This window comes from Strongylocentrotus purpuratus, unplaced genomic scaffold (genome assembly GCF_000002235.5).
Source record: "Strongylocentrotus purpuratus isolate Spur 01 unplaced genomic scaffold, Spur_5.0 spur5_scaffold_14, whole genome shotgun sequence".
NCBI lineage: Eukaryota > Metazoa > Echinodermata > Echinoidea > Camarodonta > Strongylocentrotidae > Strongylocentrotus > Strongylocentrotus purpuratus.
This window is the reverse complement of record NW_022145599.1, coordinates 8,768,303-9,043,829: the sequence shown is the minus strand read 5'-3', so window position 1 is coordinate 9,043,829 and position 275,527 is coordinate 8,768,303. Positions and strand designations below refer to the sequence as shown.

At 36.9% G+C, this 275,527-nt stretch overlaps 9 protein-coding genes across 9 annotated transcripts in view; 2 read left to right on the top strand and 7 right to left on the bottom strand.

Annotated features, from left to right (window-relative positions):
* Nucleotides 1-2,303: 2,303 nt before the first annotated feature.
* On the bottom strand, nt 2,304-6,803 carry LOC105443261 (E3 ubiquitin-protein ligase TRIM33-like). The gene is made up of 2 exons (XM_030985023.1): nt 6,780-6,803; nt 2,304-4,693 (listed from the first exon to the last, which is right to left on the bottom strand). Exon 2 carries the CDS (start codon nt 4,681-4,683, stop codon nt 3,127-3,129), a length of 1,557 nt encoding a protein of 518 aa, XP_030840883.1. The 5' UTR covers nt 4,684-4,693; nt 6,780-6,803; the 3' UTR covers nt 2,304-3,126.
* Nucleotides 6,804-13,830: 7,027 nt separating this feature from the next.
* LOC100889994 (germ cell-specific gene 1 protein) lies at nt 13,831-18,473 on the bottom strand. Its single transcript, XM_030984134.1, has 3 exons — nt 18,417-18,473; nt 16,637-16,774; nt 13,831-15,010 (listed from the first exon to the last, which is right to left on the bottom strand). The coding sequence occupies exons 1-3, from the start codon at nt 18,448-18,450 to the stop codon at nt 14,721-14,723; spliced, it is 462 nt and encodes a 153-aa protein (XP_030839994.1). The 5' UTR covers nt 18,451-18,473; the 3' UTR covers nt 13,831-14,720.
* A 73,080-nt stretch (nt 18,474-91,553) lies between these two features.
* On the bottom strand, nt 91,554-160,679 carry LOC579128 (protein piccolo). Its single transcript, XM_030984980.1, has 22 exons — nt 160,628-160,679; nt 159,905-160,029; nt 154,948-155,026; nt 138,922-139,043; nt 134,349-134,396; nt 132,777-132,830; nt 130,525-130,560; nt 128,681-128,777; nt 127,912-128,018; nt 126,525-126,736; nt 124,837-124,948; nt 124,308-124,322; nt 122,301-122,392; nt 121,290-121,386; nt 120,621-120,782; nt 119,376-119,501; nt 107,445-110,615; nt 102,353-102,481; nt 100,089-100,797; nt 97,410-97,540; nt 93,862-94,048; nt 91,554-91,890 (listed from the first exon to the last, which is right to left on the bottom strand). The coding sequence occupies exons 1-22, from the start codon at nt 160,677-160,679 to the stop codon at nt 91,745-91,747; spliced, it is 6,009 nt and encodes a 2,002-aa protein (XP_030840840.1). The 3' UTR covers nt 91,554-91,744.
* A 1,546-nt stretch (nt 160,680-162,225) lies between these two features.
* Nucleotides 162,226-211,743, bottom strand: LOC105446069 (WASH complex subunit 2-like). The gene is made up of 12 exons (XM_030984979.1): nt 211,627-211,743; nt 190,247-190,408; nt 185,832-185,996; nt 181,339-181,404; nt 179,853-180,032; nt 169,363-169,456; nt 168,186-168,253; nt 166,920-167,003; nt 165,388-165,459; nt 163,757-163,844; nt 163,065-163,208; nt 162,226-162,299 (listed from the first exon to the last, which is right to left on the bottom strand). Exons 1-12 carry the CDS (start codon nt 211,729-211,731, stop codon nt 162,226-162,228), a joined length of 1,302 nt encoding a protein of 433 aa, XP_030840839.1. The 5' UTR covers nt 211,732-211,743.
* A 4,407-nt stretch (nt 211,744-216,150) lies between these two features.
* On the top strand, nt 216,151-220,176 carry LOC590107 (ribosome biogenesis protein TSR3 homolog). The gene is made up of 5 exons (XM_030984133.1): nt 216,151-216,638; nt 217,022-217,253; nt 218,074-218,267; nt 218,981-219,160; nt 219,629-220,176. The coding sequence occupies exons 1-5, from the start codon at nt 216,524-216,526 to the stop codon at nt 220,123-220,125; spliced, it is 1,218 nt and encodes a 405-aa protein (XP_030839993.1). The 5' UTR covers nt 216,151-216,523; the 3' UTR covers nt 220,126-220,176.
* Nucleotides 220,177-222,473: 2,297 nt separating this feature from the next.
* Nucleotides 222,474-230,491, bottom strand: LOC586875 (DNA excision repair protein ERCC-1). Its single transcript, XM_030984132.1, has 10 exons — nt 230,223-230,491; nt 228,445-229,067; nt 227,880-227,967; nt 226,941-227,044; nt 226,000-226,099; nt 225,689-225,765; nt 224,746-224,845; nt 223,989-224,060; nt 223,233-223,301; nt 222,474-222,820 (listed from the first exon to the last, which is right to left on the bottom strand). Exons 1-10 carry the CDS (start codon nt 230,313-230,315, stop codon nt 222,725-222,727), a joined length of 1,422 nt encoding a protein of 473 aa, XP_030839992.1. The 5' UTR covers nt 230,316-230,491; the 3' UTR covers nt 222,474-222,724.
* A 94-nt stretch (nt 230,492-230,585) lies between these two features.
* LOC100889821 lies at nt 230,586-264,472 on the top strand. The gene is made up of 4 exons (XM_003726923.3): nt 230,586-230,997; nt 238,541-238,624; nt 240,684-240,821; nt 259,794-264,472. Exons 1-4 carry the CDS (start codon nt 230,706-230,708, stop codon nt 260,084-260,086), a joined length of 807 nt encoding a protein of 268 aa, XP_003726971.1. The 5' UTR covers nt 230,586-230,705; the 3' UTR covers nt 260,087-264,472.
* Nucleotides 242,571-244,283, bottom strand: LOC105446068 (thiosulfate sulfurtransferase-like). The gene is made up of 2 exons (XM_011682393.2): nt 243,517-244,283; nt 242,571-243,185 (listed from the first exon to the last, which is right to left on the bottom strand). The coding sequence occupies exons 1-2, from the start codon at nt 244,097-244,099 to the stop codon at nt 242,887-242,889; spliced, it is 882 nt and encodes a 293-aa protein (XP_011680695.2). The 5' UTR covers nt 244,100-244,283; the 3' UTR covers nt 242,571-242,886.
* Nucleotides 264,473-271,911: 7,439 nt separating the features above from the next.
* The window catches only part of LOC105446070, a 4,445-nt gene continuing 829 nt past the window's right edge, over nt 271,912-275,527 (bottom strand). The window contains exons 2-3 of the mRNA XM_030984978.1: nt 274,630-274,763; nt 271,912-272,428 (exon numbers count right to left, since the gene is read on the bottom strand). Coding sequence (XP_030840838.1) covers nt 272,166-272,428; nt 274,630-274,763 — 397 coding nt within the window. The 3' untranslated portion in view covers nt 271,912-272,165. The remainder of the gene's footprint in view (nt 272,429-274,629; nt 274,764-275,527) is intronic.

The window sequence follows — 275,527 nt, the reverse complement described above, 5'->3', positions numbered from 1 at the left end:
AGCGAAACGGGGGTCATACTCCATCTCATGGCATATTTTGGACATTGATAGTTAGGAAATTATAGGCTATTAGAAATGTTTCACTTTTCTCACAAAAAGTCTAAACTAACCCCTCGCCATTTTACCGTAAGCCCATTTGGGAGTCAGGATCAATGTTATAACATGTAGGGTAGCCCAAAAAAATGAAAATATTTGAATAGGCTAGTTTCCGTACAATGAAAGTCCCTACATGCCATTACATGGATCCTGACCCCCAATTGCCTTTGAAAAGGGCTTAGGGGCAAATCTTTTAAAAATTCGAAAAAGGCCACTTTTGAGACAAAGTGGCCTTTCGAAACATTGACTACGTACACATACACCAATTCAGCTACTCAAGGCCCTCATATTTTACGATTCTTCTCTCTTTTGGTGATTCTTTCATGTGGCTCCTAGGGGTATGTAGGAAATATTAACGCACATTTAGACCACCAATCGATGTAGTTTGGGTTTTTTTCTCCTTAAAGCATTTTTTGATAGGGCCGATTTTTATGATTTGTCATCAATCCTGGAGTTAACATGACCCATGCAGTCTGTTGGTCGAGTTTCCTCCCTTCTTCTTCGTTTTATTTAACTCTCTCTCTCTCTCTCTCTCTTCCCTTCTCTCTCTCTCCCCACCTTTCTCTTTCTCTCCCGTTTCTATTTCTCCATTTCTTTTTGTCATAACTGCTCAGAAAAAACAGAGATACAGTTAAAGAATATGTCTTTTATTCATAAACTAAGGTTTCGAACTAACCGGCAGGTTGGTGATACTTTCTCGTCTATGATTTACAAAGAGTTTTCTTCCAGTGTGGACAAAAAAATCAATCGTCATTTCATTCCCAAGATTTTAGAATCGTCTGATTACCGTAAGCAAATCCTAATATACTTGGATGTTAAGATCTTATTCGCGCTCCCTACCTAATACACAACAAAATATTAGATACCAACCTAAAGAGTTTAGATCGCCTGACCCTAATAGACCAGGGGCTCCTATTCGTTTTGTCAGGTGGGCCAGAAATGTTTCTAAAATTTCGACGAGGCTGAGTTTTGTACATGCATAGACAGGTATACCGGCGGGGCAGATTTCTCTTGCCCGGATATAAACTGTTCGATTGTGAAAAAATGCAATTCTGCCAATTAGATTTTCATGTTTGGTCATCAACCCTGGCTAAACACAACCCATGTTGGTAAAAAAAAAAATGAGTTTAGGGAAAAGTTCATGGAATTTCGAACCCAAGTGGTCAAAAAAAGGCGGGATCAATGTCATAAAAAATTGAAAAACACAATTTTGAGATCCCCCCCCCCCCTCCCTCCCAAAAAACAAAACAAAAACACTTTTGACCGAAAATCGAGAATTTCCATCTGGCCGATTTTCATGTTTTTTAATCGATCCGGAATCAAATATTTTGAAGAAAAAAAAATTATCGACAAACACTGAAAGGGGTTATAATTCAGCATTTGAGGCCGAACACATTATTTCATTACTCTTTGGTAAACTTAATCCCAGCTGGTCGAGGACAAATTTCATGGAAATTTGCAAAGAAAGATCACCTTTCGACAAAAACTTTAACAGAAAGTTCATTATATTTGGTCGAAAATCACACATTTCCTGTCGGGCCAATTTTCATTATTATTTTTATCATCCATCTGGGGTGAACAGCATATTTTTCATTATTTTCTCTCAAATCAAATACATATTGTACAAATCAAAGCTGGAAACATTGTACATTGATTTTTTGGATTAAACATAAATTGCGATGATAAAAAGAAACATAAGAACATTTTTATAAACTGTTTAGAAAACATTTTCATATATATAATTATGATCAAGAATATTAAAGTAACTCGGTAACATTGTTGAAGGTTGATTAAAAAATTGCGTAATAATTTTGATATGAAATGTTACTTATTATGATCTTCCTTCTTCTGTACTTACCCTCTAACATGCAACAAATCCTGAACAAATTCTCAAACCATAAAGATATTAATGGTTTTCTAGGAAGGCGTCACTGTGCAACACCCTCTAACAGTGATTAACAGTAAATTCTCCGAACATTTTTTAATTTTCCCAACCGTTTTTCCCTGAAAATAAGACAAAAGACAGGCTTTTCATTGCTTTGTGACGATTCACATAAAATGTAATTAAATTGAAATAATATAGCTGGAAGATCAGATCAGTTTTCGCCAATTTTTATCATTTATAATGGTCTGTTTTCACTCAAACTTTCAGATTATCTACAATTGTACATCTAGCATTAAAGTTACTACCTTAGCACCATTTTCTCTCATCTTTACAATGTTACCAAGTCCCTTTAAAGTATACTTGAGAGAAAATATTATACGGTAATACGATCACATAGTTTCCAAGATAATTAGGATGATTATCTCCTACTGTAAAATAATTGTTTACTCCACAATTAAATTGAGTCTACATCATATATATATTTACAACAGCTACCAAAAAAGTGAGATTCACAATCATGTAGAGTTATCATCGACAACAAAATCTTGAAAGATAAACACATCAGAAGTATATTAAAAGAAACGTTACTTTTTTATAATCTATAAAGGTTCAATCATTCAAATTGATTAACATGATCTAGAAATGCCATTTCTGAAACGGTCACCAGAACTCCATTTTACCTAGTTTCAGATATAAGAGATTCCACGGGATGTTATATACAATTTATGAAGTCACAGAAAAACCAGACCTGTTAGAGGCTCTTGAAATAGGGGGCGGGGATGGGTCCATTTTGCAACGAAGTATGAATTTATTCTAATTTGTTTAGCAGGCCTGAAGACAGTGGTATCATACAGTGTAATTAAGAATTCTTCAGTGGAATATATAGAGTCTATCAGCAGTACAGAAAGCGATCTCTCCTGATCGGTACTGCTTGAGGTTGTACCAATTTCTCTCAGGCTTCTCAATCTTGTAATCAATGACGAGGTTCTGGACATGCTTCAGCTCGTTAGTGTACTCATCAATGCTGACCAAACCTACATCGTGATTGAACGTGGCTATCAGGATTGTATTCCCTTGAGAAACAGCAGCGTGTAGGTTATGACCTAATTTCGTTAATTCATATTTTACAACACCTTGTTTGTCAATCATCGTATTGCATCACCAGATTCAATGATCAGGTAATCATTATAACTACTAATCTGCTGAGGCTCATTCCCATTACATGGTATCTCCCTGATCGCCTTCCCACCTGCTGGTGAGAATACCTGGATCTTCTTGGCTTTCCTGTAGCTAACATAAATCTGATCATCACTGTCTACAGTTAGGCTAGCAAATCCACCTTCATCGTGTCTCAGAGTGTCAAAAAACACATTCAACTTTGTGTACTCTAGTGAGTACAGTGCGATATTGTTAAGCGATGAGTGAGCAAGTATAACATACCGATCATCAGAGAGGAACCCTACTCCAAGAATCTTAACTTTCTTGAAAACTTTCTGCTGGTGCTGACCATCAGCAGAGAAGATTTCCATGTTACCTTTGTTACACCCCACTGCCATCCTACCGTCTGGTGTACTAACCAAGGCATTCATGCTACCCTTAGAAGGCAAAGCGATGTTCTTTGCAACTGCATTTACGATCTTACCAAGACCTAGCTCGTCCATTTCAACGTATCTCTTAAAACTGACACTTTTTCCTTTCTTGCTCGATTCCCTCGGCTGCTTGTAGTCAGGATCTTTTTGTTTCAAAGCCTCTTTGAGGTCTTGACATAGAGTGTCGTGTGCAGCCAAAGCATCCATATCTAACGGTACCTTTGTCCTATTGGTTACCAGGTCAGCTATGGTGGTCAAGTGTGTGATGTGCTCCTCAGCCGATTTCTTCATTTCGTCCAGTTCTTTCTCTACTCCTTCGGACCTACCCTTGACTTCGCCAATGAGGATTTCTTTCTTCTCTGTCACCTGCCGGACTAAATCATCACATGCTTTTTTGATATCGTCTGTACACCGCTTCTGAACATTGCTCACACGCTCCTTCTGTTCATCAATGAAATCAACGTATTTCTGAAAGCAGGAGCGTTTCTTGTCCGCCTTGGATTTGAGGTCCTCGATCCTCTTTATATGGCTGCTTTCATAGACAGCTGCCTCGATGACCCCATGTCCTTCCTTTGTATGCTCCATGACAACACACCTGAAGCAGGCAAATCTCCTGCAGTCGGAACAGAAGCACTCCTCATCCTCTTTTGGGTGTTTCCTGCATTTACGGTACCTACGTACTGACACCTTCCCTGATAGGATTTCACTCATGGCTAAGACCTCATGACTGATGAAGTTTTGCCACTGAGAGTGTTTGTTGTGGCAAGTGATACAGAGATACATGCCACAGTCTTGACAGTAGACAACAGCTTGGGGTTGGTCCTCGGATTTACAGTTCGTGCAAAACTGATATTGCTTCTTTACGTCCTCTATGAGAGACTTCAAAGCTAAATTGGTCGGCAATTTGCTGACATCTTGGTTTTTGACCTGGGTTTCAGCTCTGCAGACAGGACATCGGAGCATCTGGTCGTTAGCATAGAGTTCCAAAAGGTTATCCAGACAGGTCTTGCAGTAGGTGTGAGAACAAGATAGGATCTTGGGATCGGTGAAGGTATTCAGACATACAGGACACTCCAGACTCTGAACAATGACATTCTTAAATGCATCAGCCATGATTCGAATTCTACAGGAATACGAGATAAGACAAAGGAAAATATTTATGGTGAGTGTAGCTTTGGTTCATCTGATTTTAAAAAGATTGGTTTTTTTTTTCATTTTCCGCACACCATTCCCATACAGAATATAGCGCGCACAACAGTTTATATAATATAACATTTCGTTTTATATTCCTTCCAGGCGCGTACACAGGGGGTGGGGGGGGGGGGGTTTGGGGGTTAAACCCCCCCTTTGGTATTTTTTGTGTGTAAACCCCCCCCCCCCCTAAATTTCCCTAACCCCCCCCCCCCCTCCTTTTGGATTTTTTTTTTTTATTTATTATTATTTTTATTAAAAAAATAAAAAAAAATAAAAAAATATTCCCATTCTCAAAAGATGACTTACCCCCCCCCCCCAACGGAGCAAAATGTCAAATTTTCAAATTTCGATACCAAAAAAAAAAAAAAGCGTCCTCCCCCCCCCCCCCCCCCCCCCCCCCCCCCCCCCCGCTTATTCAGCGGCTGCCTGAGTCGTTGCGAAATTTTCGGCCAGATTTATAAATGTTAAACCCCCCCCCCCCCCCCCCCCTTGACAAAATCCTGCGTACGCGCCTGATTCCTTCTATAAATATTTATGAGTATTCTAAATACATGATTGGTCAATTGGTGCTCACTTGATAAAATATCATTTCAATAGGAAAATAAATATCTGCCAGAGCTCCGAATATTTTTCATTATTTTTTTTCCTGTGCAGAACTGCTCACTGTTCATTGACAAAATTTGTGTCAAATCCGAACGCACAGACGACCCGCTGAGCGAGTCGTTATATGCAGACTGCTCATAACCTTGCCACATGCATGCAGTATCGACGCAAGTCACCGATACTTTAGCCCACGCTATATAGCGTTCGATCCAGATCAGCTCGTATACCTAATCGGTTCGGATCGGGTATTTGTTTTTAATTAGTTGTAAAGAAGATATATAAAATACACCAAGCATTTAGTTCGAAAGTATAGTGGAAGTTATATATCTTCGGAGGAACTGGCAATATTTGGGCCTACTATGCCAGTCCCTCCTCAGATCAATAATTTCCACGATACCTTCTCACAGCTTGGTATTTTGTATAATATGTTGTATCTTGATAAAAGTAATGCATGTTATTCATCAATGGAATGTAATAATGATTAATGAAATTATTTCAAAAATGTTTCCGTTGTCGTTCTTCGGTCACTGTACATTATAATGGGGAAATAATAATAATAATAATAATAATAATAATAATAATAATAATAATAATAATAATAATAATAATAATGATATCAATAATTATGATAATAATGATAATAATAGTAATAACGAATGTTATGATAATAATGATAATAATAGTAATAATGAATGTTATGATAATAATGATATTGATATTAATAATAACGATAACAATGAAAAAGAAAAAGAATAATAATGACAAAATTAATAATGATTAATGACAATGATAATTATTATATCAACAAAAATAACAATAATCATTATAATAATAATGATGCTTTCTTTACCCAGAAAGACTCATTAGTATGTATACTGATCTCCCTGAGGACCATGCAGTCATACTCTGGCTTTAGCCAACCTTCCATGATAATGTGCTCATACAAGCATTATTTTATTTCACGCCTTTCTTCCAACCGGGTACCTATTTACTATACACCAGCGTTGGGTGGATAGTGACAAAATAATGCTGAGTACTGTCTTGGCAAAGGACATAAGTGCAGTGGTGGAACTCGAACTGCGAACCATGTGATTCACAATCAAGTAACCTATACACTAGAATAGTCCAAAACATCTCTACATGATTATATTGCAACTAGTTATACTAGTAGACATTTTGTGAAAATCTGAATTATACAAGTCATAATACATCGTATCAGTTGCAGCCCAAGTATGGTTTGAGGCAAGCCGTTGAAAATGAAACAAAAATCATAAGTCTCAGAAATGGTTTACCATTCGCATTTTAGCACTTTGTCAAATAATCATTACATTATTTCCTCATTAATCTGAAACCAAGTGTCATATATTGATGATGATGCCAGGGGGTGTTAACCGACATTTTAATTCACTCACCTCTTTTCCCTCAACTGCTGTACGTATCGGCCTATAGGCGTTATATGAAATCAGCAAAATATGTAAACGCTTTTTGCTTTTACGCTAGTGTTGCATTAAGTAATTGTATGTATCTAGTTTGGCAGTCTATTTTTAGGTACTGGAAATTCCCACCGACCTTTGACAGACAATCGGATTGAGGTTTATATCGTCCTAAAAGTGATCGCCCAATAAAAATTCGATATCATTTTTTCAAGCGACCGTAGAGCAAATATTATGCCCATTTCAAACTTGAATGCTATTTCTGTTACTTCCCCCCCCCCCCCCCCCCACATGACAAAAAAAATTGTCAAGTTAGAGTCAAATTAATTTTGCCAAAGTCTTGTACAGTTGGATGGTCGGAGATGGCGCTAAACATTCTAAACATTTATTATAGTTTCACAGTGATGATTGGAAACCCATTTTTATGGGAATATCCGGCAATACTGCTGGAATATTAGTAATAAATTGTATCATATTTCTAGTTAAATATATCACTTTTATTTCTAGAAAACAAGGAACTTTACAGGAAGATTACAGAGACGAGAATACAAAAACATCCTTTAAAAAGGGAGAACTGTGGATGCACTTACAGAAATGGGAACTAATCGATGCATTTTTAATTTAATGGATGTGGGTATTTTTTAAATATTTTTTAATTCTCTCTCTAGTACAGGTGGACAAACCGGAACAGGTTGCATGCAGTGTGTGTGTTGGTGTGGGTGTGCTCGAGAGCGGGAAGGGGGTGGGGTGTCATTAATTTGTTCGGTGCGAGTTGAAGGTGTGCGAGTGTGTGATTGGATGGGACTATGTAACTTCATACCTCCCTCTGTTGTTATTCTGATTATAAACTGTTATATGAAAGAAGAAAAATGTGCAATCATATATAATTTTATTGATGTAATTCATGAAGTGTCTTGTATCGAATATCTTGTTCTATATGACTTATTGTGATAATATCTTGTAATGTGAATTCATGAGGAAGGAAATAAAATATTTAAAACAAAACAAAATTTCGGATGCCAGCAAATGCGAGAAGTAAAAACACGAAGGAATCGTCAAGCATGTCGGCAAAGCTTCCAAATTTGGCAGTTTGTAGATTCATAAAACCAGTTCCGTAAAAGCGATCGTAAAAGCCTAATTTGTTCAAAAAATTACCTACTTTTATTGCCAGAATCTGGCTAAAAACACTCCATACAGTTGTACAGGTGCGCATAAGACAAACTGTCAGTCAACATTTTGATTTTCTTTTTTCGTTTTTAATCTGCGCTTAGATGCAAATTATACCGAACAAAATTAGTCTCATGCACATAGTTTATATGGAAAAATAGGATTGATGTGTAAATCATTGTAATTATAATCAGTGTACGATGCGAATATGAATGGGAAAGATCCTTCTCCAGCTTCCGGAAACCAACCTGGGAATTTTGTGCGTGAGATTTGGTTTTTTGGTGAGTCTAGGACGCAAAAATGCAACTTAGCGCGACCCTAATTGCCTATATATATACCGTGTGAGTCAAAAAAAGTTTACACCCGAAAAATTTCCAATTATTAAAAAAATTATCTATGAACAGTAAATTATTATACATCTTATCAAAGAGTGTTTTATCCCAAATCATTTTTTGTGGTTTGATGCCTACAGTATGTGATATGCTGGGATTAAAGGGCCCATGACATCGAAATACGAGTGTATTCCTGTTGGTGTGCAGTCCTGCATACATCTCATATTATGATATGTAAACTTCTGAATTTGTGTCATAGATTTTTAAATATTTCTTTAAATATTTGTTTTTCAAACTTGCTAAGCTCCACCCCAAAAACATCCAGATCTCATTCCCCTTGTGCCATCATCTGTCAGTCATCAATGAGCTAACTTGAGAAAGTGGTATGTATCTTTGCCGAAGTCGACCACCTGTTACAATACGTAATACAATAGCAACATACAAGTTGCTATGATGTCAGACATGCTGTAGCATCACCTGGAAGACAAAGGCAATGGTGATGTATTGTACATAATTATGTATGGACGCATGCAATTCTATTATGAACGTGTGCTAAGCTGGGGGAAATTACATACCATTGTCTATTCTAGAATATTAGTTTAGTCTGACATGTCTGACATAGCAGCTTATTATGTTGCTATTGTTTGTGGTATTGTAACAGGTGGTCAACTTTGGCAAAGTTACATGCCACTTTCTCAAGTCATTGATGACTGACAGAAGACATTTGACTCACACTGTATATACTTATGGCTAGTTTTCTCACAATGAGTGTCACTACATGCCATAACATAGACCCTGACTCCCAATTAGCATCGAAAGGGGCATACGGGAAAATGCTGTGAACATTTGAAAAACACCACTTTTGGGACAAAATGGCAAGGGGTTAGTTAAGACTTTTTGTGAGAAAAGTGAAAATATTCTAATTGGTTAATTTCCTCACAATAAACGTCCCTTTGAGTATGACCCTCGTTTCGCTTCTGCAGGCGCATAGGGACAATTTTCGTAACATTTGAAAAAACGCCACTTTTAGTAGCCAAAATGCTTAACCATTTTGGCAAAAAGTGGCATTTTTCCAAATTCTACGAAATTTGTCCCTATGCCCCTTCAGTAGCGAAACGCGGGTCATACTCCATCTCATTGCATGTTTGGACATTGATAGTTAGGAAATTAGGTTATTAGAATAATCTCACTTTTCTCACAAAAAGTCTAAACTAACCCCTTGCCATTTTTGCCGTAGGCCCATTTCAAAGCCAATTGGGAGTCAGAATCAATGTTATAGCATGTAGGGTAGCCCCAAAAATAAAAATATTCGAATAGGCTAGTTTCCGTACAATGAAAGTCCCTACATGCCATGATCATGACCCCCCCCCCCCCCCAATTGCCTTTGAAAAGGGGCTTAGGGTCAAATCTTGTAAAGCAAGGTGGCCTTTCGAAACAATGGCTACGTACACATACGCCACTTCAGTTACTCAAGGCCCTCATATTTTACAATTTTGTTCTCTTTTGTTGAATCTTTCGGCTCCTAGGGGTATGTAGGAAGTTATTAACGCCCATTTAGACTACCAATCGATGTAGTTTGGGTATTTTGGGCCGAAGGTCAACATTTTTCGATAGGGCCGATTTTCATGATTTGTCATCAATCCCGGGGTTAACATTAGTTGACCCATGCAGTTGGTCGAGTTTCCTCCCTTCTACTTGGTTTCATTCTCTCTCTCTCTCTCTCTCTCTCTCTCTCTCTCTCTCTCTCTCTCTCTTCTCTCTCCTTTCTCTCTCTTTCTCTTATCGTCTCTTCCTCTCTCCCATTTATCTATCTTTCTCTACCCCTTTCCTTATCTCTCTATATATTTGCATTTATTTCTTGTTCTTTTTACCAAGGTTTATAATCATAAATCGCATTGATTTGCTGTTTGTCAAACAATACATCATCTGATTTTTATTAAAAAAACATAAATGTTTACACCGAATGAACATTTTTTCATGATTAATGTGATTTTAATGAAATATTTCTCATCTTTCAAACACATATCAGGTTATCATAACACGATGACAACAATAGTTGTTTTGCCATATTTAAGAACTCAATTATGAAAGATTACTTGCAAAATAAGACCATTGTAGACAAGGAGGAAAATTACCCCTCTACGATTTCCTTTATTCCAAAATTCTATGAAATGAAGCATCTTTGGTCTTAGAAATTTAAGATTTTGTGCTGCTTTTTGTTAAGTTTGTTTATTCAAACACAAATTCACTGGCAGTTACCAACTGATTTTAAATTGGTCGCTAACAATTAGGACATGACACGGTGTTGCGTTAAATCAATTATTTACAAAACAGAATATATCTTTGGTCTTGAAAAATCGGCTACAACGTCTTCGTGTTAAACAAATCCATCACATTGTTCACTGAAGGGTATGTCATTAGAATTGTTTTTTATGCAATTAAATTGAAAGACCAATACTACAGGGTATTTTACCGATATCGCTACCACTGCTGTAATATATTTACAATTCCACCATCTTTCGGTAAAGGCGTACATAGGGCAAATTCTGTGTTCCTCTACCAAACATCATTACGTGTGCGTCATCAATTGGTGATGCATTGTGGGTTATGACTGTCCAATACTTTAACCAATAATTACCGTGACAAAATGATATTGATGATAATAAATAATTTTCCAGCTGTAAAAGGATACTTTGGGTAATTAAAATATATTCGAAAGCCATTCTACATAATAATAATAATAAATAATAATATGGATATTTATATAGCGCCGGTATCCGCTAGGCTCTGACGCTCATGGCGCTTTACATACAATGTACTGGAAATTATTAAATGTCATAAAAACATCATCAGCAGAATTAGATATAACTAACGGCCTAAAACAAATTTTACATCAGGTTCAAAGTCATCTACTCCAAATATTCTTTTTTCGGACAAACTATCAATAGATATACAGAACATTCAATGTTGCAGAAAGAAAGGAAACAAGACGCCCTCAACGGGCGGATCAACTACAACTCCATCGTTCGAAGAAGACAATACAGGTTATAAATGTTCGACATATACTTATGCACTGGTATCAAAAATATAAATCATAGCTTTCTGTGCGCTATACATGATGCTCATAGATTGTGTAATATACTTACAGCGGTGCAACAATATACGAATATCCCAAATTAGACACTGATTAAACTTTAAGATATATACAAGAATGCAGTACTTTGAAGGACCAGAAAAGGCAAAAATATTACATTCGTTGCCTATGAAGAGAGTCATGTAAAAAAAGGCCGCAAATATATTTACTATACAACGGGAAAACACTGAAATACAAAACAACACGACCTTATTAAAGTATCGTTCATTGTACAAAGATAATAAACATCGTCGTCTGCGCATAACGCATGAATAAAAATACCCACGTGACGGTGACCTAAGGGGCGTGTCTGCCGCCAGTTGGGGGAATGTTCCTTTTTTTATTTACATTATTAATGCCTGAACAAGTCCATATTATGACATATATTATGGCGCAAGTATATGTTGATTTTAATAATAATATGGATGACGGGGGTGGGGGCGTACCCCTAATCAGTGGGTCTTGTTGGGTAGGCCAGTAATGGAATGTGTGGGTGGGGGAGTCTTGAAAGAAGGGCTTTGGGGGAAATGATAGTGATTTTAAAGGACACAGGGCGCCGTGGATTTGAACCCATGACCTGCCGATTTCAAGACGACTAATGTACCACTGAGCCATCAGACCTCTTTACGATACAAGATGAAACACAATTCTGCATCTTAGGATAAGAGAGATTTTTTTTTTTTTTTTTTTACATATTGTTGTCAAACTGCATAATTATGGCATAACCAATTATAATTTTCCAATGATTTTATTATTCTTTTATATTACCACAAAATAATACAGGTCTCTTTTGCTTTTAGACAGTCAATTATTGTTGTTTTTGTTGACATTTTGATTCGAAAAGAAACAATGTTCATATATATCATGGAAAACTTGTAACTAGCCATATGTATGTTCATTTTCTCTCTTTTACAACATATCCGAATGCATTTTTTTTACGGTTTTTGGTACATGTACCAGTTTTATTATTTTATTTTATGCAGTAATTGATGGGTCTTAATTATCAATCTTTAATTTTCATAGGTATTACATTTTATTGACAATATTTCATGAAACTTTCCAGATTTCTAACAATATATTTTATCTGTAAATATAATCAATAATTTTAGTTGGACACAAACAAAATTACCAATATGTATATAAAGCTATCAATTCGATTTTTAATGCTAAATTTAATTTGTTGTATATACAAGCGCAATTCAGCTTATTACTGTAAACCAAGTTGAAGTGAATTGAATTGCATTGAATTGAACTTCACAAATACGAGATTAAGACACAATCTAATATTGTCTCTTTCAATGCCCATGGATCTTAATTTAGACATTTTGAAATCACTGGCCAATTACAATTTGAATGCCAGACCCGTGTTTGATTATGAGCTGTATTATATCCTTCATACAGCAATACGAAACTTGGGGACTAGAATTTTGTAAACAATTCCCACATTTCCATTTCGAACAAATTACTGTGATCATATCTATTCGAATTATCAGACCTACTGCATACGTTATATTAAAAACCTCATTTTCGGCCTGCGGGGAGTGGAAATACAGTCTCGAGATCTTAATCGGGAGTGTAGCTAACAAATTGACATTCCCGCCACTTATCTATCTATTTTTTTCTATTTTCGCGCCTTATCATGATTATCTTGCCAGTAATTCCTCGTACCCCGTTATTTTGACCCCTTACTCTATTCCAAGCTCCCTCTCCGTCGCGGAGTGCAGGTAGACTTGATGAAAACCATGTCCCTTGCTAATTTCTAATGAGACGCGAGAAGAGGGGTTTCCATGGTAACCCTTATGCTCCCCTACCCCCTCAGGAAGTAACTGTCGCCTGGTGTGACATTGGTATTGATCGTCAACAAAGGAATGATTTGGACATGTTGTATTAAAGTCTATTGAGAAATGTATCAATGGCTGGTGTTTTTTGCAGAACATGTTTCTCTCCTTCTCTACTCTGCTCTCCTTGTCTCTTCATCTCCCTCTTAATTTAAAAATAATTTTGTATAGACAAAGCCTAATATTATGGCCACTGGCGGGTTCAAGCGCAGTGGGGCAAAAACATCGTGCTATCTTAAAACCCACTTGCATTCCTTAAAGGTAAAGACCAGTTTTGGAAATGCCCCCCTCTCAAAAATGAAATAAAATCTCTTATTACAAATCATGTGAAAGAATACGTTTTGACTATTAACACGTGATGATACAAATTTTTCTGAGAAACCGCCAACTAATTGATATATTTGGTAAATTATTATATCTATTTGGACCTGATAGATATAACGCACGTGTCGCGTAGTCCCATATACATATTTCTGTGTACAGTGCTTGTAACTTTACCAAGACTGGGTCAAATTTCTTATCATTTTGATGATTCCAGAACCTTGCAGTACACTCCAATACTTATATGCTAGATGGTCAACCTTTTCTGATCGATTCCACAACGTTTCTTTCACAATGCTATCGCATGACCATAACTGGTCTTTATCTTTAAGTACACAGCTTTTTGGAGATATTCGTGGCTCCCCCCCCCCCCTTTTTTTTTTTAAATATTTTTGTTTATATAATCCTGGACCCACCTGGTTATGACAACGATGGCTATCAGTGCAGTGCTAATCAAATAAGTTTATGAAGATGCCTACTTTACTGTCACAGTGGATCTTTTATTGAAGCAGGATAACGAGTCTTGTAGAATACGGTCGTCCAATGAAATATGACTCTATCTTATCCATCAACCGTATTCGTTTCTTCACTTTAATTTGCCCTTTGCGGTCTGATAAGGCACTTAATTTTTTTTTAGCTAACCCTTCTCTCGAGTAGACCGTACGCAGACAGTCTGTCCTGTTTAGTAAGTGTCCTCATTATAGTCAATGGTCAAAAATATAATTAAACCCTAGGTCCGATGGATTTTACATTGTAGTTTCTCAAATATATAGAGCTCCCTGTTCATAATCCACCGAGAGTGAGAGCTTAAATCAACTATTGGACATGTTGGACGTCTTCGATTCAATTTGATGAAGTCCGCTAGGCTGCTCCTCTTTACGAAAAATGGTGTCGACATTTCACAAAATTACTCTTTACAGCGCTGTTTCTCATTATGCTCCGCATAGAAAAAGTTTCACATGTTCATAACAGAGATGCTCATAAGCTAGAAAATTCACGACGTTTTCTGATTGCCATGGTAATCAATCTAGGTCAGTCTATTTATCAAAAATACAAAGGTCGACCAAATCTGATAAAAAATACCGGCCATGTATGGCTATGAATTCCTATACAACGAATAGTCCAGTTCTCATATCGTGGGACCAATGCTGACGGGTGTTTGTCTTTGCATGTACTTGACGCGAGAGGGCGTGTTGTGTAGCTCGTCGGTGATCTTTCGGAAGTTGCGGTAGACGAGGAAATCGGTGATGCCCGCGGTGACGCACAGGACGAAGGATATCCAGGCGACCACGAAGGACCAGCCGTAGTTCGACGACGTCGCGTCCTTGAAGAGAGTGCCGACCAGCGAGACGTTGTCCATGTCGCCGGTCTCTTGGTGAGCCGTCAGCATCATGAGATGCCCTACCAGCATAAAGAGACCTGAAGGGATGAGAGAAGGGGGAAAAGAAGACGGCGATTGGTGAAGAGGAGGATAAGATGGAAAAGAAAATGAAAGAATAACCATTTGGATGAGGAAATGCAAAGTCAATATTTTCATTTCTCGATATCACAATAATTTGACTATCATCACAATAATTGACAGGCTTTTAAACTCCAAATGTAATTAACTCATTGGTTTTTCATCTCTCTTTCCTCGACACCCAACCACCCCTTTTATTTTTGTACTGTTATGTTAAGATGATTTCAATTTAATTGAGGAGGTGCGACGGCTCAGTGGTAGAGCAGTGGTCTCGTAACCGTGAGGTCCCGGGTTCGAAACCAAGTCAATTCGCTCGTGACCTTTTTGGTAAGGCATTCATTTTCATTACCCAGTCCATCGGGAAGGACATAAGGCTGTCTTTATGCATGCTTTCTTAACAGTTAGGTAATACAATCATCGATTAATTTGGTCAATACGATGTTATATTAAAAATAGATATATTTTGATCAGCAAATACGACCGTACAAGCTCAGGTCCAACATGGAATAATGATTTCATGAAATATATTATCCTAATCGATTATAAACACGGCGTGCTCTTCAACATAGATTCATTGCTCGAATTAGATGTGGTTAGCAGATGAGTCATAACTCTCTTTCTAGATAACTAGATATGCCATTGTTTGATTACCATCAAGACAATAATCTAATATTACTCGCCTAATCTTAAGCAATATCTTACTGAATAATTACTATACCATAACACAGGCAAAAACTGGAAGCAACTTTGCACTAATACAAGTCACAAGGACTCATGGTTCACAAACATTTCGCACCTGTCCCCGTTTGCCAGGTCGTGGATCAATCCCTCACGGGGATGATTGAACTCCTAATTATGTCCTCGTGTCTACACCCTCAATAAAGACGGTGATGAATTTAAGGGGTACAAGGGGCAGTGTGCCCCTTTAACCAAACAATCTGGCATCCCTCAATATGTAACTAAACAAATTGTAAATGTGCCACCTAAAAAAAGTATGCCCCCGCCAGAAAGTTTGGAGGAAAAGCCACCTTTAAACCTTTAGTGACTTCTTTTTCCATTTAACATGTCAGATGTTAATCCCCCAATACCCCCCCCCCCTTTTCAGGCAAGAGAATTCTGAATACACCAACTACAGAGTGCAGTAATAGGGACTTTTAGATTCTGCACGACGAGAAAGTGGACTGCCCTTTTAAGGCAATGTGACGTCACTGCCCAGGCGCGGATCCAGGATTTCTGAGGGGAGGGGGCCCAACTTTTTTTTTTTTTTTGCTCCCGAAAATTTGAAAATCGCGCCGGCCGAAAAGTCGCTCAGGGGGGGGGGGGGGGGGGGGGGGGGTAGTGAGCACAATTTTTTTTTTTTTTGTCCTCGAAAATTTTAAAATTTGCACCCCCCCCCAAAAAAAAGGTAAAAATCGCGTGATTTTGCATGATTTTTTTCTCAAGGGGGGGGGGCCGGGCCCCCCCCCCCTGGATCCGCCACTGTCACTGCCAGTGCCTTTTAAAAGGACGTCACATTGCCTTAAAAGGGCAGTCCACGTTCTCGTTGTGCAGAATCTAAAAGTCCCTATTGTAGACGGTATACGAACCTGAGAATAACATGGTAAAGCCAGCGACGAGCATAGCCAGGGGTTGTTGGTGTAACATGGCGATCATGGCTACTGTACAACCGGTAAACGTAGCCGCTGTACTGATCACTTCAAATGCTCCTAGTGACTGGAAGAAGGCTAAAGCAAACAAGAAGAAAAGATCGAATATCAAAAGGGATACTGTCACAGAAATTCAAAACAATAATAATCATGCACTTTATGTCGTATTCAAGAATTTAAAACAATAGCAAAGACTGTCAACGATCAATCCCTCCGCTTTTGATAACATATTTAGTTATCAAGACAATACATTTGTTACCTACTTGTTTCTTACACTGAAATACAATATTTACATTTGTAAATTGCTGAGTAAATCCCCCAATTTTCACGACTTTAAAGCTTATATAAATGCTAAGAAGAAAATTAAAACCGAGTGGCAAAAATGAATGGTAATTTCAGTAAATGGAGTTTTTGCACTTTTTGTTTCTTTTTTTTTCCTTATTCTATCTTGATTCTGCTGTTATTCGATTGTTCCTTTGTCAATCAATAAAACGGAAAGAAAAAAAAGGACCGTCGATAATCATCTCAAGGAAATTCTTTTGTACTACCATTTGTACAAAATGTTCGTGCATTTTGATAGCTGACGGACAAGGCTTTTTAAATTACCTTGGGCTGATATTTTTATATTCTCGAAACTTGTTGCGATCGTGTAAAAAATAATGGCATCTAAAATGAATATATCATAACCATAATCAGACGTGACGTGTAGAATATTATCTAAGTAGATCATCTGTTATATGAGATGATAATGGGAGAGAGGGAGAGAGAGAGAGAGAGAGAGAGAGAGAGAGAGAGAGAGGGTGTAACTATCAAGATTATAAAACTGGGCTATTAAGCGATGTAATATACATAGATTAAATTTTCACAGTGTGACGATCAAAAAGGTTGTTTTACCTGTTAGACCTGCCTGCAGCAATAAGTAGGCAAAAGTCTGACAGGTAAAACAACCTTTTTTTTTACTGTAAAACTATGACAATTCAATCGATGTAATTACTACCAATCAAATGAACCTCTTCAAGCCTAAGGATGTAATATATATGTTTGTACGAATGATGGCCACATTCTCGTGCATTTCAGGTATAACGTGACGGTTTCCGTTCGGTTCGGTAAAGCGTGATGGAGATGATAACATAATTATTGCCCTCCACAACATTTCATAGATTGAGGGGATTAGGTTCAGGGGGCGGACTAGAGCTGAGATTCGGTTGGGGAATTTCGATGTGCCCGCCCCACTATCCTCAACCTCCTTCAACATGTTCTCGGACCATGCATGAATCAAAACATAAATCGACACACAACTGTTGTCGTGACAAAAGTCAACATTACACATAAGAAAATCGAACATTGAACCATTTGATAATACAGGTTAAAACAAGGAAATAGGTAAAATACATTTAAAAGACATAAGAAGAATGAAGTAAAAAAAAAAAAAAAAAAATTAAAAAAAGGAGTATGGGGGGAAAAGTATAAAAATGAGGGAAAGAGAAAGAGAGAGAGAGAGAGAGAGAGGGGGGGATATGGGAGAGGGAGGGGTATTGAAAGGGCAGATACACGTGAAAGGAAGAAGAAAGGGATGGGGGTAAGTCAAATAGTTGGTTATAATAAATGTCGTCGACCATTTTGACTCTGTTAAATATATACTTGCAAAATGTAAAGAGATAAAGGGAGGGTTCATTGTGAGGGGTGGAGGTGGATAATTTATGACTGATTTAATACTTACTTATATGATCGTCATCTCGTAAAGACATTAACATCTTATTTATTGAATGGCACCCCTCGTCTACTGTAAAAGAGAGAAAATGATTAAAAGAGAAGAAAAAAAATGTCAGTATTATATAAAATAAGTATTTTTCATTCATTGCATGTAAACAGCCATTTCATTAAAACACACCGAAATTGGTAACCATTAAATAATTCCTCTCTTGTCTGGTATAGACTTCTTGAACGATTACAATATATGATTAGATGTTTAAATCAATAATACAAGTAATCATTTCATTTCTAATTACCTTCAACCACACTCATGTAGATGTATATCATTACGGCTCCCGTCTTATAAAGTATTGCGATTTTATCAAATGTATCGCAAGTCCTCAAAACAATCACAAGCTTCATACAAAATCCTTTCTTATTATTATGGGTAAAGTGTTTCAAATGATTTCATGTTGCTGTCGATTTGAATAAATGGCAGCTCTGTATCAGACGGGGTCCTGGTCTCGATATAAAGTGATTTAAATGATGATAATATTAATTCTGGAGAAGAGAAGGAGAAAGCTCAAGAAGAAGAAGGAAAAAAAGTACAGTAAATATTTTTTTAATCGAAAGAGGAGGAAACCCGAAAAAGCGAAGTAGGTACGTGTTTGGAATGCCAAGTCCAAAATAAAGACAAGTTACTGAAGAATAAAATTATATGAATACTTTTTCTTGACACTCTCTCTGTCTCCTTGTATATCTCTCTCTCTCTCTCTCTCTCTCTCTCTCTCCCTCTTTCTCCTCTCTCCCCTCTCTCTCTCTCTTCTCTTTCTCTCACCCACACCCTCTCTATCTTTCTTTAAAAAAAATATTCGAAATCTCTATTTCTCTACCCCTTTTCAAATGTCTTTCTCTCTTTCCACGCAGACAAAGCAATCATTACTTCACGAATCACATCAACATCATCGTCTTCTAGACTCGGTCGATTGCGAAAAGTCTTTTCCAGTCTCTCCTACAACTTTAAACTATATATTGGAAGTACTCAGCATTTAGTTATTTTCCTTCAAACAAGATCGATATTGCCTAACCATGATGAAGGCGGCCTTCCTCTCATCGAATATCCTTTATGTTTTATTCGATTTCCTGGCCAATATATTTTCTGCAAAATTCTCATAAAATACAAAGGGTCATACATTGCTTAACATTCGTCATGGCTATTTTCCATGATGCCGGGGTAGTAGAACTATAGTATAGAGCGCTTATCATTAGAAAAAATTAGTATTTAGCGCTGTATAAATGTTCTTCTTCTTCTTCTTCGTCTTCTTCTTCTTCTTCTTATTATTATTATCATTATTATCTTAATTATTATTAACATTATTATTCAACGAACATGAAATACAATGACAAATTACACACTGTTTTATGCGATTTAAATGTTCATCACTTGAACCCTAGAACGCACCACCATTAATAAATTTGACTACAGAACAATATATAATTTCATACATTTTTATTATATATTTCCTGTACTTTCTTGTCCAAATATCAATCGATGGATACGACAGGCACCAAGACATAAGGTCTTGATCTACCATTTTCTCATAATGTTAAATGGTTGTGTGGGAAAACACGACTATTTACCCAGCTGTGCACTTAAGCACTCATAGTAAACGCCATACATGCAAACTACACGTTTTGGCGTTTTTTCATTACCGTTATAACGACTGGTCATAAAACTGCAACAGAGGGACATGAAAAATGGATATAATCGTATTGAAATAAAGGACTGACGATACTCATTTTGTTATCGTAGACAATAAGTATTATAGTCAGGCCTTATAAAACATGGTAATTACGAAAAGTGAATTAGTTATTGACACATTATAGTCGATTTCGGAGCAGCAAACCATACATTGAGACACTGAATTTTCGTGTTCAATTTGATAACGCGGAATTTCCCGATGAGGACAAAGATGAAGAAAAAGAATGATAGGCGGAAAGATAAAAGACAAAAAAAAAAAAAAAAAAGAAGAGAAGAAAAGGAAGAGGCTGAAAAAGAAGATAATGCTTAAGAAGACGAGCAAGAGGTGCAGGAAGATGAAGATGAAGAAGAAGAAGAAGAAGAAGAAGAAGAAGAAGAAGAAGAAGAAGAAGAAGAAGAAGAAGAAGAAGAAGAAGAAGAAGAAGAAGAAGAAGAAGAAGAAGAAGAAGAAGAAGAAGAAGAAGAAGAAGAAGAAGAAGAAGAAGAAGAAGAAGAAGAAGAAGAAGAAGAAGATGAAGAAGAAGAAGAAGAAGGAGAAGAAGTAGACGAAGAAGAAGAAGAAGAAGAAGAAGAAGATGATGAAGAAGAAGAAGAAGAAAGGGAAAGAGAAGGAGAAATAGAAAGAAAAAAGCAAGAAGTAGAAAAAGAAAAAGATTACGAAGAAAAGGAGGAGGAACAGGGAGAAAAGCAAGAAGAAACACTAGAAGTAAGAGGAGGAGAAAGAGTAGCAAAAGAAGAAGACAAAGAAGAAGAAGTAGAAGAAGTGGAAAGAGGAGGAGGAGAAGAAGAAAATTAAAAGAAGGGGGAAATGATTATGATCTTTAAGAGTTCAAACAACGTTTATGAAATATTTCGGCAGTGTTTAAACTTTAGAATGAGAAAACAAAGAAGTAAACAGAATACTGAATAGCAGGATGATCAAGAATTTTCAATAAAATACTTGTAATATTTAGGACTCATAATGTTTAACCGTCCGTTCTTGTAACCTTTCAAACGGATAAAACTTTGTCATATTTCTACTTATGCAATGACATAAGGCAATACATACAGCCTTATTGGACATTGTAAATTCATGGCGTCGCAGTGAATTGGTTTTCGATTGAAGACTGAAATGTTCACATCCAAATTGAATATAGTTACTCTAAATGACGTCACGATGGACACCACGATCGAAGCACCTCTTCAACATTCTAATTTCCGTCGTCAAGGCTTGGCCGCCATAATCGAGACTGGTCTAGACTAGTCAATGTTGGTAGAGGCCCAGCATACGCATTACATTCAAGCAGGGGGTGGTGTTATGGGGATAAGGGGGCACAATTATTATATCCCCCGAAACTTTTTTGTTACCTCCTTCTTCTTCTTTTTTTTTTGGGGGGGTGGGGTGCATTCAGAGATTTGGATACATTATTGTTCTTTGTTTGTTTTTTAACTTAAACAAAAGAAGTATATTTTGGTTTTTGCTCAGCACTTTGTAAAACTTAAGAAAGTGTGCCCCCCTCTCGTTAGGTACTCTGGAGCTGCCCCTTGTATAAGGATTGTATAATATTGGCACCCTTGAATATCTCATCTCATATGCATTGAGTCGTTGAAACATTTCAGCTCGTTACAATCACTGTGTTTCATATTGAATTTGTTACTTCTTTACATTTTTTTTCATAATACAAAGGTGCAATTCATGGTCAATGTTACAATTTACGAATGAAAGATTTCGCGATTGTTTCCCCTGTTTGTAAGTCACGTTTCCTCATGGAAGAAACACGCAACATGCAACCCTTCTCGTACCACTGAAAGAAACAAAGACGTGATTTAATGGACGTTTCATTCATTATAAAAACTTACGCGTTTTTTAGGCGCGTAATCAATTCTACCGACAGTCAGAAAATGCCCGTTTGCAGACATTTTGTAAGAATGAAAGTCTATGACGCAAGTAATTATATAATTTACAACAACAAAAAGCAGCATCAACTACGTTCTGTATATAATATATACTCAAAACATGCATACTATGAAGATGATGTGAGGACTGCTAAGTGCATAGAGGATCGTTAAATCCAAAGATAGCGACACAACAAGTAAAGTGTTTCCTTCATTTCTTGGTTTAGGTTACAGAATAAAATCGATTTGGGTGGAACAACAGCTGAAAAGATGAGACAATTTTGTGTGCGGCTGTGCGTTTCTGCATTCCAGTACCAATAATGAATTGGCGATGCGAGGAAATTTACTGAATGATATACCCTAATTTTTGATATAATACGAAAACAAAGTCAACGTCTATACATGTATATCGAGGAAACGTTGAACTTTGAAACTTTGAACTTGATATTAGAAGACAGTAGAAAACAAAGTCTAAGGGAGAAAAAACAGCTAGATTGTGGGTGGAAGAGAACGAGATTATGGAGACAAAGAGAAAGATAGTTTGAAGAAAAAAATCAAGGCCATATTGTGAAACAAACTCTAATTGGAAGACTAACTTATTTCTTATGCGATGGGACTACATATCAAATACCCATCGACCTATCATATTTCGTACTCGTGGCCGCTGGTAAGATCTTTTGGCGAGCCATCTCTGTTTTGAAATTCCAGCGGGAAAACCTTTCCAATTATTTTTCGTGGCAAGAGTCTTTTTATCTTCAAGAAGAAAAGAGAGCACCATTTTAATGAAAGGATTTAAAACGAGAAAGGAATTGATAAACGATCTATGGATAACAGCATTATACATTCTGTACCACAGAAATCGGAAAAGGCCATTGTGTTGTGTTTAGTGAGTGGTCACTGGTCGCAAAGAGAAGAATTACACATTTAAAAAAAACGATGATTTTCTCAAGTTTTCTCCGAGACCGTTCTTGTTTGTCACATCAATTATAATGACCTTGAGAAATTGAAACATCTCAATCGAATATAGGTGTCTATTAATTTAATTTGTTTTCAATTCGTTATAAATTAATGAAACTTTAATATTTTACAGAATATATCAAAAACGGAGATAGAAAATCATTCAGATAAAGCAAGATGTAAAATGAATTAGAGTTCTTGTTTTATATAATGTGTTGTAAAACAGCCTCTCACCAAATTACTGCTGAAATAAGCACATCAACTTCTTAACAAATACAGCATACTCAAATTGAAAGGCCGTTTTCCAATTTTGGAAATTGTCTTACACAGCATTAAGTGGTGTTTAACTCATTCCAAATTATTCTAATTATCTTTTCCACCAAAATTTACATTGTAACGTATTGTACGTAACACTCTCTAGAACCGCAAACTCTTGCGGTAAAATGGAAATTAGTACGGATGAAAGATACATTATTAAAGCGGTAGGATATAATAGAATCCATTTAATATATTAACTGTATATAGTTAGTTATAGTATATTCAAGCCCCAATGCGCTTTACAATTTCTAATCCTAAAATTATTGTAGGGTAAACTGTTTAGTAGAAGAGACACAACTGCCTGCATAACAGACGAAAAAGAAAGAGAAAAAACAAGAAAGAAAATAAATTATAAGAAAAGACTTAAAATTATCGAAAATAATAAGCGTAAAGACCTAAAGGAAAACGCAATTTCCGCAAATATTTATTTATTTACCTTTTTTCTTTAAAGCGACCGAAAACTAATTGCACTTTGCGTCACACATTTTTGACCTTTTAATGTGTTTACAAATTAATGTTCAACCCCACACCATAAATAGTGCCTTGCTTTTCCTTTAGAAACATTTACATTGTATAACATTCAAAAATAAAATGGCAACAACTTTAATTAACGAAAAAAATCCTTTGTATCAAAACAAGACACTTATCTCATTTTCCCTCGAACTCAAAAGGTTTGAATTATTAAAGGCAGGCTTTACTACTTCAGCTAGAAGGGATTAGACCACCCAGCAAGCCAGCGAGGTCATTGTAACAGGTGGCTATCTCATTAACTCAGCTTTCATTTAACATAAGAAAAAGAGGATCATGAGGGACCAACAGGCACCGATTGGGGAAGTTTTCTATATGGAGGGAACAAGTAGCTACAAGTAGGACAGTGTGCCTTTAATAGATATTCATAGATATTCAACCGCGTCCTGAATTATTAAATGTTCTTATTGAAATTGTGAATAACTAGGTCATTTTGCAATATTGACACGGCCCATTTAACATCGAACCACAGAAGATATAGCCCACGGTCATCCGCGTAATTGAGTGGCTTTAATCGACAAGCCCCATTATCAAGAAGTCTTCCGCAAAAAAAAACTATTTTATGGTCAAGTTCATCAGCTTTAGTTGAAAGAGGAAACCGAAAATAAAAATTAATTTGACTGATCAGGGTGTTCCATAAGTGAAATTAAAATGAATGAATTAAAATATCAAATTCATTGAATTTTAACAATTTATTCATTGAGGAAAATAGGTGGCCGCAGCACAGTTTGAATCTGAATTCGGATTACAAGAGAGCACCAAAAATAAATAAACTAAATTTTGAAAATGTATAGAATGGATAAAATGAATAATCCTATTCCTCTCAACGAAAGAAGCGTGAATGAAAATACGTATTGTGAGCACTGATAATTCTAACAATATGAAACACCAACATGAAGCATTATAAAGCACATCTTTACCAAATATTTAAATTGTAGTTTTGTAACTTCATTTACGCATCATTTTCCAACTACAGAGCTATTGATCCTTTAAGCTTTTCACAATTATGTGTGTTAGTTTTGGGGCAACCCCCACCTCCCCCTTCCCCAGCAATAATGTGTAGTATGATAATATCGTTAAAAAACTCTGATTAATGCGTTTGCCCACGACCCACCAAGCTTATAAACCAAGAGAAATGAGGAAAGGTTGAAGCTGATGACCGAGGGGGGGGGGGGCACTATGAAGAAATAAATAAGTTGGTAAGAAATATGGAAAAGAATGCTACTATTGAAATTGAGAGGAATTCGGATGGAGAAAAAGGGATAGCGAAGGAGACGCAGTGATTCCTCAGAATCAAAATCAACAATGATAGAATCTGTTTAAAAAGTTGACAGTACGAATCGAATAACTTGTCAGACTTTTTTTTAAGTTTCACGTTGAAAGAAAAAAAAGATCTTTGGCACAGTTTTGAAGATGGGAAGTGACATGAAAAATTGTTGAGCTTTGTTTCTTGTTTGCATAACCTAAAATCAATATTTACAACCGGCCTAGATTCTGAGTGTTTTATTTCCTCTCTCTTTTTCTTAAATCGAGAGGACACGTTCATTTAAACTTCACATCCAAACTGTTTATTACGTATCCATGATAACACCAAATCACTCATCATACAAAGAAAATGTTTCGCCTTCATCACTTTATTTGTTCCGCCCCTTCCTTTCCCCGCCAGTTGGGCACACTAATTTCCTAACAAAAGTGCCCCACCTGCTTTGATCAAACTTTGAAGACGAAAACATAGAGAAGTCAGATGGAACTTAAGCTCTAGAGACGAGGAACCTGCTACGTGCAGATGTTGAAGTGACAAATCTCACATCTCACCAAATAAATGAAAATTATAATCGACGCATTTTAGGTTTGGAGATCTGAACAAATAAAATATCAATATTGTCACGCATATTTGTCCCACTTTCATTTCAAGTGCTCTCTGCTATTACTGGCACCATCGGACCTTCTCCTTACTGCTCTCTCACCCCAACCAAGGCCGGATGTGATTGATTTTACACACCAATTTCTTTCCCCAAAAGTTCTTGGTTTTATAACTCTTTATTGTTATGAAAGAAGTTTGAAAGAAAATAACATCAAAGGTCTTCAAAGTGTTCTTATAGGTGTTTTGAAAAGAGACTTCACACACGTCTCTTCTGTAAAGACAGCTTACTTTCCAATATTTTCTTTCCATCAAAAGTCTCTTGAGAAATCTAATGAAATCTCATTGGTTTTCTTCCTCCTACCGTTTCATCCCTTGAAAATTTTTCTTACGAAACCTCTCTGTAACTGTAAAGCCTTTATGAAGTCTCACATAATTATATTTCTTCATAATTCCGTTGCTGGTAAGTTTTAAGAGGTTTTATAACCTTGACCGAGTTTAGTTCAAATGGAAGGAAAGACGAATGTAAGGTTTTCAAAAGCTGTTCCAACTTTTTCGATGAGTGTACCTTATTGAACCTTATTGAAAAGAATAGATACTTTCATATTCATGATATCACAACAAGAAAATTCAAGGCTAAGGTCGTTCGTTTAATTGAGTAGTTTGACAATCGCTGCTTGCCGACGGTATCTATACCCAGTAAATAACATCTGCCTTTGATAAGAATCTCAACAAAAAGTTAACATCGATATAAAAATCAATTTGAATCTCTGAATTTTTTGTATTGTCAGACAATAATATATTTAAGGATCTGGTGACTATTTCGTCAGTTTGCAGCAAAATGGGAATTGGCTCAAAATCAACACCTTTTTGACTCCAAACAGATGTTTTTATCCCGTGTGCGCTTGCGATAATGATTTGAAGGAAATTTGTTCCGAAACCAGACCCCCCCCCCTCCCCCCTCCTCCCCAATGCAAATGGTCTAGCGACGACCCTACTTGCAAATGATTATTGAGCATTTAAGTTTAAGTGAGCCGATTGTGACATTTTAATACGAAGGGCCCTGGTGCACCAAGTATACCATTCATAATATAGTTCCTCGTGGATGAATTATTGAACTTGAAATAGTGCGTATTCAGTTTGATGCGGATTCAGAAAACATAATATATACCTTTAAACTTTAAACGACGGTAATTTTTGTTGTCGATTCTCTTTTCACTGGATTCCAGGAAATGAATATGATACGATGAATGCAATATAAAGATACCGTTCACAAAACAAAAGAGGGAGAAAACAGAGGAGAAGAAAGAGGTGAGCTCGTGGAGATGGCCTCCTCACGTAACAGTATAATACTTCTGTTCCTATGGAAACATAACTAGTCTATTATTGATGATGAATTACGCATTGCTTCTCTAGTTATCGAGACATTTTCGTAATGATCTCCGGCGAACACCCTTCTCATAACTGCCATGATAACGCAGACTCCCGGTTGGTAAATTGTGAGAGCCATAATTATGGCTTTGTTACAAAATGGATTACAAACTTTAATATCCCCAAAATGTTCTTTCTTTATCCCACTTATTCGAAGCCTAAATATTTCAAACGATCAATAATGTTCAGGGAACGACATTCTACTCAGGAAATGGCTTCTACATCTCGTTGCTTAGCTGCGAATAATTTTATTGCAGTATTTAGTTGCCATGGCGAATATATTTCAATATTTCATCGATTTGAGAGAGAGTGCCATGAAAGGTTATTTGTCATTGTGCGTGCCCGAGAGAGCTATAATATGTATGTATCATTGTGCATTCGAATATGAGAGGAGGGATAGTGAGACAAAGATAAAGAGACAATGCGTCAGGGAGATGTCAGAGAGAAAATGGAAATTGAGAGAGAGAAGGATAGATATATATATAGAGAGAGAGAGAGAGAGAGAGAGAGAGAGAAAGGGAGAGAGAGAGAGAGAGAGAGAGAGGGAGATAAGAGTTTGTGCGTCCTGAACTCCGACCTTCTGTGAGGTAATATCATACTATATCGACATACTAGTTCTAATTATCAGTATAGAAGTATACATCAGTTACTAATTTCACTTAAACATAATTTTATACAAATATATCGTACGGCTCCAGAGCCAAAACACAACATAATGTACAAGGTATCATTCAACATACAAAGCAATAAGAAATTATCCAATACATTCTCTAGCAGTGTATAGGTATATATCTCAGGAGAACTTGCAAAAATAGAAGAATACAAATCAAGAAAGGAACTGTAGGATTACGAGTAGAACTGGATTGATGTATCTGATTTCAGATTTCACCCGCTGAGTCGTCTGAGAATGGATGAATTATTGAATTAAATGCTACTTTGGGAAATACTCGCCTCAGTTCGCCTTTCATAACACGTCACCGACGGCGATGTATCACCATGTGCGCGCTAGGCTGTGATTTCGACATTATACGACATTACAACAATATTAATTTGCATTTGCTATTGAAAACAAAAGTATCAGCAAGACATAGAAAATGGTGTCAGTCATTTTCACATTTTCAGACGTCCTTGGGAAACGATATTTTGGCCGAGCTAGCATGGTCCAGTTTTTTTCGAATCGTGAAAGGAACAAGCGTTTGACATTCACACTTCTGAATAAAATATCATTGTGGATCTCGCGTACCTTCTGTGTAATCCACTGGGCATAATCCATACAACTGCAAATGAATCTTGCCCTCATGATATCCCGAAAAAAGTGGGGGCGCTTGATAGTTTGATCTGGATGGAATTCGATCAATTTATAAAAACATGGATTAGGAATTCTGCTTGTCCTGCTTGCGATGCATCTTTTACAAGATATTTGGCATAATAATGTACAAGAATAGCACGAGAAGAAAAAATGTCTTACATAATTTGAAGTTCTAACCCCAAATCCTCGATACTTAAATCTTTCATCTACCATTGCCAATTGCCGTTTTCCAATCGGCACAAACAATAGGCATGAATTATTCAGAAGGATTTTAAACTGTGTATGTACAACGGCCTTGCATAATGACCCGTTTCCATTCGCAATTGGCTACAAGACAACCTTTTTATGGTCTGTATGTGTGCGTCACTTGATAGTTTAGAATAATCTGCAACCGTAGCAAAAGTTTCACCTTCTGAAATACAGTTTGCCACAGTGATATTTGGGTGGCAAACAAAGTGATCAACCTACACATTGCAACCAAAATAGAAATATAATTGAACACCAGCCTGCCTCTAGTGTTATATCACAAGTTGGTAGGTTGAGAACCCCTAACAAAAAAGGGGGGGGGGGTAGAGGGCGGAATGGCCACGGGTTACAAAATCGTCATATTTGCCACAGACCCATGTGTTTTTTCAGGGCTTTAAAAGAGAAGGATACGCCAGGAACACTTCATGCTAGGTTAAATGCAGTCAGTGGTAATGTATACCAGTAAAATCATGATAATGTTCAATTTCAAAGCATTGAAGTTCATGCGATTGAAACTTAAAATACATACCGATGAAGACTGTTGATTAATTTTGTGCACAACGGACCTGGAGGGAGTTATTTCCATAAAAACAAAAGATATTGGCATAATTATTAAACATTCTTATACGATAGTAGAAAAAAGTCGTGATTGCCAACAGTCTACAATTGCAAAGGAAAAGAAGAATAACCGAAACGTGCATTAATTAGAATTCACCTGCTCGGAACTTTGTATATATATTTCATGAATCCCTTTTGTAAAGACGGGAACTAGGAATCGAAGTTTCGTCTAGTCTCTCTCTCTCTCTCTCTCTCTCTCTCTCTCTCTCTCTCTCTCTCTCTCTCTCTCTCTCTCTCTTTCCATCTCCATCTCCCTCTTTCTCTCTCCCATCTTCACACCATCAGAATGTCCCGGAGGAGATCCCTCTCCGATCAGGCAGATTTCATTACCCTGTTGGCATTTCTCAGATAACGTTAGACGTAAGATAATACCCAAATGTCGTGCTTACATTAGCCGACAAGCATATACCGCCCATGCAGGTTTGGCGGAAAAAAAAAGAACAAACACTCTTTGACAGACGTATGATTGCCCGTGCACTAATGCAACTGGTTTGACTTGATTCTATCATTTTTGTCATAATTGTGAAATGCCAAAAATTGTGCCTTCTTATGCTCTATGACTTGTTTATTCAACACAATACTTCAATACAAAGCTGACATGCACATACTTAGACAGGTTTGGTGGAAATCAAACAATCACACAATAAAGTAAAAGTACTATTGTTCACTAATGTAACCCGTTTTTTGGTTTACTCTATCATTTTGTTATGATAAATTGCCCATAAATTGAGTATTCTTTTTCTCTTTTTTCTTTTTGGCGAAAATCATCCACATGGAAAATGCCATTGAAACCAACAACAACAACAATATCATCTAAGATAGATTTATTTATGTTTATTTTTTTCCTTTGGAGTACAGATAGACACACAAATACATATGTGAACAAACATCTATGTCAACTTGGCGGAATGGCATATTCGCCGCTGAAGATTACAACATTTGCAAATATAGTCTTTGATTGTAACTGCATGCTTAAAAGGCCTACCAAATGATCTTATTTCTTCTTCAAAGGAGACACCATGCAACTCACGTTCAAGCCTAGTTGTCAACTGACTGTGCTCTGTTATGTATCATAATGATGTAATATGTTGACAACTAGATCAGTAAGGTTATGAATATGGGCCCTGGAGAATAATGTGGCTGAATATCATTGACATAGTATGGTTTATATCCTATTAAAGGGATCGTTTAACAATGTTAAATCTGAGATACACGGCCCTACGTGTTATCAGTGTCTTTAATATGGTGTAATATTGAAGCCCTAAAAAAATTGCGCTTCAAAATGGTCAAGAAGTGCCTCAAAAAAGTAAAAATCTTTGAGTGACCGGTTTTACCATACTCGTTTTCCCCAATAGACTGTAGTGTAATGAAAACCGTCAGGCGAACGGTTTTCAAAATTTGTAATTCCAATCATAAATATCTTGATAATCAGACAGGCGATCGGCTTGTAAAAGTCATGGGGTTCCTGACTGACCTAAAGGTTTATAATTATCATTGCATCATGAGCTAAATCCAGAATTTTGTTTCAGAATCTGAGACAAAGTTACCGGATCCCTTTAAGCACTCTATTTATTCTATTTCGGTATATACACGGGTGGTAACAGGGGAAATATAATACACGTAACCAGATTACATCTTATGAAGATGTGAACGTATTATCACGTGACACTATCACTGTTCTTCCCTCCTACCCTTCTGTCTCTTCTCTCGTTCTCTCCCTCTTTCTTTTTCTCTCTCTCTCTCTCTTTCTTTCTCACTCTCTCTTCCTCTCTCCCTCTCTCCTCTCATTTTCTCTCTCCCTCTCTTCTCTCATTTCTCTTTCTCTCACGGTTTGTGTTTCTGTGTGCGTGCGCGCGTGTCTGTGTAGGTGCGTGTTGCCTGTTCTCTTCTTCACTCTTAATTAAAATCCGACTATTTTACACCACTAAGCATAGATAATAGAGGTCAAATGAGTACCGAAAGAAAGAAGAAGAGAGTATGGGAGAAATACACTTACTGAGGGGAGACCAAGAGAGATTCAAGATTCAAGATTTGTTTATTTCTTTCCACTTGCATAAAAAAACATTTCATTCAGTAACAGTAGTAGCAAGTTCATCGTAAACTAGCATAAAAATATTAACAATGAAACAGTTATAAAGAATTTAACAAATGTGGAAAAAGAGGTGGTCTGTTAAAAAAGCACAGCTTGTTAAAACACAGATCACCTTTACAGAAACAACATTTTTTTTAAAGAAGTAGGTTATATTACAGGGGGAGGGGGACTAATACTAATCTAGTTACCTATACAGACTATAAATAAATATCAGATCTACCACTAATTTACAAAATATGGTAGACTAAAAAAGAAAACAGAATAAAGATAATGGAAAAGTAAAGAAATAGGGAAAGGAGGATAATGTACAACACGGGGGGGGGGGACAATGCTATTCCAGTTACCTATATTGAATACTAATAAAAATCAGATCTATTCACTGTAGGTGTACAGTAGATGAAATTTCAGCTTACGTTTGAAGACAGAAGAGCTTACAGACTGCCTAATAGAACAGTCTAAAGAGTTCCAATACTTTGGTCCAGTATGTGCAAGTGTATTAATCCTAAGCTGAGTTCTAGCTGATGATACATGGTATAAGGCAGCCTGCCTAGTAGAGTATTTGTGTATTTGGTTATTCTTTACAAAAATAAATGCTATTGACATGGGAGCTTCACCCTTCTCCAACTGATACATAAGATATCCCAGATATAGAAAATATATATCTTTTACCTTCAGCATTTTATTTTCGTAAAATAGCTTGTCAGTGTGAGCACGCCAATCCGCTGCCGAAATAATTCTCACTGCTCTCTTTTGAATGAGCAGAATTTTATTTAAGTAGGATTTGGCTGAGGCACCCCAGGCTAGCACACCATAATTTAAGTATGGCAAAATTAAGGAACAGTACAACATGCTAAGTACTTTTCTTGGGAATACAAACTTCAATTTGTTGATCATACCAACATTTCTAGAGAGCACTTTACTTAAATGAGTAGTATGCATCTTCCAAGTCAATTTATCATCAATGTGGAGACCTAAAAATTTAATAAATGAGACCTTTTCAATATTTACCTGATCAAAGACTACATTACCAGGCATTACTGTTTCACTATTACTGAATAACATATGTTTAGTTTTTAATAAGTTTAGTGACAGTTTATTTGCATGAATCCATTTAGTCAATACACAAAGCTCTCTATTTACAGTTTCTAAAAGAGTATTTAAGTTTCTATGAGAACAGAATACACTTGTATCGTCTGCAAATAGCAAAAAAGAAAACGTCTCTGAGGATTTTGGAAAATCATTTACATATAAAATAAAAAGCAGGGGACCCAAAAGGGAACCTTGAGGTACTCCACACGTGACGGGTAACATATCTGAACAAATTTCGCCGAGCTGCACAAATTGCTGTCTGTTACTAAGATAACTTCTAAACCATTCGAGTGCAGGTCCTCTTACCCCATAATAAGAGAGCTTGTGCAACAAAATATTATGGTTCACCGTATCAAAAGCTTTGGAATAATCCAAAAATATACCAACCGTATGGAGGTGTTTATCAAGTGCCGAAGATATTTTGTCTAAAAGACATAAAACAGCATGAGAAGTTGTGTGTTTCTCGCGAAAACCAAACTGAGAATTTGAGAAAACTTGACACGACTTCAAAAACTTTATCAATCTAATATATACAAGCTTTTCCAAAATCTTGGAGAAGACAGTAAGTAGAGAAATTGGTCTATAATTACCAGTTTCTACAGGGTTCCCTTTTTTATATAGAGAGAGAGAGAGAGAGAGAGAGAAGTGGGCAATTTGATTTGATTCCTTTTTTCTTTTTTTAAATGTCGATACAGAAACAGAGGGAAACGCATGGAAAGGAGGCCAGAGGTTTATCTATTCAGTTGAAAATATGGCTCTCTTCATGAATATTTGAAGACAATCTTTGCCCGACCAGCCCCCATGGCTGTACATAAAGCATCTGGTCCGGTGAGTATAGAATGTCTGAACGAACTCTCCACAGGCTGGTCAAGACTTTTACTAGCGCCCCGACCCCCCCCCCCTCTCACCCCCCCCCCCCCCCCCCCCCCCCCCCTCACTGGACCCCTCCCTCCCCATCCACGCATCCAAACCACCCTGCTCCCAGTTTCGAAGGCGCTCAGAAGAGAAAACAATCATGACCATGGCATTCAGTTTGTTGTTCAGCTTCAACTCAGCGCGGGCAAATTCGAACACAGGAAGATGTGATATTGGTACTACATTCTCTAGACATTTGCCTCTCGAAACAGGGTAAGATTGGAAAAATATAGAGAAAGATAGATAGAAAGAGAGAGAGAGGGGGGGGAGCATGAGGGACAGAGTGAGAGTAAGACGGCGATAAATTAGGGAGGAGAAGAGGAAGAGAGAGAGAGTAAAGAAAGAAAGAGAGGGAGAGAGAGAGAGAGAGAGAGAGAATGGTGAGTGAGAGAGAGAGAGAGAAGGGTGAAAGGAAGGAGGAACAGAATCTTGTAAAGGAGGGAAAGTAACCCCGGGAATGTAACAAAACACGTCCTGTATAATGACTCGTCCGTCGCTTTCGTTCCTTCTGAAATCTAACATTAATGTGGATATGCATGTGGGACTGTTGACACCAATCGAGGCATGTTTCACGTTCTAGTAACCTGAAAACTGACGCAGTGAAACGGGCTAAAAGGCAGGCAATTGTTGCAGATAAGGTCGACTGAAGGAAGCCGACCTCCAATTTGGTTTAAAGGATCGAATTCGCGCTATCAAAATGCGCAACCGTATTCCTCGTCAAGGTAAGGTGGCCTAAAGGATGACAAGTTAATTTTGTGGTAAATTGCCCTGCTTGCGCTAACCTAGTATTCAGTGTCAATCGTCATGAATTGATGGCCATTATCTTGTTTGATCTTTTCAGCAACCTCCTCTTCCATGGCCATTCTACTATAATTCTCATTATAAATCACTGGTACTTCGACGACGCTTAAGATTTATCTTTGGATTATATTTTCTCACAAGATATCTCGTGATAACAAATAGCCCTGGGGATGGACTTAAAGGTACTATGTCCCATTTGCAGGCCAAAAAAATGAAAAAGTTAAATTCCAACTGCATTTGAAAGATAATACTTATTTAGAACTTCCCTAAAAAAGGTGGGGCTTGAAAACGTCTTCAAGAGGGAAAATAATGACTATTAGTTGTCAAATCGACTTTAGGGCTATAGAGCCCAAAAGTAATAGTCTTGATTTTCAGACAATTGTACCGAATGGTCATACGTTTTATGCTGCGGAAAGATTAAATCAGTTTAATCTTGGCCATCACAAGAAGTGGGTTATTGATGTAGACAAATGCTCATGTACCCTTTACAACTCTTTTCATATATGTTATTACCAAAGAAGAAAAAAAGCCAGTCAGTCACTGACAGTGTCTGACAGTGAAGTCTAGCAAGTAAACGGGTTTCCTTGCATAATTTGAATATGAGGACACTGCTAACGTTTAAATTTCACAGATAGGACATACATGACATATTCATAATTCCTGCAAAGTTCTACAGAATTTGAGGTTGGCTGCAAAAGGGACATAGTACCTTTAACAACTATGGAAAGCCGTAAGCATCTTTGAAAATATTTTGTAAAAGTTATTTTAAAAGGCATAAAATGGTGATTCAAATCATCCATAGTTTGTATTATCAAGGAGATTTCATGTTCTTGATGTGGAATTCATGAAAAATATAAAGAATACTTTTTTGCTTTCGAATATATTTTATCTTAAGGCTACAAATGGCTCTCCATAACATTTAAGTCCAACTTAAAGTTCAGTTCGACTTAAGATCTTTGTGAAACACCCCCTGGACTACCATTAACCAGTCAAACACCCTACGGACACAAGAACACCTTGGATTAGCGAATGACAAATTACCACCAAGGGAAAATGAACCATATAGCTAGTGACGTAGCATGATTCAATTTAGGGCACTATAGTTTCATGGGAGGGGGAGGGAGGAGCACCGAAAAGTTAGGAAGATGACGAAGCGGTCGTAGAATGAAATGAAGGGTGTGGAAGGGGTCATATTTTTGTGCGTTTACGCTGCCTTTCCCCTCTCCTTTTCATTTCTCTCTTTATCCTTTCCCTTTTTTCGATATAACGGCAGATGCCACTAGCCCACCCCCCCCCCGCCCCTCGTAGCAACGCCACTGCATAAAGAAATGGCCTACTTAGAATCAATTTTTTCTCGTCCATACGATAGCTGTCTCCCATATTCAGATCACTCGTACAAGAATTATTACCTCAGGTCGACCCCAATCCGAACAGCATATATCAAAATTGAATTGATAATGATAATAATGAGCATATTGGATATTTCATAGCTCTCTTATCCACCATACGAGGTGCTCAAGGCGCCCCAATAACACCCCGCTCTAGCTAGGGTAGGCGATGCTCACCGGAATCAAGGGTTTCCATTTCTACCGGTATCTATACTTGACAACTGGATGGAGAATTGCAAATTAGAATGGTTTATAAAGTATCTTTACATATTTCGACTTCATTTAAAAAGAAATCTAGGTACGAAGGCAATTACTTTATCAAAACCCCTCGACATTTTGAACAACAATACAAAAGGTTCGTTGCACTTTTATATGCCCTAACAAACTCTTTATCCAATGATCTTCGACCTATTCTCACCCAACAAGTATTAAAGGACGAAACGAGATCTTCAAAAATAGTCTCTCACCTTGGGTTTGATATCAAGTGGTGATTAGAAGGAAATTAGACTCCACCATAGACAGGATCAAATGGAAATTATATCTCCCGTTTTCAAAGTTACACCAACTCTTTTTCAGAGACCCGAAGATGCCCAGATTGCCCTGAGAAGTGGTTCTTAAGACCTATATACCGTCGATCGCTAGATCATTTTGTCCTCCGATGGAGAATTGAAAATTGGATACTCGAAACCACTCCAACCAACCTGGACATGAAGCTTACATCAGGGATTTGGGGCGTATACAGAATTTTCAGCGATGGGGGGGGGGGGTGAATTTTTGTTTTTTTACAAAGGTAGATGAATTTCGGCAATCCCGCCGGCCCTCCCTGACTCACTCAAGGGGCGGGTATAGGTATTGATAAAAGCACAGATTCTCAAAAAAGGGGAACAAGTATCAACATGAAGGAAGGAAGGTGGGAATTATACGACTACGTCTTAAATTAGAGCCCGTGAAGACAGGTAACAGGTAACTACGACATGAACTTTGATTTCTTCTTAGATTTTCCCTATACTGTCTTTAAAGATCAAAATGCAGATTGCAAAATCCCATTTGTTTTCTTTGATAAAGAAACACTAAAGCTTGTATGATCAAACAACAGCCCTACATATAATAATAAATTACACTAGAATACACTACTTGGTAAAACAAAAAGTGAAAAGTTGAATAAAAAAGTTCGTCACAGAAGGCACTTTACCAAAGGTATATTCCACTTGACTGCGTTACTGAAATAATCAAAAAAAAATTTAGTCTATTGGAGTAAAATTTGATGTACTCTCGGTAAGAAATTGTAAACAAAGATCAAAATGCAGATTGCAAAAAACAATTTATTTTCTATAATAAACAAATACTAAAGCTTGTATATCCTGCTCTATATGTAATACTGAACTAAAAATAGAATACAATAATTGGTAAAAAGGTGACAAGTTGAATGAAAAAGTTCGACACTGAAGGCACTTTACAAAGGCATATTCCACTCGGATGCGTTACTGAATGATCAATTGGTTCATACCCATCGGAGTAAAAGTTGATGCACTCTCAGTAAGAAATTTCAAATCAAATAGTCAAAAAGTGACGCTTTCATCACAATGTCAACTACGTCAATTTTTGTTTACACCTTCTCACCACGAGCTCCTAAGTCATGTCAGGGCATTGGAGTCATACAACCGTCAATGATTCGATTAATACCAGAAAAACTATATATGTCTGTGTGAGTTGTGTAACTCAATTAATGTCCATATTTCCTTCGACGTGTCTCGTTCCCTCATGTATGTAATCTGTACTTGACTCTTACGCTTCAACCATGCCTTAATCATCATCATCATCAGAAATATTATGTCAGGTTCAACTGTGTGAAAAGTGGAACAGTGGTGAAGCAGTTTCATAAACACCCACAATCCTTCCGGTGAAGAAGGTTTGAAAAATGCATTGTGATTTTACGAATCAAAATAACTAACACATAAATATTATACAAATGCGCTCATCCACTCTGAAACGTTGTGCAATAAGGGGGGGGGGGCGGTGTTCAAAGTTTGATTTTTTTTCCCTACATCGTTGAAAAGCTGAATGGGTATCATGCCATGGCTTGTTTATATAATATTAGCCAGTACTCATCCGCAGCGATGAATTTTGAAGTCAAATTTTGCTCTCCCAGTTCTCTCTCGCTCTCCCCCTTCCTATCCTTCTTCCATTACGCAAATATCCTTAGATACGGCCCGCGAAACTGACTGCTTGCGAGACCGACGAACCTCCCGACCGGCATTTTCGATTTCATTTTGAAGGAAATACCTAATTGATTTCATATTGCTTCGACTATCATACACTACTTTGAAATCGACAGAGTCATATCAATATCACATTAACTGAAAAGATTCGTCAACATGATGATGACGACTACTTTTCTTCATTTTGCCGTTATTGTTCTTCTTTTTCTTGCTCTCTCTCCCTCTCTCTCTCTCTCTCTCTCTCTCTCTCTCTTTCTCTCTCTATGTACTATGCCTGTCTCTCATTTTCTCTCTATATTTCTCTCTCTCTCTCTCTCTGTGTGTGTCTTTCTCTCTTTCTTTCTTCCTCTGTCTATGTCTGTCTCTCTTTTTCTCCCATCCTTCTAACGCGTCAACGCAAGTGTGTCTACAACAAAATGATACTCTCCTCCCGGCAATCGTGACGTCACTGATCGCGCACCCAAACCCCCCCACTTTTCTTGGACAACAAAGGAAAGTGGGATTCACATCAAATTATCTCGCCTAATCCTACACCAGGAGATGTAAATGACACGACAGGAGATCAAAGCCGTCTTCGATTCGTGATTCGAAACTTATCCCCCGATTGGCGCATGTTTCAAAATGGCGCTGCACGGCATTATACCATCTTGATCACGCGTATACGTACATGTACGAGTTGAAAAGGTGAGCCTGTCTGTCCATTTTGTTTCGGCTCAACGATCACCAGATATGGGTTAGATACATCGGTTTGCTATCTAGATTAAGGTGTTTCATCTTTCATGGTCTTTCCAAATGAACTAATGACCCACCGTACGAGATATCCAAAACAAAGGTAGAATGAAAAGGAAACGTGAAGAATCGCTACGAAAATTGCGCCCCTGGTTTTATGAACACGTGACTTAGTTATCAAACAACAAACAAAAACAGGCTCTTGGAGTTCTGCAACAATTTTTTTTGAATTCATGAATACCCTGTTTTATGCGTGCTTTTATATTCCTTTTACGTTCTTCAAATTGATATCAATTGTCAAATAATCCTACACACATGATTTTTGTAATTTAATTTAAATGTTAAAAATTACCGATTTTTTAATAAATGTAGATATTGGGTGGAGATGTAATAATGTATATTTAGTATTACAATTATATCACAGTGCTCATTTGTATAATGAGAACAAGAAAGAAAATAAAACAATTGATGAAAACTATGCCCAAAGACAAGGATAAAAAACCTCCATAAATGTATTTCGAGGAATAAACGCAGTTATTCACGCAGTCCCAACTATAGTGAAATAACTGTTTATGTAAGCATGACATGAGAGAGATACGAGAGTGGAAGAGGAAATTCAACACCCAATAAAAAAAAAACATTAATATTATCTTAAGTTATAGATTGGTTGCTTTACAATCGCCTTTCCCCGGGCGAATTTATCACTCATCCACTAATGTTCCAGTAATCTTTTGTTTTTTCGAGGAACGAAAATGTTAAAGGTAAAAATATATCCAATAAGATTGATGGTTCTATATTAGTAAAAGGAAAGCAAATATGAAATATTTCTTTATGTTCTTTTCAAAAATGCATTATCGACGAATGTTTGTCTTTTGGAGTCTTTAGATTTTCAAACTGAATTTGAAACCATCCGTCCCCTGGGGTTAGGGATTCGAACAGAAAAATACCATGAATTATACACGGAAGTGAGTGTTAAAAATATATTTGACTTGATTTCGTTTGATAAGGTTTATTGATTGAAGTAAAAAAATCCTGAAGAGAAAGAGTGGGTGAGAGAGAGAGAGAGAGAGAGAGAGAGAGGGGGGATAGAGAAAGGGGAAGATAGAGAAGGAAAAAAGAGACAGAGAGAGATGGAAGGAGATAGAGAGAGAGAAAGAGGGAGAGAGAGAGAGAGAGAGAGAGAGAGAGCGAGGGTAGAAAGAGGTGGAGAGAATTGCTAGGATCTTCATCCCATGCTTATTCATAAATGAAAGATAAGATTATGAGGTCCATTTTAGAAAGTTTCCATAGTATAAGAATTAGTAAAAGCAGTAGTAGTAGTGGTAATAGTAGTATTAGTAGTAGTAGTAGTAGTAGTAGTAGAGTAGTAGTAGTTAGTAGTAGAAACAGCACTACTAGAGGTGGTAGTATTAATAGTACTAGTAGTGGCAGCAGCACTAGTAGTAGTACTGGTAGCAGTATATCTTGCTATATTAGAGTGTGCGTGATTTTGCTTTCGCGCTGTTACGTCACGGAACGCGTCGCTAAGAAACTGTCTGATTATTTTGAGAAACCTCTCACATCACACGTATCTGTAAGGCAAGGATAAATTATTGATGAAGTGAAAGATCAAACGAGATTACATTGTAAGAGAAACTATCTGGAAGGAATGGGAAAGGTTGGATTAGAGTATCATCAATTTTAATGATGTATACTGTGAGGTGTTGCGATGACCGAAGCAGAAAGTGAATCGATCAGTCTTGCTAAAGATCACATTTACATGTACACGCAAACGGGTACATGGGACTACACACACAATCGTGTAGAATGAAAGTTTGGTCATTTAGAGAAAATGAGACAGTTCACAAATTATTTGTCGTCTTTAACACAACTCAAAATTCTATATAACTGGATAGGGTTAAAACAAGGCTTAGTCGACAAACTAAATTTTAAGTGGATAATGACTAGCTGTTAAAGATCTCAATGATTCTACAAATTGCTATTCTAAGATATTGTCACAACTAATATTAGTCTATATATATGGCGTCAATCAAATTGTTTTTTTTTTGTATCGCAATCGTATACTAAATCTTCGCGAATAATTTGAGAAAGATGAATGTTCTCTCTGTCTATCATTGAGGAAATTAGAAACGCCATAATAGCACGTATTATCGATGGTTCCTGATACCTTGTGATATTGTCTTGGTTTTTCATGATGTACATACCAAAGGCATTGTATTCAGTTGCTTTGCTTTCTGGTAAATTACAGCTTCTTCATCCCCATTGACCTGCCCTCATTCTCTCTCTTCTCTCATCGACTCTCTGTCTCTGTCTCTCTCTTTACTCAATATCCCTTTCTAAATCTCTTAATCCCTTCCTCCGACTCTCTTTTGGGCACTTTTTTAAATCCTCTCTCTCTCTCTCTCCTCTTCTCTTCTCGCCCTATAATGTATTTCGTGTTCTGTTGATCTAGCTTCTCCTCTCTGCATCTCTCTCGCTCTCTCTCTCTCTCTTTCTCTCTCTCTCTCTCTCTTTAACCCCACCCCTCTCTCTCTCTCTCTCTCTCTCTCTCTCTCTATCTCTGTAACAATGGCTTCTATTGGTAAATCGATAATGATAAATCAAAATCGATTTTAGCAACTGTCCACCAAAAAAAGTATATTCTAATCTCAATTGCATTAACTCCATCACATAGATCACTTGAAGTGAGTTTAAGAATACCCTCCCATTCTCTGTCTCCATTCCCCAGTCACTTTCACTCATTATTTCATGCACTCAAGTTTCCCATCTATCTGTTTCATGTCTATTAAATCCCGCTGTCGTTCAATCCTTTCTCTCCCCCCCCCCCCACCTTCTTATCAAATTAAAAACACGTCAGGACTATCAATGCGCTTTGAACCCCATTCTTTAGAGTCTTGACGCTGGGTTGACGGCAAGTTTTTTATGATGGCACGTAAACACAATACGGCAACTAATACATATCTACCTTCAAGTGAAATTAAATCGCCATAGTCGTTGCACACAACGTGTGCGTTATTTACTGGCGTAGGAATGCGTCAGCAAGTAATGCGGTATTTGACGCGCCATAATAATGAGGGTGAGATCGTACAAAATGTGCATGCCAAGTGAACAGAGCAAACACTTGAGTTGAATTACTGACGCAAGCGCCAATTGTTCTCCATATGCATTGATATGGGCTGTAAAAGCACTGTGGTGTTGCTATTCATTATTAGCGTATAGTTAAATAACGCAATAAAAAAATGAATAAGGGGTATTAATCTAAACATACGTACTGGCAATACCAGTGTCGCCGCTATGGCTGCCATTTCGAATCTTTATTATTCAAGTATTTATATCACCCGTCTACAAAGAAGAAGAAGGAGGAGGAGGAGGAGAAGGAGAAGGAGAAGAAGAAGAAGAAGAAGAAGAAGAAGAAGAAGAAGAAGAAGAAGAGAGAGAAGACCAAGAACAAGTAGACAAACAACAACAACAATTGTAAGGGCATGAAAGAAGGGCATGTAACAAGCATAACCTAATTTGTCAGTATCTTTTAATCATAAGTTAATAAAATAATGTTAATAAACCGTCTTTCTAATATTGGCGTTTAATAATCGTAGCATAGTGGGAGCAAGATTCCCCCACCGCAACACATCTTAATTGGCGCTTTAGCAAAATTTGTCTTTTCTCCGGCAAAATTATTGGTGAAAAATTGCCTGAATGCCACCTTAATTCAAACTATTAAGTAACGCCCCAATTGTCTAGGAAATATTTCTTTTACGGAGAGGAGGGGGGGGGGGTGAGTTTCTAGAGCGGATTTATTTCTGAACTAGGTCTAAGTAGCAATTAAAACCTTTCTCTTGAGAAGCTAACGCAGGTGATACAGGCTTTGCAAAGGGGCTGAGAAGAGGGAAGTGGACTCGTGACATTCTCGATCTGCACTGTTTTATGATTCAGATACCGACCCGCGATGTCCGACAAGAAAACTATTTTTCGTTATGGAAAGTATCAGAAGGGCTTCAAAACGTGTCTCTATAAAGAGCGCGATATATTACGATCTAATTGGCTTTAAAATATTATTGTACAACAGAGACAAAGACAAAATAAGCACTTCTGACCAGGATGTCGGTCAACATGGATAGACTTGACCAAACCGCTACATCGTGTATATAGACCATTCCTTTCAATTCGGAGAGGAAACCCAGACATGTAGTCGGTGTACTGATTGTAAGGCTACAATGGCGAAGTCGAGGAACCAGGTTTGAGAGGGGCACACACATCAATTATGGGGGCATCGATCATAATAAGGAGGGTGTAATACGAATTGATACCGCCATTGATAGGGGAGGGCGTCAAAGGACGTCCTGTTGTCTTCTTTCCACATGCTTTCCCCTTCTTCCCTCTATTTTTCTCTCTCTCTTTCCCTCTTTTTTTTCATGGGGGTGCCCCCTCCCCGCATAGCTACGCCACTGAACATCTCGCTTTACAGGCTATCCCGACGTTTTAATACTCGGGAGGTTAAACAGCGAATAGGCTCAACCGATGCATATCACCGGTTGTCTACGTCTTCAAAAAATATCTCGTCAAGAGCCATCACCCCAGGGAGGAACAAGTGCGATTCAAGAGGTACATCATTCTAAGCCTATACGATACTTCATCCATAACAAGTCCCAGTGTTTTCCCTTCTTTACCACTCTCTATAAAGCAACGGTTAGAGTCACAAAGGAATTACGCCGAGATCATGTTCCAATTTGCGATGAAGACAAATTCCAGTAAGCCGTTGCTTTTGTAATATACTGAGTAAGAATTTGATAGGGGATACAAAAACAAAGGATACACACGGTACTTTTACACCACGAGAATGACTTAGAAAATACAGTTTCTTATTTGCTTATACTCAACGTCAGTGGTAAAAAGAATTTGTAGTCGCGTAGAAATAAGAGTAGGATGCTATTTATATTGATTACGACCTTAAAATTACGACTTTACATGTCAATAGCCAGGTCAAGTATCAACAGATAATAATTGTTGACGGCTGGTCACACCAAGGGTCCATCATAATAGGGAGAGTCCCCAAAATAGGCCAAACAAATTGGTTCGTTGCTACTCAGTTGCAGGGAGATTTGAACACGCCGTTATTTTATGTGACACATACTTCAAGGCATGAAAGGACACCAGATAGTTTCATGTTTCTACATTTTTGTATACATTTCATGAAGGGGTTCATACCATTCATCGCTTCAGATTCAAACGGAAAACATAACCGGATGAAAAGCCGGGGTTAAATAATGACAATGTTCTTTGGTTGCGAGTTCTCCATCTTAATCATTGTCGTCTAAGTTTTGCACATATATATATTCAAGTTCCGTGCCATATGCTTGATTAATTAAAAATACATCACTAATATTCAGCGAATTGTATTGAAAGTCAGATTGTCCCCAAAAGTTCATTAATTAAAGCTGAATCGATAGATTCGAAGACTGCACTTGCCATTGAGTGCACTCGTCCCACCGGTCTCTCGTTTCCTCGTTTAAAAATTCAAACCCTTCCGGGGATTTTACCAAACAAGGTAAACTAATAATCGAGGCTGCGATGCAGCTGCTAAATGCCGGTTGCCCTTGATACTGGATAATAAATATCGATTTATACAGATTTGTAGACAGATTTAGGGTAAAATATAAAGCATGATGAATGATACAACTTACAAGTCGCATAGACCACTTTGTGCCTGTTTAACTAATCGTTCTTGTGAAAGAGTGGTAGTGAATATAGTGCGACATTACGAGAGGTTAGAAAGTCTGTTATTTTTTGACTTTTGACTTCTGATTGAACAAAGAATATGCAGCAAAGGACACTAACCATTAGAAATATATATCTGTTATTATATATTGTCCAACAAAATACCTTATAAATTTATGACAAATTACTATATGAAATAAATTGTCCGAAGAATAGTCATCATCAGTGATGACAAATATTTAGAAGCAGTGTCTAAGCAAACGACCCTACATGGTCTAAGTATGCCGATGATAAAAGCTCTCCCATCCACGTTCGTTTCAGATATTTTGCGTAAGAATTTGTTGGCCGCTCCTTCTAAATCATGATCAAGTTGCATCATTCGATACACAACTTTCATTGATCGGTGTTCAACCAGGCCAAGACTCATTATCGGTCCGCTTCACCTGAAACCAATGTAAGAACATAGTAAGAGGCGTATTCAGAAGGAATTGGAAGCAGGGGGTACGCCCCCCCCCCCCCCACGTATAAAGGTTTAACAAAATACACGTAAAACTTGTGGTGTATGGGCACTTGACTGTCGAGATATAGTCACCCGACATTTACTCTTGCGACATTTACCCCGAGGACATTTGCCCTTGTGCTTATTACGGTAGGGATTTGGTTGAGGTTGAAGTTGCAGATGGATTTGGGGTTAGGTTTAGGGTTAGAGTTAGGATCGAGTATAGTGTTTGGTCTAGGGTTGAGTTTAGTTATTCGATGAGTGTAGGAAATTAATTAATCACGGAGTAGTTGTCAACAGAGCATGTTCGTCGGAGAATCTAAGATGCACTCTCAGCCCCCCCCCCCCCTTCGAGGAGGGATCAGTTCCATCGTTTATCGATAAATTATGTTTGGATACGCCATTAAGCACGTGCTATATGGTTACTGGTTAGACTGGGTAGACCTAATGCGGAATACTTGTAATTCGGTTGAATCTTGTAGAAATTGTTTTGAGTTGTATTCTGATTTCTATGTATTTCAGGTTATTTCGATCCGTTAGAATAGACAAGTCTAGCATAATAACAGCTAAATAGTGTGCTGAGATTCACACATAATAACAAAGCACACTCATGGGATAAGAAAGAATACATTAGTCAAACAAAATGAGGGCAACATTTCTAAAGTTACATCGCAACATATTGACGTTTCGCAAGTAGCAAAAATATGTCTGATGTTTTATGATCCAAGTAGGATTCATTTTGGTCAGTACACCCGCATTGACAAGAATTCGGTCAGTAAACAAGCGGTACAAAGTGACGAAAAGCGGAAAATAGCAGTCCAGAATAATCAGTAGTCATACATTAACATTGTTTAACTATACAGCCCACATAATTTCTTACTCGCCGCATTGCTCAAATGACTAATCTGTAATGTTTGGTGATGTGGCGCCTGCATATCTTGATTTTTTTTCTGTTTTTTTTACGTCTATTTTTCATCTACTTCAAATGTTTTCACTTTTTTCTTCCAATTGGGTGCAATAGACAACTATAACAAAACATCGATGATAGCAATATTATTAACAAATATTTACTTTGATCAGGTAGCTACATAATATGGAGTAGGATCGATAAAGTGATCTACATTAAAAATTTGTTGAACCGCCTCTATGCTTCTGTTTAACGCATTCTTGAATAATAATTATCGCGAAAATATGATTTCTAAACGGAAAGTAGTATCCCATGGTTATAACCCGAAAACAGTGACTACAAGGAGACGAGATGAGAAGTATACCTTGAATACGGTCTTGAATGTATATTGGTATTGTGCTTAGTCACATGGACATTAATCTATTCCCGCTTCCACTCCCGTAACCCCTATGTCACGCACAACAATGGCGTAGCATTAGTCAGGCCAAAGAGCGGTTACTGACATCGTGGGGCGGGGGGGGGGGGGGGGGGGGGGAGGTCTTACTCTGTAAGTGAAATGCGAAGTAATAATGCCATCGATATTTAAGGGTGCGGGAATGCTCTAATCACGTTTGTTTCTCATCCATTTGCCCCCTTATTTTTCTATCTTTTAGAAAAACACGATTGCCAAGAATTTCGAGAAATCGACTTCAGGACAATTTCTATTATTACGTCATTGCTTTGTCTATATATAAAAATAATATTCAGATGACGATGTGCGTCAATGTCATGTTCGTAAGGTTCAACAGGTGACACACATGGTCTTGAGTTTTTGAAAGTCTTTGTGATATTATTTTACTCTTTTTTCTTTTCTTTCAGCTTCCCTCTTTTCTGACATTGATTGGGGCACGAGCCCCCTCACCCCCTGTGACCCCGAATATCTACACCACTGACTGGCAGCCTTGACAACACGGCTTACGTGTTCTTGATTCGGTGAGCTTAGACTGTCAAAGAATGGGTGTTCTCGAAGGCACTTTCCCAAGATCAACCTGGATGTTTTTCAGGAATGAATAAGAGTGAAATGGAGGGTAATCCCCTAGAAATCTACCCCTTACCCCCTCAACATGATTGTCGTTCTTCTGATAATGTTCTTACAATGATCAGCGTATTCCCATAGTCATCCACGTCGAACATCACTGAACATGACTTTACAAAAATCAACCTGAGGCCAATGAATTTCAATAGTTTGGTGGTGCATCATATAATGTTTGAAACGTGCGGACATGGCACTGACATCTTGTGATGTAATCTGAACGTGATTGTTATAGGCTATACAATTGGATATAGACATTGACCTTGAATTGATTTCTTGAAACTGTTTAAGACCGTGTTGTTGTATCATTCCATCGTGGGTACGTAATTGGTAATATTGATATAGTTCGGTTATCAATTAGTTCATACATCATAGGCCAATATCATTACGGTCATTAACCCTACATCAGTTTACATCATCTACCTGCCATTATCGATCACGGTCATTGCCCTATAACGTTTACATAGCATTATAGTTATCCCCCCCCCCCCCCACTGCCCGTACTATTTGACATTGTTTGCAAATCATCTCCTGTATCTTTGATTTATGCATTTTTGTTATTATGTCGTTCACGTGGATGAAGTCTGGAGCAGATATAATGTTAATTGCCATATTTTATCTCCTAAGGCAGCCGATAAGATTGACGTTGATTATCCACATAAATCTTTCACTCGCTATTTCCTTTTGGAATCCTTTTGATTTTATTTCCTAACGAAAAACTAAACAGTATGAATAGCAGGCTCGTAAAATCTAATGGTTTTAGGAAGAATAGAGCGACCCCCTACCACAAAAGACCTTTTTAATGAAGTTTTGCCCCTTTTTGCTTTAAAAGGGCATTTCCAGAACTTGAGAACCCCTCTTCCCCTTTAAAAAAAAAAGCTTAATGAGCCTCTACCTTTCAACATCTCCATACTGCCGTCAAAGCCTATGATCATAATTACGTCCATCTACGTAATGCATTGATTATCATGGAGGGCCGATCGTTTATATTAGCCTGGTCGCTCGTGCACATGAATGCACCAATTCAAGCATACTAATGAGATTGCATTAATGAGAAAACGAAGCAAAACAAAAACAAATCATCTACGTCATTCTTGAATCAAACCGACACGAGATTGCAATGATACCCATAATTGACAGGAATGACAGACTATAATGAGTGAAAAGGGATAACGGTGGTAGCAGTGGTAACATATAGAATACAAATTGTATTCTTATTACTACTGCGGTTGCATCGAGCTTTGGGACTGTTCAGTGCTTCATAATTATACTCGACAAGCATACGCCTCATTTTTTCGATACTATTGTGGAAATATATTTTCGTATTTATCATGATTTTTTCTTATCAATATCTCAAAGAATCCACAATTTCAGAAATGTTCGGAGCTGTCATGCGATAAAGTCAGGTTGTGTAAAATACCTTGTTCACGGCAGTCGAGTCGGCTGTTATAGATAATCATAATCATTCGAGATTTACAAAACGATGTTCTCTGTCAGTCTTAAAGAAGTTGCAGAATTATTATTCATTCTCCATTCAGAGCAGCCCAAGAAAGGCAGGTGAAAATATTTAAAAATGAGATGGGGTAAGATTTGAAATTAAAATTTAAAATAAATTATTGTAAACAATATCAATTTGGGTTTACTATGTTTAAAGAATCAAGAATCGAGACACTGTTTACTGTACAAGGACTCTAAAACGATATTTCATAAACTATAATACAATCTATACATGCTTCAGCAGAGAAGCTGCTTCAATCTTATCATCAGTGGCGTAGGTATAAAGTGCACCCAAATTTTTATTTTTTAAAAGAAGAGGAGGAAACGAAAGCATGAGAGAGGGTCCCAGAAAAGGGGAAAAGTGAGAGAGTGAGAGAAAGAGATAGAGAGAGAGAGGGGGTAGAGGTAACATGAAAATAAACCATGCCCCTCGCTTAATTCGATGTCTAATTGTATCAATCTAGTGAGACCGGTGCCACCCCCCCCCCCTCATTAAACAGCGGTGCCCCCATAAAGGCTAGACACTACTGCTTACCTTTAACTCAACGCTGAATAGAAAACGCGGCAATTTATTCATACGTGGGAGTCTATCATGAATCTTTATCACGTCTTAAGCGACTCATAAATGAATTCAATCCATTAATTCCACATTTTCTCCACCTCCTTGCAAAATTTACGACGAGACGGGGGCTCATTTCCATTTTATAGAAAGCGAGCCCTCGAGGGGTCGACCCTCATTTCACTCTTCGGCTTTCCGATCTTTCTTTAGAAGGGCTCTTGGTTAGTCTGCATGCACAGACTCTAATTTGACACTTAAAGTCCCTCTAAACTGTTGGGAGCCCCAACAATATTATGATGCAAAATTTAAATTCGAATATCGATGAAAGAATACAAAATCTAGATTTTTTGCGTACAACAGAAAACCAAAATTATGTTTTCTTTTATTAATATTTGTCTTTAAACACATTTTTTCGAAGGAAATCTTTGCAGAAGTGTTTCTTAAATGACAGTCATCCTCTTTTGCATTATGATTCAATTTAAGTAAAATTTTTCCATCAAATTTTTGGCGAATTTAGGGCTCTCATCACTTTTTAGAGTGGCTTTAAACACAATTCCACAATGCTTTGAGTCTCTGGCTCTGGCCGAATAAGGATAAGCTATAGTCCAGGGCATATGGACTGCGTTCTCTGTAGAGTCTCCTGACTCAGACCATCTTAAGACTGACCAGGGTTTGTGTCTGCAAACTACTTCTTGCTCACTCGACTTCATAAAGGTTCAACGCCATGACGGGCACGACGAGGAAACATCCGATCAAATTATCATGGTGCTGTTGTTTTTGCATAGACAGTGGAATCAAATGATGACTTCACTCCCTCACTTTTTTTTAAGTACACTTGTTTCACAATGTGTATATAATCATGATCGTTGCATGCATGCCTAGCCCCCACCCCTCCCTGAGGCTCCCTGACACACACGCACCATTTCAAATGCTCATGCATCCCTGTTTAGTTCTTGATTACAAAATGTCAACTAGAATTAAGTGATTTTAAAGACGTTTTTTCTCCTCTGCCGTTTTTGCACTCTTAATTAGTCTGGATGTACAACTTTGATTGATTAGTTGCGCATGTGCAAGTGGGCACGGCCAAAAGTATATAATCATACACTTAAACATGATACAAGTGTGACTGAGATGTACGTTTATCCTTTCATACCTTAGTCAGTCACACCGACAAGACCGACAACGAACTTTCAACAGACCGGACGAAAATATCACCATCAGACCGACAATAGATTGCCGAACCGACCATTCTGGGTAACGTAATTTTCCTTTCGTCCTGTTGTCAGTCTCGTTGGTGTGACAGACTGACGTTTGGAAGGACAAACATAATCCTCAGTCAAACCACCAAACCGACTCCACATCGTCTCTATACCGACCCCCAACCGACCGATTCTTTGCCATTATGGGTAATCTTTTTTTTTCTTTCGGTCCATTGTCGGTCTGACATGGTCGGTCTCGTTGGTGTCACTGACTGAGGTTTGCAAGGACAAGCGGACTCCTCAGTCACACCATTATACCGACCCCGAACCGACCGTCTTGGGGGGCATTCTGGGTAATTCTTTTTTTTCTTTCGGTTTAATGTCGGTCTGATGTCGGTCTGGTGTCGGTCTGGTGTCGGTCTGGTGTCGGTCTCGTTGGTGTGACTGGCGTAGGGTCTGTATATAAATATGTACGACTTTGATGGATCTTGGCGCATGTGCAAATAAAAAGGTATTCTGAAATAGGTATTGCTTCTTAAGTGTGATTATCAGTTTTGGCTGTATACATTAGCATTGAAAGCACCTGTGCGGTGTACATTATACAAGTCTGTGGTATTCCAAGCTATTCACGTAATATAGTTTGCCCTTTCCGAAGATTGCCGGACGTATAAGGCACGTATACAGCCACTTTCTAGCTGTTTGACGTTTAACAAGTCAAGTGCAATGAGCTAAAATTGAATATGTTTTCGCTTGTCAGCACACCATTTTGAAATGTTTTTAATGCATCTGAGAGTAGTAGCCCTTGAACAGCTAACCCGGTGCATTAATATACCAGTCGCCTTTTCTTTATTTCATTATTATTTAAAGGAAACCATTTATTTCAATTTCTTTAGTAGACAATAAAGAGTACTCAATTACTCACACAAGAAATCTATATGAAATAGAGACCAGATGAAATTTAAAAAGGGGGTGGGATAAAAGAGAGAGAGAGGCTGAGAGGATAAAGAAATATTAATACAAATTGTTCCGAGAGAGACAACAAGAAAGAGAAGGAGGGGGGCAATCAGAAGCATGACCATGGTGACAGATGCTCAGAGAGGGAGAGAGAGAGAGAACAAAAATGTGAAGAAGAGAGACGAGTTAGACACAACGGAAGAAGGGCAAGAATTTGAGAGACCAAAAGCCAAAGAGGGAGAGGGGAGGATACAGGTGACATAAAAAATAATCAGGCAGACAGAGAAAGGAAGGATTAAGAGAGTGAGAAGGAGAAAGAAAAAGAGAGAGAGAGAGAGAGAGAGAGAGCAGACATAACTTTAGGTGAAAGGGAGTCAACAATAGGCGCGAGACATATCAAATCCCGAACCGGCGATGGCGTCCGTTGCCTAGGAAACCGGAAAGAAATTGATAGCCTTTCGTGCATTACGCGTTAAATGAAGCTCAACGCGTTCAGCACGACGAGATATTATATATGCTAGAGATACCCGGCATGATTAATGAATGTGTATTAATAATAAATAAATGGGAAAGTAGAAAGGTAACCAAGTCTTGTGTTCAGTCTCCTTTAAACGTGTCAGAATTGGAAAATCACCAAAGTAACGAAGTGCTCGAAAAAATAGCGCTTCGGCGTCACGTTTTACCCGTTAAACACAAAGATTAGGTTTATCCTTTAAACGATTAATAAGTTTGCTTCAGTGGGGGTGGTGGTGTTTATTGCAAATTATCCACGTTCAGCTATGAATTCATCTCGGAGTGACCAATCGAATCGACAACACGTTCTGCACACACGCCAACGGTCTTCGGTCGTCACGGTGTTTCATCTCTCAGTCTTTAGAGTTTGTATCTTACAAAATACAGAATGACTCCTCTAACCGAGAAAATGCATTACAAGAACCCCCCCCCCCCCACACTCTGGGAAAATATAGGGTGATAGCCTGTATCCGCCACCCCTCTCCCCCTCCCCCCCCCCCACTTCTCTCTCTCTCTCTCTCTCTCTCTCTCTCTCTCTCTCTCTCTCTCTCTCTCTCTCTCTCCCCTCTCTATCTCTATGTGGGTTTTTGTTTTCTTCCTACAATCAATGTAAGGGTGAATATTGTTGTCAGTGATGTCTAATCAATCAGTTAAGATGAAGTTATTCCAGTTGAATTATATCGGCCTTTCAACCTTTATTTACATACTGATTCCATATACATGATCAAATAAAGTCCGACTTCGATTATACGAGAGACTCCAATTTTACAATCATATATCTTGCTTTATTGTAGCCTTGATAGAAAAAGCAGTACAGGAGTACTAACACGGCATTGTGACTCCACCTTCAGAATCTTGCGTCAAAATTGAATGACAAATGAAAATTCAGATGAATTATTTTGTACTCGTAAGACTTACACAATAGAATGCTTAGATTATGACGTATGAGATGGAAGAAAATGTGTCAAGGGTGAGCGAAGGAGAATGAAATGAAAATTAGACTTCACCTTCTATTCAGAATCTATCGTCGAAATTGATTGAGAAATGAAAACTCAGATAAATTTGTACGAGTAAGACTTACACAATAGCATGCTTAGATTTTTTTATGACGTATAGGATTGAGGGAAAAATATGGTAAAGGTGAGCGAAGGAGAATAAAATGGAGAAACAAAAACCCACCTCAAGTTCTATTCAGAATCTAACGTCAAAATTGAATGACAAATGAAAATTCAGGTGAATTATTTTGTACTAGTAAGACTTACACAATAGCATGCTTAGATTCTAATGACGTGGGCCTTTGGGGTTGAAGAAAAAAAATTGGCAAGGGTGAGCGAAGGAGGATACAATGGAAATAGTTCGTGGAGAAAGAGGGGAATCATTAACATGGCGGTGGTAGGAATAACTATTTAGTGATAAAGACGTTATTTTGCATGTTATTTCAAATCGTAGATTGTCCCAATATCAAGATGCAACAGACGGGTCCCCATGGAGGGGGGGGGGTCGGGTTGTCTGCGTCCCTTGAAACAAATTGCTTAAGAATTACTTAAATAACAATTTTGATAGTATTCATTTGAAGTGTCATGATATGAATTATGAAATTGTTCGGCCATTTGACCATAGAGATATTAGAGATATGCGAAATTCACAAAATGGCGCCTAGATGACGTCACATTATGCAAATGACGTTTCAAAGTTACGTGTGTCCAGATTCCAGTCCTTTATAGGGTACACCCTTTTGCCAATTTTGAAGGAAATGTGAGTGCCATTCTTGAGATATCTGTTCCACAAGAAATGTACAGAAAAAGAAAATAATCCTGATGAATATAAGTGGTGAAAATGAGTAATAGTTCACAATGATTTATCACCTAATTAACACCTTTTGATGGGAAGGAAAGAGAAGATTCTGATATTTCCAGTTTCTTCTCCATCAGGTATTGGCACAAATTGAGCTTTTATCGCCTTCTTGTTCGGCATGCCTTCATAAGGAATGACATTCAAATTGTCTGCGACTGGAATTTGACGTCAAATGAATAGCGTACACTTTGACGTAATTTTGCATAAAGCTTTGTACTAGAAAGTGACACTATCCAATTGACATATTATTGTGTTTTCATCATTTAATATATTTCTGATAATCACATACAGCTGATATAAGTCTGCCTTGAACATCTGCACATATTCACAATCATTTAAAAAGTATCAAAGCAAAATGATGATAACTAAAATAATCTCTCAATATCTTCAAATAATATATCTAAAAACTGACCTCTTCTGTTAATAACATTATCGTAAAGCGAATCTTAGAAGCTATTAACAGATAGACACTCATTAAGACTTCTCTGTTATGAATATTAGTGCCGATAGTAGGTCTTAATTGACCAGGTTGACATATAAATTGTATCGATTTAAATCGAATGAAAATTCGATTTCTCCGTTTTCGGCCATGAACCCCTACAAATATGGGAAATGACTGCCTAATTAAATAGTACTTGAAATATTCATAAGATATTCCGTAATTATAAGCAAAACGAGGGAATATAAGAATAGTAAAAAAACAACTTCAATAGCAGGTACTTGTCATATTTTGTATCGTCGAAATTCTTTTAGTCATTGTCATTTCTCAGGTCATATTATGGCTGTTTCAAGTCACAAGAGAGGATATTTGTGACATAAATAATATCGCATTTCTTAATAAGATCAATAGTTTATAATGAGGGTCAAACAACGAGAAAGAGAGAAAGAGACAAAAAGTAATTATTATTTGAAGTAAAATAATGTACAATGAAACGACTAGCGGTCATATAAAAAAGATTTGTTTCGAAATATTACTATCCTTGAAAAATAAGAGAGTAATTATTAAGAGGCTGTCGTTTTAAGGCAAAAATGGCAAAACAGGTATATTGCTTTTAAAATTAACAGGCATATGAGACAGCTCTTGTTTGCGGCTATTTCTTAGAGTCCAAAAACGAACGCGATATAACTCATGCGTGATTAATAACAAAAAATAGAAATTTAAAAAAGAGGAAAGGTTTTGTTGAGATGTAATTACTACAGTCGATGCTAAGTACACATAAAATCAACTGCTGACTTTTTCCGAAGGCTACTATTTAATTTTCTGGTCAGTTCATTTTCAAAATAGGTTACATTAAGATGTAGTTGATTTGCTTATTGACTTGGAGTATCAACCATACGTCAGAATTACATGCATCAGGCATTCAATTTACTCTATTTTCGTAGCCACGGTAATTACTAGTCTGTTTGTAATCAATAACTTTAGTACCATTCCTTCATATTTACGTGTGTTATATCGAAATGGACATGTCAGGTTTGGCAATCTATATATCAATACTAATATTTGAAACGATTATGACAAAAGGCCCTGATTTTTATAGAAATGTAGCAATGTTTAGCATGGGAAAACACTTTTTCTTTTCTTTTTTCAACAATTTTAAATTTTCACTTTGGGTATAAATAACTTGAAATCATAAATATCATGACGGTAATTTAGAGGAGCCATTTCAAAATAAAAATAACACCATCCGTGTAATCTTGTTTCCTAATAGTCGTTAGACAGTTAAGTGGAAAACACTCCATCCCTCGGATAGGACGTTAAATGAAGACCCCGTTTAGAGGAGAGTCACCACCTTTGTACGTTAATAACCCACTGCACTATTCATAGGGGTAAGGAGACCAGTGGGTTACAGTGATTCAGTTCGCTTTTCGCCTCCAAGGCACAGGTGACGCCAAACACTTAATAATTATTATAATAATAATAATAATAATAATCGTAATAACAATAACTCATTTTTCAACATAGATTTTAAACATTTGAATGGTATCTGTCATAAATTGGGCAAACACCATTACGTATTATAAAGATGCCGAGATGTTTGTTGATTGTTGATATGTTGCACATGTTGATATGTTGCACACACGTTGTTAAAGTATGTAAACCAATCATTCTCATTCATCTGGCACCAAATTTAATGAAGCTGTTAGCATTTCTAAAAAAGTGCGTGCCACAAAAAATTAATGTTAATTGTTTTTGTATCAAAATGCCTAGAGTTGCTTTGACACCTACAATGCTTTCATAATGGGCTCCTTTTTCTCCGTATAAGTGCTTGGTGTATCCAAGGTTAGCATAGATATATCACGCAGAACACCATGAACATAATTCATACACAGCCCGAGGCTTGTTTGAGGGGCTCGCTATATGCAATAAATAAATGTAAAACGTCATCCATGTTTCCTAATCATGCTGTACCGAGACAAATTGCCACGAAATTGATTGGTCGATTAATTTCATGACCAACTTTGCATGTATCATCAGTTCTGGAAGCAATAATTTGAACATAATGTTGGCTCCTGTGGGTGACTTTTCGATCTCAATACAAAATTATGATGCATTAGTTAAAGAATGATTCAAACGTAGTGAGATTTTTTTGTGACTTTGACAGAGTATAAGTTTTAAGTTTTGAGCACGATAAGGTAATAAAGAATATACATGTACATATTAGCCAAATCATTTACTCCCTAGGCTCCCGTAAAAAAAGAGGAAATGTGTACCAACAAAAATAACCATTTCTCAAGTTGTGTTATTAATTAAACAAAACGTTAATCATTTTGTCCTAAACATAATTATACTACATACGATCTGACGCTACAAACTTCATTGCCCGAATGATTGTCGGATGCCTGAATGATGGTAAATTAAAAATTCTGCGGGGGAGGGGGGGGGGGGCTATGTTCCTCCAGCCTCCCGTATGTACGTGTCTTTCCATCAAACCTACCCGATGGTTCATCCACGATATTGACTTCGTCCAGGGGCGGGTCCAGGATTTGTCCAAAAAAATATTAAAACTAAAAAGGAGGGAAGGGGGGATTTATCACCATGCCACATAAGGGGGAGGGCACATTTATTACCTTTTGAACAAAAGTATGACACCTATGTTTCAAAGGGGGCATGGGCCAGCAGTTGTAACACCCCCCCCCCCCCACAACTTAATTCGCCAATGACCCCTCTTGTCAGACCGACCGATATTCTCTGTCCTAATCATCTCGCAATCATGGGCGTTTTGCGGGGCGATGTTAATGAAGCAGATGCAATAAATCGATCACGTTTATCATCAGATACTCGTAATATAAACATTGTATAAGGCTGTCATGACGTGGTCTACTCGTAAGACTCTATACAACCCTATACTATTCCCGTGTAAGGATATTCTTTGCATTTAACATTTGGTCAAATAAGAACGCTAGATTGCTTTTTTATGCATTTTTTTCTCTCAATAATCATCTTGGATATATCCAATTATTCCCTTACTGTCGGGTGAACGTCCCATTTTACAAAAGAGTTTTCAGAATTTGTCATTCCCGGAAGGAAAAGAAATGAACAGTTTTCATGTGAGCTAATGACATGAGAACGATGGGATCATTTTCAATATATTTCACAGATAAATATGGTGAGATTGATTGAATATTGTATATTTTCCAAATGATATATGCGCAATTAAAGGAGATATAGATATTTCCAATATGATTTACTACTGTGGAAAACCTCAAATAATTAGCGATATACAGTCAATATGTGCTGCAATGAATTTGGTGTCAGACAGACATTTCAAAAAGTTGATAACTCTCTATGTATTCATTTTAGACATTAATTTTATAGATGCGATTGGAAATTTGAAGAAAATTAGGAGTATAAGACAAATTATGTGACTGATGCTATTTTTTCATAATGCAAAACTGCTGATGAGGAAGAATTATTACAAAAGCTATTGATCTTTCACACTAACCCCTATTGGTAAGTGGTTATGTGTTGTATTGCATTCGAAGGTCATTGGTTCGAATCTTAATAATATGACCCCAAATTTGGTGTTACTATGGTACATTTACGGATATCACCTATGGACTAACACTAATCTCCTTCCATCGGATTGATGACTTATTTGTTTTAACTCTCTCATTTAAAATTGAAAAAGAAATGATTGTCCTCTTGCCCTCCGAATGAGAGAAATGCAGGTAACATATTATTTCTTCATAACCGACACACCACAAGGCAATAACACAAGTATTCGGCTTGACTTCACCATTATCTCATCATTATTGCAACAATGCTCGTCTAATTTGCGTCATGACAACGATTCATTTTCTACTCCCTCTCTTTTTTGTCGACGCAATGAGACATATCAAGCATTAACAATTGGCCTTTTCTTTTCATTCCTCACAAATTGCAAATTGCATGTGGCATCCGTTTTGCCTGGATATGTACAATGGATCTACTGGCTAATATTAGGAGTAATTATCGATGGCGTATTTTGAAGGATGGGCAAGGGGGCAGTTTGCCCCTACTGACGTTTTTCCTATACCAAGAAAATGAAATGCCGCTTTTTTTCTGACATGATACTTAGCGGGCAACGGATAAGGAAATCATTCGAAGTAAAAACAGACGAAATATACCCGTATCACTCTGTACTTGTCTGAGTGATACCCCCTCCCCCCCCCCCCCCCCACAGTAACCAGGGACCTTAAAACGTGATGTCGTTACTGCAAGTATAGAGTATATGGACCACGGTGAGTGGATAAGATCTGCCCCTCCTAAATCAAAGGCCCGAATACGCCACTGTTAGATATGCTATCAAATCATTATGTCATAAATATCTATATACGACCACAAATATATACTATGTACATAATATCTAGTGATACCGTTCGTTAGGGGGGTTCGGCTTGCGGTATTTAATGGAATTAAAGGCGCTGTCATGATTTAGAAAATGGTTTGATATCACAGACTAAGAAGGATGCTCGCGTTGTCTGTGTTTACTTATTGGTTATGAGCAATATTGCTGCCATAATTATACAGCGGAATATGCAGCGGAGAGAGAGAAGGGATGAGAGGGAGGGAGAGGGAGGGAGAGAGAGAGAGAGAGAGAGAAGGAGAGAGGAAGAAAGAGAGAGAAGGAGAGAGTGAGAAGGAGAGAGTGGATGGAAGTAACAGATTGTCATTCCAGTGTAAACAATAGCAACATGGGAACATAATATTAATCATCAATTATCGCTCCTATTTTTTAATCAGCAAGCTAATTATGAACAAAATTAATGACACGGCATGTTGCTATAGTATGGTACATGAACATTATCGTAGTATATAGCAAATCGTAGCAAATTAACATAATGCTCTATAAGGCGATTGATGTTAGCCTCATAGTTTTTCAGAATAGATGGCAGAATGTATATATTCTAGTATCAAAATAGACACAAAAGGTGTTGTCTTTTGAATAATTGACATGCCTGTGGATAGGAAGGGACTTTTTCAGTCGCAAAACATGTTGATGTGACGTGTAACTGTGGCATGACCATGCATTAAGGGTTTTGTTAGTAACCGACATTGGTCGAGACGCGGCTTGTGGTTACAGGCTGAAGATGGATGAAACATTCACCTGCCCTTTAGAGGGGTCCAGGGGCGTCCAGGGGCGTCAAGGGACCATTTTATAATGGGGTCGGGATTGGAAAAAACTTTTAATCAAGTCAGCCGGTAATATACCAACAAGCCAATAAGAAAATGGTCCTCAGGCTTTTTAAATTGCCTATACCAGGGTAAAATTTTGAATTTGAGGACCTAGGTTCACAGATTTTATTTGCAATCATCAAAAAGGTGGAATTTCCACACGAAAAAGTTTAAATTTAAAAAAAAAATGTTAAAGGGATTATCACGTATAACCCCCACCACTAGCGATAGTCATAATTAAGACCGTAACATACATGTAAGTACTAGTCTTTTGCCTTCAACCTTTACGCTAAATTTACATGTATTTTTTTTATAATCACTATCATAATGAATGTTGTTATTCATTCATCTTCCTCCTATTGCTATAGGAGAAGCGGGTAAAATAGTAGTTCTTGCGATCAGTGGTACTGAAATACTTTTGTTTCCGTAAACCAGGTAGCTCCTAATTTACAAATATATGAGAGTGCACCGTGTTGACGTTATGTCTGAAAGCTTAAAAGTCTTACTATTATTGCAAATGTCATCTGATTCTTTTTAAAACATTAAAAAAGGCAGAAATACAATGTTTACCTTTTTCAAATACGTCCTACCGTTGGCTAACCATGAGAACGAAATTACATGTCATACATTACCGAATGTATATACGTATGGCGGTCTGCCTCTGTATATACTACGTGTTTTTAAATGCTTAAAAGCTCTAAATTACCCACACGTATTATCTAAAATGCCATTAGCAGTCCATTATGAATGGCCAAGCTTCAGAGTATTATTCCCAGTCAAGTAACATTATCCTTACATGGGTCATTGTCTGAATTATTAGATTTTTCCCGCTCGTGTGAAATTTACAATTCAAGCACCACGTTTTGATGAATAGACTTCGATTTAACAAATGTTTTTACATGAAATCTTGTGAGCTGACATTGACATTTAAAGTGTGAAGAAGGACAAATTGTGAAAGCTACGTTGATCAGCATGAATGTTCAGTTTTATATTGTGCACGTCACCCAATGAAGCAGAAAACACATGGTCTTTCCGAGCTCGTGTGCTGCTATAATACTATTTGCTCAATCGCCTTGGCAACGGTTTCACACAAAGAGAAATGCCAAGTCACGGTGTCGGGAAAGGAAGAACTTTGGCAAATATAAAAGATGTTTTCTCGCTTTGTTTGCCCTTTTCATTCGCTCTCTTGAAACACTCAGTTTCATCTTGAACAATCACAAATAAGCGCTGAGGTAATGGAGAATCCGTAAAATTGAGTTAAAATGTTCTAGAGACCTTATAGTTTTGTGCAGAAGTATGAAAGTGGGGGAAGTGGGATTTTCCCCCAGATATTTACATGATTTTATAACAAGAAGATTGCATTCTGGCAAGGATGCAAAAAATCATGTGAACTTTGTCATTCATTTCATCATGTCAAAGTAGATGAATATCGAAGAAGAAAAAATTCCTGAAACTATTGCTTTTTATTGTCCGAAATGTTCCAGTTGGGCATATTTGTGTCTTTGTTTTGTTTTGTTTGTTGTTGTTGTTGTTGTTGTGTGTGTGTGTGTGTGTTTTTTTTTTTTTTTTTTTTTTTTTTGGGGGGGGGGGGCTATACGATGTTGCATGTGTTTAACTTAAAAGTTGTTTATCTCCACTTTTACTTCTTTTATATGGGGTTGGGGGTTGGGGTGGGCTGTACGATGTGCTAATTGGAGGGGGATAGGAGAACCCACCCATAGTTGATTTCCAAGCACCGTGTTATCTTATGTAAGCCTAGTTGTTTGATACCTGTATATAGTTGAATGTGCATAACTTAAAAGTTTATTTTAATTTAACACTGGTTAAGTATACGCTGTAAACTTTATTACCGCGTACATAGCATGAAATGTTATAGACGACTTTACCTACAGAAAAAAGACCGTATAACTTTTGCAGTGATTCGAAATGCATGAAAATAAGGATTCCCAATTTGTTCTTCTTGTCATAATCATTTATTTTAATGTATATATGTGTAACTGATATAGTGTTTATCTTGTTGGGCACGAATTAGTTAGTTTCCTTTCCCCCATTTCATTCTCTATATATTTATTGTCATTACAACAAAAAGGTTCATTTGAGTGTTTCCTTACCGTTAGATCGGACCTGCATCAGAATATAATCCTTTGTAACTGCATGATTTATGACTTAGAGAGGCAAAAAAATAAATCGGATTAACTAAAATCCCTTCTTTCGACCGGAAACCCATTATTACTAGAACAAAATATTAAGCTTCTTACAATCGCATTAGCTTACAAATAGACGCCCTAGGCCCATATAATTATTCCATTGGATTCATCTTCAGTTCCATGCTTTTCCCAGTATATAGTAATGGCCATAATGGCCCATCCAGTATTAAAGTGAGGCAGGGGTCCGCCCCCCCCCTTCCTCGGGCTGGGGCATTAAAAAAAAACCCTCATAACTCACAACGACTAGAAAGAACGACTTCCTAAATAAATCTCGAGCCCGTCTGGTGAGGGCCAACCCCTCCCGTTTGTCGATTTACGGATACGCCACTGGTTAGTTTACGAGTCAGGGTAAAAATGACTATATTTCTAGGACAGTTTTATTTTACTTCCATTAGCATGATAAGTACCCTTCTAAAAATACATTTCATCGACAGACGGCCTGAAATAAATCAAGTATTATGACTATGATCACTATTATCAAACATGCAGTAGCAATGGTTACTATACACGCCTTTCAAATAACACACAAGGAGGTTATGGACGATTATTTTTCTGTTTAAAAAAAAATAGTTTGTGACAACTAGTCCACCTTCTCAAAATACATTTGATAGAAAGATGGTCGAAAATAAATAATGTATATGACTGTGAATACCATTACATAACATATTATTATCAATAGATCGGAGTGGAGGACGGTTATTTTTCTGGGGCACATTTTTTTCCCTTCTAATCTTCCGCTCCTCAGATTACGTTGTATCAATAAACGGTTGAATACAATTCAGGTAAATGATAGTGATTATTATTTGCTTAAATACACTATAAATATAATTGTAGAAATTCTATTATCACTGCACTGTTTTCCTTAAAGACCATGGACTTACTTGAATGTTGCTTAAATGCAAAATAAATGATCGGAAATACACGTGAAATGCCATAGATTATTAAATAGTTGTCAATCATCATCAGCAAAACAAACAAACACTAGCTCATACTTTGCACATGGATTTGCAAAATTTCAGAATTCCACAATTTGCAAGTCCCTTCTTTACAGATCTGTCGCCTAATTCCACTTTGTATTCATACATATACTTTCTGGGCGCGCTCTGGGGCCCCATTTCACAAAACTTGTCATCAGTGACAAATGACAGTTTTTGTTTTAAGTTAGAAAAATCCTTGCTTCTGATTGATGATCAGCAGATTTGTCACTGATTTTTGTCATTGAAAAAAGGGCTTTGTGAAACGGGTCCATAGTTTTACTATAAGACAACAAGTGAAGAAAGAAAATGCATTTTCGAAAGTACTGCAATAAACATTTTAAACTTGAATCCTTAACCCTTTCATTTTCTTCTCCTCTTAATTCTTTTTCTTTTGCAAAAACTCTCTATTTGACCATGTTTTTATTTTTGGAAAACCAGTCGGTGTGTTTGTGCCCCATGTGTGAGCTACCTTATTGGTTTAATAGAGGGGGTACTTACATCCCTAACTCATCTTCTCTTCTTTTTTCTTCAGAAACTCACTATTTGGCAATGTTTTTTCTGGAAAACCTGTCGGTGTGTTTGTGCCCTATGTTTGAGCTACCTAGCTGAGATCACACTCGGGGTACCTGCATCCTTCACCCATCCTTTTTTCTTCTTCAACAGAAATTCTCATTTGACGAAGTTTCGTTCTTTTTCTCTGGAAAACCGGTGGGTTTGATTGTGCCGTGTGTTTGGGCAACCTACTGGGGGAATAGCACTTAGGGTAGACATGGAGAGGTGCTCCCCGGCCAGCGCGGCTCAGAGGACCCGACAGACGCCCCTAGGGAGGGCGTCTACATGCCAAAGAAGCGGGTTGTTTCGTGAGTACACGGAAGAGACGCCGGTGGACAGTGGTGGATGTGGGGGGGGGGGGGGGGGGGAGAAGGGGATGAAAAGGAATACATACGATTATTGTAATTTTGTTCTCATTCTTCTTGTCCTTCATAATCATCGACATCATCATCATTATCTTCTTCTTTTCTGCTTTCTTCTCTATATTAAAACTTTTTTGAATATCCTCCTTCACTTCTGAAAGACGATTCAAAGTTTTTTTTTTTAAGAAATACAAAATAGAGAAGAAGAAGAAGAAAATTAAAACTATTAAAAAAAGAGAAAGATGATGAAGTATAACACTAGAATAAATGAAACATCACGGACAATAGAGATGGAGAGAGAGAGAGAGAGAGAGAGAGAGAGAGAGAGAAGAAAGAGAAGGAGAATATGAAGAAGATTAAGAAGAAGAAGAAAGAACAATGATTAAAATGTTAAACGTTTTTGGTTTTCTAAATTTCAAAGTCTAATTTGACAATCAAAATTATCACCAATACACAATGTTTAACTGCTTAAAATCTCAATTAAACTGATCAAGGGAGTTTAAAGATCTGGAGAAAGTAATACGATGAGTGAAAGCGCTTCTCAGGGCATGTAACTTATCTATGATTGAGATAAATAGAGTGTGGTTAAACATCTCCGTGAAAAGCGGGAATTGCTAATTAAGTGATGAGCGCCTGCCCTGTGCTTCAAAAATATACCTTTTAAGAAATTTGGAATATGATTATGTAGCTTCGACACAATGGAAATTGCCTACTATAAAAAAAAAAATGGATCGACTTTCGACATGACTGATTAATAACTCTTACAGCATTTCACCCCATTACCCCTTATTACTTATATTTAGACTGGGCCCTTGGCATTGAAACGATTAAGTAGAATAAAAAGTGGCACGTGAACTTCACGAAACTTTTTCTCATTACGAATTTAGAGCCCGTTTAAGAGTCGAATTCCCAGCTCCCTGCGATGGCATTTGCACAGCGCGTATCGCACAAGGCCGCTAACCGTCCGGCATCTATGCTAATTAGCTGATGCCACGCTCAACTTCCCCGAATGGTCCCTCTAAGGAGTTCGGACGGGACGCGCGATATGTCACGTGATGACATCCAATGACGTCAAATCAGAGTCACTAAAGAGTCAAAATATTTGAAAGTTTGATAGGGCGCTCTCTACCGAGGGGTGCAACAAGGGACAGTTTTCCCCAGGGGAGCCTCGCGAGCGTCCAATACATTGCAATATTCTACCCCTACATTATTAGCAGATCTTCGGATGATAACAGAAGGTGGTGAGGTATATCTCTTGCGGCGTTGTGTTTGCTATCGGCTCATTCTACAATTACCACGTACCTCGGTGACGAATCAAGTTGTTAATGGTGGATGAAGAAAAAAATGTGGTGTCACATTATGACAATTCGACAAGACACGAACATGTTGCAGGCATCATGGAAATGAAGCCTCAAGCTTTGAATGATTGCAATCATTATGATAACAATGTTAATTTTTAAGGGAGGCCTCCTCAGGTTCACTCATGTTCTTCCTTAGGGCCATTCACTTATTATTACCCCCATCAATTGACAGGAACCCATTTACATCTGGGTGGAGAGTGGCAAATATGGATTAATGTTTTGCTAAATTACTGTCTGGTTGGGATTCGAACGCCCAACCCCTGGATTGAGAGTTAAGTGAATGAACCACTATACCACGTCATCTCCACACAATAACGCTTGGCGCTCCTTTATTCGCGTAGTTTCATTCTTATTTCACTGCTTTTTTTGTTGCTTTTTTGTTGCTTTAAAAAAAAACTGTTGGATATAATTATCTTTCTGTCGATTTATTCGTTGCTCGATCACTCCTATCATACTTTTTGAATTCGCACTGCATGTTCAGAGCATGTTAGTCTCCTAATTGACAGATTTAATTATTTATGTAGTATGGTATAGGACAGTAGTGTAGCTACGTATAGGTCACGTTTTATTGTTAAACTTTAATTAAATGACGAAAAAGGGAGAAGAAAAAGATTTTAAAAAGGGAGAAAGAAAAAGGACCCGCAAGGAAGGAGGGTGATAGTCATTGTACTAAATGCTCTGTATTGACTAGAATGCTCCCAAGGGAGTGGCAAGCCTGAATCCGATGACCGGTATAATCATAATTATTCTGTTTAAAAAAATAAACCAAAAATAAAACTAGATTTTTTTGTTGTTTTAAATGTAGAATATTATCATTATCATCATTAATAGGGCGCCCTCTCCTCCCTCCGCCTAACCAGTGCCCTGTTTGAATTCGCACTCCATTCACTCGGCAAGAGGGTTCCCGCCTCCATAATGCAAGTGCCCCCTCCCCCATGTGGCTGGACTCACGCTGCGAAACTTAGGGAGTTTCAAGAAGTGACAGAGCCCAAGGGGACCTATGACAAGTAACCGCTAGGCGATTAATAGCCCCTACTAATGGGTATCATTATAAGCAATGTGGATGAATATTGCAGTGACAATGTACTCTAAGTGATATCTTCACGTCAAGTGCTTGTGTAGCATGTCATGTTTAGCGATCTTATCAGATGATTTTAATGGAAGAGTGAGGGGAAGAGAAAACAGTGGGAGACATTAATGATCATTAATAAAATAAAAAAAAGCCAAGCCATTACGTCGCCTTTTTTTCGCCAGTTAATGTCCTCTCTGTCCTTTTAACGCCTTCCTCTAAACGCACAAGCAACACCACAAGCTCCTGGAAGAGGTTCATCTGATTGGTGAGGTAACTTGAAAATAGTTTTTTCTTTACAACAAGTAAATTTCCGTACTGATTGTGAAGAAAGTAATAATTTCCAAGACACCATAAGAAAACTGTCTACAGCACTTTACTCTCGTAGTTGGAAGCTAGAAACATCGAGCCCAGAGCCAGCGAGGGGTCAAACAGGATTACTTTCTCCGAGCACGGACTCAGAGTAACGAATCTTGGAGAGCTGTAAACACTATTCATCATCCTGTACTTTGTACCTAAGTCACGTCATCGAGACCAACCACAGACCGTCAATCGACCGAACGGGAAAATGCTTCTTTTCTTTAATATAAAATTTATTTTGAATGTTGTTTTCCTGTATTCTGTTTGGTCTGACTCTGGGGTGTGACTCCGGGTTTTAATTGGTTGGTTTGTAGTCGGTTTGTCGGTGCGGCGTTTAAAGCATGGTCAAAGTTTTGTCTACTCCAAGCAGATTGGTCGGTTTGACGTCGGTTTGGATTCGGTTTGGCGTCGGTTTGGAATCGGTTTGGCGTCGGTTTGGAATCGGTTTGGCGTGGCTTTGGAATCGTTTTGGCGTCGGTTTGGAATCGTTTTGGCGTCGGTTTGGAATCGTTTTGGCGTCTGTTTGGAATCGTTTTGACGTCGGTTTGGAATCGTTTTGGCGTCGGTTTGGAATCGTTTTGGCGTCGGTTTGGAATCGTTTTGGCGTCGCTTTGGAATCGTTTTGACGTCGGTTTGGAATCGTTTTGGAGTCGGTTTAGCGGTGTGACTGGGGAATTTACTTGTCCTTGCTTAGCTTCCTCTTTTGAGTAATTGAAAGACCGAAATTCAAAGAAAAGGCGAAATAATCTCAGAAAAAAAACCGACCCACTTCTTGTTTGATATTTTCATTTCTAGATCAGTAGGTCTAAGCATCGAACAAAAAGTCACTAGGCTTTGGTCGGGGTGACAAGGGGCACATTTTCTGTTTTCAGAATAACTCGGTTTCTGCATAGATGATTATTTTGTCACTTTCATCTCACCTTTCCTCTTGTGTTACATGTCTTCCTCTTTCTGCCATGCAATGATAATGGGGGGGGGGGGGGGTGCCATCCCGTCCCCCTCCCCCGGCACTTCGTCACCGAATGTGAAATACAATACCACGGCTACATCTATTTGTTTCTGTGCGAGTTTCGGTAGAAAAATCAAAGCTATGATACCACATTTCCAAATGAAGAATAACTCCGCGGGCAGTATTTTGTTTGCTACATCGGGACATATTTTTCGTCTAAGCTAGGTAACGCTTTGAGTAGGGACACTGTCTTCAGGTATAAACGTCTCTTGTTACCTCTGGAGGTTCAGATAGTCCACTCTTAGCTCGGGTTTCCCGGCTCTACGGACCTTCAACTTCCTCGTTCATTATCCAGACTGGTCCAGGCAACAATGCTTTGCGGATTGAAACAACGGAGATGAAGGCAACATCCAGAAAGAGAGAGAGAGGGAGAGAGAGGAAGAGATAAAGAGAGAGAGAGAGAGGGGGGGGATGTGAAAGAGAGACAGAAACAGAGACAGACAGACAGAAGAGAGAGAGAAAGAGAGAGAGACAGAGAGAGACAGACAGAGACAGAGATACGGGGACAGATAGACCCCAAAATAGAAGAGAGAGAGCGCACAAAGGACAGCTTCTGTCCATGATAATTATCTGTGATTTGTCGATTTAAAAAGCTAGGCCTGAAAAAAATATCAAGAAGAGAGCAAAGGACAGACTATACACATTCTTCTTCGTATGAAATCTGTTATTTACCGTCGACTAATTGAACCAACTAAATATGGAAAATAACCAAGAAGGCAAAGGACATCCTGTATTCTCTATTCTTTGAAATTGCAAAGATCTTAGAGGCAAAATTCAGTTACAGGAGAGCAAAATCAGAGGAAAAGGAAAAAAGCAAGGAAAAGAGAGCAACACACCTTCACTCCTTTCTTCGTCACCTCGTCCAGTCTATTATTCCCTTCACAGCGGGTTCGGTGACAAGAAGAAATGCCCAAGATAATGACGTCATTCCACCAGGGTTGATCTACTTCATCTGACTTGCTTTTTACCACTGCCTATTCATACTCATCATTTGTGGCTCCGAAAAAGGAATTTTAGCCTGAAAAACTCTGATCGTTTTCTAACTAATGACAAACCCCACAACTGACTATGGCATCCGTTGCTACAAGGTTCGTAACCGCGACAAAAGCTCGGTATTCCGTCATTGTGACAGTAACCTCATCCCCAAAGAAAAAGTGTAGTGATGTACAATACTCCTTACGAAAGTGTAAAATAGATATAATATATAAAAATAAGATATTCTGGGCATGATGAAATGCCTTTTAGCATGACATGGGCGCAGCCATTTTCTTGAAAATGTGGCGTACCAGGCGAACTTGTACGTGTTTCATGCACCAAGATTCAGTCGGAAAGCCTTTTTAATAAACAAATTTTTAAAAACTTAGCTTTTCAACGAGAGACAATCATATTTGAGAGGCTAACAATTTTAGGTGAAAATATATATAACAGGAGAACAAATATAACTAATCATTTAAAATGTTAAAATACAGCATTTATCTACTCCATTTATGCGGAACCTTCACCCCAGAAGAGCATCAACTTATTCATGCAATTTGCGTTCTGGCAATTATAGTACAAAGGATAATAGCAGGTGAATGAAATGATTCATCACCACACATGTCTGCTAAAGAAGCTTCCATAAATTTGAATACATTTACTTGATAGACGACTTCAGATGGTACGTCACGTTATCAAGAAAATGGCGATGCCCATGTCGTGTTGAATTGAGAAACTGTAAATTATTCTTGCATTACTTTTCTCATATACTTGGGTGGGGAATTGTGTATATTAATTGGCAAGAATACGATCGATCTCTCAGAATATTTGAAGTTATTTCTTAGGGAGAGCTTTACCTTCAGTCACTTTTCGACCAAAATGCAACACAATGGGAAGCGGTTATTTTCAGTGAAGTTTTGCTATTATAATTATGGTCCGTTATTATATTCATGTGCATGTGACACCTGTTCTACACATTTTTACATAATAGCAGTGAAGGGATGTGCCTTTGTCTACCTGAGGAACTGTTTATTTTGTCCTCTTTCTTTGTCCGTCATATTCATAGTGTATACCGATACAGAATAAAATACAATAAACATAAATTCAGTCACTAATCTTGGTCATAATTCGTCGTTCATAATCACACGTTGTATAAGTAATGAAACAGCAAAACCTGGAGTTATTTAAGGCATATATTCTCCCTGGCTTTCTTTGCCACTAGAACCATGCGATCGTGATATCGAAGTTCTAATGTATTCACAATTATACACGTTTGCTAAGTAACGAACTTACGTTTGCTTACGTCGAACAACAAATTAGTCGTGTCAAAAATTAATCTTGAAATAAAATAATTTGTCAATAGGCGAATGTAATAATTATTCGATACCAGGTATTTGTCAAGGATGTTTGCATTAAATATGGCAGCCTTGCGAATAGTATGACCTAATTCGATTGGAACATAAAGCGTATTATTTTGAACCGACTGTCACCGATATCTCACACGCACGCTCAAAGAGTGTGTAGTTATTGAATACCCAGTGAGAACTACATGTACTGGCGCTAATATGCGAGACACCACTTTCTAATTAGTGCAAATTGATTAATCTGACGTATTCACGTCGGCGGCAGAAGTGAGAATGGAAAGTGCATTTTTAATCGATGTGACTATTTTATAGACTGTGTGGGTGTGTGTAGGGATAAGGTGTATGATGTATGAGAGAGGGCAACTATATCCTTGACCTCGTAGAAGTGATTCTTAATCTACCCTTTAAAATGAACTTGTCATAACCACTTAAGCGGACTTTACCTTTAAAATTAAAGATAATTCCATCAACCCTTTACACACTTTTTTTCTGTAGCTATCAAAATCAATTTTTCTTTACCACTAAAAAAGCCTTTTCTTTCACCATTAAAAAAAAGCGCTATATACATGTAAATCCAGATTATTATTATCATTTATTTCAAGCATATTAATTGATAAAACGCCTTGAATAAAAAGAGTTACATACGAAAACATTATGCGTTCATCATCTCGAATCGAGAGAAAGCAACAGGCCATTAAACTGCTTTTAATGTTAAACCGCCTATTCTTCTTCCTATCGCATCTCTCCATTAACAGTGATATACCCTTTGCTAGACATCGAACACGACAAATTGATATTCTCTCCGCACTCTGTCCGTATTTAGAGTGATGCGGGAAGAAGGAATATGATATAAGATATCTTTGTCTGTGAATGGACGAAGCTAAATGGCTCAAGGGGATTCAGTTGATGAATGTCGAGAATATGATTCCGAGGTTTATTCTCCTTGGGTGACGACAGAAGCGGGAAGAGAAACAGAGAGAGAGAGAGAGAGAGAAAGCGACACCGCGAGGGAAAGCGAGACAGGGACTTGGATTTGGAAGGCGGGAAAAGAACATTGAAAGAGTAGAAATTGAAGGCAAAAAAATCACTGAATTCACTATGGAAAGTGCCCTTGATTTTATTTTTTGTCTAAAATAATTGATTTTTGCGATAGTGTTGAAAGAACTTGATTGTAACTATGATGAAGTAAGGATCATATGTATATTTATCTTCAAAGTATTGAAATGAGAAGACAATGGCGTCTCAATAGATACAGGCGATGTGACTTTTGTGAGAGGGGTAATGAGGTAAAAAGACGAAGGACGTGAAAGAGAAAGAGCAGGATGGGTGGAAGAGAATGACAACGGAAGGAGAGCAAGCGATACATGGTATTGATGGAGGAACAGGAATGGGAATGGAAAAGAAGGTTAAGGGGGGAAAAGAAAAGAAAAAAATGTGAAAGAGGAGGAATGGAAGAGGATGTGGAGGTGGGGGTGAAGGAGAAGGATGAGGAGATGGATTCGGAAGAAAGGGTGTTTGTTGCGGAGGAGCCATGGATGGGGATGAGGTAAAAGATGGAGGATGAAATGGAGAGAGGGGGGCGGGCGGAGAGGAAGAGGAGGATAAGCAGCGGAAGATAGGGAGACGTTAATGGGAGAAAGGGAGAGAGAAAATGAGAGCGAATGGAAGAGAAATAAAAGAGACAGAAGGAGAGAAAGAAAGAGAGAAAGAGAAAGAGAGCGAGAGAGCAAGATAGAGAGAGAGAGAGAGAGAGAGGAGACAGATAAATAAGGAGGATACATAATAGAGAGGGGAGAGCAACGAGATAGGGAACTTGAAAACAAAATATGAATTATTATGAGACATGCAAGTAGGCGGCAGTAGAAGTTCAGAAGATTAATGTCATAAACGTTCAAACAGTGTCTACGCCACTTGAAGGGGTTTACAGGGCTTTGGTAATGGATTTTGATCAAACACTACCCAGTAGGCTGCAAAACGTTTCCCACCTCCAGCTTATAGCGACCGTGTCAGCCATAATGAATGGAACACACCATTAGCAAATACACGAGAGTAGCGAACCGAACACCCGCAATACGGGATCAGCTAATATAGACCGAGAGGGGCTGGGCTAATTGACGGAATATTACTTGCCAGTGGGTATATGATAATGATTAATAGTCCTTCTTCCCCACTCTCACACCGTACTTCACCACTCTCGGTGTATCCGTCTGACGAGTGACGAGTTAAAATATGTCCTAAATGTTAATTATGCGTTAAGTGTGTCATCGGTAGTGACAGAAAGTAGCCAAACGAAAGTTTGTTTACCATAAAGGTAAAGGCTAATAGAAAGGTGAAACTGCCTGTCAGACAAAGATTGTTGGCGGCTGTTACATCATAACGATTTAACCTTCTTCAAATATTATGCCACTGTCTTCAAAGGTAAAGACCAGTATTGGAAGCGCCCCAATTTCAAAAAATGAAATGGAAGCTCTCATTACCAATCATGTGAAAAAATATGTTTTGACTAATACATGATGATAAAAAATTTGCCGGGAAACCGCCTACTAATTCATATATTTGGTAAATTTGTTTCTCTCATGGTCTGTGAGAGATATAGGGTAGTCCCATATACATCTTTCTGTGTATAGTGCTTGTAACTTTACGAAGAATGGGCCAAATTTCTTATCATTTTGATGATTCCAGAACCTTGCAGATGCTAGATGCTAGATGATCAACCTTTTCTGATCGATTCCACAACGTTTCTTTCACAATGCAATCGCATGACCATAACTGGTCTTTACCTTTAACCCAACCCGAAAGTGGTGATCCTTTAAGAGTTGTAAACTCATTCCAGTTTTGACGTGTGATGTGTTACATGATCATGTTTACATTATATTTAATATCAAACATTTACATCTTACTAAATATCATAAAAATAGTGCCTCGCCTTAATCCAACATTCATGAATATTCGTGTATTACATTACATTGTGATACACCCCCTAAAGTGTAAACTATCTATGAATTTGTACTGAAATACTGGTCCCACGTAGTCATTTCCAGAGAAAATAACAATGACAAAAATCTACCAATTCTTAAAGGATTGTTCAAACATGTATCTTTCAATTTTTTGTTTCATATTTGTCATAATGCTTATGTTTTGTAAAACAAAATATGTATGTACCGTGTAAATGAAGCTTTCTGATTAAAAAATTGGGGAAAAAAAACTTCGTAACAAGTCTCTGTGGTATATGTTAGTTTCAAAAAGGTCGCTATGACATCACGAAGGTGAGAAAGGTCTCTAACACAACCAAACAATGCACCAAATTCAACAGACCATGCACAAAAATAACTTATTGAAATCAATACTGAAATACTCGTCCTACATTTATTTCGTAGAGAGAAGATACATGAGTTTGACAAAAATCTACCCCAAGTTAGAGAAATGTTGGAACAAGAACCATTGCATTAAACATTGACGTAGAATTTTCTTCACCTACATGACACTATATGACACTATTAAAGTGGAAAATGGTAGCTATCATAACACGAAAAAAAACTTAAATTAGTTGACAAAGGTCACGAACAAAGTAAGAAAATACCCCAAAAATATAAAGACAAAACAATGTCGGGAAATCTCTCTTTACACAGGATTCTGGGAATATGAAGGCATAATTATCCTGTAGGAAATGAAAAGGTCTGCATGGCAGCGACCTTTGGCGTTTTGTTTCTGCTATTGTTTGGTACAAGGTTTGTTACTTCAGACTCATGTTTCGAATCATTTTCTCGAGTTACGAATCCGTTTCGCCTACAAGTCATATTGATTTTCACCATTTTTCTTTCCGTTTTTCTGCTTCATTTTTCCTGTGATTTCTACTTCTACATTTCTCTTGAATCTTTCTTTTTGCTTTTTCAATCTCTTATTTCCATTTCCTCCTGCTTCTCTTTGTTTGTTCTAATTTCTTTTCCTTCATTTGTTAGTTCCAAGAAGAAAACAAATAGGATGGCAATAACCATCTATGCTTTAGCATTCTCTGAACTTTCACTTCCTCTTTGAAATATCTTTGATTTATATAATAATGGGCTCTACTTTCTAACGGACATTTTGTAACATGTACTATACTTCACTCAACGGCAAAGTCATTCGTTTCATCTTTATCTTGAATTTAATCCTCCTGGTATTGCAATGATTTTTCTTCTTCTTTTTAATCAGAAACTTTCTGAATCATTGTCAATCTACCTCAACATTACAAAAAGTTATATTATTTTGCACACCATATTTATTTGCCGCTCACCTCACATCTACTAAAGATCGTAATGAGTAATTATGAATCGACTTAACTTGAAACAACTCGATTAATATTTTGCCCATTTTAAAGTAATTATACTATATTGTGACTCTTAGACAATGTAGTAGGCCTACTTAAGTTGGGTAAAGAAATTGCCCAAGTTGGTTCAATACATAAGTAACCTCGTGCTAGGAAGATTTTTACCCACTATTTGTTAGAGTGAATGATCACTATAACAAGTTTGATAATTTTCAAAAAACGATTGCACTTTTGTACACTTGTACGCTTGCTCTCGACAGGTTTTCTTTCCGTATGCGTCATGAGTATACTCTCAGTTGGTATTTACGACCATTTTACGACAATTGGGGACCATAGAGATAGTTCTCTTAACTACAATAGTGTGGGAGATGAGGTGTCTGTTGAACAGAATATACTTTTTAAAATAGTGACATTTTGTAGAGCTCTTGATACTATCTTTCTAAGTGTTTTACATGTAGATGTCATAGACAAGGGCCCTGTAACTTAACAATCGACATACAATCAATCGCCAAAGTCTGTTGTGTCTCAATTATGGCTGTAATATATCGTAATATGTTGCTCTATAATAGCTCGTACCTATATGAAACATCAAATTAATCGTAAGTTTGGTTTATTGTAAAGTTACGATGGGTTGAAGGAGATACAATTAATCGTAATTCTTTCAGTTACAAGGCCCAATGCTCAAATCCATAAAACGTAATTAAGCCTAGTTGTGACCTAATTACATAGGCTATGATATAAAGTAAGTTGACAACTATAGGCTTTGTAACGTTTTTATGAATAATTATGATCCCTATTTACTAATGTATTTAAATTTATGAACAATTCTATCCTGAACTCTTGGCTACAAACCATTTTCATTTGTTTGTTCTGCATATGGTATCTGTATAAATTGAATCCACTTTGCATATATATATACATTTTTTATATAACTATATAACGGTTGTTGTTATGTCGGGCAAGCATCTGGCAATCTTTTAAGTCGTCAATAAAAAAAAAATGGTTCAAAAGTTATCCATAAATTTGGTAAACAGGTCTATCGTTATTACCTCGGTCATTGGAATCATGCTATTCCACACATAAAGTGCATGCAAGGTCTCCACTCCTTTGGTAAACATTCCAGCCAGGCGCCATTTTACAGGCATAATGATGCTAATCTAACCACATTAATCGTTCACACCCTTCCGGCGGCCCATTTAACACCTGGGTGGAGAGTGGCAAATGTAGATTGAGAAGGTATGGTTCTGGTACAGGTGACATAAAACCTTTTGAGTTTTCTCATCTTCGTACGTCCATGATGAAAACGATTGCACCAGAAGTGCACTTATAATTCAAGAGGCCTAGAAATAGTTTACAATGTAATACCAAGTCAAGATGCCACAGATTTGTATTGTCCCCTGTGCACAATGCGGTTTACTGTTTATGATTTTCAGAAAGATTTAGTCAATATGTAAAATTTTGATCAGTCCAAAATTGTACAATGTATGATCTTCCTTAGATATTTATTGTACAACTAACCATTCGGAATTCACAGTTTTTTTTCTTCACAATAGAATTGCATGACCAGTAGTCAACGTTGGCTTTACAAGCAAGCTGTGTTATACCGTACGACTTATACCACATTTATTGCCAGACATAGATCAAACGTTACACAGTATACAGTATGACTTAAATTCCATCAAATACGCTTTCATAATGAGAGTGAACAAAGATTCAAAAGCAAGCGAGCATACGTGTGAGTTGTTCCACATCTAACATAGATTGCTGATAAGATTAGATGTGTTGTGAAAATTGAACCTCCACCATGCAGGCTTTCAATTTCATTCTTTATACACTGCCATTTGTTTCTTCGCGCTTCACGAAAGCAAAATAATCTTGCCTTGTAAAGCTGTTATACTCTCTCTCAGCTCGAGATCATTCACAATGGAAATCCCCCCCCCCCCCCCAATGTGACGATTGTCGGTACTCAAGTGTCACCATAGTAACGTGAATCCGGCGAATTGATGACATGAACTTAAAATGAATGAAAAAATTGTAATTCTATTACCATGTGCGCGTATTAGGAGGCAAACGAAACAGGTTTTTTTAACAACATTCTCTTATTCAAAGACGAGTATATATTGAATATCAGGAAGGTCTTCTTATCAAAATCAGAGTCAGTTATGAAGACAAAAAAAAAGATTGAATGAAAATATTGTACATTCCCGTCTAACACATACATCAAAGCTACATGATTGTAGGTACTAGATATATTGCAGTATTATACAATCAATACTTTGATTTGAAGTAGAAGAAACTGAATCATTTGCAGTCTGTCTGGAAATTAATACCGGAATTATAATTTGTTATAGATTATAGGCTTCTTCCCCCCTGACCTATATTTTTAAACTACGGTTTCGACATTGACTGTTCGCATCAAAATCATGAGACTCGGGCAAGCCGTTGCTCAAGCACAGTTTTAATTCCATTAGTGATAACCTCGCAACTCCCTCGTTATTTCATTCCCCCACCATTGGTCTCTCTCTCTCTCTCTCTCTCTCTCTCTCTCTCTCTCTCTCTCTCCTCTCTCTCTCTCTCTCTCCTCTCTCCCTCTCTCTCTCTCTCTCTCTCTCTCTAGTCTCTGTATAGCTTTTCCCTATCTTCATGTTTGCTGTATGTTCCTCTCTCCCTCCACCCCTCACTCCCTACCCTCTGTCTTTTTCTATCTATCTTCTTCTGCAAATCCCCCGCATCAATTCGAAGAAGGGTCAACAAATTTATTTTTTTCTGGTCCCACTATTTGGAATAGTCTCCCTTTAAGCATTCGTTCCTGCACCTCGGTCGCATCATTTAAGAGAAATTTAAAAACTCATTTGTTTTCTTTGAAATTGTTAATTTTTTTTTAGAGTGTAATGCACTTGGAGAGTATATAAATATTCTGTTTTTATTTTAAAATGTAAAGCGCCTTGAGCATGTTCATGTAAAGGCGCTATATAAATACCAATATGTATGTATGTATGTATGTATCTCAGTCTATGTCTGACTTTGTCTGTCTATCTGTATTATCTCCCTCTCTCTCTCTGTTTCTGTATCTGTCTGATTATATATGTGCATCTATGTGACCCTCCCCCTCTATCTCCATCTACATCAGTCTCTGTCTGTCTGTCACAACTCCCGCCCCCACACTCTCTCTCTCTCTCTCTCTCTCTCTCTCTCTCTCTCTCTCTATGTTTCCTCCTCCCTCTCTCCTTTTCGTATTGGAATATAATATTCTGTTTTCCTTTAATAGTCACTTGCTCTCTGCGAGGTCGTATTCCCTCGTCTAAAATGTATTTCTTCGACTCTCTCTTCTTCTAACTCCACCCCAATTATTCATTCCCTCCTCCTTCTAATATTCCCTTCCAGTCTTCTACTCACCCCTGGGACCTAAGTAACAGACGTCATTGACTGACATATACAAGGAACAAGGCTTAAAATGTCTGCCTCATGCTGATCGATGACGTAATGGAAGTAATCAGTGGCAGTATGAGTTTTCTGGGCACAGTTAAAGTGGTTTATTTGGACTTCAAGAACATTCGAATTTCATCGCCAATAAAAATGTATGCCAATACAGGTTTGCTAGAAAAATGTAAATCAGAGTGAATATATCCGACAAATAGCAAATCTCTAAAATCAAAGTAATTGGTCGATATCATCCGAACACTTTTCTCAAGATTGTGTCAAATAGAAATCCGACAGAACACACATTTCCGAAGAATGGTTTATACATGCTTTAAGTGAAAATGAAATTATGACATAAGACTTTAGTAAAAGATATCGATGACGGATAAAAGGATTTCGGGAATACTCCATTAGTGAGGCATGGAGATAGGAGTACAGAAAGACAGACATTCAAATAGGCAGATCTAATAGAAAAGGAAGGTGTCGGGACACTGCAAAGCATAAATGAATACAAAAGGCAAAGAAACAGAGGCAATGGAGATGTACAGAGGGAAGAATGAGGTGAGAAGGGGAACGAGGGAGAAGGGAGAGACACGTACAGAGAGAGTGAGAGAGAGGGAGAGAGAGGGGGAGAGAGAGAGAGAGAGAGAGAAGAAGAAACACAGAAGGAAAGACAGATAGACAGACATACAGACAGAGGGAGTTAAAAGTAAACCCATTATCCACTATACGACAAAACGAAACGTATGAAATACCTCTTGGAACTAATTACACTGACTGGTTGTTTGAAGGGCCGCAAAACCAAAGCAAAATTTAAATTTCCGGTGTTACGGTTCACCCATTTAAAAAGAATACTTCATCTTCCCCAAGAGTAGGGAAAGAAACAGGCAATTCTTTTTATAAGAGATCTAATTTTAGGTTATGTCTTTATAAAGTTAGGTCTTTTTTCCTACAATACATGCATTATTCATCAGCTGTGTCAACGAGTAAATCGCATGGTGCAATAAAACGTGTAAAAGGATTGGAACAAGAGCCAACCATATCTCACAATTATAATCCAAATAAATATCACCTGCTTCACTAAATCTATGCCTATTAGATCATCACCTTCATAAGCCTAGATAATCGGAAAAAATCGTATCATTCATAAGAAAATTTTTTTTTAAATCTATGCCACACATATATTACGCCTACGTAGCGAAGTTGGATAAATCTAATAATAATTTGGTTTACACAGAAAAGCTTCATCAGCATCAAAGCAGTGCGGCCTGCAATTACCCTAGCAATTGCCTGGTACCCATTTACATCTGGGTGGAGAGTGGCAAAAATATGATTACTTTCTTGCCAAAGAACGTCAGTGCCGGGCTTGGATTTGAACTCAACAACCCTTAGATTGAGACTCAGGTGAATGAACCACCTCCTTATGTCAAAATGCATTGTAGAAACAAAAAGTAATCCTTAAATTTCAAAGGATCGCTATAAAGTGGCACTCGGAGTAATCAAACTCTGTAACACGACTGTTTATGTATATAGCAAAGATCATAACCCTCATATTTTGACAAGTTAATTATAAAGTAACACCCAGAATGCCTGAATATATACCCCCCAAAAAGATAATTTATTCATAAATTCAACAGAACGCAATTACAAACGACCTTGGTGTGAGATAGATTGGAATATTTACATTTGTAACGCATCAGCTAAAACGTAAATCTTATTGGAGATATCCCTAATTTAATATTATACACTCAACAATCCTACATGTACATGTATACGTGATGAGTTTTGCAGGTAAACATTGGCATAGTCATGCACCATCCAATTTTAACATTTTGCCCATATTTTCCACATTTTGCATGGTATCCTCTGATAAACAAACAACAAACAAACAAACGAACGAACGAACGAAGAAACAAATTTTATGGGAGTAGGCCGCTTCCATTATGTAAAAACCAGCAATAGTTTGAGTAAGAATGAAAATAATTTTTTCACATCCATTTGACATATTTTGGTGAAATCGCAGTAAAGGAAATACTCCATTTATCTTTTTAATCCTAAATAATATATGTAAAGTAAATGCCGTGTTCTAGACACTTTTTGTTCTAGCGTCTGCCACCAATCGTTTATGAATACCTATTACCCTAGCGTTCTAGTCATTCATCACAATAATAATCAAAATAGATAATATTGCTTCGAGGCAGTTATGCGTGCATTCGCTAAAACACACTATAGACACCATTTCATGATTTTAAATGACACATTAGAATTATTCATGATGCAAATTTTGCATCAACTTGACACAGTAATTGGGAAAAGATGGAGGTGGAAAAATGTGAATACTCAAATAAGGAAACTTGATTCTGATATTCATATATTGGAGGAAAAATAATGTTAAGATACGCATAGACATTTAAGCACTTCAAGACATTCAGCATCGTATTCTTCTATTAATATATCTCCCCTCTCTCTCTCTCTATCTCTCCCTCCTCTACCTCACCCTCCCTCCTCTCTTTATCTATCTCCCCTCCCCTCTCTCTCTCCCCAAATAGATAATGACACTAAGTGATTCTTTTCTCATCGGTAAATGGATTGCATGATTGGTGCTGAGCGCTGCATCACACGTAAATCACGAGATGATTACAAAATTCATGATGGTAAAATTTTGCCATGATGAAAGTAACCCAAATGACATTGAAACTGATCGACTGAAGGCCAGATATGCATGTATTCACCTATTCTCTTACTGCCTGCAGAGAAATGGAAGGCAGTCTTTTTCAGGAAACACTTCTTTTGGAGTTGAAACCACTTCTGAAGAAAATTGGAATCCATACCGAAGTAGTGGGCAAAGAACTCCTTTGACTGTTGAGGGTGGATTCCACAGTTCCGAGCGTGGATTTTTATTCCAAACGATGGTTTCTGATAGGACTCGCCTAAAGGTGGACTCCCACTCGTCAATAAATGCAGAATATGGATATAACCTAAAAATGTACAGTGGTCAAAGAAGTACAAGTGAAATGATACAGTAAAAACATAACGTTTTGTGTACTTACTTAAAACTCCGTCCTCGAAATTCTGAAAGCAGATGTTCCATATTCCTGTCGATATTCTTTCACCCCTGATGATAGTACTATTTCCCCCTTGTGTATCATTCACGTTTTCATTAGGCACTTCATAGAGGAGTTCAGCCTGTAGCCACTGGTCCGTTGCTATGGCGATTATACTGAGAATGAAAGAAACTGTTCCAAGAAGGACACCGGCACCACACAAGAATTTGAAATACCGCGCCGCGAAGAGTTTGATAGCGGTCGGGCATCTGTCCCTTCCACCTCCACCACCACCACCACCATTACTGCCACCACTGCTGCCTGCACCGCCACCGGATCCACCGGCAGCACCCCCGTTGATGCCGGCGCCGCCACCACCTGTTCCGCCACTGCTTTCCGGCATCTCTTGAGGCTCTAGGACGGGGTCTTCGCTGTCTCGGGAGCGGCCTAGCCGACCGTTCATCTGCCGTCTTTCCGCCTCCTTTTCGTCTCGCCGATATCGTCTGCTACGACGGAGCCTCCGCAGATAACCTACCACACTGCTGAGCGAGATCGTAATACCGTGTTGCGTATCGTGTACCGACATCGAGGCGACCGTGTCAATACCAACCGCGTTCAGTCAGGCATGTATCCAAAATTGGAATTGTTCTTAAAACGTTAGTGATCGACTAATCCCCTAATGGACGAGTTAATTGGATTTCTCTCTCATCCACTCTCCCCCTCTCTGATACACTCAAATAGTCTTTGATTCCACACACGAAGGTATTGATCTGCCAGCGTTCTTAATTACTTTCATCCGAGATAACAATAATACAGAATAAGGACTGTTCAGTGGAATTCGCTCTCCTGCAATCCCGCGAAACAAAGAGATATGCACGTAATTTTGAAACCCATAAATAATGGGTGTAATTTATGACGGGAATGCATGCTCCACCGATCCGGCGACACCAGGGAATAAAAGCAAAAATCTAATCAGACAAATTATCATTACGAAGTGTGTGCAGCTAACCGTTCACCTTTCCTGGGTCAAAATGAAGCTTCTCAATGATAATAAAATTATTGGCTCTTCCTCTGTTATCTCATCTCTCCTCCCCTCTCTTCCTCTCTCTCTCATACGCGCTCTCCTTGTTGCTAGTCGATTTTACTAGGCGACCTTTCTTTTCAACTGGCTGTCACGCTTTTTCTTTTTTTGGCGCTCTTAGCCCTAATGTGATGGAGGTGTGATGAATTACACGCTGTTTGCTCGCTTTATGGACTCATGTATTCTGGCTAGGTGAAATTTGTCCTCTGGAATGATTGACGAGGTGACAATGAAGACATCACTACTTCATGGACAAGCGGGGACGTTTTTGTGTAATCCCCGCATGAGAATCAGGACACCTGTTGATTTTAAATAGGTTTCAGATTCACGATGAAAAGTTTTCATATCAGATCGTTCCAAATATGCCGTAGAGTGGGTCACTCATTACGATGACCATAAATATTCATCTTCCGAAATAAGAGATCGGTTGTTGAGTTCGTAGACAGGAGCGTTCATGCAGGAGAAATGATTATGTGAAGACCGCAGAAAGAATTTGAAAATGACTCTCACTTTGCTCAGATTTCCGTTTCTCCGAATCTTAGAAGATCACACATGAAGTAGAAATCTCGAATGAACGCTACTGTTAATGCCGCGAGGTATAAAGACCATTACACAGTAAGCGTCCAGCCCACGTTGTTTCTCACCGCCGTCAGACGACACTTTCAAGTTTTGAGCAAATTGGCGGCAAATTATCGTCATTTCGCACCTCAGCACCCCGCGCAAACCGCATCGCGCGGGAGCGCATCACTTTCAATTCACCACGTAATAATTTCGTAATTTCGTACCAGCTTGTACCGTTGCATCATGGGCACACACTCAAGGCGTGACGGACCTAGATGATCGCACGCACAATTTGCTCTCCATCTAACATTTTTTTTAAAACACTTCATCATCTTCTTCAAGATGGTGTTGAATAATGGCGAACTCTCGCCGTGCATACTTGTTCGTATTTGCTGAGTAGTTGTAATTGCACCATCAATGCTCTCTTAAGCACTACACGCCGTTTTCAAATGTCCACATAATTTGTTTACAGAAGAATATTTGTGTTGATGATGTAACCTAGAAACAAAGACAGTGCACTTATATGTACCTGAAGAAAATTTGCGAAGACACTATTATCCAACTCGCCCACATAATACAAATTCATTGACTTAATTACATTATCATATCCAGGGTATGTAAATTAGTGGCTGTTAGATGGTTTTAGAATCATCTTCCTCCGATGAGCAGCCTCTTCACATAAAAACGTTTCTTCTTAAAGACTGTTTTCAGTTGGAGTGCGGCAAGCCTTTACTATTCTCTTTGTTATCCCGAGGTGATGCTACCCCGTGTTCTCTTCAATGTCAGTGTATTTTAATGATCTTCTGCATTATTTAAACTGTAGGCATATACCACTGATTACGGAGAGGAGACAGATGCAGCAAAACTCCCTTCCTCTTTAAACCCCGATGGCATATGTATTTGATAAGCCCATAAAAGAAAAATACAGGCATACAAAAGTCGGTTAACTTTTCTTCGATATTTGCTTGTCAGATTGTCGTTGTTGTAAATTAACATCTGCGAATTTTGTTAACCCTTTTTGTTTTCAGAATCGGAAATGTGCCCTCCTTTCATCCCATTTTATTTAATTTATATAACCTTCTTTTAGCCATTCTCAACTATTCACGAAGTTTAAGCCTTTCCACCGATGGGACTGCATATCAATATTGTACGATCACAACTCAGTAGAAAACCATCGGTACTTCAAACAGGACCTGGATGCTGGCCCCAGCAACACATGGTCAGTCTCGATGGCTTTCTCAAGCTCAGACGGCTCTTCATCGACAGATGAGGATGTCGAAATGTTTAGCCGCCATTCTAAACCGAAGGGGAGTCCCGTGCAGCAGGATTGTGTTCCAGAAAGTAATGACAAATTTCGCTATTGATGATAGTCTTTTATATTATCCACATTGTTTTTTGTGAATAATCAATGCGCTTCGGGTGTATCGTGCAGTACAGCTACTTTGGGAATTATTCATCATCGTTCGGTTGTTGTCTCTCCCGTAATTTCTCCTTCACCTTCTCATGTCAAATGATGAATGATTTATAGTCCCTGTCCGATCATGTTTAAATATATCTCACCATCGTACCGTCTCTTCTTGAAGGTCAAACAACACGAGCGTTTATATGCGGACACAGGTGCTCCAAGATGATATTTAAGCGCGCTTTTTGTTTATTCAGCATTAAACCCTTTCATAGAGCAAGACACTAGTCGGTAAAGGTTCTAAGACAATGTTGTATGATGTGAAAAGATGGTGGCCGAGATGTTATAACAGTCTCAGAAATGGTAATTTTTATATCTAGAAGCAGGGGCGGGTCGGGAGGAAAACAAAAAAAGGGAAGGGGGGGGGGGCTTTAGGGATCCAAGCCTGCTCTTTTTATTTACTTGTCAACTTTTTTAGGGGTTCATGCATTGTAACCCTCTTTTGGGGGCCTGACTTTGCCCCCCTTTTTTTGCCCGAAAATCACTTTAAATGTATTCATTACGTTTTTTCCTGATTATTATTATCATCTTTTTCATTGGGGGGAGATTAAACCTCCCCTTTTACAAAAATATGCAGATGCCCATGAGAACCATAATTATTAGTTAAGCCTAAAGACCTCTACAAATAGTCTCCAGAAGGAAAGTAATAGTGAAGGGATCATGCGTTTGGTATACGAAGAATGGATATTATCAACTTATGTCCATGAAAGCGTTTTTAATCCTGTATCTAACTGATATGAAGAAGGAAATTATAATTATAAGCCTCGATGAGCCTCATGTCAGGCTGTCGTAAATCCTGATCTACTGCAGATATGAATCTACCGATGATGTGTCATCTTACGCGTTATGCTAACATATTTCGCACATTTAATTTCTTCTCCATATTCTCTTCAGCCAGTTATGTATTGTTCTGTTGTTATATTTTTTTTCTTCTGTTTGTTTATTTTTGTTTTTGTTGTTTTTGTTTTTGTTTTTTTTTTTTTTTTTTTTGTTTGTTTGTTTTTTTTTTTTTTGTGTACAATCAGGTATAAAATTTACAAGGACAGCCCTGTTATTTAAGCCTATCCATATCATTTGCTATTCGGTGGGCGGCGACTTAATTGCTTCGGAAGATATTGATAACCTTCGAATATCTGATTGCGGGAATTATCCACTACACCCCAGGGGCGGATCTAACTTTCCTGCCAAGGGGTGGTTTTACTCAGTGGCGGATCCAGAATTTCCCAAAAATCGCGCAGTTTTACTGTTTTTTTTTTTTTCTTCTTCTTCTCCCCCCCCCCCCCCTTTTTCTTCTTTTTTTTTCTCACTTGGCCGGCCAAAGGGAGGGGGTTTAAACCGCCGAAAAGCCCCCTATATCCGCACCTGCACCCGTACAATATGTAAATATTTACGTGGATGATTACCAGCATGTCTTGAAACACGACAATGTTGCCTCTCATGTATTTTATATTCTATAATACGCCATTTATCGAGGGAACGGGGACTTTGGAAATGAAAACAGTAGTAAACCTACATAGCATCCACTGGAATGGTGTGTAGGATTATAATCCCAGCCAATTCTTGTCGATTATTCTACTGTGTCCCTTTGAAAATGGGAGGCCTTTGTTATCACATGCAGCGCACGAACATCTCCATTAGTTCTTGATTAAACCACAGTACCGCAGTGGCTCCACATGAAAGCTAAATGAGTAAATCATGAATGTGTTATGATTAAATCGCAAATGCATTACTCTCAGACTCTCAGAAGTATAGAGGCACGAGGCTGGGGTAATAGGATATATGCCGAGGGTATCCACCAGGATATTGAAATAGCCTATCCAAAATTTGGACAGTGTGAAGATATTTTGTTTTTGTTATAATTTTAATCGTTGTTATTTTTGTTTATATATATATATATATATATATATATATATATATATATATATATATGTATATATTATATTCATAAAGTTTGATTGCAAATTTACAGTTTCGCAATCTAATGACATGTTGAAATTTCAAACGCGGGAATTCGGTCAAGCCCCCCCCCCCCCCCGGCGAAATTTTGCTCAAAAAATAAAGAGAGAGAGAGAGAGAGAGAGAGAGAGGGAGAGAGAGTAAGTATTCATCAGCGATTGGGGATTTTGGCATTACATCATTCATATACAAACAAATTATTTATCAAAAAACCCACTTTTTCATCCTTATACGTTTTTATGTTCTGGATACGTCAACCAGTATCAAGTTTCTCGTATTTTGCAACGAGAAGTGCAAAATGGCGATCAATAATTCATTTGAAAACTGGCAGAAGGTCTTTCTGATGAACAATTTTGAGATCGAAATCAAACATGACATTTCAGAATTTCGAAAACGATTAGCTGTGGAGATATTTTCAGTTCGGTAACACCAGGGATGTGAATTCAAATCTTTAAAATATTTTTTTTTCGGTATAGTCAAGGAATAACTGCAAAAACTACAAACGGCATCGTAAAATAATAGCTTTGTTTGATAACATTAAAATTTATCAAGCAATACAAAATAAAAAATTAACCGAAAGAACGGATATTAAAAAACATAAAAAAGATTTTTTCATCTTAAATTTGGTACAAATTTGTTACAATTTTTTGTTCATCATTCTATGTGACTGTTGGAATAACGAGATGACGGCTGCTAAGCAAAAATAATCCTGTGTTAAGAATAGATCATCTGGCTTTGTGTATCTATGGTCATTTAAAGTGTTCATGAAACGATGTTCATTTCTTATTCTTTTTGATAGGCATTAGGCGAGTGGATTCTATCAAAAGCGGTGTTCTTTGTTGAAAAGTCACGTTTCCTTTGATGAAAAGTGGATTAGTTTTCGTTTGGAATCGACCTGTAATTCTCCTTATTACTTTCTTTTCTATTTCATTTATTTTCATGACAATTCAGTCAAGTCAAAATACACTGGATCACCTTGATGTTTCAAAATGAAGAAGAAAGGCCATAGGCTAAATTTCGCTATTCCAAATCCAATTAAATCGGGGTAGTAATCACGCTTACAATATTCGCACTAGTTCATTCAAATCAACTTAAGAAACTGTGATTTTTTTTTTCATGCGAAATTTCCCTAATGAAAAAGAATTAAAAAAGAAGAAATAATTGTGTGGTATAAGATGTATTTGTATGGACGTGGGTTTTCATTTGCGAGCGTGCTCACCGCGCCCAAGTCTCTCGGCAAACAAGCGAACAAACTGAAAGTATAGAATAAGAAAAAATGTTCATTTAACAAGGAATTGTATATGATGAAGGAAGCAGACTCAAGATCAAAAAAGTTACCAAGGTAACGTAACGGTTGCTCTTTTTTCGTTAACATGAAATGACGTCGTTGTGAGAACGAGAGTCAACAATGTTTTATTTGCTCACCAATTTATTCCGGAGATGAGTTCTCTTCCCATCTACTTTCTAATACAGACAAGAAGATGAGAGAAGAAGGAGGGGGAGAAAGGGAGAGAGGGAAAAAATTATGAACTCACATCGCGGGACGTGGTGGTACTTAGAAAAGGAGGTTAAATTCAGATAGGTTATAGACCGTAAACATTCTGGGAGCTTTACACGTAGGACGGGATGTAAACAGATAATGGGGCTGGACTGTGACGATAGAGAGTGGTAAATATCCCAGGAGTGGCGGGGGGGGGGGGGGGTGACTCGATGCAACGCTGTAAGGATAGTCTTCTCTTTTTTTTGCCGAACTGGGTCAAATTTCTCCGTCTTCACGGTCTATCTTTTTATTTTTCTCTCTCTCTCTCCCTCGTTCTCTCTCCCTCACCCTTCCCAACTCTCTCTCTCTCTGTCATTCTTTCTCTCTCTTTCTCTATCTCTTTCACGTCTGTAATATCCTGCAAGCGTGATCCAAACACTGTAGCTAGACTCTCACCGGTAGATTACTTTTCTTCTCTTCTCCTATCATTTTTGAAGGATTTGTTGCTCTTTATCCGCCCAATTAGGGCATCTTTATCAAGGTGTTGTATTAAAGATTTTGAGTATGACGTAGGAAAGTACAAGTACTAACTTGAGTCATTTAAACACTTTCACACCCCTCCTTTTGAACAGAATTTGAATCTTATCCCCCACCAAAGATACCTTTTCAGAGATTCACCCATCTCACATTTAAAAATCTTTTCTTCTTCTGTATGAGGCAGCAAATGTCTTGGATAATTCAATCTATAGTTGTTGTACTACCCCCTTTCAAGTTCCTTTTCTATTTTTATCATAAATAACAATAATAAATAATAAACATCTTCTAGAAAAATTCCTGGTAGAGCTATCGTAGAGATTTTTTTAAATGGAATTACTTTACCAAGTCACGTTGTATACGAATAATTTCAAGGTAGAGAGGTTGACGGTTGAGTGGCACTTCCTTGAAAAAATAAAGGGGCACTTGCCATCATCAACAAAGACAAATATTTGGTCTCTTTTCTGCTCTGAAAGCACTCTAATTCTAAGGCGTAGAAAACCCAATCAAACAAAGAAAAGGAAAACAGTTACAAAAGAAAAGAAGTTTGCTTTACTCATTCATGTGAACGTGATGAAAACGCGGGAAGTCGTCCTTCATTTATATAGATTGCACTTCCTTTTCATTGCCATACGTGAAGGGTTTTTATACTTATTAAAACGGATGTTTGTGTTTGCTGTTTATCTTCACCGGAATTTGAAAGACATTTTGATTTCGAAGCTGCAAACTATGTAGTTTGTGAGTCCCGGGTGTGAGTTCGGAATATAAAGATTTTCATCATGCTATTGTCCACATTTTCTATAACCAACAAGAAACACATTAAAGGTAATACAAAGTTTTGGGAAATTTTGAAAATTGGGTGGATAGTCATTCTATACAATTTTGATATATTTGGATGCCCCTTTGGATGTATTATAAGCACTAGAAAGTTTAGTCCCTAAAACACTTCTGCTTTCGAGATAAATTGAATATAAAAAATTTACCGGTGCTCCCGGTAAATTGTGATGAATTTCAAAAAGCGCCTACAGCCGTACAAATGGTAGCTGCGACCATGAAAATCTCAGAATATGTAGTTGTGATGTATAATTTTCAAACGGGAATAGCTAATCGGTCAATTTTAGTCGAAAAACATTGTTTTATAGCTTAATTAATATCTTGACCTTGAGAGGAAGCTATACAACATAAAGAGTGTATTGTGTTATTTTCATAACTTTAGACTCGATTTCAACCGCGACAACGATCGCTGAATATTGTAGGATCGCATAATGCTTCCAATATGTTCATTTGAACCAAATTCATGACTTTATACCAAAACTTTGTAATACCTTTAATATTACGCTTCTTTTATTCGCAAATCATTTTCTTTACCCCCAAAAATACCGCGTGAAAATATTCTGTGCGAGCCATTTGTCGTGAAACCGCATAAAATATCACATAACAAACGAGGCCTGTTTAGTTGAGGAATGTTTTCGAAGTAATTGTACTAAAGTTTAATGGGTCACATGAAGCGATAAAAATGGTACATCGAGAGCTAGAAGGATGAAGGATACAATTTGTTTTACCCGACCTTTAAGAAAGTATGTGTTTGCTTATAATTATGTAAGCAACCAGTGGACCGACGGCTTTGTCCTTTCCGAAGGGACTTAGTAACGAGGATTAATGCCTTACCAAAGGGCGCTAGCACATCGACTTGGTTTTGAATCCGGGATCTCCCGGTTATGAGACCACTGCTCTACCACTGAGCCATCGTGTCTTCTTTATTTGACTAGTTCATGTCACAAGAATCTATAAAGCTGGGATTAAATCGGCATGTTCTAGACCTTCTGCCAATTATAGCGTCCTAGTCGCTGATTCAACACTACATGTATTTCCCCGTGATCATCGTCGAATCTAAAGATTGATTGGTCATTATCGTTATTGCTTTATTTCGACACTAAAAGAAATCTACTAATTACATTTCAAAATCTACCACCCATAACTACAGCGCATTGCACTTTTAGGTTCATGAACCCAAATTCAACCTTCATTCGCCTGCAACGTTGCTTTGTGCGAAAACAGAGAATGTTGAGAATCCAAGCAACCGAACTCGCAAACAAGAAGCTTAATGATTTTTTTGTATAATTAAGATCACTGAAGTAAATTTTGGCTGCTGAGAGCCAGAAGGGTGTTAACGCTCATCAATTTTGCACAACAAAATTAATTAAATTATCCCTAATGGACATTTTTTTTTTACACCGATAAGATAAATACCACTCCGTTCTCGACTCAACCATCACAAACACAACCAAATACTAAACTCATATACACAGCGGCCTCAGATATATCAATCAATAATTTTCTTTATTAATATAGAACCTCTATACCTTTTTATCTTATCAAAACATCAGAAGCTATTCAAGACACATTAAGAAGAAATCAAGCTAGGCTATGAAAAGAATGGCAAAGAATGAAATTAAAAGGCAAATTCGCAAATCGAGTAGCATGGTAGTGTCATAATAGTCGAGGAATGCCAGGGTAGAAAGATACGCCAGGCAAAGTATGATATAATAAATTGCTGAATGCCATCAGCTTTCTTTTCGTAGTAAATGTCATGAAAATTTTCAGTTCTTTACAAATAATCTCAATTTCTATGAGCACTTAAAATACCTTAAGTCTGAGCTTAGCTACATTCTCCAAGAAAATTCTATAAGAGCATTTTATTCCACGCGTAAATACCAAGGTGCTATAGTATATCCAATCGGTTTATGTCGGATTTTGTTATTGAATAGTTCTTTTACTAACAAATAAAGGGAGAAAAAATGCATAGCTGTGATCGGAAAGTCTTAATTGAAATATGAAATATATCTTTGGTATTAGTGCGGAGATTGCAGGAATTAACCACCCACATCTTATGTATGGAATAGAAATACAAAGTGCTAATGAAATGAAGGAGATTAATAGGTACCAACACAAATAGAGAAGAGAAGGAGAGAGAGAGAGAGAGATAATGAGAGAGAGAGAGAGAGAGAGAGAGAGAGAGAGAGAGAAAGAAAGAAAGAAAGAAAAAGAAGAAAAAAAAGAGAGAAAGAAAAAAAAGAGAAAGAAGAGAGAGAAAGCAGAGAGAGAAAGAAGAGAGAGAAAGCAGAGAGAGAAAGAAGAGAGAGAAAGCAGAGAGAGAAAGAAGAGAGAGAAAGCAGAGAGAGAAAGCAGAGAGAAAGAGAGAGAAGAGAGAGAAAGAGAGAGAGAAAAAGAGAGAGAGAAAAAAGAGAGAGAGAGAGAGAGGACGATAGGATTTATGCGAGGAGATATTGATTATATAATTTATGTTTGGAGCCAGAAGGGCATTAACTCATACCTTTTAACACAGAGTTAACACCTTCTGGCCCTGAACAGACAATAATTATACAAACACATCAGCACCATACATCCTGATGCAAGAGAACAATGGATGATAGCAGCATAAACATAAAGAAACAAATGTGAATTCATGAAACAAACTAGCATTAACAAAAAACAGATTGCATCTGAACAAGGACAGGTTCACTTGCTACTGGAATAGAATTTGTGAACATTTCACCTCTACACAACCAGACCTAAACATAAATCATTTATACCGATATGACTAAATATAAAAATTGCCCTTTTGTCTCAATTTCGAACTCTTCTATACACATCTTTCTATCCTCTTTGCTATACATGGAATCATATACATATTGCATTTCGAGAAAATAGAATGGCCCAAGATTTTTGTACATTTGTACAACATTGGTATAATAATCATCTTTTCAAACAATTTGATTCTCTCTGTAATGATATAAAGTCTAGTATGAGTAAAAGAAAGAACAGAGTATACAATTAATAGTTTTGAAAAACTCATCTGATTCAGATGATCTCATTTCAGAAACTTGGATATTTACATGTTTTAACTTCTCTCTTTTTTCATAGTTAAGCTCATGATTATAAAATGCTTATAATTATATCCAATAACTGAAAATATATTGCTGATACCTTGAGATACACATTCACTGTTTATATAAATAATATAATTTTATTTGGATTACTTTTAATCGAAAAGTAAATACAAGCATATCAGCAATCTTTTCTAAATTACATCAAATCTTTCCTACAAATAGGAAGCTAAGCTTTGCAATAATATGAAAAAAAATGTACTAACTGTACAAATAGTAAATATTGTATCATATCAAGCACAATGTCATAAACATAAGTAATACAATTTTATATAAAATGGTCATTTTAAAAGGTTCAAGAAAATCATAGGTCTCTTCATGTACGGAACATAATTTGTCAAAGATGATATAATATTTGTATAGGTATCATAATCTTATATCATCAGCATTTCAACAACATATGACCTTCATTAATGTTATAACAGTCAAGGGCAACACACTGGAAATTTAAAAAAACTGAGCATTCTAAATCAGACACAATGGCCTCATCCTTTCTAAGTAGCGATTGGTATTACATGAGCACTCATCAACTGTCATTACAATTATTCATGATTTCCAAGGTGAAAGTAGACACATTTTTTTTGTCTCTGTGCACAGCTCGTCAAATCAATTCCTAATATCGGGATCCTGGCAATCACAGCACATTGTATGCACAGTTGAAGCGTAATTAAAAGCACACACGTACATATGGAATGAGTTGCATACAAGCAGAATAGATGAAGAGTGTTACCGATGATATAATATATGAATGCAAGGCTGTGGGTCTTTAAGTATTGATCGCATTCAGTGGATCGTCAAATATATTTGGAGCATCGGTATCGAATATGGAATCTGAGGCCTCCTTTGTTGTCTTCTTCTTGGCTTTCGTCTTTTTGGGCTTACTGGAAGGCGAGGGGTCGGCAAAGATGTCATCTGTTAGGAAAATTATTTAACAAAGTGAGGAAAAGAGAAGGAATTTTTAGTGTAAGGAATCACTGAAAATATTGTGGTTGTCATCACTAGATATATCTTCTCTTTCCATCATGTCCAAGGTGCTTAAATTTTCACTTCTGACAATCAATGATTGAAGAATGTATTGGGTGGTATCACTGCACACATCTTACCCATTAAATGTTTCTTCTTGGTGTAAATTCATAATTTTTTTAAGAGCAAAATTATAGTTATTCATGACTTTACTTAGTTCATATCATAGAGTAAATATTATTCAAACATAATGAAAACCTGGGTGAGTACAAATACCATCATATAAAATAATTAAGCAGTATTCTATTGAGTATATTACCGCCTTCCTATTAAAAACAAAAGACAACACAAACAAAAACAAACGAACATGATATAAAAAAGAAGATATGCATATCAGTCTTTGTAAAATACATTATGATCGTTGATTCCAAGCAATAGATAAAAAGTCACAATAAAAAGAAGGAAAAAAATGAGAGTAAAATTGCAGACTGAGAAGGAAACCTAAAAAATGTGAGTTATTTGATGATGCCTGCTTGCAAACTATTGGGGTTGATTTTCTTTTGGAATGGAAAAACCCTCATTTTTATTTCACCTTTACAACCCCTTAGATAATGCACCAATGCACCTCCATAATAAATAACAAAATTCATTAAACGCCCAACCACACTGGCATTTATTAGTTCTTTTATCAGTCATTTTGAAACTTGAATGTAATGCATTCATTACTTATCAAGTAGCCATCTTTTCTTTGTGGAGAAAAACATATTTATCACATTTTTAGCTTTGCAAAAAGCCTCCAAATGCCTACCCACATCTGCATTTATTGGTCCTTTTATGAGTCATTTTGAAACAAGACTGTAATGCTTTCATTAATTAACAACTAACCATTTTTTCTTTGTGAAGAATAACATTATTTATCAAACTTTTAGCTTTGCAAAAAGCCTCCAAATGCTCTTTGACAAACAGACCGCAACATATTTATGTATTCTCCGCGGGGGACATGCTTTTAAAGAGAAGAGAAGCGAAAAGAGGGTGACATTTTGGCAGCAACTGGAGCAGAGCTCTCAAGTATCTAAGGAGAGAATAACCGGTGTGTTGTTTGCTGACAAGCGATGCTTGATAGGCTTTCAAGTCGTGAATAAGAGTTATTTTGGAGCAGTTTATAGCCCTCCTTGGGATAGAGCTAGACACGCTTAAATGTTGAAGGGGAAGGGGGCAGGGTGCTGATCAATATTGCAAGATATGTATTCTCTCTTGAATGCACTGAGGGAAGCTAATGAGAGATGAGATCTACAGAGAAAAGAAGAGAGAGAGAGAGAGAGATGGAGAAGAGAGAGAGGGATAAAGAGATGGAGAGAGAGAGATGGAGGGAGGGAGAGAAAAGAAGAGAGAGATGGAGAGAGAGAGAGAGAGAGAGAGAGAGAGAGAGGTCAAATTCACAAGAGGCAAGGAAATGGAAGGAGAAGAATGTGACAAGAGATATTACAGCAGAGATACAGTGTGAAAGAAAGAGAGAGAGGAAGAAAAATAAAGAGAAAAAAATCATACTGGAGAGATGATTATGTAACAAAAGAGAAAAATACAGAAAAAGTGAAAGAAAACATACTTCTACATGTATATGGAATAGCTTTCAAGAAAATAAGAACAAATAATACTCAATAATTGCACAAAGTTCAAATGATGTAGAAACAGAGATCAAGAAAATGAAAAGAAAACAAGATAGCGAGAAGGAGACAGAAGAGAGAGAGAGAGAGAGAGAGAGAGAGAGAGGGAGTGTGAGAGAAGAGGGAGACAAGCATACAGACGGACAGACATACACACACATAGCAAGAGAAACATGTAGAGACACAGGTTTAAGAAGTGCTTCACAAACACATTTGCAAAAGGACATTGATCTCTGTCGGTGACCTCTGAACTTACCTCCTCCGACATCCTTGAAGATGGCTTCTTGGGCCGGAGCCGTCGTCGTCTTCTTCTTCTTCTCCTTGGGCTTGGCGGGAGGGAGGTCAGCAAAGATGTCAGAACTGCCAAAGAGATCCGCGTCGGTGGCTTTTGCAGCTTTGGCTTTCGTCTTCTTGGGCTTCGCTGCAAACAAGTCATCATCATCCTGTCAAAAAGAGAGATGGCGTATATGTAAGAACCATACGTTAAGATTTGTAATCTTTAAAATTCTTCCGCATTCAAACCTGCTTTAGTGACCACCCGTCTACAAAGACCGCTTTTTTTTGTTTCCTTTGAAAGTGGTTTCTTATTGAAACATGTACTAAAGGAACCTGTATACAGAGAACACATTTTGAGTTATTCTTGGGCGGTCGCTATAGACAGGTTTTGACTGTACTTTAAGTTTATTCTGAATTTTCTTTCAGACTCTTCCTTTTTTTTCAACTACCCCCTTAACGTTGTAAAATGTCTAAATTATGTACTTTGTATACATGCTGGGTTGTTCTGTAGACGAAGAAGATGATTTGTATGATTACTGTTTTTGCACATGTCTCTACATGCCTGGTATATTATAACTTGTCTTAACTATTTATGACTGATAATACTTTTTGAATATTATGTTCTTAAAGCCTCTATAAATTGTTGGGAGCCCTAAATTGTATTCTTTCATCAATATTCGACTTCAAACACATTTGTTTTGAAAATCCTTGCAGAAACATGTCTTAAATGACATCCTCTTTCACATTATGATACAATTTAAGTAAAAATGTTCTCATCATTTTTGGGGCTCCCAACACTTTAGAGTGGCTTTAACTTTAGGTCTTTTAAATGTCATGTGACACAATTTTATTATACAACATAAATGTCAACCATTTTCATTCCTTTTGTGTATGAAATCCAAATTATGGGTGAAGAAAAATATTAAGGAATTTTCATTTAGACCAACATGAGATTCATTCTTTTCAATTACTCATGTCAGACAGAGAATATAAAACATAAAAGCCAATAATATTCATATCCTTCTTCAGTCTTCGTATCTAATTGTTAAAACAATAAATTTTATTTCACAGACGCAATCATATCATTATATCCTTTATAAAATGTTACATATCCCCTGCAACTCGTTGAAGTCAACTTGGACCAATGCAAATAAAATCTGGGCACCCCTTAAACATTAATATCCTAAAGCAATGCAAATTAAATCTGGGCACCCCTTAAACATTAATATCCTAAAGCAAAGCAAACATATTTCATCAGATATCAAGTATACGATATGGAAGGTGGATAACCAAAGGTATGGACACTGCCCCTGGTTCTGGGTAAATCAAACAGGGAAATTTCCCCTCCTTTGTTAAACATGTTGACAGGCCTCTTGACAAATAGTAATAACAAATGAATATTCTCTTTTATCATTTTGATCGACAACGCTCAGAAAGGTTAACCTTATTGATTTTCTCATACTGTAACGTTTTTGCACTGCCAATTAGAAGGACAGATCCATATATATTTATCCTCTAAACTGGCGCTATTTTCTGACGAGTCAAATATTGCCAATGGATATATTCTTAAAAGGAATCCTCTTGCTTTTGCTTTAAGGAAGATTATCCATCTTCTGTTTGGAACATTCTCATGTTACCAGCTTGGCGGAAAAAAACTATTTTTCAAAAAGAAAGAATTTCCAGCAGTCATAATGTCTCTTTTCAGATGAATTATCGCCAAAGTGCAATTTGTCTCAAAAACACTCCGTCTTTTGCTTTACGAAAGATTATCCATGTTTTGTTTGAAACATTCTCATGTTGCCAGTTTGGCGGCAGAAATTTTTTTAAACAAAAAAAGAATTTCCATTACCAATTTTGGATGAATCAAATATCCAGTATTGCCAAAGTGCAATTTGCCTCAAAAAACACTTTAGTTTTTTGCTGTAAGAAAGATTATCAATGTTCTGTGTGTAACATGCTTCCATTGTCAACTAGCTCTTATGCTGATGAGTCAAGGTTTGCCAATGTGCCTCAAGAGCCTCAAAGGACACACTTGTTGTATGCTTCGGCCTTCAAGGAAGATTGATCTGTACTCCACAGTGACTAGAAGCTACCCAAGACCATTACAGCACTTCTATTTATTTGTATCACTAGCAAAAAAAGAGGGTTAAAGAGCATTCGGGGATGGGTACTGAACAAAAGAATGTGAGTCAAATGGGCCCTGGGGAGAATGAACGCTAACATAAATTGGATAAGAGGGAGAAACTGGGGCAAATACATGGCATTTTACGGCTGGATTGTCCCGGGGAGGAGGGCCGATAGGGCATAGGAGTGTCCAGAGAATGAAGTGGCACTCGTTAAAAAGATATCTTATGGAGTGTAAATTGTTGAGCATTTCATGTGCTACTAATGATCTTATGTGGCATATGCCCTTGATAATAGTATAATTTATCTATATATGCTGTCTATTATCGCCTGTTTGAAAGCCGGAATGGCATCGATTCTGTGTAACCATGATATATCCTTACTATAATATCATACTTTCATACATGTATTTGTAGGATTTCTTATTCAGGACTTAGCGGCAGGGTTAAAATACCGGCACCTAGAAATTATTGAAGAATAAAGGTGAAAACCTTGAAAGAAATATGCTCTCAAGGCAATTTCACTAAATTAAAGACAAATTTGAGCATTCAGTTGGTGATATGTTTCGTCATTATTACATTTCTATCCGATTATAAGCTATTCTGTCGAAACGTTTGCAACTGTGTTTCAAGGAAAACTGAGTCTACATACAAAATGCTAAGATACTAGTTTCAATTTCGATTTTGTTCTTATAATTTCATTTGGAATGTGGAAGGTGGAAACACACAGGACGCGAGCAATGTGAAAGGGGGAAGATGATGGGAGTAATGTGGAATTGGTAACGGATGATTGATGACAATAGACCTGGAGCCCGTTTCATAAAACATATTATCTATAACAAATGCTAGATTTCTATGACAAATTTGTTCTTAGCCAATCAGATGCAATGATTTCAGTAGCTTGTAACAGTAGCTTGTAACTTGTTATTGATATCAAGTTTTGTGAAACACCCCCCAGTACTAACATATTCATTTTTTTCTTCTTCCTGGTGACGAGTTATTCAATTTACCTACTGGAAATTTCTGAACTACAATACTTGGAATCCAGTTTGCATACAATCCTTATTGCAATAAGTGCCCCTTTTCATTTTTGAGAAGTGCCCCTTCACCTCTGATAATTGCCCTATTTAAATCTGAGAGGTGCCCCTATTAACAAAATTATTGGTGCCCCTTTTCTTTCAACAAATGCACATTTCCTTTATTATAAGTGCCTCTTTTTCATTCTCAGGCAAGCTTTGAGGTTGTCAAGAACGACCTTTGGCTACAAAGTATGCATCAAAAGTTTGAATATCTTCGTAAACCGGTCTATTTGAAGGGGATTTATAAATTACGGTTGCAACATGAAAGGGTAAACAATAATACAAAGGGGGTAGTAAACAATGGATGTAATGTGAAAGGGGCTTACCTCCAAGACCTGTGCCTTCTTCACTGCCTTCTTCTTCTTTGGTTTTGTGGTAGTGGTGGTGGTGGTGGGCGTGGTAGAGACGGGTGGGGGCCCACCAAAAAGATCGGCGTCGATGGACACAGAGCTTGTATCTAGACATAGTGAAACACCACAGAAATACAATTTAATAATTAATCTTGATTTATTCCTAATTTCTGAAATCAATGAAATGTTTTAAAGAATTGCACATAAAGGAATCTTTTTTTCTTTCTAGTTTAATGTACAGCATCTTTGATGTGGCAAAATAAAGAAGTACATGTCACCCTATAACAAACAAGGTAACATTTGGGAAACATTTTGGAGAAAATTTGAGAAATAAAGTTATTTCCTGTGTATTCAGCACACATACTGTACTTGTATATTGACTATACTTACTAGGTCCATTTTTTTTTGTAATGGAATAAATGATGATCCCTATATTCCCATTTTTTAAATCCAAGAACATGAGACAAGAACATTCTATATGATTTTTTTTAATTTACATTATACAACAAAGGTTTTCCCTGAATTTCTTTATCCACATGTATTGAACTGCACAATCATATAATCCATTTTAATCAAAGTGGCCAAATCCCTTTGTAAGGAATATTAATCCACTCATCAACACGGAAAAATAGTTCTTTCTACTCATCCCCCCCCCCCCCCTCTGTCTCTCTCTCATCTCCACTCTATACTGAACAATAATTGCAGATGTCACATTAGATGATAAAGTGTTTCCTTATATATCATGATCTCTTATAAATAAAAGGAATAATCTCTCTCATATATGTAGGACAGGTTAACGTTATATAAATGTTACATAATTTCTAAATCATTACACTATTGAAAATGAACATACATTATCACACTGTCGGGGCTATCCAGATACTTGACTTAATGTCACTGATATTCATAAATGGTGAAAGTGAGAAGCCTTATATACATGTATCATGATCTCTTATAACTAAAAAGAAATAATCTCGCTCAAAATCAAATATGAAGGACTTATCAACGTTTTCTAAAGTTTACATAATTTCTAATTCATTCTATTATTGAAAGTGAACATATCACACTGTCAGGACTATGTACCTGACTTTAATGTCACTGTTATTCATAAATGGTGAAGGGGAAGGCCAGTTCGTACAACCAGTGCAGGGGCGGATAAAGGCAAGGTCGTTTGTACCAAAGTTATAATATCCCTTGAGACGAATACTGGATACATGTTCATGACAGTTATGTCATCATTATTCATTTATGCACCGACAGACAGTACATTGCATGGAGCACAGTTGGAAGTATTCTCCTCGATAGGGGGAACAAAAGGTTTAAATGAAGCACATGCATCCACGGGGCAGTGACCATTCTAAAATGCACGAAGTGGGATTTCGCTGTGTGTAAAAGATTGGTGGATATTTGGGGTCATTTGTACTATTTTGTCAACTACAAACTTATCTATTGGCTTCCCTGTCATGGAGCCTTCATCACCCTCTATCTCCCATCCTCTTGTTTATACTGAACACTACGTATCACGATGTAACATGAAAGAGCAGTTTTCTTGAGTGCCACTGACCCTCTTAAACTGACAACCTGAAAGTCCTGATTTTGTAGCTTAGGAGGCAACTAAAAACTGTCATCACTGTTTCATGTGATTTTGTGCAGCTCACTGTAAATGATCTCTAAACGTTGAAATTGGCAACCCTTAAAGAAATCATCCAGATGCATGGCTGGCAACTCATCTCTTTCTCTCTCTCTCTCTCTCCCCCCTCCCCCTCTCTTTCTCTCTCGCTTTCCATCCTAGCTCTCCTTCCCTACCTCTCTCTTTCTCTCTCTTTATCTCTCTCTATTTTACTCTCATTCTCTCTTTCTTAAAAAAGATCAATATGACTAGAATAAAATATAGCGTGCCATGAAATATCTATAAGTACAGAGTAGCTGTGATCTTTCTTCCAAACACAGCCATAAAAATGCAAAAGACCTCACTTCAAATGCCAACAGGCTCTTCTCAATAAAAGGAAACCATGTTTGTTTGCCTTTTATGTGTTTAGAAAGCAAACTGATATGCAATGCTCAAAGATGACGGATCAATATTTCTCCTACCATATCAATGTTATTATCTCTCTTGCCCTCCCCCTCTCTCTCTCTCTCTCACCCTCTATCTCTCTCTCTCTCTCTCTCTCTCTCTCTCACCCTCTATCTCTCTCTCTCTCTCTCTCTCACCCTCTATCTCTCTCTCTCTCTCTATCTCTCTCTCTCTCTCTCTATCTCTCTCACCCTCTATCTCTCTCTCTCTCTCTCTCTCACCCTCTATCTCTCTCTCTCTCTCTCTCTATCTTTCTCTCTTTCTCTCTCTCTCTCTCTTTTGCCCCCTCTCTCTCACTCTCTCTATATCTTTTTCTCTCTCTCGTCCCCTCTCTCTCGTCACTCAAAATTATGCAACTTGGCACATGCATACATGCTGTAGGTACAGCAACTAATAATTTTTTTTAAAAATCATTACCAATCAATTATTCATTTATAACATTTTCACATAAAGTGCATTATATTGTCATATGACAATCTCTGTGCTATCACAGGCAAACTGACTAATTTAACAGCAATGATACTAACCATCTTGAAAATGAGGCACATTTTCAAAAAGAATCAATAGTAAACATATCTTACCTTTTGGCTTTGTCTTCCCAATGTCTCCAAATAAATCTTCATCGATTGCAAGGTCAGTCAAAGTCGACCTCTTACTTTTAGTGTTTGTCCCTGAGGCAAAGATATCCTCATACACAGGATCGACTTCCATTGAGCTCTGCTTGCTGCTGTGTCCAAGAACGGGAGGTGTGGCGAAGATATCGTCCAGGGAAGCATCAAGATTGACTTGTGGCGGTTTGGTGAATAAACTGTCACCAGTATCATGAGTCCTGCTTGGTTGTTTCTTGGTGGCGGCGGCGAATAAGTCACTATCACCTTCTATCGAGAACGGTCGCTCCTCTTTTGTCTTGCTGACAGTCTTTTGAGAAGGGTCCTTGCTGGAGCCGTTGGTGGCACTTGAGAAGAGATCATCATTAAAGAGGTCGTTTGATGGTGTTGGTTTCTTTGGTTTGGCCCCTGCTGATGGAGGAGGTTGTGGTCCGTCCATGTGATCTTCAAGCGTCCTTGAGGCAGGTTTCTTCGCAGGGGGAGGAGCCGGAGCAGCAGCAGCTGAAGCAGACGCACCATGGTCAGGCTCGTCGCTGGCCAAGTTCTGGGTGAATGTTCGGAAACCATCGTCAGGTTGTTTGGAGTCGTCACCCCAGAGGGCCGGGTTGGAAGCGGATGCAGCGGCTGCTTGCAGGCTTCTCCTCGAGGGAGGTCTTCGCTTGGCTGATACTCTCGCTCTCGTCTGCAAAGAATAAAAAAAGAGTCAATCACTTATGTTCTTTCTTCAGACGGATCAAAGTCATTTTTTTATCCCTTAAGAACAAATGGTATTATAATTGACTATATAAATACATGTATTTCAAATTTATCATCAGCCTTTTACACCCTTTAGGCAAACAATGAATGCAACAAACAGAATGCAAATTTATTTTACTGCAATGTTTTTTATAAGCTTATATCAAATTTGACTTTCATTGTAGAATAATAAATAAAAAAATTATCCTTCTGTACGTATTTGTTTCAGGTACAAATCATCCTGCCTCTGATTGGAAAACAAGTGAATGCAGGCCAAAAATCTACATCCTTAAATATCTGATGCCTTGGTTCTCGTAACATCTTTGTTAACATTGTCATAAATTTATCTAGTCGGCATGAAAAAATATCATCAGAAGCACATATCATAGGTTCTCAATCGTTTTCAAAAATTTATACTGATATAAAGACAGATCAAATTGTTGTGTTGACGAAAAATTCTATAGCTACTCCTTGAATTATATTTGCACAGGTAGAATCACAATAACAAAACTGCCATGCTACTTCTGACAATGGACGAAGAACGATATCACTGACATAATAGCAGACCATGAAAGGTCACTCAACAGCTTGCGTTATACGATATAGTCTCTTTTTAATGAGGGTAATCATAATTATCTACCCATATCTCCCGATGAAAATCATATCACACTTCAGGGAATCAATTATCTACATGCTGGAATCGTTGATGACATGTATTTTGATCTTATTTCCACTGGATTGTACATGTACGTCAATTTGTGAAAGATCGGGGCAAGGTTGATTTTTGTAATGGTCGATTTAATGTTGCAATGAGTCTGCAAATTTTGTTGTGTCCGCATCTTCAGCCATTGTGCAGCAAAAATGGATTATTTCCAGTGTCAGATAATAATTAGCTTTTTTTTCACTAGCATTTCTCATCTTTCCTCTAATTCCTATGATAGTCTCCTGCCTGATCTATGTTTTACATTATTTTTCAGCGGAAATATTGGTGCATGGACAAAACTGTTATACGACTGTACTGCATCCAGGTTATAAACCCATTACAGTTTTAATAATGCACAATACTTATTTTAAAAACATTATCTTAACTTTTATTGTTTTTGTTGTAGAAAATCTATGGAATCAATTCTGTGGGCTGTTATGAAATGGAGTGACTATTTTCCATATAAGAAACAGTACCAAGAAAAACCTTTCCACGACCAGTTTGGTCGGCAAAAGATTTTCAATGCAATAACGTAAACCTCCAACCAACCAAAATGGCTAGGAAACCAATCGCAGACCTCTGACAACCTTTTAAAGACTGCCAAAAAACTTGGTGCGTCCTCTGACAACTAAATCCCGACCAGTGGTTGTCTAGAGTCGGCGACCGGTCGTACCTCTAGTGTGATTTAGGCTTTATGCAATAGTCTGACATGAATGCAGTATAGTTTATTTGTTCTAGATCATTGCTGAAATAACAGCCAGATTGGTCAAGCTATTATCAATAGATCATTATAGAATACCTTTGTCGGATTAATATCCAGCGTCTTGGCGACGGCAGGCTGGTCGAAACCCACTCCTGTTGACTCTACCACCCTCTCTGGCGGGGCAGCACCAGGCCTGAGCGCCGTTGGATCGATGTTCAAATTAGCCTGTAAGATGCAAAGAAATCTTGTCAATGGATGGTCCACAAACTGATAATTAATTCAAGCATTTTGATATCAAGATGCAGTTAGTGATGTCTGAAGAACTTGTTCAAGCAACAGATAAAATACTACACACAAACAAAATCTCTCTCTTAATATAATTTTTGTTTTCTTTATCAGAGAGAATAAGAAATCCTGAAAAAAACTGTGATGTACCAATATATATATGGTATATATATATTGGTACATAAGAAGAAAAAACAACTTTCATAATAGATTAATAAGAAATAATGAGAAAAACAATTTGTATTAAATTTTGGCTGTGAATGAAGATATCTAGCAGATAAGATGCAAATGTCTGGTTTGATATTATTAGATATGGTTATGATTAAATTAGAGTTTATATAACAAATGAAATACAAATCACAAAGAGAAATTTATAGCAGGATAATACAATTATATGGAAGTGAGTATATATCACAGTGGGGTGAAACAATATTTTAATAATGGAATATGGATACATTCACACATCCAAGTCAAAGACAAGCTCAACTAGATAAATGAGAAAATATTATCATTATGAATAGTGTACTTGTACTGGTATTAACATAGAGAAGAATGGGTTATAAGACAACAGACAGGAGTATAATATCATGGACACTACATTAACTGTTTAAATTGGTGATAGCAAGTCATGGATAGAAAACACGAGAACTGTGATACACATGCAGCTTTCAATAACAAACATGACTTTTTTTTTTATCTTAACAGCCATGCGTACAGAATCTCAAATCAATTAGATTGCCGACACTGCAATGAACCCATGTACGGAACGCATGGGTACTTGGCAACCTAAACAAATTGAACCATAAGGAATTACCAAAGCAGGCATGCAATGCACAGTATGGCTGACAAATATTATAATAATGAAAAATACATGAAACTCTTTGCACAGAGGAACACGATCAAGTAAAAAGTCAGTTTCTTGGGAGACTTTTCAAGCAATAAATATCAATTTGTCTAATAACTGTGCTAGAGAGGAAATTGGAAATGTTAATAATCAGAATGGCCCAGGAAATATTTAATGGTATATGTGCTTAAGAAATTCATTTTACTACTTTGCACAAATATTCCTCACTTATCTCTATTTCAGCATTGCTATTAAGCAGGAAATTAGGTCAATTTCTATCAACTGTTCTTTTTAATTATATATATAAAAACAAATACAATGACATTTTATTCATTCTATACCTTATAGTAAGTGCTGTTTCTATTGAAGAAAGTGAAGATTGCTACCCAAGGCCCTCAAATTATGCACCTGTGTGTAAGGTAGTTGTTTAGGTGTCCCTTATTTTTATATGTTACGAATCTACTCATGACTTGGTAACAAAAATAAAGGGAAATTTTCTTTGATAATATGAACATATTCCTCCTATGGTCACTAAATCAACCTTGTTTTGCGATGTGAAGCAAAACGGTATCAAAATAGATAGTTTGGAATTAAAAAAATAGTATCTTCTGAATATAAACTCATAATTCATATATAGGTACTCCATCTTATGTATTCATTCTGACAGTTAAGGTAGTAAATGCGCTCACTGACACCACGTAACACAAATCTGAACGGAGAGAAAAGTGCATACATGTCAGTGGCTGAAGGTACCTTTCACATATGGATGCATCTCACGATCTTTGATAATGTCTCTATCAATTTGCTTGTTGGAGAATAATTAATGTCACATATTTTGGGCAAAGTGATCCCCTCTCACATTTTTTCGTTTGTACTGGGGGGGGGGGCAATATTTGGATGAACATAGACAAAACAAACCGTAGAAAAGTCGCATGGTCTCCTATCATTCTCCAAATGTCATAGAAATTATCATATATATGCACAATGTTTCTAAAGTGCATGTATATGTGTAATCCTCCTTGTTGACTAATGGCATATGCATAGATTAACCATTGTTGAATCTAATTGAATTCGATGCTATTCGTAGCTTCTAGTTTAACCCGCATCTTTGCATCCGTCACAGACCAAGATAATAGAAACCCTTTTTTTCTTCATACCGGTAATACAAATCAATTTATATGCAGATACTTCAAGACCCTCCAAAACCAATCTCTATTGTAATTTGATATCATAGCTATAAACATGTCATACACATGTACAAGAATAATGTATTGTTAAGGGTATATGTCAAGTTTCAAGTTTTTTCTCCCTCTCCCGTTAATAGGGAGATGGTTAAAGAGTACTACATCATAGATTCCTGCGGCCAAATGATTGAAATGATTGAAATGATTGGGAATAATATTTTGTTAAAGGTAATTGCCTTACATGTATTCGTTATTAAGAAAAAAAAAGAGGGCAAAGAATCGGATCATAAATAAGCAAAGTGTAACAGAGTATTGAAGGGACTTGGTAACATTGTTCAGATAAGAGAAAGTTGGGCTAAGGTAGTGATTTCAACGCTAGATGAAATTTTGAGTGAAAACAGACAACTACAAATTGGGAAAAACTGATCTGATCGATTCTTTTATTCTCCCAACTACATTATTACATTTTAATTACATTTTAGGTGAATGTAAATCGTCACAAAGTAATGAATTGGCTTTATATACCATTCCAGACATTTAAGTGATGACAGATTTTTTAAAGCCTTTTCTATGTCTTATTTTCATGGAAAAACGGTTGGAAAATTTAAAAAAAATGATTGGGAGAATTTACTATAAGAAAGTATCTCACAGTGACGCCTTCAAAGAAAAGTACAGTAGAAGGAATATGATAGGTAACATGTCATACAAAAATTACGCAGTTTTTTCATCAACTTTCAACAATGTTACCGAATGTTTAAGAATCATGCATGGGTAAATCATTGTTAGGGACATAAAGAAAACTAATTAGTTTACAGCAAATGGAATATCCTTTATCCTACAATAAAAACTAAATGTATTTCCAATTTTTCTGTCACCATTAGGTTATGTCAATACAGTTTTTGAATGGTGGTTTCTTCTTTTTTCCTTGGAGGGGAAGGGGAGGGGAAGGGGAGGAGAGGGAAGGGGGGGGGGTGGGGGTGGTTTATCAACATTAAGTCATGGATGAAATATATTTTAAAAATGCGCACATCGGTCTAGCACTATCAGGGAACTTGGAAATGTATTCATTGATATGGTCGAGAAATATACCACAAGCTTCAAGTTGTAGGTCATATTTATCAAATTGGTAAGCTATTCATGGATAAACAATTTCTTGTAAAATGTGTGAAAAACTGTATTTGAGTGATCAAGACAAATTTAGATGAATGTTATATTTTCTCTTTAAATTATATTGGCAATGGTGCATAATACAAAAGGCATTAGTATGCATTGTATAGCGTCACTTCGATCAATACTTAGGCACAATAGCAATGGTAATGATATCAAATTAGTTGTGGTGAGTGGGTATTGTGGAGGAGATTCAAGCTAAATGCAATTTCAATAATCATCGCGATGGGGGTAATAGATAAATGGGTCTAGTGCTATTGACGTTAACGAGAAAAGCTGTTTGCATACATATTATGAATTTATATAGCTGTAAATGGTTATTGCGGTAATACATTTCTATTATTCCTCATTGCAATGAAAGAATATAGAAGGAGAAAGGTAAAAAAATTGAAAGGATTGTGGGCCTCCCTGGGAGAAAGTCACTTAGCACTTAGTTTTTGTTTTCTTATCTAAAAGAAGTTATTTGGTGGTTATCTTTTGTAGTTTTCTTGCCATACCGGTAATTGCTTGTTCTTCTTAACATGTGTGGTAGTGCATTAAATGCTCATTATGATACTGTGATACTGTTGACAACTTTAAGGCGCGTCTTAAAACATTTCTTTTCAAAAATACTTTCCAATGTTAACGAGAGAAAGTATGTTGAGCATATCTCACTCTTCTTATGTTACTCTATCCACTTTTCCGTCTTACTCTTTCTTACAGCGCATAGAGACATATTGTGATATGCGCTATATAAGTATGGTATATCATTATTGTTATTATTATTATCTATGTTCACAGTTTGATGAAAATCAAGTCACATGTCAATTTACAACATGCACAACATGCCTGCTATGAAAGCAATATAATGATGCCCTCATCTGTCATGCATTTCATACACTATACATGCTTTAAGGTAGGTAACCTACCCCCCTCCCTCCCCCCCCCCCCCCCCCCAATAAAAAAAGTTTGGTACATCAAATGGATTTTAAACAGGTACTGCTGATGCCAATGCAATATCAAGTATCAACATCACGTTGAAACATTGAAGCTGAAACATGAGCACAAATACCTCCCTCTACTTTCAACGACCAATTTGTATTTCAAGATCATGTAGAAAATACAAATATTCATGCAATGACGTTTGCATTCTCCACAAGAACATGCAAGTTCATGTAAAAATGAAATTAGAAATTAAATACATTACAAAAAAAGAATCAAATCTAAATTCCTTCTCAGAACTTTAGTCAATACAATTGGATAAGGTTATAACGACACTTCCATACAGAATAAAAACCATAATTGTTGTGATTATCTCGACTTAGGGAAATTTCCAGGTATAGGCTGGTATTCATTACCTGTAATATATAAAAATGTTAATAATATTTTTTTTGGTATCACAATGCAAGTAAACAGGTTCCTACTACACTGTTATACTATGTATCTTGAATATCTTTAATAGAGAAAGTAAAAACAATATTCATTTAACCTAAACTTATAGCCCAGTTTAACTTCTCAATTCCATCCAATATCTGTAGAATTTGAAGAGCATTGTCATAACCTAGGAACATTTCCTCTTTTGACAACATTGTAATGACATAACTGTAAGATTTATTACAAAACAAAATCATAAGTAAATATCCCAGGTAAACCTGGGCATGCCAGTCATGCAGGTCGTCCCATAGATGCAGTCATCAGGCTTCATCATGCAAAGCATTCCACACCACACCTTGAATAGCTCAGCCTTCCGCCAAACCGATCCTACAGAGGATGACGCCATGCCTGACGGGGTGTACGATGTCGATGATGATGAGGATGGTGAGGAGGAGGATGGACATGATGATGATGAGGGCGGGGCGCCCGGGAGCCTGGCTGGTGCTTTCTGGGGATTCTTGTTAGGTTTCGGAAGAGGCTTGGGAGGGGGTTCTTTGATGCTACGCTTGGACGTCAACCCCCTGAAGCCCGGGGAATGAGGGGATGAATTGGAGTTGGAGTTGGTGTTGGTGTTGGTGTTGGTGTTTTCATGGGGTAATGGTACCCTCCCCTTCTGCTTCTTGATCTTACTTGGTCTAGGGAAGGTGAACCCTCCGGAGAAGGGCGTGTCATTGTCGCTTCTCTCTGTAGAGGAGGATGATGGTGTCCGACTGACAGTCCTCTTGCAAGAGAAGGAATAGGACGGAGTCCGGCGGATGCATGCCTCAAACTGCTCCGAGACAGCGGCAACCGGGGGTCTCTTCCATTCCACATCGCTGCTCCCCCTGGGACTGGAGGGGCGCTGAATGGGCGGGGGTTCATGGTAGTGGTGGTCTGCGGGGGAAGTCTTTTTGGAAGGGCTGGGCATGTCTGCTGTGCGATTCCATTTGGGACTAACTGGTTGTTTCTGGTTGTTCTCAACCTCAAGATTTGACAGGCTGACAATGGATTTTGTGTCGGGATTCTTTGGAGCTTTGTGATGTGGTGGTATTGGACTACTATTTCTAGAGATTTTAGGGGATGGTGGGGGAGAGGAACGATCTTTCTTGTGGCTACTAAAAAGTGCAATTTTTTGCATGAGGGACATTTTGCACAATTCATTTGGTGGACAGTGGTCATTTTGATTGGAAGCGTTCTTTCCTGTTTTAGAGTGACCATTCTCAGTGCTTTTCTCAAAGGGTGCTATTTTCTGTGAAGGTGCTGTTGAGTTTGAATTGGACGAGTTAGAGGAGCTCATGGAAATATTGTGCGCATTGTAAGTGTTGGTTGAACTAACAGTTGTGAAGGAATCGTGAGAGTTGGCAGAGATGTTGGACAGGTTAAGGGAGTTCATTGAAAACTGGGAGCATGTTGAGGAATTGGAGATGATAGACATGTGTGCATTGATCATAACATTGTTAGAGTTGGTAGTGTTGGAAGATTTTGGATAGGATGGAGGAGATGATGAGAATCTGGAAGCCATGTGACCATTCTGATCCCGTGAAGGGGTACTTCTACCAGGGCAATGGGGTCCCTTAGGGGGCTTGGCAAAGACAGGGGGTGGTACCGGAGCCTTTGCTGGTTTTTGTGCAGGTGGAGGGGGTTGTTTCTTGCCAGCTTTAGATTTCCGTGCAAACATGGGTGATATCGAAGGGGGATGTGGAAGAGCTTGCTTGGTGCCACTGTCGTGGTTTCCATTAACATGGGTGTTATTTTCATGTGTTACTTTGGGTGCATGTCTATGGCGATGATCTCTGATGTCATCAATGACCATGTTATCATCGTACCCATCAACTTCAGCCTCAATATCTCTTGCAAAATTTACCTCAGTATCACTGTCATTGCCCGCTCTATGATTTCCGTTGACTTTGGGCCCGTTTGGAAGAACATTGATTCTATATGATGGAGGTGGAGGGGGTGGTGGTAAATCGGCATCCCATCGATAATGGCCATCCCGAAGGTTGTGGGATGGACTACCAACTGACCCAGCAGGTGATTCCCTCCTGGGACTCTGCCTGTTCGTGTGCAAGGCATCGTGCGACTTGCCCAATGCTCTTGGAGACATTTGCTTCCTGAAGCCATTCTTGAGGACCTGTGCACTGAAGATGGGTAAATCGTCTTTCTCAAAGTCTAGGGACTGGTCAGACAAGGGGCTTCCTACAGGAGATGCACCAGGTGATACATGTCTCCTGTCCCCATGCAGGACAAAGGCAGACTGACCACTCGGCTTCAGAGCCCCTGAGTGAAGACCCTTGGGGCTCAGGGGTTCCGATATGACAGGTCGGCTCTTGGAATTCGGCGGAGAGGACGAAACTTTGGAAGTGAGAAATTTGAGTGGTGGGGGTCTCGCAGGCACCCTCTTCATAGGCTTGTCTTCGCGCACCGCGAGTTTATTGTTCATTCCGTTAATCTTGGCAGTTGTCTTGTTCTCACTCGCATGGTTTACTGTCCACTCTGCACCGTTGGAGTTGGTCTTCCTGATAGGTGAAAACCGGGATTGTAAAACACTGTTGGGAACACTGGATCCATCCTCAGTACTGTGAGATCGCAACCGCCTTAGCAGCTTTGGACTGGATGAAGGAATGTTGTTGTTCATGTTGGATGGGTATCCGTTGTGGCCTTTGGCAGGAGGGCTGGGGAATCGTTGGGAGTTGTCCACTGCAGGATGTTCTTCAGGTTTGAATTTCTTTGATAGAACATCCAGAGGAGGTGGCGGGAAGTCTTCATGGTTGGGATTATCTAGGAAGGAAGGTGGCCTTGGGAATTCTGCCGGACTGGGTAGTCTATTGACAGGAGGGGGAGGAGGAGGAAGGTCATTATTTGAATGGGTGTTTCTTGGAAGTGTCGGTGGTCCCTTTGCTTTGTGAGTTTTAGGTTGGAAATCAGGAGGAGGGACATTGGGTGGACTTGGAAACTTGGGTAACGTTGGAGGAGGGATGTTGTTGAATATCTTAGGAGGCGGGGGTGGGTCATTTGGAGGACTTGGAAACTTTGGTAGGGTGGGTGGTGGTTCATGGGAATTCTGGTGATACTTAGGGTATGTGGTTGGAGGGGGCTCTTGGGGTGGACTGGGGAACCGTGTGAAGGTTGGAGGTGGTTCCCTTGGTGGACTGGGGAACTTTGGAAGTGTAGGGGGAGATTCTTGATGTGTGTTATTGCGGTAGTTTCTTTGATGATTCTGTTGGGGTGGTTTCAGAGCCTTCTGAGGACTTCTGCCCATATTGTTTGCAGAGACGAGACCTTCGTCAAAGACAGGGGAGTTGGGCCGGTAACGACGCGGTTGACTGCGGACCTCGTTATTTTTCTGGATCGCGATAGGATTGCTGGGTTTCACTTTAGTCTGCGGAGGATGCTTCCCGAGGATAGCTTTAGTAGGTATGGGACTCAAGTCAGGGAAAGACGACTTGACCGGCATTATGACCTCTACACAATTTGAAAGGAATCCAGCCTAGACATGATAATCGGGAGTGAGATAAGCACAATTTTCCATTACAAAGTGACGTCAAAAACACAAGTAGTCATGAATCACAAAACTGTCATTCCATTTCATTCAATTTGAATACTTCATTGACAAGAACATTTTAATTAATCATGATTCACGAGCATGCTACAAACATAAACCTCATTATCTATATGTAAACAAACAATTAATCCTAATGGCTTAGATACAGAAAACAAGGAAAAAGATCAAGAGAATAAGATTACATGAGTAATATCTATTATGGTGGGTATATATATATTATTCCACACCATTTTCTGTAACCATGCACTGTAACATGCAGACCTAACTATAATCCAATCCTTCAGAATAATGAAAAAGTAGAGTGGTTGGGTTTAAATCCATATAAATGAATTGAAATCATATTCTGATGATATTTATATGAACATGCACTACAGAAACCATGAAAAACATTAAACTTACTGATTTCTTTCCAATCTTCCTAAATATAACATGCACTTCATGCAAATGTATCATATAAATGATAACATATCTATGCTCAGTATACCTCAATGGAGTTGATTCTTACACACAAGTTCATAATGCGAGAAGATTAAACTGCACAAATATTCCTGAAAAACTTAGAACAACTGTGAGAGATAACATGAATCACAATCAACATACATACAATATAATGGTATTCATATGCGACTTAAAACATTCAAACATATAACATATAACATTTATTGAGAAATTTACCTTATATTTCAGACACCATAATACTTAATGATTATACAAAGATATTGTCGCTTCTCAGTAATGCCTATGATAGTCTATAAAAACAATCAGATTCATCGTAGCATGCTTGGGGGTGGGGGGGGGGGCTCAATTTTACAAACCTTATCCATTACAAATGAATGATTGTTCATGATTGAGCTCCCCACATCAGATAGGCACAATTAGTCAAAAAACTTCTCAAATAATCAAACACAAGAAATTCTACTCACTGTAAAGACAATTAAAAGTGTCACAGAACTACTTTATAATCATGCAGGCACATACGTATATATGAGAAATCTATGACAAATCTATCATACTGTCTGAAATAATATTTTGTATGTGCGATGTATGGAAGTATACTTTAAATACATACATGTACATAAATTACATTCATCTTTTAATTTCTCTTCTATATTGAATATATTCCTACTGCTTCACAGCACCTACTCTTAGTGACAAACCTCAAGGTACAAATCACATTACAATTTGAATCTAAGCTCTTAAACTTGATACATCGATAAAACATAATTATAATCTTATTAGAACATTATAACATACATTGACTATCAAGGAATTCTCAGTGGCACACATGAATGCAAGAATGTGATAATATACACTAAAAATAGAAAATAATGTGATGTAAATTTACATTTCAACCAAGCATGAAAGTTGTTGTGATAGATTAGAAAGCACTCTGAGTTTAGAACAGCAAAAAGAATCGATATCTCTATCTAAATATAATGACATTTATAATATTGTCTACACGTATGAGATTATATTCTAAAAAAGAATGGAATATATAATACTGCTCTGAATATTGTTAAAATGAAACATGAAAGCAAATACAGCAACAGAGAGTAACATATTAAAAAAAGATATGCAAACTTCAATTCACACCACACATCAACTACATAGATAATTGAATGAATGACTAAATTAGTGGCAGATTAAGCATTGTGAATAAATAAAAGACAGTAGTGAAAGCATGTAGCCTGTGAATTTGGCTGTCAATCATATATGTAATTCTTCATACTATATAATCAAACTTTGAAATCACAAATTAAGAAATCAGCAAAACCTGAAAGCACAATGGTTATGCATAAAGACAAAAAAGCATATGGAAAGCTAATAAAGATGGGAAATGACTTGAAGTGAACTGCAGGTTAGTATACTTTGTACATTGTATAATGTAAGGGAATGGAAAGGATGAGGAAAGGGTTAAATGATGATATATCAAACAGAAGCTACACTCCACCAAAACAAAAAATCTGCAAAACAAGAAAGCAAGAAGACCCTGATAAAAATATGCAATGATGAAAACACCAACACCAAGAATATATATGTCACATCAAACACAGAACACAAACATAGAGGTATATAGAAAAGAAAGTAAAGGCAAGACACGGCACACAAAAACAAGGTGAGTGGTAGATATATGTGAGGTATTTCAAATAAAAAACAAATAATAAGAAAGAAGGAAGTATTTGTTTGTAAATGATTAGGATTATACAAATGATATGTAAAAAGTTCAACTAATATGAAAAAAGGAAAGTAGGGAATTACCAAACATTATATTTTCAAAAAAAAGTATTCTAAAATAGAGTTTACAGGATTTTGTCTAGGGAATATTGAAAGTGTTTGCCTCCCTTTTCCTCCCTAAAAATTGAAATTATTCATTTTTCTTTGAACTCAGCGTAAAAAATGTACATACTCTTGTCCCAAAAGGCGAGAATGAAAAATGCATACTTGGAATTACAGAAGTGTTAATATACAAATATACTATGGATATTTGTTTCATTAAAATACACAGTCTGGGTAGAACCTCATGATAGAAATTTTTTTTTTCACCCTTCTTTTCTCTTTGGTAGGGGGGGGGGGGTAAATCTTTGTTCGATTTGGTTGCTTAGAAATATATCATCTTGATGAAATATTATTAATTAAAAAAATATATAATTGTATACTTGAAAAATGAATGTATCTCATTAGCTTGGATTGTGCACACACACACTCACATCAAACACAACAATATGAAAACAGATTGAAATGTATAATCATAGAAAATTTGAAATGGCACCTTTAGTTTGCCGACTGCCGAAGTGCTCTTGCCTTTCGGCGCAGCTACCGGTTTGATGCGTGGCGTAACCGAAGCGTAGTCGGGCATGTCCTCCGACGGGGGAGGTGCGGAGCCAAAGAGAGGGGTAGGGGTAATGTAGGAAGCGGAAGAGGAGGAGGTAGAGGTGGAGGTTTTGGATTGGGTGGAGGACTATCAGAGTAGAAAAAAATATTGATGTTGCATTTTTTCCATATGGAATGTAAGCAATGGGAGAAATGAAATAAAAAATATGAAAGAATAATATCAGACATGGAAAACAAATGTTTGGTAAACATAAAGAATACAAATGAAATAATATTTCACGTCTACAATACCTACTGAAGTGGAAGAAAATAACACGACGGACAACAAGATGATGGATTTTTGGGGAAATATTAAATCACTCGTAATTGGGCGTAATAGGTATCATAAATCAAAGGATATTTGAGGTGAATTTGTATGGAGTACAAAGCACGGTATAATGAAGTGTATACATTCATTATGCTATAAAATGGTTGTCTTCTTCACAAAGCAAATACTTTCACTTATAATTTGACAGGTCAATCAATATACGTTATGAGAAGTAATCTTTCATAACATTCATATAAAACTAAATTGCCATTGATTTTCTTTTTAAAGTGTCAATAAAGTGTTACATCTTTTTTTCTTTCTGTTTTGAGTCCAATAAGTGAAAGCAAGCTCTATAATGAGAACAAAGGCGGTGGAATAATGGATACATTTTTTATAATGTAACGTGGTGCATGAAACAGAATTATACACCACAATTGCTTTAATAATGACTGTCCAAATTTCATCACCATTTTGATTTCGCATATGATGAAATGAATGACAATGACTTGCCGCGTGTCGCTTGATATTCCTTTACAGATCATTAATCATCCCATTCACGTCGCCGTAAATTCCTACCTTGTCGTCGTCAAACGCGTCGTCAACGACTACGGCTTCCTTTTTCTTCTTCTTAACGAGAGAAGACGGATCCATGCCGCCGAACATGGAAACGGCTCCCGCGGGCGGTTTCTTGGAAGGCTTTTTTGTCGATAGCGAGGGAGGATCCTGAGTATTTGAAGGGGAAGAGATAAAAGAGGAGAGAAAAGAGGGGCATTGTAAAGGGACGGATGATTAGTGGGGTACATTTCCTGAAAGATGGTGTCAAAAGAATGTCACATTTCTAAGCACTCCTCCTTAATGCTCCTCGTTTTAGACCAGTTATTCATAATTTGCCATGTAGATATTTTATGTACTTTCATAACTTTTCAAATTACTCTGGAGTTTAACAAATAAAGTCATATGGACAACGGATGGATTTTGCCACTGGAATAAATGCATTCTTCAATGAATTCATCTGAAATTAACAGCTGCAAATATTATGAATCTTTGCTAGCCATTCACAAAGAAAGAGTAGATTAACTATTTTTAAATAAATATCGTTCAAGGAATTCTCTTCCTGACAGCATTGCTAACCACACATCAAAGGCAAAGTATTTTATACAACTTCCATGACAGACTGATATAAAGCCAACATGCTTCTTTACTTTTGCCTTTTCTTTTTTTGCTGCCGCAGAAAATATCTCAAGACATCCAAGATCCACTATGTCATGCATTTCATTCTTTTCAAACTTTTATCATCACCATACAAAAAATACTTTCCTTATTACTCCTATCCTGTCGTGATGTGATTTACAATTCTAAAAGTTTATCACATATATTATTATTCTGCACAGCATACTTTTGTACTAAATTTTTTTTTAAATCCCTGTTGATACTAGTAGATTCAGATTTTGATGTCAAGCAGAAAACAGCAAAGACCAAGAACAACAAAAAATACTGCAGAAAGTGTAAAAACAAAGTGTGTGATTTCTATTAAATGAGTTTCACAATAAAAATCTCATTTTGTATGTAAATCTTATTCCTTACTATTTAGCCACCAAATTAAGTTTAAAAAGATCAGTAATTCAAAACTATGATCGTGATCACTCATACAAAGGGCTTTCATCCTGCTTCAACTTTTAATTTTAATTTTAGTACTTCATCAAGAAGTATGTACTGTATATATTCTTTTACAGGCTTAGGCATGTAAAATTCAGCTTTGATAAAGTCATACATGTAAAAGAAATATCTGTTTAGCTCAACTTAATTACAAATGTAGATACATTGTAGTATTAAACATAAAAGAATGCAATAATTATTAAAGAACAAACATGAAACCCAGAAAGTTGGGAAAGTCTCTGCATGGGCTGATAAAAACCCCACCAGATTACTCAGAAATAAGTATTAAAGACATAAAATGCAAATTATTTAAAGATCAGAGAGAAAGTCCATCTTTACCTTGAGGAAAAATAGTTTTAAAAAAAAGAAATGCACATGTATGGCAGTAATAAATAGATGTACGATTAGCGGATCCCCGAATTTAATTTTTTTTTGAAGGGGGGGGGGGGAGCACAAAATATTTGATTCAAGAAAGCTTTTCATTTTAATTGAATTTGAATTTAGAGAATCAAATGAGGGACTGGCTCTGACGATATTGATGGGATAAAATCCATAATGAATTAAATTTGACTCACTTGTTTCGGTGGTTCCGGAGGGGTAGCACCACCACCACCTTCAGATGACAATCCTACACCGCCCAATGGATCCACCACACTAGACCGCTCCTCATTCACCTTCTTCTCTGCATCCTTCTTTTCCTCCTTCTCCTCCTTTTTCTTCTCCTCTTTCTTCTTCTCCTTCTTCTTAGGTGGTTTTGACTCTCCAAAGAGATCGTCCCCATCGTCATCATCAAACAGGCCTCCTTTGGCCGCTGGCAGGGTCGCCGATTTCTTCTTCTTTTCTTTCTTGGCGGCGACGGCAGCCTTCACGCCGGTGGGGCGGGGCATGGTTTTGCTACCGGTGGAGGTAAAGAGATCATCCTCCCCCTCATCGGCGTCGCCGAAGAGCCCCTTGCTTTCCGAGGTAGCTCGTTTGCGGCGGGGCGATCCCGACTTTTCGTCCTTTTCTGATTCTGACTGATTCTGATGTGATGAGGCATAAGAGAAGTTAATGCCTGTTCATATAACAAAGCTAGAAAAACCTCCGAAGCTCTACTCCGTTAAGGAGAGTGCACATTGCATAATTCTTAACATAAAGTACAATATTACTTATAGTTTAAATACACAGGAGAAGCTTTAGATTACATTAAGAGGAAAGATAAGTCCGGAGAGAAACAAAATGAATTATGTCAATCAATCCTTCTTTGAGAACATTATATTGCATGAACATGCACTTTGACAAAGAAATGAAGGTACATGTACATTACATATACCTGTACCTCTAATGATGTCATCTCATATTTGAAAAGAATTTATATATTACGAACAAGATTAATTATTCTTGTTCCTTTTAAACAAGAGTTTCCATGAAAATATTGACATATTGGATTAGTCATTAGCATACACTCTGCGGATTTCATAAATCATAACAAAGCTTTTAGATTTCATATGATGTGGGAGGCATTCACCTCACAAAATATCAGTACAATTTCCTTTCCTGTTTAAAAGTCATTTTGTTTCTCTCTGGTCGGTTTACAACAACTTATCAACTCATAAAGCTATGACACATAATTCCATGTATATGCACTTTGGATGTTTCAAACAACGTTAACAGATCATCAACAAAATCTGCAGCAGTGTCATTTTTACAAACATTATGCAACACACACCGTCTTTTGAAAGCAGTGGTTTTGTAATTCCAGACAATTCAAAAACAAAAGCTGGACAATAACATGTTGAGAACATGTACCGCCCAGGGTTTCGAGCTGCGATAATTGCAAATACAGATGTACCTTGAAGTGTTGATGAAAATATTTCTAAGACCCTTGAGGTATACTGAGCGACAGACATACAACTCTACATCTCCATGCACAGTAATTTTGAAACAACAATCAAACGGGAAATCACACTTATTCTGCCTGAAGCATCCCATCATTTCAAGGATTCTTATAAAACGGAAATTAAATCTTACGTAAAAATGGAAATCACATGTAAAATGAACTAGAATTGTAACTTATCTCAAGTTTTATATATCCAGAATATTTTCCTTTATTTTGTTCACAGCTGCTTGACCTATAATATGCATTTCGATCCAACCCCTCAAGATATTAACAAAATTCTTTTGTTTACTTTTCAGTGATACTTGACTAGTCATTTGTATCCGATTCTCCCATGATTTTCAAAAGATATTACTTGCAGCCTCGACTTCAATTATTGTCAAAATGTTTTTATTTTGTAATAGTGAATATCAAGACATGATATTTCCCACCACCCATCTTTGTAAAAAAACTATGCGTATAATACCAACATTTTACTATCGATATTTGAAATAAAAAATCAGGAAAAAAAAAGCTTGAGTGATTCAGGCAGGAGACAAGTGAAACTTCCTTGGTAATAAATAACAAGAAAAAAACAGGCATCAATGAAGACTTCCAATGGCTTTCTGTCAATATCCTAAATTTGCAGTCAGTGTATTTATCTCAAATCAGAGCTGGACATTTCACAAGATAGTTTCCCAGTTGCAAATTGCGATCAGATTTCTCGAAAGAAAACATGGCAGCGTTGTGGCACAGAGGAGATTATTCACCAGTCCTCAACATGCCCCCCCCCCCCCTCGAGGAAAATTTCTGGAGTGCCAATCTAAAAAATGCTTGAGGGTTTTAACGCAGCAGATGTGAAGTAGGATAAAGCAGGGAAAGCCACTTTGGATGAGGTCTTAATTACATGCCTTTTTCTATCTTATTCAATCCCTCCCCAGCAGACATTATCGTCACCACAGAATACCTAGGCTTTTGCAAATCACACCTTTAGGCCATTTGTAGGAGTTTCATGTTCTCCCCTTTCCTCTCTTTTGTTTTGTCAAACGGCGTAAAGTAAGCTATTGTGATAACAACTACTCTGATGGTCAACGCATATACTTCAGAGGCCATTATGGCAAATGGCTACAGTAAACAGAAATCTTTGTTTTACCGATAGGTTTCATAATTCATACAGAGTCCACTTCAGGTAGAATATAACCAGGTTACTCAATAATTCAGGTTCTTTTCTTTTCCCCTCTCCTCCCCCAGAAAAATACAACCTAGCCTTGTTTGTTTTGCTTGCATAAAATGCAATGAGTAGGAATTCTGTGATGATTTGAAGAAGCACCAAATAGATGTCTTTGTCTGCCAAGGAATAGTGATCTTAAAACATGCACAATCAAGATACAGTTCTGATCAATCCCCTCATTATGAGACAAGTATGAATGGGAGCTCTGACAATGAACAAGACATGTTGTCATACCCACCCCCCCCCCCCTCAAAAAAAAAAATCAAAAAAATCTAAACAATAGTCTCTCTTTCTTTTGGAAATAGATAATAATTTAACCAATAATCACACAGAAAAAGAAAAAAAATTAGTTCACTCATTAAGTCTGACTTTTCAACATGTACTTATTTTCAGCCCTGTTTTTATTTCATATTTTGAATATTTTTAAATTTACAAAAAATATCATACATGTGATTGTTCTTTTATCTTTGTGAATGTCATTTTGATAGAACAGGGATGCAAAGTCTCATCCTTTGAAGTTACAAAAAAGCAAATCTATCACTTCAATAAAATTTTGAAAGGAAAAAAGTTTGGTCAGAGAAAGAGATACAAACTTATACCTTTGTGACCACAATGCCTCACTCGTTCACTTCACTGACATGAGCTTTACCTTATCTTTCCACTTTAATGGAATTAAACCATCACATCTGGTTACCATGGCAACAAGAATAAACCACGAAAGAGTAAGATCAGCACTGTATCTTGACGGATAACTTCCAAGCAGATGCAAAGCATGCTTCCTCTAAGAGGGTAATAGTTACTTACCTTTGTCTGCGGGACCGGAGTGTTGGAGCCGAAGAGATCTACCCCGGGGTTCTCCTCGTTCTTGAGACCAAAGAGGATAGCCTCATCGTCAAAGATGCTCTTACTCTTGGTTCGCCTTCTTGCCATCTGTTATGTTTCAAGGAGAAAAGGGAGAGGAGCAAGGGAAGAGAAAGTGTAAACAAATAGTATGCTTACATCAACAACAACAACAACAACGGATACCTTTACATAGTGGAGCTCCTGCAAGGGTATTCTAATGCTCTTAATACAAAGTATTATATCATTACCACAGCTTCAGCTGAGCTGCTATGATAAGGTGCTATTCATAGCGTTCAGGGCATTTTTATTCTTTAGATAAAAATAATTTCCTACACATGTGGACCATTATTTACAAGAGGCATTTAAGATTGGTCCATGTCATTGTCGATGGCAAACAAATCTCAATTTTAGCCAACACATGATACATCACATTACTTACCGCTATACATCCACGGATGCACATGTCCTACACCAAAATTATAGAGCACTTACCTCCACATGCGGCCTACTGTGCATTGTGTTCTTAAAACCGTTGTAACTTACTATCACAAGTTTGAATAATCATTTGATTAGGATCTAGGACTGAGTTGTACAACACAACCTCATACACATGAAACAAATATTTAAATGGTACCAAGCAGTGTCACACACTGACCAACCAATAAATGTACATGTGTATGTTTGAGATTGGAAGGGATTTCCCCTATTAATTCATCACACTTTTGGCAGAGTAACTTGATCCCTCATTTCCTCCCCATCTTGGACCAAAGTCTTTGGAAGGATATTACCCTTTACATAAACCTTGGAGACCTCCTGTGAACCCAATCTATCCCATTTGAGAATTCAATACCGTAAGCATGTATAGCATTTTATTTTTCAGTAAGATAGCAATTGTAAATAAATACCGGTACTATATCAGGAATATACATAATTTCTTGTGACAACTTGAAGATTTGTCAATGGTTGCCTGACATAGCAACAGACAATGTCTTCAAAGTGGATTCCAGCCAAAGAGTCATTATTACACAAGGCGGATTAATAAAATTATATTCTAACAGGGGTTCTGGGAAACAAACATTGTGTAGACTGACACAACCATCCCAGCCAAGATCACCCTCTCCTAGTAGAGAGCAGTATGGGTGAAATTTTCTTTAGGGGGTAGGGGTGGGGTAGTTGTAGGGGGATAATGAGACAAGGAGCACTCACTTGTTCCTCTTTGCTTGGATTGGGGTCCAGCTGTTCCTTCTTAGGGGGCAAGGCCGGGGGCGTGGCAAACAGATCCTCATCCTTGTCATCGTCGTCATGGAAGAGACTGAGGGTGTTCTGGGTCCTGTTGGCCTTGGCTTGAGGAGACAACTGGTCCGGTTTCTGAGGGATAGAAGGAAGGGTATATGGTGGGGATGGGAGGAAAGGAGGGAAGAGGAGGGAAGGATAGAAAAAGAGTTTAATAGAAGGGGAAAGAGAAAGAAAGAAGGAAGATGGAATAACATATAAAATATATAAAGAGAAAAAAAGTGAGAGAATATAAAGATAGAGGAAAAGTTGGAGCAAAGGAAAAGTAGAGAAGATAAAGAACAGGGAAATCAAATAGAGGAAAGAGAGAGAGAAAGAGAGAGAGAGAGAGAGGGGGGGGGGGAGGGGATTAAAGGACACAGGGAAGCAAAGAAAAAGGAAGGTTAATAAAGCAAAGGTGTACATGGCAAGCAAATAAGGAAATATTATTATAGCATTTTAAACCAATCATGTACATTATCAAGTAAGTTGGTGTAAACTTCTTCATCTTTCCAAAGGCACATGATCAGAAAAAACATGCACAATCAACAATATACACCGTAATTTACTACGAAAGAACATTACAGAAATTTAAAAGGTTACCTGTTGTTGTGGTGGCTCTACCTCTATCTTAGGGGGGCTACCAAATATATCTGCCCCTTCAAAGAGGGCTACGCCACCAGGTGGCTTCTTCTTAGGTCTGGAATGAAAGGAGAATAAACAGACACAACTTTACAATTTTGACATTGACTTTGTAAATCACATTAAATACATGTAAGAAAACAATAAATGCATCAACAATTCTTTTCTTTTATAACTTGTAAGCTTTACATAGCTTCTTAGGTAATTGATTTAACATTGTAAAGATGAATAAGACTTTAAATTGTGCTTTGAATCAATGGTAAATAATTTTGAAAAATATACATCAGCCACAAAAACTTAAACATTAGGTTATTTATTTATTTATTATTAAAATAATGATTTTATCACTTCCACAAAATAGCAATAGAAATTTGGGAAAAATTAAATTACACAATGTGAACACAAGAAGTGGAATAATTTAGTCAGACATAATAAAGAAACATTTCTCTAGAATGAAAATGGGGAGATATTACTAGACAAAATATGAGGAGCCTTTTTAGCTTTCAGTATCCATTGGTCATTAAGTTACATGTATATTATCAAAAACTTTAAACATCTATATTTTGAACAATATGGAAGGATATAATCCCTGAATTATGACACACTACACACATTCATTGAAAAGTCAAATCAGGGAGGTGTTTCACAAAGATTCTTAGTTGAACTTATCTCTAAGGTGGACTTAACAATTATGGAAAGCCGTTTAGCATCTTTGAAAATATTTTGTAAAAGTTATTTTGAAAGGCATAACATCATATTTTCTATTATCAAGGAGATTTCATGTTCTTGATGTGGAATTTGTGAAAAGTCTAAAATACTTCAATTTTTGCTTTTGAATATTTTTTTTTAAAAGGCTACAAATGGCTCTCTATAATTTTTAAGTCCAACTTAGAGTTAAGTTCGTCTTAGGTCTTTGTGTGTCACCCCCGAGGTATTATAATACTTGACACTAAATGCTGATGGATCACTCACTGTTCTTTTGGCTTGGATGAAGCTGTAAAGAAATCTTCTTCTCCTTCTCCTTCGATATCATCAAACAAGCCTTGATTCTTCTTTGCAGCAGCCTATCATATAAAAGATACATATAAAATATCATATCAGTTTCATGATCTTAATAGATTTCCTTTTTAAGTCAGGATCGCAATCATTTTCTAAGAATGATTATACAATTATTGGTCTGAAATTTCTGAATTTACTTTAATTTCCTTACCCAATCAGTCCCACAGTCCGACATGAATCGGAAGAGTGAACATAATGCTTATTTGGCTACATGAATTTTGGGAAAGCAAACTTCGAGATCACAATAATATATAATAATAAAAAAGGTGCTAAAGTGCTTACCATCAAAGTCTCTTACCACAACCACTTATATTTCTACAAATCTAATGTTTATATCTTATCAAGGTCTGCATTTCCATAAGTCTTACTCCTATTTGCTCTCCGTCTTATTAAGCTTTTTAACTTGTGCTGACATAATATTTTCGACCAACGTCGTAAATTCTCAGTATTCTACAACAAAACCTACATATTCAAGGAACAGTAATTAACAAATTTTGATTAACTTTGCTCCAGTATCTAAAACCAATTTGAGAATAATTGTACATTCTTTAATAGTACATGTACATGTACATAAAGATTGAATTTTGCTTTGGCTTCTAATGTGCATGTGTATAATAGTGCACTGGAGAATTGATAAATGAGATGTAAACACAGTCATTGTCTTTGTCATAAAAGCTGAAAGCCAATTTATCAAAACTCAAGAACGTTTTGTGAATTTTTATTGCATAACAACCTGACATGTAGTGATAAAAAATACTCAGGCATACTTTCATGATGTTTGATGGTGTATTAAAAACCTGGCATTTGAATATTTATATATATATATATATATTGGTTAACCATTTTTAATACTTCCCAAATAACGGCATCTTATGAAAATGAATATTAGTCCAGGTTAGTAGTGAAATTGAGAAAATAATGTAAATTTAAATGTTCTTTGTGGTTCTTTGCTACTGTTTAAAACAAGAGATGAATGCCTTGAGTTGATATTTATTCAATAGCGTACCAGTATACTTCATGTAGTTATAATTTGGGAGGTCCAAATATGGTAGTGACTATAGAACATCGATCACAAAACATGAACACCGAGTAGATGTAAGTAAATTTCATGCACCACTAAAGTTAAAAACAATGATCTATCCATTTAAATGTTGGAAATCTGTAATGTAATTGATATATACATGCATATCTCCTATTTAATATTCTCTATTTAAATATTTAGGAAAGTGGTAAGTATACATCTAAACTCAAATAAAAAAAAAAAACAAAAACAAAAACAAAAACAAAAACAAAGAGTATTTAAATACAAATTTGCAAAAGTAAAAAGATAATGATTACGAGTGAAGTTTGTTAAAGACTTGTTAGTTTGCCAAAAGACATCCACACACAAACAAATCATCCATATAAAACTGATTTTATAACATCAATCTGAGAAATTTGAACACCACTTTGAATTCTGTCCCAAGAAATATGTATAAAGTTTGGAATGTCTCAAGTTTTAATGATAATGTTTAATGAGCCACTGAAGAAGAAAAAAAAGTGCTCTGCAAAGGGCGTGGGTACGTTACCGTTTCATATGTACGGTGCATATTGAGTAAAAATATGATTATCTGTTTGACATCTGTTAATTGTACTGGTTAATATAAATTCAAAGATTAGTGAAATCCTACAATAATCACGACTGACAGAGAAAACAAAACAAAACAAAACAAAACAAAACAAAAACAAAACAACTGTCTCTTTCTAAATTCTTCATTAACAATTAATGATTAATATCAATTTAAAGATTAGTGAAGTGCCTACAACTATACAGAGATAACAAACAAAACAAAATAAAACAAAAACAAAACCATTGTCTCCTTCTGAATTCTATGTGAAGAAATCATTAAGGCTCCATGGATTGTACAATGTAAATCTTACCTTTTTAGGTTTTTTCTTTGAAAGCGTTAGAATAAAAGCCAAGAAAAAAAGATTCATACACGTCATAGCAACATGCAATACGGTATGCGAAGAAAAATAGTACACAACATATGATTTATGCCTTGAAATGATTTATACCATGGAATGGTAATGATTACATAAAAAATACAATTTCAGGGATCTTATGCTAGACATCAAGGTATTTTGCTTTAAATATTTTACTTGAAGGGGACTATTTGGTATGCCAAAGTTCAAGGAATATGACCGATTTCGAGGACTTAAATTACTTACATGTATTTGGTAATAAATAAATAAAGAAGAATGGTGACTAAATAATTGAGGTCTACAACCGCTATCTATACACTTCAAAGAAACAACAACAAAAATAATTGAATAAATTAATAAATTCTAATTCCGACTCATTCCCCAAGTTTGGATCCAAGATATTCATTTAAGATTTTTTTCAAACTGGCAAAAATAACTGTCAATACTGTTCAAAAATATAATTGGAATACAGAATTGAACATACCTTGGACTCGTCTTTCGGTAATGGAGGTGGCGCCGCAAACAAGTCATTGTCGTCGTCATCGTCCGCAAACAGCTTGTCACTGTCGTTCTTGGCGGTGGGTTTATCTGCGGGTCTGTCGTCACGAAAGAACCACGGGAAGGAAAGCATTTTTAATAAAATCCTCAAATATTTCCTTCATTTAAGGTAAATCCATTGAGATACTTATTGTAGATCACAATACATGCTTGTAATCAACAGTGGCTACTAGACTTTAATCCAAACAAAGCATTTTTTGCAGGTTTGTTTGTTTTGTGAGGACTTGCAAAATGATAGTGTTCATTGTTAATAGTTTACAATGCGATCAGTAATAGTTGCAAGAATAAACAAAGCAATTCCTTGTACTAGTTATAAAAACCTTGAACACAACAACAAATTATGAATTCTTTCAGTTTCTGGCACTGCAATTTCAAATGAAGGTTAAGCACTGACAATAGGGATTATATACCAAAATAAAGGAATACTAGTACGCAAAGTCAATCAAATTTTTACATATTTTTTATACAAGATTAATGGGGGGGGGGGCGGGGAGGTTGGGGTTCAATTAAAGTTTCCATTATTATTAATTTATTCCTTGAACTAATTTGTGATCGTTTCCATATTGATGTATTTGTAATTTCTCTTTATTTCTTTGAACTTTGTAATCTTTGTTTGTATCAGTCTCCCAACTGTTTTAACATGGAATTTTGACTCAATAAACCAAAATGAATGAATGAATGAATGAAAATGTTCAACATGTCAATAAATTCTTTGGCAAAATCTCAATCATCACTTCCCTATCAAAGCTATGATTCATCCATCTGCACATGTTTTAATATGTATATCGCATGAATAATATAGGGAAAGGTGTGTAATGGCTGTTGAGCCATTTGCACCTTGAGGATAGGTTATTTGCATTCATGGTTAATTAGATAGTACAGTTTTAAGGAGGTTGTATTTTAGTAAACATTGTTTGTTTGTTTGTTGTTGTTGTTGTTTTTTTTTTTTTGTTTTTTTTTTTTTTTTTGGGGGGGGGGGGGGTTAGGGGGTATATGTACATATATATTACATACAACACCGTGAATCACAACCTTTATTATCATAATCATAATTATCATCATCATCACCACCTCCACCACCACCACCACCATCCTCTTCTTCATCCTCCTCCTCGTCATCATAATGAACAGAGCAACAAGACCAAGCTCTGTAATTATTAGGATCTCTGTCCAGTAGTGCCGTGTTTGTGCCATCGAACTGGATCGACCAAATGCAATATTTTTCCCGTAACATGAGAGTAATTTTAATAGTTTCATACTACTAATTAAATGTAATGTTAACTGTTATTGTATAATTGTTTTAAATGGGGGCACGCTACAAGAGTCCTATCTCGCACCCCGGGGCAACGTGTCTGACACGGCCGGTTGTAGCAACTACTCCGAAGATCAAGATTACATTAATCTTGATCTAAGGAGACACGAACGAACGATCATCATAATCACCACCTCCACAACCATCATCATTATCATCACCATCATTATCTTCACCACCACCACCACCATCACCACCACCATCACCACCACCACCACCACCATCATCACCACCACCAGCACCACCATCACCACCACCACTACCACCATCATCATCAACTCCACCACCACCATCATAGTTACCTTGGAGGCGGTGCACCAAAGAGATCCTCATCCACATTATCAAACAAGCCTCCTCCTCCTAGCCCTGCCTGCTTGCTCCTCCCTGCTCCTGCTGCTCCCACCATAGTATTGACATACATTCCTTCATCCCCACCGTCGTCAAGGGGAGGCGGTTCCGTCTGACCTCCGACAGGCCCCGCGTTACCGAAAACATTCACAGCACCCGCAGGAATCTGGAGCGAATTAGAGGTAGCCAATATGTCAACCTTAAATGTCCCAATCATAAAATGGATAATGGATAAACATTCTACACAAAGCCAATAATTTCTACGACAGATCTTTGTAAAAACCTGTCATATTCTCTTTGAATGTACATATTGGAATGTGAAGTGATCAGATGTTGCAAATGTGTGTTTAATTGAACTTTGAACTTGTTTCTTTCACAAGAGATATTTTATAACAGCATCAATATTCAATGACATTCTATCCAGCCACTTGATCGGAATGAATACGAGAAACATTTCCTTTAAAAGATGTTACAATGTAATGGGCACTACATGTGTGAAAATTCAGTTTCCTGTTCATGCCTTTGAAGGCCCTATACTTCCTTTTTTCACTCAAGGGGGAAACTATCAAAAAGTATCAAACCTTTAGCCTATTTACACCTAACACAGAGCTTTACAATAGCCTCAAAGTGACACACCAAACAGTGGCTCACTCGCACGCAAGTCACTAGATCACGCAAATATCGCAAGCCTAAAATTTTCACAATTTGGCACTAGTTCAGAAATGTGATTTTCACAATTCTTTGTCGAAAGGGATGTCAATCCATTCTAAAATTAGAACCTGCTTAAGCAAAGCTGTGAGAGTGCTGGTAATTATAGCGACAAATAAAGGAGGAAAAGAGGAAATTCAAGTTTGAAAGAGTCTAGGTGTGATTCAGAGGGGACATCGGTTGATGAATAGGACACCTAGGGAGGGAGAGAGAGGATGTATTCAAGGAAAAAACAACTGATCAAAGTTTCAGATTCATAAGGAAACCTCAGTTTATTAAAGAATACGGTATACGTGCATGCTTATGCAGCACAATTGCAAGAATTGTAAGTACTTATGAAAATTTGTCAAGGTGATTCAGCAATAATCTTTCTACACTAACTGAACTCCTAACTTTACCCAACACCAACAAATATATCTAACAGTTAAACACTAACCATAATCATAACCCTAAACTTGATATTGAATTCCAATCATCACTCTAACATTACTATCTTTAACAAACTGGAACATGTAGTAAATGTCACATCATTGTATTTATTACAATCTGCAGTCTTTTATCTAGATCCTGAATATCGTAAGCACCCTTTTATTATTATTATTATCATTATCAATATAAAAAAAAAACACCTACCTTTTTCTTAGGTGGTTGCTTAGGTTTGTTCTCACCCCCGAACAGATCACTGGCATCCTCCCCACCAAACAGATCCACCTGCTTCTTGGTCTTGGGCTTGCCGGCTTCTATTTAATTGACACAATCATCATCATCATCATAAAGTGTTCATTTATAATGTACGCACATTCATCCATAAGGCATCTTTTCAGAGCCTGAAGGCACTAACAACTCTGTGTTTCGGTATATGAGTTGAAAATAATGTCCTTCTAGCTCCAAACAGACGACGGATGTTTACACGCTTAACAAAACGATGATACACTGTATCATCATTCATAGACTTTGCTTTGGAGAACAATTGTGACCCATCCTCCCACAACCCCATTGCCATGTACTTCATTTTTTGATTTGCAAAATGTAGACCTTTAATATACCCACTTAAATAAGATCACATATGGTCCTCTTAAACCTCTTAAACCTTACTTCGCACACAGTTTTATTTTTCATCCCTTTATAGCCTAAATTTGTAATGCAACAAAGCTCATTTAATCTAAAACGATACAAGCTACCAATAGAAAAGCTGTACCCCTCCCATTTTTGAAATTGTGGAGGAGGGAGGATGTTAAATTTGATATTACTCATTAAGGATGTGCTTCACATCTACTTCAGATTGAACATCATTCAAACCTGAGAAAAGATAAAACAAAAACTAAACAATATTAATCATTATTGTAGAGAGAATCTTGTTAATATAATTAGGAAGAGAATCAAAGAGAATTGGAAGAGGTACCTTTCTTAGGAGCTGGTTTAGAAGATTCAAAGAGTCTGTCGTCTCCCTGGCTACCAAACAAACCCCCGGAAGATGAATCGTTTGGTTTGGAAGCTTCCTGTCAAGTAAAATAGACAAATACAAGAAATATGCTTACCTAATCCTTGCAAAGACACCTGGGGAGTGTTTCACAAAGACTAAGATCGACGTTAAGTCAGACTTAACTATGGCAGGCCATTCACGCCACTGGTTCCTCTAAACATTCCTAGCATTGGTTTATCAACGGATGTTCAAATCATGGTCACAAATCTACAGAATTTACCTTTTTTGTTAGTTCATTATTGAAATTTAAAATATTATCTAAAGATCATAATTGAGAGACCAATGGTGAGAGCAACCAGTGGCACGAACGGCCTGCCATAGTTAAATCCAACTTAAAGTCGAACTTGGTCTTTGTGAAACACCACCCTGATTTAATACATAGCACATATAATCAACATGATGGATATGTTTAGAATAAGTTAGTCAAAGGTAGAACCATATAAAACATTTGCTTCCATTAATCACTCAAGATAAGAAGCACTACAGAATTCATCGAAAATCTTCACCTCTTTTTCACATAATTCATCTTATACTTTACAAGCATGTTGTTTTCAATAAAGATAATGTAATGAGGAGAAACTAAATTTCATAACTTTATTGCTAAAGAAACAATTACATTTTAATCACAAAAAGAACTTTGAAGGAAGAAAGTACAAAAAAGATCTTTTATATAGCATAACAACAAAGATTATTTCTAGAAAAAGGTGGACTCTACATTTGTTATTCTTTAAACCTGATAAGCCTCTTCACCTAAAAAGTGCACATAAATACACATTTTTTAAACATTTTATCAAAGATGCAATATTATAATCATATGCTTTAGTACAGTGTACCTGAATCCGACTAGAGCGATGAAATCATTAAAAAGGTACACTAGCAAACGGCCCCAATATCTGAATGCCCACACATATTTCAATGTCACTCTCATTCTCTAAAAGATCTCTCTTTCTTGTCCTTTTACCCTAAAACTTAAACCGTCATCTGATAAAATCTTACTTAAATCAAGCCTGTCACTGCCTATAGAGTCATAACACAGATGGGGGAAGAGAATGTGTCAATTTGGGGACAAAATCTGCCCAAGTTGGCAACCCTTTTCCTTGTGACGCACGACCTCATGAGACCCGATGATGATCCATGGACTAATTACTCAAGCTCTGAATTTAAGCCTGGTCTAATTAGGGATTAGGCAAATCTTTAAAAAAAAGAGTTTCCCCCAAAATGGTGGAGGAGGGAAATAATCATAGAAAAGTTGGTTTCCTAAAAGCTGCCAAGTAAATGTGGACATTTAAGAAACATCCATGTTTCCAAGTTGTAGATTTCACATACGGAACATGAGTACAGCACTTGTCTTGTGAAAGATCGACTATGAAGCCATTTGACAATTGTAAATCTTAATGACTAAGTTGCCTGTTTGCTAAACTGAGTTTGCTCTACTTAAAATATTTTGATGTCTGGACGCTGGAGAACTTTAATAGACTAACACTAATGTTTCCTATTGACCATTTAAAATGCGATCATTTTTATATTTCAAATATTTAGGCAATGCAGTAATTCATAGGACCAATTAATTGTTTGCAAAGGTTTCTGACCACATTGTATATATATATAGATATATAAGCTTACAAGGAACATTTCATTTCAGGAAATGGTCATCACTTTTTAAAGAAGTTTATTTGTAATTTAGAAGTGTAATTGTGATAATATTTCATAATCTCTGATGATTCATGACTATTCAAGATGAAGTTAAAGAAACAAATCCAAACCTTTTGGCCTATATCTTGAGCAATAGCATCCTCTGGCTGTTAGGTGCACAAAGTGCAAGGAGTAGCCATGATGGACAAAGATATGAATCAATATGGAACATACAGTATGGAGACAGTGTACAGGTGCATTGAGTGAAAGGAAGATATGTTGTAAGTAAGAAAGAGAAAGAAAGAGAAATGAACAGAGAAAAAGATGAAAAAGACAGGCATAACATATGTAGAGAGAGAGAGAGAGAGAGAGAGACAGAGAGAGAGACAGAGACAGAGAGAGAGAGAGAGAGAGGCAGAGAGAGAGAGAGAGAGAGAGATACAGGCAGAGAAAAGTAGACAGAGATATAACCAAACAGATACAGAAAGAGAATGATAGGGGGGGGGGGGTACAAAGAGAAAGGATGAAGGAGGGATATAACAATTAAGATATGCAGAGATTTAAACAAATGACGAAATAGTAATGGAAGTTTGAGCAAAAGAGTTATAATACAAGAATAGTACACATCACAACAGAAGAGCAGGTTCACCAGATACAAGAAGAACAGTGTTCAAAAGTTAAAAATATTTTAAAAAGGGTGGAAATGTAGAGAGGGAGATGAATATTCACAGAAGTTAAAGGATGATATGAATATTCATAGATGTAACAGCATGATATGAATTGAACGAGACAAATATGATGAGAGAGAAAGAGAGAGAAAAGGAAGAGGAGAGAAAGGAAGACAAAACAAGTTAATATTCTAGGAAAGCCCACAATCATGCACATGCATACTAACACAGCAGGATTAAAATATCTGTCAATCTGAGAAAAACAATTTGATTTTAATACTAGATTTATTCCTCATCATATGAAAGGAAAAAGAAAACAGCATAGCATTAATTTTCCAAACTGCTATTACACTAATAATCTCTAATGAATAAAATTGTTTTGATCTTTCAAAATTAAATAACATAACTTTAATGGTTATAAGATAATACTCTATAAAAACTTATGGCAGGCAATTTTCTCAGTTTTTTAGAAAATTGGTTTATTTGACATACAGTAGAGTGAATTTTGTCTTTTTAGTTTAATTCAAAAAATGGCTTAAACATGCAACTTTTGATTGGAATGAATTATTTACCATGCAAAATCACACGCCCAAGCCATGTTAATAAACAACGATGCTAAATAAATCAAAAGAGCATGAATATATAGCCAGTTGTTAAGACAACAAAATCCCCCCCCCCCCCCCCCCCCCCCCCAAAAAAAGGACAATTTTATACCAGTATGCTAATATTACAGATCTGGCATTCTTGAACTTTGGAGTTTTTTATTTTATTTAGTTGAAACTTTAATAAAGGCCCTATATTTTCCACATCACATTCTATGAAAAACATCATATGGCCCATTCAAACACACTAAAAAAAATATATTTGGTGCAAAAAAAAATTTGCACTACGATGGCTTTGTGGTCTTACAACAAAATTATCAGTTAAATTCATGGATTTGAAACTCAAGAAAATATTTATCTACAAAAATGGGCAAAAAGTCTAAAGAGAGATTGGATTACAAGAAACATAAAGTAGCGGGATGGAGGGAGAAAGAGGGAAGGAAAGAGAGAGAGAGAGAGAGAGAGAGATAGGGAGGGAGAGAGAGAGGGATTCAATCCTTTTACAAAGTTCCTACAGTATTGTTAACTCATAAAATGAAGCAGTTTTCTTCCCCTTAAAACCCTAAAAAGTAAAAACCATTGGCATTAAGTACATTATTGCATGAAATAATGAACTATAGAATAGCTAATGATAATACATCTTCGAACCTGAACTAAAATCATTGAATAACTGACAAGTTCTTTTTAAATAAATTGGTATTTTTGTTAGTGGACAATGAATCAACACGTTTTAATATGATAGTATATATGGGGTAACAAGGTGGAGTGGATGTTCGCATGCAAACTTGAATTTAATGGAGGACAAATCATCAGTGTTGCCAATTTGAGAGGATTAACGAACGCCCAGCCATGCAATGGTTAATGGACATGAAAATGAAAGCGAGTCGTCACAATTGATTCTTGTGCAGGGTGCAAGATATGCAAGTCTTCTGGTCATTTATAAAGACGAAAGCACCAAGTCTCAAAAAATATCCTTTCTTCATGGACTTTGAGCAGTTCAAGTATCGTGTGAAGAAATGCGTTTGGAGCAACGAAATGCTGCGTATGGTTGCATCATGTGATGGCGTGCTTCGTACATTCCATCGGCATGCCAAGCTTGGTACGTGAACTCACCGCACTGCCTCTACGGGTCATAGCCGCAGAGCATGCGCGCAGCAGGAGGGTTTTCTGGAAGAAGCAATGGCGTGTTTGCGGAAAAGGATATCAATCGTTGGAGAATTCACAATAAATTCATACTCATGACCGATTCAAATATATCCCTTTTTGAACATTGATTATCTTACAAATTGATGTACTGTATTGATCTATCCTGTGTACAGGATGGTAAAAAAAGGACATTGTCTCCCTTCAAAATATATATATATTTGGAACCTTGATGAAAAGCTGATTTTGTAAATGAAATGACGAGACTGACCTCCCTACTCAAGACTTTCCATTTCAAAATGGTTGCTTTTCATTTGGTAGACTTATCCTTTTAAAACCTCTCTCATGGATAAAATATATGTATTGATGGTTGAAAAATATGGACATTTATGTCTGAATGGCTGTGATATAGATGTTATTAGAGTGAGCTAAAAAGACATTCATAGGCCAACACTTCACTTTGGACGCTTGTAGTAAATGAAAACACGGAATATACAACCAGCCCCTAGGAACCTAAAACTCTAGCGAGGTCAAGTCCTGGAAATTTCACATCAATTATTCAAACCATCTTATCTTTGTGAAAGAGTATAAAATCTGTGATGAAACTAATTGAAATCTTTTCCCAGTCTTACTTCAAACCCCCTGGCAGATTGAGTAACAATGAAAACTCAGATTTCCCCAATGAATTCACATGTGCAGAACTCTCAGAGCAAATATGTACTGCATGTGACTGTATTAAAGAAAGTGGGTTTCATGCAAACATCCTTACTTTTCAACACAATTTGTTTAACTTAAAAAGTAATCAAATACTAAATTCCCTGACCTGGCATCCTACTTGTTCTGTTTTCTGCTTGTAACAGAGTTTGGGAGGAGTATATTAAAAAGAGGTGCCTTATAGCAATTCAAACAAAGATTTTATTACTGGGCATACTTGCATCATGTAGCTCCATTTTATCAGTGTCCTACCAATGGAAATTGATTGATTGATTAAGATCCCATATTCCAATGCAAATCTCTCTGTAAAATATCAATCAAAAATTAAATTCTCATATACCGGTACCTATCATGCACTTTGGGAGAAACCTGGCAACCTTAGAATGGCAAGAGAAATCCGATCAACATCACATCTGGAAAAAAATTCCATTACAAAAAGATTTTATACCCCCCCCCCCCTAAAAAAAAAAAAAAAAAAAATAAGTTCCCCCCCCCTTTTGTTTGGGGGGGGGAGGGGTCCTTCCTTCTTCATGCTTTTTTGAGAGTCAAACCAACTTTTTAGAATATTTACAAAAGCTTTTGCTTTTTTGTTACTTTAGTATTTTAAATCATTCAATTTATTCTGATGTCTTTAAAAATGCATTTTCAGACCAGATTATAAACTGTTAAAGGGGGGAAATCCAGAAGAAAAACAGAGTAGTAATTTTCTGGATAAACCAAAATCTAGAAATCACTAGATGGCCAATTAACATGATGGATCAGGATTTGTCACGATTTGCCACTCCGGGGTCCCACAGGGTTACATCTTCTGATCTCTAAGATCCATACCTGGGTATCTCGTTTGCAGTTGCCACGGTTACGCACTAGACTTCTTTGCTATCGGTTGATAAGGGGATGGAGGAGGAGGAGAAGGGTGGGGAGCAAATGGTAGTTTTAAATGTGAACGAGTAGAACTGGAGAGGGCGACAGAGAGGTTATGCAATGCGTAAAAAATGGTTATTAGTATACTCCTGGCCAATGTCACACTAATATGGAGTGAGAGCTGAAATGGTGAGTACAGGTTATGTGATATTAAGTCAGACGTGGGTAGAGTTCTTTTTTAAGTAGTAAATGCATGATGCCTCCAGTTTAGAAAAAAGAATATCATAAGAAATGTTTATACGTTTGTTTCTAGCATTCTTCTGTGGTTAAAGTTTACACAGTTAAAAAAAAATGAATTAATTCCAAATGTAATAGAACCCGGTAATAGGATGACCAAGGATTACATCTGAAAGTCATATTGCTGAAAACTATTCTATGGAAAGTGAAAATTTATATTATTCTTTAAAGACTAAAATTTGTAACTAAAGTCACAGAATACTCCGACTGAATCAGCGTATTAACATAGAAACTGCCCATAAGTGAAAAGCTGATTTCAGAGGAAATATAAAGAGGTGAATTTCCTTCTTATATCTAATGATTTCCCACAATTCATTCTGCTCAATACTTGAGAATTGTAACTGACGACAAATATTAGTTCACAAAATATATCTGTCTTTCTACATCATTCAGAAAAATAATATGAAATGCATACTACATGTAGCTTTTACATATTTCAACAATGAACATTACTCAATTTGGGACAGTTTCACCTATACAATCAAGATCTAGTAGGTCATAAACTCATACTTAGACATCAAGCTAATTATCTTTTAGCTCTCTGACTCTGCAGGGAAGTATTGGGTTTAATACTGGTTTCTAACGAGAACCAACCAGCATGTTGTATCTAGAGAGCCAAGAGGGTGTTAAAACACAGGAAAACCCTTCTGGTTCTAAGAAAAAGATTTCAAGGTTTAGTCTTCAAAAGGTGATTGCATCAAAATTTTTCACTGAACAATGGATTTCATAATACGTAACCTTCTGTTTGGAATCAGAAGGACATTGAGTCAAGTGTTTTAACTTGGAGCTAATGCCTTTCGGGCATCAAACATACGATTATTTCCATTGTTCTGCTGTCATCTCCTTGGAGAAGACATTACATTACACAACAGACATCAAATCAAGGCTTACAAAATGAGAAGCCATTCTCTATCTTTCTGGAGAGGCTAAATGATGCCTTGGAGTGGATTATCCTGGGTAATTGGTTTGTAAACCCCGGTCCGATGCATGATCCTGTGCTTTGTTTCTAAAGAGGTACCTGGATGTTGAGCAATGATCTAAGTGTCATAGGCTGCGTTTATCGACCAAATTTTTGGCAAGAATCAGGTTTCTCAAACGTCTTTCAGGCAAATTTAGGAGCTGATAAACGCAAAGCCTTTTTTAAAGGGCTTCAGATATGGGCATATCTAAAGACGCAAAAAGGTGTGTTTTGTATGTGACATAAAGCCAGAATCACGTTTCTGAGAGATCGATAAACGCAAAGTTGTTTTGAACCTCATATACAAATAGGACCACCCAGGTGTTGTGTACAAGCATGTGTGTGAAGTTGACCTCCGAGAAACTATCTGCTTCCCAGGTCAAAACAGCTGGGCAGACACAAGGCCTTTATTTTGAATCGTGAAGGGAAGATAAACGCGACATCCGGCAAATCACGATCGTATAGTTGGGTACGATAGTGGGGTTCAATAGTGGGGTACGATAGTGGGGTTCAATAGTGGGGTACGATATGTACATATCTAGTGGCAAGCCCCGCTAAACGCGCCCATAAAAAGATCAGAGCCATCTCTTTAGGCATCTCTTGAAGACAATGTCAAAGGATGTATCCATACCGTGGACTTTCAGACCAAATAGTTAGCAACATTCCACTGTTCACATGGAATGAGATCTTGTGCTGCATTTCTCAACACACTAATAAATATGATCCAACATATACTCCTTGCTTTAGTGGTTTCTGACACAAATCCTAAGCTTTGTTTCTAAGAGGTGCCTGGATATTGAGCAAGGGTCTCTATACAAAGATCAGGGCCATTCCTTTGCCGAGAATGATCCAGGCTGCATCCACACAGCTGATTTTTAAACCAAACAGTCAATCAAATTTCATTCTCCATATGGTGCAAAATCTCAGACTGTGTAATTTAATATTAAAAAGTAAAAACAAATTTGTTCTACCTTAAGCAAATTCTATCCAAACAGGTTAATATATAATTAATTCATGTGATCCAGTTCTTGAGAAGTTGTCTCCAACTTTGATATGAGAAAAATTGAGGGTTAAGACTTGGACTGTGATTGTGTTTTTGTTTGGTTTAGGGAAGGGTATAGTGTTTGGCAAAGAATTTAAGTTAGAAATTTGATTTGATTGGTGTTTAAATTAGCCAGTGAGGAACTGTCGCCAGAGCACACATACAATCGCTGATATATCCCATACTGCATGAACAGTGAAAATGCCACAGATTCAATGTCTGTACAAACATCTTGATGTGCTGCTCAGAAACAATGCATACAAATCTCACATTGTATCGAACAGTAAATCAAGATTAGAATAAAACCTGATGGAGTTCACCTATAAAAGACAGAAAGGACAAGATAATCTTCCAGGGATCTTCGCCTAGAACATAATGACATATTACACTATGAACAGGGCTTAAAAAGGAATCCATCATTGTAATTACACAATAATCTTTTGTAAGAGATTGACATTTACAGGACATTTCTGTTTATATTTGACTTTTATGACATAAAAGGAACTGTTTGGGTAGCTTTTTAAGTCATGAAAGATGTATAATGAAGCAACCGTCAGTTATATGACAGCAAAAAGATATATGGTATAGATTAATTAGCAAACAGGTGTCAAATATATAGGCTCCTTACAGCTAATGAAAAATATTTTGATGCACATAAAGTTGGGTTTCACAATATCAAGTGACAAGTACTTGCATGACGTAAGCACAGTGGGCAACAAAGTAGGGTAATAAACATGTGTATTATATTGTGCATGGTATATATCATAATGTTCTGGAAAATATGGATGATAAAAGCTATACTCTAGTTGCTAGTTGCTAGTAATAGTGCTTTTGACCCTTTTGAGTATTTGTTAAGCCATTGCCATTGGAATTTTCTCATTCCCATAGGCTTAATACAGGATCCAACTGGTTCCAATTGGCAATGGGTTAAACCATTGTCTACTGAATTATCTCATTCCCATTGGCTTAATACAGGATCCATCTGGTTCCCATTGGCAATGGGTTAAGCCATTGTCTACTGAATTATCTCATTCCCATTGGCTTAATACAGGATCCATCTGGTTCCCATTGGCAATGGGTTAGCCCATTGACTACCAAATTCTCTCATTCCCATTGGCTTAATACAGGATCCAACTGGTTCCAATTGGCAATGGGTTAAACCATTGTCTACTGAATTACCTCATTCCCATTGGCTTAATACAGGATCCATTTGGTTCCCATTGGCAATGGGTTAGCCCATTGACTACCAAATTCTCTCATTCCCATAGGCTTAATACAGGATCCAACTGGTTCCAATTGGCAATGGGTTAAACTGAATTACCTCATTCCCATTGGCTTAATACAGGATCCATTTGGTTCCCATTGGCAATGGGTTAACCCATTGACTACCAAATTCTCTCATTCCCATTTGGTTCCCATTGGCAATGGGTTAGCCCATTGACTACCAAATTCTCTCATTCCCATAGGCTTAATACAGGATCCAACTGGTTCCAATTGGCAATGGGTTAAACTGAATTACCTCATTCCCATTGGCTTAATACAGGATCCATTTGGTTCCCATTGGCAATGGGTTAGCCCATTGACTACCAAATTCTCTCATTCCCATTTGGTTCCCATTGGCAATGGGTTAGCCCATTGACTACCAAATTCTCTCATTCCCATTTGGTTCCCATTGGCAATGGGTTAGCCCATTGACTACCAAATTCTCTCATTCCCATAGGCTTAATACAGGATCCAACTGGTTCCCATTGGCAATGGGTTAAACCATTGACTACTGAATTATCTCATTCCCATAGGTTTAATACAGGATCCAACCGGTTCACATTGGCAATGGGTTAAACCATTGACTACTGAATTATCTCATTCCCATAGGCTTAATACAGGATCCAACCGGTTCACATTGGCAATGGGTTAAACCATTGACTACCAAATTATCTCATTCCCATAGGCTTAATACATATTCAAAGTGGTTTCCATTGGCAATGGGTTAAACCATTGACTACTGAATTATCTCATTCCCATAGGTTTAATACAGGATCCAACTGGTTCCCATTGGCAATGGGTTAGCCCATTGACTCCTGAATTCTCCCATTCCCATAGGCTTACTACAGAGCCTGCCCAGTTCCCATTGGCAAAGGGTTAACATGTTCACAATCAGAATTTCAGAGGTGGACAATAGGAGTTATACTTAACTACTACTTTTGACTAAACCACCTTTGCATATCAATGTCCTAGCTACTCACCCCTTCTTGACTCAGTTTAGGTGACCCGCCAAAGAGCTCATCCTCAGTGGCTCCGCCGGCACCAAACAGAGGTACGCCCCCTGGAGGTGCTTTCCTGCCAGGCTTGACCTCTTCAGGGTTGGCTATAGAAAATGAAGAAAAAGAGAATAGTAAAAAGTGAGTCATTATTTTGTTTCCAATTCAATCCAATTTCATTTATTTTCCATTAAAATTCAAAATAAACAATACATAACAATTGAAACAGCAAAATCAGAAGGACCCCAAGATAAGCAAAGCTTGTGGGAATGGGGCCCTGTACCAAGAAAAACATACAAGCAAATTATAAATAACAAATTATTGTTATTATTGCAAGATGTTTTTATTCCTTGATTGTTCATTGTCTGAGTTAAGTCGAGTTGAGTTCAGAAGAAACTATGTAAGTCCTTACTGTATGATAATGTCTTTTTTGTAAAGATAACGTTCAAATCTTGAGACATGGTCTTGAGATACTTTAGACCAATACCTCAAGGAGAATGAGTGACATCCCTGCTTCTGCTTCGAGACATGTCTGTCTGCTTGAACGACAACATAATTTCACTGCTCCAGCGACATTTTCTGTGAGGTCAATTCAATTTCCTACATTGTCTTATATAAATCCAAACTTCAAGCCTGGACCAAACAATATACTGAATCTGAATACTAAAACTCTAAACCTATAAAATCAACCCCCAACCACTTGCATCCATAGCCCTAGCCCTCATTCTTTGACAGAATGAAAACCTGCAGAAAATGTCGCTGATGAAAGCATTGGGTCAATGGTCTTCCAGGTTTCGATCTTGAAGTGTCAAAGCTTGGATGTACCATAAATGCACCATTCTTACCATCCCAGTAAGCTACATAACTACTTGGCTGTCATGGCAACTAAAGCCTCTACAGCAGCTCTACCATTCATTACAAAGCTACATTATTTGGCTGTGATGGCACTAGTTGGCTTAGATAATTTGATTAACTTGAAAGTACATGTAAGTACATTTTGGTTGACCCTGCCAAGTATTCAGGTGGATTTAGCAACTTAGATTTTTGCCACTGTTGAATATCATTCCATGCAATATTATCTGTTTATAGCCAAAAGTGGACTTATTCTGTGTTTTTACGATCTGTGGGCCTTTGCAGAATATATGATCAGTAATATGATACAGTAAATTGAAGTTTGAAGTTCAAAAGGATGCGATAGTCACCAACTCAAGATTTCAAAAGGCAATGATGTGTAGGAATATCAATGAAATACTTCTTAAATGCCTCTTATATATGTGAGTGGAAAGTATCACATCCTGATAATGAACGATAAACAAAAATTACCAAAGATATAAACAAAACAAGAAACAAAGAAATGGTGAAAATAGATACAGAGATATGAATACTGGTATAGACACATTCTTACGATAAAGGTAAGGGAATTCACAATAGAATGAGGTCGTGGAGAAGCGTTCGAGGGGCACAGTTTTCCTTCTCAAGTTGAGATTGCCCATTGTCCAAGCGAGCAGAGATACCATTTACATCCAAGAATTGAAAGAAAAACTAAAACACGAAATGAGGGAACTTTGGTTCTTCACAAAATGTCGAGTGTCCCAGGCACCAAGTAACAATGAAAGACTTCTCCTTTAATACAAAGCATAGAGTAATATTCTCAGAGGAGGCTCTATGATATGATCCATAATGATGTGGTGATAAAAGAACAGCCTGAGAGAAGATATCTTCAAAGGTGACAAGGTCCTAGGGTACTTCCACTTTTCCTCGGAAGCGACGATGACAGATGATGCACTCCATGACGAGCATGTCACTCAAATGTTCTACCCAAAAAAGACTTTCGCAAAATTATGCTCTTCCTACTGGAGATGCATGAATATCAACACGAGAGTAGGTCTAAATGATATCAATTATCGGTTAGCTGAAAACTAATACAATGCCATGTCACTTCGTCATTGGGAGACTATGAAATGATAGTCGGAAACATGATCATGAGACACGTACATGATTGAATTTGAGACACCGATGTGTTCATGCAAAAAAAGTTTGTGGTGCTGAGTTTCATCAGGGGACATTACTGCTAAACTAATCCCAGATTTTGTCGCTTCTCATATCTCGTCTATCTATCAACGACCCTCCCAAATTTGCTTATGTTCTCTTTAGCGGTTTCCCCCACTATTCGTAAACTTAAAGGCCGCTGGTCGGAAACCTGAGGCTCATAGGCCTTCTTCAGTGAGTCTTTGAGAGGGGGTTTGTTAGCAGATCAAGGTACATGGCCAGTCAATTCGGGATCCTACTCCTACAGTAGTTGTATGTGATATAAAACAATTATTACTCATCCATCGTGTCAAGTTTGATTGTCGAGACTATTGATGTCCGTGGTTTCTTTCTGACTTGTCTCGCTCTTGACCCACTGGAAGCTACTGGTAACGGCATTCAAGTTAAAACTTTCACTAACGATGTCTCCGTAAGAAAGCTTATTAATATTCTAAAGTCTACCAGTATTCAAAGTATTATTTCAAAGAAATTATGAGTACAAGGACAGATCAGCTGAAATTTATTACGGTATACTTCACATTTGGATGCCTTTAACAAAATATTTAACAAAAGATCTAGAGAAATTCTCACATATCGTTAAGAGATGAGATTCATCCATGGTATGACTTATGAAATGTAATCCTTTTAATCTAGATTTACTTAAATTCAGCTTTCATCATTTAATAACTAGCAATTAATTCCTTCTTCCTCCACCCCCAATATTGATAGTGAAACAAAAAGTCTGATGTTTCACATCTCTCTGATAAGAAGAGACTTTACTGAATTTCAGCAGAATTCTAAATGAACATAGTCATAATAATGTTTCATCACTTCTTCACTTTCAATTTTAGAGGATCAAGTTGAAACTCGTAAAAAGACAAAATTCCAATGATCTACCTTAAATAACAATTTCCCTTTCATATCTTGAGCCATTCTAACTGGTAATGATAGTGCAGGAATCTAACAATTTACACCTTTTCTCCTTTTTTTTCTCCTAATAAAAAGAGAAAAATAATAGCATGATAATTTTGAATGTGCAAATACAAGCCATGACTAATAGGAAACGATTGAAGCGATTCGCCAGCTGGCTCACAAACTCACCGTGAGAGTTGCATCAAATTTAGCACGCTATGGTGCGAGAGGGGAATCCGATTAAAATCTGGGGTAAAAACAGGGAAATTAGGGCAAGAACTATGGGGACCCTGGGTGAACGGTTTAGAGGGACCGCAAAGGTTCACGGTAATTCACTTGGACATGAATGTTAGTAGAATACATTGCTTGGATCATGTTTCCAACCACAAGGACTGACAAATTCACCGTTTTAGAACAATGGTTTGACAAATAATGAGTAGAAAAAACATTCTTGCACACGCAGTGATAATCCCTTCGTTTTATAATTTGATTGTGAGTTAACATGAAACAAATCAATCCATGACTCAGTACGCAACCTGAATACAAAATTTAAACATTTTAATTTGAGTTGGTCGTGACTGACTACAATGTTTGGAAGGCCTACGATTACCAGGTTAGCTGTCTATCTAAATTTGGAAAGATTGGTTTACTGTAATTTATTAAAAGAAAAACTGTAGACCATTCAAATGGGGTTAAATATGGAAAACTTTTGCATTTTAAAAATGCATCGTAGTATTTTTAAAAAATGACATTCAATGTTTTGCATACATGGGTAATTGACATTAAGCACCAGTTACCATTTTTTTCATATATCCTTGTAATTATCTCTCCACAGTTGAAACTTCACATACATTTACAAATGTCATGGTGAGAATTCAAAATGAACTTTCAATTTTTCTTGTAAATAATACTATCATTCAAATGATCAAACTGCTCCTGGTGCATTGACATTTTCAATGCAGCTTTTTAATTGATTCACAAGGACTTGGCAGAAAATCTTGAAATATAACACAAAAAAGATATTGCATACACTGGAAGTCTCTTCCCCCTCATTTGTATAAGTCATAACAGCCCAGATATTAACCAATCAGAACTAAGCCAACTAGTTAAACTCATAAGATATTAACGATTTCTACTTTGAGGGGATTTGTTCCTTGAATCCATATGATCTCTCACAATGGAATTAATTACAACAAGATTCGCTCTACCCGAGAACTGCAAGGGGAAAGCAGACAATGATAAAACTTTGAATGGTATTGAAGCTAAAGCCAGCGTGAAGTGGAGATTCTACTTGTGATTGAACTCCATAGTTAGGTCCACACCACACTCCATTAACGTTAAGTTCAGATCATGGTTTTAAACTTCAGAGTTATCTTGTAGTTAGAGCGGTGTGGAAACACTTGTGGTTTAAAACATTTTTTGTTAGTTCACTCAAAATTATAATACACACACGATAAGATTAGCACAATATACATCCAAGCAATTGGAGGGAGGGGGGGGGGGGGACATGTCCCCACTCGAACTCCTTACTTGAAGTTACATGCCGTGCAGATGCAAATAACTTCAAGGTTACATCACCTTGTAGTTAAAATTAGTACTTTCCCCAGTTTGCAGTTTCGAACTTTAAATACATGGTCCTGTGTAAACCCTTAATTTTAGTGGAACATTTAGTGGATGTTTCGTTAACCATCTTAAGTTTAAGACAAGAACAGTCTTGTGCGAACACAACCATTGTCTTACAAGGGGAATTGTATGCTGCTCTTCGAATGATCCAGTATTTCAACAAGAATGAGGAGAGCTTTCAAGAGGCGAGATCAATTAGCGTAATTCCTGTTACTCCCAGGGAAATCCAAATGAAGTCCCGGCCCACAACCCTCGCACACTACCCCCACAGGTGATCGCACTGGCCTTGAGTCAGCTTTCCAGAGGAAGACGCCAAAGCCTTCACGTGGGACTGCACTTTGCACGTGCCCCTGATGGACATGAACTAGCGGCTCACGTTGTGCGAAGGGCCTCCCAGGTCTTCTTTCAAAGAACTAGAACTTTTTTTTCTTTTTGACCTCATCAATCTCATCATCAGTAAAGGATCTATTAAAGCTTCACGTTACATCACATGATACAAGCTATTAAACTGGACATGATCACCATTAATATCTGATTCAATTGATCAATTTTTCAGAGAGTGTACATGAAATAATTCAGTCATGAAAACTTTATCTGAAAATAAAGCATGAAGTAAAAAAAAAAATTCAGTTTGTGTCAATTAGAAACAAAATGTACATTTACTTGCAATCACAATTAGCACACTCAAACTTCTACTACATGCATCAAACTACTTTTTATGGCCATGTTTTCTTTCAATAGGCAGAAAGTCAATGGAATTTCAGTAATGTTCATTTGTAAATATCTTAATGACTAAATTGGACATTAGTGGGGACTGTTACACAGTCTGCTTGGGACTGGAATCACAGCTACATATACACTGGCGCCCAAGCTTGCAAAGGAGGAAGGCTATGAGGAACTGGGGGCGGTTGGTCTATGTCATCGGCAAACTCATCATAATGGGTACCAAGGTCCCTGTCTCACAAATATCGTCCAGGTACAGGGGTACCAAAGTGGGCTTTCAAAACGAGCCTCTCTTGAGCAATGAGTAGGCTTTAGCAGGAAGAAAAGGGGAAGAGCCCCCATGCAGACACAGGATCTTAAACTCATATCCTCTACGTATATCAAAAATGATCTTTTAAAACGTGATTTTAATGGCAGTACTATATCTTGAAATATTGCTTGGAACAATATTCAGCTGTTTAAGCAGCCCTGTTTGTGTTATTGTGCTCTAAGGGGAAGGGGAAGAGCCCCCCTGCAGACACAGAACATTTAACTCATATCCTCTACGTATATATCTTTTGCTTTTTCAACCTAGTATGAAATCATCCATCAAAACATGACTTTAATCACAGTGGGAGATCTGACTTCAAACGTTACTTGAAACATTATTCCACTCTATACAGTCACGTTTGACTCATTGTACTGACTGAACTTCACCATGATGAGAAGGGGGAAAAAGCCTGAATCCGATGACTGGGGTAATAATATGATTGCAGGGCCCTCAGGGAGAACAGTATTAATACTGATGAGGCTACCCTGGGTAAACAAGACAAGACATTATTATTATTATTATCTTTAACTCATATCCTCTACATATAACCCTTGCAACCTATGAAATCAACAAAATATTGACACCTTGAAACGTTCTTTGAAACGCTATTCAACCCTAATTATATTTCCAGCCATGGTTAAACTTCACAATGATGAGAAGGGGAAGAACTCCCTGTGGAAACTGGATCTTTAAAGGTAAAGACCAGTATTGGAAACGCCCCAATTTCAAAAAATGAAATGGAAGCTCTCATTACCAATCATGTGAAAGAATATGTTTTGACTATTAATACATGTTGATAAAAAAAATTGCCGGGAAACCGCCTACTAATTCATATATTTGGTAAATTTGTTTCTCTCATGGTCTGTGAGAGATATAGGGTAGTCCCATATACATCTTTCTGTGTATAGTGCTTGTAACTTTACGAAGAATGGGCCAAATTTCTTATCATTTTGATGATTCCAGAACCTTGCAGATGCTAGATGCTAGATGATCAACCTTTTCTGATCGATTCCACAACGTTTATTTCACAATGCAATCGCATGACCATAACTGGTCTTTACCTTTAACTCATAGCCTCACATATTACCCTTGCCATCTATGAAATTATCACAATAGGACACCTTGAAACGTTCTTTGAAATGTTCTTTGAAACGCTATTCAACACTAAATATAAACCCAGTCATGGCTGAACTTCACAATGATGAGAAGGGGAAGAACCCCCTGTGGAAACCGGATCTTTAACTCATAGCCTCTACATATAACCCTTGCAACCTAGGAAATCAACAAAATATTGACACCTTGAAACGTTCTTTGAAATGCTATTCAACCCTAATTATATTTCCAGCCATGGTTAAACTTCACAATGATGAGAAGGTGAAGAACCCCATGTGGAAACCGGATCTTTAACTCATAGCCTCACATATAACCCTTGAAACCTATGAAATCATCAAAATATCAAAGTCTCAAAACATTCTTTGAAACGCTATTCAACCCTAATTATAAACCCAGCCATGGTTAAACTTCACAATGATGAGAAGGGGAAGAACCCCCTGTGGAAACTGGACCTTTAACTCATAGCCTCTACATATTACCCTTGCAACCTATGAAATTATCACAATACGACACCTTGAAATGTTCTTTGAAACGCTATTCAACCCTAATTATATTTCCAGCCATGGTTAAACTTCACAATGATGAGAAGGGGAAGAACCCCCTGTGGAAACTGGATCTTTAACTCATAGCCTCACATATTACCCTTGCCATCTATGAAATTATCACAATACGACACCTTGCAACGTTCTTTGAAATGCTATTTAACCCTAAATATAAACCCAGTCATGGCTGAACTTCACAATGATGAGAAGGGGAAGAACCCCCTGTGGAAACCGGATCTTCAAGTCATAGCCTCTACATAAAATCCTTGCTACTATACAACATCTTGAAACGTTGTTTGAAATGCTATTCATCTTTAAATAGATAACCAGTCATGATTGAACTACACCATGGTGAGAAGGGCAAGAGCCCCCTACAGACACAGGATCTTTACCTCATATCCTCTATGTATATCTCTTTCAGCTTATGAAATCATTTTAATAAGACACCTTGAAACGTTCTTTGAAATGCTATTACACCCTAAATATAAACCCAGTCATAGGCTGAACTTTTCCATGACGAGAAGGGGAAAGAGTCCCCTAAAGACACAGGATCTTTACCCATATCCTCCAAGGATATCTCTTTCAACCTCAAAAAGCTTTAAAAACAGAGGTAATATTTTTACTTCAGGAAATAGGAGGGGAGAGCGCTTGGTTTTGGCTAATGCCTTTAGAATTGAAACAGCACTGTGAGTTGTTGGTGTAGCTTTTGGATGTTTGTGCATTGCATCAATGCATTATACTTGCTACTCCATACAGTGTAGAGATATGGAATTGATCAATTATGTTCAAAATGATCCTTAACAAATTACCAGGAAAAGATACCTTCAACAGAATAATTAAAGAGAGGCGAAATAGTTATCAGACATAAGAAACGGCAAAGCCATGGAATAAAATGACAGCAAACATATCTAGAAAATTTGTACTCGTAAAAGAGGATACTGGTAAAAAAGTTTTAAAAAAATATAGAAAAGCCACACCAAAAAATGCATCAGCTGTGCCAATGAAATACAATGAACTGACAACTTAGGGAGAGCTTAATTTCAGCTATTTATTTATTTATTTTAAATGGTTTATTTCATTCAAAAAAATTCGCGGCCCGGGAATCTGATCTGATTGTTCAGAGCACATATCCAACTTTTGTCCCTTATTAAATATAATCGGAATTACCAATCACTTAAAAGTGATGAAGATCCCCTACAGATAGTGAAACTTTAGATTTATAGAAAGTAATAATCTAGAAGAAAATATTGAATAACCATTCGATCATCAAATTGCAAATCAGAGAGTTGAAAGATGAGATTCACATCCACATTGTTATAAAAAAAACACAATACTAAAAGATAACATCAGAATACACATCATTCTTACCTGAATTATATGAATATAGCTATGCACTGATCTCACAAAAGATATGGTTGTATGAAATATTCCTCTTAATTACAAGCCAGAGAGCACTTTGACGACACAAAGTTTAATAGAATTCCTCCAAAGAAGAAAAATAAACATCTGCGAGGGAAGATCGACGTTGGAGTGAGACACCCCTAATGATCTTTCACGGGCCTTGCCCAGCTTTAGAACACTTGTAATCCCCAGTCACGAAGAGCCTCACCCCAAATAGATCCCTCTCCCAATCATGAACCGGAGAAATGGCACGGACAGGTTGCCAAGACCACAAATGCCGGCTCTGTCATCAGAACAAACTTTCACCCCTCTCTTCCCCCCTCCTCTCTTCTCTCAATCGGACTCTGTCTAATGCTTCCTCCCTTTCTCTTTCACTCTTTCTCCTTTCCCCCAACTCATAATCAATTTCCTTTTCTCATTTCTGCAGTCAATATTTTTACATTCTGAAGTACGACAAGTGCAATAATTTCCTTTTCCCTCTTTTGTTGCAGAACTTTCAGTGTGTATCCTTATTTCTTCCACAGCTTCTTTAATAGAAGTTTGATCCTATGTTACTTTATCCTTCATTTCATTCAGACTTATCATTTCTTCCAACAATGCTCATAGTCTTTTTCACTGAATTCCCATCTTCTTTTTAATAATGATTCATTCTCTATAAAGGTATTTTCCATTATTTTGCATCTAACTTTTTCACCTTCAGAATCATACTTATTATCACATTCTCAATTTGTACCTTCTGAGAATCTCAATATGTAGTTAATTTTACTTATATCTTCCTCCATCAACATATTTTCTCTTTCTTTCCTTCTGTCCATATCTTCCTCCCTCTTTCTGCTTAATTCTCTCTGCCTATTCCCCCTTGTCTCCCTATTTCCCCCTGCATCTGCTATGCCTTTACACCTTCCTTGCTGAGTCACTGTCTAACTTTCTACCCCTACCCTATCCATTTCATAAGCAATGTTACATGAACAAGTGTCTTCACACCTCAACACCCCCTCTCCCCAGCTATTCCCCCTCATCTCTGTCGGGACATTGAACATTCTCCAACCTCCAACCCCTCTCGCCTCTGATCCTGTCATTGCCATAGACAGCTTATATAAATTTGATCATAATTTGAGGTTGGAGGTAACAATACATTGAGTCAGTTGGGTTCCCCACTGTCTCTATTGTATTATTCTTTCACATTTCACCAATGCAATAGGGTGGAGGCTGGGAGGGATGGGGTGGTTCCTTTACAATTGTCCATGTCCCTACGGTGTCATAACATGCTGTGAATCATCATCATAATCATCATCATCACCAACATTATCCAATAATATGGGTTTTAGTCTGTTGTGAATGTCAGCATGTTGTGCCATTCTCCTATGCATGCATCTATCTTCTCACCCGATATTTAGTTGGTTTATAAAAATAGCAAAAGTGAGAGGAACAGGTTATTGACAGTTTGAGCAAATTCCAATTCTAATTAAAAAATTGTGAATTATTGAAAATGTCATCAATGAAACACAAATTGGCAACTCTGTGACATATCTTTTGATGTCCTGTCCCTTTTCATTTGTACTGCAAATTTCATAAATTTTAATTTTCTTAGTAATTAATAAAGGAATAGATTTTTGTTGTGTACAAACTATTTGCAATGATTATGTCTAGGGTTCATATCTACTTTAGATAGAAAAATGATACCAAGTTAGCCATTATTTTTTTTCAAACCATAGATTAAAAAAGAAGACTGGATTCAGTTTTATCTTGTTGCCCAGCATTTTCCCCATGTCCATGTAGGTCAGAGAAATGATACCCAGTCCACAATTGGTGGACTGCCAAGGGATTTCAATGTAACGATCCTCCCTAGTGATAATGATGCATAGGATTTATAAGGAGGGGTACATCATTTTTGAAGGGCTATCAAAAGTTATCTTTCATAACACAGCCAATGTACCTCAAAGGATTTGACTAAAATTTCTTCTTTATGAATTTATGATAAAGCCATCTTCACAAACTAAACTTCTAAATTACAAAAAGTTTATTTTTTCTTGTATCTGAAAAAAAGGACAAAATATAATTTTATAAAATTTTGAATTATTAGTTAAAACAGGCATTGTTTAGAATGTACCTATCTTGTTAATTTAGGTACTGAATATGATCAAGCTGATAATCATTGCAAAAGGAGACAATATATGTGACACTATGAATGTAAAGACTGAGCAAGTGAGCATGCACTACACCTATCATGAGCATTCATTTCACGATGAGAATCTTTGAGCTGTACAGAACCCTTTGAATATCTCCTGTTTTGGTGCATGTTTTTCTTTGTACAGGAAGGGTTTATGAGAGAAGGAATTAGATGGGAAATGGGGTAAAAAGAGGAGTTTCCTGCAGGGGACAGAGAGCCCTGTTTAGGCCTGTCTTCATCAGCTCGAGATTGCCAGATAATCCGTTATTTTAACTATCCCGATCGCAAATTATCCAGCTATTTTGCGTCTGCATCAGCCCGCAGTTGCAATTAGCGGGATATTTGGTCGAGATAATCATCCTAAGATATCTTGGGCTAGTTTGCAAAATATCCCGCTATTTGATCAGTGCGGCTTCACCAGCCCAAAGACTCGCACTATGCGCGACCGCTGAGCAAACTATCTGGAGCTAATTTCTCGAGCTCGAGTTTTGAGTTTAGAGGTAGAGTCTCGTGCAGATGAAGACGCGACTTGTAACTTCAGGATTATTTCCCAAATCAGAAATAGCGGGATATTTGGCAATCTCGAGCTGACGAAGACAGGCCTTTTGTCAGGAGTTCAACATCAAGGACACCCTGCTAAACTCCCAGGGAAGTCGTCAATTGACAATCCTGGTACATGTAGGTCTGTGATGAGGGGGACAGCTAGTGACTCAGCCGTGATGTACAGGGAGGGAGGATGGAGGAAAATCAACAAGTGCCTTGAAGATGAGAGAGATAGAGTGATGGGATGGAGAGGGGGAAGGAGGGATCGGTGGAGAAGGAGGGATCGGTGGAGAAGGAGGGATGTGTGGAGAGAGAGAGAGAGAGAGAGAGAGAGAGAGAGAGAGAAGAAGGGATGGATTAAAAGGGATTAAAAGAGAGAAAGGGATAGAAGGAGAGAGGGGGAAAGGCGAGAGGGGAGAGAGAAAGAGAGGAAGGTAGGAATGAAGAGAAGAAGGGAGAAGGGAGAGAGAGAGAGAGAGAGAGAGAGATGGAAGGAAATTCCCAAAATGAGAGCGATGTGATGATAGGTGGAGGGAGAGTGAGAGAGAAAATGAGAGATAGGAGAGAGTACATACAGTATGTAAGAAAAATGAAAAGGGGGGGGGGTAGGAGATGGAGATGGAGAGATAAGTGGAGGAGAGAGAGAGAGATGGAAGTCCCAAGATGAGAGCGATGTGACGATAGGTGGAGGGAGAGTGAGAGAGAAAAAGAGAGATAGGGAGGGAGAGAGCACATATGTAAGAAAAATGAAAAGGGAGGGGGGGGGGGTAAGAGAAAACATGAACAGGTACATGTAGAGAGGAGTCAAATTCAGGGGCAAAAGCTGTGAACAGTAATCAAGGACAGCAAAATAGACAGAAACTACAAAACTATTGATCAAACAAATGATTATTAAAAATGTCACAAGAAAACATGAACAAAATATAATTTGCTCATGATGGCCCGAGCAACACAGAGCAAACTTTCAGGAAAACTCCTACATCTAGAGAATTTATGCATGAATGCTAACTGGGCATTAAAATCATTGTCTGGCTCATAGTGATAAAAATCTCACAAGTTATCAAGTAGCATTAAGAGATTAACATACCGACAGACGACCCTCTCGCTCAGTTCTCATAATAAAGAATGCTTGGGTATGAATTAGGTTATGTCTAATGACCACTCATAGCTTCGAGCCAATACTGTTTTTTTTTAACTCAATCAGGAAGCATTCAATCAAACTAATTTCCTAATAATCATGCTCTCAAATGAACATTATATTCAAGAAGAATATTAAAGTAATAAAACAGTGTTGCAATCCAATGAATTTAAAATATACGTCTATCTTTACTTTGATAGAATACCTGGTATGACTTGCAAGGATTTGAGTGATTTTGAGATTACAGTGGGATGTCTCTTTTGGAAAACATGTTCTCATGAAGGATGTAGTCAAATCAACTTGAAGAAGATTACATTGCAACAACTCAGTCACATAAAACTTCACATACTGTGCTTGTAATAATAACAATAATTATAACATAGTAACATTGAAGTAGCGTTTTAATAACACAATTTTTTCAACGCGCTGTTCCACGGCTTTATCCTAGCAGCCCTGATAAGGCGTTCTTAGGGGCATCAGATAATGTCTTCCTACCAGGTACTCATTTTAGTCATTTATGTCACCTGGGTGGAGGGTGGCAAGTGTAGATTAATGTCTTGCCATAGTCTAGAGACATATCAACTAGGCCAAAGCTCTACAGGACAATGATAACCATATCTTTATCCAGCACATTATAGCATTTTTTTTTTAAATGTCTCTTTCTATGAGCTTTAACTAGAATAAAGGGGATGTATATCACTCATTTTCAGGCACACAAGGTAATCAAACCTAATGGTTTCTCAAGAAATATGACACAAACACGTGATCGCAACTACATGTACTTTCATAAAATTAACTCAGAGGTAATTAGAATACCCTGTTGTTCAGAATATCTCATAAAAATACAAAAATGCCTGTCTTTCTTCAGAACCCATCAACATTTCCTTCCTTTTAACAACCCTGTACTAAAATAAACTGCCTCTCCTTATTCTTAGAACACGAGTCATGAGCTATTTCTGGCCTTTCTTTAGCTATATCTATTAACCTCCTATACCTCAGTCCCACAGAGTGTAATACGTGTGGGTGCTGTAAGAAACCTTGGCACACCCTAGCAGGAGTCTGCCAAGGTCACTCTGCATCATATGAAGCACATTCACCCACAGGCTCAAAAGGAAAGAGGGCAGCCAATTCATGAAGTCATGATTATATTCAAAGGAGATCATTTTTTTCTTCATATTTAGTATGTCCTTCCAGAGTAATTAAGCACAGTGCCTCGTTCACATGCGATGCTGTGAATGACCTAAAAAAACATAACGCGGCGAAATCAAAGGCAAATGGCAAGTAAGCATGATCAATAGTTGCTGAAAATAAAGGCATCTAAGTTTGACACTAATTAATCTTTGTCAATACAATTTTTTTTTTTTTTTTAAATTTAAATTTAACAAAAAATAATTTAATTTTGCCTCAATTGTTTATTGATGCAGTTTACCACCTGCTTGTAGTGTCTTGGGCAGGTAAAAGGGTCTTAATAATGATGATATATATATATATATATATATATAAGAACATTTAGAGGTCTTGCGGTGAATGATTAATTCTATAGTGATTGGGTATACAGTACACAATTTGAGTAGTCCTGAAAATGACTGTTGGGGTTGAAGGTCGACAGAAAAAGAGAGATAAGAGAAAAGAATTGTTTCCTTTTTTTGTTCTGAGAGGAGCTACTTCTTAAAAAAAAAAAAATCCTTTTTACAACTACTCAAGTGGTTTTACCAATCAGTGTATTTAACACCATCATATTTGTATGTCATAAAATTGACCCTTTACTGATTCCAGATTCTTATTACATGCTTGTTATCCAACAATTCCCTAGCTACCCTCATCAGGAAAGAAGGCCTTTCTGCTAACAGTTATTTCACCAACAAGAACTCTTGCGCTTGCTCTGTCACCCTCCACAAAAATAAATAATGACTGGAAAAAGATGAGAGAAATCTTAATCCCTGCAGGATATGAGTTTAGGATCGTCTGTGAATCACACGCTGGAAGCTTGTTCTTTTAATACAAGAAAAACAATCGCTCTACCAGGAGCGGAATCAAAGAAAGAGAAAAATCAACAGATAGAAAGGGATGACTACAGAATTTAATCGGGAGAGTATTTTCTCATCCCCTCTTTTTCAGAGGAAAGGTAAGGAGGAAAAGCGAGAGAGGTGTGATTTGGGATATGACAGGAAATTTGAGCTCCAATTCTCCCGGAAGTTTGTCATGAAAAATGATACCTTATGGAGATTACTTTCCAGTTCTTATGTTACAATTTTGTTATTTCTGTTGTGTTTTAAACAATTACTGTATGTTTAATAGATGTACCAGATACCTTGAGTAGCAAGGTGTCATTTGTGGTGCAGTAAGGGAATACTTTTCTCACATTTACTTCCTACTTGTAACACACAATTCAGGAAGGAAATAAGGCTCATATTTGAATGGGATATTACTGAATAGACTGTTTTAGTAATTTAAATACTAAGGTGTTGTTAAGTGCCATGTTACACATGATTTCATTCACCTGTCAAAAATAATTATATTTTATTAGTCAGAATGCGAATTGTATACATAACATACGTTACGTGTTGCTAGGTAGGGCAAACCATAATGTTTGTCCTACCTAGCAATAAGTAGCAACGATTATTGAAATTAATTTATTTGTAACAGGTGAAATAAAAAAGATCTATACATTAAATTTGATTACATTATGAAATGGCGAATTGATTCAGGTGTTATTATGTCCTGGTTGTCAACCGACATGAGAAATAATTATGAATATTGACTATAGAGGTAGAGTCATTGATATGTGCATATCATCTTTCTTTAAATTGGCAACCTTCTGATATATCCGTTTATTAAAAGTATGAATTTCAACCCAGATGAAAATGATGACTATACATACATCAGTATAGTCACTAATACGCAGATCTATATCACTCTTGAATTGGCAACAAGCTGAGGTACATCGTAACAGTTTTTTTTTAAATAACGTCAACCCATGAGAGAAGTAATTATGAATATATGAGGTAGAGTGAATCATATGCACACATTAAGCTCAAATTGGCAACCTTCTGGTATACCAATTTATATACCAATAAATGTGAATACTAGAGGTAGAATTGTTGATATGACCTGACAGGTACAGACCTTAAATTAGCAAACTTTGGATGCATCAACTTAAACATAATGACAATTATGAATATCATATGGTAATCAAATTAGGAAGAGTCACAAAAGTGTCCAAAATACTGAATTTCGCAAGCTACAATGTAATGGTATGAGGTAAATGTAATCATACTGCTTGGTACACACGACTCCATGATACTTTTGTATGTAAAAGACAAAGAGACGGCAAATCAGTTGAGACTTTACAGTAAGAAACATTACAGACAAGAGGAGTGCACATGACTGTGAAGAAACATGAAACATATATGAGTATTCTTACTCTCATACAGACCTGTACCAACCATCAATGATTATACTCTTGCCTTTTTATATGATTGATGTAAAAATGTAAAGCTTGACTTACTGACAATGTCCTCATAGACGTGGTCTGACGTTACATCCCTCCTGCCAGCTGCAGATGGTTTATCATCAAACAGTCCTCCCTGGATTTGAACATAAGAAACAAGATGATAATGATGTGAATACATGGCGTACAGAGGAGTTCAACCCATGTCCAGTATTTTAGACACTGCCACCACCTTCACATCACGACTGCTCTTCCAAACCTGCGGCAACCGACGGATTGAAAGGGAAAATGCCTTTCTTGGCAGAGTGGTTAGGAGTAAAACTTCATGTGATGGTGACATGAAATCTTTGGAGGGTGTTTCTATAGGGGCAAGGGATTTTCTCAAGAACATTCATGACCACGTAGGGTTAATCATCATCGTGACGGCAGCATCCTCAGCAACTGACACCAAGGTCTGGGTGCTCTTTCAGGTTGGTGATCGGCTGTCTGTCGCTACCCTGGAAGGCACTATGCGTCATCCATTCTGCAACCTTTTTGGTCACGATTTCACTCTTTTGACAGGTGATACATCACTTTGCATTAACAACATGCATCTCAACACACCAAACCAAGTACATTCTAGTGGATGTACATCTCATACAGCAGCTATCACACTACATGTACTATTACGATAGACATTTATACTTGCTTGTGAGAGCATTTGAAACAGACCTCAAACGATGTCCACTAAAAGAATCCTGGCTACTCTTACAACCTATACTTTGTAAGTTCAAGAGATCCTTATAACTATATAGACTTTGCTCACTGTACCCTTTAAAAATTACTACACATCTTCCATTGCGAAACTAATTTTAAAACTGACCGCAATCTGACTGCCCTTGAGGCGTTTGATGGCACTGGGAACGCTCCTGCATGACTTGGACAACCACTTGCGTATCGGGGAGACGTTCTTGTATCCTTCAACCGTCATAGAGAAATTTCCTTGGTCCAGTCTCATGATGGCGCGACTGTCACCATACGTGGCCAAGCACACAAAGATGTCATCCTTGCTCGCATCAGGGGGGAAGGCTATTGCCATATCCCCCGGCAAAGATAGGTAAAACCCTTAACAAGGAATCCTGCAGGATACCGCCTTAAGAGTGAAAGAAGGGTAAAGGAATGGCCACACCTAGATGTTAGCACCCATGCTGATGTTTCCACTCCAGAACCGCTTGGTGGTTTTGACGATGGACGGGGGGCTAGAATGGCGTGTCACGACAATGAGACGGCTCAGGGAGCCATGTTCGGATCTTGGTGGAGTCGGCACAAAGCTTGTTGCGATCATCTTGGAAACCTGGTATATTGCCTCTCTCAACACCTCCGAAGATGCAATGCATAGACTGGGTTTTCAGACCCTAAAACTAGGTCACAGAAGCAATATCTGCCTGTAGGGTGTAGAATTCTTCATAGCATAGATAGCTATATTCAAAGAGACTTTTGCATGGCAGAAACCACATAATATACTTGTTTTCGCTCGGGGGAACAATGGAATGACTGTCAAGAATCTTGGAAAAGGAGAAATCCTTGTTACATTTCATCAAACACCAGAGACAAACCAAAACATTTCTTATTCAGTCCTGGGAACATTTAGTCACTGGTACATTTATCAGTGATAGTAAGTTTATTCTTTCTCCTCAAAAGAAACTCTAGCGACAAGACTTACAATCAAGAATACAATCATCCTTCAGTGTGCCTGATAATCTGAGACTATGAAGCACAAATCTTGCATTACAGCAAGTAGACAAAACTCTTCTTTTCTTTATTCAAATTAAGAACCTACATCCTCTGAACCCCATCAACAACCCACTGAACTACGAGCATAGACTGTTCCTACAGTCTCATATTGTGTTTCAAGAACTTACTTATAGCTGGCAGAGAGGCTCATTCATTCACTTCATTTCTCACCAAATGTTCAGATACTTTTTATTAGATCATTACAATCAATTTACATTTGGCAAATGGAGCCAACCGCCAAATGGCAAAAGCTGGTCAAGTTTGCCCCTGTTCATTACACCATATTTTGCGATAATAAAACAATAATTGAATCATAAAGATATTAACAAATTAAAAGAGTTTATGTGGTTGCTATAAATAGAAACATATATGTAGCAGGGGCTCCATACTACACATGTAGAGCATATTTTTTTCTTTCTTTTTTCCATACAAATATTGCACAAGGCCCTTTTTGCTCGATATATTATGGGGATATGGAGAGAGATTGGAGAGAGATTGGAGGGGGAGGGCGAGGGGGATTTCCATGTACTGCACCCTTATAAAGCATTGTGCCAAGGAGAATACAGCAATTACTAAATATCATTATTCAGTGAAGCTAATTCATCTTTTATCATGTTCAGTGGGGTGTCCCTCTTCCTGATTCACCTTATTCAATTTATAGCAGAAGGTTCATATGGGTTTATAAAATGTATATTTACATGTAGCATGATAAAAGAATCCATTCAATTTACTGGAAAACCAGGAAAATTAAGTAGTTAGCCCAAATTTCAGTACGAGATGCATACAAATTGTCTGTAGGAGAAGAAAAAAAAAAAAAAAAGAGCCATTATCACTGGGCTATCCAGCGCAACAAGACAGACTCAATACCCCCTCAATGTGAACAGACCTTATTAGCTCCTGTGCTACTCGAGTGACGTGAAGCTACCAGATGCGATTGTCATAGAGAGGAACAATAAGAGACAAGCTCCAAGGGAACTTGTTTTGGAAAAGTGGATAATTTTTCTTGTCTCTATCAATCTTTATTGGGTTGACTCAGCAACATGAATCACAGCAAGTGGGACTACAGTTAGTATATGCTATACAATATGCAAGGGTGATATCACAACAAGATTACAGTAACTGAGATGGGAGGGAGGGATGTTATGTCTTAACTGCATTAGGAATGGATAAAGACATGCTTTGATATGGTTCAGAGTTGTTTACAGTTTGCGGGTCAACCTACTGCTAGAATCCCATGTGTCATGTCTTTGATTCCTCATTTCGATTCCCCCTCAATAAATATATCCTTTGTATGTTGTCCCTAAGGTATGGATGTTAGGTTGAGAGCTTGAAGAACAGCTCAAGATACGCTGAATGCAGAGAGTGAAGTACAGTACAGAAGAAAACGAGAGAGGAAGAGACAGCCAGCGATCAACAATGAGGAAGTTAGTGAGAGATTATGAGAAACAGAGAGAGACAGAGAGAGGCAGAGAAAGACAGAGAGAGAGAGAGAGAAAGACAGAGACAGAGAGAGAGAGAGAAAGAGAAAGAAAGACCAATAGAGAGAGAGAGAGAGAGAGAGAGAGACAGAGAGAGAGAGAGAAAGAAAGACCAATAGAGAGAGAGAGAGAGAGAGAGAGACAGACAGACAGACAGAGAGAGGCAGAGAAAGACAGAGACAGAGACAGAGACAGAGAGAAAGAAAGACCAATAGAGAGACAGAGAGAGACAGAGAGAGGCAGAGAGAGGCAGAGAAAGACAGAGACAGAGAGAGAGAGAGAGAGAGAAAGAGAAAGAAAGACCAATAGAGAGAGAGAGAGAGTTAGGGTTGGTTACAGTGCAAGGCCCATAAACTGCTTCAGAATTTTGTTAAAGTGCAACAAAGACATCATTTACAAACCTAAACGCAAATTGAAACAAAAGAACTTTTCACCATCAACGTAGTAATCTTGGTAAGGATTCAACATAATTCATACTACTACTAGGTCGAGCGTACTCGCACTAAATTCATACTAATGGTCTTGTAAATGTATTTTCATGTGGGAAAGGTGCCATTGGATGACAATTGTTTAGTTTTTCATTTAAAAGGAAGCTGTTAAGTGAGATCCTTCACATCCAGCAATTCACAAATATTGTAAACAAAAACAAAATAAACAAAAGGTTACTCATGCATACTAAACTATGACCGAATGGAGATTTCATAGAAAGGCCTTATCTTGTTGCCAAAGCTTGCGTCATAATCTAACGATGGTTTCCAACCAATCATTGCTCACACAGCACTGTCATAGTTTTTAACTTTTAGGGAAGTTTTACACAACAATCCAATAACAATGTCACAGGTTCACATCGTACCAAATCACTGCCCTAAGTTTTAAACTTACAAGCCAGGCAAGCCATTGTAGTATTAAACTACAAGCTGACAAAACCTCAAATCTAATTATGTCTGCACAGCACATACAGTAACTTTGGGAAAAGACCCCTTGCTGCTTGCTATTTTCGCGATAAACATAAGATTGCTTGTTGTTTAAAACTTCTAGTAAACTTGAGTTTCTGAAACCACAAGTGCATCTGTGCTGTCCTCAACTATAAGGTTACTTCAAATGAGGTCCCTCTTCCCATGCTAATCATAACTGTGAGTTTAATCTTTCAGTAAATTTTAAATTTAGGTTAGGCTTATGTTTCACCGAGACCACACAAGGTGAAAAGGTGGATAAAGGGATTAACACACAAAGGGAGTGTCAGATGGGATTGGACCTATCATAACTAAATCAGGGTGAAATTTAATCGGTTATGGCACATAGAGGAAGGTGAGGGCCTCAAGGTGAAATAAGTGAGTAAAACGAGAGGAAAAAATGTGTAAACAAAACTTATCTCAAGAAATGTTTTAGAGGTTTGAAGAGAAATAAAACTTTGCATGGATATAAAGGAAAAAATATAGCTTGAACGCATTATACAAAATTAGATCTATGACATTTTCGGCTCTAACGTAAAATGTAATCATTATCATCATCCTCACCATCATCATCACCATCACCATCATCTCTATACATGTAACAATGTAATCATGGACATCAATATACATATGATCATCTGTTTCAACGTCAAAAAGATCCATATCTGAATGACGAAACAGTCCTTTCTCCATCTATTACATAAATGGCTATAACAGTTACGACATCAACATTATTACCAAAGCATACACATCAATGTTATCACTATAGCAACAAAAATATTGACAAGAAAAAATGTAGGCTTTTCTTACATCCTCCTCCTTGTCATCATCAAAGAGACCACCACCGGAGCTGCTGAAGAGTCCTTTCTTGCCGAACGGAGAATCGTCAACTTCTCCTTCGCCTTGGCCAGGCTGCTCACCAAATAGATTATCATCTGAAGATGTAAAAGAAACAAATAATAGTAATTAATTAAGATTAAAAAAAATAATTAAGTTCCGTTTAATTTAACCCATTTTCCTTCTCATTTTACCTTGCTAAATGTAAAATTCTTTGTTTAAAGATATCACTGAAATAACAATAATGTTTTCTATTACAACTCCACTCACTGTTAGAAATACAATCACTATAATAATAATAACAATAAAATATAAAAATCACTAAAGCATACAATCTGTTATTTTATAATGATCCTTTTTTATTTTTTTTTATATTGTACAAAATGTATTACAACTTATTTACATAGCAATCAAACCTACATGTAATACTACATGTACATTGTACAATACAGTTATTCTAGATTATCTTTTTATATATACCATCTTATTTTTCTTGAATCCAAATGTAGTATTTACATGTTCATGTAAACTAATTGGTATATTTTCTAAGCAGGAAATTTACTCACTCGTTACACTAATAAAAATTCAATTAAATAGTCTCACTGGTCAATCTACAACTTTGAATCATTCAGTTGTGGTTGGAACATATTTATGTATTCCTGTATTCAAATATGAATATTTTCATCACTACCTAACTTTGTAAACATGCATCTTCTACAACATCATAATCCCGATGCTCATGGTACATGGTTAATCCTCTTAATCCCATCAGGTCAGATAGCATGACACACAACCAAATAGATAGCTTCCTACAGCTAGCTGAGAGGGGGACTGAACCGCTCCCCTCTAAATCCCCCTCCAAGAGCCACGCCCACAAAACCTTGTTACTCACAGCAACAAGTCTGCCTGTCAATCAAGGGCCAGCTATCTTACTTTAATAGATTCGTTCCCGTCTTTATCTCAACCAAGCAGGTTACGGGCTCCTGCTTTTTCCTTCATTAATCCCCTCCTAATCCATATTGATATTTGTAGATTAATCCTCACAGAGATTAAGAGGCTACGATTGTCAGAGTACAAGCGTTCTGCGGTTATTTCACTATCTCGATCAAAAGCTAATTGTGTGGATTACCCACAAATAGAAAACACTATTGTTTCCGAAGCAAGCAGTGAACTGAATTGGCTCAATGCCTTTTGTATAAGTAGCTTGGAAATGATCATAAAGGCAAGATGTTATCTCTCAATCATTTAATACTGTAGATGACTATTTTTGAAAGAGACCCCGGATACAAGCCAATTAATGACAACAATAATCCAATTTATACAGTAGGCTTGTGGTTGCACCATGTGAGAGAGGGGGAGGATTGGGGATTCCTAAAATCCAATTGTTCCTGACAGTTTCCATTAAACAATGTGATTACCAAATGTACATTGCATCTAGACATGTCATGTGCCAACAAAAGTCTTTGAGTGCTCCCCCCCCCCCCCTCACAAAATAAGATAATTCATGTGCAAAATCATCTACAACTTCATAGACATGTACAAACAAGATTTGGGAGAGATTTTAATACACCTGACAGACACAATGTCTTTAACGATTACACAAATTCATTTCATTTTCAGCTTTTGCAGTGGTAATAATGATCCCTTTAACAAACGTCATACAAGCATTGTGCCATCTGGGACCTTTTTCACAAAGCCTTTTTTCAATGACAAATGACAAAAATCAGTGACAAATCTGTTGATAACCAATCAGAAGCAAGTATTTCAGTAGCTTATAACAAAAACTCTCATTTGTCACTGATGACAAGTTTTGTGAAACACCCCCCAGGTCATCAATACAATACAAGTTTCCATGTACAGTGTACACACTAATTCAATAACTGCTTGAAGTCAAATCTCATATGAGACTCAGACATCTACATGCAGCTCAACCACAGATGTGGAAGAAATCAGTGAGGCTCCCTCTACAGTTTAAAGCAGTACAGACAGAGCACTGAGTGTCTTCCTCTCCATTCCTCCCAAATAATTGTTAATTTTTTCAATTTAAAGATTTGGGGAAAAAAGAAATCTGAAAATGATATCAAGCTTTTTCACCATGACATGATTTATATTAAGAGATCTAGTTACAAAATTATAGTCACTTTCAGGGGATGAAGAGGTTGATATTTTGCACTTGATGCATTTGTGGACTCCACTGACATAGTAGAGGTCTTATATAAATACTAGCCCAAGGAGTTTGAACTACTAGGCCAAGTCCTACTCAAATTTACACTAGACGATGTGCGTGCTACAGTTCAACAAAGGAAGTTGGCCTGAGGTCTAAGTTTTCCTTTGTTAAACCTGATCCTCAATCCAGGGTCAGGTTGTACTGAATCAGTAGAATACTGAACCAAGAGATAACATGCACCAACTGTGACTTACTGGATGATCTCCTACATCTACATCTATGATATGGGGAGTGTTTCACAAAGACCAAGATCAACTTTAAGTTGGACTTAACTATAGCAGGGCCATTCATGCACTGTTTGCTCTCACCATTATGATCTTTAGATAATATTTTTGTCCTCAATAATGAATTATCAACAAATTTAAATTCTGCAGATTTGTGACCATGATTTGTACGTCCCTTGAGAAACCAATGTCAGTAAATGGTGAGAGAAAACAGCGGCATGAACGGCCTGCCATAGTTAAGTCCAACTTAAAGGTAAAGACCAGTTTTGGAAACGCCCTTCTCTCAAAAAAATGAAATGGAAGCTCTCATTACCAATCATGTGAAAGAATATGTTTTGACTAATACATGATGATAAAAATTTTGCCGGGAAAACCGCCTTCTAATTGATATATTTAGTAAATTAGTTTATCTATTCGTGTGTGTAGTCCCATATACATCTTTCTGTGTACAGTGCTTGCAACTTTACCAAGGCTGTACCAAATTTCTTATCATTTTGATGATTCCAGAACCTTGCAGTACACACCAATACTTATATGCTAGATGATCAACCTTTTCTGATCGAGTCCACACCGTTTCTTTCACAATGCAATCACATGACCAGAACTCAACTTTATCTTTAAGTCCAACTTTGAGACGATCTTAGTCCTTGTGAAACACTCCCCTGGATTATTGTTCGCTTACCTTCAGCCTTGGACGTTGATCTCTTCTTCTTGCTCTTCTTCTCTCTGTCCAGTGGAAGCTTCTTTCTCCTCGTTCCTTTCTTGGAGCTCTCCTGAGATGATGTCTTGCTGTCTTCCGAGATGGTGCGGTTTCTATTGGATTCATCTAGATGATACAAAGAGGGGGGAATTACGAATATTGGGTGGTAGCCTGACAGTACATACTTACATTTTGCCGCGTTCCGTATTCATTAAGACTAATATGATCAATTGGGCAAAAAGAATTTCCGTTTTGGTTTAATAAAATTTGGAGTGGACTATTAGGCTATTATTATTATTATTTATTTATGCTTCAAAGAAACTGCTCAATACAGTATATACAGGGCTATATATACATGTATACATGTACATGTTAGCGTGCTGATTACTCGTGATTCATTTTCCAATAATATTTATGTATAAGACAAATATGTGGTGGTGACTGGTTGAATTCTCATGTAATATTTCTTATCATTACTTGGACTTATTATCAAAAACCAAAAAATTGTTTTCTCCTTTTTTCTGGAATAGATTACTCTGAATGTCCCCATTTCAGATCACATGTTAACCCGTTGCTATGGAAACCGGGTGTTCCCTGTATTAAGCCCATGGGACTTTGAAAATACAATAGTCAACGGGTTAAGCAAGGACTGGTAGAAGGGCGTGGTCTCTCACCTGTCACTTCTCCTGGTTCCTGGTTTTGTGCACCCCTCGTCATACCTCCTCCTAGCTTGGCTGATAGCTCATCTTGGAAGTTCACAGGCTGAGATGGTACATGTACATAGACAAACAAGAGTTAGTATGGAAATATATTACGCTCATTACAAGTACAGCTTATTGATTGGTATCCATTTACCTTTTTAAAGGTAAAAATAATAAAATACATTTTATTTTTCCTACTTTTCTAGTTATTATCTATACAACTGAAATCAGCTCATACATTTGTAAAACTAATATAGATTTTATTTACAGATATCGCCCTTGTTGCATCTGCTGATTACATATCTCAGTCAATCGATTTGCACAGCTTTCTGCCTTTCATTATGATTTCACTCTATGCTATCAATTCATACTTTTCATTGAGGAACTTATATTTGTGCACGGAATATACCTTAGAAAACAGATCAATTGACTAATTAGCAATTTTACTACAAATAATAGAGAACCAAGGCGTACACACAAAATTAAACTGCTGATTTACACAGAAGGAAAAATCAACATCAACCAAATACATGTACAAGGACATGTTTTGTCATAACAAAATGGAAAAAATATCCCAAACAAAAAATACTGGTACATTTCACAGATCATGCGGGGATGGGTGCAGTGATAATGGTTATCGGCATACATTTCTTGGTGCACATTAAGGACACCACACTTGAGGAAAGGGCATGCACTTCAACATCAATACTAGCAGACCTAATCTAAATTCAAATTCAATCTTTACACAACTACTATGTACATCTATTCAAATTATATTAATGATAATTTTGTTGTTCATTTACAATTCTTTATCCGAGTACAATTCCTTGCTATAGATTTTTCAATAAAAAAATGGCTAATATGGATAGGATAGAAAGAAAGGTAAAGAATATAAAGATGGTGAATCACAACCACAACATCTCTACTAAAATGTTGTGAATATCTTAGATGTTTGAATACATATAATTTCTATTGAGGTAGATGATAGGCTTTGCATACTATAGAGGAGATGAAAGAAGCTCTATTCAGACATGAGACAGTAAACCACCTAAAAACAAAATTGCAGCAAAACTTTGGAGGATAATGAAGACGAGAGGCAATATTTCGTTCCTGTTTTCACGAAGTGACGGTACTGAGGAAAATCCGCACGCAAATTGTATGCGATTTTCATTCACTACCGTCACTTCGTGAAAATAGGGACGATTTTATGGGTGGAAAGAAAAAACATGGCTGCTTGAAACAATTTCCTTTATACATCCTCACTGATCCTTGTGTAATAAGATACGATAGGCACAGTTGTTTAATTTAATTTCTGTCACAGTGGTTCTTTAAAGCCTGTCTGCAATAGTTTGGCCAGGAGGGATTAGACCACCCAGCATGGTCACTGACAGGTGGTAATCTCATCAACTAAGCTCTCAATTAACATACAAAAAAGAGGATCATAGGGGACTAACTGGCACCGCTTTGGCATTTTTTCTATATAGAGGGAGCAAGTAGCTACAAGCAGTACAGTGGTTGTTTAAGCCGTATACTGCCTCGTGTCTGAAAGGGGTTTTAATGATGGAGAAGCTACATGTAAGATGGAGGATAGAATGTGTGTATACCTGGGCTGCTGCCTCCTGGTCTGATGGTTCCTCATCATCAAACAGACCGGTATCAGAGTCCTCCGATTCACTCTGTACGTTAGCCAAAAGGTCATTGGGTTAGATTAGTTCAGCATGCAATACACAAACAAAACAAGGGTGTTGAACTCTTTCTCTCCCCCCCCCCCCCCCCCCAGTCTCCCTGCCCTAATTGAATGGACAATAAGATCCATAAACCATTTCTCATAACTGCAATAAATAATGTTCCCAATATGTGTTCCTAAATTTTTGTAAATGGACAAGACAAGATAAGATCCATGGATCATTTCTCATAACTGCAATATCTCATGTTTCCAGTATGTATTCCTACATGTTTGTAAATGATTATAATTGATTTGTAATGTTTTGTTGGAAACAGAAATCAAATTGAAATTGAAATTGAAATATCTAATCACCTAGCATATATAACTTGACAACATATAAAAGTCTATTTCAAAGCTCTTCTTATTGTGTTGATAGTGTTGACTTGATGGGAGTGATTACAGTCAATAATAGGATTTTTTTTCTCTCAATCCATTGTGCTTTATGACGAATTCTAAAGTTCAATCTTTAAAATGGATGTGCAGTGAATCCTGTCTATAAAGACCATCCAAGGGAAACACAAAAAGTGGTCTTCGTAGACAGGTTCCTTTAGTACATTTCAATGAGAAACCATTTTCAAGGGAAACAAGAAATGTGGTCTCTGTAGACAGGTGGTTTGCTAAAGCAGGTTTGACTGTATATGTAATTGACCTTTGAAATATCGCCCTCTATGGGGACCTGAATACTGGGTAACCACTACAAGGACCATTCACTAAAGGGGTAGGTGTCTGAAGGGGGACCTCTATGACACACAAGTGAAGTGCATACTGTGACGACATTCGTGTCTGACATGCTAATTCAAGCTTCACTGATTCACTGTGTAGAACATATATGTATCAAAGGATAACATGCAAAACACCCCTGCTATCACTCTTTCAAACAAATTTGTAAAAGTACTATGAAATCCATTTCTCATCATATTCTTTGAAATGAAATAGGTCCATTAAAGTATAGGCAGGTCGATCTAAAATTGTTGTGGTTTTATGAAAACAGAAAAACAGCCAAATTGTTGAGGTACCAGATAAGTGTTTCCTGAGTAGCAACAAATTTGAATACAAAATGAAAGAGGAACTCCCATAGCTACCTCAATAACCCGGCTCTTTCTGAAACATTAAGTAAATATAATCATCAGTCCAGCTGTATCAAGCTCATCTTTAATGTTACAGTTTAAACTGGAGAACAATTTATGAAATTACAATCAAACTGTTTCCATTGTCATGTAACCAATATACAATATCTTTGATGATGTAGTTTAACTTTTCCTATTTTCAACAAAGTTGTTCATTCTTCTGCCATCCCTCCCCCACACAAAACATAATTACCCACTCCCTCCAAAACGTAAAGAATATATTCATAAACACTGGTGGGAAACATAAACTGGTAATAATGCATGCACAGGTCATGCTTTGTACCCTGTTGGTGGATGCCATTGTTGTATCAGCCGTCATCTTCTGTCGCCCTCCTGTGAACTCAGACTCTGTCTCTGTATCGGAATACTAACAAAAGTAGAGAAAACAAGAAGAATATTAGTAAATCAATGACAACTTAGTGCTTTTTAAAGCCCCACTGCACTAGTTTGGCCAGAAAGGATTATACCTCCCTGCATGGTCCCTGACAGGTGGTTATCTCACCAAATAAGCTCTCAATTAACATAAGAGGATCATGGGGGACCAATGGTCACCAATTAGGCATTGTTTGCTATATAGAGGGCGCAAGTAGATATAAGTAGATAATATTGCAGTGGGGCTTTAAGCTTTGTTTTATCTCTGAACTTCGCAAGCAAGTTCTGTTTTGTCTATTCATGAATTTTTGATTGAAATTAGCTTTAGATTGTAAATACATAATCAAAATGATTTGGTGGATTTGGTTTGTCATATCAATACCAAGTATATAAAATATCGTATAGCAAATTAAATATTGTATAACATATTATAAAACTTTGTACATTCCAAATTTGATGCAAAACATACAAGATACACATGTAAAGAAGAAGTAGTACAATCCATGTAGATAGGTTTTTATTTTGAATGATTCTACATATCTATTGTAGAACTCATACATTTCATGATTACTCTATTTATATGCACATTAACTTCACTGTCTTAGTCTCTCTTGGGCACACGCAATGATAAATGGTTTGTATGATAGACAGACCGACAGATAGACAGGGACCCTACAGAATTAATCAATTAGTGGGACCCACTGGGAAAACAACATGGCTTTAATGACAATGGGCATGGTTCTCATTTCCACTTTAATTGGAAACAAACCATGTGGACACCGTAGCTCTCTCACGTGCAAGGCAGGAGGTGGAAAACTTCAATTAAAATTGTCATATGTAATTAAGCAATTGACCCAGTGAGAAAATGGGCCATTTCCTTGGAGAGGAGCCCAGACGACCAAGAGGGATGACACGGTGGGTGGTCGCCATGGCAAGAAACGTCTACAACCACAAAAATGGTCCGATTTGACACAATAATAGGACACAAAAATTGATGTCAATTAGTAGCCTTCCACATCATGGTCAAATGTTTCAGTGTTTGTGTGAGTGTCTGTGTTCTAAGCTTGAAATAAATTATTAAGACTTAGTCCCATTCACTTGATTTTATGTTGGTAAATTGAGAGACTCTGGAAAAGAATACAACTACATTGAATATCAATCCCGTAGTGTTTCATACCTCAGAATCTGACAGTTCCGACTTCTCTGAGTCACTGAGAGTTTCCACGCTTGAATCGTCTTCTACTTCTGGAAATCAAAGAAAGAAACAAAATCAAAATAAGTGTTTGGACTTCCAAACTCATTTCCAATTCTTGCACATATCTTCAAAGAGAATGTCCAGCCCAAATACAAGTTACTTTGATTGGATGGAGTGAAGTACTAGAAAAAGATCAGAGAAAATAATAGAAATACAAAAAGATTTTTTTTAAAGACCCAGGGAAAATTTGATATAAACAATAAGATATCCTTAGGACCCTATTATCTTCTATATTGTCACTGTAAATTGTTTTTATGAAGGTTAAATAAAGATTTGAATTTGAATTGAATTGTATCCTACATGTTATACATGTTGCATTTAAAACAAGATAAATTGACAATTCAATCTGGTGCTGTAATCCATGAGACAATTTTCATGACAGTCTAGTATGTAGTATCCTTTAACACTTGAATCTTTTCTTTAATATGCCTCTTCAATATATATATTGGCAATTACTTCATAGATGTAACTACACAAATAGATGCCAATCAATATCATAATGTCATCTACAAGCTAACATTATCAACATTTCATTAAGCCCAACAGGATGAGATTAGTAGGTACAGAAGAAATGAGCTTTGTGACATCACTAAGCCATTGAGATGGTAGCTTAATCCAAACATTAATCTCACGGATTAGGCACAAATTGAAAATATTTTCTACGTTTGTAGCAATTTTGACATTTCTTGCACCTGACTGATTAGCATTCTTCATTTTGGCCTTATAGAAATATTTCTATCTGGGGAACGAAATTATAAGTTGCCGTCAAAAAAGGGAATACAAACTGCACTGAATACACTGATTTTCCTGTGTCAAAAGTGCTATGTTCATATTTCATTTACTGCATAACAGTACTTTTCTTACATCTACTTTGAAGCATATAGTTTTATTTTTTAATGACTTTAATAAAGCCTTAGCATGTTTTGAAGAAACTTGTATTTCTACATTGTATTTTATTTTTTTCTAAAACTCTGAAAAACTTCCAAAGAATAAAAAAAATATGCACTAGTATAAAGGACGTTAGTTGGATTTCTGCATCATGCCCTTTATGTTCAACTTGAGAATATTTTGTTTAATTTTTTTCTTCATATTTTAATACCTTCTTCGCTTAAGTCCATCAGTCCCACATCATCATCTTGCATGAAGGCTGGTGTTCCGATGATGTACGGAAGTGATCTATGGCCATACATGTCCTGTTAGGATAGAATACAGAATAATTTACTGATTATAAACATGTTCTGTTCAACATGACACAACAATTGATAAAAGACAATGAAGACGATTCTAGTATGGAATGATCTGTTCCAATACATGTATTCAAGTACATGCGAGTCATCGACATCGGAGCTAATTTTCTTATTCAACATAAAAATAGTCATTAATATAATCTTTATTATCAACTATAAAACTATTATCATTATCATTTAATAGCATAAATATCCACTATAATCATCATCAGCATAACTGTCATCAAATCAAATTTGATCAGATAAACCAAACAGGAATAATAAGACAGACTGAGAATTATACTAAATGGATAAAAGTCAAAATGTACATTAGACAAACTAGCAAGAGGGGATAGTAGGAGGTAGACAAAATCATAATTAGACTGAAAGAGTAGATGAACTGTACTAAGAGATGAAATGCAATTATGCAAATTTTGAGTTTTGGGGATAAATTTCCATTGTACTAAATGGCTATTTACCTCAGTCCATACATGTACTTCAAGCAAGCTCAGGGAAAAAATACATGGGGGCTCGGGGCAAATTAGCCCCCAAAATGCCCAAAAGAGCCCCAAAAAATCTTGAAAGAGCCCCAAAAATTCTTAAAAGAGCCCCCAAATTTTGCATAGAGTTCAATGCAAAACAAATTAAAGAGTGTTTTTTTCATGCAAGCATGCTTGAAAAGTAGCCCCCAAAACTTTTTTAAGTAATTTTTTTCCCTGAGCAAGCTGAACTTCACTACCTTTTTTTAATACAGGGAGGTGATGAAGGAGATAGAGAATAAAATAAACATGCTTCAGGACTACATCCCTGTCTTAAGATCGTCCTGAGATTCTTCAGACCACATCCTTGCAACATCAAGGACAATGACAGACTTCCTTGAGTTGACTTCCAGACTATTATGACTAGACCCTTAAACACACAAGCGATCTATCGTTAAGATCCCAATCGGTGGGTCGCGCACCGACCTGCATCCATGGTCTGGTTTATATCTATCAACAACATGAAAAAATAAAGATCAGTCGCTTAAGATCAGTCCCTCCAGGAGCGTAACTATACTATCAAGATACATGATAGTTCAGCATCCTTTACATTCTCAGAGTTTTTTTTTTTTGGGGGGGGGGTGCATTGCTACATGAAAGATTTATATGTTTGACATACATGTAAGTATCTTGACCACGGCTTTGCTACAAGGACAGGGTCAAGCGGAACCTTAAGCAGAGGCAAATCGAAATCAAGACTTGGACTACTACCTCAGGCCAGCGAGCTGTATGGAGAACAGCTGTGAAGTGAAAGTGAAGGTGGTCATTGTTGCTTTGCGACAAACAGTTACTACTATGTATCTTGATAAATGTGATATTTACAAGCCTCTCAAATTGTATGGACTACATTCTGTACTCATTCTGCCAACATGTCCATCAGAGATTATCACAATTTCAGTTTCACTAACATGTACCTTACAATGTTTTGATGGGTTTATACTAAAACATCTTGAGCTTAATATAACCAAATAATGCAGTCCTTAATTTCTCTTGAATCATCTAATTATCCAGATTACTAGCTCTTTCCTCAAGCCTGTCTTCTCGCGGAATGACTGTACATCTAACCTTGACATTGCAATGCTTGACACGTACAAAAAAGGATATCGAAACCTTGACTCTAAGAATAACCTTGACACATATTTCCTCTTTTCATCTTCTCAAATTTGAATGTGACAGCGATAGGGAATAGTGGCTTTGATATAAAAGGAGACATATTTTGTTCCAGTGCCAAACAATCCCATCAATGTCCAATTTCATGAATTCATTTAAAAGCAGTGGCTCATGTAATTTAATAATGTCCATCAAGTTTATGATTGATGATAAATGAGATAAGGAGGAAAACAGAAAGAGAGAAAATAGAGAACAATTACAAAAGAAGCAGCCAAAAATCACACTTATTAAATTGATAATGTAGGAACTAAGAATAAAGGGGATTATAGGAAGACAAGAAAAGAACAGGAAGAGAAGAAAAGAGGGAAAGAAGGGATGGATAAAACTGTAAAAGGAATTTTAATCGACCTACAACTCCACCCCCCCCCCCCTCCCCCATAAAAAATGGTGCATGTACATTGAAAAGGAAAAAAGAGAGAGGGGAAAAGCTAAGGATGCCCTTTAACCCTCCACATGATCATATTTTGCAAGGGGTTCAGGTTTGCGAAAGCTTCATGCAATGGAATGATTATAATTGATTGGAGACTTGAAATCAACGCTGATCAAACGAAAAAACCCAGAAGATCTTGTCAGAGACACTATTACTATTACCCTGGCCTTAGTTGAGGTTCTAGAGGCATTCAAGCAATTCTAATAATACCAGATACCATTTACTACAACCCGGGTTAGAAGAGTCAACTGTGAATAAAATACCCAGTAAAGGGGCATGAATATTGGTTCACAGCTTCACACTGATCATTACACAGCATTACAAGCAAGAAGCATCTTCTTTGTAGGTTATGAAAATTTTTATAGCTGGAGGAAAGAGCCAAGGTCAAGCTACCGAGATGAGGTTCCGATCACAAACATCCATCTTCACCTTCTATAAACTAAGTTGGGATATCATGCCCAGATGGATGACAGGAAGTTTACGTGAATGGGCAGTTTTGCTGCCTTGTTGACAACAATTTTCTGAATGGTGACCCCCCCCCCCCCCCCCCCCAATATCTCTCTTTCCACTGCAGGTATATGATAACCAAATGGTTTTGTCAAGTCTTGTGTGCTTGTTCATCCAAGATCAACGTAAAACTACTCCTTCACTGACCACGAAAACATCCCAGTGTATCACTTTTTGGGTAAATTTGGGTAAAAACATAATATTCAGGGCTAGACACTAATAGGTGCCCAGAAACTATTTTTGTCCTGGACCCCCCCCCCCCAAAAAAAAAAAAAAAAAATAATAATAATAAATAAATAAATAAAATTTAAAAAAATAAAAAATAAATAAACAAATAAATAAATAAAATTAAAAAATATGTAAAAAAATGAATAAATGATTTTTTTCTTCTCACAATTTCAGCATAGGGTTCATGCATACCCACTCTAAACACCTCGATCAGGACCCCCTTTCCAAAATGACAGTGTGAAGCCCAGTAATATCCCATTGCGAACTAATCAATTTTTTCTTCCCTCATAAAAATGTCTAAAATAGGCGAATATCTTTTAGTCCTGTGACCTTCGTTGATACAATCATTTTCACACGCACAAAGAAAACACCTAGGCATATGATGACAATGCCCTTTGTAGCACAAGCTCACCTGTTGCTTTATCGATGACTATGCTTTTTCACTAGACTTGGGTTCTAAAAATAACATCATTACCCTTCCCGGCCAGGGCTCTCCCTTTGTGTTAATTCAGTAACAAATATTTGGGGTTTAAAAATGGCTTGAGTCATCGACAAAGGGCTATTTTAATAGAAATATTAGGATGTGTGGATAGATATAGAGGTTGTCTCTATTCATTCAAACAAGAGCTAAGGGGAAAATAAAATAAATTGATTAAGTAAAGCCTTTAAATTACATTTTCACTTGTTATAGTCAGAAATTCTTATCAAATATAGATGTACATGTATAGTTTCTTATGCTATATTCTAAGCTGGTCATTCTTTCTACCATATATGTGTATACTTCATGGGAATATTATTAAGTTTTCAACTTGTTCACATTTAAATACCGAAGTAGCGCTTGATAATTTACTTGCATTCATGTATACCCAGTAATAGGCTGCTTAATTTACCTTTAGCTATTCTTTAAACAAAATCGTGTAGAATAATTATGAGCCATAATGCCCATAAAAGAAAGATTTATCAAAATCATCTGGTTGCAATAATTGATTTTTAACAACTTTACCTTCATAAAGGCATTAACAGGATAGACATGGAAAGCAAAACAAAAAAAAAAAGGAGAGAGAGGCAGAGAAAGAGAGAGATGGGAAAAGCTTGATACCTAGAAACCCAAGGTATTAAGTCTGAGATTTACAGGTGAAACTTGGATTACCAAAGTGAAATCCTCACATACTTCCTGTAAATCCAAGCTAATACGTGCCTCGATTTGATGTAAGATGTGATTATGGACACAATAATCAGCAAAAACTGACAAGCTATCCCAAGTCTTTTCACCTCAACAAAATCCATTGTGATATCTAAGGGTTTTAAGTAAATTAAAGTTTACAAGCCCTGAATCCTTTCATCCTCTTTAAAGATAATGGGAAGATCACACAACTTGCACTGCAACAGGGCGATGAAACACATCGTGTTAACAACATTTGAGGTTTTTCCCGTGAAATACCGTCCTAAAATAGTCCGCGAATGTCATCACGTGACACGAGAGGAAACCAAGGCAGGAAGGGGGGGGGGGGACATCTCTAAGAGTTGCCAAGGACCACCTCTCCTCACCCAGTCGTATCCCTCTCAAGAGAGGCATCATTGAGAAAGAAATCAAGAGCCAGGTTTGGTATTATCATCCGTTAATTGATGCTCTTAATGAGCTGATGATGGATGACTTAATTGGATACCTTGAGCCTGTGATGTGACGTGATGTGCCCTAGCATGGAATGTGACGATTTGTGAAGAAAATAAGAGATATCCTTAATTACTAGAATGTTAACACTCGCAGTGAAAGCTACAGATTCATAATGTCCTAGTAGGATTGAGCATTTGAGGTGCCTTCAATGATTTTGCTTGTTAATTTCATCACAAAATTTTTATATATAACTAGTATTGCCAATTTGAGATTCGCATTAATTTAGTGATCTCATATTTTAAACATTCGCCATTCTGTTTCTCTTTTTTTCCCATATCAATGAATCGATTACACAAGGGTTGGATCGCCCTTTAAACGGGATCTAATGAATTACCCACTCCTTACACTCCTAACAAAAATTATCAAGATAATCAAGACCGAAATGAGGCTCTGAATGCAAGGTGAAGGAAAGATTTGATCTTATCCAGCAATAAGGATGAGATTTAAGATCCTGACGGATATCAAGAGTGGTAAGGGATCGTTCTTAGGAAGTGTAGGTGCCTTCCTCACGTTGACTTTAATTATCATGGAGGGCCTTGGAGGATTGGCTGTGTAGAGAGCTTGAACTCTTCTCACAAGTCATGGTGATTGGAAATGAAAACATTGAGCAAGAAAGCATGAATTGAAAGAGCTAAAAGTAGAAAGAGGACTCTCTAAAGGCCATACACATCAAGTCTTTGAGAATGATTTGTTTGTATTTACCAACAGTAGCCACACCAGTATCAATACTGTTCTTCCTACAGTCCCTGCAATTATTATTACTCAAGTATTGCCAGGTGCCCATGTATTTTTTACACCTGGGTCAAGAAAGACTAATGCAGGAATAAGCCTTGTCCAAGAATGTAAGCACCAAGCAAGGATTGAACCCAAGAAGTATCCATGTTAGTGCACTCTTCAACCCTGTTGGGTTTGGAAGCAATATTTGACAATTTTATCAGTTGTTTTCAGGGAAAAGAATAGAAAAAGATGAATCACAGACAAGATGACTGGGAAGTTTGAAGAAAAAAAGATAAAACCTGTACTTTGAATAACTTTTTAAAATGGCTATATATATATATGCGTAGACTATCTGGAAAATGTTTAAGTGCATAATGATGGTGGCGTCCAATTTCCAAATTCATGATATAATGAATTAGGGGAATCAAAAGAGCCTTTGTATATCTACAAATTCACTAGCAAAATAAATAGCAGGGCATCTTGTGTATATTTAAAAATGCACTCAAAAAATGTCTTGCAATTTAACAACAAATTTCATTATAAAACTTTACTTTTTTTATATCTACTTGTACTCAGCACCCAAGATGAATTTCTACTACATAAAACTACACAGAATTAACTTCTTTCGTCAGTCATTTCACAATTTAGTCATTAAAGCATTAGCGATAAACTCAATGACAACGACCAGACAGGAGAGGAAAGACCGCAGTTCATGTCTGAATCGCAACAACTGGTTGGAATGTCATCAACTTCCAGCCGTTGGTCAATCTGATCAGAACCATCAAATTTCCTGTGGGAAAAGTCTCTAATTTGTCCGATGGGAAGACCGAAGGACAGGACTAATGGATGAAACCCTGTGAAACCATGACAAGTTGCCTGACATGGGTAAGAGGAAAGCGCATCGATTCCCGCCGTTGGATGGCTACAGTTTCAGGTTAGGTGATACAAACAGGAAATTGGGTGACGTCAAGAGAATCTGACCTTTGGGGTTTTCTCTTCCCCCTGGATCTTCTCCCCCCTTTATTTTATGGTGGAATGGAGAGAGGGGGCAAGAAGGACGGGTGTCTACATGTTTTGTATGTGATTCTGCCCTTCTGTGTCTCTACAGTTACTTAGAAATTTAATATTTTGTGCTGATTTGCCTATTACAGCAGCTAAGTAGAATACTTAGTCCTTTTTCTGTAAAGAGGAGACAACATAAAAAGGATGTAAATAAGCCCTCCATGAGAACTTACATTTTGTAGGTACACGTATAGTAGGGATAGATGGCTGATATGCGCTTTACATGTATGAGGGCTTAGGTCCTTCTTGAACTAAATTGACAGCTAATCAATTCATATTCTCCTGTTACTTGCTCATCTGTGCAGCTCTGCCGAAATTCATGCGATTCATTTTTACTTTGTGAAACACATAAAGGGATAGGAGGTACATACAATACAGTGGACTTAACCGTTGACTGAAGTCCTTCTGATACTGAGATGAAAAGTGAATGTTCACAAGCTGAGAAGCCTTGCTTCCCTAGGACCTCTGCAAGAACTTGATGGCTGACAGAGCCAGGAAAGATCAGTTTACCTTACATCAGACTATAATCCTTTCCTATGTGAATCTCCAGAGAGCATGGACTACAAACCATACCAGGGGATTGTCTCACAAAGACTAAGGTTAACTTTAATTTGAACTTAACTATGGCAGGCTGTCCATGCCACTGTTTGCTCTCACCATTATAATCTTTAGATTATATTTGTTCCTTCAATAATGAATCATAAAAAATATTAATTCTCTAGATTTATGACCATGATTTGTATGTCCCTTGAAAGACCAATGCCAGTAAATGATGAGAGCAAACAGTAGCATGAACGGCCTACCATAGTTAAGTCCAAATAAAAGTCGATCTTAGTCTTTCATTGGCTAAGCAATATGTGCTCCTATGATGAATGCTCCATGGTTGAATTCTAACCATAATGATTTAAAATCAATTTCCAAACTGCAACCCTTGACTCAACACTTCACCTATCTCTAACCTTCAGACCACCCCCCCCCCCCAAAAAAAAGAGGAACAAAACACAATGGCGACCCTGGCCCCAACCCTTCAATCTGTGCAAAGTCAAGGCCTAAGCCACTGACACTTCTTGAATCACAAGTTCATGTACATTCCTATCAAGCTCATCATTAAATTAAAAAATCTTTCCTGAGATAAGTTGATTCAATCTGCTAATCTAATTGGGAAAAATAATACAGAAAAAAAATTCATCAAAGAGACAACAAATGGCTCTTCAATCTCTTTCACTTCTATTTCATGATAGGGAGGAGTGTATTAAAAAAATACTCAATGTTTACACCAAATATATCCTACAGTGTTCACCTAATATTCATAAAATTCAAAGATACTTGTATCAGAAAGATATCCACAATCAAAACTTACAAATGAGTGTTTGCGGTTAAATAAACACAACCAGAACCTCCAATAACAGTCATTAATCCACAGGAGAAGCACTCGGTGACTGCCGAATATTACAACTTTGCTCAAGATCAAATTCTAGATCTTCCGAAAGTTCATTCAAGATATTGATCACAGTGAAACTGGAAATATCAGACTGTCTCCTTGCATAAAAAAATTAATCTTGAAGATCATCAGAATAACAAAAATACAAATGCTGTAATCGCTTTCCTATCAACCTGGTTATTTCCAAACAAATCCTCAACGTCCGACACTCTCTTCCTATAGGTAGGGAGTGGGAGAGAAAAAGGAGGAGGACATATATATGACAGCTACAGAAAGAAATTGCAAATCGTTTGAAGGACTAAAGATTATTATGACTGACTAAGACTAAACATTGGCCTGGGAATACTTGTGTACAAAGCCAATGGCAATAAATGAGAAATTGTACTAGAATTGCCTCTCATGACAACATGTGACATTGTAAAAATAGATACAAAAATCAACTTACACGCAATATTCCTTATCATTATTATTATTGTATATAATATACTTCACCAGGATATATATTCCTTGAGTTTTTGTTTTCATTAGTCTCATATGTGACATATCCATGACACAAGAACTATGAAGTATCTCTATACACCAATATAGCAATTACATGCTATTTTGTCTGTAAACACATCTAAGATTTAAGTACATTATATCCAAATCATTGCATTAAGTTAAGCCCTATTACTGCTTATATCAGACCAAAAATGAAGAGAAATGACACATATGATGTCAATTAATGTCCACATCTCTATTCTTGGTAGGACGAACTACCTTAGACTTACCCAAACTAGATCTACACATATCCATTAAATTACTTGAATATTTATACAGCTTTCAAGACTTAGCATTTTTGTTCTTTCTTGCAATTCAACAGGCAAATGGATCCAATATTGAGAAAAAATATCTTCTATGATGACCCCCCAAAATTTTAAAATTGAAAGAGAAATTTTCATGAACAAGAAAAAGTAAATCAAATCGTCTCTACTACTGTAAGATACGTGAAACTATCCTGTTGTTTACTTAAAGTTGTTACTTAAAATACAGAAGAAGAGTACGCATTTTGTAGGCTGCACCCCTGTAATGGCTCCTTCCCAAAGACTTTAGGAGCGGAATTGAAATGTGCATTGACATTTGGGAGAGGAATAGTGAAGGTTTCTGATGAATGCTCTAAATCTTATCCTGAACAAATCTACAAGGAAATTAGTCTCGGAGTAATGACTTTTCCCAAACTAAGATGAGGAAATGAGATACTCGCTATGCTTTCCTATTGGATAAGCTTACAAGAGAACATGACATAGCGACACCCACCCACCCATACCAAAACATTTGGGGCATTCAATCCAAATATTATATCCATAGAAACAAAAACAAACAAGACACTGTTTTGGACCCTCCCCTATTAAAGGTGCTTTCTACCTTTTACCAATATATCTCACATAAGTTATGATGATAACCATGATTTTAGCATGGTGGCACTGTAGTGCAATCATAAATTTTACTATTCTTATTGAAACTCAAAATAATTATTTCCCTTGTACTACATATATTTTTACCAATCTTAAAGATTCGAAGGATATTTTGCAGACACTTTAAAACAGATTGATAAATAATTCTGATACTTTCAATTCTATGTCAGAATGTTAATACTACCTTGTAGTATCATTACTTCCCTGGATTAATTCTGCAACCCCCCTCCCCTTCTCTGTCATGGAATATTATTTCATCTGTTCGACTCTCAATCAAGAGGTTGAGGGTTTGAATCTCACCTAAGCACTAACGTCCTTTGGTAAGGCAGTGCTACACATGTGGTTGCTAAGCTATGGCGAGGATATAATGTTGGAGTGCCAAGAAGCATTATAGTGTGACGGACACGAGTACTATACAAGATGCCATTATAATACTGTTCAAGATAAGGCACCATCTGCACTTTGTCAAGAAAAAGTCCATTTCAAAAAGGATGTTCAGGAACCTTTTATGACCGATTATAGGACATTGTAATAAATCACAGATTTCAATGACAGGAATCACGGGCTCCACTTCACATCTGATCGGGACATTCTATGATCATTATCAATTCTTTCCACACAGAAAATCATTACTACGGCTTTGCAAATCTTAAGATGGTGTTGAAGAGAATCGTAATTGCATGGTTGCAGGAAATTGCATTCAACTGAATGTTTGAAGCATGCAGGGTCATGTTGGGGGAAAACAGTACTTGTGAATAATACCAATAAGCCAATTATTCTGCCTTGGACAATGTTGCAAATTGAATCCTGTACGATAGTAACTCGTTCCAAAGAAATAATGCCTTAAAGGGCATTTATTTTTTATATGTTGTGTTTAATCGCAAATTTTTAGACCACAGGGTCTAGAGGATAGAGCATGGTAGAAGTTCTCTTAAAGCCCCACTGCACTACTTGTAGCTACTTGCGCCCTCTATATATATATATGCATAATCTGTGACAATTGGTCCCCCATGATCCTCTTTTTATTATGTTAATTGAGAGCTGAGTTGATGAGATAACCACCTGTCCAGTGACCTTGCAGGGTGGTCTAATCCCTCCTGTAAACTAGTACAGATGTGCGTTAAAAGAAATAAGGTATACCTTTGCTTCAAGAATGGGATCCACAGCCTTGTAGGTTGGGTCTTCATCTTCTGAATCCGAGTTGCCAGCGTTAGCGTCCAGGTGCTCGAAGCCGGTGTCCAGGACATTGATACCTAGGGTCAGCGCCTTGATGACCCGCGGGATGACCTCTGCTTCTCTCTGCTCTCTAGTCTTCGTCGCCTGATTCATTAAAATGAAAATAACAACAGTCAAAGCACAAATCATTTTTTTTTTCTTCAAAACAGATGGTCCATAGGGTTAATCTCAAATCTGATTAATGGATCTAATCCCTGTCATTTCTCCTAAATGTTAATGATTGGTCAACCTGATTAGTGGTTTTAAGGATAGGAAATAATAAATTCATACTATGTTATTCCTTAGACCAGAATGAAACAGAAAGGAATGGATACTGGATGGAGGAGAAAGGAAGTGATATAGACAGACAGTGAATAATACAGAGAATCTAAGAATAAGACAGAAACCGGTAGAGAGATGGAGAAAACGGGGGTTGCAAAGTGAAAGGGAAAGAGACAGAAAAGAAAAGAGAAATGAAGAGAGAGAGACAGAGAGACACAGAGAGAGACAGAGAGACACAGAGAGAGATAAAGAGAGCGAGAGAGAGAGAGAGAGAGAGAGAGAGAGAGAGAGAGAGGCTAAATAGAAAGAGGGAGATAAAGAGGGAGAAATAAACAAGACAAAAATGAAAGAGGATGAGAAAAGTCAGGTGAAATGAAAATCACTACATTAAGCAGAAGACAAACTAAAAGTTAAGATGACGAACGAGCCAAATTTGGGGAGAACTTCGGAGACTGACATTTGACTCAATTACTGCAGATAACTCCTGCACTTTAGGTTGAACCTTAATGAGCAGTAATGATGGGAAATTGTGTTGAATTGAAACCTTTCATCATGAGACCTTATGACATTTCCTCCAAAGACGAAAGGAAATGGAGAAATATGTCATGATAATCTTATTGATTCATTCCTCCTCCATGAGGGGGTGGATATAAAGACAGAAGTGCCACGTGAAAGAGCCCGTTTCATATATTACGAAGACAACCAAAAGGAAGGTAGCAAGATAATTTTAAAGAATGAAGGGGAAAATGGAGAGAGAGATATACCTGTACATATCTTGATGAGAATAGTAACTTTTTCATTGCTTAATGTGCCCCCAATTCAAATGTTGTATCCAACATTTTGTGGATTAAGAAAGGCTTGTTTTTCTACTTGAAACTAAAACAAATGAATCAAATCTGAAGTCTGATCCATTGAAACATATAACACTGTATCAATTATATTTCAAATCTTGTCCCATTTTCTATGTTTGTAAACTCAAATGTCAAATAAGTTACATAATATGTATTAAATCAACCTGTTTATTTTTATTTTTTTCTTCAGATTTTGTGGGGGGGGGGGCACAGGGGCAAAATCATTTGCTAGGGGCAGGGTAAGGGGTTTAACACTAGCAAATTGTCACAATACTTACCTGTTCTTTCTTATCTTTCTCAGATTGGGAGCCTCCATCAACATCCTCTGAATCATCATATACTCGCTGAAAGACAATGATATTGAGAAAGAATACAATATGAAATAAATTTGGTTACATATGTCTAGGTCAATCTACATGCAGAAATGTAATTCATAATAATCATCATATACTCTCTGAAAGACAATGATATTGAGATAATAAACCGTATGAAATAAATCTGGTTACACATGTCTAGGTCAATCTACATATAGAAATGTAATTCTAATTGGAAGAAGCAGAACAAAAAGTTGAAGTATTTACATATTAGGAAATGGGAAAGTATTAGAGATGGAGGAAGGGAGAGAGAGAGTAGACAGAGGAGAGAGAGAGGGAGGGATTGGGAGAGAGTGAGAGACAAAGCAATAGAGAGTGAGGCAGTGTGTGTGAGAGAGACAGAGAGAGAGAGAGAGAGAGAGAGAGAGAGAGAGAGAGAGAGAGAGAGAGAGAGAGAGAGAGAGAGAGATACCGAGATGGAAAGAGCAAGGGAAAGACAAAAGGAAGGGAAAGAGAATACAAGAGAGAAAGAGAAAGGGAGAGGGAAAGAGAAAGGGAGCAAGAATTAAAGACAGCAAGAGAAAGGGGGCTTGAGAAAGAGAGGAGACAGAGAAATACATGTACACATTAGACTAAGAACAGTGGACTGAGAGAGACACAAACTGGAACAACAAATACAAGAGAGACAAAATCAGTGATAACAGTAGCATGAAAACCAGACATCCAGATAGAGAGAAAGAAAAACAAAGAACACGAGAGAGAGACAGAGAGAGAGAGAGAGAGAGAGAGAGAGAGAGAGAGAGAGAGAGAGAGAGAGAGAGAGAGAGAGAGAGAGAGAGAGAGAAGAGAGAGAAACTACAGATCAAAAGATGACAGCCAGACAGAATAAAATGGTGGGTGGAAGAGAAGAGAGATTCAATGTATCAAGCATCTAACATGACGCACAGGTAAAGCACCCTGGTTACACGTCAAGCGTGACAGGTGTATCATTGTTGACAGTAGTCTACGTTGTTATCTTCAAAACCTCATGTCTGTCAGCAACAACATTACTCAACAACATGTAGAACAATGCAAAGTCAAAATCAAGATAGGCGTCAAGCCTGTTATTTGAGAAGAAAATAATGCTTTTATGATCTATCTGCACATCACATGAAAGGTTTGCATCTAGGGTGACAACTGGTAATGTCTGTAATATTGCCCTTGCATTTTCGATGGTTGAACATTGAAAAATCACACCAATTTCATTTTTAGTTGCAGGTGGAGATGCAGAATTTAAGCTACACATACACTCATCAATGGACATCTGTCTGAACACCCTTATAAACTTGCTTTGTATAATAAGAAACCCATTATTTAAATGATTTCTTAGGGCCTCTCGCATGAATTAAATAAAACTCCAAAATAAAGGAACTACTTGAACTTTCAACCAATCAGAATCAAGTATTTTAGACTTGCATTTTTGGTTGAGATGCAGAACTTATCAATGGACATCTGCCTAGACACCCTAATAAACTTGCTTTAATGATAAGAAACCCATTATTTAAATCATCTCATCTCCATATTGAGTACATTCAAGACTTGCAAATTGTAAGCAATACAAGTCCTGTAAAACTTTCAAGTGTAGCTTGTAAGTTTAATAGTCTGAAGTAAATGACTCTAAAATTTGACATGTCTAAGGCCTAGTACAGTACATACATGTACCCAAAGCTTTGACGTAAAAAGAAACATAATTCCTTTGGTTATCCACACTGTGATAATAAGTACAAGTAAATCCACTTGGTATATCATCCTTAATGTGGACTCCTCTGTAGGTTTGCAAAGTAATTCTTTCAGCTGATGTCAGTCACATTCCATGAATAATTTCAAAGTATTGAATCTATTATTTGCGAAGGTATTCGACGGTTACCATCGTAACAGAAAAAATATGTGTTAGATGATGATATTCACATATTCACAGTAAAACAAAGTTAAGGTTATGTCCGATTTTAATTCCTATTCTGGCTAACAAGAAACAAACTGCTGGTAAACCATTACAATCCATGCCTACAAGTATGTACTGGACATGCACATACTCAACGAAAAACACCTGTGAATATTCCACAATTAGTCGCTAATTCTTCTATACATGTATACATGAATCCCCATAATACACTGTATGCTGGCTCACTGAGTGTCCATATAACAGATACATACATGAATGTTAGAATGTTAGAATTGTAATTGTGGAGTGAATTAATGCGATTAATCCATCTGTCTGTAGAGGACATCAGACAAATTTCTTGTTAGTGACCATAAAGGGGAAGGGGGCAGTATACTTGAAGACGCCTCCCCATGGCCACTCCCAAAGTGACATGGCGCGCTGTAAGGGGTTTAACAGTGATGACCTGTCCCCATAAATGAGTGACTGCCCTTGAATGCAAAAGTTTAATTAACTCATCAAGTATTCTGATCCCACATTAATGAGACTATGTACATTAATCAATACGGAATAGAATGTGACTCATAGGACTACAGCAGAATTTTTCAGGACATGTCTGAGCTACGGTACATGAGTGTGGAACATTTGAAGTTCATGCTGTATGAAATGAAAGCTAATTGCTAGTCACTGATTACAAGAAGGATAATCCTGTTGATGTTAATAATGGCAACTCATACATGTTTACTGCAGAGAATACAAGGTACATTTACCTAAACATGCATATTTTCATTCTAAAAGCATTGGTGTCAGTTTAGTCCTAACTATTTTACATTTAATGGGCCATTTGCAAATAATAATAATAATAATAATAACAACATTTATAATGCGCACATATCCATCCCAAGAGATGCTTAAGGCGCCTAACAAGGTAAGTACATTGAACGAAAATAATTTAACATAATTAAATATAATTCAACAACGTTATAACATCAGATTGTGAAATACACTACGTCTTAACTAAGAAATTCAGACATTAGATATTAGAAATACCTGTGCATGTAAACGTCAAGTATGTCACAGACCACAGTGTACACTGTCCATATCAATATCTGTGTATGTACATTTAAATGTAAATGTAGTGTGTAACATAGACCACTACAGCTACTTTCACATATACACATATTTCGAAGACGTTACCTGTTCACATATAGGTATAATTTTTTTCTTTCCTGACAAAAAATGTATTTCATTAAATAATATTCCAGCAATTTTTGGGGGGAGAGTAAAAGAATCAATTCAAAAGATTGATGTTGCAACTAAAATGACAGACCGTCTATTTCTTTTCCCATCACTCCCTCTTCTGATCTAAACAATAAGAGCATTCTATGGAAAGGGGTAACATTGGGGCCTCATCCTGAACCGCCTATACTTCTTGCTTCCAGAACATCCCCCTTTATGTTGTGTTTACATTGTGCCCAGGGTACTTCATTTTCAATCTCTGTCAGAGCTGTATCCATGCTCCACGTTCACAATGATGTTGACAGGAAAACTTTTCAAGTGCAAATCAAATTTAAAGGATTGGCATGATCCTAGCACCCCCAGTATCCGTTGCTTCCACAACATCCCCCATCAAGCTGTATTTGGTAATGTTGATATTGGGAGTATTTCAATATGGATGCCCTTCTCTTTTACTCCCCAAATTGCCCACATCCACCCACCATTATCTACTCCAGCATGAGTAAGATGTCTTGCGCCATCTTGCATGTGTTTACCATCAAGATTCTCCAGTCTGTATCCAAACAGCATGTTATTCTGATAAGTTTTTGCATATCTGCCTATAGCATGCAAACTATATAATGCAGTCAACCTGGTTTAGCAACCACCTGTCTACAAAAACTACATTTTTGGTTACCCTTGAAAACGGTTTCTCATTGAAACATGTACTAAAGGAACTTGTACTTAAAGACCACCAGTCTGTAAAGACCCCTTTTCTTGTCTCCCTTGGGTGGTCTTTATAGACAGGTTTCACTGTATTACATCATCCTCTAGTAAATAGCAAGTCTACTTCAATGGACAGGGCATTCTTTATGTGGAACTTCTTTTTACTTTCTGGAATTCTTGCCTTACCTTTCAGTGAGCCCTACATGTACACCCTGCAACTGCCTGGTAACTGCCACAAGACATGACCTTACATAGCCCTCATGGCTAAGCTCTATGCGACAGTACGTGTGAATGCACCATAAACACAAGGAGAAGAGGCTAACACGTTACAGACTTTTTCAACGATTCTGCCACGGTATCAACCTCTGATGGGCATATCGACACTAACAGGCACCCAGTGCCTATGGGTGACCAAAACCATGTCTGCACCCCACAAATTTCAAGATTTTTACAAAGGACTCTTGCATACATGCTCTAAAAATATTTCAGTCTGGACCTTCATAGTGAGGAGCCATTTAGCACACACTGAAGGCTACAACCATGGTTTTGACCTTTATGAATCTAGGCCTACAAGGAGAGAAGGGCTTACTATACGTACGTTTTCAATGAACTGTGTATTGGCAAGCATGAGGAAGTCATTGAAGGTGTTGTGAACCCTAGAGTCTGCACTCTTGGCGTCGTGGACGAGGCTGTCCATCCTCTTCTCCAGGTCACTCGTCTTGGACATCATCTTCTGAGAGAATTCCTGCAGGTACAGGAGAAGCTGGAGGGTTGAAGAGAGAGAGAGGGAGAGAGAGAGAGAGTGATGAATGAAGGTGTAAAAGGTGTAAATTGGGTATATGGAAAAAAGGATTATTATTGACAATGCTTGTTTGGAGTCTTTAGAGCCCAAAAATTTGATGGCAATATTTCACTTGAATTGTATTGAGGAGGCGAGTTGGCTCAGTCGGTAAAGCGTCCGTCTGTCGAACCAAAGATCCCGGGTTCGACTCCCACCCAGGCGGATGACTGAAGCCTGCGTTGTGTGTTAACGTGCCCCTTCCCTTGTTCATAGACGCAGGTTATGTCAAGTGGAAAACACTCCGTCCCTCGGATAGGACGTTAAATGGAGGCCCCGTGTAGAGAAGAGTCACTACCTTTGCACGTTAAGAACCCACTACACTATTCGTAAAAGAGTAGGGGAAAACCCCGGTGTAGTGGTCCACCTGCACCCCCCAGTACAAGTTAGCAATATGCGGAATACCGCCCTGCTGACTCCAAATTCAGAAGGTTCAGAAGGTATCATAATGTGAAAGAGGATGTCATTTAAGATACATTTCTGCAAGGATTTTCAAAAAAAAATGTGTTTGAAGTTGAATAATGATGAAAGAATACAAAATTTATATTTTCTGTTATACACAGAAAACCTAAATTATAAATCACCCATTTATCAATATTTGTCTTCAAACACACCTTTTTTTTGGGGGGGGATCTTCGCAGAAGTGTGTCTTAAATGACATCCCCTTCACATTATGATACAATTTACGATCAAATTGTTATAAATTTGGGGCAAATTTAGGGCTCCTAACACTTTAGAGGGGCTTTAAGAAAACTTTTCCAACTGAGGGACCAAGTGTTCTGACATGACTTACTCAACATGAAGTACAAGGAGTAGACCTACTTATAAATTATATATTAATAAAAACAAAACACATGCATTTTGCAAAGATTTTGCATGACCCTAAATTATTGATAGCCATCACATTAAACTACTAATATCTAGCGAAAGGTACAGTATGTAATCTCACTTAAACTTTTTTTTTTCAAAGGCAAGATTTAAATACACTTGAGAACTATTTCTTGTTCATATGAGCAACTGAATATTATGGATCTGTAGGGTAGTATTTTTCATGTTCACTGATATCTTTTTATAATCTAAACTATATGCAAGGCACAGGAGAGCTGCACATGTTTGTTTACGACATCATAATTTGACATCAAAAGATAGTGGGTTTAATTCCAAAGCCAGGGGTGTTTTGGGAAGGGCTTTCACGTTAGTCTAACCGAGGTCAATGATTTGATCACTACATCTACGCACAATCCATTCTCAAATCAGTTGGACCTCAAGGCTCAAACAGATCCTATCAAACGGATTCTGGCAAAGCTCAGGGCCCTGTTTCACAAAACTTGTTATCAATGACAAGTTAGAATGACTGTTATAAGCTACTGAAATCATGGCATCTGATTGGCTGAGAGCAGATTTGTTGCAGATTTCTGACATTTGTTATTGATAATAAATTTTGTGAAACAGGGCCAAATTTAATCTCATGAATCATGGATTCAAAACTTGACGACACACAAAGTGGGAGGAAATACAGTAAACAGACTTTAGTGTTTTTTAGAAGTTGGGTGTAAATGGGAAGGGGTGTTTAGGGGTAGAGAAAGTACAACAGTAACAACTTCAGTAGCTCAGAATAAGGATAGGAGGCAGTGATAGGCGCATAAAATATATTGGATAGATTACATGAAGTATGATGTATTTCATGTACGTGGTCTCAATGCTGCTGGGTTACAAAGTTACATGCAAACATTACAGAAATCAAAATTAAAGTAGTGCTTCTGTATATAGTTATGCAACATATACTCTTCCTATGAGGAATAAAAAATAAAAAATAAAAAAAGAAGGAAAAAGAAAACTAACTATACTCCAGAGGTGGTCATAAACTGTTTAAAAGACATTTCTGATTGTTAAAAATATTATGTACTTTGGAAACTATATAATGTGCCAACAGGGTTTATTTGTAACTGTTAGTTTGTATAAATAACATACTTGTAAGAAAACTGTTACTAGACTGTGCGGTTGGGAGTTTGCACGTCCTCCAGAAACCACGTAATTCTTCTTGTGGGGAAGGTTCACCTCCGAACACACCCCTCATGTGACACACGCCCTCACAACGTGCACATCATGATACGACCACAAAGCAATGTCATATGCCATGACGTCAGCTTTAAGTGCTAATGATTCACCTTCAAGAATGTGTACATTAGCTGCATCCCTTAAATTTGAAATGTTATCTCTAATTCACAGGATGTAACTTCAGATAATGGTTCTTTCAACGCAATCTGGCCAGCCATTCACTTCAGTTTTACCTGATTTTAAATGCACTTGAATGGTATTGTTTCCTAGCCAAATGCAGAAATATGGAGGATTTAAATTAAGAGATGCTTGAATTTCTGTCTATCTATCAAGGTACGATCTCCCAGTTAGGAGGTTGAATGATAGCAACATTTGTCCACACATCTCTGTCTTCTGCCATCCTACTACACTCTTGCAGTGTCATTCCTCTTCATGACTTATGTTCCCCTCCCTGTTAGTGCTTGGTTTCCTTCTGGGTCTGGTACCTTCTACTTTTCCTTCCAATAAATTATAATGTCTTTTTATTTGGCTAAAGTTTGCCTTTCTTCCTTTAACCTTTCCCATCAGGATATTTTGTTTAAGCCCTGCCATAAGCAGTATTTCTGTCAGTTTGAATTTCTGTGCTTTGACTATATTGCTAATATTGATTAATCATTTGAAAGAGAGTCAAACATGTTTCACCATTTACTTGACTACATAGACCACCTGTCTGTAAGGACAACCTTGAAATAATGCTTCTCATTGAAGGTGTGAAAAGGAAACCTGTGTATGAAAACCATCTGCTAAAGAAAGTCTGCTTTTGAGGTCGCCCTTTGCCAATCTTCCTGAACAGGTTCCAATAATCACATTATAAGTATTTCTCTTAATCCTTCTTTAAAACCAAATCAATCAAATCGTCATGTTCTTTATCCCTTAAGTACCAGAACATTCCCAAGTTTGACTCATCCAAAACAATGTATACAAGCACATATGATTTGTCATGTCTTAAGTTTTGAAATTTCCTATTATCAATGTTGTAGTCATGTCTCTGTGGATGCCAATGCAGTATTATTAATGTTTCGTTCCTATTTCTTTGCTATCCTTTGCTATCGTGTTTGTTCTGGTTAAACGGATTCCCCAGGAAACGATACAAACTGGCATAGAAAATTAAGCATCAACATAAAACCTAAAGAAACATGGTCTATCCTGGGAGTGAGGCAAGAAACACTGACAAGGAATCTAACAAATGTCTTTGACTTGAAGCCATCTGCTTCTAATAATGACTCACTCTACCAAATCAGAAATCTTGTATGGGATGCCAAGTTATATGACTTGGAAGTATCCTGCAATAGTCCTTCCAAAGCAACCTTTGAGAGGCTTCAAACAGGGTTCCAAGTCATTTTTCATGTTTTGACTTTGACATGATTTTAAGAAACATATGAAGTCTACGTTATTGACAGCTGTTTTCACCTATACAAATACCTGTGTGCCAAACTGAATGTGGCATTGTGAAGTAGGTGTGGTGCTGGCCTTGACTAAGCAAAGATTATATAGTTTTGGGAGGGTAAATAACCTTCTCTTTTTTTCAAGCTGGCAAAGGAAAGAAAGGAAGATTTGAGATTCACTGTATTTCAACCACTTAAAATCTATGATGACCGGGATGAAAATATTGAAATGATAACAAACACTGGCATGAGCAATACCCATCATTTTACTCTTGGTACATTTGAACTTTTAAGTTGTCCAGGAGAATGTTTCACAAAGACTAAGATCGACTTTAAGTTGGACTTAACTATGGCAGGCCATTCAAGCCACTGGTTGCTCTCACCATCGGTCTCTTAATTATGATCTTTAGAAGTGTAAATTCTGTAGATTTGCGACCATGAGTGGTACGTTCCTTGAGAAACGAATGCCAGTATTAAAGTGATGAGAGGTAATAGTGGCGTGACAGCCTGCCATAGTTCAGTCCAACTTAAAGTCGATCTTAGTATTTGAGAAACACTCCCCAGAACCATGTGCTCCCAAAGACCTAGACAGGTTCAATGCCAAAGGCCAGATCTTGCGTCCTGTTCTGGAAGGGGATTACGTAGTGACTCAAGCAGAAGAAGAAGGTATCTATGGGATAGTAGGCTACTTACTCCTGCATCTGATGCTAGCGACCAGTTCTGACTACTCTTCCTTATCTCTGGAATGGTCAGGGGTTTCTCCCATGGCTTCTGTTGAGGTGCTTCCACCACTGCTAGCTGGCTCATCGAGTCCATTCCATTGCTCTCCGATGCAAACGAAGGCAACCCTGCAGACTGCATAAGGGTGAAAGAAGTGAAAGAGAAACGATTGAAAAAGATTGTATGATGAGATTAATAGTTTTTCTTGATCCAGACATTTCTGACTTCTTGGTTATTTGTTCATATTTATATTTTTATAAGTATCCAAACAATAAAGAATCTATAAAGGCATCTTCTTAGGATGGCCAACAAAAGTACTATCAACAATATTTACTAGCAAATACATGTACAGTAGCACAGAAGTAGTAATATTAGACGATTCAGGTTCAGAAAATGGGAAATTCACTCTTTCTAGGTCTTTTTCTGTCTCATTATTTTTATTCTCTCTTCTCTTAGATGTACTCCTTATATTCTGTCCTTATCCCCCTACTCTCTCACACACTTGTCCTTCTCTCCGATTCTCTCCCTCCCTCCGCTGTCACCCTTTCTCTCTCTTGCTCTCTCTCTTTCTCTCTCTCTCTATCTCTCCCTCCTTCCAGCACTCACTCACTTTCTCTCTCTCTCTCCCACCCTCTCCCTTTCTCTTTCTCTCTCTCTCTCTCCCCTCTCTCTCTCTCTCTCTCCCTCCCTCTCTCTCTCTAGATCATGACTCACCCTCTTCCACACACACACCCAGAATCCAAGATAAACACGGTAAAGCACATGATCTACCTTCTTCGATCTCCGTCAGTCACAAGACAGACACACACATCAGACTTTAATACTGGATAGAAGGACTTAAGATCTACCATCCCAAGATCCTTGAAGATTTCGGTTCTCCCAGGGCAGTGTGCTCCCAGGCCAGCAGGGCCTTATGAACTTGACTTGTACCCTCCCTCATGTTGGTACTGCACTTTTGCACTCTTTCTAGACACTGTACATCAAGTCATATCCCACTAGACTGACTTAAAGCCTGTCTGTACTAGTTTGGCCAGGAGGGATTAGACCACCCAGTAAGGTCACTGACAGGTGGCTATCTCATCAATTCAGATCTCAATTACCATAAGAAAAAGAGGATCATGGGGGACCAACGTTCACCGCTTTGGCATTGTTTTCTATATAGAGGGAGCAAGTAGCTTCAAGTAGTACAGTGGGGCTTTAAACAAAACTTCAGAAAGACCAATAATTGATACAATGTAGGCCATTCCGAATGATGTCATCTTCTTATTGTATGTAGTTACTTTTCCCTTTGAAAACTTCATCAGGTGTATCAATGCAATGATATAACGACTACATGAATACTAAGCTTCAACAAGAGTCTAAATGGACATCTGGCTCTCTAATATACAGACTATCCCCAAAGTTGATTAGTTAATCTATTACATTAGGACCTCCTTGTCATCAATAACTTTAAGAAAAAATGTAAGTAAATGTTGCATAGTAGTTAAGGGTCCTGCATACATGTATGAGCAGTTTTTTTCTTTTTCTTTACATTCATGCCCCAAATTCAAAGATCTGCCAATTAAAACTATTACTCTGCAAAAAGATAATACTATTCCATCAATTACAAATCCTCTTATTAACAATCTAGGTGAGACTCAAACACATGCCAATTGCTATGTAATAATACACTGTTTTCATGTACTGAACATATTTTTTGTAACCATTGGCATAGCCCCTGGTATTGTGAGTCATGGATATTGGCAAACAATGTAAAAATGTCTCATAGTCATAACTTCACCAGGAAAGTGACACAAACTGAATATGACATGTCACTTTTATGCCAACATATTCCTTGCCACAAATAAATCACACGTTCCAAGATCTTTCGCTATTTAATTCCCAGTTCATTTCTATTTAGGCCAAACCTGTAGTTAGCTTTAGAAACTATTATAAGCCTGGCTTTGTTTACAGAAATAGGAGTTTATATAATTGCATTTTTGTTTAAGATATATAAATAAAGATTGAATCACGCAAGAACCATGTCAGCTGCAGTTATGTAAAATGTCAACTAAAATATGTTTATGAACCAAATGTTATCAAAATGAATGAAGAACTGATTTAAAATCAACACACTTTATCTCAAACACATTAATTCAAAAAATTATGTATATCTTTATGTCTTTTTAATTAAAATTCTTCAGATATACTTTAATACAGACCGAATATGAGATGTGATCACAGATGTACATGAACGCAGATGTCCCAAAACGTCCATGCCCTCTTTTTTCTTATATATGTACCTGTATGTATTCACACCAAATTTTGAAAAATTTACAAGCAATAGTCATGATATGACAGTTTTCAATTATTTGAATTTGTAGTCCATAATCCATATAAAGTTCTTTTCAAAACATTTCTACTCTGGGAGATATCAAACTGAATATTTTAAAAAACAAACTCAATTTTAGGTTATTTTTATCTGGATGCTAATGGTAATTCAGGGAGGGAACGTTGGTTAAAAATAAAAAGCAGACCTACTTCCCTGATGGAAGGTTAAGGTCTAGTTTGAACCAGATGTTTTACATTAAGCGTCTACACCACAGCGTGTGTGTGATTAAGTACAGTGTGGTTGAACGGTCTCACTTATAAAATGTTAGAAAATCCATAGAAAATGTCCCAGTTTGTGGATCATGGTATGAAGGCTGAATGACTAAAAATGCAATTAAACCACACACACACACACACTGCACTTTGAATTAGGATACTCCATTTTTTACACGGATGAAGAGATGATTTACAGCAGCATTTTCATATCATACCATATTTCAATTTTTTTTTTTTTAATGAAAGCGTAGGCTACTCCAATGAAAAATGAGCTATTCATCAATAATTTGCCGTTTCTTATCAAGATTGTCTACAAATAATTATTGTTTTTAAAAATGGAAAAATGAAGAAAAATAAATAGTATTTTTACTAAACTGTAAATACATGTAATTTTACTAAATAAAGTCTAAGTTGTCTGCATTGGATATGGCAGGTTTGGAGAAGATGTATCATATTTGGGGACTCTCCCCATTTATCTGTTATGAATTATCATATTTTGCTACTCAGAATGCAGATCCCATTGTGCATACCTGTCAGACAAATCTCACACAAGCTTTTGATGTTGTCACAAGCAACTGCTATCCACATACAGGTGTACATAGGGGAATTGATTTAGAATCCAGCGGGATATTCATGTACAGTCAGAAAATTTGAACAATTTGATATACAAATCCGGATCATCAAACAATGACAGATGACACAATGTATGCTGGTACATGTAGGCTTTCATAGCATTGAATCCAGAGAGATCTACTGCAAGAAAATTCACACAATTTTGATATACAAATCCGGATCTTCAAACAATGACAGATGACACAGATGTACATGTACCTCTGCTGGTAGGCTTTCATAGCTTAACCTATTGACTACCGGAACCGGGTGGCTCCTACATCAAAGCGTATGGGAATGAGAGAATTCAGGAGTCGATGGATTAATCATGTTTATACTTTTCTTATATGCATGTAACACAAGTTAAAGATAAGCTTGAGCTCTGGTAATGATAGAAAATAAATGCTCATAGAATCAAACAAAATGACATGTGCTAAACGATTTTGGTAAAAGATGTATAGGGGCTGAGTAATGAGCAAAGAAAGATAAGAAAATCAAGGTAAGTAGGTCCGACACCATGTGCTTAACACAGATCACTATTACGCAAATGTGAGTTGGGTTTTTATCCAAAAGATGATTCCCAGCAAGTTTTTGTGAGATTTTTTTTTTTTTTTTTAATGGTTCAAACAATCAATCTACAGCAGGATAAACAATCCAAAATGAATTATAGCCATGTTCTCTTGACATAGGATTCCCATACCAGAGTTCAAGTTTAGCTTTAACCTATAAATTGAATGGTCTAGCTTTGCCCCTATCAAAAACAAGAATTTCTCATTTTAGCTCATCTGATCAAATGGACAGGTTGGTCTGAAGCGTTTGACCACACATGTGTTTAGATGAGTGAATCATTTGAGCTGTGGTTTATCTGACAGTGTCATAGTATCTTGTAGCATTTAAATTTAAACGTCAGAGAACGTACTTAGAAAGACATGTACATATTAAGCCTGAGTCATTACGGTTTTTGTGCTAAACGGTTAACCGTTAAAAGTATACGGGCGGTTTCGTTTAACCGTTTTATAATAATCTGAAAAAGTGAAAATACAGTATTTGTAATAGTGCTGTAGCTCGGAACCCTGCTGGTCTTCAGACTGTAGGGCTGAGCATTCCCAGCCCCGGACTATGGCACAAATTGGGTCATCCTGATAAACAGAGACCAGTAATAAACAACATAAAACATGTCTTATTATTCCTCATCTGAATTTGATATCATGATTAAAGATAAACTTTAGTACTGGTAATGCGATTGCATTGTGAAAGAAAAGGTGTGGAAAGGATCAGAAACAGTTGATCATGTAGCATGTAAGTATTGGTGTGCACTGCAAGGTTCTGGAGTCATCAAAATCATAATAAATTTGACCGAGTCTTGGTAAAGTAACAAGCACATACACAGAAAGCTATGTATGGGACAACACGCATGGTGTCGGGGTTGGTACTACCTTGATTCCTTGTCTTTCTATGCTCATTACTCAGTCAGTATACATTTTCTTCCAAAATTGTTTCGGACATGTCATTTATTTGTAATCTTCAACATTCAGTGTAAGTTTCGTTTGATTCTGTGAGAAATAATTTTTTTTTTTTTACCAGTACTCAACCTTCTCTTTAACCTTGCAAAGTTACTCTGTGAAGATAGCTGATCTGTGACGTGTTTATATATGCCTTTGCAATGCAATGTTTGCGCATGGTCAGGGAGAGAGCTCCCTGCATGTATCATTGCCATATGAAATTATGTGGAAGTGTGTATCACACACACCCAAGACACACCCTGCAATGAGCTGATCCAAGTTAGTGACCAATCAGGAAGGTTCTCTAGCTATGTGGGTGGAGTTTGATACCAGCATAAATTACAGGTTGGTGACCGCGCGTGCTTTCACCGTACCCAGTTCAGTGGGAGGTCAAGAAGCCACGCCCACATGTGTGCATGTGACAAGCATGAGCTCTCCATCTGTGTGTATGTACAGTGTATTTGGGCGCCGGAGGTTTGTGTGTGTACATGTGTGTGTGACTGAGAGAGCATGCATGGGCTAGCATATCCCTGCATGTCCCTGCATGGACGAGGCAGGGACACGAGAGAGTAAAGAAGTAAAACAAGTGAGACTAGATAGAAAGGGTGGCTGTGTTAATCGGCTTAATTAGAAGAATGATCAAAAACTTAAATTACTCACAATATCCAAGACTTTGTTGATTGATATTTCTAAAACTTCAATTATTATTGTTATCAATATTTTTGTATTTTATTTATATATGAACATTATTTTAGGGGGCGAGTCGGGCAAGGGATGGATATTAATATTGAGAGAGAGAGAGAGAGAGAGAGACTCGGGGGAGAAGGGATGTGAGAGGAACTGACCATCGAATGTGTAAACATTTAGAAAGTTGTGAGCTGAGAGTGCAGTAATAAGAAAAGGTACATGAGCGATGAACACATTGCAGAGAGAAGGGAATAAAGAGGGTGAGAAAAGAGAGAAGGGGGCTGGTTGTTTTATTGTTTACAAATTCATTCATGGGGATTACTGCTGCCAGAAAGCTGGTGCGCAGCGGCCAGGGTGTAACATTACACTGCGGTTTCTTTGATTATCTTTATCATCGGCTATTAGCACATTCCAAAATGTATGCAAATAACGGTTAACGGAGCGAGAAATGCTAAACGGTTTTGATGAATGCGGTCGGATAACCGTCGGTTAAACGGTTTGACTCAGGCCTAGTACATATGAATTCTATAGTCAAAAGGTCACATGGTAGTCCATGTGTTGGCATCAATGGCAATAATCTATATTATGAATTTGACATCATCATTTGATCAAATAAGTAATCAGCTAATTTTGTTTCTTTTCAACAAATAGTTTGGACTATCTTTTCATAAGTTGCAAAGATAGAAGTTTTTGTTTTTAAATCAAATTATGTTGACCATCATCTTCATATTGTGCAAGGAAAAGAGAAGTGTGTTTTAAGATAAAGAAAAGTGAATTAAGTACACTATACCTACATGTCAGTTAGTTTTGCCATGGCATTTTTTCTTCTTTTGAGGCTATTTACCGCATTGTGTATACCGTATCATAATGGACTAAATTAAAGAACAATTGAACATGAAAATAAAACTTTTCACAGACTTCCATTGCAGAACAAATGAGCTATGATTTCAACCAGTGATATTTGAACAAAATTTCTAAACTCAATACCTCAAAGGAACAAATGATATTATAAGACTTGGTGCTACTGGAACTATAATGGACTAAATTAAAGAACAACTGAACATAAAAATAAAACTTTTCAGAGACTTCCATTGCAGAACAAATGAGCTATGATTTCAACCAGTGATATTTGAACAAAATTTCTAAACCCAATACCTCAAAGGAACAAATTATATTAAAATATCAAGTTGGTGCTACTGGAACTCATCTGTATCATTTTCCTTTATCACTTTCCATCTTTGACATTATCAATCTTGAAAGCAGGGTTTCAGGTTCATTTTCCCTTTATCTTGCTAGATGTTTCTATTATACATGACCAGTGTAATGTATCAAAAAGCTAATCCTCTAAGACATTAGTGTGAATAAACATAAGGCGCTCGTCCATAAATACCAAAGATATTGCATTCTCAGCTCAGTAAGGACACTTCCCTGTTACATTATCCCCACACTCTCCTGTTCACAGCCCTTACAGTTATGGTTTCCACAATTGTTAATTAATTAATCCCTGTGTTAATGACCAACATGCCCAAAGACTTCTGTTTATCCAATACAGGATGTTTACAAATGTACTTGCACTAACAACGACACAAAGGACAGCTCATTGCACTCTATTGTGATCTAATCACTCTTTCTTTTTAATGAACCAAAATCAAGAATGGTTGAATCTTTGATTTTGGTATGTCAATTTGGCAATAGTTTAGTCCTATTATGTCTAATTTTGACTAATTGATGAATTGCATTGTAATGATTTTGACTAATTGATGGATTGCATTATTCTTCTAGAGCCACTGTCTATTCAAGGCTTGCTAACATTCACTTATAATAAATCTTGAAAATCAACTGTATAAAACAAAAGGACAATTGAACTCAAAAGGATGTAACAGGGTCGCACAGAAGGTCGCACGGATGTGTTAGGATCATCAAAACTTAAAACCTTCATAACTTTTGAATTTTTCTGAGACAATTCTTTCAGACTTTCACTGAGCCAATTTCTAATTTATATCTATATTTACTTGTATTCAAGTATAGAGAGTAGACCTCTGCATGAGGACCACAAAATGCATTTACATCAAGGGTCATAGCCCTTTAGCAAAGTCTAGAAATAATCAATATAATCATGTTATTATTTTTCTCGTAAACGCAATATTTTTTTTAAATAACAGGTAAAACATATTGAGATATAATTACTTTACATCTACTTAAGAAGTACAATAACTCAACAACTTCACAAGTTCCATGCCTTAATGCAATCCAAAACACTGTCACATCAGGGCAAAAACTACAGACTTTCAAACCTAAAACAGAGTTTCCCTTTCATTTAGGAAACAACCTTTCCTCGTTCTTCTGGATCCTTATCATCATCAGACCCATCATCTTATATCCCTTCCTTTGATCATCCTTTACATTGATCCGTGACTTCCCTTCGACCAGGCGGCCTAGACTTGCCCCTCTCTTTACCTCGTGGCCTCCAGACATGACTGATCACGATGTCCAGTGCAAGTCCATTCAGATAATGTACATTTGATACTAATGTCTCTACTTCTGTTTAATCAACGCTTGAACAATTTTAATTTGCATATATTTATTTACCAATGGCAATGCTATTATTTAATTCTGTTCAATTATATTGTGAGCTAGTGATGCATGTTTAATATTATTTTAACATTACTTTGATCTTGCAAAACTCTGAACAGACATGTAAACTGTGTCAAATAATCAGAGCTGCCCCCCTAAAAAAAATATTTAATCAAAATTAGTGGTTTAAAATATAGATTTAAATTCTAAATCATCAAATTGTTGTATAAAAATAAATACAATGGATTACTTTTAATCAAGTGATGCATTTGTTTATAAAATAAATAAATAAATCACCAATCCTGTGGGTGATAAACAATATAACTTTGAATTCAATTAAGAGATCAAGAAACATAAAAAATATGATGAAGTACAGGAAAGTTTGAATAAACCATAATTTAACTATCATTTTTATCATCAATGGAGTATGTGTAGGTGGTTAAGGATTTTAATAAGGTCGCAAATTACCTTCATCCACATGAATCTTGGCATGGTCACAGTTCTTAGAAACTTGCAAGACAACCAAAAAAAGACAACTTTCATGTGACATCATTTCATATTCTAAATATAGTTGGAAGGCTGGATCTCATGACCGCCCCACACTACGAAGACTTAAACAGTGGCCTTTCATGTAATTGTTTTTGTGGCCTTTGTGGTGAGTTCACATGACAAGTCTGTCAAATTCTGAAGAGAAATGTAACCACTGTACATTTTTCTCCATGACTAGTCATATTAAAGCTTTCAAATTGTAAGTCCATGATTAATGTACATGTATTAGGCTGTTCATGTAGGGCTTTATAAGGGGGGTGTTGCTGTGTTTTAAAAGCGAGTTTGTGGCATTTTCAATACGCACCCCCCCCCCCCCCCCCCCAGTAAAAACAAAAAGAAGTTGGGACAATGAAGGCAGGCAATTGTACATGTGTGTTTCGATAATTAAGCATTTATAAACATTTGCATACTGCCAAAATGTCTACATTTCTTTTTAAAAATGCAGAAATTCTATTTCTTTTCAAATTTTCAATCATAAATTTTGTTTTGATACATTTCATGAGAAATAAAAATTACACAAAATGAGAGAGGAATGTGCATTATGAAAAGAATATTAGGTAATATTACAATTGCAGAGGCGAGGATAGGCATGTATTAACGCAGAGGGCAAGGTTAACAATCATAACAGCTGACAAACCTAACAAGTAAATCCATCAAATAAATTTGACTTTACTATTGCGAGACATGTGATGAAGGGAATTAGCGGGAGGGGGAGAAAACAATTCAGTTTAATATCCAGTGACTAGGTTGTAAATCTGTGACATATTTATAGCTCACAAATTGTAAACAAGCGCCATTGTACTCTACTCACATCTACTCAAGTGTACATGTACTAATCACAAACAACTAATTAGTTTCGTATGTTACTACATGTAGTTTCAGTTGTAATAGTATATTAAAAATACAAGCTTCAAATATTACTTCCGTAAAGAATAAATACACTCTCCGTTTACATAAAGGCAACTTGTGAGTAGCCTACTCCATGCTCACTTAAAAAAGGACTCACAAAAATTTAAGTCCAACTTGGGTTACGTTTGCACGGTTTTATATTTTTCTTTATTTTCTTTATACTCCTGTCTTTTAGCCCATAGAATGTCAGGTCAAGATTTTTTAGGTTGATTTTACACATTCTACATGTCGATATACAAAAACTACTTTTTGTGTGATTGGTACACTTTTAACTTATTCCTGTATTTGTCCTTGGACTTAAATCATATACATATCAATGTTGCTTTATCAAAGTTGATAGCAAACATGCAAGAATCATTGGTATTAGTTTCAAAATTTAATTTCTATTGTTTCCAATATCCCACTGTGGATGAATAATTATTTTGGTAACAACCGAATTGAATCTCGGTATATTTTAAAGTTAAGTAAGTTGAGGAGCGAATGACCCTGATTATTGTGGGTAAGAATATAATGCCAATATACAGGTATCACAATGTTTTGACTAATGTGGCTAAGAATTTGAAGTGTTACAATAATCATGCAAATTCAATGCACTAAATTATACAATAGTTAATAGTAAAAGTCTGGATTTGTAGACATTATGATAACTACGATGTAAATGATAATTTTACATTATCTTGTTCCAACTTACAAATAATAATCAGCCAGACATGGGGATTTTAATGCCAATAAACAAACTCCCAGACCAATTTCCTTTAAAGAATGTGATTGGACAAACACAAATTATTTCTAAATTTAGTTCTGGCCAGTAGCCATTGACCAGATGGTTTCAAGCACGTTCTTGGCTTTGCCGGCCCCTTCCATTTTGGCCAGTCCATTGAATGATAATTCATGGAATCACATTTTTATAGTGTCCAAATATATAAATGTAGAGTAAAATTTTCCATGCCAAATTTTGGAAACAAACTTGGCATTCAAGCAGTAAAGCCTTGGGGCCATACGTCCTGCTTGAATGATATAAGAGAAACTTATAAAATGTTATTTTAATCTACCTAAATGATTTCTATTTCAATTTAATTCATATTAAGCATGAACATTGGTGCCAATTGGTTTATTTTAACTTCTACTGATTTGTTACTTTTTCATGTCGAGGTGATATGATGAACATTGGCCAAGTTTCATGGAAAACTAAAGTTGGTCAACCGCATGCCAATGGATAACAGACTCTTATTTATTTATTTATGAAAATTAAGCAGACCTGTGTTTATTACGAACGACTGAGCCAGTTAAGGTTATGTCTCATAATAAACACAGTCATTCCTCCATCAAAAGGAAACAAACATGTGTCACTGTACATCGCTTGGCCCACATGCAGACATCCATGTGACTTTGTCCATGCCCTAAGGTAGGGAATTCTGCAAGCTCATCCCTCAAAATGCACAGAACATATTATGTACATTTACATGTATGTACTACTGTAGATGACCAGAGGGGAAAACACTGAATGATTTTCACAGGAATTGGTCATTACCTAGCACTAGATGGCTAGCATATAGGTAATTGGCCTCCATTAGGATATAATTGCCCCCAGTCTGAGGAAGTTGTCTTTAGTGAGAGTGCACACAGGTGGTGTTCATAGGTATGCTGTCTCTATGGAAGCTCACTGTATTGAACTGACGAGAGCCAGAAGGACATAACCCATTGGCTACAGAATTCTCTCATTGTGATAGGCTTAACACACGGATCAACTGGTTCTTGTAGTTAATGGGGTAACTCTGTCAGTATTCAATGATACCATTTGATGTCTGTCTTGCTCTTGGCAGATGAATTGTTCTTACATACAGATTAAGGAAAGCAATGGTTGTTAGTTGCTATTGGAGGTAAATCTGGAGTGTGAATTGTCAACCATGGGTTAATGTTTAGATCAATCAGGGAGATCCCTGGATCAATCCTAAACCTACCTAATGTATCTTCATGATATTAATTGAAATTCATTGTTACTCTGCCTGAAAGAATAGTGCTCTATTAACAATTGCACCAGGTATCACTATTGAAAGTGTATGATTAATAAGGTAGTGATTGGGTTTAAGGTTAAGTTTAGAGTTAAGTTTAGGGTTAGGTTTAGGCTTAAGGAAGGGTTAGGCTCAGGGTTTGGTAGTGTTTGGTCTGGGGTTGAACATAATCGACTGCAGAGCATTTGTTGCAGGAGCATGTGCCGTTATCTCTGAAAAATGATCATACCCACAATTTGTGGTGTCTATTTATCCTTCAGTTGGAAGTATAAGTGAACATTTGTCATGAAAATTGCTATCGGACAAACAATACCAGCAACAACAAATTGCAAATAAAGAAACCCTAGCTCTCGCTTCTTTAATAGCTCAAGCTCCTCCTTCCCCAGACTGATAGTCATCCCTTAATCAGAACCAATTATCTGAATACAGGTGTGCACTTTTTGTCATAATGACCTTTGTGCCACCCCGCCCAGGAGTTGCGATGAGATGGGGGGTTGGGTCACACACCTCAATGACATCTAATTCAGAATCTAAAAGGGAACATAGTCATGTGTCATGATAAAGCAGAAACCCGTAGCAGGTGAATCCTTGTGAGCAATTCATCTCTTGGGTGCCAGAAGGGCGTTAACTTGTATAATTTTTCATAGAGTTACTGCCCATCTGACTCTAAATGAGCAGATGAATTAAGAGGTGTACAGGTGTTCATCAACATGGATTACCGGTTTACCTGGGTGCAACCTCACCCCTTGTTGAGTGGATTAAAGTGATGCTTAAAGGTAATCTTTGGTTTTGGGGTAATGGAAAATAATAATAATATTTAGCTTTTGTATAGCGCTTAATGCAATGTCTCTAAGTGCTTTACAAATATACTACTAATATTTAGAATGAAACCAATGCAATTTTCTTTAAGTGTTTCGAAAAATAGAGTCAAACATCAAAGAAATCAAATGAATCTGGTAGAGCATGTGTGTAATTAATTGAATATATATTTATTCAAAAATTATACACACTAAATGTACTAAACTGTCATATCATTGTACCACGTTCATGTGCGATACATGGTCCCATGTGTGCATATATGTGTGATGGTTTAGTGTGTGGTTTTAAACGAGACAAATGTTGGGCAGTCTCTCAAATATGCCAGGCCATTCTTTCGTATTCAACATTTTCTTTACCACAAACTCCCCGGCCCTAATCCCACCCCACCCTCTCCGCCCCCCCCCCCCTCCTCTTCTCTCTCCCTCTCTCTCTCTCTCTCTGTCATCTCATATATCTGAAACTCCTTATTAAGGCTTGCTTCTCTATCAGTTCCATCCTTTTGTGTGATGGTCACTTTCCAGTTTTGCTAATTTTTCTTCAATTTAGTCAAAAAACCTTGAAAACATACTTACATGTATACATCACCGGTGAAAATAATAATCCAGCAGAGATCAGGTGCAAAGTTCTTATATCTAGAAACTACAAAGGACTTGCTTAATCGTAAACTGATCTATAATACATGCATCCTCCATTTTTGGCCAAGTATAAGGTAATGATAACTTAACATGTTACATGTACTCGACCTCATCACAGTAGGCGACTGAAACAAACAAAAAATAAATCAAGGCAGGAGATTCATTTTCTGGCAGAAATACCGTAAATGTGTACCTCTCTATTTGAGCATGTACATGTATGTAGCATACAATTCATACAAGCAAACTTACCAAAAAATCCAGACTCATTTTGCTGCTAACTTGCTAGGTCCTGCTGATTCCACAAAATGACACTATAACTCCCTAGTCCTAGATCCAAATCTGATCAAGCAACAAACATATCATTCACTTATCATCCCTTCCTCAGGTCTGGACGCTCTCTACGAGGGGCGAGAACCACAGAAATCAAAGGGAACATACACTCCCCACGTAAACAACGCCTCGTAACGAAAACAGTTGTATCATCACCTAGTAGGAGTCCTCCACGACGATGTTCGCAAAGCGGGAACAACAACGTGTGCGGGGGGCGCACATGACAAACTATGAAAACTGATATGCCTTAACAATGCATGCAGGGCTCAGCGACCGACTTTCAGAGTTTGAGAGACTCTGTGGGATGTGCGTTAAGCTGAGTGCGGTACGTGAGCGTAAGGGTGCGTGTGTTGACTGCAAGTGGGGTCTGTAAGGGGGGATAGGGGGACGGTCCTAGGACTGGGTGTGAGTCATTGGTGAATGCTGGACGGGGGACAGCACCCTAGCTGCCTGCCAAGGAGGCACATCCTGTTTCACATGCTAATCACCCATTAAGCTTACTTCCTTACCCAGCCAGCGTCTACAGCCTATCCCCATTTCTTCTTCTTGTTTCAAAACTTCTTCTTCTATCCATCTACATATCTATCTTTCTATCTATCTATCTATCTATCTATCTATCTATCTATCTATTTATCCATCCATCCATCTATCTATCTAGAATGTGGTTGTAAAACTACACTCTAGTGGTCTCTTTTGGAGTACTTCAGAAAATAGAACAAGTTAAAAATAAATTAAATGATTCTGTGAAAAGTCTCAACTTCTAACTTTATGTATGTATGAATGAATGTATAGATCTATCTATCCATCTATCAATTTATCTCTATCTGTCTCTCCTTTGTCAATATTGTTATTGGGAAATAAGTTTGGAGTTAAATCATTATCATTGTTGTTATTCTTGCGAGGAGTAAATGAAGAAGGGTGGTGGACAGCTTGTCCCTACCGGTTAATAAGGAAATGACTATGCCCCCTGGCCCAAGTTCACAAGGAAGGGTCTATAAAGATATTCAAACTCATCCTCTAGGATGATAGTGATCATAAGGTAGACGTAAAAACCACAAACTCCAAAAGAATAGAGAAGGCTTTATAGCCTACAGTGTAGATTATACAAAAAACTGCTTTGAAAGCAGTGAGATACAACAAATCCATCTCAGGACAAGAGTTGTTGTCAGTTGTTCAACATGGCACAGACAGAGTGAACTATAGGATAGCAGAACATGATGAACCAAACAGGAAAAGCATGTACTAGAGACCTTTCAAACGATGTATGCTTTGATTGGGTGTTATACCCAGATTTACTTACATGAAGTAAAAAAAAAAGATAAATGAATAAGGAAAGGATAACATTGACTTGTTTAAAAAGACCTGCGAGAAAAATAAGGCTTTTTAACACACACAACAAAATAAAATAAGATATCAAGCCTAGATGAGGAAATAAATGAGAGGCTTTTCGTCAGATACGGAAATGATTCAATGATTAGTGGACTGGAGTGCCGTGTTATTTGGATGATTCAAGGCTGGGAATAGTCTAGTTCAAGACCTTGGGGTTAAATTATTAATAATTGGAATCAGGGTCGAATTAGCACCTGCTTTGGAGAATACATTTCAGCTGCGTGTCATGCAAAATACATCATGACTGGGGATTATCGTGACTAAGATACTCTAACGATAGAACACACGTATGCATATACTGTTTGCTGGTGACCTTAAATCAGAAAGAATGGCCTGACTGCAAACATATGCCTGAAATAAATGGGCCCCTCAATATCCCCCCCCCCCTCATTTAAAAGTGTTAACAGGGGAATACAGGCCAAACAAATTGTCAATCTGGATCGCCTATTTATTTATTTTTCTAAATAAATGTGACACAAACTCCTCTAAAAGAGAATTAAATCTGTACAAAAAAATATGATCAATGCTTCAAATGAATAGTGATTTTAAAGGTACTACAGTGTATGTCCCATTTGCAGGCCCAAAAAATGAAAAGGTTAAATTCCAACGGCATTTGAAAGATAATACTAATTTAGAACTTCCCCCAAAAAGGGGCTTGAAAATGTCTTTAAGTGGGAAAATAATTACTATTAGTTGCCAAATCAACCTACATGTAAGTGCTAACAAGTCGGTAAGTAATAGTCTGATTTTCAGACCATTGTACCGAATGGTCGTACGTTTTGTGCTGCACAAAGATTCAATCAGTTTAGTTTTGGCCATTACAAGAAGTAGGTTATTGATGTAGACAAATACTCATGTACCCTTTACAGCTCATTGTACCTATGTTATTACCTAAGAAGAAAAAAGCCAGTCAGTCACTCAATAGTGTCTGACAGTGAAGTCTAGCAAGTTAACGGGTTTCCTTGTATAATTTGAAAATCAGGACACTGCTAACGTTTAAATTTCATCTATAGGACATACATGACATATTCATAATTCCTGCAAAGTTCTACAGAATTTGATGTTGGCTGCAAAAGGGACATAGTAGTATCGCTAATGGAGCATCATCTGGGGGCATTTCACAAAACTTGTCATCAGTGACAAATGACAGTTTTTGTTATAAGCTACTGAAATCCTTGCTTCTGATTGGTTATCAGCAGATCTGTCCTTGATTTTTGTCATTTGTCATTGAAAAAGACTTTGTGAAATGGGTCCCAGGTGTGTGTAAATAAGACAAAAGAGAGGCTTTTAAAAATCTTTCAACACTTAAATGTCTTGGACTGGGATGGTATATAGAACCAATGCATTGCTTTGTGACGATTTACAATCACCTCAAATGTAATTAAATTGTAATAATATAGTTGGGAGAATTAAAGAATCAATCAGATCAGTTTTCCCCAATTGTTATCATTAATGATGGTCTGTTTTCACTCAAAACTTTCAGATTACCTTTAATTGTAGATCTAGCATTGAAGTCACTACCTTAGCACCATTTTCTCTCATCTTAATAATGTTACCAAGTCCCTTTAGGGTATAAATTCAAAGTGTCAGACTAATTTATGTCCTAATTGAGCTTCACAATACCCTGGATCCTCCAAAAGGAACAAGTCTTACAAAGTACAAACCCACAGCGCCACAGAATTTGTGGGAGAACAATGTCTACTTCCTTTCAGTATTAACACTACCTACATGTATTATATCCACCCACATTGCTAATGATTAAAAGAAAGAAAACACAGATGAGTATTATTAGGAGGAAATCATTAAAATTGTACAGTGATTAAAGGTTTCGTGTCAGGAAAAGCTGAGGAAAGGTCAGGGACTTATTCTTCATTATGCCATCTCATGTATCATTCTAAGCTCATCTAGTCTCTCAAAAATTACTAAACCCACACTCACACAAAGTGAATATCAAATCTCTTGATCTTTTGAATACTTGTTATCATCTTATAACCTTAACAGCAAGATATGAGCAGGTGAAGGCTTTTTACTGATTTAAGTTGTTTTTAAATTTCAAGTGTAGAGACCATAAAGAGATGACAGTGAGGTTGCACTAATTGAAAGTGTCATCATTTTCACTCATTATAAAAAGTTGCGATTGATCCAAATCAATCACACAAGTCCTCCAAATCCCAATCAATCGCAAATTTGCAGTCTCCTAGATAATCGCAAATAAGTTGCGATTAATATCAACTCTTTATAAGACAGGGCCCAGATTTCCATGTAAGCCTAAAACTAGCGTTTAGTATTATGGTGAATGAATGATTTTTAGTGTACATTTTTACAAATAAATATCTAGAAAAACAAAGTACAAACTACATGCTCGAAACATATATGGAAGGTTTCAACATTCACTCAGGTCTAAGCCGATGGCAAATATTCTTCTTTACCAGGAGACCAATATCTTGAAAACTATTCTATTTGAATGATAGAACATCACCCCATGTTTGGAGAATCGTTTATGAAATGACCCCTTTGAATAGGTTACTAAATTAGACCACTTAGAATAGAGCAACCTACTATACAGTAGTTCAGATTACAATATGTCATCTGAATAGGAAGATTCAGTCATACAGCCTTGCCAGAATACTCAATGAACGACTTCCCTCACTACTGCATCCTCTTCCTATCAAAAACAATCTTTGTTGGACCGAGTCTTGGAGAGAAAGGACCAAACAATCCTCCTGGCTTTGATACATAGTCATGAAAAACTTGTGATGGGTGAGTTTTGCAAGTCATAGATAGGCTAACATAACTTTGGCTACATCATGACAAAGTACACAGAAAGTCTACATTGAGGTCAACATTCAATGGCTACAGGGATTGAAAGCCTATGATAAATCCATTTTTAAGAAAGATATGATCTCAATATAAGGTCATGACAATCCAAAAACTAATTTGAATTACTAAATAAATGTAGATGTTGGCCTAAAATACAACTTTGTCTCAAATCATTTGTTTTCTTTAGAAAAATACATGTTGCTCAGGCAAGATAAGCAGAGGGGTAGCAAAGCCAATAATCATTCATTTTGTAGTGCCAGATTAATACGTTACTACTAAAAATGTCATTATTTCCGCACCCAAAATTAAGCTACAACAAAGCTAGGATAAATCCATTTAGAAGAAAGATATGATCTCAATATGATACAAAGGTCATTATATAATCAAAAACTAATTTGTATATATGTACTATAGGCATAAAATACCAATATGTCTCAAATTATCTTTTATTAAAGAAAATAAATGGTGCTCTGGCAACTTGGCAAGATAAGCAGAGGGTGCTAGCTTATAATCATGCATTTTAGTACAAGTGCCAGAAAAAATATGTTACAAGTAAATGTTTGATTCTTTTAGGGGTCTAAAATTAGGGTACAACTGAGCTCAACTGAGAAAAAAATCTATATGCATGTGGTTTGTATTTGGCTAATTCCATTTCCTAGGCAACACATATCAACGTCCAAAATTGGCCAAGTGTAAAAGGGACGGAAGTTTGTACAGTATGGTCTATATGTGTCAGCAGCAGTTGTACCACAATATCCGCTCGCGACTGTAGCCGATGTTATTGCATTGAGGACGCCTGCCTATTAAACACACATGCTATATCTCTGATCCGACCCTGTAATACAAAGCTTCCATATGCTCCTTCAATATTTCATAATACTAGCAAGAGTAGCAAGCACGTATGTACATTTGTATAACTAGTACAGACCACCTGTTCCTCAAGTGAGCGTATGAAAGTTTGTTTGAACATGGCATGGCAAGGTCTCTGGATTTAAAGGGAGACAACACCCAGGAAGTCATTCCTAAATCATGTGTACATGTATGTGTGTAAGTGGGAAGGGCAGAACATTTGGAGGAAGTTTGTTGATTCAGTTATAATAAACAACAACATTCTAATTTGTACATGATTTAACTTACATGTATTGCCAAATGACACACAACCATTATATGTACATGTACATCGCATTCATGAACTATTTACAACAAGCTACTCATTCAAAGGTCTTTTTCATAGTCAGCACAAAAAAGGTGTGTCTAAAGTTGAATTCATAAGAAAAGTTATTTAAGTAGAGTGACTTTATAATAGCTATAAGGTGATATTCCAAATTCTCATCTTAAAAAAAGAAAGGACAGATTCTAGAGCTAACTGGAGAATCTATTTCTGGTAATAACGCAGATTTCTACACCACCCTAGTATGACCAAAAGTGAACAAGATGAACAGAATATAATTCACAGACAAAAAAAATAAAAATAACAATCTCTTAAATACTGATTTTAATTATGGGATTAGATTTTTTACATCCACCATCCATCCATTCATTCATTTAATAAAACACTTACAATATTCCTAATTGCTCACATGAAAATTAACAAGGCACATCATTCAGTGACCTGTCAATGACATGTTTAGTGACCCTATCAATTTCTACGATAATTGTCTCTCCAAGTCCTACTACTGTATCTTGAGCTACCTAGCCACATGACAAGTGTGCCTACGTACATTACATCACAATGAAGATGCTTCTAGAGCAAAACTTTTACCAACAGACTTTCGTAAATCACTCCTCGATATGACAGACAGTGCTCTGTACTTGATGGGAAGTCCCTTAAGAAGTCCTTCACGATCTCAGGAACCAAATGACTGTTCCGTGGAAGTCGCTTGAAATAGCACAAGGCTGTCTTCGGTTATCTGGCGATAATGCAGCTAATTCCAGTAAATGAAGCTGTGAACAACATTGTCTGCGTATAACAGACAAAGCCGGCTAGAGGCATGTAACCATTATAATTTCCATCTGAAGAATGAGTTTAAATTCATTTCTCACTTAATTCACACTTGCAGTACAAGTATCTGCTCATTTGTTGATCCACTCTGATTCTGAATGCCTCTCTTATACTTAAAAGATGAAAAAATGTTTTTATAAACAGTATGTGACATACATGTAAATAACCATCTCAATTTAGAGGGACTAATTACCCCCAGTTACCTACAATAATGTGTGTATATAAAAATCAATAATAATTAAGAAAAATAATTTATTTAAAAAACACTGAGGCATTCAAATGATTATGGGTGAAAGAGTAAAAGACTGTCAAGTAAAAGTAAATGTTGATGCCTGCATGGACGTTACTGCAATTATTTAAGGGATGGTATCTTCTAACCAGATGCTTTTACCTACGTAGGCTACGTGTATAGCGTATTAAATTTTGCAGCTCTTAAATGAAGGAATTTTTGAAGCTTAATATATTGTGAAGGTAAAGCAACCAAAACGTACACCTGTAACTAAGATAGGTATTTTTAGTGATAGGATGCCATTTTTTTTTATATATTTAATATTAAAGATGCTATTGAATTGTTTCTGGTTTTGTCCAATGGTTTTTGTTTTAATTTATTCTGTCAAATTTTGTTCAGTATTTAGTTTATTTCATTGAAAATGATGTTATATTGAAATTGTGAGAATGTGGTTGACAGAGGGCAGTGTTTATGTTTCCAGTTTAACACAATCAGGCTTTGTCTCACTACAATTATTCTGAGGGTTAAAAGGCATTCAATAGCCAAGAACAAGTTGATGGATACCTCATTTTCACTTTTTTTCTCTTGGCACATAATAGATGAATTCGAATAAAAATGTGTTGTTTCAATACATCTTATTACTTTAAGATCCAGGTTCATTGTAAAGGCACATACCCAGTGCACATACATGTACATGTAGATCCAAAGCAAGATTCCTCTTAGTGGCTGGAGATGCTTCTGAGTTCTGAAGATAACATTTTTAATTCTTAGAAGTCTTAAACATTTTTCTATTTTAGTTCTATATTCTATACGTATAATTATCTATGATGAGAAATAAAACCCAAAGTAGACTACTACGATTGTAGCATTATACCATACATACAACCAGTGGGGGGCGCTGGTCCCAGAATGAGGATAGTCCGCATAAACGAGGGCCTCGTATAAGTGGACAATTTTTTTTTTTTCATGAGCGCTCTGCGGGTTTCATGTTCCTGAACCATGCACTGGCGTTATCCTCAATTCGAAATGGTGAAGAGAAAGTATGCATGCGCGGTAACGGCGCAGCAAATCAATCGTGCATATTTCCTCTTCGCCATGTTGAATCGATGATACAACATGGAAGAATCGTCGGGGTAGGACGAAGAATCACCCCCTTTTTCCCATCAAAGACTTCTTCAAATTATAATTTCAAGTGGCCAGCGAGATGCCCAGAGGAGTCGAGCAACCTAGTAAGTCAAAATTGTTATTACTCCCTTTGCATATTTTGAGATAGTGTCGTCAACCTGCTGTTTGAATCATTTCCCGACGCCAAAGGCGTCGGAGCTTCCTCATTGGAGTTGACATCTTGCAAGAATTTATGAAATCATGCATTCTGATGATCAATAAATAAATGTTAGCATCTTCAGTCACTATAAGTGATGCTAGTGATTCTGCAATTGTTAATTTGAACAGCCGCCTCTTAGTCTTACTACTAGAGCTATAAAAGTATAATATAAAGAGCCTGCCCCTCGGCCTCAGTCGAGTCCACACACGGTGCCGGTTTGTGACCGGGGCCCAGCCGGGCAGGTTGGTCATTCAGATGCGGTAACCCTTCCCCGAGCAGCTGGCTCCAGGGAATTCCCTGCTTACATCTTCAATATTCATGCAAACTACAACATGTTATTCAAACATACACATCGCTTTAACATTTCCTTTACAAACCTTGTTTCCTTCTTGAGCTCCATTCGATAACCCGTCAAGAATAGCATCGAAACCAATCTCTGGCACGGGGGGAGGAGGCGGAGGAGGCGGTGGTGGAGGTGCCATTTTGTCAAAGTGGTGTCTGGTGCCGATTTGCAGCACAGTAGGTTGAAAGATTATTAATGAAGATTTATACTATCTTAGGTATGAAACATTCATGTAAAATATGTATTAAATAATTTAAAAGTAACAAAAAACTATTAATACCAACTAAAACAAATTAATACATTTTATTTAAGGTTTATCATAAGATTTTCCTTCGCGTGAGAGAGTAGATTGGCAGTGTTTCTCACAATCACGGGATTTTAGGGTTCACTGACCTCGAATGTACACATCAACTCGAAACACGAAAACACGAACAGCCGCAAAACGAAAATTGTTGTTTTTTCACGTGGGAAAACAAGAAGAATTCCATAATTCGTTTATGATGATGGTGAACTGGAAGTTGTTTATGACTTTGTATTTTTAGGAGTGATGTTTAATTATAATGGTAATTTTAAAAAAGCAATTGCTAAACATGTCATTAACGTAAAGGTAAAGGTAAGTATGTCACACAAGCTGAAGCTAGTAATGTTAATAGTAAAGGCAAAAAGTTGCATTTATCTGTTGATACACAATGTCATTTATTTGATCTGTTAGTTTTGCAAATTCTATTATATGGTGCTAAGGTCTGGGGCTATGGGTGTATAGTTCAACTTGAAGTTTTTCAAAGCCTTTAAGAACGATATTGTTTGTAATTAAACAAGTGCACACCTGACTGCATGGTTTATGGTGAAACTGGACGTGGTAAATACTCGATAAAATTAAGTGTAGAATGATTGGATATTGGGTTAGATTAGTTAAAGGGAAGCAATCAAAGTATTCATTGATTCTTTTTAAGTTTCTGTTGCAGTTACAAAGTGAAGGACAAACTTTAATTAATATCAAATCACAATTATTGGGTTGAGTTTCGACAGTTTTTTATTATGATAATGAACCCCGGCCCCCCCCGTCCCCCCCCCCCCACTCATAGTTATTTTTAGGGTACGCATATGCGTGTTCCAACCGACCCACCCCCCCCCCCCCCTTTTCAGCAAAAGTCCGGTGTGTAAAGTCAATACGGCTCGACCTTTTTCTTTTGTATACGAGCCTTTTTCAGCACCCCCCCCCCCCCCCCCCCCCTTTCAGCAGAAGTCCGGTGTGTAAAGTCAATACGGGTCGACCTTTTTCTTTTGTTACGAAAAGGACATTTTGGCAACACGCATAGGGTCCGTCCGTTCTCGGAGTGGGGGTACCGGGTTATGAACACTATGAAAATCAGGCTAATTTCTGACATGTCTATTCAGGAACGGAGCGCAGGCTGCGCAGCTCACCTGGTCAAATTGCACGAACTATAGGATGTTTAAGAATAAGTTGGTGAATATGATATCATAGATATTATGTCAAAAGGAATTAGGAAAAACTTAGTAAGTAAATTTAGATGTAGAACAAATAGATTAACAAGTGGCGGATCCTGGGGGGCACAGGGGGCACGTGCCCCCCCCCCCCGGTAAAAGAAGGAGGGGAAAAAAAAAAGGTAAGAGAGAAAAAAGGAGAAAAGAGGGAGGGGAGAAAAGGGGAGAGAAGAAAAAGGAGGGGGAAAGGAAGAAAGGGGAAGAGAGAGCTCGGAGAGAAAATGCGGAAAAAGGAAGAAAGGGAGAAAGACGGAGGATATAAAAGTGGGAAAAGGAAAATAATGAGAAGGGAAAAGAAAGAAAGGGGATAATATTATAAGAAGGTTTTTTTTCAACGGGAAAGGGGCGGGGGGCACGCAATTTTGCAGTGTGCATAATATGGGGCCCCTCTTGCCAGGCGTGTAGTCCCCCCCCCCCCCCTCCCACAAAAAAAGCACAAGAAGAACCAAAAAAGAGATGGAAAAAGGGGGAAAGAGATAATTTGTGTGAGTTAAAAAAGAAAGGAATCGTCTTCTTTCTCTAATAATTTAATGAAACGTCAAAGCTTCTGAATTCAGACAAAGATTAACAGTAGAGAACGGTACGACGAATCGTCTTTTTTCTCATAATATTATTTAAAGAATCGTCAAAGCCTCTGCCGGAGGGGGAAAACTGACAAGGATTAAGAGTAATTTAATGAAATGTCAAAGCTTCCGCGCTGTGCGCGGGAGGGGGAACCGAATTTAGGCTAGAATTAAAGGTCGAGAACGGTATAACTAACCATCTTCTTGCTCTAATAATTTAATGAAACGTGAAAGCTTCCGCGCTTCGAGCGGTATGGTCGAAAGGGAATTTAGACGAGGATTGAGAATAATAATTTAATGAAACGTAAAAGCTTCTGCGCTTCGCGCGGGAGGGAGGTAACTGATTTCAGACAGGGATGAAGAGTCGAAAACATTACAACGAATCGTCTTCTTTCTTTAATGATTAAATGAAACGTCATAGCACGTCTTTTTTCTCTAAAAATTTAATGAGGTGTCAGAGCTTCCGCGCTTCGCGCGGTAGGGGGGGGGGGGACTGAAAAATAACTTAGTTCCTAACCCCGGGTTTATAGGGTTAAATTTGTAGACATTGGGACATTGGAATATATATGATGGTAATTTGTGGCTAGTTTGGTTTTAAAATTGCAAATGCTTCCTATATACTCAGGGATCGAGGGAGTTCTGACTCCCTCCCAGATCCACGACCGCTTGGTCGCTCCCCTCCCTCACCGCTGTCGCCTCGCTAAATCGTTTTTCAGTTTCACCCCATGCGATTGTGTGCTCTCCCCCCCCCCCCCCCAGGTAAGAAATTCCTGGAGCCGCCACTGTTAGGTAGATTTGATATAGATTTAGTACATGATTTGCAATGCCCACTCTGTACACCAACAGATGGTGATGAATTTCATAATATTTGTGTATGTCCATTCTTTCAAAATGAGAGAAAAATGTAAATAACTTGTGTGGTAGTAGCCTAAGACCAAGTGCGTTGCACATGGAAAAGGTTTTTCTCAGAGGTGGAAAGGAGAAGGGCACTTTAGAAAATGAATAGGGGCACTTGTCAAAGTAAAAGGGGCACTTTTCCTATGTAAAAAGGGGCACTTCTTACAAAGTTAAAGGGGCACTTTTCCTATGCAAAAAGGGGCACTTTTAGGTACTTGAAAAAGTGAGAGGACACTGTTCCCACCCCCCCCCCCCCAGTGAGCGCCGCCTCTGACCTCGTGCAAGTTGAGGGCGATTTTATATGAGAAGTAAAATCCAGTGAGTGTCCATCATTGTTTTCATGTTGCAAAGTTGTTTACAGACTGGAAAAAGGATAGAATGGGACTTTAGAGAGTGAATATATAACGACAAAAGTAAAATAGGAGATGTAAAAACATTTTAAACCTTGCAATACGGGACTCTTGAATGCCTCTCAACATTGGACATGGCTTCAGGCTGTGGCTAAAGGTATATGGCTACCGGGGCGCAGCTAGCTGACGACTAGATTAATACCCATCAGGATTGTCTTTTCCTCTTAATAAGATGGGTTTTTTTTTCATTGCGTCCCCCCCCCCCTCTCTCTCCCTCTCTCTCTCTCTCTCTCTCTCTCTCTCTCCCTCTCCCTCTCTCACTCTCTCTCAGCTCAGTGCTACTTCATAGCATCGCAATTAGTAGCATCCCAAACATTCTAACAATTCATTGATAGCCTTATAGAATTTTTTTTAGATAAAAGCTAAACAATAATAATTGAAGATAGTTGACTGAATTTTCCAAAGTGATAATAATTTTATAGAAAAATTTGATCTGCTGGCCTAGCTTACAAGTCTTGTTTTTTTTTTTGTTTTTTTTGGGTTTTTTTTGCAACACCGTGGTGAGTGCGCCTCACAGCTGACCTCCCACTGCTCTTGCAACTTTCACTTTTGAAGTTTATTACCATTCTTATTGTACTAATCTTCTGACATCATTTGACAATTTTGGAGCTAAAATTTTGCATGGTTTGATGTGATATTCTGGTTTCAATTTTTCAAGTTTTGGGCTGTATATTAGCTGTAGCATAGCATTGACTGGGAGCCATAGCTTCACTACAGTCTATTGTGGTCCACCCAAGGGGAGCATTGAACACAATGAAAGGGTTCAACATTGGCACCCTCCTTTCACTGGTTCTTTTGTGTTTGTCAAACACCTTGAACAGGTGCTAGAAACCTTGGGGTCACATTTGATTCAACAGACAATTAAATTCAAATCCATGTTAAAAACCTACTTTTTTGTTAAATAGCCTTTTTCATTTGCATATGCAGCCCCCTCGATTGTCCACTATCTATTATGTATAACTTAATATTTGGCTGTAATTCCTTCTATTTCTATTTTTCTTAAGCGCTTAGAGACATTTTGTGATAAGCGCTATACAAATGTTGTTAATTATTATTATTATTATTATTATTATTGTATTCATTATATAAAAGTTTTAAATCCATTATAAACCAATTTTGAAATTCATTTAAACAACATATCTATCAAAAAGTCATTGCTATAACTTATATAGCCTCTTAATATTAGATAAGGAGCCTGCGCTGCATGATAGGAGCGGCCGAAGTTCCTGCTCGGTAAAAATAAAAATAAAAACCTCGACCCTGGGTATAGTTGACACATTGTATTATAAGGCCGAGGCCGAGATGTCACGAATCCTCTCTACTCTCTACACAACCAGCCAGCGGGAGCTCAGCCGAGATCCTGCCCTAGCTGTGGGACTAGACTCGACTGGATATCGGAGTACCGCGCCGCAACTTGCGTGATCGTGAATTATTCGGTGGGACAACAGTGCTGTAGGTCTAGGCTATGTGCAGGAATTTAGACGTTCAATCACTTTAATATCCCCCCAAAATCACCTTGAAAGAAAGTAAACTTCATCTTGATTTTATTATCATCATGGGACGGAAGAAGGGACAAGGAAAAAAGGATCATGGACATGGAAAAGGAGGAAAGCAGAATCATGGCAAACAGCACAAATTCTTTAAAATTGGAGGTGCTCCTGAAGAAGGAGGTAGGTCTGTCTAACTACTTGTTTGGTGTTGTTGTAGTCGATCAAAATCTAGGTTGCTGTTGTATGTTGGCAATGAATAGATGTTACTTGTCATGTCTTGTCTAGTATTCCCAGACGTACGGTCGGGTGTCTGGACGTGGCAAGATGTGTGATCGGACAGCTGATTTAAAACGGCTAGTTGGGCAAAAATGACCCTAATTGCTATTGCTAACGTATGATATTGTGCATGTATGTGCAGCGGTCAGGATTTTAACCCTTTGCCTGCTGGAACCTGTGGTTCTTGTATTAAACCTATGAGGAATATGATCATTCAGTAGTCAATGGTTTAAAAGACGGACAAGATTGTTATTAACATTATTGTTTTCTGAATGAATCTTTTTCAGCATCTCTACCAGGGGCATCCAATCATGAAGGAGACGAAGCCGAGGAAGAACCAGAACATCTCAAGATCCCCATTCCTCTGGCAATGTGGGACCTTCAGCACTGTGACCCCAAGAAGTGTACAGGTCGTAAGCTGGCCAGGAAGCGTCTTCTAAGGACCCTGAAGCTCTCTCAGCGCTTTGATGGGGTCATCCTATCTCCAATGGGTACCAACTGTGTCTCACCCCAAGATAGGTAAACAAAAATATTTTTAAAAGGCATGAACCTTGACCTCATCTATGTATCTTTCCTCTGAAAAAAAAAATAAAATTGATGACTGTCAAATTGAACATTAAGATATTGGATATCTAGATGCCTAAACCTTACTTCTTTTTAAAATCCTTATGATCAGATAAGTTATTTAATGTCCCAGCTGTAGTGTATATCATATATGTGTAAGTTTTCAGTTTTTCTCTTTGTTCAAATTAATTATGGATAGAGAAAATATTAACCAAAATCTTGATTAATGCAAACTGAACTGTTTGAAAAATTGAAAATCAGAGTAGACACTAGATTCATAGATGCAGTAGCAATAGTAAGAGCAAAATTTTAGTGTAAGCTTTTCCCCCAAAACTGTGTTAACCCTTATGGGCCTTTGATGGAATTTTATACAGAAAGAATACACAACATTTCCATAGAGCAATGATACTGCACTTCATAAGATGTTGAACTATTTGCAACCTTGCCTTTCTTTCTTTCTTCTACTGATATCAGAGATAAGCATCTTGAAGCTGCTAGTAATATATTTACTTTTGAGTGAAGGAGTTGTAGCGATCTAATATTTGCTCTTGCTACAGACAGTCTGCAGTTGCTGTATTTTCTGGGGGGGGGGGGGGTTGGGGCTCTTGGCTTTGTTTAGGTTTTGGAGTTAGCATTGGCTTTAGCTGAGGCTGAAGGCTGAAGCCAGTAATTCTATTACCTTTAGAAATAGACCTGCAGCATTGTTGTCAGAATAATTATGTCGTACAATGAGTGTATAAGTCTACGTCGATTGAACATTATTTGATATTAACAGGTCAATAGTCGAGCACCATGGCGTGGCTGTAATAGACTGCTCATGGGCCAGACTGGACGAGACACCTTTCTCCAAGATGAGGGGGAGTTTTCCACGTCTTCTGCCATACTTGGTGGCTGCCAACCCAATCAACTATGGGAAGCCTTGCCAGCTGAGCTGCGTAGAAGCACTGGCTGCTGCCCTCTATATAACAGGTAAGATCCATCTCTGATTATTCACTCAGCCTACGTTTTTGTCAAGGCTCACTCAGGCGCGACACCATAACCCACTTTGAATGAACAGCCATGCAAAATAGAATGAGACAGTATCATTGCACTTCACATTTCTGTGGGTTTTTTTTTACCAATGAGATCATGGAGTATGTATTGGGGCCATTTTCACACACATCTTTGTACTTTCACCCCTATAACATTGCCATTTGCCATTCATTTCAATCCAGGGCATTTTTTTTTTCCCTACATGTATAATTGTATACAAATTTTATAATTCAATCGCTTTTAGCAGCATTAAACTTTTGTCAACCTATACCACTTGTGAAACTCTCAACATTTTTGATGCATTCAATGTTCCTTGTTTTACAAAATTGCTTTTGAGGCTCCAGCCTCAGTATTACTCTTGTCACCCAATTTAGTAAGATCATAGACATAAAGGCCCGAATTCACAATGGAGGTTTGTCGACAAACCTTGGTTTTCGTACGTCATATGACGCGTTTTACGCGTTTTTTACAAACCTGGTTTGTAAAGAACAAAAGGAGGTTTGGCGAAACAAAAGGAGGTTTGAGCTCAAACCTTGCTTTGTGAATTCGGGCCACTATGAGCTGATTGATGTCCTGCTCTTTGTTTACAAGGATAATTTAGATTTAACACTTAGTAGTAATTCTAAATTCTGTCTTCTGTCAATTCACAGGGTTCCAGGAGTATGCGCTTTGTCTCCTGGAGCGGTTCAAGTGGGGTCCAGTCTTCATTGATATCAACCGGGAGCTATTGAACAACTACGCTGCCTGCAAGGATGGTGCAGACGTGGTCAAGGCCCAGCAGAGATGGATGACACAACTCAAGCAGGAAAAGGAGAGAAGAAATCTAATTGGTGAGTTCAAAATCCAGGGGGTTTTTCACAAAGATCTTAAATTGAACTTATCTCTAAATTAGACTTAATATGAAAAGAATAGTAAATTATTAAAAATATTAACATTAACTTTCTCAAATTTCAGTTGATGTTTGATTTTAGATAGATAGATCAAGTGATCTTGTGAAAACTTATGGTTACATACATGTAAGCATAAAAAAGTCTTGCTTGTTGGGAGGGAGAGGCATAGGTGACACTACACTCTCTCTTTCGACACGTGGTGCAGGATTTATTTAATCAAAGGTATAGGTCTTTGGGGTTGAGGGTGTAATTTTGTTTAGGGTTAGGTTTAGGTATAACATTTGGTCCAGGTTTTAACTTTGACCTTGGGAATTGGGTTGTTGCCAGTTCATGTGTTATAAAACTGAGGCTTATTTGGGATGCAGATAAATTACTACCATCTTCCCATGTAATCTTCCTCATTCCTAGATCCTATGGACATTGACATGAGCAGGACAACGTACAACATGAATCGGCAACCAGACTACGACATGCCTTCCTCTGAGGAGGACGATGCAGAAGATTCTGATGATGGGGATGATGAAGAAGGTGGCAAGGATGTCAGGACAGAGGAGGAGGAAAGTGAAGAAGAAGAGGATGAAGAAGAGCCAGAGGAGTTGCTTCAGCAGCGCAACTATGACATGCCGGATTTGGAGTCGTCTGGCGAAAGTGGCTGTGAAGAGATTTTGGATACGGACTTGATGAACGGAGACGGCTCGCAAGAAATGAATATCTCGTCCGCGCAAGGCTCCAATGCCCGGCAGGAAAATGTTGAACGCATGAATGTAGAAACTGAATTATCCAAGACGTCTACAGATCAGAGAACTTGTATGAAGGAAGACGATCATATATGCGACGAAAGAGATATTGCGACAGAATGTGATGGGGTTAGCACTGGACTCACAAAACTAGATATGAATAGTTGATGTTATTTTATGTTACAGAGAATTTACTCTATCAGTAAGTACGTGCCTTTTTTTATTTTTTCTCTACCCTCTCTCACTTTCATTTGTGTTTTCTCTCTTTCTTTTCCAGTCTGTGCGTCTGTCTCTCTCCTCTCCTCTCCGTCTCTGTCTATATCTCATCATTCTACCATCTGCACTGTGACCTCACATCTCATTCTTTCTTCTTTAAACAAACAAAAACCCAACTGATGCTCATTAAATTCATGAAAATCTTGAAACTTTTGAGCCAAGTGTTGTATTTTATCATATGATAATAAGGTGTAGCAAAGAGATAAACTTGGGTATGATGCAATGGCAACGGTGATGTTGATAGCAGCAGTAGTGATGATTGTGAAGATAAAAGTAATGGTGATGCTAATGGTGATGTTTATTGTGATTATGATGATGATGGTAATTATAATGATAATGCTGATGATCGTTATGATTAGACTTCAAGGGAAAGTTAGATAAGATGGCCTGAATTCACAAAGATTTCTCTTAATCCATGGTTTAAATCCAAGTGCAGTATGCTCGTGTCCACTGGTCAATAAAACGCTTGGGATTATACGCTTAGTTTAGTCAATGTTGGAAGTTTAGACCATGGTTTTAATTCAATCTTTGCGAAATCGAGCCTACACTGTATAAGCTTGAATGTTCTTAATAACATGTTTTGACATAGTCCGTAGAGGGTGAACTTATCCAGGTAAGCTTCTTTGGTACAAGTACTTCCACTTTTTTTCCCACGAAAAATTCACTGCGAGATATCTGGGGGAAAAGTCTTCAGGCAATACATCTAGCAAGAGAAATACACTTCATACACATATCTATCCAAAGCAGACATACATTGGCACACAACAATCAATGTAAACAGGTACAATGCTCAAATCAATGTGTAGAAAATTGTTTAATATTTGATGTTTTCAATTATACATTTATAACAAATTTGTACTCATTATAACATTTAAGTACTCTACATACAAAACGAATGAATGATTGGTACGGTACGTCATTGCACATTGAATGTTACACATAACATAGAATTAAAGGTTTCACTTTTGGTAAGCGTTCTTATTTCATTTTTCAGAAAAATTATGAAAAAGATAAATACAATCCACATTAATAACTGGATTTACAAATTGTCTTTTGCTTTAATACATGCAAGAATAGATAGCATTTATCATCATTACTTTCTTTTCTACAAATTCCTTTCTCCAACTTATATGTATACTTTGAAAGGTATTTCTTCTCATTTGGTACAGTGGCACCCTATCACAAAGATTTCTTTACATTCTATTGTTTTGCCTTGATAGAACAAGGTAATTTCCACTGTCTACATTGGTGTTAGAAGATTTTATTGAATGTATTTCACAAACTTGGGTCAAAGAGTAGAAGCCTAGATTGCTAAGAGAACAAACTAATTCCAAATGCAACCTGTTAGCCCAAAATATTACTACCTGTATTAAAATACTTTTTTTAAAATCATTTTTCTATGAAACTTGTCAGGAGTACAATGTGAAGAATTAAAAGGGGCTCTTTTTACTAGCATCTGAAAGTTTAATATTTGAAGTGTGCAACAAGCTGACCCTACTTTAAAGCCCCACTGTACTACTTGTAGCTACTTGCTCCCTCTATACAGAAAACAATGCCTAAGCTGTGCCTCTCTGTCCCCCATAATCTTCTTTTTCTTACGTTAATTGGGAGCTGAGTTGATGCGATAGCCACCTTTGCAGTGACCAGCTGGGTGGTATGATTCCTCATGGCCAAACTAGTACAGAGGGCTTTAATGTTTGTGCTTAATAATTTCAATACATGCATCTTGGATAAGTTTCATCTAGTTTATACAAATATTTCTAAGGTCATTAGAAACCAGTCTCATAATGAAGCTGCTCATATTGGAGTCCCCCAAGGAACTGAAAGAACTTTGGTCTTGCTTCTAGAGTTAAAATAATGAAGGTCCAGAGAACGAGAGTCGAGTCCAGTGCAAGATTAAAAGTGGACGTCACTTCTAACGATACACCTAGGGGTGTTTCACAAAGACTAAGATCAACTTTAAGTTGGACTTAACTATGGCAGGCCGTTCATGCCACTGTTTGCTCTCACCATTTACTGGCATTGGTCTCTCAAGGGACGTTCCAATTATGGTCACAAATCTACAGAACTTATAATTCATTATTGAAGGAAAAAATATTGTCTAAAGATCATAATGGTGAGAGCAACAGGCAGCCTGCCATTATTATGTCAAACTTACAGTCGATCTTAGTCTTTGTAAAGCACCCCCTAGTAATACTTCACTAGGTGAGATTCCCGCAGTAGCAAAAGAAGGCATTTCGAATCTATTGAAATTAATGACCTCTGATTACTTCATGACTGTATAATGTCCATCCCATCATCTACAAGGCCTACGTCTAGATACACAATATGGGCCCTTACAATCAAAGTGCATGTACATTCTATGACACTACACTAGAGTTTTCTGCGACAATCTATCTTCCCGGTCCAAAGGTAGATCACTTCTGCACCAATACACTATATGCACAGACTTTGCATTATTTTGTAAAGCACCGTGAAGATTGCCTTTTCCTCAGCCCTCTCCATCTTCATCTTTCTCCGTCTGGACTATTCTTCTTTTGTTCCTCCGTAAGAAGGGCTCGGTGAAGATGCTACTAAGTCTCTCAGCCTGTCAATCAAAGTGGATAAGTGGATGATAAAAAGGAGGATATAGTAGCAAAAAAAGACAAGTTACTAAGCTCTGGAAGTCTCAAATTTATAACAAAATGAATGAACACAAATAAAAAATCAAATCAAATCAACTCTCACATTACTTACAAACTTCATCACATCAATTTTCAAAGATTCTGATGACACCACATGGCCAAAATCTATTCACATTAATAATCCAAAACAAAACAAAAAGAAAGAAAAAGGAAAAGCCATTTTTCACTGCATTATTTTTGCACAATTTGTGGCGATTCTCGATAGGCTGTCAGCACAAATCGTAGGCTGTTTTTTTTGTTTTTTGTTGATATTTTGTTACTGATATCATTAATAATAATCTTTTTCAATAACTATTACTATAAAACTTAGCTCACCTTTTGGGGCCCGAACCCTGGCAACAAAGCCAGCTCTTCTTTGCTTGATTCCACTATCTTCTCAAATGTCTGAAATAAAGAAGCCAATAAAATCTTCAACATATTGAGAAAATTCATCAAGGATTGTTTAAATCATAAGGAATGAATCCTTTTTTTTTTCCTTTAATAAAATCATCTTTATTCAATATTGCTTTTGACTTTGCAAAACACAACAAAACATATATACGGTATATATACATACATAATATAACCAATAGAACCAATAACAAGAATATAGCTGATTATACAGGAAATGGTGTTTTTTTTTAATTTTTAAAGCAACAAAATGTTTTTCCACCTATTATCAAAAGATACAAATTTTTAATTTTTAACATAAATGTACTGTTCAAGAGAACGATAATACCTTAACATGCATTTAAAAGAATTTAGTGATAGTATGCTATTTTTGTATTCGTTGGAAAATATATAGTATTTGGCATATAAAATAATAAAATTAAATTGAACTCCAACGTTTCCATAAAATGAAATGTTGGACATCCGCAATAAACCTTCTAATTATTGGGCAATCCCAAAATAAATGTTCTATAGATTCAGAATTCTTGCCTTCAATCCTTGCACTACACTTCATCTACAAAAGTAATACTTTCAGATCTTAACATGACAATGTTGATTGCTATACTTGAGTCTGAAATACAAAGCAGATATATTGCCCTCTTTGGCAAATTCCTTTGAAATTACAGATATACATATACTTACCCCGCAGTTAGCTAGCAGTGTAATAACATCTGTCTTGTTCACTGACTTGACTGTAGTGAGACAATCCGTCATCTAAAAAAGTAAAGAAGAAGAAGAAATTTATATCATAACTATTTGGTCAGACATTTAATCATATTTATTTATTTATTCAGTCTTCTTTAAAAACACAGGGTAGACCCATTCAGTGCCACAAGGCCTGCTTTACAAGGGGGCCCTGGTATTCAATATTCAATTTCTTTTGAGACCCTGGGTATTAATGTCAGATCATCAATTCCAGATATGATTAAAATGCAAGAATGCAATTTCTATTACAAAGCAGTGGGACCCAGAAAAAAACGAAACCGAGAATTATCGATGTTTTATCATAACTTAATCACAATTATAATTAATAAATGACACATATTTGTAAAGCTTAGATCCTCCTCTTTCATTTGATGCAACTCATATGATGCATATTTCACGCATGAGTGATTAAAAGGAAGGAAGGAAGGAAACCAAAAGTCGATTGGTGGGCGGTATCTTAATTTCAAAGAAAAATTCACATTTCTAGAAAGTTCATTTTCTGCTCTTTCATATGACACCTCAATCAGGAAAAATGAGCCAGGAATAACGTGCTTGCATTTCCATAATTTGATTAAACAAATTTTTTTTCACTGGCTGTCTGCCGTAACTCTGTTTCGTTGACGATCAGACATAGACGAAAGACTTAATGCATGGCTGATTGTCAATTTGCACCTAGCTTGTACCATATCTTTACCTTTGATAGATGGTTCTGTTCAACTTTCTCTTTCAAGGCATCTACTGGTTTGTTCTCATATGCTTTATATGTCTCTATATATCTCCCTGCTTCCTCAGCACTGAGATGCATGAAACGCAAAGGAAGAGATAAAAAGAGAGGACAGGATATCATGAGTAATGGTTACCAGAATAATAAAAACTGACCAAATTATACTTTCTGGGACACATTCGTATAAACATATGGCCAGTAAATTGTTGGAAATAAACGAAATAAACGTCCATTGACAAATATCGAAAATGATTGCTCTCCAAATCCACCTCCTACTTTTTAATCTTTGATGATATTATACAAATAATGAATGGTTATGAGTTCAATAGTGCGAATATGTTCATGAGTTGAAAGATTAACATTCTATTCAACGAGGCGTCAGCCGAGTTGAATAGAATTAACGTTAATCTTTCAACGAATGAAAATATTTGCACTATTAAACGAATGAAAAACATTCATTATTTGTTTTATACAACATCGAAGAAGACCTAATAGAACGTTAATCAACAAATTATGCTTTACTCCTTATAAAGATAAATTACAGTTCGAGTCAAGCCTTCTCAATTACATGCAGATTGCCTTCGCGTCAGATACACGCAGGGATACGCGCGCGCACATGCAGCAGAGAGGTACGCAGTCTGCATATAACCAAAAATGCACGGCGCATATAACCAAAAATGCACGACCGTGCAATATACCATCTATTGAATATCATGTGACCAACAATCGTCCAATCAAATGACAAGGATCCACGTAGGTGTTGTATAAAATACTCTATAATCATAGGAGCTTTGTATACGGAGCATCATGTTAAAAGAGAATATTCAAAATCAATATTTATTTCTTTTCCCCTAAATAGTCATGTTTGAAGGAGCAATTGGGAGAGACATTTCAACGACTTTCAGATACTTACTTCCATGCCAGCATGAGTGTGCAATCTGATAGTATTGCTAGCCTGGCAAGTTCCTTGACTGAATGATGAGGATCTTTCTATAGGAGAGAATCAGAAGGAAAGATGGCACGGTCTCAATAAAAAGAAAGAAATATCCTTATAAATACATAAAATCTTCTGGTCTCTCTCCAAGTGAAGAAGAGCTTCTAGATTTGAACCGTGCCATGTATTTAAGAATAAAAGTTATAATTCAATCATTTATGTTCACAGAATTTAGAAAGCTTTCAATCAATGCATTTATTGTGGCAATGTTTAGCAGCAATATAACTTACCACATCCACCTGAACAAGAAGGACCCTCAGATCAAACTTGTGACCTAGTTCCGTCAGCCGGTCACTGATGTAGTTTGGGTTGAGATTGTGATAACGCAAACTACAGAGAAAGGGGAAAAAAAGGTACTGGTATATTTTACAGAGGTCCTACAACAATATGCTTGTAGACTCATTTTAAGCTTAGTGTTTAAAGCCTTATCTTACACCTAAGACATTTTGTGCACTATTTACTAATGGTAATTTGATCGCAAAAAGGGTAGTCAGAAAATACAAAACGACTAATATCATATCAATCAAAACTTTTAAATAAATGATAAATCTCACATTTCTATGTTCATAGCAAGGGGGTAGTTGCTTGAGCAATTTTTCATCACTTGAACAATAGGCTGCATGCAGTAGGTAAATGTTTGCTTGAACTGAAAAATGTTAAAGGTAAAGACCAGTTTTGGAAACACCCCCTCTCAAAAAATGAAATGGAAGCTCTTATTACCAATCATGTGAAAGAATATGTTTTGACCAATACGTGATCATACAAATTTTGCCGAGAAACCACCTACCAATTGATATATTCGGTACATTATTATATCTATTTGGACCTGATAGATATAACGCAGGTGTCACGTAGTCCTACATACATCTTTCTGTGTACAGTGCTTGTAACTTTACCAAGACTGGGCTAAATTTCTTATCATTTTGATGATTCCAGAACCTTGCAGTACACACCAATACTTATATGCTAGATGATCAACCTTTTCTGATCGATTCCACAACGTTTCTTTCGCAATGCAATCGCATGACCATAACTGGTCTTTATCTTTAATGGTATCAACATCCAAAATTATATGTGGATTATACATTTCTTTTATAAACATCAATGACCATGTTAAAACTCAAAAGATTATCACTTCACTAGATTTTTCAAAAGTCTGACCAATACCAACCTGAGATAGAAGGCACATGTAGTTCTTCCCATAACATAGTCCGGGACTATATCACCAAACTCCCAAGGAACATTCCGGACGTGCTTCAGGATTGGATTGCCCCTCTGAAAGAGATGGAGAGATGATAAAACAAAATGACATCAAGTTCAGTGATTGTTTGTAGTTCACAATAATTATGTCATGTTTATATTATACTGTAATGTCTCTGCTCAGATGATAAAAAGAGCCACTAAAGCACGGTCAACAAAACCTTTTAAGCACATATATTTCACTCAACGCCACTAACTCTAGTTTTTCAACGGGGGTGAGGTAGAGAGGAGCGATGACCTACTATATTCACAAATAATGAGAAGAAAAGAAACAAACACAAAACTAAAAGAATAGGAACTTTAGGTATTGGAAATATTTGCATACACCAAAACAATGAATATTTAGTATAGTAATAATGACTGCTATGAGAGACATAGCTGTTTTTATACGCTCAAGGGGAGGTTACATGATCGTGCTATCGCCCCGAGGCGTGCTGAGGGTTGATAGCACAATCATGTAACCTCCCCTTGAGCGTATAAAAACAACTATGCCTCGAATATTAAAGCAGTTATTATAACTTTTATATACCGAAAAGGGTCATAGAATACATGTGCGACTTACCAATCATGGTAATCAAGTTTGTTTACGCTATCGAGACCTAGTCTTAATAGGGTGTCTGATCGCGCACCACTCAAGTCTGTGTGCTAAAATCCCTCTCATTGAGATTGCACGTATATACGTAAAATGCCAAAACCGGTCAATAGTCTTTTGAAAAGTGCCCTAGGGCATTTTTCAAAAGACTATTGACCGGTTTTGGCATTTTACGGGAATGGCTAAAATTACGACTCCAATTTCAACCAATTAGATGGCTGGATTTTTAAAGTGAGGTATATAATAGATTCTACTGACCTGCCTTGGATTAACAATCACACTATTCCCTGATGGAGCTTTGTTTACGCCAGCTGAGGTACCAGGCACAGCAGAATCTGATGTGGATCTGCAAAGATTAAAATTTCAACGCAAATACCGTAAGACTTTCCTCAATATTATTTTATTTACATTAAACATACCATTTTTTACATTTTTACATTATATTTAATAATTTTGTATAATTTATAAGTGTATCTTATATTTGTGGACTATGACAATTTGTTTGTCTTCTTGAAAATGACAAAAGGCCACTTACTTGACTTGTGTGTTGATTCCAAAGAAAACTATTTGAATCATAATAAAATAAAATGAACCATAACTAAAACTGTACTCATTGAATCTTAGTTTGTGATAAATATTTGTAATCTTGGTGTAACACTGTGATGGATAGGAGTTTGATAGTGTGGATGAAAAATGAAAAGTAAATCAAGGACTGATGGTAGTTTATACAAAAATGAATCATAAACCTACTTATATCTCATGTTTTTCTAAATGTTACATCCCACTTTGATCCCAAGGGTTTTCAAGGAGAATTATAACTCACTGCTTTACCGCTGCCTGTGGAATCTTATACTCTTCTGCAGTACCAAGCATGTGGAACTTGCTTGCAAATGAAGAACCGATCTTTCCCCTCCTGGCAATTTCAGATGCTTGTGGTAGTCTGTATGGATTGGATGCCGCAGGATTTCTGCCTCCTCCTGCAGAACTTGCAGATGTGGTATTTGAGGTGGTGGCATTTGACGCTTCCTCCAGTCTGCCCCTTGGTGCCTCCACAGCCCTTGGCCTTTGGAGTGTGGGAGCAGCAGCCCCTGCTTCCAGTCTCTCCCTTAGTGCCTCATCAGCTCTTTGTTTTCTCAGCTCAAGACTAGTCCTCATCGCCTCTGCACTTTCACTGGACATTGCTGTCTGGCCCGTTATTGATGCAGACCTGCCTTGGACTGTTCTACTTGTCTCATCTTGTTCTGTTCTTGACACACCTACACTGGCTGGTCCGCCTTTGGCATCCTTCTGCCTGGAGAATGGTTCATGACCCGATGAACTAGAAAAACGAGAGCTGGACGTTGCAAAAGTGGCGTTACTTGTAACGGACCCTTGTTGTACAGATGATACCCCTGAGCTTGATCCACCATGAGAGGTTGCATTCTTTGACCTGAAGCGTGATGGTATCTAGGAAGAAAAAAAATGATTTTCAATATGATTACGAGGTCATTTCATCACAGAAATATATTCAAGAGCCCTATAAAAATAAATGGCCCTAGCAAGCATCAAAGTCCATTCCATCAAAGTTTCTTCTGTTCTGGATTTCTGTTGTTATTGTTGAAAATGATATTCTTATTCTTGTTGTACGTTATATTGTATAGCATTGTAAACAACACACATTATTCATGTGTCAGTGTATAAATTGATGTACTATTTGTTATATATTTTTTTATAATTGAATAAACAAAATTGAAAGTGAAACTGACGATAGTGATGCAACATCTTTGTAACATAACTTTGCAAATGCAATGAGCTTCCACACCATTTAAAACTAGTGGTCAAAATTCATAACTAGGCGTTGTGGAGTGCGCCTGTAATCCAGCTAACAATGGAAGTTACAAACTGATTCAGCCGAGGACGCAGGTTCGAAACACACATAGGAGCATCACTATCCTGGCTGTGTAGTAAAAGCTGTGCTTTTGATTCTCAACATTTCAAACACCACTGTACAAAACTCAACTGATTTCACTAAAAATCGGTACTTTAGTGACAATTGATGACACCTAAATAGCAGTAAAATACATTTTTTTTAACTTACTGATGTTAAAAAGAATAATTTAAAAATTCAAATTGTAAGTCTAGTGTCAAACTTTGCTTACAGCTGCATCGACATGATTGTGTACAGTCTATGCAATATTGTGTGGTGTGTGTATTTGTGTATGGGGTCTAAAAATACCCGCCTCACAGCAAGCATGCAGTGCTAGAGCTCAATATGCATTGGCATTGACTATCTATGCTTTGCTGGAGTGGTTCGAAACCGAGTCACGTCTTTCGGATGATGACGTTAAAAGTCGGTTCCCAGACTTAAATAATCATATCTGATTGATACACGTCTGTAAAAACCCAATTATACACATACACTATATCGACCACCAAGAAGGGGAGAATAACCTAAATGTTCATTCTTTATCTTACAAGTTATATACACGCATACTAGCATAGCACACATCATACCAGTAGTGAGTAGGCTACCCACAATGAATGTGAATGCATGGGACTGTGCTTATAATATTAAAATCAAAATATGAGGTGTTTGTCATTATCAAAAGTGTTATACAGTACCTTTGGTTTGGAATTCTCAAATTCTTCAATTTCATTGGCTGAAGGTATAGCAAAACGCTTCTTAGATGCACCCGAAGAGGAAGAATCGGCCATTTCAACGTCGTCGTCTACTTCTGCAGCGGCGCCTCGAAATTCTGCACGACCTACGACTCTAAATGCAAGAAAAGAACGTTCTTGAAACTGGCGCCCTCTGTATTGCCAATGACTTACAGCGCGAGTAATACGAAATCAACGTTAGATGGCTCTTCACTGATCCCCTTTCCCTGTACAAAAAGCACCGTAATCAATGAGCATATCGATTTTGTTGGCAATCTACATGCCACACAGAGCGTGAAAAGCAACATACCATTACACAGCGGGACCTTCGCTCGGCGGTACATAACGTGTACATTTGAGCTAGCTCAGCTGTTCGTTGTGCGCTAGTGAAAAAACCCACATACCATCCATGCACCTGTCTCAGTGCCGACTCCACAAGCAGGAAAAATGGGGAAAACGGCGGTTCTGCTTTTGGGACTTTTTACGGGATTAGTGTCTCTGACATTACAAGCAATCTCTCTAGGAACTGAATATTGGTTCGAGGCAACAGTGAGGAATCGTAGCCTAATAAGAGACTATTACAATGAAACGGTTTTAGAATTACATCAGATTCCGGTTTTGCCAGAGAAAAGAGGATTGTTTAGTTATTGTGGTTATCATTACGAACCTAATACATCTTCCACACAAGTGCCTTCTTCATCCATTGATAACTTCCAGGGAGGATTCAACCCTTCCGATGGTAAGTATTGGTGTGCAGATTTGCACAGAATCTTTAATATGAATCCCTCCTTTTTATCTTCTTCGTTTCAGATGCTTTTGTTTTGTTTGTTTATTTTTTTTTTGTTATAACATTGAATTAATAACAAACAAATACATTTAAAAGAGTGAGATTTGTCAATGTATCAGCTCTAGACTTATTTTCTTTTTTGATAGAAAAATTGAAAGCTCCAAAAGATGACACATGAGCAGGCGCGTACTCAGGGGGGTGTTTGGGGGGTTAAATCCCTCCCCCTTTGGTATTTTTATGTGTGTAAACCCCCCTAAAAAATCCGTAAAACCCCCCCCCCCCCCTTTGGATTTTCTTTTTTTTTTTTTTTTTTAATTATTACCCCCATGGCTGACCTAAGAAAGGTGACCTTACCCCCCCCCCACGGAGCAAAATGTCAAATTTTCAAATTTCGAGACCAAAAAAAAAAGAAAAGTGTCCTCTTACCCCCCCCCCCCCCCCCCCCCCCCACTGAGCGACTTTTCGGCTGGCTGAGTCGTTGCGATTTTTTTTTGGACTCCCCAAAAAACAAAAAAAAGTGTCCGCTTACCCCCCCCCCCCCCCCCCCCCCACTGAGCGACTTTTTGGCCGGCGCGATTTTCAAATTTTCCTGAGTCGTTGCGAAATTTTGGACCCGATTTTAAAACCCCCCCCCCCCTTGCGTACGCCACTGCACATGAAGATACATGTATGTCCATGAATTTATCTTGTGATTATGTTATATATTCCATCTTTCATGAAGAATCTAACTAATAATAAATATTGATTTTTAATTTTTGAAGTACAGTAATTATCATCTTTCTAATATCAGTATTGTTATTATTATTGTTGTTGTTGTTATAATTATCATTAATGTATTATGATGGTGATGATCATCATTATCATCGTCATCATCATCTTCAACCTATCATCATCATAATTTGTAATACCATTGTCATGACAATCATGATGGATGAAAGGTAAGATTTCCCAAATCCTGAGTTTCCGGTGCTCTGTCTTGCCATAATCTCATTCTCCTCTTTTCTGAGAATATTTTAGGCCTGCACTGGTGTAATTCTAAATCCGATTTTCATGTATGTTTTGGTGATAAAGTGACCCAGTTAAATATTGGGATAAAAGTAATTCAAAGGGGAAAGTGGGTGATTACATGTATTAATACATTTTCATGAACTGCATGCTGCTAAAATTGCATTTACATAATTATAGGCTAATAAATTCAGGCTCATGTGTTTGAAAATGTATTGAAATGATTTTTCAGCAATTTATATATTACAAATACAATGTCACTATGAAGTATCGTGTTGAGCTCCGAAAAGTAGCTAACTCAAATCTTTCAGACAGATAATGAAGGGAGTATATGTCGCCTCCAAAATAATTTATCATTTGTTTTTGTTTGGGGTAATTATTTAGATAAAACTAAGGTGCTGGTGGTTGTTAAATGTTGACAGATTTATGTCATTACATGTACATGTATGCAGGTCAACGCATGGGTGATGCTGGTACTACCAAGGAAGTTCAAAAGCTCACAAGAGTGTAGGATACTTTAGCTATGGAAACATCTAAAATAAAACTCTTGTCGGCTGGAAGAAAAAAATTACTGCAATAAAATGTAACTTGTACATTTAATTAGCAATTGCTCTTATTTTAATCAATAGCCATTTCAAGTTTTCAACTTCATGTAAAATGTTGCATACAGAAATTACCCCAAAATGCAAAGGGTGCTGCTAATCATTAACTGCTTTTGGGACTGATTTTGCTAGACTTGTATATTATTATATGCAAGAATTTACATCAATTGTACTAGAAATGAAAATTTATGTTGAATCAGGGGTTTATTTTAATGTTGGGGTCATCCAGCCCTGAACATGAGAGGGCACAATAAACAAAATCTGACATGCAAAACAAAAATCACATATCAGATGTGACAATTTACACCATTTAATAACAACCTTGGTTAAGCAAAAAACAGAGTTATCTTATTTTCACTTGTGGGGGGGGGGGAGGGGAGTACATTTTGCTTTTGAATGCATCATTGGCCATTTATGCCCCCCCCCCCCTCCCTCTTAATCTGCCACTGAATGGAAGTGGGATGAGACTAGATAGACATGAGATACATGTAGAGTAGGTCACTGGCTGTAACACCACCCATCCATCAATTATAGTGGACACACATGGGCGGATGGGCTGGAGAAAGATGTTGCGATTTGAACCCCAATGTTTACGAGTTGTGATGATTGATGAAGACAATGATCATCATGGAGGTGGTGATTGTCTGTAGCACTTGCCGATGATTGATGGATGGCCTGAGAGTGTGAAGATGAGTAACATTGTATGGAGGATGATACTACCAGGGGCTACCAGGGGTGGCTCCAGAGTTTTATAGAAAGGGGAGGGTGGGGATTCTGAAGACTTAAACAATTAAGGTGGCAACCAGCAGTCAGTCAGCATGAATACCTTTTAAAAATATACATACAGGTGTATATGTTTAAAGTAAAGAATATTTGTCAATACACTGTACATCATTGTTAAGTTATTTGAACATGTTTATGTAAGATACACATACATGCACAAGTATACATGTGTACATTATTGTACTTATTCATTTCTGTGTGAATGTAATGTACATGTATTATATCAAATGGGTTTCAAATAGGAGTATATGGACCCAAATCCTTGAACCAAATCCATTGGATACTGCAATGTACTAGTCACAGTGGTCAGAACTATGTACACATGTACAGTACGTGTACAATTTACTAAATGCCATTTAGTACCAGCCTGTACATGTAAGTAATACTATTTTCAATGATGAATAAACATTTAAGAATTAGGCTCACAAACTTGTGTAGATCAATTACAGTGTAGGACTCTACTTTTTATATGCTTGGTTGATATATATGTGTATACCTATTTCAATGATATTGGATAACACCCATTACCTATACATCATGGTATGATGTATTGTGCATTATCATGACAATATGTAAATGAGGTTCTTTGTTGGAAGCCAGTAACTGGAAAATTACCAATTCACAAACCCATTTGGGGCTAGTGATAAATACAGGTAACACTATAATTGCACAGCACTTATTGCTCATGGCGAAACAATAATATTACAGAATTTCAGTCAATATTACAGAAGATTATTGGAAGAAAAAAAAGCCAAATTAAATCCATTGCATGTTCAGTTTCATATTCAATTATTATGACCTCAGAAAGGGAATTGTTAAAAGGTTCAGGTAAAAAAAAGTTTAGAATAGAGAAGGTCGTACATGTAGCCTGTCATGTACTTTTAAGAGGACAACTTGAATGATACTGTAGGATATCATTGAGATGTGGTAATCATTCTATTTGACACATGATTATGAAGCCATAGTGTTGATCAAACAATTTTCTAAGATTTATTGAAGGAATTTTTAATTGCATTAGATCAAATGTATGGTATCCATTAACATGGAGATCATATAAAACCAATCTTATCACTATTACACTTTGTATGTTTTCAGATACCATGTAGGAATCACATTAATTCAAATCAATCGTTGATCAGCTTACAAGAACAATGTACAAATGTACATGTACATGTATTGTACACTGTATACATGTACTTGTCTTTAAAATTTAAAAGAGGCCAGGAATAAAAACTATTCCCTTTAAAAGTTGTATTGCAATATAATCTGCTCATTAAATATCAAGATTGTGTATACTTTTGTTTTACTCTTCTAGTGCCTCTAGAGCACAATGTTTCATACATGTATCATGGTTAAGACAAACCCTCCAGTTTTGTGCTTACATTTAGTACCATGCATCATATACTACAGAATGGAACATGTCATCATCTTCATGAGATTACATAATTAACTCTGATGTAGGCAACATCTATCATACTCATTTTGCTCATCAAAACATACATGTACATGTAGGGCATGGTTCTGCATACTATACATCCTGAATTCTACCGGTACTTGAAAATCAGATTTAAAATTACACCAGTGCAGGCCTAAAATATTCTCTGAAAAGAGGAGAATGAGATTATGCAATGGTCTGATCTCGGCTCACACGCAGATAGAGACGAGGAAAAGAATGAATCTAAGTGGTAGGAGCTCGTCGGATGACACGCTCGCTGTACCATCACATTCTCCCCCCATTAATAATCCACGCACAGGCAGGATGTGCCGGTACGCTGGTAGTGTTTGTATTAACGGGTAACCAACCGTCCAGTGGATAGTCAGCCGTGTACATCGATGAAGGCTATTGTCGGGCCGCTGTACAGTGTTGTGTACTCAATTTGAACAGCTAGCCTTTCAATATCCCCCTATCGCCTGCGTGTTGATACTGTTTACATAGTACATCGCACAACAAACCGTGTGTAGATCGATGTACGTTTCAGATAGATAATTGGCCGTATGAAAATGACGGATTTTTATGATTATTCCTTCATGTGAATTGATCAATTTATATTTCATATTTAGGATAATTAGGAAAGAATCTAAAATCACTTGTAGAAGAGGAATGAGAATGAAAGCAAATAATACATGTTTTCAAATTTTAATTCAATTAAAAAAATGATTTCATCTTGCATACCAAATAAAACAGGTCAAACATCACATTTTAAACATGTACCGGTATAATACATTTTCAGCAAGAATGTGATTATTAAAAGCAAAGTCTGTTGTAAATGATGTGTGTAGATGTGCAAGAACTTCTGTTTTGTGGTTGGTTATTCAGGGTTTCAAGAAGAAAACAGAAAAAGATATACCAATTTGTAAAGTTGAACACAAGCCCGGCAAAAGGTGACCATTAGTTTTTATACACACAACAAAACTGTTTATTGTTTCATCTATTCCCCGGAGCAAACATACTGTATGACGTATAATATTATAGCTACTAAATGTACATGTACGTAATCGGCCATTTGCATATACATGTAACACCTTGCAGTTTCAAATAAAAATCAATTATTGTTACATGGTAGGGTTTAGATTATTAAAATGAATAGAAGAAAGAGAAATAGTCTGCTTGTAGATATACACCAGTACAACACATTGTTGCCTGATAGAGATGAATAGATCTGGATAGTAGACAGATGTCCATCATTGATTATTCCCATCGAGCTGCACTGTGTGTTTATGTATACATCGTATTTCGTGTTGATAATAAAAAACGAAGTAGTATTTCTTTACCATCAAAGGGGTCCATACACCTGGAGTTGATACATGTGAAGATGCATTAAACCTGTGCACTCGACCTGCTTATGATACAAGTTAATGTAATTTTGAAATGAAAAGAACAAACAAAGTGATGAAAGTCATGAAATCAAAAAGAGAAATATATTTTGTATTGAAGGGATTCTTGTTTATTCATGACTGAATTACAGTAATTGTTTAAATACATGTACTACATCTGCAAGCAGACTAATGATATATAGACTTAAACAACGTCTGACATGTTTGAGTTGATTGCTCTAGATAAAAGTATGACTATCACCTCATTTTATTTTGTATAATGATTCACATTTGGATTTTTCTATCATATCCCAATATTGCTTTACATGTACATGTATGCTTCTGTGACAGTTTCAAAACATCTGTTGAAAAATCTTTTCTACATACATCTCAAGCAGACTAATGATACAGACTTAAACAAAGTGTGACATGTTTGAGTTGATTGCGCTAGATAAAAGTATGACTATCACCTCATTATATTTTATATTATGGTTCACATTTTGTTTTTTCTATCATATCCCAATACTGCTTTACATGTATGCTTCCGTGTGAGTTTCAAAAGATTTGTAGAAAAATCTTTTCTTATAATGTTATTCTGTGGTTAAATGAAAAATGAATATGTACATGACTTGTATGTAACAATGATACACTGTTTCACAAGCTTGAAAAGGACTGATGTATCAACAGATGTGATATATTGGGGGGAAAATCACTTTAAGGATGAACTTCAAAGCTCAGTTGTTGAATACATGTACTGTATTTCATGGGGTTATGAAATGTACCCTGTACTGCTGTACATTCCATCATCTACATATTACAAATGGCATGTTGAGAAATTATGCAGGACATACATTTCAGTCAGAAAAACATTTATATCTTCTGGAAACACTCAAATGCTTTTAAAAGATATACACTGTACTGTACATGTACATGTACCAAGCAAAGACACTAGTGGAAGTACAGTAGCTAGTCATCTGGAAAAGTCATCTGTGTGTATACCTTTTTTGTAATGAATGTGGAAAATGAAAACTGTGATCTGAAGGTCAGTTACTAAAATTGTACCAAGGCAGTCATTGTACATGTACACCATTACCAAATACCATGGCAACCACGCAAAATTGGTTTCCTGAACTTTGAATAAATCTAGATAGAAAGAGTGACATACAGATTACAGAGAGAGAAAGATAGAGAGAGAGCAAGAGAGAGAGATAGAGAGATTGAGTCAGTCACACAAACAGATAGACAAACAGACAGACAAACAGACAGACAAAGATAAGAGACAGTGGCAGAGAAAGAGACAGACAGACAGACAGAGATAACAGACAGTGGCATAGAAAAAGAGACATACAGACACAGATAACAAGACAGTGGCAGAGAAAGAGAGAGACAGAGAGACAGACAGTGGCAGAGAAAGAAAGAGAGAGACAAGACAGAAAAAGATGACAGACAGTGGCAGAGAAAGATAGAGAGAGACAGACAGAAAAAGATGACAGACAGTGGCAGAGAAAGATAGAGAGAGACAGACAGAAAAAGATGACAGACAGTGGCAGAGAAAGAAACAGACAGACAAAGATAACATACAGTGACAGATAAAGAAAGAGAGAGAGACACAGACAGACAGACAGACAGACAAAGATAAGAGACAGTGGTAGAGAAAGAGACGGACAGACAGACAGAGATAACAGACAGTGGCATAGAAAAAGAGAAAGACAGACATACAGACACAGATACCAAGACGGTGGCAGAGAAAGAGAGAGAGACAGACAAAGATAACAGACAGTGGCAGAGAAAGAAAGAGACAGAGACAGACATACAGAAAGACAGACAGACAAAGATAACAGACAGTGGCAGAGAAAGAAAGAGACAGAGACAGACATACAGAAAGACAGACATACAAAGATAACAGACAGTTACAGAGAAAGACAGAGACAGACAGACAAAAATAACAAAGACAGTGGCAGACAAAGAGAGAGCTCTAGGCATACTAATGGAGAGAAAAAAGTACCTGTAGTGAGAGAAAGAGAAAAAGTGGAAGATGAGAAGGAAAAAAGGAATAGAGAAACATTTATCTTCCCCAATATCCATCTCACAATATATGTTTATACATGTATATCAGAGCTCTTACATCTTTAAGAGAATTAAAGACATTTTGATACTATTTTTGTCAGTAACTGTTAATTTTAATGATAAATTTTTTGATACCTACATGTAATGTATTACTGTATCATGAAATGAACTTCATGACTAATTAATTGTTTTTCCTTTTTCTTTTCTGTTTATATTCCTTACAGTTGTAGTCAAATGTGTAACATATAATTTTACACAAAAACCAATTCGTGAGCTTCCTGGCGTGGGCTATTACAGAACATTATACTGTAAGTATATAAATTATGTGCTAAATTTATTGCTTGACTTAAAGAGAAGATTGAGTTCTGGGGAGAGGTAAAAAAATAATGTGTGAGCATTATCATTGTTATTATATGCAACTGTGGAAGAACATCAGAGAGAAAATGTTCCCTTAAAAGCATTACTCTTCAAATACCTTTGTATTTTATTAATATGACAAGTAACTGTTTAAAGATGAGGCCCAATTTTTATGCAACATGTTTGTGTAGTCCCATTTTTCTGTGTATAGCCCTTGTTACCTTACCAAGACTGGGTCAAATTTCTTAGCATGTTGATGACTCCAGAACCTTGCAGTACACACCAATACTTCTATGCTACATGTACATGATCAACTTTTTCTGATCGATTCCACACTGTTTCTTTCACAATGCAATCGCGTGACCAGAACTCAAATTTATCTTTAAGTTATAGCTTGTTTCTAATATTCTAGGGTTCTGGAGAAATAGCTAGAATATTTATTATTATATTATTATATTCTCAAAGTTACTGTTTACGTACAGTTTTGAAGGTCTTTTCCCATGATCAAATAATAAACCCTTTACTTAGTTTTTAAACACAAGAAACTGAATTTTCCAGCAGAATAATTTAATATTTTTTCTCCTGTTGTGATGATTTCTTTTCTATGTGTATTGGAAAGTAAAAAATATACAATATTTATGAATTCTCATGCAGAGTTAATAAGATAATCTGATTACATTTATTATCTTGCTATCTCTTTCCAAATGAGAATGACAAAAATATATACACGTAGGACTGCATGCAGACAAAAACAAAGAAAAATTTTCAAGGTGGATGGAGAAATGTATTTTTGGAGCCCAGATAGTTGTTGATTAATTCTGCATGAGAAAGTGAATCAGTGATATGTATGATATGGTTAGGTTTATTTGAATGACATCATGTGTATTCAAGATATTGATAATAGAAATGACTTCTCCAATAAAAATGAGCATAGAAGAGAAAAGACTGATTAGCTAAACAAGAAAATGTTGATACACTCCACACAACAGTTTATATGGCAAAGTAGATGAAGAGAATTATCTGCATATATTTTCTATTAAATATTTTAACCTTCAGCTTGCTCTCTTATATACATGTGTTTCATGTGGTCCCTTAAGAGCCAGAAGGACGTTAACTAATACTTTAACAGAGAGTTAGCGTTCGTTTGGCTCTGAACAGATGATATATACATGTATGCCATACATTATATGAATTGCAAGATGAAGAACATTTCAGCTCTTATTTTTAATTATCCTATTCCTTATACTAACTCATATCATATTAACCAGACAGTTACTCTCTGTGACTGAATTTATCAAACTGTTTTGATAAACACCCAACATAATATGCTATATATTCATTGCACAAAAATGAATATTTCAACTCTATGTTTAATTTATTATCCTATTCCTTATAAATGTAATAACTCATTATACTCATGTCAAATTAACTAGGCAATTACTCTGTCTATGAATTTATCAAACTGTCGTTTTGGAGAATATTTTTCACTTGGGGGAATCATATCAGTCACAAACTTCTTTATTGTAAGAGATGTATATATTTATCAGCCACAAACTTCTTTCCTTTAAGAGATGTATATATATATATATATTTATTTATCAGTCACAAACTTCTTTCCTGTAAGAGATGTACATATATATTTATTTATCAGTCACAAACTTCTCTACTGTAAGAGATGTATATATATATTTATCAGTCACAAACTTCTTTACTGTCTGTAAGAGATGTATATATATATTTATCAGTCACAAACTTCTTTACTGTAAGAGATGTACATATATATTTATTTATCAGTCACAAACTTCTCTACTGTAAGAGATGTATATATATATTTATCAGTCACAAACTTCTTTACTGTCTGTAAGAGATGTATATATATATATATATTTATCAGTAACAAACTTCTTTACTGTAAGAGATGTATACCGGTATATATATTTATCAGTCACAAACTTCTTTACTGTCTGTAAGAGATGTATATATATATATTTCTATCTGGCTTGTTTTCAGATTTGGATAGATCAGCAGCAGGTCTAGGATGTATAATGCTGGGTCTTCAGCTGTGTGGTGTGTTAACAAGTTGGCAAGCAGCCTGGACTGTCATCACCGTCCTCTTCACAGACTGTGGGACCATGTTCATGTTTGGATGTAAGTTGTTTTGGTCTTCCTCAGATCTAGGTCTAGGTCTGTTCTAGGTCTCTGTTGTATGAGTTTATGACTTAATCTATGTGGTGCGTTTTCATGATGGCAAGCAGGTTAAACTATTGCCAAAGCCTATTTGGAGACTAGGACCATGTTCATGTTTGAATGTTAGAGTTGTTTTGGTCATAAACCCGAGTTAGGTCTGGGTCTCTGTTGTATGAGTTTATGACTTAATCTATATGTGGTATTTTAAAAAGCTGTTAAGCAGACTCGACTTTCATCACCATCCTATTATTACAGACTTCGTGTTTGGATGTAAGTTCAGCTTCGCACCATACAATATTTTACAGGGTAAAATTCTCACGAATTCTTCATGATCTTAACTTCTTTTCCAGTGTTCTTTTAACTAGCTCTCTTTATGAGCATCCTTTTTTGTGTGAACCTGTTTGCATGTAGAGCTAAATTTCCATTTACAACAAATTATTTATGTTAAAATCATGAGGTTGTATTGATAATTACTGTAGCACTTGATAAACGGATGATCCAAACTCTGTCATTTGAATCCCACTCCTGACACCATGTAATGCTAGTCTGTTTGTTATTTCAATTTTGATTAATACATAATGCATTGATACATTCAAGCAGAGTGTTTGTGATTGAGGGTACATGTATGGTTTATTCTCCCTGGTTCACATCTAGGTAATTTACCTCGTCTAGAAAAAATAATGCTTTAAATTTGAAAAAAGGGTATCCTGTAATGGTGAACAATGGCTAGTAACTTTGGCATTTCTCTTGAATTTATTTATGCAACTTCAATGTCACTGGAGTGTAAAAAGTGCTTTCTCTCAGAAATCTAATTGAAACAAGTTATAGAAATGAAATAAATTTTGCATTGTAAAAAAAATAAGAACAAAATAGCCCTAGGGCTGAATTACTGCAGCTTGATTTTAGCTGTTCAAAGCACAATATTTTGTTCACGTAATTTATGCTATTGGAATGTCAATCGAAACCAAGCTGTTATCTCCAGTCTCTTCATGGCTGGCTTGCTGGTGCACATATACATGTACCTGTTCTATACTTCACATTTACTATGAAAGCTTCAAAATTCAAGCTGAGAATCACCCACCAAACAGTCAATCAGAAACCTAAATCAGGCAAACATCGGCCAAAAAATAAGAATAACTGTCACAGCAAACTCCAAGTCAGTAGCTAAATGAGAGTCAGAATAAAGATATATAGGTCTTTTAATTGAAGTTTTGTAGTGCTTTAGTTTATTTTTCTGTACTATAGAACATTCAGTAAAATAATATTTTAAACATCTTAATAATAATAATAATAATAAAGACATTTTTATAGCGCGACATATCCACCCAGAGGGTGCTCAAGGCGCTTACAATGATCGAGCTACATAATATACTTAAATACAATTTAAGTTCAAATTTAAGTTTAACCAATTAGATAACAGAAAATGGAAAAGTCAACAACAAAAAATAGAATAGCCTTGAGAGTTTTGGCAGGTGAGTTTGTAAGCAGGAATCTAGGTCCTGAATAACAATGAAGAAAAGGATGGAATAATGAGAAGAATTTGGGAAAAGGAAAGCTAAATGTGACGTTTAATGAACAACATAAGACAAAATTTAAAAATTACTGTCTTACAAAATCATACTGTATGTACTTGTACTCTGAAACTAGAACACTAGGTGGAACCTATAAGGTTACAATGTACATGTACAAAAATGTAATAATTGTCATTGATATTTTGTATTTATCTCAACAGGGGTGTGTATAACATTTTGGTTGCTTTCTTTGCTTCTCTGCAGAGTCACATGTTTGCCTCATGTGCAATTCTGCACAAAATTTGGAAGGATTGCTTTATACAACACATTAGCTTTGCAAAATCACTAATTTCTGGTCTTGATTAGGTGTATGAATTTAAACACTGATATAGATTAATCTTTTTCAGGAAACAGTTAAATAATCTTGAAGCATTTGGTAAAAATACAATTTGGCACCAGGAGATTGTTTATGTGACATCTGTAAAGACTTAAGAACCTCAACGGTACTACTAGCATCAGGTTTTGTTATATATGTTAATGTGGACCAGATTATCAGGTGCTTTTTGGGAGAACTCATCCCAGGACCCGTCAAAGACAGCCACATCCTCCTTCCCCAGTAGGAACGCAGCCATCGCTACGATGCAAGCAGTAACCCCGACATTGCAGGTGGTCGTTACAGGCTTGGAGAGGTCGATGCCAGTTGACGTGAAGAGTGCTTGGAGCTCATCAGCAGGTCTCAATCTGGTGGAATGTTTGTCCATGCATTCTTCAAAATTGATGTGTTTGGCTCCATGGATGGTTCCGAGCCTGAGATCTGAGGAAATTCATAAGGAGAAATAACAATTTTACTTTGTATGAAGCAATTATTGTCTTTAAGTTACATGTATGTCTTGTGGACATTATAGACTTAAAGCCCCACTGTCCTACTTGTAGCTACTTGCTCCCTCTGTATAGAAAACTTCCCAATCAGTGCCTGTTGGTCCCCTATGATCCTCTTTTTCTTATGTTAGTTGAGAGCTGAGTAAATGAGATAGCCACCTGTCAGTGACCTCGCTGTGTGGTCTAATCCCCTCTGGCCCAGTAGTATTGACGGTCTTTAACAATCTCTAGAATTTCCATAATTTTTTTCTAAAAGATTTCCTTACCTGGCCATAAGCTAGGCTTGGTACCATCAAACCAATGTGATGGTCGAGTGTCCACAAGCTGGACTGACCCTTCCTTCATATCCTCAAGAACTTCATCACAGGTCTTTTGTAGTTGCAGCTGCACATTGGCCTTGAACATGGCCTTGACAGGATCCTCTGTCTTATCAGATGTCACTGGTAACCCATCTTTGACCCACTGTTCAAGACCACCATCCAAAACAGAGACCTTGCTGTGTCCAAAATATCGGAACATCCACCAAACCCTTGCAGAAGTCTTTGCCTTGTAGCGAGGGTCATTCTCGTAGACCACCACGCGTGTTCCATTGCTAATTCCTAGCTTGGAGACGTAATCCTCAAATTCGTTTAGACGTGGAAGGGTGACTTTGAAGTGTGATTCCTTGTCTTTGCATTCATCCAGATTGAAGTAGAGGCTGCCAGGAATATGCTGCTCTTGGTGTTCCTCGTTGCCTGATTTGCCTCGTGGGTTCCAGGTGGCATCAAGGATGACCAAGGGTTCCATCTTGGAGTCCAGGTGCTGAGACAACCAGGATGTGGTTACTAGGGGCGGAACCTGATCTACCATGATGGGAATCAGTTATCTAAATCGGAAACACAAGAACAACAGCAAGAACGAATGAATGGCAATTCCCTCCAACATTTTCATATCTATGTGGTATTACTATTTCAAACTTGCTACAACTTATGGTGGTACATGAATTTGGTTAAAAGCACATCATTTTGTATCGGTGTTCACAGCTTTCAGTGACTCTCTTTTTGTCTATCCTCACTTCTACCACTCTTCATATGTACTATTTCTGGGTCAGCTTGATAATATCTCATCTCGATTTCGCTTTGGGGATCAGTATCACAATTCAAACACTCAATCTTGCTATAGAAATTCCATGGGACTAATTGCTTTTCTATGATAATTATTAATGTATTGTGAACTATAGTTACAGTAGTCGGTAATCATTCACTACATCTAAAAGGGTCCTATTTAACTCATTTACGTAGCATGCACTGTTAGAACGTTGTAGACCGGTAGTCCATGTTGCTCTCATTATAGTGTGGAATTTCTGTATCAATAATTAGCTTATCGCACTCCATGCATGAAGCAGAAATTCCACAGCCTATTAATTCTGTAAGGTCCCTATTAAGATGACTAATTAGTGACTGCATGGATCTAATGAATTGTAAGCTTGCACAATTTACTTTGTTGACGCCTGACAGGCCACTATATGCCTTTGATAAAATGTGATATGAATTGCCTACCACTCACAGGTACTACCACTTTGAACCATTCAAATTGGCCAATGCATTTTTGTCACACATACAGTACAATACAGATCTACTGCATTCACAAACATTTAGTAGGATGAAATCAATTATGTCGGTTCAATTGTTATTACTTCTACAATGTAGGTGCACAAACTACAGTGTGTAATTTACTTAAATCTTTCTAAGTTTCTATTATACAAATATTGCAACCTGGAGTTCAGTATGACTGATATTATAAATGAACCAATGATTCTTAATTCTAAGGTGAATATGGAAGGATATGATACAATATTTCTGGTACAAAAATTTAGTATTTTACTCATTTGTACCTCACTTCATTTACCCATTCTGATTTTCCCCTTGTCTCTTGCGTTTAAAGGGACATACCAGTAAAACAATGAAAAACAATGAGAATGCGCTAGGAAGTACATTACATGTATGTACTCTGGTAACCAATGCCATGCAACAATACATGTATAGTTATAGAGTGTATTCCAGTGACATCATGATCGTACACTACAACAAATGACTCTACACTGTACATCACTTGATCACATTTCAGCCAGTACACAACATTTATATACTGCACTCTATTTCAACTGTTAGATATCCCATGTTTTAGCAACTGAGTTGTCATAGACAAAATGAAAAAGGTGCAGATACATACAAAGAATTATGCAGAAAAATCCAAATTATGAGATAGAGCTGCCAGCATTTTACATGTACCTGTATACAATGTTCAGTGGGCTTGTGTAGATCAGGAAATCGTGACATGCAATATGATAATGTGTGCATGTGCCTCTTTGCACAATCTTCTACATATCAATGTTCCTTTTTATATACCTTATGGAAATGTGTAGGCCCACATGTACACGTACATGAAGTTTTATTTGGTCCAGCTAATTGACAAGGCGCAGAGTCCACCGACCTTGCAAACCTTCCTATTCAACAAGAGGAATTAGAGGTAATGGATGGCTGGTTTATTAGGCCAGTAAGCAAATACCTACACTAATGCACATTCCTCATACGTACATGTACCAGGTACATGCACGATGCATGTTGTTCAACAAAAGCGAGTCGCAAGCATAACCTCGACATACACTCTGAAGTTGTATTAGTTACATATAAACGTATAAGAGCCTTCATATTAAATATATGCTGACTCGCATTTCAAAGAACATATTATATGAAACCTCTTCTAATGCAATGCTGCATCTACATGTAGGTCACTTTTTGATACCCACACGCACAGGTTGGTCATCCAGAGAATTAATTGATTTCAAACAGTAATTTAATTGCAATATTTCAGAATTGTTTTAGACTAATGTTGGACAATTATTATGAATGACAAATATTTTTGATAGTTGGTGCTACTTGTTGCATGCTTTTTGTTTCATCCAAAGTAAAAAGTCATAGCTTTATATATGTTAAAAGTCCAGACACACATCCCCTTATATTACTTGAAGGTATCATGTGTAATTTCAATTCAATTCAATTTATCATTTATGTTTCCATCAAAACATTACAAATCAATTATAAACATTTATTACAAAACAGAATTTAGGAAAACATAGAAGAGCCTCATTAATTCAACACAAAGTAAGATTACCATGGACAGTATCACATGATTAAGTATTTATTTGAGGGAGATAAAGAGTAATGTATAATTGAATACTTGCTATAAATGGATTATCCTGGTTTAATAAAGAGACAAGCATGCCATGTGTGAAAGTTTCTAGTTTTACAGAACAATATTTACCAGTATCACACAATTTTACTTTGGTACTGATTTGTGAGCAACCATGCTTCATTTGATATAATCCTACTTATATCTTGTGTTAGTTTTTATATTTTTTGGATTTTTTTTTTTTCTACAGTGAAATTTCACCTCCCGGAAAAAATATTAAAGATATGTATCTGCCTCTCAGAGCAATCTACTTAAGGTGAAAATGCTTTCACATTTTACCTCTTTTGTTTACTCTTGATATTTGAAAAACATGAATCATATTTTTATTGTTATCTATATTTATTGCGCGACCTGAAGCCTCGATACTTGCACTCAGGCCATACTCATTTCAATAGGAAGAAAGCATGCATGCCCCTTTCATAAAAGACAGTGCAAGGTCCCAACTTAAGTAATGGGGCGAGGGTTCTTTCCAAAGAAAGATTGGGCAGAGAATTGATGGCAGATATGCCATCGCACAGGCCTCTGTGTGCATGCCATCAAATGGGATGGATCAAAGCTAATGGGCAGTATGTATTAAGATCCACGTTTACCTGAACAGTCTCTGCAAAACAATCCCAAGATTCTCATCTCCCCCTTTTGTTGTTCTCGTCTGTCCAATTGCCTCGTTAAAGGTGCCTTGCTCGAAATGGCCGCTTGCTTTAGTTTGATGGGAATATTTTCGGTACCAGGTATATATGGGATACCGGTAGGTCAATATTTATTTGATGAGGAATATGACCAACTACCGTCCACAAGTTTTTTATCATTTATTTGATTAAGGAATGACAGTAATGCTGGACTTTGTACCTTAATCCAAATGGAATCTGCAGAAGAATCAAATATTGGAAACCTTGTATTAAAAGGTCATACAATGATTTCTCGCATCTTTTATGAATAGAATTTTTATATATTTTTACCTGGAATTTGTGCTCCCTCCCCCTCTCTTTCTCTCTCTTTCTCTTTCTCTCTCTTTCTCTTTCTCTCTCTTTCTCTTTCTCTCTCTTTCTCTTTCTCTCTCTTTCTCTTTCTCTCTCTCTCTGTCTCTTTCTCTTTCTCATTTTCTCTCTGTCTCTTTCTCTGTCTAGAGTATTTTCTTTCTCTATCTGTGTGTGTGTGTGTCTTTCTCTCTGTCTCTGTCTCTCTCTCCCTCTCCCTTTCTCTCTCCATCTCCGTTCCTCTCTACATATGTGTGTGTATGCGTGACTCTGTGTGTGTGGTTCTCTCTCTCCCTCTCTCTATCTCTCTTTCATTATTCCTCTATCTCTTACTCTGTTTCTTATCGTTTAGCATGTCTGTCTCTCATCTCATTCCTATCGTGAGTCATTCTGATAAATAGATTTGTAGAAAAAGATGATTGAAATTTCTCATGACTGATTCAACATGTAGCTGCATAGCAAGAACAAGTCTCACATTTTGACTCCACATTTCTATACATGTAGATATTTCACTATGTTTTGCCCTCTATTTATACCCATGACCTACCTCTGTCTAAAACGTTCTCATTTCATCCTGAATGTCCCCAATACATATGTAACGTCTCTGATACTGGCTGATATCTAGTACTCTTATAACTTCCGACTCTCTGGAATGATTAATAATAAATGCACACTCTTTATACTTAGCATTGTTCACCTGCATGTTGGCAAGAAATCGCTGATAATTTGAGCAAACAAAAAGTGCCATTGACAAGTACGTCTCGCATCAATTAAGCGGCCCTCATGTTTGCCGCTGTCATTAAGCGCAGCAGTATTGTGTCTGTACCAGCACAAAAAGTACCTCCTTAATTAGCGTTAACCTTTTCTCCCCGTGAAGCGAAGTCGAGATCCAACTGGCTGCGTTCGTTCCTAAGAGCGTGTCCTTGACAATGCTTGGTTGGTTTCTAGAGCATTCCACATGATTGGATCTCTAATGAAAGGTGTCATTTTCGCCTTGAGTAAGATCGCTTGTAAAATGATATTTGCATTCGATAGTTTAAGGTTGCCTTGTAGCTGTCTTTCTTCAATGGAAGGCATAGGCATCGCCCTTGTGTGATTTATTTTGGCGGAAATAGTTCACGGTTTTGAACTTTGAACCATTGAAGTAGGTCAGTAGACTACATGTAAGTGTAACTGGATTTTATTGTGAAATAGTGTCATAGAATTATTCTGGCGGTATTCTGAAAACCCATTACACTTCTTAACAAAGTTAATTAAGAGCCTGTGAATTCATATTGTGATGATGCTTCACTCTGACATGATCACTGATATACCATCTGTGCTAATATGATTATGAAGTGTGTATTCAGCACATGTGTTATGACAAGATCAAACTCAACATGGTGTTTAGTATATTGCTCTCAGTCTCTAATTTACATCCAATAACAAATATTTTGGTATAAATGTACCGGTATTCCATCTTTTAGTTATACACTAATAATTTAAAGGGCAAGTCCACTCCAAAAATTACTTACTTTCAATAAAAGCAGAAAAATCAGACAAACCAATCAAAAAAAGTTTGAGCAAAATCGGATAAGTAATAAGAAAGTTATGAATTTTTGAAAAAGTATGTAAAACTATGGAACAATGAGAATCACAACACAATTTGCCAAGATGGTTATCAGTTTGTGACATCATGTCCTCACAACTTGTCAATCGCTTTATATAGATTAATCCCATGAATTTCCCTTTTTATCCCCCAAAACTTGATTTCCCCATGCCTTTGCCCAGGTTATATGATTTGTATCATATTGCGTGTATGACATTTCCCAAAAACTTTTATGAATTTTGAAGAATTGATACTATTTTTTTAATATTGTATTTCATAATTATTGATTTTTATATAAATAGTTTATCAAAATTCAATTTTTCATGATTCAACTGGACAAAAATTACTCTTTATTTGTGCATCCACACAAAAACATATTACTAACAATCTAACTTGAATGCTGGTGTGAAGAAATAAGATTCTCAGGGTGAAAATAGGAAATTTATATTATCAATATAAAGAAAATAATTAGTGGATAGTGAGGACCATACGTCACAGACTCATAAATGAGCTGCCAATTCGAGTAGTGATTTTCAAAGTTTTTCATGTCATTAAAAATTCATAACTTTCTTATTAGTTATCCGATTTTGCTAAAACTTTTTTTGATTGGTTTGTCTGATTTTTCTGGTTCTATTGAAAGTAAGTTATTTTTGGAGTGGACTTGAGCTTTAAGTACATTGTATATTGTGATACCTTATTCCTATTCTAACATATGTAAATATGCTACCTATTTCCCAGTGCTTGGAATAATATCTTGCCCATTATGAGTCAGAAATGACAACTGTAATATTCCATCAGTAGAAAATAATTTCATTCAATTTCAGCTAATCAAGAGAATGTAATTTCAGGCTTTCTGCTTTCTGTTTTCTTTCTTTTTTATACTCAAGTGAAATGTTTACATTCATTGATTGTGTTTCAATAAGACGTGTTTCATCATTACTGCATACATGTACATTGCTGCCATAGTGTTGATCTAGACAGCATGTGATTAATTTTTTTTTTTTAATTCTTTTGAGATCAGAATATTCATATATTTGATGTTGTGTTATGCCCAAAACACACAGAAAATGTGATGTAACAGATCTGTTTCTACAATGTATTTAATCTATGTCATTATAGGCTATTTGTTTCAATTCTTATCTTGGCTGTCACACTGCATGTACCAAACATTATTGGAGATAATGAAATGTTTCATTTAGTACATAGTACATCTACATGTACCTTGAAGGGAATATGTGTGGAGTCCTGAATATCATTCTCCAACTTGGCCAATACATTTTTTTAACTCTACAATTTGTTTTAAACTCTTTAAACTCTAAACTCTACAATCGTTCTACATCTACTTCGGATAAATGTATTCCTGATGCAGATATATTGTTACCCTCCTTTCCCGCAGTATCCCCCTTCCCCCAAATGAAGCTGTTAAGTAATCGCCTGTGTGCCTTCAAGATCTAAATATCATTCTGTAACTATCATTCCGTAACTTAGCCAATGTACATGTACTTCTTTCCTAACTGGGTCAAATCTCCTCTAGATTAATGTAGATACCTGATGCAGATGTAAGTAATTCTCCCTAATCCTATACATGATCTTTGAAAATCCACCTTTCTAAGAATTTATGGGCATTATAAAACTTATGCTTCCACTTTCCAAGTAAATATTTTTACTCTCTACTTGTTCTACATCTACTTAAGATTAATTTAAACCAGGTGCTGACAACGTAGCACAATGCCCGTATTTATGACAATGTCCTTAAAAAGATTGGCCTTCCTTCTCATATCGTGGAGAGTAAAAGCATCATCATTGGACTTCATCAGTAATCCTTTCTACAGTAAGTCTACATCTACTAAAGATGAATGTTACACCTGATACAGGTTCAGTCAAACCTGCTTTAGTGACCACCTGTCTTCTAAGACCACCTGTCTATAAAGGCCACATTTTCTGTTTCCCTTGAAAATAGTTTCTCATTGAAACATGCACTAAAGGAACCTGTCTACAAAGACCACTTTGTGTGTTTCCCTTGAGCGGTCGCTATGGACAGGTTTGACTGTATATAGCAAAATGATACCCCTTGTTTTGGCAATATCCTCCAAATTAAACTCTCTCATGAAGACTCCTGATTCATACTCATCTTAAACTTAAAGGCAGTACATTGTTTTCACACCATTCTTGGGCCTACACCATTCAAGATGTACCTGATGATCTAGATGAGTTATTATTTAATGTAATAGATTTCCCTGTAGTATCTTTGTGCATGATGGAGCAATCCTTCAATGTCATTATACTGAGGTAAGAGGTGTGTGGCATTCAGGGTGACCTTCTCTTTGGCTCTCTATTATTAAGCTGGACTTTTTCCCTCGAGGATACGCTACCAAAAAGAAAGAATCATGTACATGTTATTACAATGGTTTACCATGTGCTTATGGATAATCCTGTGGCTCATGTGTCCTCTCTGAAATTGGGGCAGTGGCAATTGTTCTATAAGTCCCATAGGTCTTGTATCTTAATGTCCCCAAAATTAAGTGTGTACAGTATTATCACAATGGTTTAACCTGTACAATTACATGTAGATAGTCTTACAGCCAAAGCTAAAGCCAGGGTAATTATGCTGCATTATTGTAGAGCGCTTAGAGACTTCTGATAAAGTAAGTGTTAGGCACTATATAAGCAAATATAATTATTATATCCTCATTGGTCCCACATGCTTCTGGTCCTGTTAGTCCAACATTACATTGGTTCTTTCTCCCAGTTGTCCAACATACATGGTATGTCCCTGTGGGCTAATGTCCCTCTGGCTGTATTATCTTGTTTGTCTGATGGAATCCAATACCAGCCCAAGCATCAGATACATACAATTCAAACCCTACACTCACCCCACTCACCCCACTCAAAATCCTAAACCCATACCATTAACCCATTAGCAACTAGACATTTTGTAAAGATGGCCTATTACTCACTGGAAGATGTTGCAATATTGCTCTTCTTTTGACATTGTTCTAAACAATATGAAACATTAGTTATTTTTCTATGCAGAATCCTACTGTAGACATCGTAAGGATAAGGCACGTATAACATTATCACTGTATACCCCATAGAGGGATACTACAGCGCTTTGAAAATGGATGAAAACAGACGGGCAGTTTTGGGCTGTTCAGTGAGTAAAAGGAGGGGCCACTAAAGGGTTAACATCCTTATGGGACATGGGACCACTGCAACTAAAAAAAAAGAAATGCTTTTGCATAATTTGTGTATGTCATTGTTACTGGTCCAGTGGGGAATGTGTGCATAAAATATGAGAGAGAATGAAATCTCTTGTTCGCATCAATTTCTTCATTGCCCCCCTTTACCCTGAAATTCTAATTAATGTATGACATGATTTACATGATGTGCGTGTATACAGCACCTCTTATTCTGCTACAAACTAAAAACATACATTCATTCACATTGAGGCACGGAGAAATTATTTGATATCTAAATGAAAATATATTCTTCATGTGAAATATAACATTCACAAGTAGGTTTGATGTTAATTTCAAGATAGAGCCTTTATATGACAATTCTGTATATTTTCCAGGTGATTCTATGTTGTATTTATGTTAGCTATCATTAGTATGAAAGGAATATATATTTATAGCAAAACTGTGATTGTGTGTCTGTCATGATTTGGTATTCTCTAAGGGCCCCTCCCAAATGACTGCACATTGCCTCAGAACGATGCCAGTTTTGCCTTCTGAGAATGGACTGTTTATTTATTCAATGCAATCAGATTCATGTTTGGCATACAAGCCTGCATTCAGTGCAGACATACATGCAGACAGTCATGTGCTCTGCTGCGATGTATGTCGAGCAAAAAAAAACCTCCTCTGCACGCAGCAATGTGCAATTTATGCGTTGTGCATTGGTGATTGCGAGAATTCCGCTTGTGCGAGGGAAGCTTGCGGATTGCATAAATTCTCTCTCTGATGGAATGGTTCATGTGCAAGTTCAGATTCAATATAATTGTAGGATCATGGTCTTCATTTTTGTGATTCTGTGAACCAGTGCTAAAATGAAAGTTCATTCAGGATACAAGTGCTTTCATACTAATGAAAAAAGGCCGAAAGCACAGTGGTTTCAAAATTTAATTACAAAGAATTTAGATTATGACAGTTGAATTAGAATATAATAGATGTTTGTGATTGAGTGGATGTACTAAATATAGGTTATCCTCAGAATTTGAAGTGAAATGGGCATAGAGAGATAATCAATTCTTTTTTTAGACGTCTAATGGTTTAAAGTCAAAAGACTATTATTAATGCTGCATTTAAACACTGCATCTGGAGGGGGAAAAAAGAATTTTGATGCACATATTCGATATTAATTCAACAATGATTCTAATTGATTAAAGTAAAATGAATTGGGACGTACCAGTGTCCCTCTTTGCTCGTAAACCTAATTTAGCACAATAAACTGAAGTTATTTAGTTTAATCAATCATGGTTTGTAATGGGATTATTATTCCCATCATGTTTCAAAAGGCATTAATCATTCATACTAATTCAGCCATGAATAAGGCTTAAAAATGTCATTAATGAGACTGAAAACCGGTATGCAGTTCATAATGATTATTTTACAACCTCCCATTTGCAATTCAGTCCTGATCGATGTATGATGTAGTGTATGATTTACTTTTACATTAATCCTGAACTAAAATTGCTCCAATTTCTCTTTCCTTTTTTTCAAATGATGAAACAGGCTATTTAGATTCTCCATATTTGTAGTGTTCTCATCTATTAACTTCTGAACTTTCTAAGTCTAATTTATATTTCAAACTAGAGCAACCTTTTCTCTGTTTATTCTGCTTCCACTTTATTCACTGTAGTGTGAGTGGTTGATTATACCTACCATAGTTCAGCATAAAGAAAAACTATTTTAGTTTCAATATAGCTAGAGAGAGATAAACATACTCTAAATGTATTATAAACTGCTTTCTTAGAAAAACCATTAAAGCATATTCAGGATTCCATATATGTTATGTAGAACACAGAAAAATCACTAGTTTGAGTTAATCATTTTGCTTGGCTAAAGATTGTGTCAGAGTTTGGGGGATTTATGAATCTACAAGTCTACAGCATGAGATTAGAGATTGTCTGCATACATACATACATGTATGTACATCTACATCTAAATCTACAACAAAAAATGTTGAATAAATATGTAGGTATGTGTCATACTACACTGCTCTGCAATTCGATTTTAAGTATTCCCAGAAATCGGCTGAGCGGGCAGCCTAGTCCCCGAAACTCATGTTTGCAATCCACTTTGTAAATCCACGGCTATGCTCGTTGGGTTCATTAAGTGGGCCTGACATGTACATGTATGCATGCATGTGCGTGATGGCCTAGACAAGTATTCTCTTGTCATTACAAGGTAGCCTTTCTCCAAGATGTTTCCTTGTATCTCTCGAACTTGCGGACTTAAATTAAGCAGCAATTTTATTTTCTTGAGTAACATTCATTTACATTTGTTTGTGAAGTAGAAGGAATTTTGGGGGGAAAATGTGTAAGTGAGAGAGCAGTTGGGCTTTAAGTGGTTTTCCATTAAGTGGAGGAATTATAGGCCTACATGTAATGTAACTGGCACTTAATATTAACCAAAGTAATCAGCATTTATATGCAATGCCTCTCTTAAAGAGTAGTATTCTTGTTAAAAGATGGTTGCATTGCAACCATCTTTTAACAAGAATATTGCAACCATCTTTTAACAAGAATACTACTCTTTAAGAGAGGCATTGCAGGAAATGTCTGTATTCATTTGATTTTCTTTTATGACAGAAAACATTTGGATTTAAATTGTTGTTTGGAAAAGCTACTTTCTTAAATTCGGTTTCAGTCCCGAAAGTGCATTTCTATAACTCTAAGTCTGAATTCATTTAAACTGTACCATATCATGGAAAATTGTTTAATTCCAAGTCAATAACAGCCAAAAACGTGGAAAAAATTTATAAAAAATGTAATGGCACCAATAAAAGCCCTCAAATTCATGTCAGAATGAGAAATTTAATTATTGTTGGTGATGTTACAAGAAAATATACATAAAAGGAATTGTATGATCCCATATTTTTTAATAAAATAAATTAAGTGTTAATGCAAGTGTTCAACTTTTCAAATTCATTCCAGATTAAGAAGACAATAGTTCTTTTTGATTGGCACTGTTTCAAGAAGATCGATGAAAGAAAACAGAAATACGTGTAGTAGAATCTTTCTTTCACACGTAAAATTGGAAATGACCAACTGAAGTATGGTCTCATACTCGTGGACAGTCAGTCCATCACCATAGCTACAAGAATTCAGAGTGATAAAAGTAAATTGAGTGCTTGGATGGTCGCAGCTAGACTACGCATCTAGCTTAAATGAGTGTGTGCCTTTGACAGTGTGGGTGCGAGTGTGTGTGTGCGAGTGTGTGTGCTTCTGTGTGTGTCTGTGTAGTAGACCATCGTTTTTTCCCGCTGTGGATGTATTACCACTAGCAGCGGGGAGCAAAGCAGGTGCTTTTGGGAACCCGCCGCTCGCTATGGCCATCTCTGCGTGCATCCCAGCAGTACAGAGCGGAGCTCCTCATCCGCCGCTTCTCAATTGATATCGCAGACAATGTACTTGATGAATGCACGATGTGTACATGACATAATTATGCACATGTGTTGGTAATAGATTTGACATACCCTCTTTGTCTTCGAGGCTATCGCTGACAACTTCTTGGGGGAATTAAGGTCAAACTAGCTTAATTGGTGTCTAAATGAATGCCTCAGGTTGTTGCTCGGTGTTGTCATTTTAGTTTTTAGGACCATGGTTGGCAGTTATTTTGGACTCCAATTACATCATCCCCTATTGATTCCCTCAATTCTATTTTTATCAGTTAGAATTGCAATTATACCCGCATTATTTACCCCGGATTAAATCAAAGAATTGACTCAGGGTTGCTTTTACACCATAGGAAATATAAAAAACTAGCAATATTGGCACCTATTCAAGAGAGAGATAAGTACAGCACTTATCATTTGAGGCTTGTTCTCACCTGTCACTCAAAAAGTCAAATGCCTACTTGTATGGAAGAGTCATGGCTTGCGGATGAGATAGGGACATGCGCGTGACATTTGGAGAAACCATTTGGAAGACGGTTTCTTGTAGCTCGTTTATTAGTATCTGGCAAGATCTTTTGAGATTCGTTCCTCCGTCACTATCAGAAATAGATTTTAATCCTGTAATGTCTTTTCTCCATCGCATGTACAAGATACTCTGTGAAGAGCAAGAAGGGCATTCAATCTTTGAGTTAATATAATTTGAACTACCAGCAGATGAGCAGTAGTCTGTGACCAGTAATTAGCGTCTGCATTAAACTTTACTGTCTGCTCCCGTCATTTATTTATTTATTTTATTTCTCATTTATTTATTTCCCCATCAATACAAGCATATATAATGAGATATCTGAAGTGGGATGACCATGAAAAGCACATAAATGATTTGTTAAAAATGATCCTCACCGAATATACAAAATAACAACTTAAAAATAAATAATTTACAAAAATATCAAGATTAAAAAAAGGGAAGATATAGAAAAGTAGAGAAAAGAAGAAAGAAATACTGCATAAACATTGACATTATAAGTACATTGGTTGTAGTAGAATTATTTAAACAAAATTGCATATTTGGTTGTTTAAATTGGTTAATTGTCTTAATATTCTCATTAGTTCTTAGTATTCTTAATAGACATTCCTTATTTCGTGCAAATTCATTATAGTTATTGCATGCCAAGATATTATTGAACATGTTGTCTAATTATACAAGGTATATTACTTTCTTGAAGAAAGCATGTAGTTGCTTAATTTCATGGTTCACATAGTATACATGTATGTTTTGTCAGTGAAGAGGTAGAAGGGTATTAACTCTAATGCAAATGTAGTAATGCCATTCTGCCTTCAGATAATGATTACTTGACAATGTGTTGATACATAACTGTATGATGGATCGTTACATATTCCAAGGAGTTACAGCCATGTCTTGACCAGAAACAGAATGCATGTCGCACATGTGATAATGACCCCCATCTTGTAGGTCAAACTTTGACAAGATAAGCCACATGGTGCATGACGTGTAGTTATCCTTGATTAACCTCTAGGTTAATGCCATTCTGATGGACTGTCTTGTTATAAGTGGCCCTGTAATTCTGTGAGCCAAACCAGGGTTGGATTCAGGATTTGTAAAAGGGAAAGCAAGGGAGGTGGGGGGGGGGGGGGGGGCACAATGCGGAAGATACTTTGGACATGTCATGTAGGCAAGGAAATGAGTATCGCATGTTATAGGTTATAATTTGATAAAATATCTGAAGCAAACAAAAGAAAGTTAAGAATATCAAATTTTATATGTGGAAATTTACATACAAAATCTGTGAGACAATAAAAAATAATAGAAAGAGTAAAGTAGATAAGGTTTTTTTTTCAGGTGCCTTTTGGGTTGAAAATATCAAAAGAGGGCAAATTTTTCATTTGTACTAAAGGTGTCCGACATTTGTTTTAAAGGGGGGGGGGCACAGGTTTGATTGTGCCCCCATTAACCGACAGTCGGCCAAGGCAGATGTGAGGTACTGTACATCTGTCATCGACTGCATAACTTGTAAGGACATGTGATTTGTTTGGTCAGTCTGTACAAGCTTAAAGTTCCGCTCAATTATAATCACATGTAATCTGTCACTAGCAAGGTCAAGGTACTATCTCAGCTAGAACTAACAACCTTGACCAGGTCAAACAAAGTGGGTCGGGTCATCTGGGAAGGATAAACCGAGCACTTTGCTTAAACTAGAACAAATGTATGAATTTGAAACAAGAGCATGCATGAAAGATATGTGCATGTATTTATATGTAGATAAAAAGCAAGAAATTTGACACATGGTGCACATGCAATATGGGTGCTGCAAAGTGTTTAAATCACATTGTACATTTATGTATGTATCATGTACAAATCTTTCTGTTCTATTTCATGTGCTGCATTATACTCATCCACCCTACACACTCACATACACTCACACTCATACACACCCACATGCACTTGCCCACCCACACAAACAAACATTAGTGATACCTACCATTAATCATAAAACAATGGTTTAACCATCTGAGCATAAGACGCGAGGACTATCATTTCCTTCACAGGCACCAAACCTACATGTTCAAGATATAATGTTTTTCAGACACACACACACACACACACACACCCACATGCACTTACCCACCCACACAAACAAACATTAGTGATACATACCATGAATCATATAACATTGGTTTGACCGTCTCTGAAAATGTGATGACTATCATTTCTTGCACAGACACCAAACATACATGTTCAAAATATTATATTTTTTTTACACGCACAAACACTTGCACACATGCTCACACTCACTGGCATGCACTTACCCACCCACACACAAACATTAGTGGTACATATTAAACATGAATCATACAAAAATGGTTTGACTGCCACAGCAGAAGACATGAGGACTATCATTTCCCTCACAAACACCAAACATACATGTACAGGTACAAAATATCATGTTTTCACACCCGCACACACACACCCACACCCACACCCACACCCAGACACAAACACTAACAAAAACTCTTTGTTGCAGCCTTGACCTAAAGGTGATATGCATTCTACCAAGAGTTATTGCTGTTGGTTAAAAGATTCATCCTGGTACACAGGTGTATCCACATCTTCCTAAGATATGGCTCAAACCCAAGTTTTACCCATTCCTCGCGGATGAGTACATTTAACATCCTATTTCTTAAAGGTAATACAAAGTTTTGAAAATTGCGTGGATAGTGATTCTTTACAATTTTGATATATTTGGATGCCCCTGTGGATGTATTATAAACACTAGAAAATTTAGCCCCTAAACTACTTCTGCTTTCGAGAAAAATTGAATATAAAAATTTACCGGTGCTCCCGGTAAATTTTGATAAATTTCAAATAACGCCTACGGCCGTACAATGGTAGCTGCGACCATGAAAATCTCAGAATATGTAGTTGTGATATATAATTTCCGACCGAGAACAACTAATCGGTAGATTTTGGTCAAAAATCGTTGTTTTATAGCTTAATTTATATCTTGACCTTGAGAGGGAGCTATACAACATAAAGAGTTTATTATTTACAATTTCATAACTTTAGACTCAATTTCATCCGCGACAGCGATCACTGAATATTGTAGGACCGCATATGCGTCCAATATGTTCATTTGAACCAAATTCATGACCCCATACCAAAACTTTGTATTACCTTTAACATGTTCGGAAGTTACTGCCAGAATACAAGTATAGTTATATCAGAGTCAATTTTACTTCCAAAAGATCTTCTTATATCATCTTTTGATTTTATAGTTTTAAATGTTTGAGTTCTACAGAAGCTGTATTTTGTTTATGTAACATAATGAGGATTTACCACTGATATTTGGGCTGTTTTCTCATTACAATCAGTGACACTGACTTGTCTAGTATCTGTCATGTTGGTTCAAGCAATTATCATTCTCTTTCAAATAATAATTCATTTACATTGTGTTTGTTTTTACATTCTTATTCAAGACCCTGTGATTTTCGATTCTGTACATATTCTGAAGAGATCATGAAGAATGTTTTGAGATTTGTTCATATGGAGCTTAACTAGTGCGGTTTACCCTTTCTCTCAATCTAATATCTCTTTCTCATTCCTACTCTCCTCCAGCATTCATGGGCCTGACATCACTACTCCTAGTCCTCGCCAGCTACCAGTACGAAATCAACGAGAGACCTAGCGTCCTGCCGCAGTTCCCTGAAGGCTACGTCCTGGACTATTCCTGGTCCTTCTACCTGAGCTGGGCTTCGTTAGGACTCTGTATCGCCAGCGGCATCATGTTCCTCATGGTTGCTAGGCAATGGCATCTGGAGGAAGTCTGGCACAAGAAGTCGCTGGAGGAGGAGAAGAAACGGATGCCGCAGCAACGCTATTCCCGATCCAAGCTGATACCATCCTTCTAATGAAGACCCACAACCGTTACATTCGTTATATAACCATGCCTGGTATAGCAGGGTTTTAGTATTGGCCTAAAGTGATGATGAAATAGATCCAGAAACTACATATTCTGGTTAGTCCCTATATCTTTCATATTTACGATCCCAAAGACTTGCTTTATTATAATGTACTTATACTTTGTACATGTATGTACTTACTACCTAATGTACTTCACAATGGTAATCAGGAGATACATGGTAAGTTCATAGTAAATCAATATGAAGAAATTTCACAGTAAAGTGAAAAAAAGATTTCCCTCAGTTTAACATCAGTTATTGATACTAAGTAGCAATGCAGAGATGTAGGAAGATTATGTATACTTTTTGAAGTATCTTGTTGGTAAAATGATGTACTCATTTTGAAATGAATAGGGTAATATTTGGTAGATAAATGCTTTCATGGCTTTTAGTCTATGTCTTTACTTGAGGTACTTAACGGATTTGTCTCTTTTCCTATATAGCCACATGTATGTATTCCTAGACTCTCTTACTTTATAGGGGTGGATGGAGGAAACATTTATTATTTTTCATTTGGATACTCCATTTCTTCATCATTAACATTAGGTAAAGCTCCTACGTTGTTTCATCAACTATTTGGAGATTATAGCCATCGAGAACAAAATAATTAAGGAACAAATATCAGTGACCAAGTTTGATAAATTTTCCCTAACTTCTTTTGAAATTGCAAGATGATTCTTCAACGATTTGCCAAAAAAGTCACGCCAGTGATATTGAATTCATTTTTTAATTGCCATGTTTTGTACTTAACTATCTCTCATTCTCTCCCAATCCCATAAATTCTATTCTAGCCATCTTTGGTAGTCACAGTGGAAATTTATCTTACACTTGTATACTTCAGGTTTATGCATTCATATATCTAAATCAAAATGTTTTTTCAAAAGTGTCAAAGGGTCTCATATGTGCCCAAGCTTTCTCTGGGAGATACTTTGGAAGGATTCAAAGATTCTTAACGTATGTTCCTCCAGATTTTTTTAAAGGAGCAAACCAACCCGTATTTCATGAATAGACTATGTGAAGAGGACTTTAAATTTCTACTGATTACAAATAGTCTCTAGGTTGTTCAATCACGGCATCATTACTTCTTTGAGGAAATATATGAAATAAGAGAAAGTAGATATTATATATAAACGTAGCTCTATCCCACCTCAGGCACAGCATGTAAGAGCATCCAAAGCTGCAACTGCTGTAATTCGACCAAGTATTCAATTGTCAATCAAATGTTGGTATTAGATTCCACATAACCAATGTCTTTCTCAAAAAGCTGAATTTTTTGACAAGGTTGTAAGAAATATTGTCATATATATATTGAAGTTGTGTGATTGCTATCTCGTGTTGTATACTTGTTTAAAGTAGTTAGCTGTACTTTATAAGCAATATCAAAGCAGGCTGAAAGTAGTGAAAGCAATAGATATGTGTTTTTCTATGGATTTGTTTTCACTGATGTGTATTTCACACAGGTCATTATACTGACTCACACATGGAAGTGAGCTTGGTATACCATGAAAATTTGCAGCTGTATCTCAAAATGGTCACCAAAATTATTTGAATTCTCAGAAGATTTTTTCAAAAATTAATCAATGCTGCGTGTTCTACGACTTGACAAAATAACACTTGTATAATACCTCAGAGCTACAGCTGAACTGACGCCAAACCAACTCCAATATAACCGATTCTTGGCCAGTTAGGATAATGCAATGGTTTATGTTTGTCTGGTGTCGGTATGGTGCCGCTTTACATCATTGTATGCCAGGCAGAGGGGTACGAACCCCAATATTTGCTGTATTTTATGAACTGTTCAGTTTTGATTGCTGAAGTAACGATATCCTTGTTATCGATGTGGATGATATACCAGTGTGTTACATAGAAGTACTCTCTCTCTATACTTGCTATGGATCAAAACTTTAGATTGCCACATTGTTTTGACTGCGTGTAGCCATGTACCATGTATATGGTACATAGACACTATACAGGTGACAATAGTCAACTGTGTCTGTGGTGGACCTATGTTTGTTCCTTTAAGCAACCAAGACCCGTAACAAGTTTAAGAATGGTCAAATCTTTGGAATGTGTTTTTCTGGGCATGGACATCTTATGTCCCCATACTGATACATACGTAAACTTCTACAAGACATACAGTACATGTAAAATATATTTGAATTATTTTACTGACAATGTACAACAGTTATTGAAGACCTTTGCATACGAGACATGTTTATCTTTCTATAGATCTTCATACTTTGGTGTATGGGTAAACAAAATAAGGATACATTTAGCTTGGACTTTAGGGAAATGTAAGGTTATGGTTACATCAACTTTGTTTAAACATTTAATAATTTGAATAACTTTTCACTGATGAATCACACTTATTTGAAATTGATTGTTATTTTTAAATGTAAAAAAGCTGTTTTGATTCCTTCCTTTGTAAAACAACATTGCATATGGGATAATCATGAATGATAAATTGTAGCCATTCCACTGTAGGAAACTATGACAATATATACTTATATTTATTTTGGAAATATATATGATATATAATAATGTTTGAATGATGTGATATGTGTACTGTTCATGTATAATTTCAAGGTGTTTTATAGAAGGGGGTGCATACATGAATAATAATTTAGTTTTACTTAACCACGCTTGCAGAGTATATCTATCTATGTATATATTGCTTTATATCAACTACTAATCTGCACGGTGTATTCTGCTAAAGTACGTACAGTCAGAAATGTTGGCAACATGAAATTCCAAAAAAAATCAAAAGGGAAATTTCATGCTGCATGGAATTAAATTTTAAGGAATGAAATGTTCATGAATCTCTCTATTTGCATAAGTTTCATGCAGTTTCTGTTGTTTTTGTAAACAATTTTGCTTTCAAGTAAGGAATAAGCTTTGTTAAACCTGGAGCAAATCCAGATCGACTGTATCATGAGACAATACAGTGATTAATTGATTGATGGTGTCTAGACCAAGTAACCAGCAATAGAACACAACTGGAACATGAAAATAAGTAGTCAGAATATACAACATGTTATGGATTTATGTATTCATAGCTTTGATGCTTCAAACTTATAAACTTATAATGATATTTATAATACAACATTGCTGTATGAATATATAAATTCCTATTTTGTCATGAATAGTGTGTACAGCAAAAATTCTCTCTAAACATTACATTTCTGAAAATAATAGAGTGCAAGTTTGAATATTGTGAATTTCACTTTAACAAAAAAGTATGGTAAACTGCAATAACACATGACAGACGAGACTTATTTTTCACCTACTCTGACAGCACTAAGTACAGTTAAGTAATTGTACAATTGTACCTCACTCTGATTATTAAGTCTAAAGAGCTTTATTTTTAAATCAATTTTTGAAGAAGATTTATAAAAAGAAAATGTACGCTCACCCAGGGAAATTCCAATGTGTACCTCTGAATAGAAAAATTAAATTGAATTCACTGTCATGCTGTCTCTTTTGATGGTAATTCAAACTACTTTTAAATTTTCTCGAATAATACACCACTTTAATTGTTACAGAAAGGAATTTTGAGGATTCAAATTACTCAATGATATTTTGAGACTCTAATCTTGCATCGTGGTACTCCTAGGTTATATGCTGAATATTTCAAACTATGGATATATAAATATAAGCCTGTATTCAGATGTCATATTTCTGTAGTATAGAATGAAGTGAGAGATATATATTTAGCCATATGGTATAGAGAATATTTCTGCTAAGTACTAAAAAGGCATTACCACCCTTGTACTTAGCATCTGATATGTATTAACATTTTGGGTTTTTGTGCAAGAAAGAATTAAGACTATATGGTAGAACTTAAGATGAATTGATGATAGATTGTAGTCATACTTTTAGATGTTCCTAATCAGCTAATGCAAATTTTATGCAAAAAAAAGAGATATATACCAATATACCAAGTTGCCTTACATGTTAAATGTGTGTCATTGGCATGCAGCTGTAGTTTGTATGAATAGAGTATTACAAGCACGTAGAGCAAATTTTAATAGATAATCTAGTTTCCTTAAAGAGAGGGGTGTAAATATTGATTAATACATTCATACAAAGTTTTACATAACACTTGTATACTTTAAAATGTATATATACTTGTGCTTGGTATTGAATACATTATTATATAATGCTGTGAATATAATTATTCTCTTGTATTTTGACAAAAATTATTACCAAACATTGCTGTATTTTAAATTATAAATGCATTTATCGAGTTGGGTGATGGATATATTATGCTAGGTTACTTATGATGTCAATTGTACACACCCGTCCAGTTACATGTCGAAGCTCAGTGATGTGAGTTATTCTCCTCTTTCCTTTTTATTCCCCCTCTTATACCCCCCTCCCCCATTAATTTGTGTCTTTTCCATCCTTTTTTGCTCTTGCAAGCCTACATTATGTTTTTTTTCTTCTTTTTTCATGACTTGTTTTTAGCATTTTCCTTTCTTTTTTCATTGCTAATCTTTGGAACATACCGGTAGTCATATCGGGCTTAATATACATATATTGATAACTATATCATCTTCCTAGAGCAATAAGGGCTTTAGCTTAAGTACTTTATCACAAAGTTTATGCCCTCCTAGCTGTTCAACATTTCAATAGATTCACCTACTGTTTTGAAAGTTCTCAAGGACATGAATATACAACAATCAAAAAGTATTAACAGTCTTACATCTTTTTGTTAACTTCTGTTTACAATATCACATAAACTGTAAAAATGCATTCTCATTGGCTTAAAATGGACCGGTGAAAACATATTACGTGCAAGAGCTTAGAATCTACGGTGTCATGTTGTACAAGTATACAGAGTGAGTCAAAAAAAAGTTTACACCTAGAAAATTGCTAATTATTTAAAAAATCATCGATGAACATTAAACTGTTATACGTCTTATGAAAGAGTGTTTTATCCCAAATCATTTGGTACCATTTTTGTGTGGTATGTGTTCACGCTTGGATGAACAGGAGACATTGTTTGCGAGAGTGCAAAAACCGAATTGCGCCAAAGTTGCCTATGTGATGTTTGAATAAAACAATTGGGATTTGGGTATCAATTCGGTCTTTGCATATCCAAATAACACACCTAACAAAATTAATCATGTCACACATATCAAATATCGAATATCAAATATCAACGAATATTTGTGCGCGTGTGTGTGGGTGTGTGTGACTTTGCCCTTTGCAAAAAAACATATGCAATGCATTTCATTTGATACATTCAATCCATTCTCTCACTCCGCTAATACCAACATAATACATACTGAAGGCATCACTTTGGCGCAAGTCGATTTTTGTACTCTCGCAAACAATACCACCTGTTCATCCAAGCGTGAACACATACCACACAAAAATGGTACTAAATGAGTTGGGATAAAACACTCTTTCATAAGATGTATAATAATTTACTGTTCATAGATGATTTTTAAAATAATTAGCCATTTTCTAGGTGTAAACTTTTTTTTGACTCACACGGTATATAGGGTCATTCACAATACATTTTTGTGTGTGTTTACACACTGCATTTCTAAGAGAAAACCCACTTCTTAGCAACTTCATTTGCCTCAAGCCTGATAACTACCTTTCCAGGCGACACATTATATCGAACGAGCAGAAGTCTTGCATTAATGCAGCATGTACACTAGCTAACGGTACATATGCAGCATCAGCAGCCGAGGCCCGGGCGCACGCACATGCCTGTCTGTACACCTGCCAGATGCGAAACTCGATACAGTCTATAAATGGATTAACGTCAAATTTGTCATTTAATACAATCGGCAGAGACAGGCTTAGTTGATAGAGCTGTCAATGGCATAAACAGATGCAGGTCTCATTTATCATATGCCCTAGCTGTAAACCTAGCCAAACAAATGCTGCCACCAAGATTAATGTTCTGCATATTCATCTTGGGAGTAAAATATTTAACGGCTGTTTTTTCCGTCGTAGACTCATCTAGGTTTAATTAATAGGAGGAGCATAACAACAGGAAGAAAAATAGAATATTGACAATATTAATATGTTTGCCCTTCGAGGACACCATTTTGAATGGCTGTACTAGTTTTTGCGCCATTTATCTTTCCTCAAATTCAAATTACAAGAAGACATACCTGTACATACAGAATATGGAACTAGTTCCTTACAAATTAGTAAGAGAAATTGAAAAGTGCGGAAGCAAACATTCATGTAATTCATGAAAATCAAACCCTCATGAAACTAACAGCTTATATGTACAGTGCATGTTTTATTTTTTGTTTCTCTATGCCTCCGTCTATCTCATTACCCTATGTCCCTCCCTCACCCTCCCCCTCTCTCTCTCTCTCTCTCTCTCTCTCTCTTTTTCTCTTTCTCTCTCTTTTTTTTTCTCTCTCTCTTTTTTTTTCTCTCTCTCTTTTTTTTTCTCTCTCTCTCTCTCTCTCTCCCTCTCTCTCTCTCTCTAATGAAAGAAATTGAAGTAAAAAAAAAAGAAACCAAAAAATGCATGAGAATAAGTAAATAATTGAAGAGCTTCTTTCTGAAATGCTATATCAAGTGATTATTTACCCATGTTTGGCTGCGTTCATGCTTAAATTTTGAAGGCAGAATGAGCGATCTGAAACGCTCATCGTAAACGCTCATCGTGATCGCAGTTCCACGATGTAGTGTTCATGCTTACTTCTCTGGCTCCCCCAGGCAATTCTCAGTGTGTGGCCTTAATTGGTCTTCCAGCTGGATTCGCAAACCTTCACTGTGCATGCTACGTAGACCCACTAGAGGTCAGTGCGTTGACCCCATTTAAACGCGTTTACAAATTGTAAACGCATCTTTTTGTGAGTTTACGATCGGCGATCGTGATCGCCGTTTTTCGGTGATTCTACAAAAGTGAGCTAAGACGCAACCGTGTTTTAAACTAAACGCGTAACAGATGCCTGATTCTGGCCGTCAAAATCAAGCATGAACGCGCCCTTTGTTCACAGGCTCATGGTTGTGTTGGAGAGGGGATTATTTAGTTGGCCTAGGTGCTAGCCTCCCCCAAGTCATTCATATATATTAGCTTCATTAGACATGAAGCTATGCCGAGAATATCAGCGAGCATTGTAGCTAATGACATGACCACTAATCTAACATGGGGGAGAGGGGAACCAACCGTGAGATGTATGCATGTATATTTGTGCCGGGCTAATAATATCAGTTGGCAGGGTGGAATGTCTCCTTAAGAATGTCTTGTTCCTTTGGACGAAGAGGGTAGTGGTCTGGGTGCTGACTTGACGAGCAGTTAGACTTGTGTGAAATAAAACAATGGGTGAGAACAGAGGACATGCTAGTTTTTCTAGTTTGTGGATGCAGACCCTGTGTTTTCTGCATCTACAGGGTGAGCCAAGAAAATGTGTCACCAAAGTCAACATTATACACAAATTTTCAAAATTAGCTTGTCCCAAGGAGCAAGCAAAAAACACCAAATGTCAGTAGTTCAGTATAACTTAAGTGAGAACTAACTTGATCAGATTTTTTTTTTTTTTTTTTGGGGGGGGGGGGGCTTGTTATTCCTTATTTCCTGGAATAAAGGGATAAAAGGGATCATTTAATTCTCACATCAGATACAGCAGAGCTGGGATTGCATCTAATAGTCTTATTTTCTTTATTATGATGAGGCTAAGTCAAATAATAGAGGCTATTTATAAAGTGTAATTAAAATATGTCTTTGAAGTGACATAATTGGTACATTGGGGGATCCTTTCATATAATGGGTTTACAGTGTAGTTATAATTGACAAAGATTGTCAAGTCAGAATTGAAATACTGCTTTGTAGACTAAATGCTTAATTTTCATGTATTTTCTAATGACTGTACAAATCTTCATTTATTCATGCTTACACCTGTATATGTTAACAAGAGGGGCTGACAATATGTATAACTTCAAAGAATTGATACTGTGAGAAGTGTGTGTGTGATTCTTGAAATCCAATGTACTTAACACTTACTACTTTGTGCTTTATTATTTTCATTATTATCATGTTAAAGAAAAAATAGTCTTAGAAGTTTACCTTTTGATTACCTAACATTTACAGAAATTTCAAACAATATACTTTGATTTATGATGACTGCTTTTTAACTTGTATTCTTATGTAATATATCATTTGTGTGCAGATTTTTTTTTTGTTGGTGTAACAGGGTGAGATTATTAAAATACAGACAATTCCATTAAAGTTTTATCATTTATTTAGCATTAAAAAGTATGCCCAATGTTAAGTTCCGATTTAAAATCTCTTCATCTACTGTTGTGGGGGGGGGGGGGGCATAATGATAGACAGTAGCTTGGAGAACAGCATTTCATCTGTTTGCAATCAGTTTCACATATGTTTGTATGGGACGGTTCCAAGGTCTTTGTCTATACACACTATGGCCCGAATTCAAAAAGGAGCGTTTAGGATTTAGTTAATATGATGACACATTCCATACTTTCTTTTAATTTCCAATGTAGGTTTTTGAAATCACAGATGAAATGATGAGATGAGTCTAAATGAAGACACATTTTAAGGTCCTAAAATGGTAGTGGTTGTATAACTATGAGACAGATGTTAATGGGCCTTCTGAAAAAGATTTCTTACGGTTCACAAGATCAACATGCCAGTAACACAAGCATTTTGACAACTTTTCTTAAGGTTCACAAGATCGACATTATCATTGTAGTCTACTGTCGGTCTCTCAGGCCAGTGGTTTTCTAGGCAGTCCCTGGAATTTCTCGGCATGAAGTATACCATCCATATACATTTGGAGCTTCAGCTCTCCTTCAATTAGATCTGATTTCTAATGTATTTCAATGTATGCATGTTATGCAAGCCTCTGGCATGATTTTCAGACTTGAAATGGCAACTTTTGTTCAAAATGTATTAAGTAAACTGGTTTATTGCTCAGTAGTCCCAAAGGCCATTATAATTCTTGAATAAACATGTTAACTAATTTCATGTACACTTTTAAAATAAAAATTATGACGATAAAGAGCTTGCAAGGGGCTTGCCCGACATAGCAACAGTTTTGTATGCAAAGTGAATTCCATCAACAGAGATGCCATTGTGCAGTTGAATTAAAAAGTTGGTTACCAAGGTTTACAGAGAGAAACATACATACATTGAAATACACTAGTAAACAAATCAATTGATTGATATCAAAAGAGGGGGATGTTGACTGAGAAGAGAGTTTTAGTTCTCTTTTATGTCTCATTTCAAATGTTGAAGATCTAGAGTACATTACTGTATTATTATGACCAGGGCCTAGATATTAGAAAACAATTAACTCTTAACATTTTCGGTTTGTTTTTCTTCAATAATCTAGTGACATTGCTTGCAGTTTAAGGGGATATAATACCAAAGTCCCATATGATATATGCTTAGGTTCCTTAGATCTTTCTAAATGAATTATATACATGTATTATTGACTTATTCTAACGAAAGCTACTGAGTAGCTACTGGTGTATATTTCTTCATATGTGAACGGCTTGTATAACATTTTTAAGAACGAGCATAATCTGCATTTTATCATGTATATTGGGTAGATTGAGAGATGTGTGTTTGTTTAAAGAAAAAGAAGTTGTAACCTCTTCCAGAAATCATGCAAATTATCAAGTAATAAAAAACAATGTAGACAGAATAATTGTGTCAGAGAATGTTTCTTATTGTGTTTTCTTTTTTTAATGAAACTTGAGAGAGAAGGGAGCAAGAGAGGGATAGATGTAGATAAAGCTGGGTGAAAGGAGAAGGAAAGGAGGGAGGGGGCAGGACAAGAAAGAATATTGATAGAGCTGTATGGACAGACCCCATCAAAAACCACTTTACCTTACTGAAGATTTATTAAAGAATGACCATTAATTGAAAATGTTATAAAGACAAACAATCAATCTAAGCCAATTTTCAGTAGGTTGGCATCATCTATTACTATTTGCAAAATATTATTTGCAAACATTATTACATAATCCAAAATTATTTCTTTAGACACTACAGTTGTGTTTGTACTTTTCTCTTGAGCTATATTTGTGAAAGTCTTCGAAAAGCATTTCAATAAGATTAGAAGTCTGCTTTCTTAAACACTTCCATAGAAGAAACAAAATTCAGTGAATATTATAATTTTGTTTAACAAAGGGATTAAATAGCACAAAATACATGTATATAATTAACATACAACTTATTTTTATCATACACTTAATTAGCATAACATTTTATATCTACACATTCCCTGAATTAACAAGGCATATACCTCTCTTCATACCCTGCCAAAACTCTGATTATGAGATATAAACAACTATATTTGTACAATGTCTCATAATTATATATTATTCCACCATAGTTTACTGCTTAGACATTTCATGTTCTTTAAAAAGAGACAATGTTCCCCCAACTTTCACAAAGACGACTGTCTTGACTAACATCATAAGTTAATAATATGACCCCCCAAAATAATCATAAGAACCCATTATTACGTTTACATTTACAAGTTTATATTTATGCAGTGGTCAATATTATCATTCTGCAAATAAATGTGTACATAGAATTTTTCTTAAAACAAATTTTTTGGGTGGACAATTATTGAACTTACCACTGTGATTGACATAAAATGTACAGAATAGATTGATACAACTGATGAAATTCATCTAAAGCAGAGACACTAGTTAGGCGCTCGTCTGAACGAGAAGGTGTGTGTGGGGCGGGGGGTCATTGATAAGCCCTTAAAATATTTCATTTCAGTATTATTTTGTTATTTTTCTTTATTTCTGAATTTGTTTTTGCTTGTTAGCAAATAACATTCGCAATAGTATTCACAGCAACAAAAAATTGGCCCCTCATCATGTAATTTACCAGAATTGTGCCCCCCCCCCCCCCTTGTCATTCAAAATATTGGATCCGCCCCTGATTGTTGGCTATTTTGTATCCAAATAGGTGTTCTTGGCCTAGAGAGTGGTAGCGAACCCTGGTCGCAAGATGGCGCTCGTTTCAGACCCTTAAAATCAGTTTGGAGTTTCGTACTTGTTGAAACTGAAATACACACCTTAAAAGCCTGGTATCATCCGCTATGTATTTGGTAATCAGTACTATTACTAGAAACTGATTAAATTTTTCCAGGTATAGGTATGCATTGAACCTATTTAAAATGGTTTGAAATGACGAGTTTATTTGTTAAGAATAAACGAACAAATAGCTTTATTCGTTATTAATACTTGATTTGATGGAGACTAAACAAAATAGATATTTGGTGCCATAAGTTAATAGCATTAGTAATCAAAATTTCGAAGGATTTATTGAAATCATATCTCAATCAAATTTTTCATAGAAAAGGAAAAAAATCTCAAACCAGAAAAATAAGCTTAACTATGGGTAATCACTTTCCCCCCCCCCCCCCCCATCCCCGGCCCCACACACACACTCACACGCAAGCACACACTTAAAACAAAACTGCTTTGTACGTCTGCAGGCAGTTACAGTTACATTTTGTTTAATACACACAAAATGTACCCCCCAAAAATGACCTACCACGATCTGTCCGCCTGTCTCCGCTCTCAAAACTCTCCTATTCATTGATTATCGTCAAGTTTTGCTACTTGTATCTTAATTTGTTTGAACAGCGTGAAGCGCTGTGAAAAACTGTTTAACTTGTGTAAGAGCGCTATAAAATGTTTATTTGTTATTTTTATTTTTTTATAATTAAAAAAAAAAATTATTATCATTATTGGTAATATGATTATCATAATGTTTGTTATTATAATTATTGTTATTATCATAATTATTATTAATATTATAACTATCGTTGTATAAAAAGAGAGAAAACGTATATTTCCGGTATATTTATAAAATCATGACATATTCTTCACCCCATCTCAAATATCGATAAAACCTCAATGTCCTTACTGGATTTAAAAAAAAAAAGTGGTTTTATTTTTAATAATTGTCAGACATTTTTTCGGAACAGTGCCCCCCCCCCCCCTCTTTTTTAATTTGTTTTCTTCAGAATCAAGGATGTGCCCCTGGATCACTAGTTCAAGAATTGACGAGGGCGATATGGATACGTTGCGGGTTATTGAATTGACCTTCCTCCTCAATGTTGAAATCTGTGCTGAGTTCATAGTCATCCATCACAAGAATAAGTTTCTCGCCCGACTCAAGCCAATAGAGAACGCCATTACCATCCATGCTAACGTCTCGGAGTTCGTATTCTCTGATAAGTACGACGGCGCTACTTGACCCGATGTCCAAATACAGAGCTTGTTTCGAATTTTCATCGCAGAAGAATAGTCGGGTACCTTAAAGTGGAAATTCAAAGAAAATCACGAATATGTCAACTAATGTATCACTAGAAACTGGTAAGCTAACAGATGTCCATCGTACAAGTTTTAGGTCAACTACATATCGGGTGATTTAGAAAAAATACAAATACAACCACCTCCATAGCATCTGGGATATACGAGAGATTCGCCGGGAAAATAACGATGTTTTAATGACGTCACTATATGGACCAACACTGCCCAAGCAGTTTAGTTTATATAAATGTGATGGCATTTCAAACCATTCAAAAGGGGATATGAAACCGATTCACATTACTAAAATACTTTGTTTTTAAATACACAGGATAGCTAGGGTTAATTAACAATCAAGGAAACCAGACCTTCAAATTGAAAAATCCCCGGAATGATATTAAGGACGGCATTTGTTCCCTCTTGAAATGCCGAACATACCGCGGTGTGGGGTGTGACCGGCTGAATATACAATGGCGTCTTATTTTGTTTACAGGCGCAGATTCCTATATTTTTCCATCGCTGCATTTGTCATGCGCGGGGTTTAAAGTGAGGCAATAGATTATACATTTTATCTGACGATAGTGAAGTAAGCTAAAGAACTCAAGAGAAGATGAAAAAACAGGCACTGAAAATGTGTGAGATGTCATGGGAAATCGTCTGCTTGTGCAAATAATGTCCATCCTGTGATCTCGCACATCTCAGTAGCGTTCGGAGAGCTCTTTAGGTGCTAATCAAGGGGCTGTATTTAAGCGTTTTGTAATTTATAATAATCATTACTTTGACTGTTTTCAAGCATTGGATTTTGATAACCTTGTCGAATCAAAGTTTCAACTTTGCAATAATGAAAATAAAGTTAGTTTTCAATTTCAATGAATATCTACTTTAAGAAAGTTATTCAAAAAAGTTGGGGTCAGATACGAGCCAAGCTTTACCTGCTCATCATGCAATGTTTACTTTAATTGAAGTACCCCCCCCCCCCCGTCTTTAAAATACAATGGAGGTCAAGGTGTTCCTCTCCACATGGACACGAATTAATAAATAAATAAATAAATAAACTAATTAATGTGTGTATGTATGTATATTGTAATGTATGCATGTATATGTAGGTAAGAATAAACAGATACAAGAATAAATTAATGGGACCTGAAGGGGGGAATGACTGAACTGTTCCGAATAATATCCTAATCTGCCAGGGGAAATCGAAATGTTAAGTTTTATCTTAAACATTGTCTGTTGCTGGTCATTTATTTGAAAGACTTTGTAGGAGTATATGCGTATACAGAGAGAGAGAGAAGAGAGGGAGAGAGAAGAGAGAGAGAGAGAGAGGGAGAGAGAGAGAGAGGAAGAGAGAGAGAGAGAGAGGGGGGGGGTAGAATGAAATGGGAACAAGTCGGGTTGTCGAGTTACTCCAAAGCCAAAATTCCCAATTTGAACCTCGACCGAAAATTGACTACACTAATCCTCAACGATAATCCTGACCTGAAACCCAACAATAATCCTGATCCTATCTTTCGACAAAATGAAAGCTCAAAGCAATAAAGGTTGCACGGTGTGGCGGATAGGGGTTGGGGACTCGACTGAAATTCGGTTGGGAAATTCGATATTTCCTTATGTTTTGTTTTTTAACAATCGCCGCTCAGACCATAAACGAACAGGCTTTCAAACCAAAATATCAATGGGCTTCTGAGACCTGGGGGCGTTTCATGAAACAATTAGTCGGTGGTTTTCACCGACTAATAACATGTTCACCGACAATTTAGTCAGCGCTGACTAAATTTGACCAATCACAGGCCTGGCAAATAGTCGGTGACAAAAGAATTCGGTGAACATGATATAAGTCGATGAAAACCACCGACTCATTTTATCATGAAATGACCCCCCCCCCCCCCCCCCAGATGGTATATCCCCATACTCCACACGGCCAGTCCGCCACTAGTCGCAGGAGCAACGGAAATAGGGACTTTTAGATTTGCGTGGACCGATACGTGTGACGTCCATTCAAGGCAGTGCATTAAAAGGACGTCGATCGTAGCATATTGTCTTCGTGCGAATCTAAAAGTCCCTACTATCTTGCGTTTGCATTACCATCGATTGTGCAGCCTTGACCATTACTTTCAAGTGGATTTGGTGCCTTACAAATCATATGTATTACGTCATACTATCATTAATTATACTGGAAATGTTAAAATTCTTTAATTTGTTATTACCATCAGGGTTTATAGTGAGTCCATTCATCTTGGAGAACATTTGCAGTTGAATGACCTCCTCAATGCCACCTTCCTTATCGGTTCCGTTTAATAGTTTCCGATCTATTCCTTCGTGACGACTCCAGTAAAGATACCTATGAAATTTAATAATAAAGATAATGGTATTAATATTATCATTATTATTTTTCTTAGTAGTAGTAGAAGTAATTTAATTATGATGATAATTATAATGATATAACTGTTTCTTCACCAATACTAATATTGTTTACAAACTCATATAATATTGCAAGTGAGTGAGGCGAGCGAGCAAAATAAAATTGAAACTGTAATTCTCATAAATAGTCAATGCAGATATTTTCATTTTCATTTCAAAGACTTTATTTTCTGCAATCAAACAAATCAGTTATACAACAAATATGGATAATTATATAAAACATAAGGTATGCAAACAATATACAAAATATAGAAACAAATGTATAATACATGAGTAAGAGTAAACTTATACGTTGGGCCATTGCGTGTATAAAGAAATGCAGATATGAATCCAATTAGGACACAACAGCGAAATAAAACAAAACTATTCATTATCTTTTAATTTCTGTTGCCAATTAGTATAGTAATATATAAAGGGGTGTTTCACAAAGACTAAGATTGACTTTAAAGTGGAAATTTAAAAAAAAATCACAAATATGTCAACTAATGTATCACTAGAAACTGGTAAGCTAAAAGATGGCCATCGTACAAGTTTTAGGTCAATTACATGTAGGGTGATTTAAAAAAATACAATTACAACTACCTCAATAGCATCTGGGGTATACGAGAGATTCGCCAGAAAAATAACAATGTTTTAATGACGTCACAAAATGGACCGATACTACCCAAGCAGACGACATCCCAT

Bases quoted from the DNA above. Each gene is read 5' to 3' on its own strand.
- LOC100889821 (XM_003726923.3), top strand. From the start codon at position 230,706: ATGGGGAAAACGGCGGTTCTGCTTTTGGGACTTTTTACGGGATTAGTG. The intron at 230,998-238,540 runs GTAAGTATTGGT...TATTCCTTACAG, and splicing joins AGGATTCAACCCTTCCGATG to TTGTAGTCAAATGTGTAACA. The intron at 238,625-240,683 runs GTAAGTATATAA...GCTTGTTTTCAG, and splicing joins CTATTACAGAACATTATACT to ATTTGGATAGATCAGCAGCA.
- LOC105446068 (XM_011682393.2), bottom strand. From the start codon at position 244,099: ATGGTAGATCAGGTTCCGCCCCTAGTAACCACATCCTGGTTGTCTCAG. The intron at 243,186-243,516 runs GTAAGGAAATCT...GAATTTCCTCAG, and splicing joins CAAGCCTAGCTTATGGCCAG to ATCTCAGGCTCGGAACCATC.
- LOC586875 (XM_030984132.1), bottom strand. From the start codon at position 230,315: ATGGCCGATTCTTCCTCTTCGGGTGCATCTAAGAAGCGTTTTGCTATA. The intron at 227,968-228,444 runs GTGAGTTATAAT...TAATCTTTGCAG, and splicing joins CCACAGGCAGCGGTAAAGCA to ATCCACATCAGATTCTGCTG. The intron at 225,766-225,999 runs GTAAGTTATATT...TCTCTCCTATAG, and splicing joins TTCTTGTTCAGGTGGATGTG to AAAGATCCTCATCATTCAGT.
- LOC105446069 (XM_030984979.1), bottom strand. From the start codon at position 211,731: ATGGCACCTCCACCACCGCCTCCTCCGCCTCCTCCCCCCGTGCCAGAG. The intron at 181,405-185,831 runs GTACGTATAGTA...ATTGTCTTTCAG, and splicing joins ATACACAGTTCATTGAAAAC to CGAGTATATGATGATTCAGA. The intron at 180,033-181,338 runs GTAAGTATTGTG...TTAATGAATCAG, and splicing joins AGAAAGATAAGAAAGAACAG to GCGACGAAGACTAGAGAGCA.
- LOC590107 (XM_030984133.1), top strand. From the start codon at position 216,524: ATGGGACGGAAGAAGGGACAAGGAAAAAAGGATCATGGACATGGAAAA. The intron at 216,639-217,021 runs GTAGGTCTGTCT...AATCTTTTTCAG, and splicing joins AGGTGCTCCTGAAGAAGGAG to CATCTCTACCAGGGGCATCC. The intron at 218,268-218,980 runs GTAAGATCCATC...GTCAATTCACAG, and splicing joins TGCTGCCCTCTATATAACAG to GGTTCCAGGAGTATGCGCTT.
- LOC105443261 (XM_030985023.1), bottom strand. From the start codon at position 4,683: ATGGCTGATGCATTTAAGAATGTCATTGTTCAGAGTCTGGAGTGTCCT.
- LOC579128 (XM_030984980.1), bottom strand. From the start codon at position 160,679: ATGTACCATGAGCATCGGGATTATGATGTTGTAGAAGATGCATGTTTA. The intron at 128,019-128,680 runs GTACCTCTTCCA...TCAATTAAATAG, and splicing joins TAAACCAGCTCCTAAGAAAG to AAGCCGGCAAGCCCAAGACC. The intron at 110,616-119,375 runs GTAAGTAACTAT...TATCATGTCTAG, and splicing joins CTCCGGTCCCGCAGACAAAG to GCTGGATTCCTTTCAAATTG.
- LOC100889994 (XM_030984134.1), bottom strand. From the start codon at position 18,450: ATGTTAATGTCTTTACGAGATGACGATCATATAA. The intron at 16,775-18,416 runs GTAAGTATTAAA...TGTTTGCTTTAG, and splicing joins ACGAGATGACGATCATATAA to CCTTCTTCCAGTCACTAGGA. The intron at 15,011-16,636 runs GTTCGTATACCG...TCATCCCTTCAG, and splicing joins CTTTACCATGTTATTCTCAG to GTCTCTTTATGCTGGTAGGG.